Genomic DNA, 288358 nt, shown 5'->3' on the forward strand with positions numbered 1-288358 from the left:
ATTGAGAGACAGACTAGGCAGCGGGGATAGCAAATGCAAATCCTGGAGTAGGGTGAGCTTGTGATGACACAGGGACAGAAATAAGGCCAGTGTTGTTGGAGGCAGAAGGCAAGGAGCACAAGACGAGCCGACGAAGTTGACAGAGGCCTGCTATATTCCAGATGACAGAGGAGGTGATGGGATCTTTTTAAGCAGGAGATAAACATGCTCTAAATTACATTTCTAAAAATGATTATTCTGGTTGCTTTGAATAATATTGATTATAGGATGGACAGAGTAAAAACAGGAAGAGAAGTTGGGAGGCTACCTCAGGACTCAGAGGTGTGAATAGGGGGAGTGACTTTTATCAAACTTACATGGCTTTTAGTTTGCCACTGTTGGGTGGTAAATTCTTTACATCCAGCAGGGAAGGAACCAGTTTCTTTATAGCCTCAGTTGTCATATAGAGAAAGCGCTGTGTTTGCTCGACTTTGAAGGATTTCATGACTGCTAGATTTTGTATTGCCTCATTCAGGCTGGACTGTGAACCTAGATGGGATTATAAAGAGAGATGTGATAATTTCAGTTCATTCTATGGAGAAGCTGTCCAGTGGAATAGCAAGTGCTAGGAATTAGAGTCAGAAAACCTTGGTTCTGGCTTGGTGCTGCCACTATGTGATGGAGGCCACGGAATCAAGATTTGTGCAACTTCCTCATTTTACTTAAGTGAAAAAGTGCTCAGAAATTCATGCAATCATGGTTATGCCATTTGTGGCAATACCAAACTGGAACCAAGATTTCTGGGCTACATATTCATGCAGTTTTGATAATCATAGGAGATGAGTTATTTAAAAAAATAGTAGTGTACATCTATTGCACACTTACTATGTTTCTAGTGTGGTATACTGTTGCAGGAATGGCCCACAATTTGTCCACGTTTCCTCTATCCATTCCCGGGAATAGTTCCCTCCTGCATTGCATCTGACCTTCTCCGTATGACTCGTTCTTTCCAATGGGGAAGGGTAAATTTGATGTAGGGAGAGGTTTAGGAGTGCTTCCACATTGAGGCTTTGCCTCTCTTTGTGTTCTTAATTACCTTGAGACCAACACCATATAAATAGGCCTAGACTAGCCTGCTGATGACTTGTGCTCCTATCCGGTTGTCACCATAGCAACCAGCACTGACAGCCAGAACCATCATTAAGACATGTGACTGATAGTTTAGGGGTTACCAGAGGATAAAGGAGGAGGGAGGTAGTAGATAAGGGTAAAAGGGATCAAACATATGGTGATGGAAGGAGAACTGACTCTGGGTGGTGAACACACAATGTGATATATAGATGATTTATTACAAATTTGAACACCTGAAATCTATGTAACTTTATTAACAATTGTCACCACAATAAAATTTAATAATAAAAGAAAGACATGTGACTGAGGCCATGCTAGATCATCCAGCCAATTGTCCACCCGTTAATGGATTGCAACTACATGAGGAAACCCAAATGAGACCAGCAAAAGAAATGCCTTGCAAAGCCCAGTCCAAATTGTTTCACAGAATTATGAGGTTTGCTATGCAGCAAAAGTTAACAGACACATCCAGGTATTGTGGTAAGCAATTCTTATTCAATATTTTATATAATCTTTTCAACACCCCTGTGTTTTAGGTACCATTATTATCCTCAGTTTTATATATGAAAGCCACAATCTTAGCAAGGATAAATCACGTGGCTAGGATTATATAGCAAGTGACAGATGCCATCCTCAGGAGTCTGACTCTGGAGGGTATGCTTGTAACCATGCCAGTTGTCCTTCAGGACCTGGGAGGTATTTGAAGGTACCAGTTGTCATTCTTATTCTAGGAACAGAAGCCCCGAGGGGAAACTCAGCTCTGGCACTCAATCAACCTAAGGGATTCTGGATATGTTTGCAAAATATGCCATAAATTCTTGGCTATCTAAGAATTATGTTATGGTTCCATATATGAAGCCAGTCTTTGCAAGTTTGAGGGTATTTTTCCCTCTTTACAGGTAGAGTAGAAGCAGAGTCCAAAAATGACAGCAGGCTGAGGGCCTGGAGCTTGGAGAAAGGAGATACGAGCCACATGGAAAACTGTTCAGGACAGAGAAGTGAGTCAACACAAATCCCATTCTTCTTACTTACTTTGGATCTGCAAGTGCTGTTTCCAGTTGATGACCTCTGGTGAGCTGAGGAAGTCCTGAGAGTTCTCAGGGTCCTTGGAGTAGATTTGATAAGTATTGGTGTAGTGATCAAAATCATCTATCATCTCCTGTCATCATTAGAGAAAGAAGAATAGGGAAAGAAACTTCCATGTATTTCATGATTACAATATTTTTTCTAAATTCCATTTTTCTGTGAAAATTTTAAGTACTAAAATATTGGTATTTAATGGTGCATTATGATTATTTCTGAATCATTTAATCATGAGGTGAAGAGTTTCAAGTATTCAATTTAGAATGGAAAATTACAGAACAATACTATTCTCTGCTCATATATTGCATTAAAATTTCAAATCAAACAGAGACAGTATTATTTAGAAAGCATTGTTCTAGACTTCCATGATCCTCAACAGGAAGAAGCGAAAAATCAATCGACAAGGAAGAGCTTCTGTTGCAAGAATAATATTTAGTACAGTTCAAATAGTTACAGAACACAAAAACTATGAGCATGACAGTATTAAATTTGGTTACTCTAGATTAAAATTTCCATCTATACTTAACGAACTCAAAGAAGATTGAACCCACTTAGAAATGCTTTCTTAAAACAATACTATAGTTAAACAAATTGTAGTTCCTGAAAAACAAAGAAACCATTTATTTAGAAGGAGCCCCTTAAATTATTTTAAAAAAGATGAGATTATTGGGAGGAAGGAGGCACAGAAAAATATTACCGAAACCAGGGCAGAATTAGAAAGCTTTTTAAAAACAGTTGGTAAATGTTGCGCAAAATACAGTCACAAATCAGCAATGATAATACTAACACATTTTCTTCCTTAAGATCACATTTAAGATAACATATCAAATGATTTTATGTCACTTCAGTTTTTACTAATATAAATTTCTCCATTTTATATATAATCTAATTTAGTGATTTTAAATACTATTTATGTATAGGAAAGGTACAATACTTGTATTATATAAATTTATAATTTCACTAGATGTTTTTAAATGAGCTTAAAAATTTTTGGTTTTGAAATTTTGTTTCACTAATTTTTAAAGGTTTCCCTAAAATGTATATGGAAATTCTAGCACTATAAATTTGCTTTATACAATCACCCTAACTCACTGTCCTGTTTCACACCCTCCTATCTTTGCCCATGCTATGTCCTCTATTCTTTGTCAGCCTAACAAATCAGTTATCTACAAAATGCAGTTCAGGTGAAACTTCCACTGAGAAGTGCCCCTAACCTTATCCTGTAACCGCCATCTTCAGCCTCCATAGTTTAAACAGCTTTCGCCTGTACTATCACTATACTTTGTGCATCTTCTGATCTTGCATACTTAACCATGAGTTATAATTTATTTGCTTCTCTCTCTTTTCCTCAAGGTTATAAGCTCCTTCAGGACAGAGGCTTGTTTCACATCACTGCAAATCATTTCTATATCTCCTGGGTCTACCACCTTGCTGGGCAATGGGTAGGCACATAGCAAATAAGAAAGCAGAAGTGTATTCATTCCACATCAGGCCCCTTACCTGCTCCTGAGGGCGGACGACTACTGTATTACAATCAGGCCACTTGTCCACCAGGACCTTTAGCTTGAATGGGTTTCCTTGGTTCATGTGGAAGACAGTCCCATAAACCTACAGCATCCCAAGAAAGTGGGAGGGTAAGTATATTAGGAAAGGATGAAAAAGTGTCCTGTTTCATCAGGACAATAAATTCTTTCTGTGAGTTCATGAAATTTAATGCAAAGAACCAAATAGGGCACCTATGTCAAACAATCTCCTTGTACTACAGGTCAAATGAGAAGACCTTTTTCTTCCCCTCCAATATGAATCATACAGGAAAATATTTGGACAAATAAAATTCATGATTGTAAGAACTTCATTCTTTTAGCATTTCGTCTTTTCCCAGACTTTCTCCTATTCATACACATAGAGATACATAATTGAACAAAAATAAGATGATCTGATACGTGTTTTTTTCCCCACTAAATTTACTGTGGGCATATTTTTATGTTCATAAACACATAATTTTCAGTTGTTTTCTAATGGCTGCATAGTATTCCATTATATGAATGTATCACCGTTTCATTTATTCATTTGGTTATTGATGGTTATTTCAGCTGTTTCCAACTTTTCACTTTAACAAATAATTCTTTTTAGAACATGCTTGCACAGAAATCTTTGCATGGGCATTTGATATTTTTTTAGAATATACAGAAAACTAATTGTTGGTTCAAAGATTATGTTTAAAATTCTTTAACACATATGTCCATATTACCTTCTGGAAAGGTCAAATGAACTCCCACCAATAAGCTGAGGCTACAGGACAGTGCTCAAGAGAATGGGGTGTGGGGTCCCCTGCCTGGCGGCAACCTTGGATCCCTAACCCCACCACGTTGTACAGGCTATTGAGAGAGAAGGAGGAGTGGGGAGAGAATGAATTATGTCAAGCCTGTGAACATGAAGTGTCCGTGTGGTTTGGTGCTTGGGAATATGGCAGCATGGGCTTTATGACAATTGTGAACACAAATCCACAGATACCAGCAAGGAAATATGCCAATGACCAAAGGTCCAAAAGAGCAAATATCTTGTAGGGTATTAAATGAGAAAAAATATGCAACAGTGCCTGGCACAGAATTGGTACTCAACAAATGTTATTCTCTTTTCCTCTTCTTTCACAGGAAGTTTCTATCCCTTCCCTCCCTGAAAATTTTCAACTGTCACCTTTAAGGATTCAGGAAGACTCTTCCTCAAATATGTCTCCAACATCTGAAGCATCTGGGCACCTTGTAATGGGAACATCACGGCAGATACCTTAGCCTAGAGAGATAAACAAGAAACAACCAGGAATGAGAAGAGCTGAAAGAGATTCAGAAACAAAAGGAGCAGGTTCTATACTAATGCACAGGTCCCTCTTAGGGTCTCTTTAGTGGTGTCACCTTCACTAGGTCCTCACCATCTCCAAGGAAGGACAAGAATGGCAGAAAGCACAGGGGGCACCTTTTGGAATTTTGTAGTTCACCTTCTTACACATCGGTGAATTCCAGACATCAGTTTCACATTATGGTAACAAGCACATTTTAAAAATATAATGTCTTTTGAAATTAAGTTGCTATCGGTGATTTTCCTAACTCTACCAGTATTAAGCTATGTAACCTTGGGAAAGTTACTTAGTCTCTCTGTGCCTTGGTTTCCTCAGGGTAGATGGGATTAACAGCACTAATCAACTTCCAGAATTTGTGCGGATTAAATGAGTTAATACATTAAATGAGTAAGTAGGTGCTTAGAAGAGTAGGTTTCATATGGTAAGCACTGAGCATGTTATTTTATTTCTACTGCCAGTCTTCCTCCTCCCTCTCTGCTCTTCCTTGTATTTCTTTTTCTTCTCCTCCTCTATCCCCCGTCTTCCTTCTCCCCACTTGTGTACAAGTGCTGTACATTGTATGATATTTTGATGCAGCCTTTTTAATGGAGGGCATTTTGAATTTTGACATGGTCTAAAATATAAACAACTACCCTTTTTTTCTTTTTTTTAAATTGCCAAGTCATAGTCCCAGCTGGTACCCTCTTCCTGTCAGTGAGCCTGACCCTGTTTCTGAGTCTTTCTCCATCTCTAAGCCTCACTCTTGGATCTGTGAAACATATTGTACAAAGCACTAGGTAGTATAAAAATAGCTGTTATTTTTTTTAACATATTTGACCCACTGTATCAAATTGAGATTACCAAAACATTCCATAAAACCCCAACAATATGAAAAAAAGAGAAAAGAGGCTGTATCAGTTTTCGATTTTGGAACTGGGATCATTGGAAGAGTACGTTACTCGTAAGTGAGAGGATGTTGAATTAAAATCCCTGGGACTGCAATGCAACACTCCAGGCCAGAAGAGTGTCACTTTATGATTTTAGAAAAGGAGGGAGGAAACCTCCGCTTTTGGCCAAGACTGGATACCAGGATCTCGATTTACCTTTTCTAGGACAGGGGGCAGTGCAAAATAATGATACCCCAAAAAAAGGAAAGCAGAAAATGGGAGACATATGACTGCATCAGCTTATTGTATGAAGGCTGCAGCTCAAGGTAATGGAACCTGACCCTAGCACACGGGTGTCACTGACTTGAGCATACAGACATTGGAGTTTGGGGAAGCCAAGGTAGAGCTTCACACAGAGAGAAAGTAGAAAGAGAGATAGCTAGAGCTAGAGCTAGAGCTAGAGCTAGAGCGAGCTAGCTAGCCTAGCTAGCTAGCTAGCTAGCTAGATAGATAGATAGATAGCTAGATAGATAGATAATAGATAGAGATCTGGAGCTCTTCGGGGAGAGCGATCTCCTAGAATCTTTGGCACCTTACTGACCTGTGTAAGGGGAAGCTACCTTAGACTTTGTCTTAGGGGAATAAGCATTGCAAAGGGGCAGGTGGAAAACTTCATAGATGTCACACAAAGCTGTGAATACTTTGTGTTTCCCACACGCTGGAGTGGAAAGTTCTCAGAACATAGTCTGTTGAGTAAGATGCTCTGGATTAGCAGGAGGGTTAAACTTGGCCATGTCTGCTCAAGATCCATTCTAACACTGGTTAAAAGAAAACCTTGAAATGATCCATTTGATTGCAATAACTTAGATGTGCACCAGAACAAAATGCAATGCTCTCAATAAGTATAGCAACGTCTATCAACTAACAGTATATAAGTCACATTTTCTACCATCCAAAAAGCAAAACAAAACAAAAACAACAACAAAAGTGATAGGCATGAAGAGAAATGGGAAAACGTGATTCCCTAGCCAGCTGAAAAGCACAGGTCAGTAAGTATTGACTCAGAAGGGACATTTGCAGACTTTACAGTCAAAATGTTTTCCTTATTGTATTGGTGTTTCTCCCCCTATTGGAATAGTCTCTTTCCCCCACTTCCATGCAATAACACTTGCAAATAAGGTTTCTCCTTACCTTAAGAAATTTTAAAAATAGGGAGATGCAGAGATATTGGAATTAGCAAATGTGGATATTAAATAGCTATAATAACATCGCTCCTCATATTTAACAAGATGGAGGAAAACCAATGAAGAAAAAATGGAGGATATAAAAGAGATCCCGATGGAGCTTACAGAACTGAAAAAAAAAAACCTAAAATGAAATATGCATTGGGTGTTATAAGTTCATCAGACATTACAGAAGAAAAGATCAGTGAAACTAGAGATACAGCAATTGAAACTATCTATGATGTCACACAGAGGGAAATAAAAAAGATCATAGGACTGATTATGGCTAATATGTCACCATCTTCTCCAAATTGATGTGTAGTTTGTAATTAGTTATAAAACACCCAAAAATTAATTGTAAAAAATTACAAACTGATTTTAAAATTTATGTGACTTCAAAGCTTACTAGAAAGCTACAGTAATCATGATAGAGAGGGTTTGGTATAAGGATCAACAAATAAATCAATGAAATGGCATTGAGTGTCCAGAAATAGACATTTGTGGTCAATTGGATTTTTACAAAGATGTCTAGACAATTAAATAAAGATAGGATAATCTTTGCAACAAATGGTGCTGATTTTTAACAATTTTTAATTTTTAACAATGATTTCTTGATAGACTCAGGTGGTTATAAATTTCTGAAGGTAGATGTTAGAAGAAAGTCATTGCTGTCTGTACTTATTTGCCCCTCCACTACTTTCTGCCTTCTCACCCGCCCCCAGGTCCTTTATCTAAAATAGCTTCCCAGACAGATCAACCTGTCATAATAGCAGACTAGGAAGATCCTGGGCTCAATTCTTCTAGGACACACCAAAACTACCACTATGTAGAGCAACTATCTCTGCAAACAATCCGAAGACTAGTGGAACAGATGCTCTATAACTGGAGAATATTAAGGAGGATGTGAAGGAAAAGCCACATCAAGACAGATAGGCAGGGCAGAGTCGGGTATGCTCAGGACCCACACCCTGGGTGTGACATGCCACGGGTAGGAAGGATATTACAGCCACAGATTTCCCCCAATGACCCAAGTGTCTAAGACCCACATCAGGCTTCCCAGCCTGAGGGACCCGGACTGGCACTAAGAAGGGGAGCCCATAAGACATCTAGTTTTAAGGACAAGCCAGGCATCTGAGGGAGCTGAGGAGCTGTGGGAAACTGAGTGTCCACTCTTACAGGGCCCATACACAAATTCAGTCCCAGGGAGTTTCAGTGCAGAGACAGCAGTTTGAAAAGCATATGCAAAGAGTCATATGCGAAGCAGATACAGTGACTGTCTCGGGGGCATGTGCTGAAGGGGCTGGAATCTGTTGGAGCTTTCTCTGGGGACCATGGTGGTGCCACTTATCTTGGTTTGTTTCGTTTTGCTCTCCTTCCACCTAGACAGCCCCAGGTTGGTGGGTGTCAGATCTGGCACTCTCCATGAAACTGCTACTAACAGTAGTAGTACTTCCCTAGGTGTGAACTCCTCTGGGAAAGAGAGGTCATCTTATTCATTATCTTCTCCATTGTGCTTATCATTATCCCTGGCTCATAATATGCCTTTAATAAGTGGATGGTGAATCAGTGAATGCATGAAATGCTTATATTAACCTTTCTGTCTGGTTTCTCCACTGTCCAAAGCATAGATAGATTGATTAATTAACGAATTCCAGCAACATATGTGTATTGAGTGCATAATATACGCTGGGCATGAGAAAGGTTTTCAGCTACTTTATGCTAAATTATGTCTTGAAGAAAAATCCAGACCAGACCAATGTAGAGATTACTTTGTCTTATATTTGAAGGTCTTAGGACTGTGAAAATAGAATTTCTGAAAGCTAATCTTATCTTTTATTCAGAGGCAACTCACAAGGAAGTTACATGAGTATAACATGCACGGAGAGTTTGATGTCAAAGCTGTGGGGTGTGATGCTACCATATTTCCTGAAAAGTGTAGAGTTCATACCACCCTCAAAGGATGTACACACAAACTAACAACCAAGGATGGTGCCGAATGACTAGGGTAGACTGAAAATGAGACTGAGATTCTGACACATTCACTGTGAGATGGCGAATTGGGCCACAGGCAACTTCCTTGTGAGTGAACTTCAGAATTTTTAACTCAGTCATCCCAGAAGTAGAAAATTAACAGAAAGAAAACAATTCAAAAGGAAAAAAGCTCTAAACAGAATTAGATAAAGTCACACAAACATAAGCACGCTCTGAGCAAAATCCCAATGTCCAGCAATAGGGAAAAGTAATATATGATCTTTGAGGTGAAGCAACTCTACGACACTCACGTAATACCTATATGTATGGACACACTGGGAGAATGTTAAAAGAAAATGAGAGAATGTAGGACATAAAACAGTCCATAGAGCACATAGACGAGCATAAATTTAAACAGAACACAGACAAATAAAAAAATAGATTGTGGTAGTAGCAGTATAGGGGGAATCTTTAAAGTAAATTTGCTTAATATATGACTTAAAAAAATGATAAATCTGGTTTGAAATCTTGTCTTTATTCATCTACTTATATTCCTCTCTGACTTTAAGTACAACAACCTTCTCATCAGTCAGGCGGAAAAAACCTTATAACCAGAAGGATTAAATATGGTCACGTTTGCAGTGCCTCCATACATTCAGTGCTCCATTCACCCAACCGCTTCCCAAAGTGCCCAAATCTCTCCTCATTCATGTATCAGTTCAGATCAGAAACCTGCAAGAAATTTGTGTAGCACCTAACTAGTTGCCGTTTACAGAATAGGTGCTAGATGCATGTTTTTTAAGTTGAACTTATTCATTTTCCTTAGGTATATGATATTGAGCAGAGCACAGTATGAGCATTTTGATTTGTGTCACTTACGTGGAGACGATGCCACAAAGCAATGATTATCTCTTTTGAGGTAGGGAGAGAAGGGCATGAGTCCTCACCCGGGGAGCTGCCTCTACACCAATCTTCACAGTTGTCCCCAGGAACAAATGAGAAGAACAGACTTCTAGGTGAAGAAATTTCTCCCTGATGTGGTCAGTTCTGCAGTACCTTACAGAGTGCAATTTGGCGTGTCTCTTCCAGAAACTGCTGAGCTTAGCCTTCTAAGGTGGACCTTACACAAAGTGAAAAATTTCTGGTGTTAGCTCTTATGCAATCCAGCCCTTCCTTTCGGAGCCTTGTGTGGTAGGAGCTGCTTCTGCAAGGTTCACAGGTTGACAATGTGCCATTGGAGCTATTTTTTCCCAAAACGCCAGGCTGCTCTTTGCTCCCACAGGCTTTGCCTTTACTCTGCAATGTTTGTGAACCAACAAGCCAGATACTGGAAGGGGAGTCAGACTGTGTAGGCAATAAATGCCTCTTCCTCCCCTTCCCACTCTTAAATATCTGCAAGAAGAGCAAGGCAGTAGGCAAAATATGGATGAGATCTGATTTGCAGAATCTGATCTTTTTGCAGAATAGGAAATCACTTGCATCGAGTGACTAAAGCTGTGAGGACTCTCCTTTTGTAGGATAAGCTCTGCCCTCTCACGGCCCATTCTAAGGCTGCTGTTAAACAACGGGAGAACGACCCTGTGAGCACTTCTTAGACTCACTTTTACAGAGAAGGAAACTGAGGTTCAGTGTGGCTGAATTAGATAGAATTTACACCCAGAGCCTCTTCACACGAACATGCCCACAACCCCACGTTACACTTGCTGTACCATCCACAGAAAAAAGAGAATTGTTCTTAGAAATGATAGTTTGAGTCCCAAGTCCCATTGGAAACAACTAAGGAGGAAATCAAACACTACTTCTTGTACTCATCACCCTTATCCTTGTTTACCAGGTAAGTGGGTAGTTTCATTGTGGAGGGAAGAAGAATCACTCTAATCAGAGGAGCACAGGCAGGGGTGGCTAATGTCTAGGGAGAAAGTCCGAAAAGCTGGTGTGCCCCTTCAGTCCATGGACCAGCACAGCACAAGTTTGCACATCTTTTTTTCCTCCCTCTCTAGGAGTCGTGTCCTTCCTAGAGTATTAGTTCTCAGTCTTATCTCCTGGGGTTGATGGCATTATAACCATTCATTATTATTTCTCCAAGGCCAAAGCCATTGAAACTATTCTGTCACTATCAGCAGAGTGGATACCCTGGCCCCAGCAGGGTCCATAGTCACAAAGGTTAACTATGACAAAAGAGTTCTGTGCCCCAGTACTAGAAACCAGACCTCTGGTCTTCTGTTTCCTTTAGCCCTCACCCTTACTCAGTCAGATCTAGGGTCTCTGCTGCCCTCCTTTGTAACTTAACCTAGGCTATTAACCTCTCTGGGTTGTTTCCCCAGCTGTCAAGAGTATTTTCATACCAGGTGACCAAGGATTTTTTCTGCTTTTCCTTGACTCTGGTTATCATTCTTGTTTTCTTACATGAGACAGTGCATGTAAATTTTCTCATGAACATGAGATCAGATACAAAGCTTCAGGAGCACTGGTGTCAGTCTGCCTAACATAATGGCTCTGATATGGCCAAACTAACAGGGCTGATATCCTGACTGTGCCATTTATAAGGTGTGATCCAACAATATGGTGATTGTTTAAATAAAAAAAGAAATTATTACAGTAAAAGACACATTGCCATCAATCCTTCTCAAAATACTTCCCCCTCACTTTGAACACACTCATCGCATTTTTCTTGCCACTTTCTGAAACAGTTCTGGAAATCCTCTTTTGTGAGTGTCTTCAGTTGCATTGTCATGGCTGCCTCGATGTCCTGAATCATTCTGACTTTGGGGAATGCCCAGAAGTCATACTGTGCCAGATGTGGTGAATAAGGTAATGTTTTTATTTGATACCAGATTTGTATACCAGAAATGATTATGACACGGATCGTTGTCATGATGTAGGATGATTTACTACATACTTCAAAACACACCTTCTCTCAACCATAGCTCACACCCGACTGACTGCACCGAACAAGATGGAACTTGTCAGACACTGTTACTAAGGTTCAAGGTACCGCTTCCCCATATTGAAGATTCCTGCCTTTCCATTGGATGGCACTTGGCAGAAGCATTCACTGTATTTTGTGATCTCAACAGAAGGGCTCCGCGTCATACACGGCATCTAGGATGGCAATTTCTTTCAAATAAAAACATTATGGTGTGTCCTCATCTTCCTTATTCACCATGCATCTTCTGGCTCTTCCCCAAAGTCAAACTGACCATGAAAAGTAAAGGTTTTGAATCAATTCAGGACATTGAGGTAGCCACAATAGCACAACTAAAGACACTCACGAAGGAGGACTTCCAGAACTGATTTAGAAAGTGGCAAGAACGATGGGATAAGTGTGTTTGAAATGAGGGGTAGTTTTTGAGGGGGATTAATGGCAATGTGTCTTTTACTGTAATACAGTTTTAAAATTTAAACATTTACTGTTTAATTTACTGTATGATGATGATTTACCTACCTCATCATACCTACTGTGTGACCTTGGACATATTATTTCATCTATCATGTTTTGTTTCTGTATCTAGAAAGAAGATGAATAATAGTACTTAGTTTGTAGGGTTTTGAGGAAAATTAAGTTCTTCCTGTGCTTATTTTTTGTGTGTGTGACAAAAACTAAAAACTGTTGGCAAGGATATGGAGAAATTGGAACCCTTGTGCACTGTTGGTAAGAATGTGAAATGGTGCAGCCACTATGGAATCCAGTATGATAATTCCCCAAAAAATTAAAAATAGAGCTACCACATGATCCAGCAATCCCACTTCCAGGTATATTTCCAAAAGGATTGATATCAGGATCTTGAATAGCGATCTGCACGCCCTTGTTCATTGCAGCCTTATTCACAATAGTCAAGATGTGGAAGCAACCTAAATGTTTTCAACAGATGAACAGATAAAGAAAATGTGGTATATACATATAATGGAATATTATTCATCCTTTAGAAAAAGAAGGAAACTCTGCAATATGTGAAAACATGGATGAAACTTGAGGACATTATGTTGAATGAAATAAGCTAGTCACAGAAGGACAAACAGTGCATGATTCCACTTTGTGAGGTATCTAAGGTAATGATACTCATAGAAGCAGAAAGTGGAGTGGTGCTTACCAGGAGCTGGGGAGAGGGAAAGATGATGAGCTGCTGTGCAATGGTTAAAACTGTCTGTTATGCAAGATCAAAAATTTCCAGAGATCTATTGTACAACACAGTGCTTGTACATAATACTTCACTTTACACTTAAATATTTGTTAAGATATCATATTATTTTTTCAACCACAATTACATAAATAAATATTACAAATCAATCAGAGACAAAATCATATTTTGTATAGGGAACAATGATAAGAATTGCGGTTGACTTGTCATCACTACAAGTCAGAATGCTGTGGAACAATGTCATAAAAAGTGCTTCAGGGAAAAATATCATGTAATTCCATGTGCATTGAAAATATCCTTCAAAAGTTTAGGTAAAATAAAGCCATTTTCAGATAAAGATAAAACCAGCTAACATACTTTATCACTACAATCTGTGCTCTTTCATGTTTTCACCACAGTTACTAGCCAGCAGAAACAAAGCTAGCACCAACAGCCAGACTTGCGGTGTGACTAACCTAGTCCTACCAGCTTATAGACAACCCCCAGCTGATGGGAGCCACATGAGTGATTTTTCAGCTAGGAGGGATGAGCTGAAGAATCACCCAGCTGAGTCCAGTTCGAATCCCTTACCCACAAAATTGTGAGCTAATAAATTATTGCTATTTTAAGCCACTGTTCTGGGATGGTTTGCAAACCTAATGATCAAACCAGACAGAGTGAGTGCTAAGCACTTATTCAAGACCTCACTGAGTCTTTAAATGGCTTTATCTCTCGAGTGCCCTTGTAACCCTCATTTTTATCCATAAGAAACTGATCCACAGAGAGGTTGTTAGTTGCCCTAAATCACACAACTAGTAAAAGGCCCAACCAGCTCACAACCTTAGATAGGTTAACTCCAGAGAGATATTCTTAACCACTGAATGCCTCTGTTGTAGATATGACAGAATGATAAAACAGAGATGAGACAGAGGGGAAGCTGTGCTCTCATACACATGCTTGCTAATAGATCCTGCAGAATAAATCATGAGTCCTTAGCTGTTAAGAAATGAGATTACTCCTGCTTTCCTTTGTAAACCCCATACATTGCCATTTCCAAGTTCTAATTCACTGTGGAGGTGGTGGCAGCTGAGAGAAAGGATGGACAGCAGGCTGAGTGTCTGGGGCTTGGAGTAAAGATATTATTATATATGGAACAGACAGCTCTTATTCAACATGAAGAGTGACCCTACAGTATAGACATGGGAGATCTCAGCAGCTGGCACACATCCCAGTGCTCTAACTTTGCATCTGCAAATATTGTTTCCAGTTGATGACTTCTGGTGAGCTAACGAATTCCTGACAGTTTTTCGGGTCCTTGGAATCGATTTGGTAAGTATTGGAATAGTCACCAAGGTCATCTGTCGTCTCTTGTTTGGTTTAACAAAGTAGAATCAACCAAAATATTTGTATTCCATGATTTCCATACTGTTTTTCAGTGTTCCATGACACTATGATATTTTAAGATACTAAAACATTATATTTTTTCTGGGTGTTGCCTTTATTTGGAATTATTTATAATATGAGGTCAAGTCAAGGACTTCCTGATTCAATAATAATGAAAAATGTACTGAGCAAAACTATTCTTAACATAGCTGTTGCTCCAAAACTTTAAACAAAAATGATCCATTTAAAATTACATTTCTATACCTCTATAACACTCAAGTACAGAAGTAAAATGACCAGCAAAATCTTTGGCCAAAAGAATAAATCTTGCTCCAGTGCAAAGACTTTCAGAACATATGGGCTATGAACATGTCTTCCTTAAAACAGATACAGGTAACAGAATTAGAATATCCATCAATAAAAGATGAAACAGGATCACGTCATAAAAATGGCGGTGTGAGGTGAGCCTCTGTAAAACTCCCCTGGAATTGACAACAAATTGAACAACCATAATTCCACAAAGGACTCCCTGCACAGCAAAAAGGTGAGACGAAGAGGCTCACTACTGAATTCACCTAAAGGTGGGCAAATTGTGTGAGCGGGGGAGGAGGGAAGGGAGAATTGCAGAGACGGAGCCCCGCAGGGCGCAGGACACAGACCTAGCTCGGTGCTCCGGGCTCGCTGCATCCTGGAACTACCACAGCTGTGGGAGAGGGAAGAACTCGGACTGCTAGGGCTCTGTTTATGGCCCACAGGGCTGAGGGGACAGCATATAACACAGCTGAACCCAACGCTCACGGCAGAGACCCCGGAGCAAAGACTGAGGGAAGAAGGCTGAAAACGGTGGTTTAAGCCTTCACTGCCACAGAGAACGGAAGCCTTAGGCACTGAGACTAGCCGCCCCCTCCCTACCCTCCCAGAGCTCGCCCCTCCCCCACCAGCCCGGTACTAGAAGCGGAACAGTAACAGTGTCAGATCAAAAGAACAGAATATTTGCATTCTGAGAACTGTGGTCCACAGATGCAGACTGTCATGCAGGGTCTCTGGTTCCACTCCCCGCATAAGAACGCAGGATATGGCTAGGCCAAAAAGGAACACCCATGGAGCCATAGATAGGGGAGTCATACCACTATATTCTCACTGGCACTGGGTTGGAGACACAGGGAGCAAACATCCACCAGTACCTCAAAAGGGGTTTTTCTGCACCCCAGCTCTCCGCTGGCCTTGCGAGATGCAAGAAGCAGGATCCAAATGATCTGCAATCCACTGTCCGCTTCTCTGCCTGCCAACAACAAACCAACAAACCAGCTCAGCCACAGCAGTTATATCAGTGGCTAATTGGCTAACTGGTTACAGCTGATGGCTGACTACCCACAGGTAATGGCTATCTACTAACCAAGCCAGCACCCAAACCACGAGAACTTCCCAAACTTGTGGAAAGAACTGGATCCTCCAATCCAAGAAGCAAATGGAACACCTATTTACCTCAACCCCAACAGGCCTCCTCCAAGGCACATTGTATTGAAGCTGTCAAAAATCAATGACAAAGAAAGAATCCTCAAGGCAGCCAGAGAAAAGAAGAAGGTAACCTGCAAAGGAAAGCCATTAGATTATCATCAGATTTTTCAGCAGAAACTCTACAAGCCAGGAAGGAGTGGAATCAAATATTCAAACTATTGAAAGAGAGAAATTATGAGCCAAGAATAATATATTCAGCAAAGATATCCTTTAGATGTGAAGGAGGAATAAAGAGCTTTCCTGGCATACAGAAGTTGAGGGAATATACACGACCTACACTACACATGACGCCTAACACACGACCGGCACAAGAAATACTGAAGGGGGCTATTCGACCAGCATAAATAGGGATAATTTGTGACAACCAAAACATAAAAGGGTGGGGGGAGAGTAAAGGCCTGAACAAGAATATGGGAATGGAGAAAGTAAGCATGCTGAAGAAAATGGAATACTCTAAATAGGAAACTTTCTTTTACATAAACTTAATGGTAACCGCTCGTAAAAAATCCAGAACTGAAATATAAAGGTAATAAAAGAAGAAACAGAGGGAAAAATCATAGAATACCACCACACAGAAATAATACACAACAAAAAGGCAAAGAAACAATGGAGACACTGTCTTACCAAAAAACCAGAGATACAATGAAAGGAAATCCTCATATATCAATAATCACTCTAAATGTAAATGGACTGAACTCACCAATAAAAAGGCACAGAGCAGCAGATTAGATCGAAAAACTAAACCCAGGGCCATAAGGATGGTTCAACGTATGCAAATCTATCAATATGATACATCACATAAGCAAAATAAAGGACAAAAATCATATGATTATATCAATAGATGCAGAAAAAGCGTTTGACAAGTACAACATCCATTTATGATTAAAATACTTAACAAAATAGGTATAGAAGGAAAATACCTTAACATAATAAAGGCCATATATGACAAATCCTCAGCGGTGAAAAACTGAAGCCCTTTGCTGTACATTCAGGAACGTGACAGGGCTGTCCCCTATCACCTCTGCTTTTCCATAGTGTTGAAAGTCCTCGCCAGAGCAATCAGGCAAGAGAAAGAAATAAAAGGCATCCAAATTGGAAATGAAGAAGTTAAGCTGTCACTCTTTGCAGATGACATGATGCTATATATAGAAAACCCGAAAGACTCCACCAAAAAGCTATTAGAAACAATAAACAAATACAGTAAAGTTGCCGGCTACAAAATCAATGTACAAAAGTCCATTGCATTCCTACATGCTAACAATGAAATCTCAGAAAAAGAAATTAAAAAAAGAATTCCTTTTGCAATTTCAACAAAAAGAATAAAGTACCTAGGAATAAACTTAACCAAGGATGTGAAAGACCTATATGCTGAAAACACATTAAAAAAAACACATTAAAAAAAATTTGAGAAGACACAAAGAAATGGAAAGACATTCCGTGCTCATGGATTGGGAGAATCAAGATGGTTGAAATGGCCGTATTACCCAAAACAATATAGAGATTTAATGCAATCCCCATCAAAATCCCAATGGCATTTTTTAATGAAATAGAACAAAAGATCATTAGATTTGTATGGAACTACAAAAGACCCCGAATAGCCTAAGTAATCTTAAGAAAACAGAACAATGCTGTAGGTATCACACTCCTGGCTTTAGCTTGTACTATTATGGGGCAACAATAATCAAAACAACATGGTATTGACAGAAAAATAGACACATAGGCAAATGGAATAGAATTAAGAACCCAGAAATAAACCCACATAAATACGGACAGACAATTTTTGACAAATAAGCAAAAAAAAGACAGCCTCTTCAATAAATGGTGCTGGGAGAATTGGAAAGCCACGTGCAAAAGAATGAAACTGGACTGCGGTCTGTCACCATGTACCAAAATTAATTCAAAATGGATCAAAGACCTAAGCATAAGACCTGAAACAATAAACTGCACAGAAGAAAATACAGGTACTAAACTTATGGACCTTGGGTTTAAAGAGCATTTTATGAATTTTTCTCCAAAGGCAAGAAAGTAAAAGCTAAAATAAATTAATGGGACTATATCAAACTTAAAAGCTTCTGTACAGCAAAAGAAACCATCGACAAAATACAGAGGCACCAACTGAATGGGAGAAGATTTTTGCAAATAGCGCCTCCAAAAAGAGGCTAATATCCAAAATATACAAGGAACTCATACAACTCAACAACAATAAAACAAACAACCCAAGTGAACAATGGGCAGAGGGCATGAAGAGACATTTCTCCAAAGAGGACATACAAATGGCAAATAGACATAATGCAAAATGCTCAACATCACTAATCATCAAAGAAATGCAAATAAAAATCACAATGAGATACCACCTCACCCAGTTAGAATGGCTATCATCAACAAGACAAATAGTAACAAGTGTTGGAGAGGCTGTGGAGAAAAAGGAACCCTCGTACACTGTTGGTGGGAATGCAGACTGGTGCAGCCGCTATGGAAGGCAGTGTGGAGGTTCCTCAAAAAATTAAGAATAGAATTACCATATGTACTAGCAATCCCTCTCCTGGGTATCTACGCAAAAAATCTGAAAACATTTATCCATAAAGACATGTGTGCTCCGATGTTCATTGCGGCTTTATTTACGGTAGCCAAGACATGGAAACAACCAAAATGTCCTTCGATAGATGAATGCATAAAGAAATTGTGGTATATATACACAATGGAATACTAATCAGTGGTAAGAAAAAATGAAACAGTACCATTTGTGACAACATGGATGGATCTTGAGATTATAATGCTAAGCGAAATAAGTCAGACAGAAAAAGTAGAGAACCATATGATTTCACTGATATGTGGTATATAAAACCGAAAACAACAAAAGAATAAAACAAACAAATGAAAGGACAAAAACTCAGACATAGACAATAGTTTAGGAGTTACCAGAGGGTAAGAGGGCAGGGTGGCTCTAGAAGAGGTTAAACAGGGTCTAATATATGGTGATGAAAAGAGAACTGACTCTGGGTGGTGAACACACAACGTGAGATATAGATGATGTATTACAGAATTATACACCTGAAATCTATGTAACTTTACTAACAATTGTCACCCCAATAAACTTTAATTTTTTTAAAAAAGCATATATTGTTCATCATCCTTTTCTTTGGTTTCGTCATTTATTGATGGATATTCTAATTCTGTTACCTGTATCAGTTTTAAAAAAACATGTTTGTAGCCCACGTGTTCTAAAAATCTTTACACTATAGTAAGATTTATTTGGCCAAAGATTTTACTGATCATTTTACTTCTCTACTTGAGTTTTATAGAGGTATAGAAAAAGAATAGTTTTGTTCAACAGTTTTCAATATTATTGAATGAGGAAGTCTTGACCTCATATTATAAATAATTCCTAAATAAACACAACACACCCAGAAAAAGAATAATATTTTAGCATTTTAAAATATCATAGTGTCATGGAACACTGAAAAACAGTATGGAAATCATGGAATACAAATATTTTGGTTGATTCTACTTTGTTAAACCAAACAAGAGACGACAGATGACCTTGGTGACTATTCCAATACTTACCAAATCGATTCCAAGGACCCCAAAAACTGTCAGGAATTCGTTAGCTCACCAGAAGTCATCAACTGGAAACAATATTTGCAGATGCAAAGTTAGAGCACTGGGACGTGTGCCAGCTGCTGAGATCTCCCATGTCTATACTGTAGGGTCACCTTCATGTTGAATAAGAGCTGTCTGTTCCATATATAATATCTTTACTCCAAGCCCCAGACACTCAGCCTGCTGTCCATCCTTTCTCTCAGCTGCCACCACCTCCACAGTGAATTAGAACTTGGAAATGGCAATGTATGGGGTTTACAAAGGAAAGCAGGAGTAATCTCATTTCTTAACAGCTAAGGACTCATGATTTATTCTGCAGGATCTATTAGCAAGCATGTGTATGAGAGCACAGCTTCCCCTCTGTCTCATCTCTGTTTTATCATTCTGTCATATCTACAACAGAGGCATTCAGTGGTTAAGAATATCTCTCTGGAGTTAACCTATCTAAGGTTGTGAGCTGGTTGGGCCTTTTACTAGTTGTGTGATTTAGGGCAACTAACAACCTCTCTGTGGATCAGTTTCTTATGGATAAAAATGAGGGTTACAAGGGCACTCGAGAGATAAAGCCGTTTAAAGACTCAGTGAGGTCTTGAATAAGTGCTTAGCACTCACTCTGTCTGGTTTGATCATTAGGTTTTCAAACCATCCCAGAACAGTGGCTTAAAATAGCAATAATTTATTAGCTCACAATTTTGTGGGTAAGGGATTCAAACTGGACTCAGCTGGGTGATTCTTCAGCTCGTCCCTCCTAGATGAAGAATCAGCCATGTGGCTGCAGTCAGCTGGGGGTTGTCTATGAGCTGGTAGGACTAGGTTAGTCACAGTCGCAAGTCTGTCTGTTGGTGCTAGCTTTGTTTCTGCTGGCTAGTGACTGTGCCAATGTAAGTGGATTGGGCATTGTATAGACATCACCAGGTTCTCAAGAGCAGAAAGTGAAGGGAAAACGCCGGGCACCGTCACATTTCAAGCTTCTTAGTAAATCACATTTGCTACTGTGCTCTTGGCCAAAACAAATGTCATGGTCCAGCCCAGAGTCATTTCATGAGGAAAAATCTGGATAGTGAGGAAAGGACTGGAATCATTGTAGCAATGATCTACTGCACAAAGTGCGTAGAATTGTTCAATAAATTTACGTAATCACATTTATACCTCATCTCCTTTGATAGTCATAACTATACTGCGTTATCCCAGTGTTAAATTTAAAAATGTTGGAGTGATTTAGCCATTGTCCTATAAAGGCAATATCATGGTTGAACACGAGTTTTGAGGACTCTAAACCCACAAACTTTCCAGCTCCTGAGCAGCTTTTTCCTAACATTGAAATGAACAGTGATATCTCATATTATTCCTCATTTTCTTTATCTAGGTTCACAGTCCATCCTGGATGAGGTTGGAAATAGAAAATCTTGTAGCTGTTAAATTGGGCAAGGTCAAGCAAACACAATGCATTCTCTCTATGGTCTCTGAGATAGCAAAGAAATTGTTTCCTTCTGTGCTGGATGCAAAGAAGTTATCCCCCAGTGGTGGCAAGCACAATTTTGTGTAAGTCTGACAGAAGCCGCACGGCTCTGCCTCGTGTCTCTCAGTACTACAGGAGCCTATGTGTTCGTTTTGTAGGACTGCTGCAAAAAAAATCACCAAAACAAGCAAACAAACAAAAAACAAAAAACCACCACCAACTGGGGTGGCTTATAACCACAGAAATTTATTCTCTCACAGTTCCAGAGGCCAGATGTCTGAAGTCAAGGTGTCGGCAAGCCCATGCTCCCTTCGAAGCCTCTAGGAGAGAATCCTTACTTGCCTCTTCCTGCTTCCGGTGGCTCTAAGTAAGCATTCTTTGGCTTGTGGCTTCATCACTCTAGTCTCTGTTTTTGCCCTCACGTGACCTTCTTTTCTGTGAGTGTATCTTCTCTCTGTTATAAGGATTGTCCTTGGATTTAAAGCCCACCGGGTAATCCAGGATGATTTCATGTTGAGATCCTTAATTTATTTACATCTGCAAAGACCCTTTGCAAAATAAGGTCACATTTTTAGGTTCGAGGTGGACATATCTCTTGAGTTTCGCTTGGATTTCTTACCATCCATTTTCTGCAGAGCAGCCAAAGTAATCTTCCTTTGAAAAATGTAAATTATAACATGTCCCTCCCTTCTTAAAAGACTCCAGTACTTCCCATCCCACCTTGAAATAATTCTGAACTCCTTCATGGCCATATATGAGCCAGCACCCATTTATCTTTCAGACCTCACCTCCCGTCTTGTTGACTCCCCTAACTACATGGGCCTTCCTCCTGCTGTCAATCAAAGCAAACTCAGGCCCTTTGAGTCAGCTTTTCTCTTTGCCTAAAATGTCTTCCCCACCCCCACCCATTCTTTACACATATGACTTCTTTTGTTATTCAGGACTTCTCAACTGTCACCTTACCAGTGAGTACTGGTGACACCACCCACCTAAAGTCACTTCTGTTATTTGCCACTCATGACCCAGTTTTATGTTCTTCATAGCACTTGCACTTATTTGAAATTAGCTAACTTAGTTAACTTACATACTTATTGGATGTTTGCACTCTTCCCAAGAGGATGCAGACACTTTCTGTCTGCCTCACTGAAAGGTCCTCAACAGCTACAACAGTGCCTAGTATATAGTAGGTGCTTAATAAATGTATTTAGTGAATTCGCAGAAAAGATTTCCAATAAAGATAATTTCAACAAGTGATATATTTTCTCCCATTGATATTGAGTCTAACACTGAAGAGAATTAAAAACTGATGGCAGCGATTTGATCTGGAGATGCCCAATCCCACGGCCTTCTGCTAATACGCCTGGAAAATCTTTATTGAATTGCACATTACACCTGAAAAGCACCTCCTCACATATCATCTCACTTGATTCTGTTGTCCTGCCCATGAGATAGATAAGGTAGGAAATGTTATCCCCCTTTTCCTGACAGAAAACAGGCTCAGATGATGAAATACTAGAAGCTCATTCAGGTCCCGTGGATGGGTAAGGTATAATTGGGGCTTGAGTCTCCATCTTCTGGTACCACATTGTGGACTCTTTCCAGGACACCCGTCGAGGCCCTTTCGGCCATGGCAGAAGCTTCCGGCGTCAGTGCTCCACATCACTGCCCCTCTCTGGACTGCAGCTTTCCCACAGTGGCCAAGGGCCCTCTGACACCAACATTCTAAACTTCCACGATTCTCAGCTCTGGCTTTACAGCTTGCTAGCATGGCTTCGGGGCACGCATTTATTTTCTCTGAAACTTTTCCTTCTATGTAAATTGAGGATAAGAACACCTGCCATGTGTAACTTGGATGGTTATGTCCAAGGCCAAATGAAACAATGGCAGCTAACATCTGTGGGGTGCTTACTATCTGCCAGGTACTGATTCTACACACCTACATCCATTGGCTCATTTAAGCCTCACAGTGATTCTATGAGGGAGGTGTGATTATCACCCCTCTGTATTAGATGAGGAAATAAAGGAAGTGAGAGGTGAAGTAGTCAGCCCCAAATCCCACAAGTAGTCAGATGATGAAACCAAGCAGCCTGGCTGCAGAGCACATGCCCTTGAATTTGCCCCCTATTTGCCCCTGACGACAATGTGGAGGGGAAGCAAATATAATACTTCACAGTGTATGTGATATTGTAGGCTGTTCTCTCCCCTTGTGCCCAACAGCCACCGAGAGATGTTTAAACTCTCATCCCTGGATGCCACTCATGCTGCCCTGGTGAATAAATTCTGGCATTTTGGTGGCAATGAGAGGAGCCAGAGATTCATTGAGCGTTATATCTGGACCTTCCCCACCTCCCATCTGCTGGGGCCCAAGGGGACCCCCGTGTCCTGGTGCCTGATGGACCAGACAGGAGAGCTGCGGATGGGAGGCACCGTGCCTGAGTACCGAGAACATGGTCTCACCTGTCAGGTCGCCTATGCCCAGACCCAGACTCTGGACAACTTGGCTTCCCCATGTAGTCCCATGGGGATAAGGCCAACCACACTACCCAAAGAATGAACTTCAATGTCCAGAATGCCCCCAGGCCCTGTGACTGGAACCAGTGGAAATGTGTGTTTTGGTGAAGCAGCCCTGAACACAAGACAGTGTTGGATGAGCTGGGCAAGTGGGTGGAGGAGCAGGTGGGTGGATGGAGAGAAAGAATAAATTGTGGTCAGTGGCAATGGAGTGGTCTCTGAGCTCTGGGGAAGTGGTGATGGATGATGAAGAAGGCAGACTCAATCTCTGCCGTCACGTACCTTACAGACGTTCCTTTGTTTCTTCAGTATGAAGCAAACCCGGCACTGCTGCTGCCCAGCCGGTATAGCTCCCACATTTCCAGGATGGTCGTCACAATTTATAATCAGTTGCTTTTCTGTATTGCTCTTCGTGGAAATCTTGCTCATTGACCCCTGCCAGTTTGCCAGGAGGTGGTGATATTTTGTGGGTTCTATGATTTTGTCGTCTGGCTTTTGTATGGTATTTTTGCTGGTGTTCATTTGTTTGTTTTTGACAAGAGAGTGGCCTGTCTTCTGACCAGGTCTTTGCAAGATCATCCTTTCCCAAGTCACTTCTTAAGCTTTGTATTATAATCACGTGAAATATATTATGCGCGCATGCATACACAGACACACATACTATATAGCTTGAAGGTATGATGCAAATGAAATAAGTCAGACAAAGAAAGACAAATACTATATGATTTTACTTATATGTGGAATATAAAAGAACAAATGAACAAATAAAACAGAACTCATAGATGCAGACAACAGATTGGTGGTTATCAGACGGGAAAGGGGTGGGAGGGCAAAATGGGTGAATAAACAACATCAATTGTATGGTGACAGAAACTAGACCTTTTGTGGTGAACATACTGTAGTGTATACATATGTCAAATTATAATGTTGTACACCTGAAACTTATATATGAGGTCTGACAATTAAGTTCGCAAATGCATCCTACAAAAAGTGCTGCGTACCTCCTTGCTGAATATCACTACAGTCACTTTCGAAGTCCTCCCCTTGGGAAGCTATGCATCAGAGCTGTTGTCGTATTAACCTTGATGTCATGAATGTCATCAAAATGTCTTCTTTTCAATATTTCCTTTATCTTCAGCAAACGAAAGAAGTCATTGGGGGTCAGATCAGATGAATAGGGAGGGTGTTCCAATACAGTTATTTGTTTACTGGCTAAAAACTCCCTCACAGACAGTGCCGTGTGAGCTGGTGCATTGTCGTGATGCAAGAGCCGTGAATTGTTGGCTAAAGTTCAGGTCGTTTTTGTCTAACTTTTTTATGCAGTCTTTTCAGCACTTCCAAATAGTAAACTCGGTTAACTGTTTGTCCAGTTGGTACAAATTCATAATGAATAATCCCTCTAATGTCAAAAAAGGTTAGCAATAATCATTGCAACAATTTCGCAAACTTAATTGTTAGACTTCGTAATGTTATAAACCAATGTGACCTCAATGAAAAAAGAGGGAGGGAGAGGGAAAGAGAGAGAGAATACGAGTGTCCAGTGAGAGCACTGTGTGGCAGAATTCACACATACTGTAAATATTTGCTGAGCGCAATGTTGGACACTGTGCTAGATAACATACAACAGTGAACAATACAGACAATTACTAACTGTAGAGATCGGGTAAAAGAGAATACGAGTGTCCAGTGAGAGCACTGTGTGGCAGAATTCACACATACTGTAAATATTTGCTGAGCGCAATGTTGGACACTGTGCTAGATAACATACAACAGTGAACAATACAGACAATTACTAACTGTAGAGATCGGGTAAATAAATCACCTGAGGAAAGGGATGGAGATCACAAGTGCAACCGCATTAGTAAAAGTATTCTTAGAAATGGTGGTCCTATAAAGGAAAAAGTGAAAATAGCTATGAATTCGTATGAGACAGAATCTCAATTTACTTGAGGAGGTTGCAGGAAGCGCCTCTTAGAAGAAGAGGTGGAGGGATGTTCCAGGCAGTGATACTAGAAATGAGTCAGGATCTGTCCCTGACGTGGCCGTGACTCACCAGGTTAGTCACTTACACACCCGAACCACTCACTGTCTCACCTGTCTTACAGATGGGTTCACAAGCAAATGACACACTTTCTGTCCGGGTATTTTGTACCCTATGTCTTTTAAATCTTATTTTTTAAAGTAAATGCCAGTAAGTAACCCTTGACCCTTTCCTAAAACTGAATGGTATGTAAGGGATCTGGACAGGTCTGAAAATGACATTACCTGCTGTCAAATTGATAACTTCTCTTCAATTTCTCACCTTTCCCACTCACTCCCATCCCCGCTCTCTGCTCTCTTTTCCCATTCTTTGTTAACTGCCATATCTTCAAAAGAACAAATTATTCAAGGCCATTCTCCAGTGTTTCCTCTATCATAGAATCCTTCCTGGTATGCCCAGTGTGAAAATGATTTCTCTCTCCTCCGAACTCCTCCAGCACTTGACCCATACCTTTCTGGGGGACCAAATACTGTGTAGTCTCCCTTATTTCAAATAGTTTTTGCACAGCTGCTGACATAGGAAGATAAATGACTTTAAAGGAAGGGGTGTCTTGCTCCTTGATGACCAAAAGCTGACACTGTGAAGGGAAGACCCATGGTGACTTTGAATTAAGGGTTAGCAGATGAGAAGGGCTCTGATGAGGACGTTTCCTTTTTTAATGCTCAAGTGTGGCTGTCACTGGCAGGAGGTGAAGGAAGACACTGATGTCTCCCTCATACATACGATGGTGCACAATACAGACAATTCCTAACTGTACAGATCTGGTAAATAAATCACCTGAGGAATGGGATGGAGATCACAAGTGCAACCACATAAGTAAAAGTATTTGCCACTGATGTGACAAATACATGACATACCAGGAGGTGTTCAAATAAAGAACGAGGAGACTTGTGCCAAGTGTATATTGTGCAAAAGGCAACACAATCATTCAGAAAAAGAAGGCAATTATGACACACGCTACAGCACGGATGAACCTTGAAAACAATACGCTAAGTAAAATAAGCCAAACACAAAAAGACAAACACTGTATGATTCTGCTTACCTGAGGTACCTAGAGTAACACATTCATAGAGACAGAAAGTAGAATGAGGGTTGCCAACAGCTGGGGTGGTGGTGGGAGAAATGGAGAATTGTTGTTTAATGGGTATAGAGTTTCAGTTTTGCAAGATGAAAAAGGTTCTGGAGATTGAACAACGATGTGAATATACTTAACACCATTGAACTAATCAGCTAGAAACGGTTAAGATGGTAAATTTTATGTTTTAGGTTATGTGTGTTTTTTTAAACCACAATTGGATTAAAAAAAAAAAAAGTCATTCTGTCTCATAAAATGACCTGCAAGGTGATCACATCTCTGTGTGCCACTTAAAATTGTTTGAAGGGAGAGGCTCAGGCAGGCAACACCTGCGGTCTGCACTGCCCTCTGCTGGTAGGTGATGCCAACGCAGTGAGGGGTACTGGCTTCCAGAATAAAAGCAACTGCTCACCACCAGAGGAGCCTTTTACTTTATCAACACTCTCGGCTTTGAAAACAGGCAGAAAGTATGCCCCTGGGGTAAAATCTTAGCCAAAAACCCGCACCATAAACCAAGAAGGTTGAAAGCCACCCCCTTTCTTCACTTTTCCCCTTACACTGGTCCCTGTCGTTAGACCTCCATATCCCTCAGCCATATTCCAGCCTCTACCAGATAAACCATAATCTGGGTGACTTTAAAGATTAAAGGCTATGATTTCCTCCCAGGATAGTGGTTTTATCTCTATTCGCAATGCATTTTGATCTACTGGAGAGGATGTATATCACAAATTGTTCTGACCCTTGATGGAAAGTATTTTTTCCTAAATTGCTGGTCTCACCTAAAAAGGCCTGCTGTCCATAGAACAGGTTGAATTCCTAGAATACTCTTCAGGAAGCCAGAACAAAATGGAACGTTCCATTCAGGAAGTTGAATATTTTCTGTTTGACTTCAGCCGGGAACTCGGTGATTTCTACTTCCAGCTGTGGAAACGGGAAGGAAGTTGAGTGGGATAATGCAAAAAGTTTCATAAAGGAGTAGCTTTTGAGATGAGCCTTGAAGGTGAATATTTGGTAGTCTACGGCAATATAACAAACCACCACAAAACTGAGTGGCTTAAAACAACAATTCTTTATCTCTTACTATGCTGTGGTTTGACTGGGCTCAATTGGACCCCTCCAGTCCATGGGATGTTGGCTGGCAGGGAGCTCAGTTGGGCAGATTGTCCATGAGGCTCACTTACATATGTAACATAAAGATGGCAGAAAGGCTGGGCTAAGCCAGGACGCTGGCAGAGAGGGGCCCTCTATCTCTAAATAGTCTCATGGTCTCTCCTTTTCCTTGTGCTCTCTCCAGCAGAATATCTGATCAGCTCAGGACTCTCAGAAGTGCAAGACTTAGGCTCCAAACTGACACAGCTTCATTGAATTGGTTAAAGTGAGTCACAGGGCCAGGCCAGCTTCACTGTGGAAGAACCCACAGGGGGACGAGTCCTTGCAGGGATGGTTAATTGGGGGCCATCCCTGGAGACCAGTTACAGCAATGAGTAGACAAACATGCTGAGATGGAGAAGGATGAGCAAAGAGAAAAGCCTGAATAAAAGCACAAAGTTGGTAAAAATACAGAATGGGTTGGTTTAAAGTGCACGCTTTGTGAAGAAGAGCAAATGAACAACTGCTTTGAAAGTGAGGCAACAGTCAGACCGCTGGGATATTGAACGTTAAGCTTAGCAATTTGAGCTTAATTCTGTATAGTAGTTCTCCAATCTAACTGTGTCACAGAATCTCCTGGGGATTGTGGAATGCCAGCTCCCTCCAAAACTATCACTATAACCTGTTGATGAGACGGAGAGAACACCATCTCAGCAGAGATTTGGCAGTGGGGCGGGGGGCGGGGAGGGGAAGGCAAGGTCAGAATTGATAGAGAATTGGAAGTTTGGTTTAAGGCAGGTCCCTCACTGGAGGCGGGGAGAAGTCTTGACTAGGATTGGGTAAAAAATCACAACACAAGAGTCTAAGTTTGGCAGCAAAAGCAACATAAGGCAAGGGATTCACATAATCTTAGGGTACAAACTGTCGATGTTTTCGCTGAAGAGTTGATAAATATTTTAGACAATTTCAATGATGAATAATCAAGGCATTTGCCTAGGCAAGAATCTGCTGGAATTGTAAAGTCATGCTAATGAAGACAAGGGAATAATAGCGTCGTGTTAAGGAGACGGAAGCTCTGTGGAGTGTAGGTATTTTGGTTCTCAGAACTTTGTCCAAATAACAGATTCTCAGAACTCATCCTCAAAAGCTCTTATTCGATGAAACTCAAGAATCCCTATTTTTAACAGGCTTCACTGGGAATCAATGCTAGAAGCTGAAAGGTAGTGGGGTACACATACCACCCAAAATATGCTGTTTGGTTATATTGCTTATTTTGAGCTGCTTGCATTTGAAAAATAGCAAATGCAGGGAGATGTTTTCTCTGAACTTCCCTTATCTGCCTAGAGACAGATCCTCCAAAAGGAACTCGATTGTCATAAGTCCCCTCCCAGGGAGTTTCATCCACCAGGGAAGGTTGACTCTTAACACAGAAGATTCTAAAACTAGACACCACAACCACAAAAACTTTGTCACAATCATACCTCCCATCTCTTTTTCTAAGGGCCGTTCACGGTTCCTAAAAATCATTCACTCTCCCTTATGAGATCTACATATTCCCCTCTCCGTTATTAAGATGGTATGTAAGATAGCATTGAAGACGAAATTCTAAAGCCACCTCTTGACTTACTCATTCTTGCCTGGGTAAGCATCTGTTTCTCTCTTGTTAATCTCTTTTATTGCAGGAGGTGTCAGTTAAGAACTCAGAAGGACAGAGGAAAATTATTTTTCATCCCCTACAAATTAATTCAGGTTTTTTTGTTTGTTTGTTTTTTGCGTGTCTGCCTGGATCCCAGCTGTGCTTCAGGAGATGGAGACACTCGTGTGGGGACTCCAGAAATCATCTAAATGACATATAATGATAGTATCAACTGTGAGTTTTGAGGACACAGGTTAATTCAGTGAATCTAATTCAGACAGATTCTTCGGTCTATCTCCCCCAGCCCATTTTCCTCATCTTTTTGGTGATGCTGGGTCTTCTCCAAGCTAACCTGGAGAGAATATGTGTATCCATTGCCAGGTAAGGCAGACCCAGGAGAAATCCTTGAGGAAATGTATCAGGAAAGGCAGGGAGAGTGCAGGACATGGGGATTCCCAGGTGCCTTTGGAGGGAGGGGAGTGGGAACTGGAAGTTTCCTTGAGCCTACTGTTCTTTAGTCAGTACCTCTTGGGTGTGCATGACAGGGTGGGGGCGGGAGTGCACCTGGAGGGAGGAAGAGCGATTTAGAAGTTTAACCCAGAATCCCCATCAGCTTGCATTCAGGATGAGAAAGGCCTTAAGAACATTATCTGGGATTTAGGATCCCTGGGCCTCCCCTGACTTGAACTATCAGCACACTAGAATAAAAGACCCCTAGACCTCTTCGACTATCTGACCCCAAATTGGTGTAACCTTGGTTAAATTACTCTGTCCCTCTCCTTCCCCTCACATTCACAGATATTCATAGAAAAAATGTTCATGGAGATTAAGTCCCTCGTCCAAGATCACAGAACTACAAGTGCAAACCTACCTCCCAAATCTAGTTCTGCCAAACTCCAACTAACTCTGCCTCTCTGCTTCTTTCCTGTTTCATTATTGCCTCTTCCCCTTTCACATGCAGCATAATTTTTTCAAGCAGCATGATTACTTTTCCCTATTGTAAAAGTACGTAGACAGATAATGTTGCCGCTAATAACGTTGTAATTCTATTGAAAGAAGTTTCTTCTTTTGCAGTATTATTTAAGACCACTTTACATTCTCATTCATTCATTTATGTATTCCCTCTGCAACATGTAGGGTGTGAAAGGAGACCCCTCCATGCAGGAGCAATATTTAGCCAGAAACCTCAGGGAGGCCATTTGTAGCCAGTGTGTGTTCTGATTAGCTGGGCCCACAACTTGCAGGGTATTAAATATTTGGACTATTTCCTCTGCCTATTTGCCAGGGAACTGTGTGTGTGTCCCTTAGGGCTCTCAGCTGGAATGTGCACAGCCCACGGCGGTGCAGTAGTGTGGGGCGTGGACTGATTCCTGGAGGTGGAGTCGAGAGGCAGGGACCCCATCAGGTTCCTCTACAGTCTATCGGGTATTTTTTTGTTTTTTTGTTTTTAAATCAAAGTTTATTGGGGTGACAATTGTTAGTAAATTTACATAGATTTCAGGTGTACAATTCTGTATTACATCATCCATATATCACTTTGTGTGTTCACCACCCAGAGTCAGTTCTCCTTCCATCACCATATGTTTGACCCCCTTTACCCTCGTCTCCCACCCCCCATCCCCTTACCCTCTGGTAACCACTAAACTGTTGTCTGTGTCTGTGAGTTTTGTTTCTTCATTTGTTTGTCTTGTTCCTTTGTTGTTTTCAGTTTTATATCCCACGTATCAGTGAAATCATATGGTTCCACTATAGTCTATTTTTGTGTGGCCTTTTGCACATCACTTTCTCTGGAAATCAGTTCCTCTGTGGATAAAAGTGTACTGTTTTTATAAAAGAAAGCAGAATGTATCTCTGTGCCTGGGTGCACACATGGAAACATGGCAGGTATCTGCACCTACCTGTTCATAGTGTCTGTCTCTGTGGAGTAGACCTGGGGGAAGGAGGTCTTTTCCACTTTATCTAATCTCTTTACTCTTTTAATTTTCCATAACAAGCATTTGTTGTAGTTTCTTTTAGTTAATAGCTAAAAACGTCCCATTTGTTCCTGTCGTGCAGGAACTCACACTTCTTATCCGAGGTCACACGGGGCCTTGGCATCTCACTCAAGGCTGTCCTGCCTGTGTGTTCTTTACGCTGCCTCTGAACAATAGGGGGATGTGAGGCTGGGTACAATTTGACCCTCCTAATCCCCGGGCCTCAGCAAATGCTGCCTAGAACTGGTAACCAAACATCCTCACAGTTTTCCTTGCCCTCCTCCTGCTGGCCTCTGAGCCGTGTCAGCAAATGCTCAGCCACCGTTCAGTCAAAGCATGTTTATCTTCTCTGGTATCCACTGCTATAAAATGCCCACAAACCTGCCTCCGGTCCTGGGGATGACCTATCACCAAACATGATGGATTTCCAGACTCCTTTATATACGACATGAGGTGTTTGTTCCTAAGTCACAAGCCTTAGCAGGATGTGGGAAAGCAGAATGATTTCTTGTTCCTATCCTAGGAATATACACCAAGAGAGGGAAAAAAACCTTTTTCCCAGAGAACAGACTTTTCTCTACCAAATAATCCATCCCAAATTACCTGATGATAAATCAGTCACACTTTATAACAAAAGAATGTAGAACTAGAGATTGGAAGGAACCACACGGTGGTAGAAAGAGCACTAGACTTTGGATTCAGACAAATCTGGGTGCAAATCCAGACCTAAAACAAGTCACTTTACCCACTTTACTGAATGAACAACACTGGCTCGAGGCCCAGTGTTGGGGCCATTGTTGGCCCTGTGTGGGCACCACAGTGGCCGTTGCTCTGGAGGTAAGTTACGGCTTCAGGTACTACAAGAAAAGAGGCTGCAAGAGACTCCAAAGGGCATCCTCAGAGAGGAACAGAGCGCCTGTGTGGCCACTGAAATCACGGCAGAGCCCAGCTCTGTCTGAATGCACAGGCAAGATAAGAGCCTCATTACTAATGTAAGCTTTAACCCGTTCTGCTCCTTCTGCCACCTAGATAAAAAGTAAGATGCCCAACCATAGACCTGGCTCCACTTTCTGAAGGTGCCAATGTAGAACTAAACTATGCTTCCACAAACCCTTCACCAATTCGCCTAACATAAGCTCAAGCCCTGTGACAATCCCTTTCCCTAAAACCTTCTGCGGAGAAGCCCCACCATTCTCCATGGTGAGTTCCCATGTTGGGTCACCTCCCTTGTTGCCAAGAGCCAATAAAAACAACTTTGTTCAAATACAGGTGTCTTCCAGGTGGTCTTCGACAGTGGGGAATCAACAGGGAAGATAGAAAATATAGGACCTATAACACAGCTTTGAAGTTGTAATTCTTTTTGTAATTGTTATAAAATTTATTTTGTCAATCTATTTTCCCAGAATCATTGTCTTGGACCATCAAAATTCTCTTTTGGTCTTGATCTAAGTCAGAGATGTTTTTCAAATAGGGCCTGACTTACTGGTGGATCAGGAAATGAATTGGATGATCATCAGCCTTTTTTTTAAATTAAAGTTTATTGGGGTGACAATTGTTAGTAAAGTCACATAGGTTTCAGGTGTACAATTCTGTAATACATCATCTATATATCACATTGTGTGTTCACCACCAGAGTCAGTTCTCTTTCCATCACCATAGATTTGATCCTCTTTACTCTGATGTACCACCCCTGCCCCCCGTACCCTCTGGTAACCACTAAACTGTTGTCTGTATCTGCGAGTTTTTGTTTCTTTATTTGTTTGTCTTGTTCCTTTGTTGTTTTCAGTTTTATACACCACATATCAATGAAATCATATGGTTCTCTACTTCTTTTGTCTGACATTTCGCTTAGCATAATAATCTCAAGATCCATCCATATTGCAACAAATAGCATTAGTTAATCTTTTCTTATGGCAAAATAAAATTCCATTGTGTATATGTACCATATCTTCTTTATCCAATCATAGGTACTAAACTTACGGACCTTGGGTTCAAAGAGAATTTTATGAATTTGACTTCAAAGGCAAGGAAAGTAAAAGCTAAAACAAAAGAATGGGACTATATCGAATATCAAACTAAAAAGGTTCTGCATAGCAGAAGAAACCATCGACTAAAGAAGCAACCAACTGAATGGGAGAAGATTTTTGCAAACAATGCCTCCGATAAGGGGCTAATATACAAAATATATAAGGAACTCACACAACTCAACAACACCAAAAAAACAAACAGTCCAATTAAAAAATGGGCAGAGGACTTGAATAGACATTTCTCCAAAGAGGACATACAGATGGTCAATAGACATACGAAAAAATGCTCAACATCACTTATCATCAGAGAAATGCAAATGAAAACCACAGTGAGATATCACTTCACACTGGTTAGAACGGTTATCATCAACAAGACAAATAATAGCAAGTGCTGGAGAGGCTGTGGAGAAAAAGGAACCCTCATACACTGTTGGTGGGAATGCAGATTGGTGCAGCCACTAAGGAAGGCAGTGTGGAAGTTCCTCAAAAAATTACGAACAGAATTACCATATGACCCAGCAATCCCTCTCCTGGGTATCTACCCAAAAAACCTGAAAACATTTATCCATAAAGATATATGTGTTCCTATGTTTATTGCAGCCTTATTTACAGTGGCTAATACATGGAAACGGAAACAATCAGCATTCTTTTTTAATGACATAGAAAATATAGTGCATTCCATAAAATAAATACAGAATTATTTTGTGAAATTTTATTTCAGTAATATATTTGAGTTGATCATATAAAATTGCCCATATCTAATCATTTTTGACTCACACAAAAAAGGCAGTTTTCTATGGTATAAACTAAGATATATGTATCACTGGGTCACAAGGTAAAACATATTTTAAATTGTTATCAGTCAAAACATTTTAAAAGCCACTGTTTTCTTTTTTTTTTTTAATTTAAAACTTTTGTGCTTCAAAGGACAAAACCAAGATAGTGAAAAGACAACCCACAGAATGGGAGAAAACACCTGCAAATCGTATATCCGATAAGGGATCTTAATTCAGAACACATAAAGAACTCTTACAACTCAACGGTAAAAAAACATATAAATTGAAAAATGGGCAAAGGATCTGAATAGGCACTTCTCCAAAGAAGACACACAAATGGTCAATAGCACATTAAAAGAATCTCAACATCATTAATTATCAGGGAAGTGCAAATCAAAACCAAAATCAGATACCATCCCACCCCACCAGAACAGACAAAATAAAAAAGACAGACAAAAAAGCCACTGTTTTCAATGGATGTTTCCAGGAAGCTTAGCTTTGGAAAACTTATGTGAACCCCCTCCCCTCTATTTCACCCCTACTAGGAATTCTATGGAAGAGACTTCCTTTTGGATGTCCTGTTTTAGCTCAAGTTCAACAGAGTAAATTGCCATTCTCTAACCAAAGACAGCAATTTCTTGGGGACAGGGTTCAGTTTTGTAATGTTCTTGGAACACAACTTAACCCCAGAGTGTGGGTCTCTGGTTGTCACAGGAACCAACTGAGGGTGTCCCTTTAAACCCTAACCTCAGAACCACAGGGCATGCAGGACCTCGTCTAAATGGGCCCCTTGTGGTGTGAATTTTTTGAGCCAGTTCTGAAGGCACATGGAGAGACCCTAGGTGGTGGTAGTCAGGAAGTACGGCCTCCCTGGGTGGACAAGACCCCATCTCCCTGACCTGGGGGACCTAAGTGAGTCATTTAACTCCTTGGGGTTTCAATTACTCTAGCTACAAACTGGAATTTATCAGGACACTGATGAGAGTATTGGTGCAAACTCTGAGTTCTGACTAGAAGAGGCAACTGAAATCCAAATATGCTGGGACGTTGGAGATCACTGCTCCCACTGGTCTGACGTGGGTACATTAGAGCCGATTGTCAGCTAAGGACTGGCTGACTGGGGGTGTTCCTCACCCTTCTCTGGACTTGTGGTCACTACCATTTCTAGAGACTTTATGTGAAAATACTTTCATCATAGCATCTCACTCCATCTTCACAAATCCTAAGGTAGGTAAGTAGTTCTCATGCTATGGATAAGGCTCAGAGAGAGGTTAAGTGATTTGCCCAAAGTCACATGACTCAAATACTAAGAATAATAATGGGTAATACCTACTGAGTATTTAGAATTTGTCCTTCGCAAAGATTATTTTACTTAAATCTTTGAAAAACCATTTTAGTTAGGAACTGGGAATATCCCTATTTTACCAGAGAGGAAACTGATGCTGAGAGAACTTAAGTAGCTTTTACAGGAAACTGCAGCTGAGCATAGCAGTAAAGCTATGGGCTTGACTTGGGTCAAATATTGGCCTCTGTTAATTCCTTGTGCTTCAGTTTGGTCCTCTATAAAATAGAGTTAACATGTTAAATTCTTAGGTTATCTGAGAAGATAAAATGATTTAATGGATACAATGCACTTTGGAATAGCCTGGACTTTCTAAATTTGAAATCTATCACACTAACACTAGGGGTTTGATTTGCAGCTGCTTTAAGAGTAGGACTCCAGAATTAAATCAGACAGATCTGGGCTCAAGTCCCAGCACAGCTGCTTAGTAGCTCTGCAACTGTAGGAAAATTGTCTCACCTCTCTGAGAACTATTCCCATGTATGAAATGAGGATTATCACATGACTAATGTCATAAATTGTTACAAGGATTAAACGAGATAGACACATTGCCACTAATCCTCCTCAAAATACTCCCCCTCACTTTGAACACACTTATCCCATCGTTCTTGCCACTTTCTCAAGCAGTTCTGGAAGTCCTCTTTCGTGAGTGTCTTTAGTTGTCCTGTCATGGCTGCCTCGATGTCCTGAATCGATTCAACATATTTACTTTTCATGGTCATTTTGACTTTGGGGAAGAGCTAGAAGTCGCACGGTGCCAGATACAGTGAATAAGGTAGATGAGGACACACCGTAATGTTTTTATTTGACAGAAATTGCCGTACCAGAAGTGATGTGTGACACGGAGCCTTTCCGTTGTGATCACAAAATACGGTGAATGGTGCTGCTGAGTGTCATCCAATGGAAAAGCAGGGATCTTCAATACGGGAAGCTGCATGTCGAATCTTAGTAACAGTGTGGGACAAGTTTCAACTTGTTCCGTGAAGTCAGTCGGGTGTGACCTAAGGGTTGAGAGAAGGCACGTTTTAAAGTGTGCTGTAAATCATCCTCCATCATGACAATGCTCCGTGTCACACATCGTTTCTGGTATACAACAATTTCTGTCAAATAAAAACATTATGGTGTATCCTCATCCACCTTATTCACCGGATCTTGCACCACGCGACTTCTGGCTCTTCCCCAAAGTCAAAATGATTCAGAACATCGAGGCAGCCTCAACAGTGCAACTGAAAACACTCATGGAAGAGGACTTCCAGAACTGCTTCAGAAAGTGGCAAGAATGATGGGATGAGTGTGTTTGAAGTGAGGGGGTGTATTTTGAGAGGGATTAATGGCAATACGTCTTTTACTGTAATAAATTATTTTTTATTTAAACATTCACCATATTGTTTAATCATACCTCATGTGTGATCAAATATGTACCAGGGATGCCAAAAGAATATATACAAGTGGACACTTGGGTCAACATTGCTCAAGCAATAGTTCGCCGTAATCAGAAGTGTCTGGATGCTGATGGTAACCACTTTGAGCACCTCTAGTAATTGCAGAAGTCAAACGTGACTTATATTCATCTTTTGTTATTGGTACATATTGAGTATTATAATTTTAATACAGTTTTCCTTCCTTAAAATGTGTATACATTTTTTTGGCACCCTCTGTGTGTATACATATACATACATTTTTTTTTAAATGAAGAGAAATAGATACACAGCTGAGCAATTGTGGCAGGAGACTTACAAGGAAGGGCCTGGTAAACGCTGAGCCCCTCTCCCAAGTCCACTTCTTATCTCAGTCATAATCTCATACCTCTAGGCTTAGGCTTGGTCCAAACCCATCCTGTCTAATGACTGTTCTCTGTAATTCATAGAGAGGAACTGTTGTAACCTAGATAGTCTCTGCTTATCCTGAGAATCTGACAATGAAAACTGATTTTAAATATAATTGTTGGCTTATAAAAAGCAGTTTGGGATGTAAATGAAAGTGGGATGTGTATATATCATACAAAGAATGTGTTATAGGGCTCGGCACTGGGCTGCTGAAAAGCAGGTGCTACCGTGCTTTGGGTGGCAGTGGCTGGTTATGATGTGGGGAGACCAGTGATGAAGCCACCTAGTTCACTGCAAACAAGTGAGTTTGACTCCTCAGATGACGAGCCCGTTAAAGATGAACAGACTCCAATTCAGATATCATGGCTGAGATGAGTGAATTGTTCTGTTTCTTGGTTTATGTGCTCTTCCAGGTTGTAAATTTAAAGATATTAGAATAAATATCGAAAAAGATACAGAAGAACTAAGCAGCTGTGATATACAAGATATATTTGTTTTCTGCACCAGAAGGGAACTGTCAAAATACAGAGTCCCAAACCTTTTGAACCTCTATTAGCAGTACAGAATTATTACTTACCATCATCCAATCCCAGGCGGAGGGACTCCTGCCATAGCCAGCTGCTATGAAATGATAGAGGAGCTTGCAATCTGCCTTGAAAACAATTGAAAAATCTTAACACACTGTTATGGAGGAGATGGGAGATCTTGCCTTTCAGCCATTTGTCTCCTACTATATCTGTCTGACATAGTGTCACCACAGCGAGCCCCAGACAGCCTAAGAGGCCTAAGAGAGTCTGGAGCAACACACCATAAAGTTCAGGACAAACTAGCTGCCCATCTGTCATCAAGAGACTCACTCTTGATCTGTATCTAGATAAAAAAAAAAAAAAAAGAATCTCAAACAGGATATATGTATCAGAAATTTGAGAGCTCCCTGACATAATTTGTATTGAAGTGAAACTATTAGTGTTATCAACTTGAAGTAAATGTATATGTGCAGATAATCCTAAAGCTTTTATTGACAAAAAAAAAAAAAAAAAAAATGTGTTGCAGCTCAAAACACTAGGAATCACTAAATTACAGTCAAACAAATCTGCAAAGTTGGGAGCTCAGAATTCAGACTGGGGTTCACGGACTCTCTGTTGAGCTTCATGGTTTAGGGAGTCTGAGGAGGGGAGAGTTGGAGGTAAGAAAGTGAAGGCATTTAAATCATTCATTCATTCATTCTCAAGGGGCTTCTAAGAAGGATGACCCTTTATGAAGTTTTGAAGATAAAAAACACTGAAGGATGAAATAGAGAAAAAAGTCTTTGTGACCTTGAGTTAGGCAAAGATTTTTAGATATAACACCAAAAGCAAAATCTATAAAAGAACACATTAATAAATTGGGCTTTGAAGGAAACCAGAATAAGTTTATCCCAAAATATGTTGTTTGACATAAGAATTATTTTGAGCAAAAAACATTAAGCAATTGAGCAAACACACATAAAAAACTCCCCCTTTCTTGCCTAAAGGCAGGCTATAAATCCTACTTTTATTGACGACAGATTCATATCTACCCAGAGCTGGCACCAGAGGAATCTGCAAACAAACCTCACTCCATTCGTTTACCTTCCCATAATGAGCTGCTCTAGGAAGCCTAAGTGTTTCTTTGTCCAGTCATTTCTCTAAAAATGTATTCTTTGTTGAAGATGCTATGGTATACAAACTGGAATTCTAAGCCACCATTTTGAGTTACTTTTGGTTTCGGTTTCTCCCACATGTGTCCTTTCTCCTTTAATAAACTGCTTGTTTTTCTCTTGTTAATCTGTTTTTTTGTTAGAGTCCCAGCTGAAAACCAAAGTGAGTAAGGGTAAAGTTCTGCCTCGCCTACAACTTCAACAAAGTTTAAAACTGGACTAAACTTTTCAAAGTTTAAAAAAGCTCTGAAGCATAACATTCATATACACATGGGGTCCGCAAACATGACTCACAGGCTGGGTGCCTGTTTTTGTAAATAGATTTTATTGAACATAGCCACACTCATTTGCTTACATATTATCTGTGACTGCTTCCATGAATAGTTGCAACAGAGATGTTGTAGTGTACAAGCTTAAAATATTTACTATCTGGTCCATTAAGACATAGTTTGTTAACTCTTCAGATAAAGCACAGACTGTAGCCAAGATTTAATTAATCCCTTCAACACTATGGAAACCAAGTGGGGACTGAGACTGCCAGACATACCATCCCTACCATGGTCCAGTTTCCCCCAGCCTAGAGCAGCATACTCCTAGAATCCAGATCCCCTCCAGTTTACTCCAGTGCGTCATTATCTTTTCTTGGAGAGATCCAAGATGGTGGAATACATAAACACTGCGCCTGCATCCTTCTGTGAACACATTAAAATTACAACTAAATTATATAACAATCAACAGGAGAACCATCTGAAGTCTAGCCAAACAGAAATCCTATAACTAAAAATATAAAGAAGAAGCCATGTTGAGACTGGTCGGAGGGGTGCAGACACAGAATGGGCCCCAAACTTCCCTGTGGCAGTTGATAATCAGGAGGGATATCTCGGTTGCGGAGTTTCCCCCAAAGGAGTGAGGGACGCCAGCCTCCTACCCCAGGCTACCCAGCCCAGAGTACTGGTACTGAGAAGAGGAGACCCCACAACATCTAGCTATGAAAAACAGTGGGGATTCCGACAGTTCCGGTGGGGTGGAAAGCTGCAGGAAACCCAGACGTCCTTTTAAACAGCCTGCGCACAAATTTACTCACTCGCAGGCACTCACCTGGGGCTCCAGCGGAGGGAGGATGACTTGGGGAATCTAGGAGACATACAGGGGCCAGACAGAGGTGTGTGACTTTAGGGAGAAGACTGGAGGACAGTTGACATGTTCCTGGTGAGGAATTCTTCTCCCGTGCAGCCTGCAGGCAGACGCCATCTTTCCTATGTTGAGCCCGCCCCCGCAGGCCAAATCTGAATCTAATCAGCTGGTGAGATCGCCTGCTCCGCCCTGCTGACTCAGCTGGGAACCCTCCCCACCAACTCATGCACAGCTGGAGGCGCGTTCTCCACGAGTAGCCAGCCTCTCCCGAATTGCATTCTTTCTTGGAAAACTACGTGAGTCCATGGGCCCCAGGCAGGTGGTGACTGGCCTCGGTGTGCTCTGAGACTTTTGCTGAGTTGAGTCACTCCAGGCTCAGCACTGGCACCAAACCAGAATCTACATTAACCTGGTGATCACAACTCTTCCCACTCTGGTGACTCCCTGAAACCCTGCCTCACCCAACTTGCATACCACACAGGCTTAATCAGTGGCTGAACCTTAAGGGAGTTGGCAGGTGGCCACAGGATTCTGGGTGTCGTGGCTTTTTGCAGAGTTATCTCCAGTCTAGTACTGGTGGCAGCCATCCTCAGTTTGAAGTGTGGCCTGTCCCACACACCTCCAGGTTTAGCAGAGGCAGCACACAACTGTAAGTCACTTCATAGCTCCTACTAGGTGGCTCCCAGCCAGTCACAGGCAGTGGCTGACTTGGGCCTGCACTGGAGCTCCTCCCAAGAGGCCCCAGAACCAAAATACTTGGAGGTGGCTTCAGACCATAGCAGAGCACCTCCCAATTAGCCCCACAAGTGGCACACATAAAGGGTGGTCTCAACAGGCACCAGAGCCCAGTGGGGCAAATCCCATTCAGTGGGGTAAGCCTCCCGCACAGCAGCCCATAAGCTGTAGGTGTGGCCAAATGCCACAGCTAATCAGCCTGAGGGTCAATCCTATTCACTGATCTGCCAATAGCAATCAAGGCTCAACTATAACAGGAGAACATACACAACCCACACAAGGGACACTCCTGGAGCACCCAGAGCAGGTGAACAAGGAGACTGTGCCAGGGCCCCACATTGCACCTATTACATAAAGCCACCCGGCCAAGACTGGGATGCATAACAGATCTGCCTAATGCATGGAAACAATCACAGAAAGGTAGCCAAAATGAAAAAACAAAGAAATACATCCCCAGTGAAAGAACAGCAGAAATATCTAGAAAAAGAAATACATGAAATGGAGGCAAACAACCCACCAAAGACAGAGTTCAAAACAATGGTTATAAGGAAGCTCAAGGAATTTAGTGAGAACTTCAACAGAGAGACAGCAAGCATGAAAAAGGACACAGAAACCATAAAAAAGAACCAGTCAGAAGTGAAGAATACAGTAACTGAAATAAAGAATGCACTAAAGGGAATCACCAGCAGACTAGATGAAGCAGAGAATCGAATCAGTGGTTTGGAAGCAAAGTAGCAGAAAACAGCCAATTGGAACAGCAAAAAGAAAAAAAAAAATCCAAAAAAATGAGGATAGTTTAAGAGACCTCTGTGACAACAGCAAATGTAACAATATTCACATCATAGAGGGTATCAGGAGAAGAAAGAAAGCAAGGGATTGAGAACCTAATGGAAGAAATAGTGACTCAAAACTGTCCTAACCCAGTGAAGGAAATAGACATGCAAGTCCAGGAAGCACAGAGAGTCCCAAACAGGATGAACCCAAACAGGCCCACACCTAGACACATTATAATTAAATTGGCAAAGCTTAAAGATAAAAAGAGAATCCTAAAAGTAGCAAGAGAAAAGCAACTAGTAATTCATAAGGGATCTCCCATAAGACTGTCAGCTGATTTCTCAACAGAAACTTTGCAGGCCAGAAGGGACTGGCACAAAATATTCAATGTGATGAAAAGCAAAGACCTACAACCAAGATTACTCTACTCAGCAAGGCTATGATTTAAAATTGAAGGACAGGTAAAGAGCTTCCCAGATAAGAAAAAGCTAAAGGAGTTCATCACCACCAAACCAGTATTGAAAGAAATGTTAGAGGGACTTCTTTAGGATGGGATAAAAATCAAAATTATAAGTAATAAAATGGCAATAGCTACATATGTGTCAACAATTATTTGCAATGTAAAAGGATTAAATGCTCCAATCAAAAGACATAGGACAGCTGAATGGATAAGAAAACAAAATCCTTACATATGCTGCCCACAAGAAACTCACTTCAGATTTAAAGACACACACAGACAGAAAGTAAAGTGATGGAAAAAGATATTTCATGAAAATGAAAAAAGTAAAAAAAAAGCTGGGGTAGCAATACTTATACCAAACAAAATAGACTTTAAAACAAAGGCTATAAGAAGAGACAATGAAGGACGCAGTAATCCCACTTCAGGGTATTTATCCAAAGAAACCCCAAAACACTACTTCAAGTGGACATGTGCATCCATATGTTCACTGCAGCATTGTTTACAATGGCCAAGATGTGGACGCTACCTGGCTGTCCGTCGATGGAAGACTGGATAAAGAGTAGGTGGTACATACAATGGAATATTGCTTAGCCATGGAAGGGCATGGGTTCTTTACATGTGCAGCAGCATGGATGGACCTGGGGGGTGTTGTGCTGAGTGTAGTATGTCAGACAGAGAAAGACAGATGCAATGTGATTTCGCTTATATGTGGAATCTAAAGAACAAAATAAACAAACAAAACAGAAACAAATTCATACAGAAAACATTTTGATGGTTGCCAGATGAAAGGGTTTTGGGGGTGTGGGTGAAAGAAAGGGAAGGATTAAGAAGTACAAATTGGTTGTTACAAAGTAGTTATGGGGACATAGGTATAGCATAAGAAATATAATCAATAATATTGTAATATCTATGTGTGGTGTCAGATGGGTACTAAATTTGTTGGGGTGATAGATGGGAGGGGACCGGGTGAAAAAGGTGAAGGGATTAAGAAGTACAAATTGGTAGTTACAAAATTAAGGTAAAGTAAAGCATAGGGAATATAGTCAATGATATGGCAATAACTATGTATAATGCTAGATGGGTACTAGGCTAATCAGGGGATCACTTCTCAAATTATATAAATGTCCAACCACTATGCTGTACACCTGAAATTAGTATAAAATAATATTGAATGTCAATTATAATTGATCAATTTAAAAAGGGGGGAAAAGGGAAAAGAGAATAAGAGGTCCAAATTTCCAGGTACAAAACAAGTAAATCATGGGGATGTAATGTACAGTATGGGGAATATAGTCAATAATATTATGATAACATAGTACAGTGTCAGATGGTTGCTGGACTTATCATGATCACGTCTTTAGGTCTATAAATGTTGAATAACTATGGTGTACCCCTGAAATTAATACAATATTGAATGTTAGCTATATTTTTAATAAAAATCTTTTTAAGAAAAGACATTATCATTTCTGTGGAAAAGGTTGGGAAGAATTTATCTAAAGCAGTAATCATTCTTCCACAGCAAACCTTCCATTCCCTTTACCACTACCCTTTACCTGACTCCTTCTTCTCGTTCAGGTTACATTTGGGAAGCATTTACATCGCGTCAGGGAAGACACAAACCCCTGCCTTTAAGGAGCTCACATTTCAGCAGGAGAGAGGCATATACACAGACAGTTACTATGCAGTATGCTAAGTCATGTGATAGTGGCATAAAGAAAAATTATGGCTTGTACATCCATATACCTCAATTTGAATACCAGCTCTGCCAGTTGTCAGCTCTGCAACTTTGGGTGAATCATTTAACCTTTCTGAGCTTCAGTCCTCTCATCTGTCAAGTGGAAATGAGAATAACGTCAAGTGCCACAGGGTGTTGTGAGAATCAAGTTCAGTATCAGAACTCAAAATTATTGTTACTCTCAGTGGCAGTGGTAGAAATAGTCTGTAGTAGAAGCAATAGTGATAATAGATGATGTATAACCCACAAGTCACAGCAAAGAGGAGAGGGCCGTGACATAGGTGTTATTAATCAGGGATGTTCTCACAAAGAAAGTGACATGTGACTGGAATCTTGAAGCAAGAACAGGAGTTAGTCATGGGGAGAGGGAGGTGAGGGTACAGATGGAATAAAAGAAACCCTTCTTGGGAGATGCAAATGGGTCCAAGATGAGAGACGGAGAGGGGGATTTCCTTGTATGTCTTAGGTCTACTAAAACTCTGGTGACCATAAGAATGAGAGGGGGCTCTGCCCTGGGATTTGGACAAGGGGACCCTTTCAGTTCTCTAAGACAGAAGAACTGACCTGGCCCCTGGTATTTTTCTTTATCTTTCCTTCTTCTCATGGATTCTTTCATGCTGACTTTAAGAGGGTCACTGATCTAAAATCTTGAATACTTTCTCATTTCTAAAGTCCCTAGCATGGCGTGCAAGGCCCCAACCTTCCTATCCAGCTTCGTCGTTCCCTGTCACTCACCTCACCACTCCTTCCTCCATGCTTGCCATGCTCCACATTCAGCTCAACACATTTGAAACCAGACTTGCAATTTCCTATGCTACCCGCATATGTCAGTTCCCCCTGTTGTGTTCTTGCCTAAGTTTTTCACTATCCTCCCAGCTGGGAGGGGGTGCTCCTTGGTTCCTTCCTCTTTCTAAAACTTACTATCCTTGTCCCCAAGTTCCCATGCCAAATCCTCTGTCATGCTTCTCAGAGCTGTCCTCTTTTCTCCATCCCCCCAACCCCGTCACTTTTAATTCAGGTTCTCCATCATCTGGATTTTTTTGCATCTGGTCTTACCTCTGTAAACCCATCTGTGCTTGGGTGCTCATTTTAAAGATGTGAATCTTATCATGTCAGCTGACTGCTTAAAAATTTCCAATGGTTTCTCCTTGCAGTGTTGATACCCTTTATCCAAAGACCCCCAGGACAACACCTGTAGTCAAAGTTTACTGGCTTGTTGCAGTGAGGGAGACAGCACCTCAGGGGCACGTTGGCATAGCCCAATAAGGAAGTGTTAGCAGGGATTTGTTATCGGATTTGATCTTGTGGAGTTAGTTTTGGGGAGAATTCAATGAAGCACAGTTTTGCTCTGGGTTGGATGCTGTCAGGGACGGGACTGTTCTGTGACTGGGTATCTTGATCATGTTTATCTAGGAGGAGATGCTCTTTGTTGTCTGTATGGAGACACTAATCAATCACACATTCACTTCTGTCATTGTTGGTTGTAATCCTCTGCCTGTGTTCCGTCTCCACACATAATTTTAATATTAGTGAGAGAGAAGAGTGTTAACCCCCAATGTCCGGAGTTGGCCTGACGTTCACAGCTGGACTGTGATATTATAACCAGCTGGTCTGAGGCTCACAGCCAGTTAGCCTAAACAACCTAAACAATCTCATAGAAGAATCACCTCACACAAAGTTACCCCGAGACCACGATACAGGAAACAAAACAAGGCCACTTCATAATTCTGTCTAATCGCAGACAATAGTAAGGTCACTGTACCACCCACAGAAGAGTCATGGAATCCATGGCCCCCACCTTCTGACGGCATCCAGTCTAGAGCAAACCTCGGCTTCCTTAGGCGCTGCCCTAAATCACCCAACCAAAACTAAATCCTATTATAGGTTCTCTCTAACTGTCTTACTGAGATGCCCTGTAGCTTCCTACGATGTGTATTACCCCTCATTGCAACAAGCAATAACCCCACCCGTTTAACTACTGGTGTGTTTCTCCTGGTCTTTGGCTGAGGGCCTTGGCCCTGGCCTTGATCCCCCACTCAGCTGATTTCAGCCACATCTTTCAGTTAGTTCCCTGAAGACAGAAAGCTCCTTCCTGCCTTGGGGCTTGGTACTTAACAGTTCCCTCTGATTGAAACATCTCACCCTCAGGTCTACTTCTCATTCAGATTCTCTCTCATCATTTAGATCTCAGGGGAAAATAACCACTTGAGAGAGGCCTTCCTGGCCCCTCCTCTCAGTAATTCTATAATATTGCCTTTTAGATTTCCTATATAATCCGTATCACTCTAAATTACATTATTGTGTGCTACCTGTCTGCTCTCACCAGAATGCAAATTTTAAAAGATCAGCAATTATGTTGAATTTATCTCTGTATCCCAGTGCCTGTAAGGTTTCCATGAATGACTGAAAGGTCCTAACTTACTTTGAGCACAATAGCCTCTTCTTCATGGACCTCTCTACCTCCAGCTGCTTTCACCTCTAATACAGCTCTTACATAGCTGTCTGGATTATTTTTCTAAAACAGACGGTAGGAGCCAGCATCATCCATTTTCAAAATTTTTTCATAGATTCTCTCTTGAAGGTGTCACCAACTCACTTCTCTAGTGTCATCTGAGCTTCAGAGTGAACAGTCTCGAACATGCCACATACATTTGTCCAACAAACTCAAAAGAGTCTGGAGGCTTTGGCTAGAAATAAATACTAAAATTTATTCAAGGCTTTCAGAGTTTGTAAATTGGAACACAGGTAGGCAAAACACAGGAAGTGTTCCACAGAAAGAAAACTTAGGAGTTCTTATAGTAAAAAGTGCCTTCTTGAGAATGATCAGTCCGGCTTTCTTAGCCCTAGGATTGGTTCTGGACAGCTATCAGTCAGATGTCAGGCAGTCTGGATGATGGATGCCCGGTGGCCTAGAGGAGGGGCTCCAGGAGGTCTGGTCATGTCAGGTGGTCTGGATATGCGAGTGCTTCAGGGGTTATATCAGAGGGTTATCTGGAGGTCTGGTGTACGTCCAGATGCATATTTAGGCATTGACACAGGACTGAAAACTTCAAAACATACCAGGCTTGTCTGGTCAAGAACAGTCTTTCCTCTTGCCTCAGCCTTCATCACGTTAATAATTTTGGCATCTTGGTGAAAGTGACTCCATTTTATATATTCCCCCTCTTCACTCTTTCTTTATTTTCCCCTTTAGATCCCAATTTTTCTATCAGACAACACCATAGATCAAACATAACATTCTGAAGGGCCTCATTGCCAGGGTCCATCATGTCCCTCAGACGGGCATATGGGCTAGAGACATGCCTGCCTTCTTATATCTAACTCAATATTTGTGCCAATTTTTAGGCTGCAGCATTAGGAAAGGCCCAATTAAGACATTATTATTATTATGTGTCAGTTTCAGAAACCAGTCTTGGTCTGGGGAATAGTTCAGTTCAGTTGAACAGTGGTCTCTCATTTCAGGAGGTCATGATGCAGGTGGCACACATAGAGCTATGGTACAAGCAATCAGGTATTTGATTAGAGGCATCTCTATGGAAACAAAAGAAAAAAACAATGGCAATTATAGAAGCTAGCTATAATCCCAGTTTCTGAGTTGTGAAGGCAGCTAGTTAAGAAGATTTCTAGATGTCTGGCTGGAAGCATCTTCAGATGGACTTAAAGCAGGCAGTGATGATCTGATAGGTTCTCCTTGTTTGCAGTTTGAGTGTCTCTGGTAATTTTTCTACAATAGTCACAAAGATTGTCAATATATGAGCTGTTGGGGTGATTTCTCTGAAGTTTACGTCAAGTTGTCCCACTTTAGTTTGTGTGGCTTTGGGAAAAGGGAAGCTTTAGTTCTCAATGATTCCAAGTCAGAAGGGTGGGAGAAAAATTGGAAACTTCAGTTTGGAGAGTCATAGCCAGATACCTGAGGAAACTAGAATAATTCAGGATCTGGTCCAGTTTACAGGTAGGAACAAACCTCAAAAGATAGTGAACACCACTAGAATCTAATATCCACAAAGTTGTATTACTAAAACATAAATTCTCTAAAATCATCGTCATTTTTACCAAAGGTAGACAAATTAAGTCTAGTTTGTTTGCAGAATAAGTCTACTTTTAATAAACTTGGCCTGTTATTTACATAGGAACAGCAAGAATAGTAATTAACCATATAGGCTCTTTTAAAACTGCTTTCCTGGAATTTTTCATGAGGAATCTTCATATAGAACTTTAAAATCTCTATATGACAAAAGCCAAGGCAAGGTCTTGCCATCAGACTTCACTGAAATACTTATAGATTTGGGTGAGTTCCTCTCTTCTCAAGGTCCACAAAATATCTTGAGGTTCCTGCACCTGTCAAGAAGGGACCTCCATTACTCATCTGGTGAAGCTGCTGGAAATCCTGTAAGGAAGGTACCAGGATGATGTTTCCAAGAGTTTTATTGACTTCCATAAATCAATCTTAATTCCTTAAAGCTGTCTGGTCATATCTGAGTCTATGCATGTTTTTCTCAAATATGAATTCCAGTCAAAGCCTCAGTAATACAACCAGTTTTCAATTTTGTCCTGTTACAAGAACAGATTCTTATTGAACTTATGCAACTAACAATATTGCCATGAAAATAAGAACACTCACCTACAAGTTTCCAAATTCTGGAGGGATCAAGCGGGGAGAAAAATATAAATGTTTCAATTCTGCTCACAAGGATATAACTTACCAAATTGCTCTGGGTCATAGGTAGCTTAAGAGAAAAATGTTTCCTTATGTTTGGAAAACAGAAACTTAAAGAACCAGCCATATGTCAAATAAAAAGTCATAAAAATGGTAATCGTCCACATCAGATCGTGCAGTCTCATCTTACTGATTCTTGTTGGTTTTGATCCTTTTGTTAGCAGTTTTATGAATCCAATTTTTCCTCAGAGTTCTGTAAATCCTCAACCAGTTTAAAGGTATGATCTAAAAGCTTATCAGAAACCTGAATTTTATAGTAAGTGTCAGAATTCTCTCCAAGAATCTCTCTAAAGATGAAACATATTTTCAAAAAGTATCAAAGTAAAACAATGACTTGGCAAATAACAAACTTAAAATGAAATGGTTAAAGACCTGATTACAATGCTATTGACAAAGACATTTGCTTTTTTCTCTGTAACACACAACATTTAAAGATAACATTGTATCAGGACATTGTAGATTCTTAGAAATTTTATATAATTTCTAGAACATTTATTTTAATAACATATGCATACAAACACAACATAATTATTTCTTATTTGACAATGTTTTCCATGTAATTTTAGCATATCTAATAGGTTAAATTGGCTTAATTTCCCCTTTTTATAAAGAGAGAGCATTTCCTTTGAAATGTTTCAGGAATCCTTCTGAAAAATCTCAAAGTTATATTCAGGTTAAGAAAAAAGACTATTTGATTTTGAATTTTGGGAAGTTTGTCAAATATATCAAAAGTTTTAAAACATTTGGTCAAGTGGGATCATAGGTTGAAACAGTTATCTATTTAATCATGGTGACAAAAATTTCACAAGCAAATACAAAAAGTTAAATAGTTATAAGCAAATTTAACTCTTTTAATATTACGAAGACTTGGTTTACCTAAACAATAAAAAACCTGGTGATATAGAACATAGGAAATAATTTTAATAAAATACAAAAGTCTTCGCTTTCCCTTTATGATCTCTTATTAAGAGCATACCAAGAGTATAGGAAAACTTTGTTCTTTTAACAGAGAGAGAAAACCAAATTCTAATTTTGTATCGATGTACTTTTGATATTGAAATAAAGTTAACTTAAACAAATCCATTCCAATCTTAGCTTGACCATATATAAAATTCTTCTCTCAAGATTTTTGTTCCACAAACCTACAACTGTCCTTGTCCCTCTTAGTTTGCCTCTTTTAAAACATTCAGAAATAACCAACTTATTAGGACAAACCACTTGAAAAATTTTCTCTCAAAAATGCATTTCTATACTTTATACCTTCTTTTACTGAAAACTCATATTATTTCCTTCCACATTAATTTGAATTATTAACCCTCAGAAACCCTAATTTCTAATGACAACTAAAATTAACCAATTAGCATTCCTTAGATTGGCAAATGTATTAATATATTTCATAACCTCTAGAAACATGGGTTCTTTTACTGGCAAACATATTTCATAATTTTTAGAAACATGTGTTTCTTCATGTTTCTAAGAACAAAACATGTTCATCAACAGATCCAAACTTATCTTTTAGTTTCTCTGTTATAAAAAGTCAAAAGTAGATAAATTTAGACTACTTTAACAATTAATTGTTTCAGTATTTTACCTTATTTGGAAATGATCTAGATATTCAATGAATTTAACTTGACCCATCATTAACTTATCTTGGCAAAACTCTGAGGTTTCAAGTTACAAAACGATTGGGAAACTAAGTAGACATGCAATAAAACATAAATATTGCTGAAAAGCTTACCTAAAATCTTTTAATCCCATCCACATCTATTTATTTTACTTGGTCTCAATAATTATGTTTAGGTTACTTATGAAAATTTCATCACACCGAGTCATTTTTCTTGCTGACAAATTTTGCAATAGAGATAATATGAACTTATTTGACTAATAAACACAGGTAGAATAAAAGTATTATACTTAATTCTGATAACTCTAAAGACATTGATATTTAACTAAACCAAACTCGAACCAGCTTTAACATCAAATATTCTCCCAGATTATGTGATCCAGAAAAGCATTTTGGGTTAACTTCTATTATATTTTTGAGAACTTTTTACATAAGTACTTAATGCCCTTAAGCCAATTAAATAGAGCTCTTTTACAAATTAGCAATACCATCCAAAGATAGAAAATACAACACAACACACATGAACATACAGACAGACACGGAGACCTGATAGTTTCGTTTTTAAAATTTTAGCCATGAGACAGATACGATAAGGCAAAAACCCACTAATTCGTTAACAGTTGGAGTAAGTTAAGTTTATTCTAAGGCGTTTTCTTATTACTACTTGTGGAGAAGACAATTAAGATGTGTTATTTGTTCTTGACAAGGAGCCTTGGAGCCAGAACTGCTGTTCGTGCTTTAAAAATGTTTGTTTGTTTTTTCCTCCTTCAGTCTGAGGAACTGAGGATGGTAAAGACAGGTGGGCTTTTAAGTATCTGCTCAGATGATCAAAGTTTCTTTTAGGATCTTTTTAGAGCCGTGGTTTTTTTTTTTTTTTTTTTTTTTTTTTTTTTTTTTTTTTTTTTTTTTTTAAGTTATTTTGTCTTTTAGAAGCTTCTACAAATCAAAGAATGCATTCCATTGTGCCCTGAGAGGTTTGGTCTAAAAAGGGGCTATGGGGTGAACTGAAAGCAAAGTTTTTCCTAAATGGCCATCAGAGTTTTAAATTATTTTAGCTAAGTTGGTCTATTTTATTGAACAGGCAGAAAAGGTGGGACCAAAATGTTTGCACATATAACCAGCTAGAGTTCCCGAGAAAGGAAATTTGGGGGACTTTCAGAGGGTGAAAATCTCAAGTCAAAGATAAATTCTCCTGATAGCTGTTAACTACTGCTATACAAAAAAGCCAAAAGAGATGTCAATCAAAAGCCCCAGGGAGTCTGTTTAAATAGATGCCTGTCTAGTGAGATCGCAAGCCCAGTAGTTTGTGGGAGGCTGGATCTGGACAACAGGTTTATAGGACTTATGAAAATTTCTTTCTTATTTATCAGCCGAGGAAGTTTCTGAAAAAGAAGTAAGTTTAAATTTTGTGTTTGTTTAGTTCAGAATTTGCTTTAGTTAGTTTCAAATTTGTTTCTTGAAGGAGTTTATCTTTGAACCTTTTAATTTCTTAGGGGCCTCTAAATAGCAACTAAAAAAAAAAGCTTCTCATTCAGCTTGTTTAACATATCTAAGACTTTTTAATTGTGCACGTAAATATACGAAATTTGGAATCTCGAAAGATACCCAGAATGGCCACTGTAATGTCAAATTGTCCTTCTTATCAGAAGTCCATCAAAACAAATATTTAGCAGAGGATAGACCATACATCCAGGTGGCATTACAGAATGGGGTTGTCCTTCCATAACAGACTTAGAAAGAGGGCACTCCGTTACAAAAAAATGGTATGAGAGGACCCAACAATAAAAACTCTGAACCTCAAGCAAAGGAGGGAGGTTTGGAACCAAGAGAACTCACCACTGGAATCCTGGAGCCCTCAGGGAGATGACACAGCACAGAGGGCTCAAGCAGGAACCTTGCTCGAATCCAATGGCAGCAGTGGAATTAAAGTGGAGAGTTCTGCAGATTCCATGACCCTGACACCATATATGTCAAGGGACTCAAGAAGAGTTTGGAGGCTTTGGCTAGATATAAATAAAGATTTATTCCACGGTTTTAGAGTTTTCAAACTTGAACCACAGGTAGGCAAAACCCAAGAAGTGTTCCGAAGAAAGAAAACGTAGGAGTTCTTACAGTAAAAGGTGCCTTCTTGAGAACAATCAGTCCGGCTTTCGTAGCCCTAGGGTTGGTCCGGGACAGTGATCAGTCAGATGTCAGGCAGTCTGGATGATGGACGCCAGGTGGTCTAGAGGAGGGGCTCCAGGAGGTCTGGTCATGTCAGGTGGTCTGGATATGCAAGTGCTTCCGGGGGTATTCAGAGGGTTATCTGGAGTTCTGGTGTATGTCCAGATGCATATTTAGGCATTGACACAGGACTGAAAACTTCAAAACATAAGTTCCCAGGCTGGTCTGGTCAAGAATAGAGTCTTTCCTCTTGCCTCAGCCTTCATCACGTTAATAATTTTAGCCTCTTGGTGAAAGTGACTCCATTTTATGTATTTCCTATCTTTGCTCTTTCCTGGCCTTTCAGCAGCCAAGCCTTGACAAATGCTGCTTCTTCTACCCAAAATGTTCTTCCACACCCCTCCCCTTTATTTTTTCCTGAGTGCAAAAATCCTAGTCATTTTCAAAGCCTAGCTCCCTCCCAAAGTGCTTCTTATGAGAAGCTCTCTCTAATCCTTCCTTCCTCTGGGCTCCCACAGCTCTTTGTGGTACTTATGGTATTTCTAACCACATTTCTGTCACGGTTGGTTGTATACCTGTTGTCTTTCTCAGGAGACCGAGTGTTTGCTGGGCAGGCAACTATCAGCTCTCTGTGCCTCTGTTTCTTCAGTTGTAAAGTGAGGATCTGTACCGTCCTCCTAGGGTTCTTGTGAGGAACAAATGAATTAATGCCTGTAAAGCAAAGACACTGATACCTGGCAGAGTGTAAACACCATATAAACGTTTGCCATCATTAGTATGCACTTCTGTATCCTTAGTACTGGGCCGGAGTAGACGTACTATTGTATTGCTGTTGAATTTGGTTGGTGTGGGTCTGGAAATTTCCCAATGGCAAAGCCTTAGAGCTGAGAAGCAGGGTTTCTTTTCTAGTGGCTTGCTAAGTTGTTTATGTAACTCTCATCCCTCCTTCCACCCCAAGCGTTGGGGATAGGAGCCAGGGCCTGTTGAGTAAGAGAAGAAAAAGTAGTCCTAAACTTTTCCCTAGTGGTGTGGCTGAAGGGTTGGTGTGATCTGAAGAAAAGATACCTGCCTCAGAAATTTGTTTTTAAGAAATCTTCCCTCAGTCCTTTGTTTAAATGACACTTATCATTTAAAGGAAGGAGTAATATAGTTAACCATTATCTCAGAATGCGTCCCACTTTTCGCATAATATCAGGGGAGAGATGGGATATAGGACCACCAAATTATAGAAGAGACGAGGGGTGGGGTGAAGAGAGACGTCTCTTATGAGTGCCTGTTCCCAAAGCTTCCAAAGAAAGTCTCATTGGAGGTAAGGGTCCTAGGGAACACTGGATGCCAGTGTGAAAAGGACACACACCGAGATACCCTGTTTCCTGAGATGAGGTTGGTCTAATGGAGAAGCAAGCAGGTGCCGTGGGGAAGGCCCTGGACTAAGATCTAGTTCTCATTCTTCTACATTTTAGCTGGGACATTAGGGCCGATTACTGAATCTTTCTGGCTCCCTGTGTTGTGTTTAATGATGGGATGGAACTAAGTGAAGTTTGAGTTCCTTCCTGTATTAAGAGGAGGATGCTGGTGTTTGGCAGGATGGCCCTAAGTCTAAACGCATGCGTTAGCACATTGTGAGTGGAGCCTTTGTTTGCACGTCTCCTTGGCTCTCTAAAGAGCCTGCCAGGCTTCTCCAGAACTTGTCTGACACGCCTACTGTGAAAGCCATCTTCTGGGTGCAGTGAACCGCCCAAGTCTCAACCCTCCAGAAAGATGGACGGTCCTGGAGGCTGTGTGAGACTGGGTTAGCCTCTAGTGGCCCACAGCCCACAGACACAACAGGGTGAAGCCTAGGCTGTGACAGATGGAACCTGGGAAGCAACTGCTTTTCCTCTGAGGCACTTACGGAGCTCTCTTCATTCAAAAGCCTTACGTTGGTGCAAGCTACTTGGAACATTAAATCTACTTGACATTTGGATAGCGTCTACAAGCACTTTCAGATACTCAGTTTGTCTAAACCATTAACAACCCATGAAGTTAGTATGTTATTTCCATTCCCAAAACGAGGAAGCTCAGAAACAGCGACTTGTCCCAATGTTTGGAAACGTAATAGGTTTTGCCACAGAGCAAAGTTTAGTACAAGTCTATACTGGCTTTATCCAGGGAACGTGAATTAGAGAGGGAGAACGAATTTTGGTATGAGATGACCTCATTCGCTGGTGTCCCATGGCGGGGGTGGAGTGGAGTGAGTTTGGGAGCCAGAACTAAAACGCCAACCCGGTCATACACTAGTGGAGGGACCTTGGACAAGTTAATCTTCATTCTCATTTCCCTCATTTGTGAGAGACCGTATCTCAGAGGATTAAATGACATAAAATAGTGTCGAGATGCCTGACATAATTAAGAAAATGCAGTGTTCCGTTTCACACTACCTTGAACATGTGGACAAAAATACACGACCTCCTAGCAGTTTTTCATATTTTTCTCTACGTGATTTTCCACAACTTAGTTTCTACCTTCAAATTGACCACATACGGGCTAATCAGTATTCTTCTGTTTTCCAAAGGCTTGACTGGGGTTCAAATACTTGATCTGAGACGTTACAAAAGAAAACCTTCCGCCTCAGCAGGCTGGCAGGTGCACGCGGGGGCAATGTACCTTTGCGAGGCTGACTGGCTTTGGGAGTTTTTCCCAGGGGGCTGGCATCATGGAGATTTACCCAGCACTGCCTGACTGAGCCTGGCCTGCCTGGGAGGATTACATTTCATTCAAGGTTGAAATCACTTGAAATTCCCCTTGTTCATCCAAAGATACAGAAATAAAAGAAGCAACTCATGGTCTTGCTGAGGTGAAATCTGTAGTTAACCATTCTTCCATCTTTTATTTTCTATCTGCCAAAATTAGATTCCAGTAATAGAAGAATCACATGCACATGAATTTTCTTACCACACACCCCACACGCATTTCATCAAAAGATCAAATTATATTTTTTTACTCTGTCTTTCTCGGTGGAACTTAAGAGCTCTATAGAAGCTTTGGAGTGAAGAGATGAAATTTTTGCACTTTCACTTTGAATGTACTAACATTCAGAGGATTCATTCTTGGGTCTGATGCTTGCAGCTAAGGTGGGATGAGGCAGGAGGCCAAACCATTCTTTTTAAATACCCTGGCCTAAACACTCTTGGACACACACACACACACACACACACACACACCAACTGAAGTGATATCCAAATTCTTCATTTCCTGCTTTCCCTCTTCACCAATCCTTTTCTTATCTTGATGGAAGACCCCCTGCTTTCTGCATTTCTACTTTACTCCTCAATAGAGGAAGAAGGTGTTCAGCTACTTCATGAGAAGGTGAAGATTCACCAACAAAAATCAACCTAAACAACTTTTCAGATACGTCTCCCTGAAGTATTTACTCGTTCTCTCCCTGTGTGACCAGCAACACAATGAGTCATCCGTTGGGCTTTAATCCACAGCAGCCTGAAATAACAGCAATACCAGGGCTATGACTTTACATTTTCCATTTTTATTAAAACTCTCACTCCCCTCAAACCCGATTATCTTAAAGCTAATTTTATTCCATGCTTGGCCTTTGAGTTTGTGCTAATCTGAAAATCTGCAATCGCCCACTTAAATCAATGCAAGAAAAATTTATCAACTCTCACACATGCAATTCCTTGACAGATTCAGGAAAACTGACTCTCTTTACCCACAGAGAGGACATTTCTGGAGACAGTGGGATAGAAGGAATCCTCTTTACAAAATAAGAGTTAGGGACAAAGAACTAAATTTATGCTTTTTAATTATACACACACATAATATGTTTATAATGTACATATTAACATATAATTTCTATGTATGTAAAAATATGATTCCCCAGAGATCTTATCCATATACAGATCTAAGAAACAGAAGAATTAAAATCTAAAGATCAAATATCTCTCTTGGATTGTGGATGCTTAAAAAATATACGCGTATACTTTCACAACGTCACCCTTATCCCCATGTTATTATAAGGTACACAGCTACAGCACTGGCCTAATGTCAATTCCTGAGTCAATCTGTTTCATCCATTTCAGATAAGCATGATGCAATGTCTACACATTCAGAGCCATGCATCCCTATGTCTTTATTACCAAGGCTGGGTGCTCATTTCCCCCTTCCTTGATCTTTCTGTGAGGAGTTTCCCCTCACTTCTTTGAAAGCAAATTTCAAGCTTGTTGAAGAAGAAACTGACGTACAGCTCAGCACAGTGCTTACACACCTTCTTAGTTCCTCCCATTCAAGAGCTGGTACTTGTACCTTTTCCTGGACCCTCTGCCACTGCAAACACGCTTCTCATACGTAGATATTCCTTCACAGGCGACTCAGAGCCTAAGCCATGCTCCAGATGTCTGAAACTTCTGCAGGTGTCTGTACTGCAACATCTGCTGAATAGAAGAACAAAACACTTGGAGAGGGATCAATTCCTTTCAGATTTAGCAAGTTTGTAATCAGTTATTGCCCATTAAGAAATTTTAGCCACATCTTTCTCCATGAAACAGAAAGAGCCTAAAATACTACCCAGATAAATTTAAAAATACTATCTGGATAAATTTAAAAGCTTTATGTTAATACACAGGTACTTTATCAATAAAAAATATGGCTCTTAAGCAAGAGGAACCATTTAAAAAAGAAAAGCTTGAATGAAATATATCTCTATGCATTCACTGGGGCTCTACCTACGCCAAAATTACAAATGAAGTAAAACCAAATAAAACCTCTAGGGGTAGCTGGACCCAATCATTTATAATTGCCTCACTTTTCTTCTCAACAGGCAACTCTTTCCTGTTCTTCTCCTGATTTCTCTTTATTTGGTACTCAGCCAACCACTGAAACACAGCCAGCACACCACCCTCCTCTAGGAAGACCCCTGGCCCTCGCTGAGCTCCTTCCCTTCACTCGGTACACTTCCCCCTGCACCTTACAATTCCAACCTAGTACTGACTTCTCATATGCATACAACCTTGTTTCCGAATTAGAGCGCAGGGGCTGGCTTCCCCTGGATTGCCATAAATTCATACCCCCGAGTCTTCTTGTAATACGCACTTCATGGAGTTTTGGACATGAACTTATGAGGGATAGGACACAAGCTAAGTCACCCATTCCACCTCATGCAACCTGTGGAAGCTAGAGCCCTCTGAGACTCAAGGTTCATTTAAGGATACAGACGCTTCAAATAAGTAAACTACATTGGTTTGGGGCCCCAAACCAAGGTCTCGAGTTTTAGTTAATGGCTAGAGGGAAATGATACACCTGAGAACCTCTGGATTGATTCAGTTGCACCACTAGTTCATAGGCCCGACTGCAGATGACCTTTTCCGTCAATGAATGCCCTCATTTACGGTTGGCACCTGTCATACTGTCTTTCTCCAGAACAGTAAACACAGAGCCCTGCCCCTTGGTTGGGAAGCATGGAGGCTGTGCTGTCTGTTGTTTCAGAATCACTGGCAATGCCAGTGGGAACAGAGTGGGCCTCTCCCTCGCCTCATGACTGAGTCTAGAGAATGTGTGGTGAAGTTCTGTGACTGTTTAACCTGAGTGGTAGTCCAGCCATTGTCCTCGAGTGCTTGGGTTAGAGGCAGTGACACTGCACCGATTACGATACATGCTTGGTAACCTGGTATAAGCTGTGCCCAACTCTAAACTCATGAACATCAGCGGACACTTTACAGCAGATTCATTACCGCCCACCCCAGCTTCCTAAGTTTGCTGGGCCTCCTTTTCTCCCCAAGCAGAATCTTAAGATTCCCACTGCTCTCCTCTTTGCCAAGTACAGACAAATACTGCCTTTGACACTAAAATTGTGCCATTCAGTGGGGTAATCCCCCGATCCACGGGGTACATTCCCAGGCCTCCAGAGGATGCCTGAACTGCGGACAGTACAGAACCTTCTGTTTTGTCTTAACAGTAAGAGACTAACAATAAAAGAACAACTATAACAATATACTGAAACAGAAGTTATGTGAATGTGATCTCTCTCTCTCTCTGATAACTGAGATGGCTAAGTGACTAATGGGTGGGTAGAGTATAGTGTGGATACTTTAGACAAAGGAATGATTCATGCCCTGGGTGGGATGGAGGGGGACTTGGCGAGATTTCATGATGCTACTCAGAACGGCGCACGATTTAAGACTTATCAATTGCTTATTTCTGGAATTTTCCATTTAATAATTTTGGACCTCAGGTAACAAACCATGGAAAGTGAAACTGCGGATAAGCAGGACTACTGTATGGGGTTCTTTTTCCAGTGCTAGGGATAGACTACATGGATACATTATCCAACCCTACGTGGCAGAGGTGCAGTGAGAGAGGTTCATAATGAGGCCTCTAATGGGACGGGCACATAGGAACTTGGGAAGAGAAAGATCTGGGTGCAAACTTACTGTGCCCTTTGCGAGGTGGATAATCTTGAACAAGTTATACATTTCCCTGAGTCTGCTATCTCATGTGCCAAATGGGAATAACACTGCCGCCCTCAACAGGGCTGTTGTGAGAATTATACATAAAGCCGTGGCACACTGCTTCAATGTAGTAGACGATGCTCAATAAATTTATTATCCAAGAGTTTGAATTAGTTCGAGTCCATGATTTTTAGTTCACCGTTAACAGTCTTCTCAGAAGAGTCTAGGACTCGAGTTAACAATATACTTCTCCTGTGAGGCTGTTAAATGTCCGCAGAGGTTACTCAGTGGGTGGAAAGGGTAGAAGAATGCTGCCCACGCCCCCACTTCCTTCTGGCCCCAACGTCCCCCCCACCTCTGCCAACTAAACCTACATGCCCACTTGTCCACGTGTCCAACCCGACTTCATGAAAATGCCTGTGGTCTTAAAGGTTTTCAAAAACTTAAGAATGGGAAAGTGAGGCCTCAGAGGACTACGTATAGTCCATCAGAAAAGAAAGGGGGAGAGAGAGGGCGAGGGCGAGGGCGAGGGAGAGAGAGAGAGAGAGAGAGAGAGAGAGAGGTGACTGCTACATTTTCTTGTCGTTAGCATTATAGTGGCCTCCACGTGCGGCGATCCCAGTCTGATGAGAAGAAATGACTCGAAGGTCACGAATGGACCTCACTGTCCACTGTGAAAGCTCCTGCAGCACCTTTAGTCCCCAAAGCTTCTTCTCAAAGAGACCACCGTCTCCAACAATAGGGGGCATCCCATCAGCCTCACTGGGGGGGATCTTGTGTTCCAGGAGCACCATTAATTCCTCCAGCTGATAAGCAAAGGCAGCAACCTGGAGCAGAAGGGTATGTATTGCTTGATGGAAGTCCCCTTCAGCTGGAGTGAAATGCACCCGCTGGTCTTCTAAGAGCCTGGTCAACATAATGTGGAAGGTACGGTAAGCTTGGAGGTTCTCCTGGAGCCGCTCGGCCTCTGTCAGCTCACCCCACCGATCAGTGCTTGCCACTGGCACACCATCCACAGAACCCAGGTTCATGTTCTCGTTCAGGCCCTGATGCTTCACCTGGCGGAGGATAAAGAAAAACATCACATCTCCTGGAATCACCCCAACATCCTCACTTACCCACTGGTCCAGAATAACTTTTCCTTCCCATTTCAAACTCCTCCTAGACACTGGAATATTTTACTCATACTGGAGTTCTAAATATTTTAAACATACTTGAAAATACTGGCCACACCTAGGAAACCCTAGAATGTAGCCACTGTAGAATTTCTCTCACTGCCCTCTCCCAATGGTGAGAATAATCCTTTAGAGAATTCAGTGGGAATTAGTTAAAAAAAAAAATTGGGACTTCAAAGAGTCTGATGTCTTACTGGTAGAGCTGTATGAAGCTCCTTTCCACAGGGTCTGGAGTATTTCCACAGCAGGCCTCTCGTGGACTAATGAGGACCTCCCTCTATCAGAAAACCAACCTGAACTCATGGTTAACTCAAGAATATAACACTTCCCAAGTCCTCCGTGAAACTTCTAGGGAACCCTTTTGATAGTGTAGGTGAGCCTTCTATTTAGACCCGAAACACTTTTGATATATGTGATTAAAAAGTAGGTGGCCAAAACTTTTTAGGAGAAATTAGTTGGGTTTATAACCGCTCTTCTCCCAATTCTATAAACCTTTCATTTACATAGCTCAGAAATTCAGAACAATGTATACAAAGAACCCAAACTTAGAGGGCTCATGGTTAATCTATTCTGATAGAATTCAGATTGTAGGCAACCAAATAAGGAACATCTTCCAAGACGTAGAGCCAATTCTACCTAGAAGCCCATGTACAATTTCTTACTTAAGGAACTTGTCTCCTGAACAACCTAGAGAAAGAACATAAGGTCATATGAGTTTCCTTAAGGGAAGAAGGGGCCATGTCAAATGATATGTGCCCAATATATGACTGACTGCATGATTAGGGCTTTCATAATTGGTAATGGGACTGGATCAGAAGAGATGAAGTGACAACAGACAACAGAAAAATAGGCAACTTACATAAGATTCCGTAAGAGCAGTCAGGTCTGAACGAATCTTCCTTGCTAGCCAGATAGAGCGGCTACAGAGGTCCCGGCGGTGAGGGGTCAGCAGTGGATGATCTGCGAAAGCCATCCCCTAACTCAACTGTCCCAGGAAACAAGCAAGCTAGGTTTGCTTGTGTCTACACTGGTCCAAATAAGAAATGTGACTCTCAGACTGAATCCACTGGGCATTCTCTCCTAATGGACTTGTGCACCCCACCCCCACCCCTGCCTGACTCAGAGGTGGCAACAAATTCCTGGCTATGGATTTTTGTGCCTGTGGAATCAAAGGCCCCTATTTAATTTTTTTTCCTGCAGCGTCTGCCTCCATCTCTCTCCTGCACTGAGTGCGTAGTGTACTTGTTTTTATGTCATTGTTTTGCTTTTGCTCTTAGCAACAAGGTCACTATCACACTAATCCTCACGACACCCCTGGCTAATGAAATCTATTTTATATACACATAACAGCAGTTCGTTTTATTATCACTTTCCTTGGGCTCCCCATGTCCTTTCTTTTTTTCTTAGCCTCATATTCAATATTGTTACATAATTATTATTGATATAGCTGCCATTTATTAAGCACCTACCATGGGCAGACATTGTACTAAAGGCTTTAAAGCTTTTATTTGATCTTTAGAATAATTCTGAGATAAATATTATTTCTCCCATCTTACCTAAGAAATTGAGTCTAAAAGAAATTAAATAATATGCAAACTCCAATTACTAGGCTCAAAATTGAAATACAGGTCTTTGATTCCACAGCTGTTTTCTCCACAGACTTTCAAATTTCATTCTCTAGATAGTTCACATTTTGCTTTAAGAAACGAAGTTTATGTGAAACAAATCCTTTAAAAATATAGCTTCTTTTTACTCCTATCCTTTTGCTACATATTTAGTTTAATTTACACTTTGATTAAAAATCAGCTAAAAAAGCATCCCTAATCTCAACCACAGTGCTTTCTTCGTAGCTACAGGATGAGGAAGGCACTGTTTAGGCCTGTTCTTTTCCAAAGGAACAGGAAACACCCAACCCTGACTTGGTAACATTTCTAAGGCAGTCTCACTCAAGTGACAACATGCTTTTCTTTTTCTTCCTTATCGCAGTCATACCACACGCTTAACTAAATTAGAGAATGACTTGGGCTTTGGAATGAGGGCGTAAGTTTAAAAGCACTTGGAGAGTGGCTGTTCTGTGGCATTTGACTCAGTAGATTAGAGGATGATGCTAATTAAGAGTTGCAAGTTTCAACCTCCAATGAATCAATTAGCTTTCGCTATTTCAGATCATAGACATTGCCTCTAAATTGAAACACGTCTTCTCTGAGGCCAATTTCCATAGGAAAACAACAAAAGGAGGGACATAAAGAAATGAGGCCTGGGCAGCAGTCACAGTAGGCCTTTTAAGGTAGAAGGATTCTATTATTTTCTTTTTTTAAAAATTAGTACTTGATATGGACAAGTGAGTTTTATGAAGAAGCACTGATCTTAAATGCTACCCAGGTTTTGCCATTGTCAGAGTGAAAGTAACCTCACAGCAACCTTAACGTTCTCGCTACTAGATTAACATGGCCACCTTTCCTAGCAGAAGGCTGCTGAAACACGGGTTTTCCAAATTTGCCAAATGTTCACAGGATCATACGGCACCTCAGCATTAGAAATCAAGAACTAAATGGAGTGCAAAGCTTACCTGATTTTCAACAAGAGCAAACAGTATCTGCCACATAAGACCTGCTGTGTCTCATGTGGCACTTGTTTTCTTATTTAGCAGCATCACTGTTTTCGCCCTAGGACAACTATAACTCAGTACAACCAAGGAAGACCAGTTGCTTCCATGAAGACAACTTTTATTTTTCTTCTTTACATATTTATTTTGGATATGCCTTATCTAGAGTAAGAGAAAACAAGGACTTGAAAAGCAGAGTATCCCTTTTATTATAATTTCTTTGTACATAACCTTTTCAACCTAGATTCAGGTAACTAACTACCTGTCTCTCCCATCAAAGGAGAAGGGTCCTGCAAATTACAACAGGCAAAAGGCTTTTAGGAAATAAAATCTTTTAAATTGATCATTACAATTTTTCAATTTTTTCGAGTACATTGGAAAGTGGGAAAAAGACAGGAGAGAAAAATGGTATTTCAAATCACCAGACTGTAATAACCTCAGGTTTAATACACTCTTTATATTTTTTCTCCAAACAGGTACAAAAGAGGTTCAAGTGCTCTAGGTGGATGCTTTTCCATACCTTAATATATATATTTTTTACTCCCAGTAATCCCGGCCAGTGTTAATCTAAACTCTCTGAAGCATATTAAGTCAATTATGCAAAATAATCCTGGGCAACCACAAAGGGGAAGCACAGAAATAATGCTTGTATGTCAACTACATTTTCAGAATCTAGAAATGTCCAATTCAAGATGGAGAATATGCAGTGGGGAGAAAAGGTTACAGAATTTGAGTAAGAGTAGGAAATGTAGAATTTTAAGATTAAAAGAGCTCCTTGGAAGAACAATGAAGTAAACAGCATGAGGAGCAGAAAGGAAAAAGAGAAGAGGGTCCAGTACAAGTTAGTTTACTTATACCAACTCTTTCCTATGCCAGCATCCTTTTCCCAAAAAGAAAAAAGATCAAGTTCACGAAAAATATTTTAAAATGTATTGCAAACTGCTATAATTTATTGAAGCAAATTATAGGCAAATTGTAGCTATGAAGAGGACAAAAAATAGAGGAGAAAGAACAAAGTTTCTAATTATTAGCAATAACTAATTGTTTTTGGTGGGGAGAGGAGTGTGAGATAGGGAAAAACGTATTCTCCTCTATCTCATTTATACATATATTTTTAATGCAGTTTGCTTTTGTGTATGTGGCTAAAATACCTGATGACTAACCAGTAAATGTAATTTATGGACACAAAGGATAAAATAAATGTGACAAAGGTAAATGTGGGGAATAGATGCTAACTAGTGAAATGGTACTAAATGGATTTATATGTGTGGGGAACAACTTGCGTTGTAGACCCACCCAATCAATCTTACAATATTTTCAAATTTATCCAACATACCAAAGCCAACTCCAAATCCTTACTGTGGGCAGGAAACATATTCTACACCCCTCCTATCCTTAGTCGATTTTCTACCCCCACGTTGAAGAGATGGCAAATCTGCAACACTATGAAAAGAAACAATAGTGCATTTAAGGCTGTTCACTGTAGGTGTTTCACTCCCTCTTCCCTGGCATCCCAAACACTGACACTAGTGGGTGTAAAGTAAGCCTCTTTCAGAGATGACATTTCGCTACCCCTCTTTTTGGGAAAAAAATAAATCAAAGAGAAAATTGATAAACTTTGTAGTTTTAGTGTTTTTGAAAAACAAGCTGTTCCTTATATTGTTCTCAGCAAAACTTCATTCTTTCCAAAAGCCATCGCACATTTCTGACAAACAATGAATAGGGCAAGCCTTGAATTCCATCTTCTGAGGTACACAGAAGGATTAAAAATTGCCCTTTTAATTCCCTAAAACTGAGCCAAAATTGGTTTTTAGTCTGGAGTTATGAACTTGTACAAAAACAACACCTGTCTCTCTCATGGACAGTAATAAGCAATCTACGCAAGAAAATTCCTTCTCAAAGGAAGCAGTAATTCCCAGAATTTTAGGGAAAGCCAAAGCTACAGATTAACTTTGTCTATTGAAGCCTTTCCTTTTCTAAAGTGTTATTAAAAGGGAAAACAAAACAGAGCAATTTTCTTTGACTTAAAACTGTATGACTCAGACTATTCCTTCACTAATGGCAATGTCCTTCACTAATTGGGAGCTGGAATGAACCAATGATAAAGCGAAGCAAAAACAAAAACCAAGCAAGGGGCCAGAGTTGGACCAATAGGGAGGTATGTGTAAAGAAATGATGGTGACAAAACAAAAACAAATTCATAGGAGAAAATGTTTTATCTCTAAATCAGACCCTGGACAACCTTCCTCATCCCCTCAAAATTCCTAAATCTCAATGCTCTAAAACTCACAGAGCACTAATTACCACAAACCTAACAATCTTCCCTAACAAGGCTTCTGAAAAAGCACTAAGCTACTGTAGTGATTTTATTAGTGCTGAGGACCAGCTTAAAGGCCACTGGAGAGCTATGATTTTAGAGGCTGGCTGTGCTTCTTCAACCCTATATCTTGCCTTCAAAAGTACCTCTTATGGAAAAGGACCCCATGTCAGAATAATCCATTCTCTCCTAGCCCCACACAAAATAGCAACAAAGACAAAAAAAAAAAAAAAAATCACTTTCCGTTAATAAATAAGGAATCTCAGGTTCCACAACACAAAAACACACATGTTCAAAGTGCAAATTTCTGCCATTAGTCTGGGACTTTACTCACTGTCTCACTGACACGCAGCCCTGTCCTATGGTCAGAGACACCATGGGGAGGGCAGCCCCCTCCCTGTCGGGAGCCTGCTTCCAAGCAAGTGAGCACCACTAAGAACCACATGGAGGTGTCAGGAGGACTGAGGTGCTGGGGTCAAAGGGGAGGGAGGTGGTCCCCATGTACCCTTCCTTCCTGAAACCCAGTGGGGACTGGAGGAAAAGGGGGTGAGAGATGTGTGCTGTTTTAACAGCTCACCCTGCTAAGGGGCCCTAAAGTGCCAAGTCAAGCTGCCAGCCTCCAAGATTAAAATTATATGATACTTTTAGGGTAAATGTCTGCAATGGGTAGAAGCCAGAACCACAGGGCAGCAGTAAAGGAGGAGTTTGGGTTTAGAGGACAGTAATATACTAGTAAGAGTTAAAAGCTGACCCAGAGCACATCAGAGTTGCAAGGTGGAAAAGGGGATCTGCTGATGAGCGGGAAGTCTGCCTGGCTGGAACTGAGTGTGAGGATAACCCTCACGTTAAGAGCTTCTTCTTTTTTGTTTACCTTTCTGGTAAAGGCAACAATGATTTTATAAAGGGGACAGTAGAGGGAGAAGAGGGGGTGGGTGTTATGTGTGTGCTGTGATCCAAAATGGAAATAGCAGGCCCTTCAGTTATTTTACTAGATTTTAAATGCTTTAAATTTTTTTTGTCCTTTTTATCTTTTAAGTACAAAGTCTGAGCTGTCCCAGTGTCCAGTCTTCCCTTCTCCTAAGGTCCAGTAGAGTCTGAATCTTCAATCAGAACCTCTGTGGTAGCACCGAGTATGTCCGAGTTCATGACCAGCCCTTCAGCGCCCCCACTGCTGCCACTGCCCACAAAGATCTTCCCATCAGCCATCAGGCTCACCCGCTCTGTCCCACTGCAGTATGACTTTGACATCCCTTCCGCCTCTAGCAGGAGGCACTCTCCAGAGGTGGAGTTTCCCAAGGGCTCAGGAAGAAGAGGAAGACCCTGACCATCCGCAGGTTGTGTCAGGGACTCGGGGTTAGTGCCCAAGATATCAGTGCTGGTGATGAGGGCACCCGCGTTGGCGGCCAGAGCTTCAGCGATCAGCACCTCGGGGTGGCTTTTTGCTTTGTGCGCCACTACGCTGTCCTTCTTCTCAAATTTTTTGCCACAGATATTACAAGAGAACTGGTAGAAGGAGTCTGCATCATGCTTCTTCATGTGCCAATTAAGGGATGCCTTTTGCCGACAAGTGAATCCACAGATCTCGCATCTAAGGAGAGTGGAAGAGAAAATGGCTGGTCAGACAGAGAAATAAAGAGAACTCTTATTCAGTCAGGGTGAGAATTCAGAGGTCACATATACAAGCAAAAGTCAGTAACACATACTTCTTGTGAAAGATTAGGAAAAGTTACTAGATGGAACACTAATCTGCTTTTTTTCTTGCTTGAAAGATAGAACAAAAGAAAAAAGGTCACTAAGTAGCTCCCCCCCCACAAAAATGCTCACTCTAATTTGGTAAAAGTAAAGAATAGTGGCAGCTGAAATGTTTGTAAAGGGGTTAACCCCCGGGGTATACATCCTTCTCACCCAGACATTCACCAGTAACTACTCACTGTAATGGCTTCTCGCCAGTATGAATCATCCGATGCACTGCCAGGTTGTGGGAACTCTTGAAGGCCCGAGCACAGTATTCACAGATATAATCTCTTTGATCTGAGAAAACAGATAGTGTGATTAGTGTTCCATTTAGTAGAATCTCCATTTTTTTTCCTCGTTTACAATAAGTAAGCAGATGATCAGGCAGATGATCAGAGTAAAAGCAAAACTGTTTTCAATGTATAAACACTTTGGATAAACAAAATTTTAAAAAGAAATACACAGTTCCATCTTTTTTTTTTAGTCCACTTATTCAGTATCATAAGGACCTGTTAAAAACGAAACAAAACAACAACAACAACAAAAAACCTAGATAGAAATATGACAACTGAAATCCTAATCTTAATTTTACCAGTAATCCAGATTTTGGATGAATTGTTTTAACAAATAAACAACTACCTTTTCCATGGATTCGATTCTTTAGAATTTTTTCCGCATTATCATGAAAGCTAAATGCTTATGAATAAACAATCTGGCATTCAAGCAACAACTACAACAACAACAAAAGAATTTGGCATTTCCTAGAAGAAAAATGATCTATATCTAAAGTAGTAATCTTCCGTTGCAGGTTTAAAAAATGTTTCCCAAGATAAACAATTTACAGTTTTCTCAAAAGACTCAAATTGCTATCAAATATGTATAGCACAGGACTGTATTTACCCTTTTCTCCTACCTCACATCTTCTGTACCACTCAACTACTTCCCTCTGTCATTTCACAAGCTCCCTAAATTTCAGAGGATTTTTGATGAATCGGTAACAGGGTATGGAATCTCTGAGGCCAAGGAGTATCATACTTAATTATTTCTTATCACTTGGTTTACATGACAGTGGACAAACAGACGCTCAATATCATTTGTTGAATGAATGACCACTAGAATTCCTGTGCCTTTCACTTAAAATTACTACAAATAAAGTGAAAACACAAGGGTAAGTTAAAAGGCAAACAGTAACAAATTTAATGCTATACTTTATCCCAGTTTTAAAACTAAATGGGGGAGAAGCAAGTTTTTTTCAAGCTTGAATGTACTTAGGAATCACCTGGGGGTCTTACTAAATGCAGATGATGATTCAGCAGGTCTGAGGCTGGGCCTGAGACTCTGTACCTAACAAGAGCTCAAGTGGTGCCAACGCTTGTTGGTCTGTGGTCTACAGGATGAGCAGTAAGGCCTAGAAACTCACAGTCATAATCCAGGGAGAATTTTTAGTATCTCTCAGGTCTTGTGTACTTTTCCAGCCCCCCAGGAGCATGGCAAACCAGTGAGGTACCCATTTGTTTACATCAATTATATTTTCTAAGAGCATCCATATATACTAATTTAGAAAAGGAAAACTCTCAACACTGATATCATACAATTGTATTAACCAAATAAAAATATTGGGAATGAACTGAATTCTAAAGCAGTTTGTCATAGCAGGCTTGTGATATTTAGCTAAAATAGTCTAAAAACCAGTTGTCAGAAAGTACTTTTCTATGAGATAGAACAGTCTAACAGAAAGAAAGAGCAGAGAAATGACAGCACCTAGCAAAAAATACAGCGCATACAGCATTTTCTCTAAAGAAACACAGCATAATGCAAAGACTTTGGAATTAAGGTTTCCAGGCTGGAATTCCCACCCGTTCTTGGGAAGTTTTCGCTTTCCCGTTCCCGAATCCCGAGAAAAGTTGGTCGGGAAATCAGGAATATCGGCTCCTTAAACACAAGTGGTTGGTAGTATTGGCCATCACTTTGTGGAAACGATTCATCGTGAACAGAAAACAGTTTATATCTCGGGATTCTGGAACGGGAAAGCGAAAAAAATTCCCGAGCGTGGGCAGGAATTCCCGCCTGGAAACCCTATTTGGAATGATTTTAAATCCTGGTATTTAGAAAGTCTACCATGTGCCAGGCCCTGTGCAATAAATAGCACTTTATATGTTATCTCATTTCATCTTTATAGTAACTCATGGTATTGGTGTCATTAAATCCTTATTTTACAGATGAGGAAAAGTGATGAGAAGAAATTAAGTAACTTGCCTAAGTAAGACATAAATGATGCAAAGGGTACATATATCAGTATGACCTTGGGCAGGAGACATAGCATCTCTGTAACTGGAATTCCTAGCCTTACCCCCTCTGATTGTTGAGAAGGTAATATATAACAACCAAGTGTCTGGCACGTAGTTGATTACTGATTAGCGCTAATACCCAGCGCAAATTGTTCCCATTAGCTACACTGCACGGAGATTGTTGGTGATGAAAAATGAATGGAATCTGAATCCATTCCATAATGTGCATTACTAAGACATTCAGTTTTTCTTTCTGATAGCTCCTGTGTGAAGTTATATGTGAACTCAGTAGCTTTAGATTTCAATAGCAGCAGAAGTCCCAGGAGCTATTTAGTAATTTCCATAAACTATAAGCAAACCTCTTTACCATTTAGGTTTTCTCCTCATACTCCCTTTTAATCTGTTAAGAGCTACTATAAGCATCTACCTGAAGCAGAATTGGAAAATCCTGGTTTTGCTAAAATGAGCTGTGTGAACATAAGTAAGTTATTGACTGTTGCTAGGCCTCTGATTTCTAGGCTGAAAACAAGGCCAAAACAAACAAACTTGGTGATGCTGAGTGGATAAACAGCAATATGTGTCAAGCATTTGGTCCACAGCTGACACAGAATATGTGCTCAAGAAAAGATCATTATCCAAGTCATGAAAGCTCTTCACAAAGAAGTCAAAGGAAAAAAATTAAAAGCCCTAGTTTTTCATCCTTTATAAAACTTATGTGTTATTATATTTTATTTTTCCACCTTTCTCTCACACTTCACTGTAGACTCTTTTAAAATTTATGTTAGAAAAAATATCATTACCAATTTACACTTAAAAGTACAGTGCCTTAGCTACTTGATAAAATATTTTTAAAAGTACCGGTATGATGTTTGGCATGTCGCAGAAGTTGCTTCTGGAGCCTGAAGAGTCGTCCACAGGAGGGATGGGGACATACATATTTCTTCTTCAGTAAATGCTGATATTTAATATGGTGCTAAAACAGTAAAAGAAAGGGAAGAGGAGTAAAAATCAAGGCTTCCTGAATGCTTGTTCCTTTGCTAAATCAAAAGTCCTGAAGGAAAGTCAAACACTTTGTACACAGATGGGGAGGCAATATAATCAAATGGTTCAGAACATCGGCTATGGCAACAAACTTTCCAATCTGAATCTGTTATTTACTAACAGAATCATTTTAGGAGATGTGGCCTCAAATATTGTAAGCTCCAGCTCCGATCTGTAAAACAGAGATCATGATAACTGTCCCACAGTGTCGTTGTGGGGATCCAGAGCTCATATATTGTATGGTGCTTAGTGCAGCAAATGGCACACAGCAAAAGAATACTAGCTATCATTATTATAACAGAACCAGAGTCAGAAAGCAAGACCATACTCTTACTTGAAACTTGCTGCTAAACTAAAGATCAAATAGGCATTTCTTAAGCTTTAGTAATTAGTATTTCACTTTCATGTTTTCTGCCAGACTAAACATAAGCTGTATCTTTACTTATATTTTAAAAATTTACTCACTAAAAACAAACAAAACAAAAAAACCTACAAATTAAAATTTAAAAATTTAAACAGTATTCAAGAAATCACTGGTTTGAGTTACTAATTTTGTTTTTATAAAGGTACATATTAAAATCTGTTCATCTGTGTCTTGGTATGGAGTTACAATCATTTCCTGTGTCAGAAGCATTTACACCACAATGGGAAACACAGGAATTTCCCAAGATTCCAAGGAAATCCTTCATTTGGGCTCAGGTTCTTAGACACTTTTCTTTTTCTTTAACACAATGGAGTAATTTTATGTTTAAATAAAGATTTTTCTTGACATTGCATGTCAGTGATAAAGCCTACACAAGTTTACAAATTATAAAGTCTCATGAGGTATGAGAACTAGTAATGGAACATAACCTGAAAGGCTGCCTTACGTAACAACGTCACTGACCTGCAAATAGCGAGGGTGAGCAAGAACAGTTCCACATCCTTCCATCTCACAACGGACATACTGGATTGGAGGCTTTTTTCTATTATCAATATGTCAGAGAAAAGTTAGCAACAGAAAAGAGGCAGTCTCTTGCCTTTAATTCAAACTGCACTATTAGGGAATAGCAATTTTACAGTATGAAGAATTAAAATCTCTTTACCGGTCTATAGCATGCATAGAATATTAGAAATAACCAGAAATTGCGAAGTGTTTAATAACATTTATAAAAATTAGCACAAAACAAACTAGTAACCCCACAAAAGGTAAAGAAGTATTAAGATTTTCAGAAACTTTCAGATCCTGCAGTGGAAGTAAAATCATAGTAACTCTGAAGGACATTAACAAAGTTACTATTGTGAAATTTTAAAGTAGCCATTCCTGCAGGATTATTATAGCTAAATATGTGACTAAAGTGCCTGCCACCAGAAACAAAGTACAACATAGAAGTATAAATTTTCACCTCCTTTTGGGTAATCGTGGACTTTTGTCATCTTTTCGTCTTCTTCCTCTCCTGTAATTAAAAAACAGAGTAAACTGTCCACATATTCTAGATTGAAGCTTACTGAGTGAAGGATGGCTGAAGACATACAAGGTGTGATAAAAAAAATTGAGTGTTTAAACTTAAAAAAAAATTATTACAATAAAAAACACATTGCCATTAATCCCCCTCAAAATACTCCCCTCGCTTCAAACACACTTATCCCATCGTCCTTGCCACTTTCTGAAGCAGTTCTGGAAGTCAAGTCCTCTTTCGTGAGTGTCTTTAGTTGCGCTGTCATGGCTGCCTCGATGTCCTGAATCAATTCAAAATTGTTTACCTTTCATGGTCATTTTGACTTTGGGGAAAAGCCAGAAGTCGCACAGTGCCAATCTGGTGAATAAGGTGGATGAGGACACACTGTAATGTTTTTGACAGAAACTGTCGTACCAGAAGTGATATGTGATCAACAAATACAGTGAATGCTGCTGCTAAGTGCCATCCAATGGAAAGGCAGGGATCTTCAATATGGGGATGCGGTGCATAGAATCTTAGTTAACAGTGTGTGACAAGTTTCAACTGTTCAGTGCAGTTGGGTGTGAGCTACAGTTGAGAGAAGGTGTGTTTTAAAGTGTGCCGTAAATCATCCTCCATCATGACAACGCTCCGTGTCACACATTGCTTCTGGTATTCAGCAATAAAAATGTTGCAGTATGTCCTCATCCACCTTATTCACCACATCTAGCACCATGCGACTTCTGGCTCTTCCCCAAAGTCAAAATGATTCAAGACATTGAGGCAGCCATGACAACAACTAAAGATACTTCCAGAGCTGCTTCATAAAGTGGCAAGAACGAGGAGATAAGTGTGTTTGAAATGAGGGGGAATATTTTGAGAGGTATTAATGGCAATGTGTCTTTTACTGTAATAAACTTTTTTTTATTTAAACATTCACTGTATTGTTTGATCACACCTCGTATATATTCAAGACCAAAGAGCAGATGGCAAAAACAAAAGATTACCCAGAATATATAGTCACAGACATATCTTGCAAACCAAAGATTTCACTCGGAAGTAATTTCACTTTCAAATAAGTCTCCATTACAAGTTACATACACCTTCCATAAACTATACAATACTATGGAAGAATTGGATAAACCTCAAGGTCACTACCTGAAGAGTTGTTTCAGTTAAAAGTCTATATCATTTAAATTTCATCAATTTAAAAAGTAGAGTAAGAGTCTATTATCTAAAACTCCTAAAAATATAAACTGTACTCTCCTTGCAGTAGAACCAAAAAGTCTAAAACACTTTAAAAAATCTTATTTTTGCAACAGGAAATGATTGCTAGATAGAAAAATTTTCCCTGATCAAGGTTATTACATCATTGGCTTTATCTGCCCTTCTTTTGAAGACCAAAAGATCTGCCATATTTTTCCAGCTATTCTACTCCCTCTCTATACCTACTGTCTTACCCACTCATTTGTATGTCTAAGTACTGCTTTGAATTAAACTTTTCAAGCTTTTGAGAAGAGTCTGCAATAAAACTGTAGCTGCTTGAGGCCCCAATATGTGTATGTCAACATTCCTCCTCACTTTCCCACCCTTTTTTCCACTAGTGCCTTGAAAATCTGTTAGGTTTCCATGTAAGGAGTAACTGCCCACTCACTTTCTAGGAGGTTCCTCATCCTCCCTAATTTCATTCTCTTCTTCTTTCACCTCTACCTCTACTTCCACTTTAATTTCTTTCTTCTCCTTCTCTTCTTTCACCTTCCCTGATTTTCTTCGTGGCTTTGGGGTTTCCCTGAAAACACAAATACATTTCAACATTGGTATCTAGCAAAGGATTTTGCCAAGGAAAACTGACAACAAGGTAAAGCCTGGGATTATCACTGATTTACTGTAAAATTATGATTCTTAGCTCACGAAATGTGATTTCCAGACAACCATTCCTCATATGAAGAGTAATGATAACTATTTAACACCTATGGGATGAATCCCCAGAGTAATGATGCCCTAGAATGAAATCTCACTATTCTTGTAAAGAGAAACAAAATAAAAATAGAAAAGTCTAAGTAATCAGGCAATTCATGATCTCGTTATGATAATATGCAGACATAACAATATTGATAGGATCAAAATACAGCTCTATAAATAGACGAGAGGGCTGTACAAGAGAGTAGTAAGATGTTAAATTTGCAAAATAAGTATACAATTATTCCATTTAAAGTAAGTCTATACCCATTAGTTTAGCAACTAGGCAAAATAAAAGAATGCAACAGTTATTTTCTAACTTATTTTTCATCGACAAGCCTGGAGTAAAGTGAGCCATGCCTTTCTAAGTGGGGTTTGTAGGTCTCATCTCTTGGGTCATCTTTGAATGGTATTTCCTCTTCACTGATTAACATCTCTTCTTCCTCCTCCTCCTCCTCATCACTACTTAAAAGAAGCAAAAACAGATTAGAAATTCTAGTTGTAAGGATTATATCTGAGTAGATTTTCTAATTTTAGTATATGTGCTGCTGAAGTGAACATTGGATTTTATTCAGGAATTTTTTTAGAGGTAGCCAAAGATTCACAGTAAGTTATCTAGAATTTTTATCCTTATAATTTAGTTGAACTGCAATCTATCTGTTTCATCCTGAAGAACTGGAACTAAAATTCCTAGATATGCTATATATACATATGAAGTATATACATACTTCATTAAATAAAGTTAATGACTGCTCAATGGCACTAAGAGTTTAAAAAAAAAAAGCACTTTATAATGCCGCGTCTAATAATCTACTGTATCAAAAAACACCTATCAACACACACACACATCTTTATCACCAAAGATACTGATAAAATTTCAAAAGCCTGGTCTAAAACACACGTTTCATATTATTGCCTAGCATGGAATAAGACAGAAAGAACACAGAAGACACTCAAGACAATTTCTGAACTACATAACTAAAGATTATATGGCTAAAGCTCTAATCAAGAACAAAGTGGAATCTAAATTGAACATGAAACTGAAGTTAATTTCTCTTAGAGCTCAGAATTCTCTCAAGTAGAAAACAACTTTGACTCATTTAATGTGATTGTGTTCTACGCCCCCAAGGGTTATATATGAAATATGAAAAGTGTCTTACCTAATGCCACCTGGAGATTGATGCTCTTCTGTAACAACTGGAAAAATAAAGGCAAAACAAAACAAAGTTTTATGTTGAAAGAAGTATTTTCTCCCTACAGCCAAGAGACTCAAACCAAATTACTCTCTGAAGTAATCACACGAAAGGAGAATATCTGCAAATTGTCAAAAAGGAACCCTTCCTGTATACCACTATACCCACCCCTGAAAGTTACGCTGTTCTGGTAAATGTTCAGCAGTACAATGAAAATCAACAGACAACTGGTTCCTAAATAATCATGCTCTACTTGCACGGTACCATAGTCAAGCTGATCTGTATTTGGTTCCGACTTGCAGATGAGCTGCAATGAACCAGTCTTCGACCTAGAGCTTCGGGTGTTCTCAGTGTCACGATGCCGATGGATAGATGTCCTGCTGCTGCTGCGCCAGCCCCGGCTGGGCCTCGTTGCTGCAATCGAAACTTCCTGAGGGAGGGTAGAATCGTTTTCTTCCTCTTTCTCTTCCTTGGGATCTAGATGAAAACATATACCATTCTTACAAAGTTTACAGTTAACCAATAACCATCACTGTATACCTACTATTGTAAATAGTCAATGAAAAGAAGGTAACTTTTCAGAAGAAAAAACCCTCAAATTTTTAAATGAAATAGTAGGAACAACAAAATGAGAGAAAAATCAGGTAAAACTTATCCTTACTGTCATCTCTCTGAAGAAAAAACTTCATGTTGCGAAGTAGCAATTTTATACTGCTTTATCTACTAAGACATGGGTTGCTAAGAGGAGTATGTAAAATATACCAAACAAAGTAATTCAATTCATGGAATTCTAACATTTAGATGTAAAGAAAGTAAATTAAGTCAGTGGTCCCAGAAAGATGACTGGAACTACAAGAGGCATGAAAAAGAACCCTATGTCTAGATGTTTCAACAACCAAACAATGCTGCAAGAAATCCACTAAAGAGGAATCCCATAACAGGAATGCCTTTCCTTGACTATTTAAATAGTTTTACTTAGAAACTACAGCATGAATTGAAATTAATCTACAGGGCAAATCACGACCAAGTCCCGCTCCAGTGTAGTTCTGTTTCAGGTGTCCTATAAGACACTGAGCACAGGCACACACACAATCTGCTATTGTAACCCTGTATTACCCATGCTTTAAAGGGAGAATAAGGTGAGGGAGGTCATCCCCTTCTGCGCAATCGATAATAAAAACTTAGCATTAGAAATTGGCTTTCAAACCTAGAGTAGCTTATTATTACTTATGTCTATGTAAGTTAGTGTATATTAGAAGTGAGCCTATTTTGACTATGGAAGATTCTTTAATAACCTTGGAATGGAAAGGGCCTAAGACTAGCACAAAATTTCACATCTTAAGACTGATACTCCTACTACATAAACATAAACATTTTCTGCATGGCAAATTCCACTATAAGCGAAGTCTAACGGCCCAATAGAAAAATAGCAGCTCGGTAAAAAAATATGGCTTTCAAACATACAAACAAATAACAAGAAAGCTCAATCCACTCATAACAGAGAAACTCAAATGAAAATGATAGCATGATTCCACTGTTCCCCTATTATACTGGCAATAACCCGAATGCCTGACAACACACTGTATAGGTAAGCCTGTAGGAAACAGGCACTCTACTACAGATAATGGCATGCGTATCGGCAAAACCTCTATGAAGGACGATTTGGCAATATCTATCAAAATTATAAATGCACACATCTTTTCATGCTAATTTCAACTACTCGGAATTTATCGTACAAAACTACAATCACACTTATAAAATGACTTATGTATAGTCATTATAGCACTGTTTTTAGTAGTAAAAGAGTAGAAAACTATCAGAAGGGAACCAGTTATATGAATTTTGATACAGCTAGTCAATGGGCAACAGCATGGAATCGACCCCAAGACACTTTATCATGCAAAAAACCTATATCCATAACACCCAAATATTATATATATATGTTTTATATATACACATGTAATATATGTAACATATTATGTATACTACATATTATGCAAATGATGTATTATGCATATGTAATATATATAAAGATGTTTCTTATGGATGATAACAATACTTCTGGAAGAATATACAAGAAACTGATAAACACTGGTCATCTTCTGGGAAGGTCCAAATGTACATCCAGCAATTCTACCTCTAAGTATCTATCTTAGGAAAATAAATTGACACACGGAGGTTCACTATAGCATGTTTATAACAACTAAAGAATGGAAACAACCTAATCCTCCATCAACAAAAAAGTATTTAAATAAACCATGCCCTATTACCAAGATGGAATATTACATAGAGGAATCTGTAAAAAATGACACAGAATTATGGCAAAAACATTTTTACATGGAAAAAATAAGATATAGTATATAAAAAACTTTTTTTTTTTTTTTTTAAAGATCTGCAAAATAGTTTCTTCCACTGTGGAACGAGGTGGTAAGTTGGGGCTACTTCAGCTTGAACTATACTGTTTTAAAGTTTTATGAGAATATACTCAGGTAATAGAATAAAAAAGGTTTGAAATGTAGATGAATAGCAGCAGAACTTCTAAAAACTTGACATAATTATTAAATCAGATGTGCGTTTCGGTTCAGTTTTCCTTTCCAGTCATTATTGCCTTTGTCATCCTTCTCCTATCTGAGCTACTGAAATTATCAAAATAATAAAAGGCTAGAGTTGAAAGTATCTTCAAGACTTTCTAGTCTAACTACAATCAACTTGTTCAAGATCACAAAGCTAGCTAAGCAGACCTAGACTTAAAAATCTTGTCTTGAGACCATTTTACACATAGGTCATGGCCACTTTTAAGAGAATTTCTTCAAAGGGAGACATTAAACACCCTCCATAAAGTATTACAACATTAAATAATGGCGAGAAAATTCTTTTATTCAACCCAACTACACTAATATGGACTTTACACTCACTCCATAACCTTCCTGTACTCAATACAATTCTTTTCTTCTTCATGATAAAATGCCTGTATGCCTAATCCTCGTCATACTGTGGACCTTACCCCCTGGACAAATGATAGCAATCTGACGAGAATTGCTTACTGTCATAAAGCATAACAGCCTATCTTATTGAATACCACACCGATCCCCCAAAACTCGAGTGATGGTGACATCAAGCAAAAATGTTTCTCGACACACACACACACACACACACACACACACACACACACACACACCTTGCCGAATTAACTTTGTAAAAACTCTGGGAAATAGTCAAAGGTTTACAGCAAACAAGTAAATACTGAATCAAGAAAAAGAGTTAAGAAAGGTATTTAAGGAAATCTTTGTCAAATCATTTGTTGAACACAAGCTAAAGGAAATAGCCTTCAGAGACCACACAAGACAAAGAATATGGTCTTTAGAAAATATGCTCAAAGAGCTATAGGAAACCATCAATAAAGAACTAAAGGAAATCAGGAGAATAATGCTTTGACAAATAGAGAATGTCAATGAAAATAGTAATTATAAAAATGAACCAAACAAATTCTGGCGTTGAAAAGCGCAACTAAAATGAAAATTCACTGGAGGGTTTCACTCAACAGCTGATTTGAGAAAGAAGATGAATCAGCAAAGTATAAGAGGTCAACTGTGAATCTCTAGTCCAAAGAATAGAAAGGACAAAGAATGAAAAAAAAATAAACAGAGCCTAAGAGACTTGTGGGACCATTACGCACACCAACATATCTATCTACCCCAAAGGGAGAGCAGAGAGTGGAGCAAAAAAGAATATTTGCAGAAATAAAGGTCAAAAACTTCCCCAAATTAATAAAAAACACGAATCTACACAAACAAAAAGCTCAACGAACTCCAAACAGGATAAACTCAAATTCCACACTAAGACACATTATAATCAATCTGTCAAAAACCAAAAGACAAAGAGAGAATCTTGAAAACAGCAAGAAATGACTCATTAGTACAAGGGATGCTCAATAAGATTAACAGTCTGTTTCTCATCAGAAACCATGGAGACCAGAAGGCAGAGAGGGACTATTCTTTAAAAATGAAGGAGAAATTAAAACATTCCCAGATAAACAAAGGCAGAGTTTGCTGCTAGTAGGCCTGCCCTACGAGAAATGCTATAGGGGGTCCTCCAGCTGAAATGAAAGGACACTAGACAGTAACTTAAAGCCACATGAATGAATGAAAATAGTTGTAAAGGTAATTATATAGGCAAATATAAAATAGTATTATTGTATTTTTGGTGCCTCAGAATTCTCCCATCCATTAGTCATTAACGAAAACAATTTCCATATTTTTAGGTATTTTGTTACAGCAACACTCCACTTCTGGTACCAAAATCTGTATTAGTTCCCTAGGGTTGCCATAAGAAATGACCACAAAGACCTGTTTATGTATAAGTATCCTATTTCCAAATAACGTCATTCACAGGTACTCAACATCTTTTTTGGGGAAATAATTCAATCCATTGCAAGTAGCTCTAATACAAGACGATACAGACCTCAAGTCAAAAACTGGTATGAGACAAATACACTGTATATTGATAATAAAGGTCCTTCAATCAAGAAGATATAAGAATTAGAAACCTACATGTACATAATATGTAAAGCAAACAATGACAGAATTGAAAGGAGAAATAGGAAGTACTAAAATAAGTTGGATAGGTTAATACAACTTCAATGGATAGAGTAACAATCAGAAGTTCAATTAGGATATAAAGAATTTGAGCAAATCTACAAAAAAATTATGCCAGACATATAGAAACAGCAGAATACATGCACACAGAAGATTCTCCAAGGTAGACCATATGTTAGGACACAAAACTGGTTTCAAATTTTAAAAGACTGGTACCATATAAAGAATGTCCTCTGATCACAATTGAATGGAACTAGAAATTGGTATAAGAAGGAAACTAGAAAACTCACAAATGTGTGGAAATTAAACAAAACTCTTAAACCACCAATGAGTTAATGAAGAAATCACAAAGAAAATTAGAAAATACTTAAAGATGCAATAAAATAAAAACACAACATACGTAACTTACCGGATGCAGTGAAAGCAGTGCTCAGAGGAAAATTTTATATACATAAATGCCTACATTTAAAAAAAGAAAAAAAAACACAGATCTAATCAATAATCTAACTTTATACCTTAGAAGTGCGTGTGTGTGGGGGGGGGAGATGAGGGGGGCAGAAACAGCAAACCAAACCCAAAGCTGCAACAAAGGAAACAAAGACAGAGATAAATGAAATTAAGAAAATAAAAACACAATAGAGAAAAATCAATGGACCAAAAGTTGGTTCTTTGGAAAAAAAAAAATCTATGAAATTGACAAACCTTTAGCTAGACTAAGGAAAAAAAAGAGAAGATTCCAATTACTAAAATTTGAAATAAAAGTGGGGACATTATCACTGACCTTAAAGAAAGAAAAAGGATTTTAAGAGAACACAATGAAAAACTGTATGCCAACAAATTAGATAATCTGCATGAAATAAATTCCTAGACACACACGTACTAACTCAAGAAACAGAAAATCTACACACACTTATAACAAGTGAAGACATTGACTTAGTAATCAACAACCTCCCAATGAAAAAGAGTCCAGGAACAGATACTTTCACTGGTGAATTCTACTAAATATTTAGAGAGGAATTAACACTAATTCTTCTCAAACTCTTCCAAAACAATAAAAGGAGGAAACACTTCCCAACTCATTCTATAAGGACAGCATCACTCTGATACCAAAGCAGGACAAAGATACTATAAGAAAATTATAGACCAATATCCCTTGAAAACTGAATCCAGCAGCAGATTCAGACTATGCAGCATGTTAACACACTACGACCAAGTGGGGTGCATCCCAGGATTTTGAGGGTAGTACAACATACAGAAATCAACTGATGTAATATACCACATATTAACAGATTGAAGACAAAAAGTACATGGCCATCTCAACTGATGGAGAAAAAGTATGACAAAATTACAGACTTTCATGGTAAGAATATACAACAAACTAGGAACAGAATGGACTTCCCTCAACCTGATAAAGGGTATTTAACAAAACCCCAGAGCTAACATACTCAGTGGCAAAAGACTGAAAGCCCTCGCCCTAAAATCAGGAATAAGACCAGGATGCCCTCTTTCTCCACTTCTATTTAACACTGTATTAAAATTTTAGCGAGAGCAATTAGGCAAGGGGGGTGGAGGAGAGGGAAACACCCAAATTGGAAAAGAAGTAAAACTGTCTCTATAGAGAAAATGACCTTCTTTCTAAAAAAATTTAGAAGAATCAACAAAAATCTACTAAAGCTAACACAAATTTAGCAAAGCTGCATAATACAAAAATCAACACACAAAAATTAGTTGTTTTTAAACATACCGGCAATGAGCAATCCTAAAAGGGAATTAAGAAAATGATTCCCTTTACAATAAAAAAGAATAAAATATTTAAATATTACTAAGATGGCAATACTCCCCAAATTGATCTACAGATGGAATATAATCACTATCAAAATCCCAGCTTCCTTTTAGCAGAAATTGACAACCTGATCCTAAAATTCATACGAAAATGCAAGGGACCTACAGTGTGATGCTAGCGTAAGGACAGACATGTAGACCAATGGAACTGAACTGAGAGTCCAGATGTAAACCCATACATCTATGGTCAACTGATTTTGAAGAAGGTTGCCAAGACCATTAATAGAGAAAAGAATAGTCTCTTCAACAAATGGTTTTGGGACAAGTGGATACCCACATGCAAAGAGTGAAGTTGGAAGTTGGACCCTTTTTAACATATACAAAAATTAACTCGAAATGGAGCAACAAAGACCTCAATGTAAGATCTAACATTAAAAAACTCTTAGAAGTGAAGAAAACCTATAGAAGGGGAAAAATATCTACAGGTCATGTGTGTAATATCAAGAATATATAAAGAACTCTCTCAGTTCAACAACAAAAAGACAAACCACCCAATTAAAAAACGGGCAAAGGACTTAAACACACATTTCTCCAAAGATATACAAATGGCCAGAAAGTATGCTCAACGTAAGTCATTAATGAAATGCAAACCAAAACTACAATAAGATTACCACTTTACACTCAATAGGCTGGCTATTGTTTAAAAAAAAAAAAAAAGAAAGAAGTTGGAGAAGGTGTGGAGAAATTGGAATTCTTGTACATTGCTGATGGGAATGTAAAATGGCATAGTCTCTGTGGAAAACAGTTGGCAGTTCTTCAAAAACATATACATAAACATAGAATTACCATGACACAGCAATTCCATTCCTACGTATACACTCCCCAAATTGAAAACAGGTATCCAAACAAAAACTTGTACACGAATGTTCACACCAGTAAAATTCACAATAGCCAAAATGTGTCCATCAACCATTGAACGGATAAACAAAATGAAATACTACTCATAAAATGAAATGAAATACTAATACATGCTATGAATCTTGAAAATATTATACAACACAAGACAGATATGAAAATTACATATTGTATGATTCCGTTTATATGAAATATTCAGAACAGGTAAATTTAGAATAATGTCTTAAGGTAATTAAGGTAAAAGTAGATTGTTAGAAGCTGGGGAGAGGGGGAAATGGGGAATGACTGCTTTTAATCGGTAAGGGGTCTAGTTTGATCAGGGTGGAAATGTCTGGGACTAGATAGAAGTAATGGACGCACAACATTATAAATGTACTAAAGTTCACTGAATTCTAAACTTTTAAATGGTTAAATTTTTGTTACATGAATTTCACCCCCCCAAAAATCGTATCTATCTATCTATCAGGGGGGGGAAAAAAGCACTGTCAGGTTCCCAGAGTAGAAATTGACAACAGAAGGATAATTCATACATTAGGATAAACAATCATGATAGAAAAGAACCACATTTCTTCTATGTGGTACTTCAAAAAGGCAATTTCTAGTTGTTTCTCATAATAGCTGTTGGTCTGAGGAGACTCTTTGATAAAGAGGGGAGAAAAGCCAGAGTGGCCTAGTGAAGGAAGACATCAGGCAAGCCACTGCCTGAGCAAGAAGCAAGCAGTGAATTCAACCACGTCCTTGAAAGAGGAAGAAGGGATAAAGAGTGGTTGACAGTGTGCATGAGACAAAAAGATGCTAGCACTACTAGCAGGAATGTTTCTCCTAATTCTTCTAGGTAGCAAAAGATGAAATATAAGAGTGATTTATCTCAATCCTACAGCAACAGGTAATTATTTCAGAGCAAGCTAACTCATTAAATTCCAAAAGGGGGTAGTCACTTCATTATGATAAAATACTTCAAGTTAGAAGGGTCATCCTAACATGATCTGGTCCTCTTTCGGGGTGCCCCATTTTTCTAACTCAAGCTTAGAGAAATCAAATTACTCGTTCAAGATTACAAAGCTAACATTGACTGTTGAGTGAAAACGGAGTGGTTGATAGGTTGGGAAAAAGCTAAAGGTCTTTTCACTCCTATTTAAATATTTACATTTTCTCTGAGAAACTAATCCTTAAATACTGGTTAAGTGCCTGGCAGTATATTATTTTTTTCATCTTTCCAAATTTGGGCCACATAACCCTGTCAAGTGTTGTTATTACTCTTGTCTTTATAGAGGAGGAAAGCAAGTAGCAAGTGACTTCCCAGGCTCACATACAAGTTGTAGAGCTGGAATTGGAACCCAGGTATAGCTAAATCCAAAGTCTATATTCTTTCTATAGACCATACCTATTCACATAAGAGGTACGGGAAAACACCAGTCCAAGGGCTTCACTCAGATTTGGCTCATTTCCACCCAGCTCAAGTGCCAAGAGGTGGCCTCATTTATGTAATATACTGATCTAAAAGACAAGAATTACTCCCTAAAAGTGATTTTTTAAATCTAAAACTGCATGTAGTATTTTATTATGTTTCAAAACAGAGAACTGGAGGCATTTTTTATGATTAAAAACCAGCAAAAAAGCTGAGAGATCTTCAAAGTTTAATTAAGAAATTAAATGATCTGTACATTTCAATCTGGTTTACTCATTTTTAAATCAACAAGACTGAGTGTACGTATATGTGCTAATATTTAAATTTGATTTTTCTTTCTTGTTTTAGTTATTTCCTTCACTGTTTACTACATCTGTCTTTATTTTATTTCCAGCAGACACTAACCACTGGTGTATTGACAGAAAGGAAGTAAAGGATAAAAGATATTAATGAGCATTTATGAAATTTCTAGATAAAAATCAGAATCACAACCTAGTTGCATTTATTTTCAAAGTATAGGTGTTAGGTGAATAAACTGTCTCTTAAAAACATTAAGACTGCTTAGACATAGGTTTGAGAAAGTGAAAGGATGCTTTTTCGTTGAAACTGCAGCTCTGAAAATTAGTGTTCATTAACTTCATTAACTTTATAGCTAACAATTAGCTCAAAATTTAACATTTCAGTTTGAATAAATATGGCTGGACTCTGAAGGATGAGTAACTGCTGGCTAGGTGATAGAATGAAGGAAGAGTGCATGTAAATGAGATGGGAAATGAAAGTAAGAAGCCCAATATGACTGGAGCAGAGCATGACAGAAACTGTCATCACTTATAATGTTGCTGAGGAGAAAGGAAAAATTCTAATAAAGAAGGAAGCCACAGAAAGCCAGGGAAGAGTTTAAATAGAAAGGCATGATCAGATTTGCAGTTTTAACATTCACCTGGTTGCTGATGAGAGAATGGCCTAGGTGGGGTAAGAGGAGATTCAAGGAGACAAGCTAAAAGTCTACAGCTAACAGGTAAGTCTATTGCAACAGACTAGGCAACAAATAATAGCCCAATAAAGAATAACAGCATTGGATGGAAAGAATTGGAAATAGATGAAATACTTAGGAGACCGACAGACAGGACTAGTAAAATGACTTAATAGGAGGGGATACAGAGAAGTGTCATACATTTAATTAGTTTCTAGATTTATGTCCTGAACAATTAGATGGATAGTAGAAGCATTCACAGAAAAAGGATCAGGTGTGTTTTTTGTTGTTTTGAGGACACAGTAGAGAGAATATTTATTCCATTTTGGACGTATGTATTAAGTTTGAGATGTCTGCTGAATAAAACAACTGTGCACACAGACCTTCCAATCAGCATTTTAGTAGTTTACTCTAAAAGTCAAAAAAAGTGAGGGAACACCCGAAATTTGAGGAAAATCTCTGAGAAGAGAGCCTAAATAAACAAATGGGAAAAAACAACTTGAAAAAAATAGGTAATTCAGGGAACAGGAAAAAAAAGTGTGTGCATGCGTGCGTGTGTGTGTGTGAAAATGAGAAGTACATCACTAGATAAAGAACAGTATACTGTTTAACAAAATACACTCAAAAAAGGTCTTGGAAATTTGAAAAATATAGCAAAAATTAAAATCTTGAAGGTGTGAAGTCAGGCTGAGAAACTAAGTAGAACAAAAATAGAAAGGGTTAAAGAATAATGGGATAAAACATAAAACTAAAGGCTAAAAAAAGCAAAAGTAATCAAGTTAACAATGAAATAAGAACATAAAATCTGCCACAAATTAAGGATATACTGCAATGATTAACGGTATGTCACCTTAGCTAGGCTATGCTGCCCAGCTGTTTGGTCCAACACCAGTCTACATGTTGCTGTGAATGTATTTTTTAGATGTCATTAACATTTACATCAGTACACTTTGAGTAAATGACCCTCCATAATGTGGGTGGGCCTAAGAGCAAAGAAAGGGTTCATGGAAAAAGAATTCGGCCTCAAGAATGCAACATAAAACCCTGAGTTTCCAGTACTGCGGATTTTAGACTCAAGACTGCAACACCATCTCTTACCTAAATTTCCAATCTGCTGGTCTGCCCTGTGGATTCTGAACTTGACAGCATGGTGTGAGCTAATTCCTTAAAATAACTCTATGTACATATCCCATTGGTTCTGTTTCTCTGAAGTACCCTGAATAATACAAACTCTGGTACTGAAAGTGATTCCAGAGAAAGAGAATCTTAAGGATGAGTTTTCTTTTTGTTTATTTGCTTTTTAGTATTAGTTTTCTGAACTGGTTCTGTGGTTTCTGAAATTGGTTCTCTAATCTGATTAGATTTAAAGGCACTAATGACTCTATTTCCAATAAAAAGTGACCACTGAAAGTCCATGGCATGATGTGGCAACAGAAATAGGCAAAATATCACCAATGGATACTCCTAATCAAATACTTGTAAGAGGCCAGTTTCTGGTGATCATGTATTTGATACCTTAGAACATTTCAAAATAACAAGTATGAGATTGGTTGGTTGCTCCTAAATTGGTTGCACTGGATAAAGTGGGGAAAGATAAGGACATGCTCAAGGATTCCAATTCTCAACTCAAGCACCACATAAATAACCTGAAAGTTTTTATGCCTGCCCTGAAAGAAATCCTTGTCCCCTGCAGCTGCAGGGCTGAGACTGCTGAAAACTAAACCCAGAGTCTCACACCAAGGCCAACCTGGCTGTAGGCATTGCTGAATGCCTAATCTGCTAGAGCAGAGACCAACAGAGTCCCTGGTAATGGCACCATTCCCCAGGGTGATCGGTCAGCTACCTGGTGGCAGGTTCACTGCGTTGGACCACTTCCATCATGCAAGTGACAGTGTTTTGTTCTCATTGGAAGAGACACCCTAGATATGGATTTGCCTCCCCTGCACACAATGCTTCTGCCCAAACCACCATTCATGGACTTGTAGAACACCTTATTCACAATCATGGTAGCCCACACAGCATGGCTTCTGGTCAAGGAGCTCACTTCACAGCACATGAAATGCAGCATTGGGCCCATGCTCATGCAATTCACTAGTCTTCCATGTTCCCCACCATCCTGAAGCAGCTGGCTTCACAGAACAGTGGAATGGCAGTAACAAACATTGGTGAGATTTTGAAGAAACAGAATCCATCATCTACTAACAGTGGAAACGTTAAGTGTCACAGCCACCATGGAATACCGTTTTGTTAGTTTCTTAAAGATGAATGGATAAGTCAGCCGCAATCAGGCACGTTCAAGGTGGCTGTGGATAAATCAAATGGCGTATTTCCATACAAAGGAATAAAAATATCAATGTATGCTACATGGATTAACCTCAAACATATGCTAAAAGAAACAAAACAAAAAACACACACTGTATGTACAATGCCATTTATAAAATGTTCAGAAAAGGCAAATCTATATACAGAACTGTACGCTTGAAATAGGTGAATCGTATGATATAAAAATTTTGCCTCAATAAAGTTGTAATAAAATATGCATCACAGCACTAGTCATAAAGGCCAATAACTAAAAGCTACCCAAATGCCCATCAACAGTAAAATGGATAAATTGTGATGTATTCCCACAGTGGAACAATAGACAGCAATGAAAATAAACAATCTGCAACAAACAAAGAAATATCACATAAATGGTGAGCAAAAAAAACTAATTCGTGCTATTCCAAGTCAAAATGATGTTTACACTTGGGGGTGGTCGATTCGTGTTCTGTTTCTTGAGCTGGGTGGAGGTTATATGGACTGGGCTCACCTTGTGAACACTTATGGAGCGGTACATTATGATAAGTGCATTTTGTATATTTTTATATTGAGTTTCTTTTTTAAAAATCACCTGTAAAATCCCAGAAAAAATACTGAAACATCAAATGTCCTTCAATGAGGTATGGTTAAAAAAATTATGGAATACACACATATTAGTAGCCGTGCTTGGATGCCCACCAAGCCCACTACTCACCTCTTCCTCTTTCCTTAAAGAATCGATCCCTTAGAAACATGGTGGGATTCCTGATTAGTGTAAGCTAATGGTTTTCAAGGTGTAGTTTGTATACTCCAAAGGGTCTCCAAGATCTTTTAAAAGGCCAAAATGCTCCACAAAAAATCGTGCTGGGATTTTTATTTAGATTACACTGCATTTACAGATCAATATGGGGAGAAATGACTTTTTTTTTTTTTTTACTTAAAAATCTTTTTTTACTTAAGTATAGATGGTAAACAATCTTACAGTGGTTATATTAGTTTCAGGTGTACAATATAGTGATTTGACATAATTATACCTTATAACATGATCACCCCATTAATTCAAGTAATCATCTCTACCATGTAAATGTATCCTTCCATCCCCTCCCCTTTGGTAACCATCCTTTGGGTCTGTTTCTGAGTCTTTCCACATAAAAGACAATATGGTATTTGTCTTTTTCTGCCTGGCTTATTTCACTTAGCATAATACCCTCTAGATCCATCCATGTTATCGCAAATGCAAGATTTCATTCTTTTTATTGCTGTATAATATTCTACTGTATATAGATCACATCTTTATCTATTCATCTATCTATGGACACCTAGGTTGCTTTCTCATCTTGGCTATTGTAAATGCTGCAATGAACACAAGGGTGCTTATCTTTTTGAATTAGTGTTTTTGTTTGCTTTGGATAAATATCCAGAAGTGAAATTGCTCGGTCATATGGTAAATCTATTTTTATTTGGAGTAATCTCCATACTTTTTTCCGATAGGGGCTGCACCAATTTGCAGTCCCACCAGCGTTTCCCTTTCTCCACATCTTTGACAACACGTGATATTTGTGAACTTTTTGATAGACTACGTGAGGTAGTACCTCACTGTGGTTTTGATTTGCATTTCCCTGATTAGTGATGTTGAGCATCTTTTCATGTCTGTTGGCTATCTGTACATCTTTTTTGGAGAAAGGTCTTTTCATGTTTTCTACCCATTTTTCAATTGTATTGTTTTTTTTGTTACTGAGTTATATGAGTTTCTTATATATCTTGGATATCAACCCCTTATTGGATATATCATTTGCGAATATATTCTCCCATTCAGTAGGTTGTCTTTTTGTTTTGCTGAAGATTTCCTTTGCTGTGCAGAAGATTTTTAGTTTGATGAAATGCCATTTGTTTATTTTTGCTTTTGTTTCCCTTGCTCGAGGGCATGTTATCCAAAAAGATATTACTCAGACTAATGTCAATTTACTTGTTTTCTTCTAGGAGTTTTATGGATTAAAGCCTTACATTTAAGGCTTTAACTCATTTTGAATTTATTTTTGGGTATGGTGTAAGAAAGTGGTCATTTCTTTTCTTTTTTTATTTTGCATGTATCTACTCAGTTTTCCCAATACCACTTAACAATATTGAGTTTTCAAACCCATAAGCAAAACTGCATGGCTATTGATTTAGGTCTTTAAATTTCACTTAGCAATGTTTTATACTTTTCAGTGTATAAGTCTTTCACATATTTGTCAGATTCATCCCATAGTAGTTCAGATTTTTTGATACTATTTAATGGTTATTATTTAATTTTATAATTTCAATTTTTTTGTTGCTAATATACAGAAATACAACTGATTTTTACGTTGATCTTGTATCATATGGATTGGGGCTTCAAGAAGACTTGCAGCTTTTGCCTTCAGCCTTTGGAACACTGCCCTGGGACCATCATGACATGAAAATATTTGGATTAAAAGACCAATGAGGAAAGGAAACAGCCCAACTGGAAAATAACAAGTTATTGTACTCTAAACTGTTAAGTTTTTGGATGGCTTGTTACACAGCAATAGATAACTGATAAAAGAGTTTAGGGGTGTCACAGTAAAGAAAATAAAGTTTAGAAATTCTCAGAGGCAAAATCACAAATAGAAACAGTCAGTAAGAAGTTAGGATACAAGTTGGGCATTTAGGATCAAAGAAACAAGTCAGGCAGCCAGGCAGAAGACTCAACTGGTTACCTCCTAAAGGAGTTGACTGCACTGAAGCCTAAGAGGTCCTTGTGGGGATGCAGTTAGACCAACCTGGCTGGTTTAATTCAGAGGAGCTTGATCTTTCTTGGACTTAAAAGGTCCGGGAGTATTAAATCGGAGCTAAAGCTTTTTGCCAGAGGTTCTGACAAAAACAATCCTGACAACACCTTTTCAAATCACCTGGGATTACAGGTGATTTTTATTTGTAGTCCTTAAAGGTCAGGGAGTATTAAATCAGAGCTAAAGCCTTTTTGTCAGAGGTTCTGGTCCACTTAGAATCATCTCAGTGTGAGGATAAGGTTATGCCCTCATGTAGAGATGGACGTCTCTTAGGGGTTTTGGATTCTTATGGGCTGAATATTGGTTTCCCCATTCAGGACCTTAGGTTTCTTCTGCTTCAATTTTCTTCTACCATGGCATTCTGCTACAACTCTCAAGTGGTTCTGGCAGGGAAAGGGATTTCAATATAAAATAATTACTATATATAATAAGCTTACAATGGTGTCAGAGATGGTTCTTATATGGCAATTGGTAAATTATTATGAAGTTATTTCTTTGCATGTAGGAGACAGACTCCTTACCTGATTCATACAATGTCCCATAACTGAAATGAGCTGATAATCAAGGCTTTCTAACCCTATGTCACAATCAACATACATCACAAATGAGATACGTCTGTACTTCTGGATGTCTGAACTAGAAAAATCACTTAAAGGATGTGGGGCATTCCTAAGAAGGAACAAGATGTGTAAGTAGATCATTCACATACTGACAGAAATAATATGGTTCCTGCAACCTTAAGATAAAGGGTTAGAAGGAAATAGGATAAATAAAATGCCTATCTAACGTACTATCAGCTATTTGAGACATAAAGCATTATTATAATAGTCAGAAACCTGAGTTTCTGAAACCTATCAGACTACTGAGTGTATTTCCATAATTATCTCTACTTTGTTTTCCATTAATTTCCATATTGAAATACTAGCCAATCTCAGCAGTATTAAAAGAAGTCAGGGAAAGCAAGTTTTTAAAAAAACTTATCCAACTTTAGAAAACTATCATTTGATTTGTGGAGAGCTGTTTCACCAAAAACTGATAATCCTATTTAAGGGTTAAGACTGGAATTATATGTGCCTTTTTTTTAACCTAGTTATCTTCCTTGCAGAGCTCTCTTCTATTCAAAACCTATAGGATTTTAACAAGGGAAACCAAGTTATCAACAAGGAGACTCAAAATATTTCAAGAATGAAGTGTGAAGAAATGTTCTGAATAACTTCTCACATCATCCTTTGTACAAAAACTCAAATGGTAAAAATTAAAAAGGTAGACTTTTCTAATTGGAGTGTGAAAAAAAGATGGGAATACCTGTTCTATATATTTAAGAATAACACAAATACAGTTGACCCTTGAACAATGTGGGAATTAGGGGTGTGTCAAACCCCTGCATACTCAAAAATCCAGGTATAACTTTTGACTCCCCCAAAACTTAACTACTAATGGCCTACTGTTGATCGGAAGCCTTACTGATAACATAAATAATACATTAACATATATTTTATGTTATATGAATTATATACTGCATTCTTACAATAAAGAAAATGTTAAGAAAATCATAAGGAAGATAAAACACATTTACAGTATTGTACTTATTTTTATTGAAAAAAATCTGCTAATAAGTGGATCTGCACAGTTCAAACCCATGTTGTTCAAGGATGAACTGTATTGTTTAAGGATACTGGAAATGAGATGATAAGAAATAACCAAATGTATTACAACACAAGAAAAATACTCTCAAAAAATAAAAACTACAAAAATTGTTAATAAATTCTGATTTTTTAAAAAAGGAGCAGAATCATAATCTATAAATTAGATTAAATCAGTAAAAACAAAAACTGAGTGTGTGACCCGGGAGAAAGAAAAAAATCAAAACAACCTAATATTTTAGTAGTAATTCCAGATATTATGCTGATTATAAAATAGATAAGGCAAATAGACAAAGGTAAATAATCTAAGTAAATTCCCACATCCGTTATGAATTCATTTGATGACTGTCTAGGTAATTTTTTCCAAACATTACTACCCCTTAACAAGGAGACTAACTGAAAATAGTGAAATGACTCAATAAAAAGTGAGACCCAAAGTTTAATACAATCAAATTTTCAAGTAGCCAGTATTCCAAAGTATGTTTTCCATAAACTCTAATTTCTGAGTTATCTCTTAAACAAAACAAAAACAAAAAAGGGGGTGGGTGGGTTCTATTAGTCAATTAAGTTAGGTAACCGCTGTATATTTTGGTAATCACACTGCATATCCCTCAAAATCAAAGTCTCTGAGGAGTCCTGCAATAAATAACCTATCTAACATTGATGATTCAAGCACTACTTACTTACATTTATTTGACTCTAATATTTATTACTTTTTATGAAACACTTGCAACACACTTTAGTAAACGTTTGGATATTACAGTCCTCTTTATGTTTTATCTTAGGCAGTTTTATTTGAAGGTCTGAAATTAAAATTAGTGGATAAAGTACCACTGGTATTAACAAATTACATTTATGCAAACCATAACTTTACTTCATCATTGTAAGGATAATATTGGCTCAAAACAGAACAGAATAAAAACAAAGCCGTTAAATAGGAACTAGTCAGGCTCCATCCCTTAAAATTTCTGCTAACTCTCTTGAAAGTTCCACAATGATGGTAATAATCCTGTGACAGTAGGTAAACTAAGCGTTCATGTTTTAAAGTTTTTCCTCTTTGCTTCTTCTGTGTGGAATGGTCTTTATCCAGGTATCTATCTCCACTGCATATTCTGGTCTGAACTCAAATGTCGCCTTCTCAAGGAGATCATCCTTGCCATCTTATAGCAACTTAGCCTCCCCACCCAACTTCATCAAATGTTGTATTACACCGCTTTAATTTCTTCATTGCACTTATTTGATTACTAACACAACCCAGTACCTAGAATGGTGCTGGACACATAATATATGCTCAATAACTATTTGCTGAATGAATAAACACTATTTTTTGCAAAGCAACATTCCATTTGTTTTCTATATATACCCATCAGGGTTAAATAAACGTAGCAGGAACAGGGACTAATACTATTATGTTTTTTTACTATTATTGCAGTTTAAAAATGAACTTTGCAATTTGATAATTTAAAAACAGCAAGTTACTTTCTTTGTGTGTGCAATAGCATTTATTTGATCCAATATGTCAAAAGTTCTTATCTTCAACCTAAGGCAAGCATATAATTTCAAGTTGTTTGGAGTAAAGAAGACTAAAAACAATCCTGACAACATCTTTTCAATAATAGAACAGAGAGATAGTCTTACCTCTAGAAAATATTACTACCTATTCAAAGTTTTGGAAAAACCCTCAACCTTTGGAATGAATATGGTTATTTCAGTTAAAATTCAGCAGACTGAACATGAAAACTATTCTGGAATAACAGAGTATCTCTGAGACATTAACTGACAAGAAAAAGAGAGGAACTGAGGTGAATTTTAAATATTAAACAGCAAAGGAAAAAGTGACTACTACATCCTCTATTTATTCACTGATCTAGTTGTATAAATGTATGTGAGATACGGTTTTTATGTACTGTTCATAGAGCTGAAAGCTACAGTAATAGGTAAATTAATGAAGAGATGGAGATGGGACTTGGAGAATATCTATTTCTCTAAAATTTTACAAACTTGCATTGAGTGCTCACTGGATGCCAGATATTGGAATTATTTGCAATAAAAGAAGATAACTTGAATTCAAACCCTGAGCTCTAGAGCATTTAATTGGTGGATTACAGAGGGATTGATTTCAAGACTGAATTACCCACAATGCAGTTTTAACCTCTCCACGGCCATACTACTGTTTAAGAAGTAGTTGCCAACTTCTGGTTTAAGACATCTACACAAAGAGCAATTAATTTCTCCCAATAGCGGTTCAAAATATCAACCACATTCTGCACGTTCTCCTCAAGGCAACCCAAAATAATCTTTAGACATACTCTTTAGACACACAAAGTAATTTTAGCTCTGATAAAGGCAGGCTGGGATTTTTGTTTTTTTGTTTTAATAAGAACTGCTCTGGTACTTGATTGCCACCTGTCTCAACATTTCCCCCACACATCATAAAATTTCCAAAATGATGTCTGAATAAGGAACACAAACCCTTCCATTCTTGGCAGACACACCCTATTTTCCAAGTAAAAACACCAACAAAACCAAGAACTTGTTAGACAAAATAGTCACGCAAAACTTCCTACACAAAAATTTGCTTAGTACAAAGTATTTCTGCTTGGTATAGTATGAAATACTATAAGCCTCAGATTCCAAAATTTAGAGGGGAAAAAAACAAACCTGAACACTGGTATCCAATTATTTACAAAACAGCCACCACTTCAAATCACTGGTTCCTAATCATACTTCTAAACAACATAAAATACAAGTTTTAAACTTGCCTTATACATATTCTCAAAGCATTCTTTGTGTGTATGTGTGTGTGGAGAGAGAGAGAGAGGGAGAAAGGGAGATGGAGAGAGGAAGAGGGGGGGGAAGGAGAAAGGGGGAAAAAAATAGCGGAAAGGGGCAGAGAGGGAGAGAATATGAATGAATGAATAAATTAACCAGTTACCCCTCAGTTATTAAGTAGATTCCTGTCAAGACTGGGCCAAGATCAGACATAATAAGTGAAATACGCTTAAAAGCATATTTGTTCCAGTTTTAAGAAGGATGCTATATATTTAAACTCAGAATCAAGGAACACAGCCAATAACTAGAAAAAATAATGAAATGAAGGAGCAACTGGCCCAACATGACAGGGTCAATTTTAATAACCCAATCTGCAAAGCCAGAATTAAGTCTTTTTTAAAAAATGTTTAAAAAGAAAAAATGTTTAAAAAGAAGTAGCTTCCCTTCATAATTTAGATAAACAGAAGACAACATACAACACACATATATGGTTTGCTAAAACTTGAAAGAGAAATAACCCAACGACCCCATTTAATTATTCACCAGGCTGAAATCTTAGAACACATTTCTTTCCACATTCTTCAAAATGCATTCATAATTTGAGTCTCTACCAGCATTAAGATTTTGTCTACACTTTATGTATTGTGTATCATTCTTTGTTAATGAAAATAAATAGCTTTAAAAATTGCAATAAGCTGACATCAAATAATTTGCTTTCCACTAGGTTTCTAAATAATGCCAAAATGTTCCACTTGCCCAAAGCTGCTGTTATCTAAATAGGATCTATCTACTCCAATAATTCTTTACTAAATAAAAGTCATTTTTAAATGGGAACAATTTGAATTATCAAGCTGAAGTTCATTCTATTTTCTATCAGATTATAAAATAATCAGTGTAGGAGGAGGAGGGATGGTAGAAGAGGGTAAAACAGGGCAAATATATGGTGACAGAAGGAGAACTGACTCTGGGGAGGTGAACACATAATGCAATATACAGATGATGTATTATAGAATTGTACACTTGAAATCTGTCACCCCAATACATTTTAATAAATAATAATAATAATGATCAGTGAGTGTAATGTACATGAGACATAGGAATAACCAAGTCTTACCTTTGTCAGTTGTTACTTTTTCTACACATCTGAAAAAAATAAGAATCAAGTATTAAATGAACAATCTTGCACTTTCTTACAAATATTTATCTCTTTCAGGCTCATCTATAGTGACGCAGAAAGCATCTAATGCAATGTTTTCCAATAGAATCTTCTGCAATGATGGAAATATTCTGCAGCTGCACTGTCCAATATGGTAGTTGCACGTGGCTACTAAGTACTTGAAATAGCTAATATAATTGAGGAACTGAATTTTTTATTTTGATTAATGTAAACTTAAATAGCTATACATAGCTATCATATCTCACAGCATACAGCTATAGTATCATTCAAAACAGTTGTTTCTAACTGTAAAAAGATATCAAGAACAAGAAAATATTACTAATTTTGTTATACTAAGTGGTTATATAAGAAAATGTCCTTACTTTACACAAGTGCAGTTAACTAGAAGTGAAATGAAATAATGTTTGAGATTTCCTCTTAAAATACTTCTTGACAAAAGAAAAAGGGTAAAAGGGATAGAGGTGTAGCAAATATGGCAAAATCTCAGTAATTGTTAAATCTACCTGCTAAACAATAGGGTTTCATAATACTATTTTATCTATTTTATATTTGAAAATTTTCATAATAAAAATGTAATGAACCTAAAAGGAAACTCTAATATTATCATTTGTTAAACCCAAAGTCAAACTCTATTTCAAAAAAGGCAACAAGATTAGACCTCAGAAATAAACATCACTTGCACTTTACAAATGAGACAGCCACAATAAAGAGTTTAATGTGTTCTAAAGTACTGACTTAATTTGTTTTTAATTTGGGAAATTTCTATCATATGTAACTGTTGAGTACAGTATAATGAATCCCCCTTTATGCCCATTACCCAATCACATAAACACCCCTTAGATCTTTACCATAAAGATGTCATACAGGATCTCTGAGCAGTACAAAGTTTTCTGACAATAAACCTAATACAAATGAAGACTCTTACGTTACAAAAGAATATCCAAGCAAATATAGAAGCCACAGCATAACACAAATTCTGTTCTCTTTAGAAAAAATAGCTTCCATTTTTTCATTTCAAATTTAAAAAATATGGAATTATATTTTTAGTATTGTAACTTTATTTTAAATTGTATCACCAATGACCTAATTAGCAATTAATAAAAGATAACTGCTAATCATCTTAATTCTAAATAAAAAGTACAGAAATAACTGCTAAAATCTGAAACAGAATAAACTTTCTGAAAATCTTTGGAATTGTTTCAATGTTTCTACAACCCTATTGATCACCGTATAAGAAAAACTCAGGATTTCGTCTTGTACATCTGAAGCCTTCTCCAAAGAGCTCTAAGTTTTTTCAATTCAGAATATTACTGCCTCTTCATTCTCACTATCCATGATCCTCTTTTCCTTATAAAACAGCAAAGTGTCACCCAAAGGTTTACTACCATTTTACTTTTATGAAGAAAATAAACGAAAAATGAAATTTCATATACCAGAAAATAGAGCAGTATTTTTCTTCATTTGTAACCCACCTGAACCTGAAGGAGTAGCTCTAAGAATACTCAGTTTTAGTCAATATGGTTACTCAACAGCTAAATTAGAAGTTTAAAAAAGTATTTAATGGGGTTTTAAATTCTGATAAACCAGGACTTATTGGTAGAATTAAAAGCCTTTTTGCATTTTAACATAGCTTAACAATTATGAGTAACAAACAATTTGTGGAATATTTTTTTAAAAAATGTAAATGAGCATATAAATATCTGAATTTGAAATACAAGAATCTTAACTCTAGGATTTATTGGCTAAAAGACAGCAAATGATGAGCCTAGAGACTACTGATACATAACTTTTCTTCAAATTTGGTTTCTTTTTCCTTACTATTAGCCTGTAAGTTTAAATTTATAATGACTAGCATTTAACTTTATGCCTTTCTCTTAAGTACATTCACTAAAAAATTTTAATTTCCTATAACAAAGATATCCTACTGTTCTCATTAACAATCTGAACATTTCAACGCAAATGGAAGTTGTTATAAGTTTAAGAAAGTTTATAAAAACTGGAACCTAATTATCATCTAACTATAAAGCGCATTTCACAAATCATAAATTATCAGTTATAGAAGAAGCAGATTTAAAGAGGTTAAGTGACTTGCCCAAGGTTACTTACTGAGTAGTAGAAACTGAGACCTGAAACTGTCTGCTTCAAGTCCAACGCTTTTTCTACTATGTTATTTTGCTTTCTAATAGGAAAAGAGGTTTCAATTAATCCAAACCTCTATATTTATTGACCTTTCAAGCTACTGTACACTTTGCTGTTTCTTCAATCAAGAGAAACAAATGTAGGTTAAATAGTTGATTACTGGTCATTTTTAGGGGACAGTGTTGGGTCTATGAAAAAAAAAATCACCTGAATGGAACAAGTAATTAACACAGAGATTAAATCTCTTCCTTTTTTAAAAATCGTCATAATGTTATTTGGAAAACAGACATGTCAAGGTCAGAAGGCACTTGACCAGGGTTCAGTAAACTGAGATACTCAAAAACTCTTGAAATGTCTTAAAGGATTAAATTATACTTCCTACTTAGTTTTCAAATTTATTTTTATCACTCTGAAAATCTGTAAACCAGGCACACATTTGATAAACCTCCACTAATCAATGTCTCTCCCCCTTATACTGCAAGGTCCTTAAAGACGAGGTCCATGTCTCAAGTTATCTTTATAAATCCTAGCTCAGCACAATACCAGGCCCAGTAACTGCTCAATCAAGGTTTAGCAAGCGGAAATGCTTTAAGACTCCTCTGATTTCCAGGGCATACAGTAAATTGAAAATGTATAACAAAAAATTACTACCATGTTTCCCCGAAAATAAGACCTAGCTGGACCATCAGCTCTAATGCATCTTTTGGAGGAAAAATTAATATAAGACCCACTCTTAAATTTTAATATAAGACCGGGTATAATACAATGTAATACCAGGTCTTATATTAATTTTTGCTCCAAAAGATGCATTAGAGTTGAATGTCTGGCTAGGTCTTATTTTCGGGGAAACATGGTATGAAAATTATAACGATCCGGTCAAAATTACCTAATCTAAAATACATAATCAAGAGATAGTTCTGAGTCTAAAGGAAGGTAAAAGAACACTAATACAGTGCTACCTCGGTTTTCAAACGTAATCCGTTCCGGAAGACGGTTCAAGTTCTGAAACGTTTGAAAACCGTTTCTTTTATGATATTAGATGAAGAAAGGACACTAAGACTATACTCCTTTCCTCCCCACAGTAATGTTAAGGAGAAAAAACTGAAAGAATTTAATTAAGTCATCTTTATCCAAGTTTGACTGTTGTAACATTTATATTATGGAAGTAAAAAGACTCAGTTAGTACTTTTTGGGCAAGAGTTACGGGAAAAAAAAATAAACCATGACAGTGGGTAAAACTACTACTCTACGTATAATTATCTTGAGATCTTTCTATAAGCAAAGCTGGTGGACCGGTGGGAGGGAAATGTATCAAGGTATATTTAACTCTCAAATGGGTAGGTGAGAATGGAAGGGAACTTAAAAAATACATTAAGTTATTAACCTTCCTATGTATGGTAATAAGAAAAAACAGGAAAAAAAATCCAATTTGGCAAAATTTACATGAAAACACACCACTTATACCTCTATCACGTCACTATCACTCAAACCAATAGCTTTGTGTTAAGTGCTTCATATGCTGTATCTAATTCTCACAAACGAATCTTAGAGGGATTAACATTATGTCCAATAGATGAGAAAACTGCGGTACAGACTGTTTTTAAGAAATTTGTCCAAAGGATTTGTATCCAAATGAGGCTAATGATGTGTTTCAAATTTTAACAAATGTGTTTCAAATTGTAAATCTACTGGGTCTGATACTAGCCAAATCTTGCCACATTCTGTTGGTGGTGGAACTTTAAACTCAGATTCCCTCCACCTTCAATTTTCTCTGCTTTTACTAATGTTTTTCACTTGACAAATGATGTTTTCAGTAACAAATTAAATGGCTAATGTAATTAATTTCCAGAATTTACAAATACGTGTGCTTCAGCGTTTTCAATACAAGGAACACTGTTTTAATAATTTTACATATTTATGTTTCTGGTTCCTCTACTATCTCTGGGAAATAAAGGAATTCCTTTCAGATTAGTGTAATTTTAAGGATGAAGTTTCTACATAAAAATATATGCAAAAACAAACAAAAAAACATATGCTACTAGGTAAAAACTAAAAAACTAGTACCTCTCTAAACTTGTTATATGAAAAACTACACTTAACAAAACTGAGAGAGCCACGCACGTTTTCACCATACTAGTAAGCACCAGATTTCTAAAACGAGTGAAAAGTGATGTGAAAATTTAGTGAAGTGAAAAAAAGCTACATAAAGAGACTAGTGCAACGGGCTGTTGAACCACTTAAAGGGAGGAAGGGACGGACGCAGTTCTGAAGGCTAAGGCTGCGCCGTCGGTTTCTTAATGGGGATGTGATGTAATACTGGAGAACTGCCGTAAGAGGGAAAGGGCCAGGCTGACAAAGGGAGTGCAGGTGCCAGAGTGCGGGACAAGCGTGCGGCGGCTGGGAACGGATGAGTCACTAGGGAGCAGAAGAGGTGTAGCCTACAAAGAGCGAGTTCACAGAGTGGGGAAGTGGCTCGACCGAGGACACGAGGAGAGGGCCAGAGAGTGATAAGACAGCTACCGGGGAAGCAGTGTCACATCTGGCGTGCGAGCCGGCAGGGGGCAGAACAGGCACGATGTCACGTGGAGTGGGCGCTACGGGAGCCGAGAGGGTGGCGTGAGGACCGAGGGGGGTCTTTCCCACCGCCTGAAAGACTGCGTTACTCACAGGAGTCGCGGACTCTTCTTGCCCTGAGCTGGAGACGGGGGCTTCGCGGCCTGAGACTGCTGCCCTGGGGCGTCCGGAGGCCTGGCGCTGGGGCTGCTCCTCCGCCGGCGGGGATACTCGGCCTTCCTCCGGCGGGACACAGCGGCAGCAGCGGCGGCGGCAGCCGCCGCAGCGGCCCGGCCCCGGTCCCGACCTCCCCTCAGCACGCGGCTGCTAGTAGTCCCCGCGGGCGCCGCCGCCGCCGCCTCAGGGGGCTGCTGTTGGGGCTCCTCTGGAGCCGCCTTGGCCACCGCCGCCTCTCCCCCTTCCTGGTCCTGCCGCTCCGGGGGTCTCGGCTCTTCCGTCTCCCCCGGCATCGGGGCTCGTCCGTCCCCCACCCCCTCGTCCCAGGAGGCGGAGGCGGAGGCGGAGGCGGCGGCGGCCGCGGCGCTGCTCCCCCCGCCCCCCTGCCTCCCGGAGCGTCCTGCTTACTCTCCCTCTGCGCTCCTCTCCCCCCTCCCCTCCGCCTGGCTCCGAGGGCGCCCCCCCCGCCCCCTGCCACTCAAGGGCCGCTACTGCTGGCGGAGCGCGCGCGCCCCCCCGACACAGACGCTCAGCAGGCCAATCGGAGAGGAGGAATGGTTTCCTCGTCCCGCCCCCCGCAGTCTCTCACGCAACGACGTACCGGATTTTCCCTTCAACCAATCAGGAAAGGCCTCCAACGGAGCGCGCGAGGTTTCCTTCCCCGCACACCCGTTCTCACCGTTAAACGGCTGCGTCTCGCGACAATCCTAAAGTGACCTTTTTCCACCCTCCGGAGCTCCACGCGCGTTAGGGGCAGTAGGAGGGGTAGGTCTCCCGAGGAGGTTGGTGGGAAGAAAACGCACCTCTTTCCCCGCCTCGCGCGCACCCTGGAGTGGCTGCGCGCGCACCTGCCTCCCTAAGGAGCCGCTAATGACACAAGGGCTGTAGTCTTCCTTAAGCCAGGGAAGTAGCCTCGGCGTTCTTCTGCCCCACCCTGATCCCACTTTCCTGTAGGTGGCCTTTCTGACCCCAGCGCTGCCAAGTCTTGCAGGCAGAAAGGGGAAATTTTTTGAGCTGTCGCTTTTCCTTTAAGAAAAAAAGCCCCGTCCGCTGCCGGATGAAAGTCTCTTAAAAAAATGGCGGCAGTAGAACAGAGGCGGGGTCGTGAGGGCAAGGAGGACCCGCCTTTTCGGCGCATGCGCATGGTTAACTTGGCCAAAGGCATCTTGGGAGATGAAGTCCTACTTACCCTATGCTTTAGAAAAAAAGATAGGAAACCAGAGGAAAAGAGGATGCTGGGGAGTTTCTGACTGGTGCACGGTGGGGAAAGTAATTTAGTGTTTCCACTGGGTTTACTTTTCCATGGAGGGTGTGTTTCCGGGTTAGGGCGCGACGCCTGCGCAGACCCTTCCGCAAAAGTTGAGCCCGTTCCTGATCCGGTTTTCCTGGGAAGATTTTCCCTACTTTTTTATTTGTCGTTGGCGAAGCATGTATGGGGTGGTCATGTAACAGCCCTTACCTTGGTTTTGGTTACATGGCACCTCCTCTGGGGCTAGCATTCATATCAGCAATATTCGTCTCGTCATCCTGTGTCTGACCTACTAACCTGTAAGCCCCTGGAGGTCAGGGACAAAATGGTTCCGTCGAGTCCTGGGGGCCCTAGCAAAATTCCCACCACATTTGATTCTTAATAAAAGTTTGCGGAAAGAATTGTGGAGTTGCGTTTCTACCAGACATTGTCGAGACCACGGAGCTGGCGTTGGCTGCTTAAGTTGGCTGTGGTCCCTGGGCTGAAGGGAAGTTGTTAGTATGACCGGAGTCACCAACCCGGAGAAAACTGAACGCCTCCCTCCCCGCCCCTCCCTCCCCTCCCTCCCCTCCCTCACCTCCCCTCCCTCACGCTCCCAGCTCAGAAGCCACCTGGTTCTACGGTTTTTAAATGTTTCTGCTGCACAGGAAGCAAGGCCAGATTAGCAGCTTTGTCAGAATTTCTCTTACGTCCACTAGCGTGTGCAACTAAATCGTCCTAAAGCGTTAAACGGGAGTTTCCATTTGCTTATTTACAAGTTGGCATTTGGTGATGGCAGTGGGCCTCTCACATTCTTTCCTTTCTTCCTTTCATCCATTATAATCAAGGAGTGATTCGCAGAACCAGTTTCTTACCCCTGGAAAATAAAGTATCCGGAGGTAAAATGCCTTCAAGAAAGCGGATGGAAACAAGATCTGGGGATCCAATTCTGAATTTCACATTAATCATTCAGTTAAACTGCAGACACAGTCCAATATTTGCAAGCCAAGTACTGAAGTGCATTTTTCCTTCCAGTGTCTTGGCTAAGTTACCACTTCAGATTAGGCAAATGTTTTCTATTTTCTATTGAGTGTTTTTGCACTTTCATGGGGCTAATGGCATTTCAATTGTAAAAACTGGCGCAGTGTGGATAGGAATTTTTTCAAACTCATGTTTGCAGTGAGCAGACTTTTGGAACAGCACTGACATCCAATGGCTGCTCAAAGTAATGCAGAGTGGGAATCTCCATTAAAGTCTTTTTATTACATTTATTGGGGTGACAATGGTTAGTAAAATTACATAGGTTTCAAAGGTACATCTGTATAATACATCATTTATATATTACATTGTGTGTTCACCCCAAATCAGTTCTTCTTCCATCACCATATATTTGACCCCCTTCACCCTCTGGTAACCACTGAACTGTTGTCTGTGTCTATGAATTTTTGTTTGTTTGTTTATTCCTTTGTTGCTTTCAGTTTTATATACCACATATGAGTGAAGTCATATGGTTCTCGATTTTTTCTGACTTATTTCGCTTAGCATAATCTCAAGATCCATCCATGTTGTGGAAAATGGCAGTATTTCATCTTTTCTTATGGCAGAATAGTATTCCATTGTGTATATGTACCACATCTTCTTTATCCAATCATTTATTGAAGGACACTTTGTTTTTTTCCATGTCTTGGCCACAGTAAATAATATCTTAGGAGTCACTAGGGAATAGAGAATGAGTGGATTCCTTTAGATCACCTAAAAAAAGAAAGACGATTGTGTTGTAAAGTTCACAGGCTTTGAAGTTAAATGTGGATTTAGTAGTAGCAAAGCTACCTATTAATTCTATTTAGCAAGTTACTGCTCCTTGAATCTATTTCACCACTGGTAAAAATGGGGATATCTATTTCATGGGGCCATAATTATAGTTCTTTACATACTGCCTTCCCATAGTAGGCCTTCGAAAATGTTTTATTTCATTCAAGGTGAGTAAAAATAAGTGGTTTAAATAAAGGTGAAAGTTAACCCCAGCATCACTTTTCAGAAAACTGCTATAAAGCAATGTAGCTAGGCAGGAATTATGCTTAATTGGGATGTCAGCAGCTTAGCACCTGGTGTCCTAAATCTTCCAGTTTCATTCTTTATGACCCCTATAGTTATTTGCCTTTTGGACCACTGAAATAAACCAGGCCTGGAGAATTCAAATGTGAATATGTCTCTGCCACATTTAATGGATTTACAATCTATTCAAGAAATCAGGTAAACATAATTTCTGAATAAGTAAATAAAGACAGCAAAATGAATTGGGTGCTAGTTAACTCTGATGGAAATCTTATGAAGGAGACTATGCTTCCATGATCCCCCAGCGTCACAGAAAAAAAAACACAGCAGACTCCCTGATGTACAGTCACAGTGGGATACCCACAGTAGGAAAAAACACAAGTGTAAGTCTGCCATTTCCATGAATTCAAAATAAATTCTGGCACATAGTCAGTGCTCAAATTTTTCAAAATTAATTTTGAATCTTCATCACCCTGGCCAATGCACCACCAGAACTCCAATTTTAGTACCCGTCTTTCTATGTCAGTCTCATTTTTAAAACTTTGACCTACAAAAAAGAAAAAAAAAAAACCTCACCAAATCAAAAGAGAGGAAGTGCTAAGCAAATACAGGAACCAAAAATGGTTATAGAGGCTGCTTCACACTGTCTCGTTCAGTTCCTTTGCGGTCCTCTTCTTCAGCACATGCCAAAGCAGTTCCTCACAACCTGTGGGACCAGAGCATCTTTGGTGTGTGACAATGGAAGAGTTGGGTGAGTGAGGAGCTTCTTGGAGGAGAAACTCTGAGAGAATAAAGACTTGGCTACCATCTCCATGTGTGGTGGGGTGTACTAATAGCTAGATGGAGGGTAGTGCCGGAAGATTTCATTTTCACTTCTCTCCTGACCTCAGCCCAAACAAGAAAGAAGCATAAGGAACTACTATTGTTTGGGGAAAATACGGGTTCACTGTTTTCAGTGGCACAAAAGACGGAGAGTTTGGTGCTAACCACAGAGTAAACTCCGTTACAAATACTTTTGGATTGAATTGTAATTGAAGTTGTCATTTTATTATGAGCATTTGCTCTTTGGGGGCTAGTGGAGATTGTAGGGTGATCCACAGTTGACAACTGCAGAGATGATTTGAGGGAAAAAAGAAAGAAAAGGGTGTTATGAGGAGAAGACATAGTACAAGAATGAGGGATTCACAAAGGTTGGAGGAAGGCCAGGGTGGTTTCATTTGCTTCAAGATCTAGTATTAAATCAAGAAGACAGCACTCCAGTGATTTTGTTGCTAAGCTATTTATTCAGAGGAACTCTGAAAGAACAGATTACTATGGCCTGCAAATATGACACCACTTTCCATTCCAAAGCAATTAAAACTAGCAGTGAAACTATTGGCCACATTGCTCGAGAGAGATCCCTGATTTCAAAATTTGGAGTAATGAAAGGTTTGTCATTTTTAGGACTTGTTCCATATCCTTTGCCAACTTTTGTTGCTGGCTACCATGCTAACACTGAGTCACTAACCCAATTTCCAAGCTGTATTAATTCCACAGTGTCCTCGGTTTGGGTATATTTGAGGTATATCAAAAGTGTAAATAACAATGACAAAAAAGCGTATCTAGCATATTGTCTTTTTAAAAAATTGTTTTGAGTATAATTTGAGAGCTGAAGGAATATAGGAAGGAAGGCAAATTACAAGAAGAAAGAGGAAAAGGTGGTGTTTGATAAATACGTATTGAACTGTTTCGGAGGTAAAGTCTGTTTTGATACTTGGGGTAGAATATATTTTGGACTCTGGGGAGAATTCAAATTCTTATCCTGTGTGAGGGCTGGGGAATTGCACATTTCTACCTGAGATCTACTAGAGTCCAGCTCTGCTTTTTATTTTAGGGATTCCTAATGGCTTTCATGTAGGTAATTCAAAAAGGAACTAATACTTATTCAGTGACTTAAGCTAAAATTAGACATTTTTACATATGTTAATCAAGTTAGTATCTGACGCAAGCCTCTAAAATGGGTATGGTCCACTTTTTTTTTTTTTTTCCTCAAATGAGAAAACTAAGGAAAGCAAACATCACTCTCTTAGAAAACTAAGGAGAGTTAAGCATCACTGTCAGGACCACCTGACACAACAGAGTAAGCTACAAGGTATTCTCATTTTAGAAGTGTGTTGGCTCAGGTACTTCAGACGACAGAATAAGATAGATAGATAGATAGATAGATAGATAGATAGATAGATAGATAGATAGATATTTACACAGTTTCGCGTTTTCTGAGCAGGATGAATGGTAGAGAAATCTGGTCAGAAATGTAGAAAGTACCAAGCAGCCTGGAAGGTCACACATTTCCTGTAGCTGATTCAGATGACTAAACCTCAACTACTTTTTCAAATTGTCATCAGCCCACTTAGGGTGAGTCTGTCTTCCTGCTGTGGAGAAACAGTGTGGAGGACAGGCCGATATTTCTTCTCTGCTTCATTACAAGGGCATGCTAGATAAGGGGAAACCAGGAGCAGACTCTGCTCTAAATGAGATCATTACAACCCACTGAAACCTCCAAGAGACCTCACCTTACTCCTTTCACATTAATACTGATAATTATTTGATTTCTACAGATGAAGGGCTACAGAGAAGGATTGTAGAGATTTCAGGCTAGTATTCCCCCCCAACCAGTCATCCTGTTATTTGTCATACTGAAATTAGTCATTTTCAAATTACGGAATCTGGCAAAAGGCAAGATAATCTTGGGCTGTTGGGGATATGTGCACTCAAGAAACAGGAAGAGAAAGGCCTGTTAACTCATGACCCAGATGGGAGAGTTCCAGTAACTTCGACTAGCAGGTGCTTCTAAGGGCAACCATCTACTCTTCTACTCTACGTGAGAGTGGGGACTGGAATTTCTGACTTGAAGTTAATGCAGGGCCTGGGAGCCAGATAGCCAGTTTCTGCATTCAACAGCCGTGTGACCTCTCTTTCTCGATCTACAAAATAAGGATAATAATATCACCTGCCTCAAAGACTTAGGATGAGTAAATTAAATATATAAATTCCTGACCTAGTGCCTGATGTGTTAATTTTACTAGTTATTATTAATTTCACCATAACAGAAAGGTAATAATGTAATACTTGTAAAGTCCATTGGTTTTTCTCAAGAAGATACAGGAGAAGCAATCTCAACAATTTGGATTGCAACATCTTGCTTAATTTTGTAACATCTGTTTTTTCTCCATCTCCCTTTCTCCCCACACCCTAAAAGACAGACCACTCATCTTTGCTTTGATAATTTTGTTATGTGCTTGGAATATAAGAAAAAAAATCATCAGGCTTAAGAATAAATGTTACTATCCTGGAATATATTGTTACTATCCTGGAAAAACTGTAATATAATTGCCTATATTTTTCTGAAAGAAAAAATATGTAAGATTTACTTTTTTCCTCATTGGGGATTTTTATGGGTAATCCACCCCCAAATGAATGATAAAAATTAATATCTTTTGTTGTTTTCAGCTTATATACTGCATATCAGTGAAATCCTATGGTTCTCTACTTTTTCCGTCTGACTTATTTCACTTAGCATTATAATCTCAAGATCCATCCATGTTGTCACAAATGGTCCTATTTCATCTTTTCTTACCGCCGAATAGTATTCCATTGTGTATATATACCACAACTTCTTTATCCATTCATCTATCGAAGGACATTTCGGTTGTACAAAAACTCATAGACGCAGACGATAGTTTAGTGGTTACCAGAAGGTAAGAAGGAAGGGGAGTGGTAGATGAGGGTAAAGGGGATCAAACATATGGTGATGGAAGGAAAACTGACTCTGGGTGGTGAACACACAATGGGATTTATAGATGATGTACTACAGAATTGTACAGCTGAAATCTATGTAACTTGACTAATAATTGTCACCCCAATAAACTTTAATTAAAAAAATTATTATCTTGCAATAAAAGAAGTCAAATTATCAAGTGAGCATATGAAACCTTAGGAAATAAGAAACAGGTCACAGCATTTGAGTAAGGGAAGATGTTTGAAAATAGCCTTTCTGCAAGAGAAGAGGGAGATGAATGGAGGTACAATGGGGCTATTTAAGGGGAAAATTATTCCAGAAGACTTACACATTCTATATCATGATTCTTTTGTGTCTTGTGATATAGATGCTTTATTGGAGGAACTGGAAAGCTCCACCCTCCAGGACAGCAGTGAATACTCCAGCCCAGCTCCTCTCCCCGTGGGTCAGTGTTCCAGAAAGGAGAGTAACTGTGCTGAGACCCTTTCCATTCAGGATGACACAAGCCCTTTGCCGGTAACTTTTGATCTACTGGAGTGCTTTTAACATAGATGTTTGCATGCATTTATGACAATGAATTGTAGCTCACAAAAAATGATGTGAAAGGACAATCATATATCCAAGAAAGAACCACAACAAAAATCCCGCAGTGATCACTTAAAGGTGGTTATTTTGGAAAGGGGAGGAGACTTAAGAAAATCATCCTAGAAAAATAAGCCTTTGAGAACGATTTTTTTTTCCTAATGAGGGCATAGTAATAGAGTATTCCCTAATTCACATGGGATATTCTGATATTACTGTCAATAAGGCCAGAGATCACCTGGGCAAGGCCAGGTGGCAGCTCAGACAAGTCTTTTCGGGGTAACGTGTTAGGGTCACCACTTTGCAAGTCTTCTTTGCTGCTTAATATATTAAGAAATTCAATTATTAGTATACCCAGAGATGAGGAAGCTCTAGGAAACCAACACAAACAAACGAAACTCAGAAAAGAGGATGTATGAAAACACCAGAAATCCAACTTATTAATTTCTGGTTAGAGTTAAAAACCACCAAGTAGAACAGATGCTAGTTATTTGCTGATATATGTATCCCATTCCTATGGATAAGTCTACTTTATAATTAGAAGGTTGCTTGCTAAGAATGAAATTAGTTTAAGAGGAATTAAGGAGATGCTCTTCATATCTGGTGTTTTTGAACTATAATATTCTGAGTCTTCCTTATGCACTAGTACATGAAATCACCAGCAATACAGACCTGAAATTTGAACCCAGGGGAAGATTCCCCCTTTAATGTTCTTCCCTCCAACTACACAGATAGAGTTTTAAGGAGGCACATTTATCTCTCTACTTAGCAAGCCATTGTCTTGGTTCTCCCTGCTGGATTGTAGCCATAAGCCCCTAACTGGTCTGCTACCCGTGCTCCCCTTTAATTTATTCTCAAAATAGCAGACAGGGTGATCCTGTAAAACTTAGATCATATCATTTTTCTGGTCAGAAATCCACAATAAATTCCCATCTCATTTGGAGTAAAAATCACAGTCTTTACACTGACCTTAGTAGGGTGTCCATTTGTCTTGGTTCATTTGGAACTAAGAACCCTTGGTTTATGCTGGTTTTCTTGATATCCATTTACTGGCTTTACCTTTTACCCCAGATTTTCCATTTTTTTATAAAGTTTTCTTATTAGCATTTATATTAAAGTAAACCAGCATGGGTTAATAGACTTCTATGAGCTTCTTCTGGCTTCTTTTATGGTCTCATCTAGTAGTGTATAAAGCACACATACAGTGAACAGAGTTCTTACTTTATTATGATTAAACCCAAAAGATGATTAATGATAACTCATCTCTCTTTTCCTGATCTTGTTCAGACAAAAACCTAAGTGACAGCACCCTTTCAAGAATAATATGCAAGGTGCTGACTGTTAAAGCTAAGAGCTCAAGCACAGCCATCAGGGCTAGCTAATTCCTCTGGTCTTAGGTGGTGGCAGGAAAACTTTTACCCCTGCTGGCCACTTGGTATACCACCACTCACGCCCTGCTACGTTCCCCGTGGTGACTTGTGAGATGCCCAGATCCTCCTCAAGGTCAGAAAGAAAAATGGTAAATTGTGGCTTAATGTCACACAAATTCTGTTTGGGAAACCGAGGCTAAGCAATCTTGACACAGAGTGTGGTATAATCTAAATGTTTATATTGAAGCAGTTTTGTCATTAATTGTATATGTAAAGTTATAACTATTTGTTTTATTATTTGGCCATGCTTCTTAAATTTTGCAGTAGATGCTTTTAGCAGCATTTGGCTCAAAACCAAAACCAAAACCAAAACTACACATTTAATTGTCTCAAGAAAGTTGACTATGAATGTGTAATTTGCATAAAATATTTGTCGATATTTACTGTCCACTATGGACGCAAGTAGAGATGTCACTGTGCCTTTGAAAACCAGAAGACACACACGTGGTGAAGAAACATCATCATCTGCTTCAAAAGTTAATACTAAATTTAAGAAGAATGTGTCTGGAGATGATGACTGAACATGTGTTGCTTCGGGAGGTGTGTTTACAGGTCCTTGTGAAGCATACCTTTCCATTCAGGTCAAATGACTTCTAATTAATTTTGCTCATTTTCAATTCCAGCTTTTCTTGTGCTTAGAAGTAAAGTGAACTGGTGATGATTAATGAGTTGATTCCCTTTGCAAACCATCAAATAAGGTCAGATTTATATCACTGACCTTTTATGTCCTCAGAGGCCTCAGTTAGAGAATGTGTTAATTCCAAAATGGTTTCACTTTTTCAACCAGTTCAAAGGAATAAAAAGAAAGTATTTAGAAGTTCATTCTTCTGCCAAAAATGAAACATCTGACGTTATTAATGCCATTGTAAATTTAGTTGGAAAGTTCAACAATGAAGATGAAATGTTGTTTTCGGGGTGACTGATAATAGGAATACAGCTTTTGGTGGAGCACAGCATTGTGGTAAAAACAATGTTCTTACATGCTGAAAAATCTGTGCAACAGAAATGTGGTTGGAATTCGTGATGTACACAAAATTCATGACTTCATTCAAACAAGCTGCAGTATTCTACCAGTCAAAATAGAAACTGCAATTGTCCAAAATTACAAATATTATATATACAATATTTAAAATATATAAAATCAAAGTGTGTATATATATATATTTTAGTACACACACACACACACACACACACACACGTGTGTGTGTATATATACTCATCTATAAAATTTTTTATGACAGAAGCTGATGTTGAATCCCAAAACATTTCAGCATGGCTGTATGTATTTTCTCTCTGTAATGCCTGTCATCAATTGGATTTTAGAAATGCCTGAGGCTTTGAGAAACCTCTTTGTAAAGCAACCTAAATTTAGTTCACATTCTGTGCAAAATCAGTTGGAAATATTTAATCAAATTATTCAATGAATGTAGCATGAAATTTCAGCTTTTGAAGCTTTTACCAAGTTGCAATTACGTAAAACAAAGCTTGCAAAAAGGCAGAAGTTCAAGTTTGTGGCCTACAAAAGCCAGGGAGGAATTGAACAGACCAAAAGATGAGAGCTCAAATGGTTTAATTACCTAATCTGAAAATCGTGCTTCGGAAAAATCCTGACTTTGACAGAGCTTCTAATTTTAATTGGATAAATTTATATCCTCCACCAGAATGGGATGAAACTGTGAAGGCCTATGATTTTGCAGTACCTACATGTGATGAAATGTTAAAAAAGATCACACGTGGAGACAACTTAAGAGCTCTGTCTTGTAAAAGCATTCTTAAAGAAAGGTGCTTTAAATGTAGGTAGATATACAGCATCTGTGAAAGTATTAGGGCTGACATATTTACACATTTTAATATAAAAAATAGAATTGAGAATATCCTTCATTTAGCAGAATCGTCTCTGAACTAATAGGCTCATCAGCATCTAGTGAGGAGTACTTTCTCAATTAAAAATATGATGGCATACAGAGAAGCATCAATTTAAAGTCTCAGCAATTTCAAATACATTAATCATGAAATGCAGCTTTGCAGAAAATTGCCATTTTATAAAAATATGAAAATAAAAAAGATCATATTAACAAAAGACATTTTCAGAAAAATTTCTACATCACAATGTTAGAGACAACAATGGCTAAGTAACCAATTAAGGTATGTAAACCTATATCAAGAATAATTATTTACTTGTGCTACTTTAAAATGCTCAAGTAATCAATATAAAACATTTTTTTTAAAAAACTTTGTCTTAATGTTCATAGCTATGTGTCATTTAAAAATATTCTAGAAAATTTTATTTTGAAAATAAGTTTTCGATAGAATTATTTTGTAGTTCCACCAATACAATAAAACCAAATTTTTGGTTAATAAATACACATTTTTGAAAGTATATAATATTAATTATGTCTAGTAGCCTCTTTCATTCTCAAAAGTATTCCCAGTTTGAACAAAAAATTATATCATCTCCCTACTTGTATGATCTGGCCCCTTTTACTTTTTGCCCCCGTATCACAAGTTCCCTCTGCTCAGGTCACACCGGCCTCCTTTCTGTCCACAGATGCTCCAGGTTGCTCTCCCTGCTGTTCCTTCTACCTGGGCCAGGTTACCCCTGATATCTGCAAACTTTTCTCACCTCCTATCAGTCTTTGCTCAAGAGTCCCCTTCTCAGTGAGTCTTTCTCCAGGCGATATATTTATAATTGCCATCTCTCCCCCATTTCCTATCTCCTACCCCCTGATTAATTTTACATATCAATTATTTTTTTTTACACATTAATTTGTATGTTAGGTCCAGGGTGGACTATTTTTGTTCATTTGTTTTGATTTGTTTTGTTTTTTGACTGGTACATCTCCAGCCCTGGCACATGACAGGTACTCAATAAATATTTGTTTAAAATATAAATGAGTTGCTGGTCAACTACCCTTTAGAGTCACACATTATTTCTTTTAGTATGTTAGGTTTAATCATGTTACAGTCTTCCCCTAGACAACATCCTGTCTAGTTAAAGGGGCTCTGACTCATTTTACGTGTTTTATGGTTTCTATCTGAGTACTTCTCTAGTCTAATGCTTTGAGGACAGGGACAGGGCACTGTCATTGGTGCACATACCAACTACTCTGCTTGGAATTTGGCCTTTCTCTTGGGATGGCTGGTATTTCTCAGCCTTGTGAAAGGAGATCTCAGAGATGTGCTAGTTATCAGCCCCCTGATAGAGCAAGCTGAAAACATCCACTAATTCTGGCTGTAGATAAGTGCCAACATTCTCCTAACAGAAATTCATTCTTCGCTCTTCTCTGTCACTCTGTCTTAGGTGCAGCTCGTGTATACAACCAACATCCAGGAGCCAAATGTCTACAGGTACATTTTTAAATTAAATACTTTAAAAATTAAAATTATTAGATAACTGTTATCAATTTGTGTTTGGACAATAATTTGCTTACATCTCCTACTACCCTCCTCCTCTTTCCATAGTCTTTGAGCAGAGGTGGAATTCAGCCAAGCTGACTTGGCAATTTTCCAAGGTGCCTGGTTTCTAGATGGGTGTCCAGGCTGATGGGCTCTGCTATTTACTTCAACACCTGAAAAAATGTAAATAGTTCGAATCATCACAGATGTTTTGGCCTGGCTATTCCCAATCATGAAAGAGAACACCGAAAGAACTTTCAGCAAGATGTTAACAAAATCAGAGCAAGGATCAGGTTTGAACTAAGACAATGGGTCTCCATGGCAGACTAATGAATGTATACTTCTTCTTTCCATATTTGCTAAAAATTTAGTTAGAGGGTGGAAGGATTTCCTTTTAACAAAAGTTACCTATTGAAACAGATCCATTTACTAAACCATTTCTACTGGCTAAAGCATAATTGACAGTCTGAAAAAATAAAAAAGCCACTTTCCTTGTTCTCGATTCAGTTATAGCTTGCAATTTTAAAAATTAGACAACTTTCTGGGAAACAAAGGGCTTAAAATGTGGATAGTAAAAGCTCACGCTTGGTAAAGAGTGCCACACCACACCTTGTTTGGTTTCAGAATTGCAGCCAATAGTGCTCACATGACACCAAAATAATGGAAGGACCTGTGCTATTGAGAAGTCTTTTTATAACTTCCCACTTGAGGACACGTTCTACTTTGATGGGAGCGATGCCAATTTATTAATATACTTGCAAGTTAATTCCAGTCCCAGGAAGTGGCCCGGTGGGTGTGCCCCCTAGACCTCCCTGTCTATCCCCTTGTAAAAAAGCAAAACAACAACAGCAAAACTGTGCCTGGTACACAATAGGCTCACAGTAAATATTTGGTTTTTTACATCCAGGAAACCAAGACTTTAATAGAAACACTAATGAACATATGAACATATAAGATGAAAACCAACCCAACCAACAGCCATTTTCCTGTGTATCTGTCATTTGTTCAATTGATGGTACAACAATGCTAACTTATTGATATCTTCCTCCATAGTATGAGTCTTTGATCTATTTCCTATCAGACCCATTTCTCCCTCTTCTCTTGCTCTGCCCTATATTCCCGGGGGGGTGGGGGGGCCTGGCTGGCCCCTGTAGGTGGCGTTTTCCAGCCTCCAGAGGCAATTGTCTCTCACTGGCTTCAGCCCACGGGAAGCACCGCGGAGAGACTGGAGGGTGAAAGGCAGGGAAATTTAAGGCGTCTTCTCCCCCAACCCCATTCTCTCCACAGTGTCTCTGTCAGCAGTTGTATTTCCTTTATGGCTTCAGTTGGAGCAAAACAGGTCCTGCTGTGGTGGCAGCTTATGTCTGTTGACCTGGGACCCTGGACTCTGGTAACTTTGCCCCTTGGCTTTGTCCCTTTGCCCTAATGGCTTCCTGCTGTCGCTAATCTCTGGGTTCCCTCAGTGTCTTCTGTTTGCTTTTTAGCTTTTTGCTGTTTGCTCCCATTTCCTGTGTAATCAAATTTTTGGATTAAATTCCTTCTGTTTACTCCCAGTATTTGTATATTTTCCTGAGTGGACCTTGACTGATACACTTCCCATTGCTGAATGATGCTTGGGGTGTAGAGCTTTGTGGGAGAGTGATACAAAATACAGGTGATCTAGTAAATCTGTAATAGACCAGTACAAATCCCCAAGGCTGGTATAATTCAGAGCAGACAAGTCTGGCGTATACAGATAGAGCATGAGACTCTGAAACGAGACTCCTGCATTCTGTGTTCACCATTTTCTCTGGTTTGCTTATATGAAGCAAACATTGCTTTGGACCTTGAAAGTACATTCAATACTAATTGTGAATATAACAACGTAATAATATTTCTAATGTTGTCATGTATTAGTAGTAGTATGACCAATAATTTAGGAATAAAATTCCTAAATTACAAAAGCACTAAATTACAAGCACAAAAAATAATTTTAGTAAGAATAGAGAGAAGCAATTCATAAAAATATCGCAAAGGAATGAATGGGAGAAAAAAATCCAGCACAATGAAGCCCCCTCACTTGCGAAGTCTGAGTTGTTTTAAACACATCTCTTGTGATTTGTATTATTAAAATCTCTGAGTAGTGACATTGTTGCTGGTGGCATAGCAAACCACCTTTACCATGTTCAAGAAGTGACAGGACAAATCACAGGAGCTCTGACTTGAGGTTCCTCTCTTCAGGAAATTTCCTGTGGTGATGTAATCATCAACTCTGCAAGAGCTCTCATTTCTTACTTAGAATGTTATGTTGTTGACTCAAATACTATCAGGGTATCATGGAAATGATTTACTTCCCTTTATATACTGCACTAGGAGTCTAGTTAAAAAACAGTGAGAATTCTCTGAGTAAACACAAGTACGTCCCAACTGTGAGCTGGACAGGCTTTCAGAATTATACAAACCCACATAAAAAACTCATCCTACGCTGGGGCATTGGGCACAAAAATGTGCTCACAGTCCAGGTGCCTTTTGTGCTTCCAAAACACATGGCTGTGGCAGCAATCACTAAGGGGTTATTACTGAAAAGAGTTGTGAGGGGGCGCTCCTCTACACTTCCTTGGGAACCTCGCAGGACTGAGGCAATCACTTGTCTACCTGCCATTGTTGTTCCCAGATTAAAAAAAAAAAAAAAAAAATTTACATCTGGCAAGAGGCCATGTTGTACCTAAAAGACAAAGTCTTTTATCCCAAGAGGGGAAGAGTTCCACTTTCCTCCTACATTTTCCTTGTTGTTAGATAAGCAAACATAGTAAGTCGGTAGTGGGACATGTTGTATTCAAGAGAGAGTCCTTTTTTTCTTCAGAGAGGAGATAGCCATTTTCTTCTACTTTTTTCCTGGTTGGTAATTACATAAAAATAAGTAGTAAATTTATGTTTTCACTTTTGAAAATATATTTAGTGGAAGACTTAGAATATTTGGTTTTATTTATGGCAGAGAGAGAGAGAGAGAGAGAGAGAGAGAGAGAGAGAGAGAGAAAGAGAGAGAGAGAAATTGGTGGGTTGTTAGCTGAGCTCTCAAGGTTAATGTTGATCACAAACATTATTCGAGTTAGTTGCCTGTATAACCCAGTTTTTCCACTTCTCAAAATTTACTCTATGGAAATAATCAAATGTGGGTGCAAATGTTTATTTAGCAGTGTTGATGATAACAGCAAAAATCAGAAACAATGTAATTGTCTAATAGTAAATGATTGGTTTAATAAACCGTGGCACATTATATATTTGAAAACTAGCCTTTAAGCATCATTTTGGAAGACAGTTTAGCATGGTGATAGAGACCATAAACTTTGCAGTCTGCACACCTAAACTCTGTTATTTACCAGCTTTATTATGTAGAGCAAAGTTTTTAACCTTCTCTAAATTGCAGTTTTTTCTTCTGGGAGTGACAACACTTCGATTTTAAGGTTGTTATGAGGATTTTAAGAGGACGTGTAAAACCCTTCACAGAGGGCCTAGCTTAATGTAGACATGCAAAAAATGTTAGCTATTCGGGTTGCAAAGGACAGCTCAGGATGTGCATAAGGATATGGGGAAATGTTCACTTTAAAACATGAAAAAATATCATCCTAATTTTCTAAAATTATAAACAATCATAGAAGATTGTACAGCTATATGTCAACATGCCTAGAGTAATTAATTGCCTCTCAAAAGGAAGATTATGTGTGGTTCAAATGTTTTCTTGATATTCCTCGGCAGTTTTCAATTTTTCTACACCTATCAATTTTGTGTTTAAGAAGCATTTGTATTTAGGAATCACAACACGTGACCATATTAATGTAGTTTACTGAAAGTTGTTGATAGAATCATGTGACTATGATTGTGTGTATATTCATATTGACTTGTGAATGTGAATATATTCATATTGACGTGTGTGTGTAACTCAAATACACATGAGAATTGCAAGACTGATGCTCCATCTGCCACCCCCGCTACCTCATCTGTTGGCCATATATATTAGCTCTTTTCTAATATAGATGACCTTTGTTTTGAAAATATAATTTAACATACACAATTATTTTATAAACTCATGTATATAAAAAGTCAAAGAAGTACCTTCTGCTCAATATTGCTGTGAACCTAAAACTGCTCTAAAAGTAATCTTAGAAAAGTCAAAGAATTCGGAAATATGCAGGGTAAAAAGCTAGGCCATTTCCCTTAGAGTCTTTCTTCCACCACCTAATTGCCAGTTCCATAGCTAACTACTTTCAGGTATGTCTCCTTACACACCTTTGTGTATGCATATTCACACTTACGTATATGCGCTTAAAATTACAGAAGTGGAAGGATTTTTCATATTGTCCTGGGCTTCGCTTTTTTAAGTTAACAGTGTATCTTAGAAGTCTCTCTTAGTTCATTTAAATTTATGTTCGCATTCTTTTTAGCAGCTGCATGGTATTCTGTAGCATGGATGAACCACACTTTATTTGACTATATCTCCATTTAGTTTAGTTTTAATTTGCTCATAAAAACTGTACTGTTTTGTGTTTTAAGGAACGTCATTGTAATTACATGTCCAATTTTCTACAGGATAGAGCCTTGGAAGTGAAATTGGTATAAGGCTCACAAATTTCTTATAGACATATTTTATCAGTTACGGAGTTTTTCTTCTTTGATCTTCAACAACAGGAATGGTGGTTGAATTTGTTTTCAATTGCTTTTCAGCACCTATCAACATGTTTATAAAGTTTTCTCTTACTTGTTACTATAATGCATTATATTAATCTTTTTCATAATGCTAAGCCATCCTTGGCTGACTGGTATAAACTCTATCTAGCTACGGTATTTTTAACACATTTCTGCTGTTTTTATTTAAGTCTCTCTCCCAGCTGTGAGTTTTCTAACTCTGTAGGAAAATAGCTGTCCCATGGATCTTGATTTGTCAATGACTGTTCTATACTCTTATTTATTTTTTGTCTTTCACCTGACAATAACTGAGAGAAGATATGATATTTTATAATTTAAAAAGAATGCTATTAAAATAAAAAAAAAATACATGTTGGGCTATGGTCTTAAAGTTCTTTTCAGAGGCTACTTTGCACCTGGCTGTTGGGGGAGAATGGCTTGCCAGCTACATGTCCAGTGCTTTTCTTCATGCACTTGAGAACAGTTTTTGAGATGGCCAGAGGGAGAGAGAGAGAGATATTTTTAGTCTGGTACCTATATTGTAAAATATTCTCTGTCTCTAATTTTACTCATATTTAAGGGGTTAAGAGTTAAATCTGAATTTTCTGGTATTTTATGTGTGGCTTAACATTTATTTGAGTTTTGATGTTTTACCATGTGTATGTTTTGTTTTGTTTTGTTTTTCTCTCTGTAGTGAGGTTCAAGAGCCGAAGGAATCACCACCACCTCCTAAAACCTCAGTAGCCGCTCAGTTGGATGAGCTCATGGCCCACCTGTGTGAAATGCAGGCCAAGGTGAGCATGGTCCCTGTGATGAAGCCTGCAGAGTTTATCTCTTTGGGACCCAGCTCCACATTGCCCCTTTAGCAACACTTCTAAGGTGTCATTCATTTTCCTAGACTACATTTAATTCAATGGATGAACCCAACTTGGTGCAATGCATTATCTGGACACAAAAGATAATATGATCCAGGCTCTGATCTCCAGGAGCTTGGAGTACTTGGTAAAATAAGGCATAAGCCTCTGTAATGTTTATAGAGTAAAAGACAGGTGGGCTTATCAAAATATGTGGAGCAAACATTAGGAATGTAGAGAGGTCAAGGAGATTTTGTCAGAGGTGAGCCTGGGGTTGGGATGGACTCTGAAGGATGGAAATGGTTTGGACGCAAAGAGATGAGAGAGGAGGTCCTTTAGTTGGGGAGAGCCCTGAAGGTAGCGAAGGTATCAGCATCTAAGGCTGATGAAGTGTGGCAGGACTGTCAAGGAGACCTACCTGAGCAGGGTAGAACAGAGTTGGGCCCAAGCTGGGGCAGAGCAAGGGAGATCAAAGTGTGGCTTTGACAGTAGGAAGGATGAGGAGTCCTAAACCCCATATTGAAATGAAATCCATCTCCTTCTTGTAGCCTCCAGAGTGTGAGTGGCAAGATCACATAGCAGGCAGGAAACGGAAATCAGATAAATGGGCTTAAGAATTTGTCAAGGGAACTATTATCCAGAATTCTTAAAGTAGGGAATCCAACCCAATTGATTGGACAATGTGATATGCACTCATGAAGTGACTATGAAATCATTTCAAAGCAGTATATAAAAATGTGTGTGGGGAGGGCAAGGACCTTATCTTTGTGGCTCACCTTTGGGCTCCCAATGCCCAGCACAATTCCTGGCACATTGTGAATAATGTGTACTTATTAGGAGGACAAATGAATAAACATCAGAAACAAGTTTTTTTTTTTTTAATGTCTGCCATTAAGCTGAGTGCATTCCTCATTCTCTCTATATCTGGAAATGCTAGAAAAAACACTACATTAGGAGTTTTAATAGTGTGGTGCTTTCTAATTGATTTAGCATGTGTCTTGGCTTATTTACATTTGAAAAATATCTGTCTACTTTTTGAATATGCCATACATTCATACTGTACAAAACTCAAAAGAACCGTTTCCTTATCAGCGCTGTCACCAGTCATCCAGTTCTGCCCCCTGGAGGTAGTCAAGTATTTCCTCTTTCTTACATATGTATTCAGAAGTACTCTGGAATATATCAATACAAGCAAATAGATAACAGCTGTAAATGTAGTTGTAGATACAGATATATTATTGTGTTTTTATTAGTTATTTGTATTTTTTATTAGTTATTTCTCGTACTTATTATTGGTCACCACCCCCAGGCCTTTTAGACATTAACTTTTTGAACACTAATGTTTTTCAACATTAATTACAATTATATAATAGACGAGGAAGGAACTCTGTCAGATGAGCAAAGTTTCTTGAAGGGAAATGAGAATTTGGATTAATGAGATAAGGTGAGGTTATTCCTGGCTGTAAAGTAGGATAAGTAGAGGCCTGAAGTCAGACTGTAACAGATCCCATTCGGGAGACTGCATGGAGCCTGACCAGCCTTAAACAATGGAAGATTTTACTGAGTGATAAAAGATGAGATTGGGAAGGTACAGTGAGGGCAGTGGATGGGAGACTTTGAACATCTGTAAGATATGTGCAAATTTGATGCTGGAAGCAACGGACAGTCATTGTAGTTTTCAGATCAGGAAGTATTAGATAGAGGGTAGCAGTAGCCCAGTTGGAAAGGAGTTGAGAGAGATGGAATCAGGACATTAGCTGATGAAGGATAAGTTGGGCATCCTTTTTGTAATTTGAGTTTTCCCCTTTGAATGTTTTATAATAACTATTTTGGAATTTTGCTTAAATAACTCAATCCATCAGCTTGTCTTTTTTCTTGACAGACATTGTTCTATTGAATCTAAGATGACAATAGAAACCCAATTTCTCTACTGACATTTTCTATCTGTCATTCTCTTTGCTGAGCTTTTTCTTAGCCATCAGCAAGTCTTATCTGGCATCTTCTCACTACCTTCTCACTAACACTGGTCCAATTCACTATTTTTGGTTTGAGCTATTAATAATAGTCTCTCACCTAACTAGTGCCTCTAATTCCACTCTACAGTTAATTCTTCATTCAGCTACCACAGGGATCTTATAAATCAAACTCTTCTACTCTCATGCTTGAAACCCTCCAATGGTTCTATCACCCTTGGAATAAAAACCCAAGCTTTTACCATGAGATTAAAAACATGATCGTTGTGATCTTTGCCTCTCTCCATTATCTTCTCCAGCCACAGTCATTCTCACTCCCTCTGCTCTTGCCTCACTGACCTTTCCTTCCTCTGGGCCTCCCTTTCCTCTGGAATGCTTTCCCACAAATATCAATATTTCTGTGTCCCTAAGTACATCACTCAAATATCTGCTCAAATATCACATCCTTGCAGGTCTTTCTCTGATCACCCTCATCTAAATCAGTTCTTCCTCACCATCCCACCTTCTGTCTTGATATATGAATTATATTCTATTTCTACTTGGCATTACATCATATATTTATTTGTTTAATTGTTTATTGTCTATCACCCAGAGAATGTAAACTTCATGTGCCTAGAGCAGTGATTGGCACAAACTAGGTGCTCAATAAACATTACAGAATAAATGAATAAAAAGATTGTTGACCTGTGGTCATCATAAGGGGCAGAAAAGGTATCATCTTTATTCATTCAATTTCCTATGGTCAGAAAAGATTTACAAATGAAGAAAAATTAGTCTGATTTCATTCAGCCTGGGATCTTAAAATGAAAAAGAGATTAAAGCATTTTTATTGGTATTGCAATGTTGGATTCTCCATGCTTTGGAGGAAAGTTTGGGAAAGACTAAAGGGTCAGTCATCAAAGGCCTCCCTTTCCTCTGGAATGCTTTCCCACAAATTTCAATATTTCTGTCTCCCTAAGTACATCACTCAAATATCTGCTTATATGAGCTTATAGGATCATATAGAAGATGCCAATGAGGATAAATGTCCATGAGGTTGACTCTCTTCGTGGTTCCGTCCTTGGTACCAGGTCGCAGTGAAAGCAGATGCCAGCAAGAAGCATGTACCAGACAAGCAGGATGACAAAGCCTCCCTGGACTCAATGCTGGGGGGTTTGGAGCAGGAATTGCAGGACCTTGGAATTGCCACAGTGCCCAAGGGCCATTGTGCTTCTTGCCAGAAACCGATTGCTGGAAAGGTGGGACGGACCAGGATGTTGGTCCTACAACCATCTATGTCTGTGTCTGCGTCTCTCACGGTGCCACCAGGATTGCTTGTTCTCCTTATATTCTAAGATGTTTTCCTAATAGTTAATAACTACTGATCACTTACGGTGCTTCAGACACTGAGCCAAATGCTTTACAAGTATTCCTTCATTTAATGGTCACCTTACTCCTTTGAGGGAGACTCTATGATTGTCCCTGTTGTAAAGATGAAGGAACTGAGGGCTCAGGGGCCATTAGCTGACAGATCCAAGGTCTAGGAAAAGGCAGAGCTAAGATTTGAACCCAGGAGAGTCTGACTCTCAATTGTGAGATCTTAACCATTTTTCGGTACTGCCTTTACTGAGAGAAACTTTCTCACTGCTCGCTCTGTTCAAACATTTCCGGTATGAATTGATTTAATACAGTTTTCAGCTGTGCTCAGCTCCAAATCCTGGCCACAGACTCCTGCTCTGCGTCATCCTTCTCTAAAACCATAAAAAAGGCTATGAGACCTGACTGTGTGGGAGGTGAGGTGAGATGTTCAGACCAGAGGAATAAAGACTGTCATTTGGCCTTTTCCTCCTCTGGGGAGCCCTTCCATGCCAAGGCTGTAGTTATCTCTTGTCTGTTTCTACCGTGCTCTATTTTGTTTCTCCCACCCTCTAGGGCAGTAAGGTGGTAACAAACACTTACAGGCTTTTATCAACATGAGCAGTCAGAAAAGTGGCACTTTGTCCTATCCATAGAGCAGACAACAGACAGCACAGGCAGAACCTAGGTGTCAGCCTGTGTTGTGTGACTCCAAAGGGTGTCATTTACGTGGAGTGCTGTGTGGACAGTGCCCTCCAGAGCTGTGCAACCTGGAGGCCCTAGAGCCCCCTACAGGGCTCCCATGCCAGGCCTTGTTTCATCCTCCAGGTGATTCATGCACTAGGGCAGGCATGGCATCCAGAGCACTTCGTCTGCAGTCACTGCAAAAAAGAGATTGGCTCCAGTCCCTTCTTTGAGCGGAGTGGCTTGGCCTACTGCCCCAAGGACTACCACCATCTTTTTTCTCCACGCTGCGCTTACTGTGCTGCTCCCATCCTGGACGTAAGTAAATCCCCCTCCCCCTGCTTTCCTGTAGCTCATTTAGAACCAGGGTCATGTTTCACTGCTCTGCAGCATTCTAATATCTCTCTGTGTGTGTTCTTTTTCCAGAAAGTGCTTACGGCAATGAACCAAACCTGGCACCCAGAGCACTTCTTCTGCTCTCACTGTGGAGAGGTGTTTGGTGCAGAAGGTATGACTGGGGGGAACCTCCATCTGCCTTTCTGGATCTGCCATGGTAGTCCAGGTTCCTGCCACTGCTATCCAAATGCCTGTTTCAGTACTGGATGCCATCCCTCCCTATCTCTTCCCAACATTTATAAATTTTGTTTAAATTGAATTTTTTAACCAAAGAAATATGAATGCATAATTTTAAAACTGAAACATTACTTCAAGGGTAATATTGAAAAAAGTCAGTCCCCTACTTCTTCTTTCTCCACCTCAAATCTAGTTCTCCTCTCCTAATTTTTTTAGCTTTCTCTTCTGTTATTTGCTTGTGTTTTAAATAATATATTACTATAGATTTATTTTTCCCCTAATTATAATCATTATGTATTTACTTTCTGCCAGGGAAGATGAGGATTTAGAAATGTTATTACTATCTCACTTTACCCCCAATATTTTTCCCCTTCCCCATTCTGTCAATATATAATTATATTTCTAACTATTATTTACTTCATCCCCACTACAACCTTGTGAGAGTAATTTTATTCCACATTTTACCTAGTTACAGATGAAAACACTGAACCTCAGGGAGGTAAAGTGATTTTCTTAACGTCATACAACTGGAAAGTCAAAGAGTTGGAATTTAAATTCCAGTCTTGTTTCTACAAGTTCTATGTTTATTTTCCTACAACATCATAACTGCCCCTTGATGGAGTCTCAATTCCTCTTCTGTTGTTGGATCTTTTTACTTTCTTGGCACCAACATAATACACTGTATTTGAAGACAGAGCCAGATCCAGAGCACTGACATAGTCCACTAGCAAAGTGCTTTGTAGTAATTTGCTTGTTCACTGAAGCTTGTTCAATGCTTTTCACAAATCATTAGGTCTTTCGTTTCCCGATTACACTTTAGTTAAACAGCATTTTTCATTGAGATTTAATCTAAAGCGTATTGAAATGTGTCACGGTAAATTTATATTGTATTGGTAGTCATAAAGTCTGAGAGTTAGTTGTGTAGAACAACCAGCAAGTGAACACTGCCCAGAGATGATTAGGACGTGGAAGTTGCCTGAGAACAGAGCAACAGAATACAGGCATATTTCAAGACACACAAGTTAGATACAAGAGAAAAATATCCTACCCATAGGATGACCAGGAAGCACCAAGAAGGTAGCTAGTTCTCACTGTTCTTGACTTGGGCCCCTTCTAAACAAGCAAGGCTGATTGGGTGACTTATGACTTTACGTAAATATGACGCCACACCTAAGATATATTTCTTTAGACAACTGGTAAAAAGGCCTTTTGTTAATCAAAAGCTCCTCTTGGGTAGTATTTTTGTTTATCTCCTCTGCTTTGTGTAAATGGGTCTCCTACCATATGGTTAGTCCATTCATTAGGTGGTATCCTGCCTGACCCACCCACACCTCACATAGCCACACACAGTTTCTAGAATGACAGCTTAACCACTAAGCCTCCTGGGAAATTAAATTCATCTGCATTTTTGTTTCAGTTCAGGGAATTCCTCTTTAAGGTTCAAGTTTCTAAGCACACAGGCCTTAGCATCAGGTCCTCAGTGCCTACCTGTCTCTTTTTAACTGTTCATTATGGAGCCCGTGCAAGTGCTCCCTAATTTCCCCTGTGGCTAAGAGCCTCAGCAGAGTATAAACTCCCTCCCTCTCGCTGTGGCAATTTTAATTGTTAGTGTTTCTCATCCATCCTCCAGAGGTAATTGGCCCCAGAGAGAGCCTCTAGGAAAGTAAGTTCTGAAACTTTCTCAATTTGTTGGGTACTGAATGCAGGGGTATCACAGAAAGTTTGGCTGACTGCTTTCGATTCCTCTCCTGAGACTCACCTGAGTTCAAACAGAGGCTGTTATTTCTCCGCTATTTCATTCTTGGGACTGGCTACCTTGCAAATGCCTGGATGAGGGTCATTCCTAGGCCAGTTGGCATATCTTACAGTTTTCTCAGGTAACACCCACTTATAGGCAAGCTCAATTTTAGGTCATTTGCATCACTTGAGGACTTGTCAGAAATGCAAATTGTCAGGCTCCATCCCAGACCTACTGAATCAGAAACTCTGGGGGTGGGGTCCAGCCTGCAGTCTGCATATTGACAAGTTTTCCAGGTGATAGACACATACAAATATTAGAGAAATAAATACTGTGTCACACAAAAGCAAGAAAGATAGTTGTGTGTATTGGTTTTTCTTAAACAGTAGGCCTTTCTGCAGTCAGTTGCATTTGGTTAGACTCTAGACATTCTTTGATAAAGTGAAAAAAGTGAGCCCTTCTGTGTCTCAGGGGTTTGGAAGAACACAGGGAAGCTTATAAAAATTATTAGTGTAGATTCTTAAATCTATAGGCCTCAGAAGTCAGTTAAACTCTCTACTTTTCCAAGACAGCACAGTTGAACAAGGCAAGGCATATCCAATAGTGACCAGAGATCATGGAAAAACTACAGCTACCTGATTTGGGTCCCAACTCCTGGCCGCTCCTATTCCCGTTCTTTTCTGTGTTTTTTTTGTTGTTGTTTTTTTGTTGTTGTTTGTTTTTAGTCTGGCTGCCACTATCAAAGTGGATGTCTAGAAATAATGTTCTTGGGTGGGCTGCTTTTCAATGCACTGTGCATGCTTTGTTTACATGCTATTTTAGTGAGGCACAGGTAGAGCTCTCATATTTACAACGCTATTGAGTTATGATATTTGGGCTCAGCTGATAACTATCAGATCCCACAGAGAGGTCAAGTCAGGATGCATCTAAATTAGGGGTGTGACATCCAAGTTAGGTTGTGACTTTAGGCCTAGATTTGAATCTCAGCTCTTCCACTGACTGGTTGGTTATATGTAATTTTTCTGAGCTTTCCTTTTCTCACTTGTAAAATGGGAGGGTTGTTGTGAAGAATCTAATTTCAGTTTGTACATATTCTAGTTAATCTTTGAGTGAGACTCTAGACAACCTATTTCTGGAGCGGATGATCTCGATTTTGCTATTGTAATATTGTTCACATGACTACTCATCACTAAATATTTCTTGAGCAACTACTATCTATGTGTCAGGTACTATTTTAGGTACTAGGGAGACAGTGACAAAAAAACAAAGTTCCTGCCCTCATGGAGCATGTGTTCTAGTGCGAGAGACAGACAAAAATTAAACTAGCCAACTAACTAACTAACTAACTAACTAAAGAGAGAGAGACAGAGGAAGAGAAAGAGAGAGAAAGAGACAGAATTATAGGGTGCTATTTGAGATCGTTTTTTCAGTGGACAAAGCGTAGAGTCTTTTTTTGTTTTAAAGAAAAGTAAATCATAAATTCATGCTGATATTTCAAATTTAAGTGTAAGATTACATGTTTTTTCTTTACTTGTTTTATTTTGTACTTGTGTCTTTTTTTGCACTCAAAATCTTACCAAAGACATTACTATCATTAATTTTTTTATTATAAATCTACCTATAATACTTTCAAAAAAAGCAATATACACCTTGCAAATAACAAGATTATTGAAAACAGGTTAAGACTTCTTTGTAGTTCTTTTTGTGTTTAGATTATATCCAGTAAGACTGTACAGTTAAAATGCTATCTGTTAAAGGTATTGGAATGATTCATTGCCTTTCTTTGGTAAGATTACGAATTTGATATACAGTTAAGTTAATTTGTTTCAACTTAATTTAATTTTTAGGAATTAAATTTTTTCTGTTTTTTTTAATTTTATAAAACAATAATTGAAACAGTATATTTATTTAGGGGCTCTTTGTATTCACTATATTTTTTTGAGATACAATTAGCAAATGTTTTCCTCAGTTTGTCCTTTCTCTTGGCTTTGCTTGTGGTGTTTTTTGGTCATGCATAAGTCATTCACATCTATTTTTAATGTAGCTAAATTTATTAACCTTTAACTTGCTTTTGAAATTTGAGCCATTTTATGACATTTTTTTTCATTCCCAAATTAAAGAGGAATCCATCCATTTTTAATTCACGTATTTGTATAGTTTAAATTATTGTATTTATATCTTGTATCCATTTGGAAATTATTATTTAATAGTGCTTTATTTTTCAATATTAGGCACTTTTCTCCAGGTGCTGTGTTAGATACTGGAGATATAATGTGACAAGACCAACTATATCTAGTTTCTCTCAGAGCTAATGTTCCAGTGAGGAAAGACAGACCACAAAGGTGTTTTCAGATAATGGTGAATACTAAAAAACAATAAAAAAGATGAAGTGATAGATAGGGCTGAAGAGATGCCTCTGATAAGATTTTTGAGCTGATTTTTGAACTACAAGATGAGGCTAGCCATATCAAGGCTTGGGGCAGAACTGTACAGGCCAACAATACTTTGTGCTAAGGCGTGGAGGAGGAATAGACCTTGATACGGTTAAATGCTCACAATGAACCGGGCACAATACGAAAACACTTTACCTGCTTTATCCATGTGTTTCTTATAACAACCCTTTGAGGTATCTATTACTAACCCATTTTGAATATGAAGACACTGAGTTTGAGAGAGTTTAAACCATTGTCCTCTTTGCAGCCTCCACCTTGACTTAAGATCTCAAATGGCAACAGTGAACTCTTGATTTTCTCTCTCCAGGCTTTCACGAGAAGGACAAGAAGCCATATTGCCGGAAGGATTTCTTAGCCATGTTCTCACCCAAGTGTGGTGGCTGTAACCGCCCGGTGTTGGAAAACTACCTTTCAGCCATGGACACTGTCTGGCACCCAGAGTGCTTTGTCTGTGGGGTCTGTATACTCACATATCTTTCGGATTTAGGGAAAATCAGGGGTCCTCCTGTGGGAGGGGCAGAACTGCAACTGCTAAAAGGGTTCACAGCTCGGGATGAGGAACTGATGTGGGCTTCCTAAAGGAGACATAAACCACAGCATCCAGTGCGGGCATTTTCTTGTCTGTTTTGCAAGTGGGCGATATTCTAGCCTCCATTTGGCAAGGACCTGAGTGAATTCCTGCAACTGGCCGGAGTTCCAAGGCTGAACGTTTTACCTTGCTAATGTTTTACTGCTTGACATCTGCATTCCTTTTCTTTCTCTTCTCACCATCCCCCAGGACTGCTTCAGCAGCTTCTCTACTGGCTCCTTCTTTGAACTGGATGGACGTCCATTTTGTGAGCTCCATTACCATCAACGCCAAGGCAATTTATGCCATGGATGCGGGCAGCCCATCAGCGGCCGCTGCATCAGTGCCATGGGCCACAAGTTCCACCCTGAGCACTTCGTATGTGCTTTCTGCCTGACACAGTTGTCGAAGGGAATCTTCAGGGAACAGAATGACAAGACCTATTGTCAAACCTGCTTCAATAAGCTCTTCCTACAGTAATCTCAGCTGAACCTACAGCCTCTTCAGATCCCCGATAAATTTTAAACCAAGAGAGGAAAGAGTACATTTGTTGTTACTGACCTTCTGCTTAATAGGCTTATAGAGAAAGTAAAATTGAAGAACAAATAGGGGACCTTCTAGATGTTGTGTGCCTAGGCTTGTCTTAAGTTTTGGAGTTCTCATCTTATTTTTTTAAATGGGAACTTGGATTTAGATCTGGGTCCTGCTTTCTAGTGCCTCTGCAGATGTATTTTGCACATGCACGCATTTATTTCACAACTGGTTTTCTCAGATTTCTTCATTTTCACCCCTCTGATGGCCCTGCTCACATCTTCTCTCCTTTGCCCATCATAACTGGACCTTTTCAAGCTTCCCATACTTCCCTGTGACTCACTTTCCCCCAAGCACTGCTGGGGACTTTATCCTTGCTGTCGAGAATCACGGCACCACTCTTAAGCTCCTGGCATCTCCCTTTAGAGTATTTCTCTCTTTCAAGAGGAAGTAGATTTTAACTGGACAACTTTGAGTACTGACATAATTGATAAAAAAGTGACTTGTGTTTTAATGGCTCAATGTCGTACTAGTTTGGTAGATAAACTTTGTACTTTTCATGTTAATATACTGGGCACTATGTGCAATGAAATTTTTACCAATCTCGTTTACTTCCATTACAATAAGCACTGTTTTTAATAAAAAAAATTAAAAGGAGGGATTCCTATTCACTAACTTTTCTATTAATTTGAGTAGTTATTCATTTACTCATAATATTCAAATGTTATTCATAATATTCATTTTATTTTATTTTGCATTTAGATAAATGTATTATCTTGCAAGATGGCAAAGCTTCCTAAAATTGTTTTTATCACTTTGTTTACCTAAGGAGAAAAACTAGATCTCCGCTAGGCACTTGTAAATTCATATTTCCATATGTATGCTTATCTCTGAACTCACAAAATTGTATGTATTAAGTATGTCCAGTCTTCTTGTATATCAATTATATTTCAATAAAGCTGTTTTAAAAATGAAAACACATCTTCCTCAACTTCACACTTGTCTCATGAAAACAAACAAGTTGGCTATTCTTAGAGCATCTCTGAAGAAAAATGCTATAAAAGATCATTTGACCATTCTCTAGTTTGGACTAGAAAATCCAAGCTCCAAATGAAAAAATCCAGTTAATTATTTATTCCTCTGCAAAATATTAAAGTTGTAGAGAAGCTAGTCAGGTCATTAAAGAATCTGACTTTCTCATGCCTTATCTTACGTAAGCTTTAGAAGGAGTCATCCTTCCTCAAAAAAGATATTAAGGTCTGTACTGTATTGTTCTTACCATGGTCTTAAAGATACTGTATGATTATTTGTTTAAAAAAACGGATTAAATTACTGAGGAAATCTCCTTCACTGAAGGTATTTTTTTTAAAAAAATAGAACTGAATTTGGTGTCTTTAGGTTGGTATGGGCACAGAACTTGGAGAACTGATGGATTAAATAATTCTTGCCAAGCTTATTATATCTATCTCTCCTTTGTTGGAATGGATGATAAGGGGTTTTGGGTGAAAAAAGGAAGTAACAGTTAATGCTATAAAATAGAACTTCAAATGCGCCCAAGCTCTGTGGGAGGCTGCACAGTTAGGCAGCCATCTGGCCTCACGTCCTGCTTGGTCGCTGAGAGTACCAGACTAAGCAAAATTTACGTTCAACTTCTAAGCATCCTCTTTACTGCATTTGACTCTATGATGTCATATACAGGTGTTAATATGCTAGTGTTCATGGGTGTGTTGGCAATTTGACAAAGTAAACTTGGGGTTTTAGCCCTTAAGAAAGAAATGTTCCAGTGTTGAAATTTTTAAGGATTAGCTATTTTGAGATTGCAGTAGAATCTTAATATGTTTAAAATGTCAGAGAAAAGCCAGAGTTCCCTAAGGTACAATTATGAAGTAGAGGCGTTTTCTTCTCACAATGAATGTAAGTAATTTTACTTGTTCAAAAAGAGATGCTGCCTTCAGGGCCAGTGTGTTAGCCACAAGAAAGCCACTCACAAGTAAAAAGTTCTTTAAAAAAAAAAAAACCAGAAACAGTATCACTCAAACTGACCATTTACCTGTTTACTCTTTGTTCTAAGGAACTCCTAGCTTTTAAAAAATACAACATATCCTCAAAGAACAGGGCTTTCCACAGTGAAAATATATACGAGGTCGGACAATTAAATTCGTGAACTCATCCTAGGAAAAGTGCTACATACCTCATTGCTGAATATCACTACGGTCACCTTCGAAGTACTCCCCTTAGGAAGCTATGCACCAGCACCAGTGCTTAGTCCACCCTTCAAAGCAATGTTGGAACTGTTTTTCTGGAATGGCCATTAGTGCTGTCATCATATTATCCTTGATGTCCTGAATGTCGTTAAAATGTCTTCCTTTCAATATTTTCTTTATCTATGGGTAAAGGATGAAGTTCTTGGGGGCCAGACCAAGTGAGTGTGTGGGGGGGGGCGGGTTCCAGTACAGTTATTTGTTTACTGGCTAAAAACTCCCTCACAGACAGTGCTGTGTGAGCATTGTCATGATGCAAGAGCCATGAATTATTGGTGAAAAGCATTTTTGTCTTTTTCACGCAGCCTTTTCAGCTATTTCAAATAGTAAACTTGGTTAACTGTTTGTCTAGTTGTAGAAATTCATAATGAATAATCCCTCTGATATCAAAAAAGGTTAACAACATCGTTGCAACAAGTTCACAAACTTAATTTTCAGGCCTCGTGTGTATACACACACGCACAGACACATTATGAATATGCTGTAGACTGGGAACTCAAGTCTCAAAGAGGAATGTCTCAATTAGTCTGGCCAATTATTTTTTTGGAATAAGTATATAATCCTCCAAGGTGACACTTTGGTAAAAACAATTATTTTTGCATACGAGTTCTGCCATGTACTTCTCTTACGGTTACAGGATGGCTGTCAGCCACACACTTCCTTTTTCACTACCAGTAGAGGGAGAAAGAATGCTTTTTTTCTAGCTTTCCAAGAAAAGTCTGAGATTCATCCTGACTGGACTAGCGTAGGTCACACACCCACCAGTGATTTTTGCTGGGGGAATGGACTATGCCTCTTGGCTTAAACCAAACTGGGCCATCCTCAGAGTTAGGGGCAGAACTAAGTTCCTGAAATCACAAGGGTTTTGTGGAGGAGATGTGAATGCTTAAAAAATCTGGGTAGTCATGAAAAGGGAATAATGAGTCTCAAATTCCTATCAATATATCTTCAAAACCAAAAGTATTAAAAAGTTTCTGAGTTTCAAGGTAATATAGAAAGCAAGCAAGTAGACATTTCCAGGGCCCTCAGGGAACGTGTCTGAGAACATTACAGAGTTCACAAAGCAGAGGAGAGCCAGGGATAATGGAGTTATAAATCACATGAGGCAGAGGTACTGGTCTTCCTGAGGCCCCTAGGGGCACAACAGTAGGAAGCATCAAAAGCAGCTTCAGTCTGGAAATCTGGACATCTTCCAGCTGAAATAAAGGTGAGAAGGAATGACAACTTTCTTTAGGGGCAAGTGTTTTAGGAATGAGCAGGTCCTTAACAAGGAAGGGGTGGCAGCCACTTAAATGTAGGACTGAAAAAGCAACGCCTGTCCCCCTCAACCCCCAATACTGTGGAGGCTGTGTTACTATATACAACTCACCATCAGGGCAGCATGGAAGTGCTGAGAACACAGAGCTCAAAGGAGAAATGGAAAGTTACTGGGGATCCAGTGGATAAGAAAGAAAGAAATCTCAGATAAGAACTGGTGCTTGAGTTGTGCTTATCGCGAATGTACAACTTTGCCAGGTGGCAGCAACTTCTCAAATCATTTCTGTATGAAAGGAGAGACAGTTTATGTAGAAGGTTCCTCCTCCCCAGTTTTGGTGCCTAAATTAATACCTGTAGGAAGATAACCCCTGTGTCACAGACCGTGGATTTGGACAATTGTAGAGACTTCCTGGCATCCTGGTGACAACAATCCATCTTCCCTTTCTATTTTGATTATCACCAAATACTAGTGAACACTGTATTCTTGGAATAACTTATTTTGCCTAGGATAAGTAGCCCAATTCCCGTGAAAGATATCTTAGATCACAGGTGCTACTGAAACAACAATAGCTGAGAATGGGCAAACTAAGAAATCAGAGGATTTTATTTCCTGTAAACTTTAATTCAGAGGAGATGAGACCATTTGATTTTGGATTTTACTGCCTTTGGACCTTGATAAGACATGATCACTAATGACTGGACATAATCAACGATATGACATAGAAGGGGAGAACACGTCTCAGCATTATTTTTTTTCAGCCTAGTTTCTCCACAAGTTACCACATTGCTCCCATATTTGGTCCATGTGGTTAGGGGGGCTAACTTTACCTTTAGCTCCTGAAATGAACACAAGCTTCCCTCAGGCCTAACTATACTTTGTTCTTCTGAACAAAGGTGATTGGACATGTTGATCCAGGGGTTGACATGTGATCCTGGCAAAGCCCATCAGATTGCACCCCAGGACTTCTGCTGGGTATATTGGAAAAGAGGTACTCTACACTCATTTTGTTGGGATTCCAGCTGTAGAATAATAAAAACGTATTGCTGCTGAGAATTATCTTTATTATCACTTAGAAGGAACTTGCTTGACAAAGAAGCTAACACAGATGAAAATAGAGCTGAGTAATGGTGGGGTAATGTCTCCTTTTTTTGAACCACTCAATCCTACCACATCAGCATCTTAACCCCAGACTGGGAAGTTATGTGAGCAAATAACTTCTCTTTTTTGCTTAAACAACTTGAATTGGAATTCTGTCACCAATTAATTGAGTAAGCAGAACAGACATACTTTGTCTAAAACTTAAAGTATTGTGAAAGAATGAAATAATGAACAAATAAACTCAATAGTGGCACACAATGTGCATTGCATGTAACCATGAAAAACAAATAGACTAGATGATGTCATAGGAATGGCGGCAGCGAGGTGGTCTTCTTGAGTTTTCCTCCGGAACTTAACACAAATTGAACATCTATAACCCATCAAAGGACTCTCTGCTCTTCACACAGCTAAGAGACACGTGCAAAGATTACTTGAAGGTGGGCAAACTGGGCGAGCAGGGGAAGAGGGAAAGGAGCAGAGTGGAGACGCAGCCCGAATACGAAGCTGCAGAAACACAGGGGGCCCCAGGACAGAACAGAGACCACAAGAGCCAGGAGGTGGGCTCTTTCCCTCGTCCCACAGCTGATCTCTCCTTCTGAGAGAGCAGCATATCCAGCATTTGAGGCAGTAAGCTCAGCTGAGACCTCCAGTTGGGCCCTAGGTTGGACAAAGGAAGTAAACACCATTCCTGGGCCCGTCCACCCACTCTCCCACAGCAATCCTACCCCTGCCCTTCCAGAGACTCAAGCTGGCTCCTGAACTGAGGAGTAGTGTCAGATGACAGAGGAGAAGTAAAGCTCAGGATCTGGGAAGACCCAGTTTGCAGCTGTGACCCACAGAAGAGGCTGGGAGGAGTGTTACAGTGCTTGGCTGGGAGAGAGAAGACTCTTCCATCCCCAGCCCCCACCTTTTCTGGCCTGCCTAGGGCAGGACAATTACAACTGCAGAGACACACCCAGGGGTCAGCAGCAGGTGGCAGAAGCAGCTCTGGGCTTTCAGCAGCTCAGAAGTCTCACACTCTACACACACACACAAACAGACACACACACACACACACACACACACACACACACACACACACACAGAAGAAGTGCCCTAAGACTCAGGAAACATGGGCACAGGGCTAGCTAGGTTACTCTCAGTGAGCATATGTGCAGGCAAGAGCAGAAACTGCACTGACTTTGCAAAAACTACCATCCAGACCCCATAGCCCCACTCATCTAGAACTACAGTGCCAGGTTCACTCTGGGCACCGGGTGGCCGGCTCTGTCTCTGCCTGCACAAGACACAGAGGACTCTTTGGTACAGCAGAGGATAACCTGGAGATTACTTGATGGGCTTAAGCCAAGACTGCTGCTGCTTTTTTGTTTTGTTTTATTTTGTTTTTGTATTTTTGATATTTTTGCCTGTGCTGAGTGTGGGTTATTGGTTGTTTTTACATGTGAATGTATTTGGTTTTTTCTTTCGTTTTGTTGTTGTTGTGCATGGTGATTTGCTTTGTTCTGAAATTTCCCTACACCAGGGCCCAGCCCAAGAGGCACAAGATTCAACACACCCAGAGGCCAATTCCAGACCAAACCAGAGTATTACTGGGTTTGACCTACAAATGACACACCCAGAGGGAATTCTCTACAGTCACAAGAGCCAATAGGGGCCAAGCCTCATTTAAGCAGTCCACCCTCATGCAGCAGATCACCCACTGTGGGTAGAGCCAAGTCTCACAACTAGTCAGCCTAGGAGTCAATCCCACCTACTGACAAGCCAAAAGCAATTAAAGCTCAACTTTAACAGGACAATATACACAACACAAGGGTCATCTTTGGAGCACATGCACAGGAGAACAGGGAAGTGATGCAAGTCAAATATAAAGGACACATACTACATAAGATCACCCAGAAAAAAACAAGAACCCTAGGGGATCTACCTAATATATTGAAGCAAACACAGAGAGTCAGCCAGAATGGGGAAACAAAGAAACATGTCCAAAATACAAGAACAGAAGAAACTTCCAGAATTGGAACACAAAGAAATAGAGGTAACCAACCTATCAGAGACAGAGTTGAGAACACTGATGATAGGAATGTTTAAGGAGCTTAGTGACGACATAAAGGATAGAAAAATCATAATGAACAACCAGTTAGAAATAAAGAATACAATAACTGAAATAAAGAACACACTTGAAGGAATTACCAGCAGGTTAGATGAAGCAGAGGAGTGAATCAGTGACTTAGAAGAAGTTAGCAGAGATCACCCAAGAGGAACAACAAAAAGAAAAAAGAACATAAAACAACGAGAATGGTTTAAGAGACCTCTGGGATAATATCAAGCGCAAAAACATGTGCATGATAGGAATACCAGAAGGTGAAGAGAGGGAGTAAGGGATCGAAAACATATTTGAAGTAATAATGACCAAAAACTGCCCTAACCTGGTGAAGGAAACCGACATGCAAGCCCAGGAAGTGCAGAGAGTCCCAACCAGGATGAACCCAAACAGGTCCACACCAAGATGCATTATAGTTAAAATGGCAAAGGTTAAAGAAAAAGAGAGAATCCTAAAAGCAGCAAGAGAAAGACAGTGGGTTACATACAAGGGAACTCCTATAAGACTATCAAATGACTTCTCTATAGAAACTTTGCAGGCCAGGAGAGAGTGGTAGGAGGAACTCAAAGGCCTACAACCTAGATGGCTTTATACAGCAAGGCTATCATTTAAAATTGAAGGAGAGATAAAGAGCTTCCCAGAAAAGAATAAGCTAAAGGAATTTATTACCACCAAGCTAGCATTGCAGGAAATATTAAAAGGGCTTCTGTAAGCAGAAGGAAGATGAAAACAATCTAACAACAAATAAAAAACATGGCAATAACTATGTACCTATCAATAATCACTTTAAATGTAAATGGATTAAATGCTCCAATCAAAAGATATAGGGTGGCTGAGTGGATAAGAAAGCAAGACCCTTGCCTGTGTTGTATATGAGAGACTCACCTCAGCATAAAAGACACACACAGGCTGAAAGTGAAGGGTTGGAATAAGATATTTCATGCAAATGCAAATGAGAAAAACGCTGGAGTTGCAATACTTATATATGACAAAATAGACTTTAAAATGAAGAACATATTAAAAGACAAAGATGGGCACTACATAATAATAAAGGGATCGATTCAACAGGAGGACATAACCCTAGTAAACATCTATGCACCCAACATAGGAGCACCTAAATATATAAAACAGATATTCACTGACATAAAGACAGAGATCAACAGTAACACTATCATAGTAGGGGACTTCAACACTCCTCTGACAACAAGGGACAGGTCTTCGAGACAGAAAATCAATATGGAAACAATGGCCTTAAATGAATAATTGGACCGGTTGGATTTAATTGATATTTTCAGACCATTTCACCCCAAAGCTGCAGAATACGCATTCTTCTCAAGCGCACATGGAACATTTTCCAAGACAGACCACGTGGTAGGCCACAAAATAAGTCTTGATACATTTAAGAAAACTGAAATCATACCAATTGTCTTCTCTGACGACAGTGCTATGAAATTAGAAATCAACTACAGGGCAAAAACTGGAAGACATACAAATACATGGAGACTGAACAACATGTTACTAAATAATGAATGGGTCAACAATGAGATCAAGGAAGAAATCAAAAGATATCGTAAGACAAATGAAAATGAAAACATGACGACCCAAATTCTATGGGATGCAGCGAAAGCAGTCCTAAGAGAGAAATTCATAGTAATGCAGGCCTACCTAAAGAAACAAGAAAAATCACAAATCAATAGTTTATCCTTACACTTAAGGGATCTGGAAAAAGAACAGCAAAATAATCTCAAAGGGAGTACAAGGAAGGAGATAATAAAGATCAGAGCAGAAATAAATGAAATAGACACACACAAAAAAACAATACAAAAGTTCAATGAATTCAAAACTGGTTTTTAGAGACGATAAACAAAATCGACAAACCTTTAGCCAGACTCATCAAAAAAAAGAGAGGACCCAAATTAATAAAATCAGAAATGAAAGAGGAGAAGTGACAACAGACACCACAGAAATACAAAAATTTTAAGAAATTACTATGAGCAACTATATGCCAACAAATTAGACAATCTGGAAGAAATAGACAATTTTCTATAACCTTCCAAGGCTAACTCAAGAAGAAACAGAAAACCTGAATAGACTGATTATTACCAGGGGAATTGAATCAGTAATCAACAAGCTCCCAACAAACTAAAGCCCTGGACCAGATGGCTTTACAGGTGAATTTTACAAAACATTCAAAAAAGAATTATCACATATTTTCCTCAAACTATTCCAAAAAATCCAGAAGGAGGTAAGGCTCCCAAATACTTTTTATGAGGCTACTATCACCCTGATCCCCCAAAAAAGAAAACTACAGGCCAATATCCCTAATGAACATAGATGCAAAAATCCTCAACAAAATATTAGCAAACAGAATTCAGCAATACATTAAAAAGATCATACACCATGATCAAGTGGGATTCATTCCTGGTATGCAAGGGCGGTTCAACATCCGCAAATCAACTAATGTGATACACCACATTAACAAAATGAAAAATAAAAATCATAGGATCATATCAATAGATGCAGAAAAAGCATTTGACAAAAATCCAGCAGCCATTTACGATAAAAACTCTTAAGAAAGTGGGAATAGAGGGACCATATCTCAACATAATAAAGGTCATATATGATAAACCCACAGCTAACATCATACTCAATGGGGAAAAGCTAAAACCATTCCCCTTAAGATCAGGAACAAGGCAAGGTTGACCACTTTCTCCACTTTTATTCAACTTAGTTCTGGAAGTTCTAGCCACAGCAATCAGACAAGAAAAAGAAATAAAAGGCATCCAAATCAGTAAGGAGGAAGTAAAACTGTCATTATGTGCAGATGACATGATACTATATATAGAGAACCTTAAAGACTCCACCAAAAAAACTATTAGAACTGATAAATGAATTTAGTAAAGTAGCAGAATACAAAATTAATATTCAGAAATCAGTTGCATTTGTATATATCAGTAATAATATATTGAAATGGAGAAATTCAGAAAACAATCCCATTTACAATTGCTTCAAAGACTATAAAATACCTAGGAATAAATTTAACCAAAGAAGTAAAAGATCTGTGCTCAGAAAATTATAGGCACTGAAGAGAGAAATTAAAGAGGATACAAATAGATGGAAACACATACCATGCTCATGGACAGGAAGAATTAATATCGTTAAAATGTCCTTACTGCCTAAGGCAATATACAGATTCAATGAAATTCCTATCAAATTACCAAGGACATTTTTCACAGAAATAGAACATATAATCCTAAAATTTATATGGAACCATTAAAGAACCCAGATAGCCTTGGCAATCTTGAGAATTAAGAACAAAGTGGGAAATATCACGATACCTGACATCAAATTATACTACAAGTCTACAGTAATCAAAACAGCATGGTATTGGAATAAAAACAGACACATAGATCAATGGAACAGAATAGAGAGCCCAGAAATAAATCTATGCCTATATGGTCACTTAATCTACGACAATGGAAGCAAGAATTTACAGTGGGGTAAAGATAGTCTATTCAATAAATGGTGCTGGGAAACCTGGACAGACATATGCAAAAAAAAAAAAAAAAAAATGAAGCTGGACCACCTCCTTACACCATATACAAGAATAAACTCAAAATGGATTGAAAACTTAAATGTAAGATCTGAAACCATAAAACTCCTAGAAGAAAATATAGGAAGAAAGTTTACAGACATTACCTGGAGTAAGATTTTTGCTGATATATCCCCTTGAACAAGGGAAGTAAGAGAAAAAATAAACATGTGGGATTATGTCAAACTAAAAAGTTTTTCACAGCAAAGGAAACCATCAATAAAACAAAAAGGATCCTACTGAATGGTAGAAGATATTTGCCAATGATATATCTGATAAGGGGTTAATATCTAAAATTTATAAAAAATCTCACTCAACTCCAAAAAAACAAGCAACCCAATTAAAAAATGGGCAGAGGACATGAAGAGACATTTTTCTAAAGAGGACATACAGATGGCAAACACACATATGAAAAAATGCTCAACCTTACTAATCATCAGAGAAATGCAAATAAAAACTACAATGAGATACCACCTCACCACAGTCAAAATGGTTATTATCAATACATCAACAAACAACAAGTGCTGGTGAGGATGTGGAGAAAAAGGAATCCTTGTGCACTGTTGGTGGGATTGCAGATTGGTGCAGCCACTATGGAAAACAGTATGGAGGTATCTCAAAAAACTGAAAATGGAGCTACCTTATGACCCAGCAATTCCACTCCTAGGTACCTACCTGGAGAAATCCAAAACTCTAATTGAAAAAATTTATGCACCCCTGTGTTTATTGCAGCACTATACACAATAGCCAAGACATGGAAACAACCGGAATGCCCATCGGTAGATGACTGGATTAAGAAACTGTGGTACATTTATACAATGGAGTATTACGCAGCCATAAAGAAAAATGAAATCTTACCATTTGCAACAATATGGATGGACCTAGAGAACATTATGCTAAGTGAAATATGTCAGATGGAGAAAGATAGATACCATATGATCTCACTAATATGTGGAATCTAAAGAAAAGAATAAATGAACGAACTAATCAGAAACAGCCTCAGAGTTATAGAGGAAAAACTGAGGGGTGCGAGATGAAAGGGGTGGTGGGGAAGAAGGAGAAGGTGAGGAGATTAGAAAGCACAATTGATAACCACAAGATGGCCACGGGAATATGAAAGTCAGTTTGGGGAATATAATCAATAATCTTGTAAAGATTTTGTAGGGTACCCGATGGACACTTGTCTTATTAGGGAGCCACTTATTATACACCACTTCAGGCATGGTGTAGATGCCTGATCACTTCACTGTACACCTGAAGCTGAAGCTGAAGCTGAACAATAATGAATGTCAACTATATTTATATATATATATATATATATATATATATATATATATATATATATATATATATATGGCTACAAGAAGTGGAGTACAGCATTAGGAATAGAGACAGTGGAAATGTAACAGCTGTATGCAATGTCAGAGGGTAGTAGTTTGGGGGTGGGGGGCTATCACTTTGTGAGGGACATAAATGATAAATATCTAATTATTACATTGTTTTGTACACCTGAAACTAATAAAAATAATAAGAATAATATCTGATCATTTCCCGGTGTTCATAACATGAGAGTACAGTGAAACACTTTGTATTTTAAGTCTGATGCATCCTGTGGATAACTCATATATTTAGAGTACACACTTCTTGTTCTTGTCCAATTTGTTAGTAAAATTGAATATGTATCAATATCACTAACGGGAAAAAAAGGAGAGGAGGGTGCTGTCACCCTATAAGATGCAAAAATGTTGTAAATCATGTCATGTATGCTGCTTTGTCTAATGCTCATCCATAGAAAACTGTTAAATCTTACAGTGCTGTGTATTGGAGTGAAAAATTGTTTTAAAACATCTTGATGTCTTACTTGCCAATTAAAAAAAGAAGAAAAATTTTAAATCCTAAGAGAATTGGATTTACATTTCCCCTGAAAGTTGGTACTTGAAGAAAATTGAGTTTGCAAGAAGTCGAAGGAGAGAAAGAAGACACTTATGATGATTCTGAGAAGAGATCTTAAGGACATTCTTTAGGGATATGGAAGTTGAGGGTGATGGTTTTCATTATGTCCAATAACACTTGGAAATATGACTTTCTCACTCCAGTGCTTTTGCATTTTCAGACATGAGTTAAATATTGGAGGCTTAAAAATAACGTGAGTAGCTTAGAGGAAGAGAAATTTTTCTAAGATAACCTGAAAATTTTGAAAGACAGGAAAGCAGGAGGGGAGAGAGTTATAAGATGTACATTTAAAAACAACAACAACAAACTTGTGAGTTGGGCAAGGTGAGATTTCCAGAGCTTCAAGCAAAGAAACAAGAAGGATGACATATAACACTCTCTCTGTGAGGAAAAGAAGGCAGTGGTGGGGAAGAGGAGGTGTGTGTCTGTCACTCAGTTAATTCCTTCACACAAATTCCTTGGGGAAGCTATCACTTACCCTGAAGTATCTCTTAGTTTGGGTTTTCTTAGAAGTGCATCCTGAGACTAAGACCTGTGTGCAATGGTCTATTTACGACGGGAACACTGGATATACAGGTAGGAGAGTGGGAAATGAGATAGCAAAGGGAAGAAGGTTAATTCAGTATGTATTAATGAGCAGGTTACTGCTGTAGGAAGTTGGAGCTCAAAATCCTTGAGGACCTCTGGGATTTATTGTAGGACACGTGGGATGTCAACCAATGTCACCACCACCCCACTCCAGCTCTGCTTCCTTTGGCCTGCCCTGTATGCAAGCTGGACGTGTTTCTCTGACCAAAGAAAGCTCTTAGTCTAAGTCACAGGTGCCTGAAAGCATCACCTTCGCCTGGCAGTGAGTGCCAACAGAGATGGGTGGGGAACTTACAGCATCTGTTGGGGAAACTTATGAAGGGGTAAGCATATAAGAAAAAGTCCATTGGAAAGCTCTTCAAATCATGACTAATCTCAATACTTTGAATGTGTGGTAACACAGTTATTTGCAAAGCTTTAAAATATTCCCAGCTCCAGGGATCTTGACGCATTTTCCCCTGTGTAGTAATGGTGGAGAGCATTGAGAAAGGGAGTGAACAAGGATTATTATATCCATTTTTCCTATGGAAAAAATGATCAATTACATGAATAGGCCAAGATCTTTCAATTTTAGTGATAACACTAGAACCAGACAAAAGTTTGCTTAGTCCTTGCCTGCGATAGTTTGTTAAGGCTCTACATCAACAATATAAAGCACATCTCAGAAATATAACCCACGACGTGAATTTTCAAAGTACAAGTGAGTGCACTAGGGCAGGCCTCCTGGTGATCCACTGCTACAGCTTATGTTGTTTTTCGGTATAGTGACAAGAACAGTAGGCTTGGCACCAGACAAACCCAAGTACAAATGTTGATTCTACCACTTACAAACTGTAAACCTTAGTTAAGTCATTTATCTTCTCCAAACTTCAGTTCCATAATATGCGAAACATGGGTAATTACACCTCTCACTGTGGGTTTCCTGTCAGGATTAACCAAGATAACAAGTGAGAAAGGGCTATGTAAACCACCCAGAACCACACATAACAGGCGTTCACAAGATAGTCCAAGAGATAAGTGAAGCAGTCAACATAACTTCCATCTCTGGCATTTCCATGGAGACCGTGAAATTGTAGCAGGCTTGTTTTGGGATGATTTTAGAAATCTTTTTTAAGGCTCAGGATGAAAGCTGATGGAACTGAAAATGCTGAGAGATTAGGAGAAGAGCTTGAGTTTGAGCTCATAATCTTCCTTTACAGCAACATATTGACAAAGTAATGCTCAAGAGTGAATGATTTCCATGGCACAGAAAATCCATCCAGTTAGCCATTTCCCATAGGTAGAAAACAGCTAACTTCAGTTAAGAAAAAAAATTCAGGAACTTTCCAATGTCATGATTTTCACACCAGTCAATGGTCTAACAATAATTCAATGGAAATTCCCAGGAAAATTCTTATCATCGTTACTTGTATTAGTTTGCTATGGCTGCCATAACAAGAACACAAGACTGGGTGGCTTAAACAACAGAAATTTATTTTCTTACAGTTCTGGAGGCTGAAAGTCCAAGATCAAGGTTTTGTAGGTTTGGTATTTGCCTGCAGTATCTTTCTTTGGCTTACAAATGGTCGTTTTTCTTACTATGTCCTCACTTGGCCTTTTCTCTGTATGCCTCTCTAGTATCTCTTCCTCTTCTTAATAAGGTAATAAGGACTCCAGTCCTGTTGGGTTAGGGCCCCACTCTATGACCTCATTTAACCTTAATTATCTCTTTAAAGGCCCAATCTTCAAATACAGACACATTTGGGATTAGGGCTTCAACGTATGAATTTTGTGGGGACACAATTCTGTCCAAAACGTTATTTAAAAGCATACAACGCCACATCTGATCACCAGCTAGGTGGTGTCACTGTTTACCAATCCCAAACTCACCAACAGGCAAATTTGGATCTTTTCTCTCTCTCTCTCTCTCTCTCTCTCTCTCTCTCTCTCTCTCTCTCTCTCTCTCTCTCTCTTTAATAGTCACTTTATTACATCCATAGGTGATAAAAATCCCAGAGCTATTGTTAGGCACATAAATACACACACTACTAGATATTTAATACTATCAACCTTGTGCGACTTGAGCATGGTTTTGAGGCCAGCAACCTCAGTGTCTATCTTCCTGTCTGTCTAGATGAGGGAGGGCTTGATCTTGCGGGGCCTTCAGTGCCACCAATTCTGTCCTCATTTCCAGCACTTTCCTTTCATTCAGTAAATACATACAATTCTTCTACTCTACTCTTTTCTAAATTGACGTCTGATTGGACATCTGTTTAGACTTTGATCACTTCACCTGTTACTTATCATTTTCACTGATGTAATTCCAGTTTTATTTTCTCATTTTCTGCTCTGAGGGGTGAAAATTCATTCTTCCCCAAAACAACTATTACCTTTTTCCCATTAGCAATCCGAGATATTATTTGCTGAGGAGTGATCTCTGGCTGTGTCTTGGTGACCATATCTTTGTAAAAGATATTCGTGTTGGCTTCTGTGATCTTGACAAATGCAGATATGCTTGCTGAGTAGTCAACCCATTTTCTTTAAGTTAACATACTAAGTCATGGATCGTGCCTTAGTGTGGTTCATTTGGTGTATTTGAGTTGTATGTTGTAGTTGAGTTGTAGTTGTTTTTGACGTATTTGAGTTGTAGTTGAAAGGTGAGGAAGACTTGATAATATGGGTCTTGGCTTTAGAATGGAATCCATCCCAGCTTCATTGCTTACTAGTTCTATTACCTTTTGTAGCATCAATTGGTTTTTAACCATTTGTTCATTCACTCAGCAAACATGAACATAGTCTTCAAAATATTTTGTGGAAAAGAAAGGTGTGTTAGAAAGGTAGTTCTAAGGATAATCAGAGTTGGTCAGAGTTGAGAAGTATTTTCGAATGTTCGTGTACTGAGAGGAAGGAGGTCACAGTTAGAGATATTAGAGACTTAAAATGAAGATGAAGATGAATAAGAAGATTTTAGATGATAATTTGATTAAACCAGGGTCTGAAGGACACATGAGATGGAGGCAAAAGTTCAAATGACAGTGTTTCCCCTAGGAATAAGAATGGTCCTCCTATGTGTTTCTATACACAAATATGCTATGATACAGCTGATGGATGTTGGTGTCCTTTGCAAAGGTGATATGGACATATATTTCAAGGTACCAATTTAAACTGTTCCTTTTTATTTTTCACCAATAGATTAGCCCTCAAGGTTTACAAAGTTACAAATAGGTAATTTTCCACTTACGTTCCTAATGAGAAGCACATGGTGCTTTTTAAAAACTACCACATCTGCTAGTTTGTTGAGTAAAGGACAAATAAATATCTCTTAAGTAAACTCCTTAAGTGACATCTCTGTGCTTAGTCCAATTTACTAAAAAGAGAATCAGAGGTGATTTACACAATTCAGTAGGCCCATACTGTCTATAGGCGCTATTCTAGGTTCTGGGAGAAAGCCTAAGATGAGTGAGACGCAGTCTCTGTCCTCAAGGAGTTTACAGTCTAGGAAAGGTCATAAATTCAGTCCTAATATGAGCTTGTCCATACGGAATAATTTTTCTCTGGCTGTAGAGGTCAGTGTAGTGAAAGACGTAGCATGTGCAGTGGGAGAAGCAAAAGTATTAAGTTCTGGGAAAGAAAACAAAAGGAGACAGAAAATGAAAAAGTGTTATAAATAGAAGAACACATCTCTGTTTCTTATAACCTCAGAAAAACTTCACAGTGGAGATGACTTTAATGTGAATCCATAGATGAAAGAGATAAAACTGGGGCATTCCAACCTGAGGGAATAACATGAAATAAGGCAAAGAGGGAAAACATGCATGATACAATAGGTAGAGAAAGGAATTTGTTTAACGACCATCCACTATGTGCCAAACACTGTGGGAGGTGCTTTTGGGTGTGTGTGGATAGAAAGTAGGATACTAGATGTTTATAAGAGAAATAAAACTGGAAAGGTTGATTGGGGCTAGTTTGCTTTGAATGTCAGGCCAGAGAGGCTGCACATTGTCTTACAGGCATCAAGCAAATCATCATGGTTTTAAACAGTGTGGACTGAAGATAGAATTGGAGGCAGAGAAGTGTGACCACTCGTGAGCTGAGGGTCCAAGTTTCCCGTGCATGCTCCAAGCTTCCCGTGCATGCATGACTTTACTTACAAAACACAGATGCAAAGATTAAATTATTAATAATTTGAAGATGGCAACTGCAGAGTATTAAACCCCAAGTATGGGCCCCTTCTGAGCACGGGGCCCTCTGTGACAACAATAAATGCATATCTGTGAAGCTCACTCTAGAGTGACCTTTAAGAATATTGTTTTAAAAACTCACAGACATAGACAATAGTTTAGTGGTCACCAGAGGGTAAGGGGGAGGAGGTGGTGGATGAGGGTGAAAGGGATCAAATACATGATAATGGAAGGAAAATTGACTCTGGGTGGCGAACACACACTGTGATGTATGGATGACGTATTGCAGAATTGTACACTTGAAACCTATGTAACTTTACTAACTATTGTCACTCCAATAAACTTTAATTTAAAAAAAAAGAATATTGTTTCAATAGAATGGGGGTGGAAATAGTTAAGGCTGGAGTACAGTGGATTGATGACAGAATGGGAGATGATGGAGATCACTCTTGATAATTCTGAGGGTAGAAGGAGGAATACCTGTCTAGCACAAAGGTATATTAGGCTGGGTAAATAAGCCCCTTGAGAGTTTTGGGGAATGAGATGGGTAACTTAATCATGTTTGTGGATAGACAGGACAAGAGCAAGTAAGGGAGGATAGAAAGGACAGGAACTAATTGCGATAGTAAGATCTCACAAAAGAACGTAGAGATAGGATCAACAGTATAGATGGAGGGGGCAAGAAAAGAAGAGGGGAGATTTTGAGACAGGAAAGCAGAAGGAGACTAGATGGATTTAAATGTATGAGAAGCTACGGTGAAGTTAACACTGGATGGCCCTCATCTTAGTAAAGGAGAGGAAAATATCACCCACATGGAGTGCAGATACCTGAGTGGGGCTGAGGACTCAACCGAAGCTCAGAAAATTCTGGAAACATTGATAGAAATAAATCAGGAGTCTTGGAGCCACAAGTTTCGTTGTGCCGCTAATCATCTATGTGGCTTGGAGCAGATCACTTCACCTCTGTGAATTTCAGTTTATTCCTTCATCAAAATAGATATTTACACAACACATTCATACAGTGCTCAGCATTATATGTACTTTTTTTTTTACATCTATTAACTTAATTAATTCTCACAACATCCCCACAACAAGACAGGCAGGAATGGAGAGGTTAAGTAACTTGTAATGAGCCTTCCAGGCACGCGGGGTAGAACTGGGACCTGAATCCATGCATCTGGCCCTAGGGACTGTACTTGTCACCTCGGGGCTACGTTGTCTTGTGCACCTTAACACCTAGTGATCACTTAGGTCTTAAAAGGTGCTGACATCCAATGTGTCCATGAACTTAACATTTTTAGGCTAGCAGCTTCTTGATTTTTCTTCTAAGTCCAAAGCATTTTTCCTCTGTGATCTTACTGTGACCTCTTCTTCAGTGCCTCAGAAGAAGAACAGCTCTCCTGTTCCCAGCCAGCACCACTGGAAATGGCTCATCACATGAAAGGCTTAAAATGGCCACAAGGTGGAAGCATTAACTCGTAGATGGATGGACAGAAACTGACATCTGGCCTTGAACTAACCCAAAGTCAGAATTGGCCCCTTTCTTTGTTTTTCTAAAACCCCAATGTATACGTATTTGAAGGTAAAGTTACTATTTGATTTTGTAGGAAGACCAACAGTGAAGGAGCCAGAGAAATCAAAGCAGAAGTATTCTCCCAGGAATGAAGAGCCTCTGGGAGGAAAACGAAAGAAGAGAAATTCAGTGTCACGAGGAGCTGATAAGGCTTGAAAAGATTAATGATTGATGTAACTTATCCATTCAATAAGCAGCAGATTCACTCGCCAAAATCCAGGACCATTCCTCGTTACCATACTAATAGTCTTTATTTTAGGCTGCGTAACTTTTTAGAATATTAAACACAGTTAAAAGAGAGTACTAAATTATTTTATAGAGCTAGATGTTTTTGCTATATTGTCTCAGTTCTTAGGGGGTTGAAATTACAGGTAAAGGTTTATCCTTCTCTTTCTCCTCCTTTTCTTGCTCTTCTTCTCTATTCTCCTTTTTTTTTTTTCATTCTCTCTCCTTCTTCCGCTCTGTTTTTCCTTGGTTGTTGTATTGATCAAGAGCAATAATGAGGATGAAATCTAGTCTTTGGGTCAGGATATTCGATGTTACAAAATTCCTAGAGTAGTGCAAAAACATCCTTGCTGCATACAAGTACTACCTAGCTTGCCACCTATTTGGCTCCTTCTTATTTCTTCTTTTATCCAAAAAAATTAATTCATTATAACAGGAAATTCTTTCATGAATATTGTTTCATGAAAGAAAAAATTAGGTAAATAAGCTTCACTTTTGTAGCTGACTTTACTGGAACACACATTTGTGAGTCTCCATGGGAAACAGGACACTTTTCTGGATTCTGACAGTGTCCCTGCTCGTCTATATTGATTGGCTACAGTAGGAGCAGTAGAGCACAGTGTAAAGGTGCATAGACTTTGAATTAGACAGACTTGAGCATCTCCTTACTTTTTGGGGGATGCTCCAGCTTTGTCTGGTGTATTTCTAGCTCTACTCCTAGAAGCAGGCATTTTTCCAATCCAAGGAGCCCTCGTTCCTTTTATTGAAAAATATTATTAGAAACCAAGATCTGGGTCCTAGGTGGACACTAAAGTTTTCCCATCTATAAAATTGGAAAGATAATACATTTCTTGTAGAGTTGTGTGAACATTAAGCAAACTAACAGATACATAGAACTTAATAAGGTTTCCAAATATAGAAGGTATCCAATATGTGATAATTCAGTAGGGGCTGACATAGAATCTTTTGCTTTCTATAAGCTCCATATTAAAGCTCATTTGAAACCAAGTTGATGGGGATAAAATGTTCTGAAAGGATTTTGATCCACAAAGCTCCTTGGAACTTGGGGTCCTTTAGTTAGATCTTGGTTTAGGCAAAAGGGAGATTCTATGCTTATCATCTATATTTTGCATTTAACATTTTCTCCCTCTTTGGTTTTAGAGAAAGAAAATCCCAATACTCACAGGAAGTCTTTTTGGGCTGAGTGGGGATGGTTGGACCCTCCAGCTCCTTTGAAGGCATTTTTGATGGAACTTGATCATCAATAATTTTAGCTTGTGCTCGAAGAATGGGGGGCTCCCCCTGGGACTTTGAGTCTCTTCCATATCACAGTAACATTTCAGTCCCTCAGGAAAATAGTGTTTTGAAAGTAGTGCTTTTCTGATTCTCACTGAGCCTTGAGTTGCACTGGGGTTGAGACCTTAGGGATCTTCCCTCCAGAGGATGCCAGATCTACATAGAGGCCAGTTTCCAGTGGACCCTGGTCCTCTCATACAGTTTGGTACCACTCACTCAGGCTCTGAAACCAACTGCAACCACAGCCGAAGTGCCTTCACATTTTTACCACTCAGTCTCAGGAAATCTTTTACTATTTGAAATCTGACCTCCTCAGAGACTAGACACATTCTTTTCTTTTTCAGACTTCAAAAAGTTCGGTAGTGGAAGGCAGCTCTAAATTGAGATCTCATAATCCCCAAGAAACCAGATATGTTTTTCCCTGACCTTTTTTAAAGCAGTATTTTTCACACTGTGGGTAGAAATAATGGGTTTGTCTAGGAGAAAGGGACTCAGAAGTAGGTATAAAAATGATTCAGTTTCGTTTTCCCAACTGTCCTCTGCCACATTTCATAAAAAATTGAGACAGAGTAAGGCTCCCATAGGTCATAATTTTGGGTCATAATTTCTTAAACAGAAACTGACATAGTAATTGCTAGATAGAATGTTGCTACCAACTGATGTTAACAAAAATCCAAGAACCAGGTTGATATGATCAACCAACAGTTTAATAATAAAATAAATAAATTTGTTTGTATTGAACACCCACCATAGACCACACAATGACTGGATTTTTCTTGTATTTTGTATTTTGACCTCCTTACAGCCCACATCTAGTAACCATTAAAACCATTATTCTAACTCAGCTGTTGGGCTTCTAGTCCATTCATTGATTTAGCAAATATTTAAAAGTCTACTATGTGCCAGGCACATACTAGGCCACGCATAATGATTCACAAAACAGTGACAGAAGTTGTCTCTTTCTTCTTGGAATTTAGTCCAATAGTTTTATATTGAGAGTCTCCTTCGTAACTCCCCAAATGGGATGTGATGGCTGATGGTGATTCCTCAAGCCCCTCTAGAAACAATTTTGATAATACTTTTAGTTCCAGACTATCTATCTTGGTGGTTTAGACTTCTACAATCCCTTAAGTTTTAATGATTTTCAGTTTTCAACACTCTTTCTCATTTGTTGTTTATTAAATGAAGCAGTTTAACCTGTACTATCTTTAAATGTATTTTAAATGTCTGTTTCAAGGCTCCTTCTGATATTTATTTTTAACTTGTACAGAAAAGCTTGGCCTTTGCTGGACTTGGTTGGGAGGAAATACACCAGCAGCAGCAATGGGATTTGAGTTGGGCCTTGCAACGCTTCGGGGATGGTGCTAAGTAAAAGAAACCTTTCCTCTCTCTGCACGATTCCAGATTTCTCTTTGCTGCTCTGGATCCAGACACATTTATTAACAATGACTGCAATGCGTAACGGAAAGGGTTTTCCATCCAGGGAACAAAATGCCTTGAATATTAATTGCTAAGAAGATGGCAGTGTGGGGCGGTTCAATGTAGGGCGTGTGTGAAAACTGTTAGAAATCAGACCTATAGAGATTAGGTGAATACAATCGAGTGGTCAATATTAACCAAGGAAATTGATTGAATAAATGTTTAAGAATAGAATTCAGAATCCATGCCAAGTCAGCTGCCTTTCATTCTTGGAGTTTTTCCAGGTCGGTTATCCTACCTTGTGTTGGGGAAGAGGTTGGTTTATGAGAGGAGGATGAATATGTTTTTAGTTGAAGGATCACAGTACTTGGACTCCCCCACCCATGAGCAGCAATATTTGGCTGGCACTCTAGACCTTGAACTAGCCACTTTATCTCAGATAAATATAAAATATATATGTATGCTGTAAAATACATCATATAAAATATGTAACATATGGAATTGTTGTGATTAGATGACAAAATGAACACAGAGTTTTATAAACTGTAGAACAGTGGTTCTCAACCAGAGACAAACCACCACCCCAGGGGACATTTGGTAGTTTCTATAAACATTGTTGGTTGTCTGGGGAACAACTGGAGAAGGAGGTATGTTACTGGCATCTAGTGGGTAGAGGCCAGGGATACTGCTAACCATCCTACAATGCACAGGACAGCCTCTGTCAGCCCTCCAGCCTCACCTCCAACGAAAGGTTGAGAAATTCTATTCTGAGGTATTGTACAGATATGGCAATTAAGTAATCGTGTAACCTTAAGGGGCACTACATACTTCAGTTTCCTAATATGTAAGATCAGGAAACTGCTTGTCACAGATTATAGGATATTATGTCTGCTAAATTAGAGACTACACACACATGCCAACAATCAAAAGGGAAAAAAAAATCGAATGGACTGGATAAGTATAATGGAAAGTGCTGCTGGTTGGAAAGTTAACTGATACATTACTGGATGGAAATATATCAATAAGCAAAAAGCGGATGAAAAATATAAAATTCTAGGAAGTTATCCCAAGGAAAAAGAGGTGTGAGAAGACATGTACAAGCAAGGGTATTTATTCACTGAAGCATCGTTCATAAAGGTGAAAAACTGAAAAGGAAGGAGTGTAATATCATCATGGTTCCTGTTCAGTAGTGTTTCAAAAGCTGGCTGAGCCAGTTCTTACAATCCCAGCCACAACACTTGTGTGTGTAATTGTCATCCAAGCAGGACAGGCTGGGCTGCCCCATTCTTTTTGTGATATAAGAAAGTTTCCTTGCAAATCTGATCAATGCAGTTGCTTGCCAAGGTAAGTCAAGGTCAAGTGGAGCTGAAACATTTGTCTCTTTCTAGTTCTTTGTTTCTTCCATTCTTTTCTTCTCCACACATTTTCTCTCTTCCCTTGTCTCAGCCTGTTTCCATCCACCCTACTACCAGGGACAGGAAAAGCCTGTAAACCACCTCAGGCTGAGGAAAAACAGTAGAAGGGAGACTTGTGCCCTAGAATTAGGACACAATTCTAGGCCTGTCCATCCCCAATCTCACTTTACTTCTGAATATTTTTCATACCACAAGTCTAAGCTAATATTTTGGCAGAAAACATGGATCCAGCTGGACAAGAGAACAATAAACTCTTTGTTGTAGAATTAGCATGAAAACAATGTTTAAACATTTAGATGTTCGATGCAATTCACCAAATACTTATTTACATGTGCAAGAGGCCACAGTCCACTGGGTGGCCAGAGGGGATAAAGACTGTCTCTGTCCCAAGGGGCTCAGCACCAGGTGAGGAGCCGGGTGACTGCCCACTACTTCTGTGATAATCAACCAAGACTCCAGTGCTTTGAAAAATCAGAGAAGGGAGGGCTTCATTGTAACGAGCATCGATAACAAAGACTTCTGACAGGAGATAGAGATCTACCTATTTCCCTGTAAATACATGAATATAAATTTCAATTAAATCACTGTTGAAGGATAAACTCATAAAGACATTGAAAGTTGTAGTTAAGAGCCCTGGATTTAACACCAGACAGACCAAGGTTTTAATTCCACTTCCAGTGGAATTAAAGGTTTTAACACTTACCAGTTATGTGACTTTGGGAAATAGTTATTTTATTATTATCATTATTATTATTATATAATGCTAGCTCTCCAGTCCCCGTCTAAAATCTACTAGATTTTAGGATGAGATAGTAGCTAGAAAAAGGAGACTAATTGTAACATGTACTTTCAACCGAAAATAGTCTAAGTAAGAAAGCAAAATGCTCTGTTTGCATGTTGTATATTATGGAGTATTATTTATAAAGGTGACAAATCTGAAACAAGGGAGTGCTTGTGTAAAATGAAGAAAATAATAGAATCAACCCGAAAGAGTCGGTGTGAGAATTAAATGAGTTAACCACAAGTAAGGCCCTTGGAACAGTGTCTGGGATGTAGTGAGCTATTATTATGATTAATGCCATGTAATTATATGTGCATAGAAAATGTCAGGAAATTGCCACAAGGCTATATTCTTGGGAGTGAAATACACAGGCAAGAAATGAGGGATTTATACTTTTTCACTTCATACTGCTCTTTTTTATTTTTAAAAATTGAATAAATAAAATCTTGGAAACAATGCTACCAGACACATCATAATTTGTTTTATATGATATAAATAGGTAGAATAGTCCAAGCTGTGAGTGTGTGGACTTTAGATTCCAAAACACAAAGGTTTGAACTCTGATTCTGACTTCGACTAATCAGGTTATTTTGGTCCATATTCAGCTCCCCAAGCCTTAACTTTCTCATCCATCAAATGGGCAGAATAGCACTAATCTCACAGGATTAAATGCTATTATATAATGGAAGGGTCTAGCATGTGCCTTACACATAGTAGTATACTCTTAATATACAGAGGGTGCCAACAAAATATATACACATTTTAAGAAAGGAAAACTGTATTAAAATTGTAATACTCAATATATACTTAATACTCAATACTCAATATCTTTTGATAAAAAAGATAAATATAAGTCACGTTTGACTTCTGCAATTACAAGAGGTGCTCAAAGTGGTTACCATCAGCATCCAGACACTTCTGATTATGGCGAACTACTGCTTGAGCAACATTAATCAAAGTGTCCATTTGTATACATTTTTTGGCACCCCTGGTGTATTAGTTGTCTGTCTGTATGTATATTGTCAGGCCCAGCATAGGCTGCCCCAAGTTATCCCACAATAGCGAATTGACTATTTCAAATTAAAATGACTTAAGAAGTAGCAGGAGCAGGAGGAACTCTCTGACTCTCCTCTGTCTCTCTAAATTCAGGAAATAAATCTCCATGTGACAGGTGCCCTCCCTGCCCTTAAGGGCTAAGAGACAACCTGATCACAGAGTTAAAAAGTCTAGAGTCGAAAAAGCGTGTATAAACAAACCTTGTAGCCTTGACTAATTTATTGCCTCACCCAAAACCTTACTTAGATTCCTTTCTATTGAGCACTAACTTTCTTTGTCCTGTCAATTTCTCACAAATTTCATGTCTCTTTGTCTGAAAAGTATGAAAAGGTGCCTAGTTTGATCATTTCTTTGAGCCTCATTTTATGACCTGAGCATCATATTCTCCCGTGCGCACGTATTAAATGGGTTTTTCTCCTGTTAATCTAATTGTGTGTCATTTTTATTATTGTATTATTAATCCAGCTGTAAGAACTAAACAAGGATAAAGGGGGAAAATTCTCCTCTTCTCCAACACTATCATCCCGTCATTCCTCTTATACTTTCATCTGCTTTGCTTTGGCTTCTCTTCTTTAATCACCAGGCTAAATTGAAGTTGATCCCAATGGAGAATAGCACAGAAGTGACAGAGTTCATCCTCTTGGGATTAACTGATGACCCCAATATTCAGGTTCCCCTCCTCCTGCTGCTTTTGTTTATCTACCTCCTCACTCTGGCTGGAAATGGGGCAATGATGACAATCATCCACTCAGACTCCCATCTTCACGCTCTGACGTACTTCTTCCTCAGCAACCTCTCCTTTGTAGACCTGGGTGATTCATCAGCCGTAGCTCCTAAGATGGTGGCTGCATTGCAGTCAGGGAACAAAGTCATCTCCTACAATGGATGTGCTGCCCAGTTCTTTGTGGGTTTTGCACGGTCGAGTTCTACCTCCTGGCCTGCATGGTCCATGACCACCATGCAGCTGTCTGTAGACCTCTTCATTACACCACCACCATGACAGTAAGGTGTGTGCCCTGCTGGCTATTGGCTCCTATATCTGTGGCTTCCTCAATGCTTCCATCCACACAGCAGACACCTTTAGATTCTCCTTCTGTGGTTCTAATGTGATTACTCTTTTTTTCTGCAACATTCCCCCACTCCTGGCTCTCTCATGCTCCAACACACGCATCAGCAAGTTGGTCGTTTTCTTTGTCATTGGCTTCAATGTCTTTTCCACTCTGCTGGTCATCCTCATCTCTTACCTTTTCATATACATTGCCATTCAAAGGATGAGTTCTGCTAAAGGACAGAAGAAAGACTTCTCCACGTGTGCGTCCCATCTCACCACAGTCTCCATCTTCCATGGCACAGTCATCTTCCTGTACTTACAGCCCCCCTCCAGCCAGTCCATGGACATGGACAAAACAGCATCTTTGTTTTATACTGTAGTGATTCCCGTGCTGAACTCCTTGATCTACAGCCTTAGGAACCAAGAAGTGAAAAATACTCTCTGGAAAATACTCAACAAACTTTATCCCCAATCTTTAAGTGTGAGTAGAAGGCAGGCAGGTAACCAAAGGAGAAACCTTCCTTCAGGCAAGATGTCATCATGATTTCTGACATTTGGCAGATTTCAGTTCTTTATTCTCCCAAAACAGTGGTTACTTCTGCTATTAGGAGAAGTCATATAAAGCAGCTCTTTGAAATATCTCATTCAGGAAGATAATCTTATTTTAGCAGAATGACAACATGGGACGCTTATAACCTTCTTGCATTTGTTTCTTGACACGGTGTAAAGAAAAAGATGAAAACATGAACTGAATGCATTGAATTTCCCCTCTCCATTTTTAATTGGAAGACATTTCCATTCACTATTAAAATTTGGTGTCAGGATCACATCTTCCTTGTATAGTCTTTGCTGGAAGGTACAGCGTGATGCTTTTCATTTCTTTGGTCCATGGATTTAAAAGTAAAGTTTCTAATGCTGACAAAGGATGTTTCAATATTTTTAATAATGTCTCAGAGAAGGTTGTAATTAAAAGAACAGAGCACTGGATCAAGAGCCAAGTGACCCTGTATTAAATCCTCCCAACCACCCACCCTTCTGAGTCCACCCACACATCCACTGTCACTCATCGGTTGTGTGCCATTGTATTCTCCATGTCCTTCTGCTAAAGTGTTAGGACAACTTTGGTAGAAACAACAAGCCACTTTATGTATATAACAGTTCCTGTAGATACCTTGTTGGAACTTTAACCTGAATAAACGTCCCTTTCTTCAGAGAGACTGCGCTCTGTTCTATGTTTTTGGCCTTTGTCTTACATAATTACCAAAACTTGCAGAAGGTTTGGAGAAAAAAAGAATTTTCACCCCCCAAGGGCTATGAAAGAAGATATTTGTCTTTTGAATTAAATGCTTACATTTCTCACCTTAAGTTTGGTGAATCTATTGTGAATAGACATTAGCTTTCTATGCCCTGTTTGCTTCTATTTTTCAGTAATTCAGCTCACCTCTGGACCCCTGTTGCTTTCTGATGTTCTGTAATTAGATGCTGCAAAAATAAAAAAGCCTGCGGAAATTCACTTAGATAAGAACAGCACAATGACGCACGGCAGATGTCCACCTTCAGTCTTGTTTCACGTGCTTGATGGTGTAAGTGAATGTGTGTGTGTGGGGAGTGGTGATTAATTTTGTTCCTCACATATCGACTGCTTGATGGCATTTATAGTTACAATTAGTCTAAGTTATCATGTATTTCATGATTTCAAGATCACACACAAAAATGACTATTTATTTTAAATGTGAAAACCAGAAATCTTAGTGGGATAAATCAAGGAAATTAGCTTTGAGATTATCACATTCCATTCTGCACAGGTAGCCTCTGCCTGGCAAGGGCGGATCATGAGTCTTGTGGAGAGACGAGCAAAGAGGACATTTTGGAACATGAGGCTGACCTATATGAAAAGCTTTCTCTGGCATATGGCTGCCATCTCCTAAAGAGATAAGGAGCTTCTTCTGGATCTTAGACCTTGAAAAGCTAGACCTGCCTCATCCATCCTCCTGCCTCCCTCCTCCCTTCAGCAGTGGGACCTACCCAACAACACACATATAAGAACAGTCTTTACAGGGGAGGATCCACTTCACGTAAGGATCCTTCTCAGTGATTACGGAAGTTACAGAGCTCAAGGGCACCTACATTCAGAGATTTGAGAACCAGCATTGAGCTCATTCCAGTTTTATCTCAGTTTCTTTCCCTACTTGGTTGATATAATTGACTTCTTTTTCTTTCTCCTCCTCTTCTTCTTCCTCGTTTTCTTTCTCCTCCTCCTCCTCCTCCTCCTCCCCTTTCTCTTCATTTTCTCCTCAACTTCCTTCTATCTTCAGCCCAAGCATGAACTTCCCTCACCACTAAGCTATTAAGTCCCTATAAAAAATTAAAGTCTACAGTTTGTATATCATAATTGTGACAGTACATAGTAAGGTGTATTTCTGGGTGTGTTTATTTCTGCCTCTTTCAGTTTAGGCAAAAAATGGATGTTGATCTACTAAGAGATGAAGGCCTAATATCTACATATTTCTATTTTCTGTTGAAGTTATCTCAACCTTGTGTTACAATTGACTGCAAATTGGTATAAAGGAGTACTAGCTCTGGTATCAAGAGTTGAATGAAAATCCTTACTCTTCTTGTCAGCGGTGTGACCTCAAGAAAGTCATTTAATTTCTTTGAACCCAACATACAGAATAAACTGCGGAGACAACATGAAATAAAGTCTGTGAAGATGCCCATCATAATGATGCATATTTGATACAGCTGAGATTTCTGTAATATCTGTTCTTATACTTCCCACTTTTGACCCCTTAGCTCCCTCCTCTTTCCACCCCATCCAAGTCCAAGCCTTTATTCCCACCCATTGTTTGACTTCCATTCCTTCAACCTCCAAGTTCTACAGCAGACACATTTCAAGCTGACACTACACAAGTATTCACTTACAGAAGCTACTCAGAAGGAGGCGTCTTGTCGCCAGCAAGACATCAATTTACAGAATACACATTACTGTGGGGAGCTTTTTCACTTCCACATAGGAAATCTGTCAAATAGAGACTAACTGCCCATTTGGCTATCAACAACACGCTCTCCCTGCAGGAATGATCTAATGAATGAAAGACACTGTAAGGTCTGTAGATCAAAATAGTACAATAAAAGCACAGGAAGACCTCCTTCCTGAAATGTCCAAGAACAGAACGTGAAAACACATAAATCAGGACAATTATTTATATCAGGATAGATAATCCTTTTGAAAAAGGATTCATGATTGAATTATTCTAAATAGGAGGCTCCCTTTGTGCATTACGTGATTTACTTAGCTTTATATATAGAAAAAGGAAAATTAAAATGGTAATTCTTGACAATTGAAGCTAGCATTACAGTGTCAGAATTGTTAAGTCCTCAAAGAGATTTCAAAAATAATCTAAATTAACCCTTTCATTTTACAATAGAAAACACTGATTCCCACAGTTTAACTTGCTTAAACACAGAGAACCAAATCTTATTTGACTCTTACTCATGCTTTAAATTCTAGAAAGTTTTTGATGTGTCAAAAGACATTTTTACTTTCATTTGTTCACCACGAGATATACTTTTGTGCTTTAATTTTGCAGTTGAGGAAACCAAAGCTTTGAGAAGTTCACTTGCCTGCGTACTGTTAACAAGAGGAGCCAAGATCGAACGTATGTCTTGCTTTCCTTGCCCAATTCTCTGAGAAAAGAAAAGTAGCCTTATGTTTTAGTAAACTTCAATAGAGGACTTATTTGATGTATAAATCATTTACAGACACTCTTTTATGATAAGTTCTGTTACGTGGAAAGGTGCTCAGGAGAATACAAATATAAGACCGTAAGACGTAATTCTTACTTCAACAAAGCAAATCCTCTTGCATGTATGGTGACGGATGAAATGCACTTGGAGATTAACGACTCAGTGTTCAATAACTTTGTCGGCAGGAATTTTTCCTGTGCTCTGTGGAACATGAATGGACTGGGGCTCATTTGTTTTTAGTCTTGGTAGTTGGCATTGGCTCTTTGAATGGGGCACAGCCAGTGATGGGATTCTGGTCAGGCCATTCCAGACAGGCGACAGTCTCTTTGCCTCTGACTTCTGTTCTTCCGCTCTCTGATAATGCCCTTGGTTCCTGTCTTGTGCCCAGTTTCCCTTTGACTCTGTGAACCTCTTGATATCCTTTCAATTACCTCCTGTTTTTTTTCCTTTATGTTAGCCTGAGTTGGTTTTCAGAATAAAACATAACTGGTATATCTAGCATGTGAAAGTTACTCCACCAAGGACTGTATAGTAAATAAGAGACAAGTTCCTATCCTCCAGAAATGGAAAAATACAGTAGAAATGTAAATGCTAAAACAATAGGATTAAAAAACTCTCAGTAATATGAGAGATGTCTGTACGCATTTCAGCCAGCAAATCAGTAGGAAAATGAAAAACATAGAGCAAGCATAACCACAAAATTTATCTTCTACCAGAAGAAGTGAAGTGATTACAAGTCATCTATTTTGTAATCATTTTTTTTCTTGCTAACAGTACTGATAAAGATCTAGAATTATTGGTGAATAGCTATGAAAGAAATCTTAGAGCTATTTTAGTTCCGCTGTTGCTTGTTACAGACAAGGAAGCTGAGGCCTGGGGAAGGGAAGTGGCTTCTGAGAGTCTCATGTCCAGGAAGCGGCTGAGCCCCGTTTCGTGCCGTTTCCCAGCCTTGCAGACCACTGCACACACCACAGCCGCCCTGGCTGGTGGCCACAGCCCACTTCATGCTTGCTTCTCCCTGGATGTTTCTGACAGAGTCATCTTTTGTTGCTATAAACATATTACTGGTTCTCTCCTCAGATAACGGTCACTTTCTACCTCAGTGATATGTTGGCCTGGCTACAGTTGAAGAGCAAGACATATCCAAGAGCCAATGTGTTGATTTTCTAGTTAAGAGTAGCAACCTCTTCGCTGTAGTTTTCTAGTTAGCTGCTCTTTTCATTTCCCCTCTTCAATTCTAAACATCTCGTGTATCAGCAATAACGTATCCCGTAGTGCACCTGTGGGTGAGCTGCCTGGACCTCACAGACGAATGCCCTCCAGGCATTGCCTTCAGCTGAAGGGAGCCACCTCACCCCGGGTGACTGCATCTAAGATGGATCAGTGAGGGATACAGAGGCCTTGTCTCCTTGAGACAGCTCCTGGGGGCTGTCCCAGCCCCAGAGTTTCCTGTAAACTTGGCTGAAGCCTCTGTTGTGACTGCCTCACAGCCCAGCTTCTCCTTCTCTCTGATTCTGCTGCCATCTCTCCCTCAGTAGTGCTGTTCCCAAGGACATTCCCCAGTGAGCCACCTGCTCGCAAATGTGTTTCAGAGCCTATTTCCCAGCAAATAAGATCTAAGACGTCCCCTCACCCACTCTCAATTCGACGAGAACTTCTGATGGCCAAATAATATTTTTAAATTTCTTCAGGATTGTGATTTTTTTATTGCTAGCAATCTTAGAGATAAAACCCTCAATCCCCAAATGTGTTTTCTGAAGTAAGTCGAAAATAATAGCCCTGAGGTTAGTGCACCCAACAGTCACATTTCTAGAGAAGTAAAGATCCTTAGAGACCACCCCTGTGCCTCCCCAAACAGTTCCTGAGGTTTCCTCTGTGCTAGGAGCTCTGCCTGGCACGGTCACCTATGTCGTTTCTCACAGCTACTCGAACAACTTAATTTATTATCATAGTTCTTAGTTGATAAAACTAAGGCTCAGAGATGTGAAGTGACTTTACTGAAGGTCAAATAAGCTGGAGAAGTGTCACCATATTCTATGAAACGATAAGGGCTTTGAGGACATGCACTCTGTATTCCTAGTACCTAGATGAGTACCTGGCACATAGCAGGTGCTCAGTGATTCTTGCTGAGTGGCTGAATGATTGGACATTCAAAGGAAGGGAATTACAATTTTGAGTATCTTTATCATGCCAGAGATGTTTTCTATATTTTAAGGTACAATATTTCTTTAAAATTCACAACAAATCTGTGAGGGGCCAGTTAAATTTTCCATTTCACAGATGGTAAAACTGAGGCTCAGCTACACAGGTGCTAAATGGTAGAACCAGGATCCTAACCCACTGTGTTTTCTGGCTCTGCATGCCTTCTACTGTATCTTGACCTACTCCCCCATCTCTTATTCCTCACTTGAGGAAACCAAGGCACAAAATCCTTGAATAACTCTCCCCAAGCCATATCACAGTGCAGAGGCTAGAACCCAGATTTTCCATCTCCCGTTTCTCAACACCAGCTAGTTCTCCTGTTCAGCATCCATAGGACTCTGGCTGCCTTTCCCAAACATGGCCAGTGGAATGGCATCCTCACTTAGATTGCAAAACTCCTCACCAAACATGAAACTGAAAATGTAGGCCACCTGCCCATGCGATTGTATTGCATAACTCAGAGCTAAAAATAGCTCTCAGCTTACTTGGCCTGTTTATAAAATATTAAAAGCTCATATTCAAAGTCACTCGCCTCTTGGATTAATGTCAAGATTATGGCTTTCCATGTTTCTTTCTCTCTCCATCTCTATCTCACTCAGCAGGGAATGGATTATGCTTGTCCAAGTTATTTTCTACAAGAATTACTGAGCACTTATTTTCAAAGATGAGCTTTGTGACCTTATTCTCTTTGCTGTGCCTGCAGAATTCATTTTAGAACGCAGGAGAGAGAAGTCATTAGGGGCGCAGACATTAGAGACAGATGGGAGTTAAGGCAGTGTATTCTTGGGCAAGGCATGAAACCTTTGTCTTTGTTTCCTTGTCAGTGAAATGGACACCAAATAATGCCTTATCTCCCAGGATTGTTGTGAGGATTAAGCAGAAGAATTCATGGTCAGTGTTTCACTCGATTCCAAACACAGAGAGTGAGAGTGCACACATAAGACAACTAAGGACAAAAATCAACAAACAACTAATCGCCATCACCTAGCATGACCAACTTGGCCCATTTGCCTGGGACTTTCCAGATTTAGCATTAAAAGTTCCGAGTCTCAGGAAACCCCTTAGCCCTGGGCAAATTGGAATGGTTGGTTACTCTATTCTCCATTAAAGAAACAAACAAAAGGTTCAGCGTTATTCATTGATTCACATAATATTTCTTGATAACTAATACATTCCAGACATTTTGATTTTGAATGGTAAACGTGATATAAACGAGTCTTCACAGAATGCTCAAGCTAAGAGAAAAAATCATGAAAATGGGCAAATTATAAATGGCTCCCTGAAAGTTGTCATGAGTGTTCAGAGCACAATTCTGAAATGCATTGCCCCCAGGGGGACACTAGGTAGGAATTTTATGAATTACACACTTCTTTCTAATAGAGAATTTTTTTCTCAAACACTAACGCTTTGGGGGAGTTAAGAGGTTTACACAGGAAAAAGCATTTCCATGAACAATTTATAGTTAAACAGCTTTTAAAATTTTTTTTTAAATTAAACTTATAGGGTGACATTGGTTAGTAAAATTATATAGGTTTCAAGTCTACAATTCTATAATACGTCATCTACATATTGCATTGTGTGTTCACCGCTGCAATACTTCTAAGCGTCTTTATAGGCTAATGAGCACTTGACTTTCTAGGATGTTTTAAGTATTTGTTTCCAAACTTAAAAAAAACTTTTTTGATAACACAGAATTATTTTTAGGACTTATAAAATGACACCAGTGTTCCACAGAGCTTTGACAGAAAGAAAATCTAGGTGGTATCTGGCATTGAACACAGAAAGCTTAGACTAAGGATAAAGGCACCCAATCCCAGCTTCTCCTAAATAGAGCAGCCATGCTTCTGTCATAATAGCCCAAGCTGTGGTTCTTAACCATTTTTTTTAAAATTTATGAACCTCCTTTCAGAATTTGATGAGCACATAAATGCATAAAAGATAAAAGACACCGATCCAGAGGCTTGAACTTTGCAGAGCAAATAGGAGAGATGCTATGTTTTCTTTGGAATTAAAAATATCCTGTTCTCTAAGAGAATTTTGAGGCTTCACATCAGCAGGGATGGAAAAAAAAACCCTGCAAAGACTGAAATAAATTCTGACACAAGAAAGGAATACTCAAGTGTAGACTGGCACAAAGAATAGTGTGAATGCACAAAGGCAGTACTTAGACAAAATAATAGTGATCACTTTGATATATGGAGTGCTTGCTATTATGTGCATTACTTTATTCAATTGGGAGGTAATTTACCATGGTAGTTTAGGCTGTGGTATCTGAAATCAGTCTTCTCAGTTTTGAATATTGTTTTATCATTTACTAGTGATGCAACACAGAAAATTACTAAGATTTCTCTTAGTCTTAGAATTCCTATCTATAACATCGAATCATAATAGTATGTTTTTCATAAGGCTTCTAAAGGATGCATGACATAATTCTTGCAGCCAAGTGCCCAGCTTATAGTAAAGCTCAGTAAACATTAGCTATAAATATGGTTATTAGGTGGGTATTATCATTATCAATTTCATTTCACAGAAGGAACTGAGGACAAATGATCTGTAGCAGATTAATCCAATCAACCACACTCATCTCTGAGAATGAGTTAATGAAATCTCTGATGCACAGTTCAATTGTTTATGCAACGCTTCTACTTGGATGGCCAAAAGGAATGTCAGACTCGGCATGACTAACCTGCAATGGCTCTTGTTCTTTCCCAAATGGTTCTTGTTCTTTCCCAAACATCTGCTTCTTTTACACCATTCCTTGTATTGCTATATGAGAAATGGAGTCATCATTGTTCCACCTTTCTCTAATGCTCCAATGCAATATGTTGGTAAATCCAGCCAGCTTTACTTTTGAAATATATCCAGAACTGGATAATTTCTTATCACCTTTCTCACTACCACACTGGTCCATGCTATCATTATCTCTTACATAGATACATTAATTAATTAAATTAATGCAAAGGAAAATGAAATGGGTGAGATCACAGAATCCCAGATTTCATTTGCACGTGGAAGCCCTCCTTAACCTTACCTACATTTTGGATCCCTAGATAGAGCCTGTCACTATCTTCAAACAATAAGAATATCTACATTTATTGAATATTGGTTAAGTGCCGGGCAATATAGTTATCTCAATTTTACAGATGGGGAAACGGAGGCTAAGACACCTTAGTTAATGTGCAAGATGACTCAGAAAATAAATGGACTCTTATTTGGCACTGGCCACTAGGTGGACGAGGAATACTGTGTGAAAAATTGGAGAAAGATATAGAAGGAATATGAGAATGGAAAGAACTTGGGAAAGAAAGAAATGGAAATAATAGTATCATGGTAGCTAAACTACCATGATAAATTACCTCCCGACTGAATAAGGTAATGCACATAATAGTGAGGATATAGGATGTTAGATTGCACACTTTTCTGGAATTCCCTCTCTTACAGCATTCACCCCTCTAATCCATACATAGGCCAATAACTGTCCTAGCCTTAATGTGTGAAAACTTACATCAGATTGCATTATCAATCCAGTCTGATAATGAGTTCAAGGGAAAACTGATGGTAAAGTGATACTAAGGAATATCCAAAGTCAGCCATTTAATATATGGTGGAGCTAGAATTTGCACCCAGATGTCCCTAGTCTGGACTCACACTTTTAACTTTAATTCTCTAGATGTCTTTATTTCTTTTACATGATTTATATGGTATCCCACTGTGTGGTAATTGCGCATTCTATGTATTTTATTATCCTGTGAGACTATTGAAGGCTAGAACATGATTAAACTATGTTTTGCTAGCATATAATACTTCTCTTGATGCAATAGAGATGATGGCAAAGTGGTAATTAAAGTGAAATGAATTAAATTACATTAACCTATTTTATTGCATGAATATTTTGTGTCAGTGTTCGAAAATCTGAATTGGAAGGTCAAGATATCCCAGTCAGTAACAAGTTGTGTGATTTTGCATAAGTCCCTTCCCCCCCCCACTTTAGTTCAATCATTTATGAAGATAGAAGATTCTGCTATGTTTTCTCCAAAATCCTTTTGCCTAGAACACTCTATGCTTCAACCAAAATTTAAGAATTACGTTTTGTGGTTATGTTCACGTTAAATTCAGAGAATTCCAATAAAAGGCATACATTGGTCATAATGATGGCTCTAACCACACTTACTACCCAGATCCTCTTTTCTCTTTGTTATAGGGCATTCGCATAATCCACAAATGACTTCAATGGAGAACAGTACACAGGTGATTGAATTCATTCCTGTGAGAATAACTGATGACCCAGAACTACAGATGCTACTCTTTGTAATGTTCACTCTCATCCACCTTATCGCTCTGCTTGGGAACTTGGGATCACATCGATCCTGCTGGACTCTTGTCTTCACACTCCCATGTACTTCTTCCTCAGTGATCTTGCTCTGGTGGACTTTGGTTACTCCACAGCAGTCACTCCCAAAGTGATAGCCGATTCCTTATAAAAACAAGGTCATTTCCAACCATGCGTGCGTTGCTCATATGTTCAGTTTTGCAGTCTTTCTCACTGTAGAAATAATGTGACCCCTCTTGTGTTCTTGGTAGAGAGATAGATGAATGAATGAGTGAGTGAGTGAGTGAATGAATGAATGAATACAATAGTTGAGTAGTGATTAAAACTATGAAGTATAAAGGAATAAAGCAAGGAGAGAACACAGTCATTCAGGGGGTGGGGTGACTATGATATGGTAACATTTAAGCAAACACCTGAAGAAAGTGAGGGAGCTTTCTGAGCACACATAACAGCAAGTACAAAGACCCTGAGGCAGGAGCATGCTTGGAGTTGTCCAGGAAAAGCAAGGGACTCAGTGTGAATGAAGTGGAATGGTTGAGTAGGAGAGGGGTAAGACATGATGGAGCTCATCTAAACCTGAAGTATCCATGAATGAATAGCATTAGTTTTTAATAGTATTTCCAGCAAGATAAATGGATAACATTATTAATCAGTGATTTCTTTTTCAAAACATAAGACAAAGTAGCCACATACAGAAAAATTGGAAAATTCCCTATTTATTGACTTATCACCTCTTCTTGTACTCTGGCCTTCTTCTTTATGAAAATTATCCCATGACCAACTATATCTGCCAATAGACTTATTGAAGACAGAATATTAATTCCTTTATAATGTTCTATGTATTTAGCTCTGAATGAAATGAGCCAACAAAAAGCATATATCTTTATTTAAAAATCCATGCCACATTTTCTTCATTTTGGGCTCCTAAAATAGTTTTTAGCTAGAGACATAAATGATGTTGGATGTAAAATTCTATTCTGAAATGTAAATTATTTTAACTTTTAATTTAAAACTAGCCATATTCCATCCAAATCTTTTAACAAATTTCCATCTTTTCTGAGTATAGGCACATATGGGATTCTTGCATGTGCTTCTATTCACGTGTGTTGTGTGTGCCATGTTTTACATAAATGCTTGCATTGCCATATGATAGAGAAAATATGAACATGTGACTAAATCAAATATAATTAATAAAGTTTATTATAAACAGGGCCCCAAATTTCTTAAGGTCCCCCTTGGCCATCCTAATTCAGATATCACACATTTGTATATAATATTTTTTTCTAGATGATAGACTTTTGAAAATAAATGGTATTACCTCAGTAATTTAGACATACTGTGGGCCTTAAAATGTGAGTTATTGCATATTGAAGATCTGACAAGACAAAATTAGATTATTGTGGAATCTACAACTTTACAAGGTGAAACCTAAAGACAATTTTTTCTTCTCAACAACCTTCTTGAATGCATTTTTAACCTCCTTGCTCCACAAGCTATAGATCAGGGTGTTCAGCATGAAGATGAGCATAGTATAAAACACAGATGCAATTTTGTCTGTGTCTATGGAATGGCTGGAGCTGGGCTGAGAGTATATAAAGATAACTGACCCATAGAAGATGGAGACTGCAGTGAGGTGGGAGGCACAGGTGGATAGAGCCTTCTGATATCCTTCAGGATGGTGACAAATACGAACAGGTAGGAAATCAAGATAATCAGGAGAGCAAAAAAGATGTTGAAGCTTGTCACAACAACAAGAACCAACTCACTAACATGTCTGTCAGAGCAAGAAAGAGACATGACTGTTGGAACATCACAGAAAAAGTGATGGACCAGATTGGACTCAGAGAGAGTGAACATGTCCGTAATGTGGATGGAGGCATTCAGGAAACCATAAACATAGGAGCCTATGGCTAGTCGCGCACACACACCTGTCGTCATGGTGGTGGTGTAATGCAGGGGTTTGCACACTGCTGCAAAGCGGTCATAAGCCTTTGAGGCCAAGAGGTAACTTTCCACAGTAGCAAAGGCCACAAAAAAGAACATCTGAGCAGCACACACATTGCAGCAGATGACCTTTTCTCCTACAAGGAACCTAGCCATGACTTTGGGAGTGACAGCCATAGAGTAGCCAAAGTCCACCAAAGACAGGTTACTGAGAAAAAAGCACATGGGAGTGTGGAGACGAGAGTCCATGAGAATCAAAATGATTATCCCCAGGTTTCCAACCACACTGATGAGGTAAATGAGAGTGAACATGATAAAGGGGGGGACCTGCAGTCCTGGAGCACTGGTTAGTCTGAGGAGGATGAACTGTGTCACTTCTGCCCTGTTCCCCATCAGTGTTATTTGGGAATCATGTGACGTCCTGTGGCAGTGAGAAATAAAAGAACAGAGTGATAAACAAAAGTGAATTGAAGAAAAATTGAAACAGATAGATAGAAAGTTGATAGATATACACCTTTATTATGGCAATAATTCTTACTTCACTGTTATTCAAATCTAAAGTATGGGTTTGACAACAAAATTTCATGTATACATTATCTATAGAGTTACACACTATAGAAACTGAAGGATTTTTTATGGATCATTTCCCAGTTTCTAAATTTTATAAACTGGCAAACTGATATGTGGAAAAAGTAACATCTTGAACAAGATGACATATCTGGAAGGAATATATGTGTCATTTCAGTTCCCTGAGCCTAGTAAATGCTTATTCTTCTCTGTTTCTCACGTGCCAGGAACTGTTCTAGACACTTTGTCTATATCCACTTATTTTTCTCAGTAACTCCATAAGATTGAATAGTTGTTACCCTATTTAACTTATGAGGCACAGAGGTTGAGTAATGTACTTAAGTTTACAAAATTATTACTGCCAAAGCCTAATTACATACGCAGGCAGAATGGTTCTTCAGTCTACTGGTGTTAATATAAAGGAAATTGAATTTAACTCAACTTACAATTACTCTTTGTCTCCATTAATCCAAACTCACTGTGGGGACAGAGCCAGGAGTGCAGTTTCCAGGCCCTTGGGTCTCACCTGGAAAGATGCTGGCTTGGGTAGTAAATGGCCATCAACTGTGATTGGATGGCCATCAACTGTGATTGGATGGCCATCAGCTGTAACCAGTGAGCCATTGGCCACTAATATAACTGCTGTGGCTATGCTAGTAGGAGAATGGGGGCTAGCAAGAAGATGGTGGCTGAGCAAGCAAGAGCGGATTGCAGAGAGGCGGATGCCGCCAGCGAGAATATAATGGTATGACTCCCCTATTTATGGCTCCATGAGTTGAGAAATATGGTTACTGTTTGGCCTCACCATGTCCTGCGTTCTTATGTGGGGAGCGGGAGCTGAGACCCCACGTGACACCCTGCATAACAAATGGCGCAGCGAGCAGGGTCTCCCGCTTAACTCCCCGCACGACACTCAGTGTTTGAGATTTCACAGTTAACTGAGACACAGATGCATAGTAGATATACTGAGATAACTGGAGAGGTAGGAGTGTATACAACAAGCAGAGACCATTCTGAGGAGAAGACATACCACATTGGTAATAGACCATGGGCTTTGGGAAGAGGTGCATATCAGCCCTACCATTTACTACTCAGGAGTTTTTGGTTCTAACCTAGGCATCCAAACCTGATTTTTCTCCATGTACAAAATCAAGATTGTAATGAGGTAAACCTGAAGCTATTATTGTGAGAACTAAATGAAATAATGAATTAAAAACAATGAGCAAAAGTCTGGGGATTTAGCATAGCCTGGTAAGTGTTAGCTATAATATTATTATCAGGATTGAATGACAGCCGTTATGTTTGTTTGAGAAACATGGGTGATGAAATTCAGGGATTCAGGTGTAAATGTGTTTTGAAGTCTTATAGCCTCTCTCTTTGATTTTCTTTTTCTCATACATTTGGTCCACTGAAATATTTTGTGTCCTCCAGTGTTTCTCTGTCTCTCCTCTGCCAACATGAGGGCTTTTTCTAGCCATTCATTGTGAGCCATTCTTTAATGTAATTTTTTTCTTTTTAATTTTTTTTGTATTTTTAAATAGAGTTGACATACAGTATTTTGACATACAGCATTACGTTGATTACAAATCAAATTACGTTAGTTTCAGGTGCACAAAATCATGATTAGACATTTGTATAATTACGTAATGATCATCCCAATTAACCTAGTCCCCATATGACACCAAACACAGTTATTATAATATTATTGATTATAATTCTTATGCTGTACTTTACATCCCCATGACTATTTTATAACTACTAATTTGTACTTCTTAATCCCTTCATCTTTGTCACCCATCCCCCAACCCCCTGTAATTTCTTTCTTATAATCTATATTTTAGCATGAGTAGAAAAAGTCTCCTTTCTTAAACTCATTCTTTCTCTCATTGCTGTCATCTCATAGTTGAATCACAGAGATCAAGACCTGAAAGTTCCTAATTTGTTGGCTGCCTTTAGTCTCCAGGTCTGTTTTGGGGGTGAGCTTCATGTTTAAAAACTTTTATATAAATATGTTCTTGAGTATGGACAGAGTTTTAAATCCTTTTTATTTGAATTCGAGGCCTTCAGAAAGATGGTAGCCAAGACATGGAAACAACCAGCCCAGAACACATGGGATAGATAATTGGATAAAGAAGATGTGGTATATACACAATCCAATACTATTCTGCCATAAGAAAAAGTGAAATAGTGTCATTTGACACTACATGCCTAGATACTGAGATTATTATGCTAAGCAAAATAAGTCAGACAGAAAAAGTCGAGAACCATATGATTTCACTGATATGTGGTATAAAAAACTGAAAACAACAAAGGAACAAGACAAACAAATGAAGAAACAAAAACAACAGATACAGACAATAGTTTAGTGGCTACCAGAGGGTAAGGGCGGAGGGAGATGGTAGATGAGGGTGAAAAGGATCAACCATATGGAAATGGAAGGAGAACTGACTCTGGGTGGTGAACATACAATGTGATATATAGATGATGTATTACAGAATTGAACACCTGAAACCTATGTAACTTTATTAACAATTGTCTTCCCAACTAACTTTAAACAAAAACATAATGACTGAATTAAAAAAATTCAGTAAAGAGCTTATAATCAGACTTGATCAAGCAGAAGAAAGAATCAATGAACTTGGAAACAGGTCATTTGAAATCATCCAGGTAGAGGAACCAAAAAAAGGAAAGCCTAAATACTTATGAGGAACCATAATGCAATATATGAATTATAGGTGTTCTGGAAGAAGAGAAGCTATTCCTGCTAGACAAATAAGCCTAATGATTATCATGGCAGGAGAAAAGACAACTGAAGGGCAGTGTGTGTGCTTCAACTAATATATCAGTTCTTCTCACAGTGCATTGCCTAGAACTATTACATGTCTCTCCCCAGCTGAAAAACGGGCAAGCACATATGGGTAAGCAGATTGATTGTTTGAACTGCACTATTTTTATGATCTCTGCAATATCAATTTCTATAAATAATAAATATTAACATTTAACCTTATGAAACACCTGATACATGATGAAACTAATGATACAGTTGGTATACATGTCATGTGATAATTTTGAAAAGCCTGTGAGGATGACAAGATAATTATTTTCTTCCTCCTATAGAAGTTGAAGTGTGAAGAGGCTATATCACTTACCCAAATTTAAAGTAAAGCAAATTTGATTTGTGCAAAATGTGCCCAGAACACATGAGTAACCATGACTCTTGCCTGCTTTAATAAAAGTGCAATGTGATGAGTCAGCTTAGAAATGTGGGCTTGAGGTAACTGTCAAAAGAAGAACTAAATCTATATCATTTGTTGGAGAAAAACATTCCTAATGCAGAACTTGATGGTAAATTATGTAGGTGTTTATAAAAAGATTTGCTAAGGAGACTTCTTGAGATGTCTTTGAGAAAAAGCAAAAGGAAAAGGAAATAAAAGTTAATTACATTTAAAAACTTTAAAATACCAAATAATGGTAAAGATGTAAAACAATTAGAATGCACTGCTGGTGGGAAATCAAAATGGTAGAGACGCTTCAGAAAAGAGTTTGACAGTTTCTCATTCAAATAAACATATATTTACCATATGACCAAGCAATCCAACTCCTAGATATTTGCCCAAATGACATGAAAACCTATGTTTACACAAAAATATTTAGGCAAATGTTTATATGAGCTTTGTTTGTAATTACCAAACACTGGACCCAACACAAAAGTTCCTCAACTACGGACAGGATAGACAATCTGTAACGTAATAGAATACTACTCTGCAGCAGATAAGTGGGGAGAGGGGTGGTAGATGAGGGTAAAAAGGATCAAATATATGGTGACGGAAGGAGAACTGACTCTGGGTGGTAAACACACAATGGGATTTATATATGATGTAATACAGAATTGTACAACTGAAATCTATGTAACTTTACTAACAATTGTCACCCCAATAAACTTAAAAAAAATAATAATAAAAGAATACTACTCTGCAGTAAAAACTGACATGGGTAACAATGTGGATGGACCTCAAGTGCCAAGTAAAAGATTACACACTCAACTTGTATATATTCCAGGATTAAAGTTAAGGACATTCTTACAAGGCAAACTTATTTGGACAAAATAATTTATTGGTTGTCAGGGGAAGTGGGTGGGAGAAGGGGTTTACCAAAAGAAGATCATAGGAATTTGCTTAGGTGATAGTGATTGCTTGACCATATATTTGAAAAAGTTCTTAGACCTACACACTAAAATTGTGGATATTAGTACATGAAAATTATACATTAATTATAAATGGACAAAAATAAGAAAAAACAAGTAATACAAAAACATGTGTACAATGAAAATAATCAGCATGTCCCCAAGGCAGTGTAATTGCTTCTTTCTTGGGAAAGTGGGATGAGGAGGGGTGGATCCCCTCACAGGGGAGATTCCCAGAGAGCTCCATCTTTCTATAATTCACATCCCCAAGCTTTAGCCTCTGAAATGCTGATAAGACTCAACGTGACATAATTATAGAAGGACCAGTCTGCACAATGAACCCATTTGCTTGTCATCTATTCATCTGAATATTAACACTTGTTGGTACACAGAGGCCTTACCCCAGGGTTTGCTATGAGCCTGCAACCATAGTCAGGAAAAACACCCCAACATAAAAAGTATGTGCATTGATGTTAAAATGAGAATCTCTTATTGAGATGTTTTACAGATTTTCCCTAGCTTGTTATTTATAGACACAGTTCTGTGAATTGTGTGACAGGGATAATATGATTATGTTTATCTTACAAATAAGGAGGAGGTAAGTGACGACTCTAAGAGCACAGAAAGAATGCCTGGTAGGTTCAGAAACTGAACCATGTTAATATTCTTTCCTCCAACTCTTCCTGCCTTAGCGACTTTGGAACCTTAATACCACTACTGGAGAGAGAGCTCCTCTAATAGTGTTTGTGCATATTCTACAGCTGATCTTCTGATTTCGGATACACTATTCACAACTGACTATTCCTTCTCTCCCAGCAGACAGGTAAGCATGTATATTCCATAAAAATTTTTAGTGATAAGTGTAATTCACACAAAATCAGTGGGGCAGCTATACCTACTTCAAGTTATTTGACAATAGAAATAGATATTTTCAATGTTTTTCTAAAACACTGAAGTAAGATTGGGGTATAAATGTCAAAATTTCCATCAGTAGGGAGTTTACCGATACTTATGAAGCATCATTCTGCTTTTCTAAAGCTATGAACAAAAAATATAGCTATGTTGTTCTGTAAACCTGAAACTAAAAACTTGTTTAAATTACTTTAAAAAATAGCATAGATGATTCTCTGATGATCAAGTGATAATTTCATCTTGTTCACCAAATGTTGGCACTCTCATTGGAGGTAAAAAATGAACAAAAAAACAAACAAACAGAAAAAAAGCAAAAGACAGAAATGATCCTTACACTACTAAAATATCTAATATGAATTAACAAGATCCAGATTGCATTTTAAACTTTTCCCTACAATATCATGCTTCTTATACTAATTCATCTACGCATGTAGACAGTGAATGGCTACAAACATACAATTTTGATGAGGTGAAAAGTGGATTTCACTCTGGAATCTCGACTCTCCCATGTACTAGCTGTGTAATTTTAGAGCCTCACGTAACTTCTCAAATCTTCAAATTCATTAATGGTAAAGTAGGAATAATAATACTACCTACCTTGCGCACAAACACACACACGCACACACACACACACACACACACACACACACACACTTACACAAAGCCCTTATTGTTTCTAGAATGTACTGCATGGTAAAAGTGGTTGAGTGTGTTAAGGTTGCCAAACATAATGTAATTGTGGGATAGGCTTGTGAAGTGAAATTGCAAAAGTTTTAGGAGGAAAATGTTAGTAGTTAGCAGAGGATGCATCCCTTTCAATTTGAAATAAAATATTTAAAATACTGTTCCTACACAAGAACAGTTCAAAGAAAATATTTTAGAACACAGTGCTTGCCTCCAAAATAGATCCACAGGCTAAAGACAGCTCATAAACGAGGAACTTTCAACCCTGATCTCCGTGACTCTGCTATGATATGACATAATGTGAGAAATAATGAGTTTAAGAAAAGAGGGCTATTTTTTTTAAATTGTATCTGTTTATTGAAAACAATTCTTACCACATAACTTTTAATTTTATCAAAGACGTGCACATGATTAAAAAATCAAATCCTATGGAAGGGCTTAGCAGTCCTCCTCTACCCTCACTTCTTCATCCCCATTCTTTGTCCCAGGGACAACTACATTTAATATTTTAAAGTTCCCCTGAGAGCCAACTACATATGTGTCACTAAATAATACACTTAAACTGATAGGTCCTGATTTAGCATGCGTGGTTAGACATTACCGACTGATTCTTGCACGATAGACGATGATTTGTCTCCCTGACCCCACCCTGATCACTTCTATCCCCACCTTCACGTTTTGATCGTTCTATTAATAATTTTGGTTCCTTTATTAATTACTCTTATAAGTATAAATAACATGCTGAAACTCCTATCTATATTTTTGACCATCATCTTTCATTGGCATTACTTGACTGCCTTGTTTATAAGTGCACATAACCTTATATTAGGGCGCCCAACATTTACTGCTACCTCTCTTTCCCCTTCCATCTCACAATTTCTAATAGCATATGCTTACTTTTTTTTAAATTAGTTTCAAGTGTACAAAACAATGTAATAGTTACACCCCTCACAAAGTGATAACCCACCTGCCCCAGTCTGCCATCCATCTGACACCCTATATAGCTGTTACAATTCCATTGACTCTATTACCTGTCCTAAGGGGGCTATTTTAAGTGAAATGTGGATTGGCTTTCAGGAAGAAATAAAGCAGAAGAATGGCTCACCTGGAATTGTGGGAGCAGCCAATGGTATGGAGAAGCAAAGACAGACTGAGAAACACTGGAGACACAAAACTCTCAGTGACCCTAGTGTGTGAGAAAAGGCAATTAAATGGAAGGCGTCAAGACTTCAAAACTCTTGCACACCTGAAACCTGCAGGTCACCACCCATTTTCCCAGACCAACATAAACACAGTTACCCCATCCTAATGATAATATTATAGCTAGCATTCATCCAACTGTGCCAAACACCCAGCATTTATTGTTTTTTTTAATGTTACCTTAATTAATTCTCACAATAATACTATAAATAAAGTAGATCTCATTACTGTCTTAATTTTGCCAATGGGTACATGAGGTTCAGGTGAGTTAGGTTAGGATTAATGATTCCTAGATAGTAAACTTTAGGGCTGATATGCACCTCACCCCAGAGCCCAGGCTCTATACCCAATGCATTGACTTCTCTTCAGAATTGCCTCTGAAATTCAGCACCATTTATGATTTAAAAAAAAAAATAAAATAAAATAACTCTCAGCAAAGTGGGAATAGAGGGAACATATTTCAACATAATAAAGGCCATATATGATAACCTTACAGCTAACCTCATACTCATTGGGGAAAAGCTAAAAGCATTCCCCTTAAGATCGGGAACAGTCCAGTCTTGCCTCTATTGGTTGTATGTGTTCCTATTGCTCCAATTACCCTGCCACATCTACTATGCATATATCTATCTCTCAGTTACTTCACTGTGAAACCCCAAGCACTGAGTTTGGGCCAATGGAGACAAAGATAAGTGTAAACTGAGTTAAATTCAATTTATTTTAAATACAATTAAGACCATTGGACTTAGGATCCACTCAGTGTGGGTTCAACGGTTGGCTGGGATCCAAAGCATGGCCTGTCCATTCACATGTGATTGAATATAAAAGATTACTCAACCTCTTTGCATAATAATTGAAATGAATGTAATAACAAAAAAAACTCATAATATTGTTAAGAGGCTATAAAGAATGTACATTTAATGTGTCTAGAGCAGTTTCTGGTAGGTGAGCAACATGCAAGGATATGCTTTTACTAGGCTTGGGAAAAGTGAATTGGCAAATATAGTCACTAAGGACAAGCCATTTATCAAGTTATTTAATTTTCTATATCTCAATTTACAAACAGATAAATTTTAAAACTGGGCAGATGATTCATGAAGATCCTTCAGAATCAGCGATATGTAAATCTATATATAATTAATGCATTCAGTTTTATTGTCAGCCCCTCTTTATCTGGAGAATTTTAAAATACAAGTTATTGTATAATAAAATAATACATACTGTATGTACACTTTTCAAGTTTCTTTGTTTATCACTGTGTTTCTCCTCATAGCCACAGAGCATTTTGTGATTCTCAACATTGATGAAGAATAGTACTGAAGTGACACAGTTTATATTCCTAGGATTAACCAATGACCCAGAACTGCAGGTCCCTCTCTTTGTAATATTTACCCTCATCTACCTCATCACTCTGATTGGGAATTTGGGGATGATCATGTTGATTCTCTTGGACTCTCGTCTCCACACTCCCATGTACTTTTTCCTCAGTAACCTGTCTCTGGTGGACTTCGGTTACTCCTCAGCTGTCACTCCCAAAGTCATGGCTGGGTTCCTTATAAAAGACAAGGTCATCTCCTACAATGCATGTGCTGCTCAGATGTTCTTTTTTGTAGCCTTCGCCACTGTGGAAAGTTACCTCTTGGCCTCAATGGCCTATGACCGCTTTGCAGCAGTGTGCAAACCCCTACATTATACCACCACTATGACGACAAGTATGTGCGCACGTCTGGTCATAGGCTCCTATGTCTGTGGTTTCCTGAATGCCTCCATCCACACCGGGGACACTTTCACTCTCTCTTTCTGTGACTCCAATCTGGTACATCACTATTTCTGTGATATTCCAGCAGTCATGGTTCTGTCTTGCTCTGATAGACACGTTAGTGAGCTGGTTCTTATTTATGTAGTGAGCTTCAATGTCTTTTTTGCTCTTCTGGTTATCTTGATATCCTACACATTTATATTTATCACCGTCCTAAAGATGCACTCATCTGCAGGATATCAGAAGGCTCTATCCACCTGTGCCTCCCACCTCACTGCAGTCTCCATCTTCTATGGGACAATCATCTTCGTGTACTTACAGCCCAGCTCCAGCCATTCCATGGTCACAGACAAAACGGCCTCCGTGTTCTACACCATGATCATCCCCATGTTGAACCCTGTGGTCTACAGTCTGAGGAACAAAGAGGTCAAGAAGGCTCTCATGAAGGTTGTTTTGGAGGCAAAATTATCTCTAGGATTGTGATTTTAACATTGTACAATGTGTAGTAAACTAGTTTCATTAAGGCTACAATGAAATTAAGTTCCTGAAGTGATATCATTGCCTATTCAAAAGTCTCTCATCCTGAAAAAGTATGCATATGTCCCAAAATGTAATATCTGAAACAAGAATGCTAAGATGTCTTGGGGCCTGCTTTTCAATAATCTTATTAAGGATATTGGTTTATTCATTTATTACACATGCAATTTTTCTACCACCTCAATGCAAATGCACACAAAATAGGGCCACAAGTGAGACCATGAACATGGTTCATATGTGCCCCATGAGGAAACTTACCTATGGAGCAGTAACCAATAATGTATACTCTATTTCTGGAAATGTTTTGAAATTGTTAATGCTGATCTTACATGTTTACTTTTGTTGATTTAAATGATCTTTTGTTGCTCCCCAGTTCCTTTACCTTACTTCATTCACACCAATTTTCTTCCTTTTTTTTTTTTTTTAAATCTGACAACTACAAACATGTTCCTGCCTCAGGACTTTTGTACTTGCTCCACCTTGTGTGTGGAATGTTGTCTTACCATTAAGGTTGGTGCTTAAAAGTTACCCTATTACAGATTTCTTTCCTGATTATCTTTATAAAAGAGTCACTGTATATTCACATGCACACTGTATTATTCTTCATATTCCTTATGAACCATCACCTATTATATATTTATTTGTTTACTTGTTCATTCTCTTTCTTCCACAACTAGCACTTAGATTCCACGAAAGCAGTGGCTTTATCAGTTTTGCTTAGAACATGATTCACAGTACCTAAATGTGTGTCTATTTCATATTAGATTCTTAATAAATATTTCTTAAATGAATAAATAAAATAATTAATTAATTAATAAAATAAGGAATAAATAAAATAATGATACAATTTAAGTCCAATTGTATCACTATGTGAACCTTTAAATAACTAATGATTATAGTGTATGATTCATAATATAAACCTTCTAGATAGCTGTCTAGTGCATTTCAAGAAGCACAGTTAATTTTCTGCTTTGCTGAAATATTGTTTTATTAAAATTATCGGGGTGACAATGGTTAGTAAAATTACATAGGTTTCAAGTGTACAATTCTGTAATACATCTCTACATATCACATTGTGTGTTCACCACCCAGAGTCAGTTCTCCTTCCATCACCATATATTTGATCCTGTTTATCCTCATCTACCACCTCCCTCCCCCATTACCCTCTGGTAACCACTAAACGACTATCTGTTTCTATGAGTTTTTGTTTCTTTTTTTGTCTTGTTCCTTTGTTGTTTTCAGTTTTATATCCCTCATATCTGTGAAATCATATGGTTCTCAATTTTTTCTGTGACTTATTTTCTTTAGTGTAACAATCTCAAAATCCATCCATATTGTTGTAAATGGCACTATTTCATCTTTTCTTATGGCAGAGTTGTATTCCATTGTGTATATATACCACATCTTCTCTATCCAATCATCTATCAAAAAACACTTTTTTTCTTTCCATGTTTTGGCCACTGTAAATAAAGCTGCAATGAACATAGGAGCACATATATCTTTACGGATAAATGGTTTCAGATTTTCAGGGTAGATACCCAGGAGAGGGATTGCTGGGTCATATGGTAATCCTATTCTTAATTTTTTGAGGAACCTCCACACTGCCTTCCATAGCGGCTGCACCGATTTGCATTCCCACTAACAGTGTATGAGGGTTCTCTTCTCCACAGCCTCTCCAACACTTGTTATTATTTGTCTTATTGATGATAGTCATTCTAACTGGTGTGAAGTGATTTCTCATTGTGGTTTTTATTTGCATTTCTCTGATGATTAGTCACGATGAGCATTTTTTCATATGTCTATTGGTCATCAGTATGTCCTCTTTGGATAAATGTCTATTCAGGTCCTTTGCTCATTTTTTAATTCGGTTGCTTGCTTTTTGTTGTTGAGTTTTATGAGTTCCTTATATATTTTGGGTATTAGCCCCTTATTGAAAGCGTTGTTTGCAAAAATCTTCTCCCATTCGATTGGTCACCTATTTATTTTGTCGATGGTTTCTTTTGCTGTGCAGAAGCTTTTTAGTTTGATATAGTCCCATTCATTTGTTTTAGCTTTAGGAAGTATCCCTTGCTTTTGAGGTCAAATTTATAAAATCCTCTTTGAACTCAAGGTCCATAAGTTTAATACCTATGTTTTCTTCAATACAGTTTATTGTTTCAGGTCTTATGTTTATGTCTTTGATCCATTTTGAGTTAATTTTGTTACACAGTGACAGATAGAAGTCTAGTTTCGTTCTTTTGCACATGGCTTTCCAATTATCCCAGCAACATTTATTGAAGAGGCTTTCTTTTCTCCATTGAAATATTTTCTATCTACAGTCTTTCTCAGTGCTTGCATTCCAACACAAATGATTTCCAGGATCCCATAAGCAAATGAATTATCTGAAATAAGCTCATAATTTTTACTTAGAAGTTATGTCTGTTTAAGTGGCAAGTAACATACCAAATAAATACTATTTGGTAAATCACAAAATTGCATTAAATATGAGATTTTTAAAGGTCTAGTTTCTGAATGTAATTGAAAAGTACTTCATACATATGAAATATAATTAAATAATTCTAAATATCAATATAGAACATAAACATGACAATATCTGTCAATAATAAAGATAATGTACATTCAATATGCCAGTATAGTACATAATCTTTATGCTTTTAATTTTGATCCTAAGGGAGCTATATGCTATACAAAAGCTACCCACATAAATGTGTAGTCTTGTCTATTTTGTTATCTCTATACAACAAGAGGCTTCAATATCTCAGTATTTTAAGATTGTACTTGAATATGCTAATATTCTCATGCTGGTACTCGTGGGGCACTGTAGCATAACATAAATATTCTCTTCTATTTTTATGGTGATTATTTTCCTCTTGGAACCATTTCTAATTATTGTTTTAAATAATTATTTAATTTTAGAGTTTTAGAATTACAGAAAATTTTTTAAAATGGTAAAGAATGTTCAATGTAATCCTGTGGCAATCTAAACGATGGACTGCAGAAAGATCATCCTAACTCCTGCAACCTTCCAATATTACCTAAGAGGGTCTAAAAGGACTATGAAGATGTGAATAAGTTAAGGACATTGGGATTATTTGTGTGTACTGTAAAAGGCAGTCCCATGCATACTTATAAGAGGGAGTCAGAGAGATCTGACCACATATAAAAGAGGTATGGGCAATGTGACCTTGGAAGTAGAGATTGAAGTGATGTGACCACAAACCATGGAATGCCAAGTCACCAGGAAATGGGAGTCAAAAAATGTATTTTCCTTAAGAGCCTATAGAGGGAGCATGGCTCTTCCAACACATTGTGTCCAGGGGAACTGATTTGGATTTCTGGATTACAGACTGTGAAAGAATAAATATACGTTTTTTAAGCTTCCAAGTTTGTGGTAATTTGTTATACCAGCTATAGAAAACTAATAAAATTCTTCCTTGGTTTCCCCTACAGAGTAATCTTACATTACCATGGTACATTTATGCAACTAAGAAACCAAGATTGGTACTATATTATTTCCTAAACTTCAGATTTCATTAGTTTTCCACTAATATCCTTACTTCTTGCATTTAGTGATCATGTCTCCTTAATCTCTTCTGGTCTGTGACAAGCTCCCAGACTCTCCCTGTTTTTGATGATTTTGAAAGTTTTGAGAGTACTGGTCAGGTATTTCCTAAAATGTCCTTCAGTTGTGATGTTCTGATGTTTTCTCAAGATTAGACTGAGGTTATAGTTTTCAGAGAGTAATACCACTAAGGTGAAATGTTTTCCTCATCACATTATATCAGCGGTACATGCTGTCAACATGAATCATCACTGATGATGTTAGCCTTGATCACAAATCCTAGGTAAATTTTGCAAGTTTTCTCCCTTGTAAAGTTACCCCCCTTTTCTATATTTTATGCTTTAGAAATAATTCCCTAAGTCCAGATCACAGTCCAGTGTTTGATAACTACTCCCACCTCCTAGAGAGGACAGTATTTCAATAACTTATTTGGAGTTCTCTTAGCAAGACTCGTCTCTTTTTCCTCAATTATTTATTTACTCTGTCATTTATTTATTTTATTTTGTGGGTAATAACCAATACTGGGTTATTTATTTTTTGCTCAGATTTTTCCACCTTCACCATTCACAGCTCTTTCAGTTTGCTGCTATGTCCCTTTGACATAGCTTCATCTTTTTGTTGTTGTTTTTAGCACTTCCTTACTTTATGTTACTACACAATTCTCCAGGCTTATCTGGTATTTCCCCTATCCCTATCACAGAATCAACTATTCCTACAAAGAACCACCTTTCTTTTATTAAAGAGTGGTATTTAAAAGCCAAGATTTGAACCCTGATTGTGCTTACTGATACTGGAGTTTTACTTCTAGGCCCTCTTGCCCACAGAGGTAGAAAGTATATATCTATGTAGTCTGTATACATTCATAATTACACTTATTCTCTACCTGTCCATCATATTTATATTAAGCTAAACATGAGCGTATACTGACATCTCTGACTCTAATTTATTTCATCCCAAATGTTTCCCTTTCATAACTTCTACCTCTGACAGTGAGAAACCTGGCTCTCAACAAGTGCTGTTCATTAATTTATTTGTGTGACTTTCTTTTATAAGTAAAGCAGTTCCATAATTGTTAATGTATACCTCCATGATAAACAACTTCAGTAATTAAAGAATAGAACTTTTATAGTTTCTTTTACTTTTAGCCTTGTAGTTTCTGATCAACACATTATTTTCCAACATTATTTAAGTCAGCTTAATTTTTTTTCCTATCTCCGTTCAGTGAGTTTAAGTCATACATTTGTAGTACAATTAGATTTTTTTTAACACTCTGTGTTCACTCCTGGAATTCTCCTGTACTCCTGGATGATTCTTTCTAATTTGTGTATATTAATATTTGCTCTATGCTCTGTATAGTTCTATGGGTTTTAACAAATGCAGGGTCATGTGTTCATGAGCTCAGTAACATGGAGAATACTTGTATCATCCTAAAATTTCCCTTTCCATCCCTTTCCTAGACAACCATTCCCCAACCCTTGGAAATCACTCAGCTTTTTTCCATCCCCATGTTATATGAATGGAATCACAAAGTATGGAGCCTTTAGTTCTTCCTTCTTTCATTTTAAAATCCACTTTAGATTCATCCATATTGTTGCATAAATCAATATTATTCTAATTTTTCACTGAATAGTCTTCCAATTTAATGATGTACTACAGTTTGTTTAGCCTTTCACTTTCAGAAGTGCATTTGGTTGCTTCCAGTTTGGCAATTCTTAATCTCAATAAAACTTTTAAAAACATTTGCACAGAGGTTTATTGGGGGGAACATCTGATTCCAATTTACATTTAACATTTGGGTTTTTTGCATGTGGACTGACAACTGTTTCAGCAAAATTTGCTAAAAAGAATATATTTTCTCCTTTGCATCTTTCACAAAAATTAGTTGATGATATATCTGTGGGTTATTTCTGGATACTACAATCTGATCCATTGATTTATGGGTCTATTTTTTTCCCTAATACCACATTGTCTCGGTTACTATGTGTATAGAAAGTCGTGAAGTGAGATAATTTTCAGGCCCATACTTTGTTCTTTTTCATAATTATTTTGCCTACTCACTAGTTTTGCCATTATATATAAATTTATAATCAGTATGTCAATATTTACCCCCTCAAAAAGCCTTACTTGGGTTTCCATTGTGATCACATAGAGTCTGCAAAGCAGTCAATTTTAAGTCTCCCAATCCATGAATATGGTATATCTTTACACACTTTTGAATTCATTCTTTAGTATTTTATATTTTTCATCACTTTTAAGGCAAAGTCCTAATTATGTTAAAAGAGCTAAATGTAATCTTAGACAAAGAACTGAAGGAAATCAGAAGAATGAGGTCTCAAAAAATAGAGAATATTAATAGGGAGACAAAAAATATAAGTAAATAGATAGAAATTCTGGAGCAATAACCAAGAAGAGATGAGGTAGGCATCAGAAAGTAATGGTTCAGATTGCCTAATTTTAAAATATTAGTATCATTTGTGCTTTCCAAAGAACCTTCATATTCATTGTCACCTTACATAGCAATCTATGAGGTAAATGGAGAGGGATTTTCATCTTATGACTTAAGAAAATGAGGTCATGGCAGGTCTGTTCACAGCTGGTAATCAATGGAACTAGGATTGAAATTGGTCTTGTTTTGTAGTACAATACAAATCACACTCCTACACCTCTGAATTTCTTGATCAAAAAGACACATTTGTGTTTCTTAATACCTAGGATTATAAATAAGAGATTTCTCATAATGCATTAACCACTTGTCACATATCAGAGAAATACAGAGATTAACTATTTTCAAAAATAAGTGTAATCAGATATACATGCTTATTTGGGCCAAACATGGAAACTCATAGAAGAAGAAACTTCATGATCAATAGGATTTTCTGGTACTTTCTGAAATCTTTCAAGGTGATTTAATAACATTTTGTCAATATTTGATTATAGCACTTATCACTATTTGAATGATGATTTGTAAATCTTGTTTTCTCTACCCACATAATAATTGACTCATGTTATTAACTTTCTAATAATATTAACAAACATACTACTTGGTACACAGTGGGATTCAATACACTTTGTTTATGTGAGTGAATTAGATTAAATGACGTGATTCAAGCTATGCTTTGAGAGTTACTCACAGAGGTAGGCAAACATTATTTTTCAGTTGTGAAAAATAGCTTTCATACCCCGTTCTTAAGAAAGAAGCAATTAAATTGTCTGCAGGGACCTAGCTGGGTATGATGAGGGTTTGTATTGTTTTTGTATTATTTGTTTGCACATATGTTTTTGTATTATTTGCTATTTGTTATTTTTCTACTCTCTAATTAAAGTGTAGTTTACAAAAAAAAACCCCAAAAAACAATAATATCCATAGCTTTTAGTGTATAAATATTCAAGTTTGAAGTGATCCTGAAGTTTTAATAAAATTTGATACCATTTATAGTAACAACATAAATGGTCAATGGTTGTAAGAAGTTTATAAATTATCATCTATCCACACAATAAGTGTAGGGAATCGTTAATAACATTTTTTGAAAGCTATGTGATATCTAAAAACTGCTTAAGATATTTTCATTGGAAAAATCAGTGAATGAAATTGTACATAATATTACAATAATATAAGAGAACAAACATAGAATAATAAAACTGGAAACAAAAAAACCAAAATGTTAAAAGTGGTATAATGTGCAAGCATTATGGGTGTTTTTCCTTCTTTTCAATGTCCTGACTCTAACATTTCAAAATGAAAAATATAATCTAATGCAAATAAAAGAGTTTTCATCATAACTATAGAAAAAAATAATAGAATAATGGACAGGAGACATGAATAGCAAGATCACAGAAAAAGAAATAAATGCATGTGGCTCTTAAAAATATGAAAAGATGCTCAATACCACACATAAATTAAAACCCATCGAGATATAGTTTCTCAGCTAAGAGATTGGCAAAATTCAAAAGTTTGCTGTTATCTGCTAGTGATGCATAATATGGGCTTTAGAGGACAAATAACACACTTTCATAAACATACAAATTTACGGGAGAAAAACAGAAAGTCATAGATAGAAAGGAAAGCTTTGGAGTAAAAGAAATTTGAGATATACATCAATCAATTGCAAAATTTGGACCTTATATGGATCTCAATTTGAAAAACATTTCAAAACACTTATAAGTCAATCAGGAAAATTTGAACATTGACTAGATAATTATAAAAAGAAAATATTAGTAAAATTTATGTGTAATAATAGTATTGTGGCTTTCTTATTAAGTCCTTATATTTTAAAGAAAGACACTGAAATATTTATGTATAAAATGATATGATTTTGGCAACAGAAATTTCTTTTCTCACAGTTCTGAAAGTTGGAAATTCCAAGATCATGGTGCTGGACAATTCAGTTCCTGGAGAAGATTCTTGGTCTGGCTTGGAGATGACCACTTTTTCACTGTATTCTCACATGGTAGAAAGAGGCAGCCCTGGTGTCTTTTCCTCTTCTTATAAGGCACCAGCCCTATTGGGTTAGGGCCCCATTCTAATGACCTCATATAACCTAACTACCTCTGTTTAGTCCCTATCTTTAAAACAGTCACATTGGGGTGGGCATGGGGGTGTTTATGGTTTCAACATATGAATTTGGGGGCAGGAGACACAATTCAGTCCATAGCTGTAATCACTTAAAGGATATTAGGAACTGATAACTTTGGGGCCACTTTTCAGCCTTTCACAGATTTGTTTTTCACTATGCCACTCCATGTCCATCACATAGCTTGTCTTGGGAAGGAGAGGACCCTTTCTACGTGGTCACTGAAAGATACCAGATAAGGAAAGCTTCACCAGCCATAGCTGCACCTGCTGGCACATGAAGCCTTCTCGATCTCCATGGAAGGAGAAGAGACAATGGAATGTTGCACCTGTGCTTTAAGACACCCAAAAATGACACACATCAGTTCTTCCCAAAGCTTATTCTATAGAACTGGTAAATGTCTCTGGTGAGCTGCAATGTGGCAGTCACATGTGGGGGAAGCAGATGATATGTTTGAGCACCAATACGTTTGTGAAAAAGGCTATATCAACTTATTTTTATTTTTTATTAAATTTGTTGAGGTGACAATGGTTAGTAAAAGTACAAGAACTCATCCTAGAAAAAGTGTTACATAGCTCACTGCTGAATATCACTATGGTCATCTTTGAAGTACTCATCTTGGGGAGCTATGCACTGACACCAGCACATAGTCCACACTTCAAAGCAATTTTGGAACTCTTTTTCTGGAATGGCCATCAGAGTTATCATTGTATTACCCTTGATGTCCTGAATGTCATCAAAATGTCTTTCTTTCAATATTTCCTCTATCTTTGGGTAAAGAAAGAAGTAATTGGGGGCCAGATCAGGTGAGTAGGGAGGGTGTTCCAATACAATTATTTGTTTGCTGGCTAAAAACTCCCTCACAGACAGTGCAGTGTAAGCTGGTGCATTGTCATGAGGCAAGAGCCATGAATTATTGGTGAAAATTTCAGGGCATTTTTATCTAACTTTTTCCTGTAGCCATTTCAGTACTTCCAAATAGTAAACTTGGTTAACTATTTGTCCATTTGGTACAAATTCATAATGAATAACCCCTCTGATATAAAAAAAAAGTTTAGCAACTTTGTTTACCTCTTGATTTGGACAGATGGAACTTTTTTGATCATGGAGAATTGGCTGGCTTCCATTGTATACTTTGATGCTTTGTTTCAGGGACGTATTGGTACACCCATGTTTCATCACCAGTGATAACATGGCCCAAAATATTGTCTTACCTCTCCAAAAGGTCTTGGCAAACTTCCACTCTCCTTTGCTTGTGTTCATCAGTGAACTCCTTCGGGACCATTTTTGCACACACCTTTCTCATGAAAAGATTTTCAGTTAAGATTTTCCTAACTGTTTTGCTATTGATGTTTATTTGGTCTGCTATGCTTCTCATAGTCAGCCAACTATTTTGATGCACAATTCCATGAATTTTTGCAATGTTTTAATCAGTTCTGCTCGTTACTAGCCACCCTGACTGCTCTTTATCAGTGACGCATTCTCTCCCCACAGAAAAACATTTAATCCATTTGTACATTGCCATTTTCTTTATGGCATTATCCCCATAAACTTGGCCTAACATGTCCCTGATTTCATTTCCACTCTTGTCAAGTTTAACAAGAAATTTGATGTTTGTTCATTGTTCTAATACAAGCTCAGGCATTCTCGCAACACCACACAAAAACATGCAACAGATGAGCATCAAAATGGTGGCGTGAGGTGAGCCTCTGTAAAGCTACCCTGGAATTTACAACTAATCGAACAACAATAACTCCACAAAGGACTCCCTGCACAGCAGACAGGCAAGACGAAGAGGCCCATTACTGAATTCACCTAAAGGTGGGCGAATCACATGAGCGGGGGAGGAGGGAAGGGAGAAGTGCAGAGACGGAGCCGCGAGGGCGCAGGACGCAGACCTAGCTCAGTGCTCCAGGCTCGCTGCATCCCAGAACTACCGCAGCTGTGGGAGAGGGAAGAACTCAGACTGCTAGGGCTCCGCTTATGGCCCACAGGGCTGAGGGGGCAGCATATAACATGGCTGAACCCAACACTCACGGCAGAGACCTCAGAGAAAAGACTGAGGAAAGAAGGCTGAAAACAGTGGTTTAAGCCCTCAATGCCGAGCAGCGAATGGAAGCCTTAGGCACTGAGACTAGCCTCCCTCCTTACCCTCCCAGAGCTCACCTTGCCCCCACCTTCCCGGTGCTAGAAGTGGAACAGTAGCAGTGTCAGATCAAAAGAACAGAATATTTGCTGTTCTGAGAACTGTGGACCGCAGACACAGATTCGCAGCCCAACTAGTTCCGGCAATGGGGAGGGAGTTGTGGAAGCAGGACCAGCTGTGGTGGTGGTCGCCACCATTGCTCGGAGCCACCTCTCACAACTCACCCCACCCCTGGCCCCACCTATCTGGGCGGATCCCTGCAGGAGTAAACAGAACTGCTGAAACATACGGGCTCTGAATCTGGTGCAGGAAGAGCTTTGGAACTTCAAAAGCTCTCCGCGTACCCACACGGACACTGCGACCTATTAACAGGCGAACTATTAACAGAGGAGAAGCCCGTCTCCAAAGGAATCCCCCCATTGTGTGCGAAGCTGGAATAGTGCAGAGAAAACATAGCACTACCGTGTGAGAGAGAGAAAAAAGCCTGCAGTCGGAGAGAAAATAAAATATTCTACCAACAAGTACTGGAAAACAAAAGAAAGACCACTTCCTATCAACCTGTTGCAGAAGCCACTCCTGTAGATGTCTAGGAAGAGAAATAATAAATCAGTAATTGCTATGAATAACCAAGGCAACAAGACAGCTCAGAAAGAAAATGAAAAGTCTCCAGAAAAGGAACTTAAAGATATGGAAATATGTGACTTAAATGACAGAGAATTCAAGATTACAGTTCTGAAAAAAACTCAACGAGATGCAAGAAAACACAGAAAGGTAGTTTAATGAACTCAGAAATGCAATCAAAGAACAACATGAGCATTTTATGAACGAGATTGAAATTTTTAAAAAGAACCAAATAGAGTTTCTGGAGATTAAGAACTCAATAGAAGAAATTAAGAATGAAATAACCAGCTTAGGTAGTAGAGTTGACCAGATGGAGGAAAGAATCAGTGACATCGAAGATAGAAACCTGGAAATTACACAGATGGAAGAAGAAAGAGACTTGAGACTTAAAAGAAATGAAAGACCTCTACAAGAACTTTCTGACTCCATCAGAAAGAGCAATATAAGAATAATGGGCAAATCAGAAAGAGAAGAATGAGAGAAGGGAAAAGAGAATATATTCAAACAAATTGTCGATGAGAACTTCCCAAACTTGTGGACAGAACTGGATCCTCAAATCCAAGAAGCAAATAGAACACCTAATTACCTCAATCTCAACAGGCCTTCTCCAAGGCACATTGTATTGAAGCTGTCTAAAATCAACGACAAAGAAAGAATCCTCAAGGCAGCCAGGGAAAAGAAGATGGTAACCTACAAAGGAAAGCCCATTAGATTATCATCAGATTTTTCAGCAGAAACTCTACAAGCCAGGAGGGAGTGGAACCAAATATTCAAACTATTGAAAGAGAGAAATTATGAGGCAAGAATAATATATCCAGCAAAGATATCCTTTAGACATGATGGAGGAATAAAGACCTTTCCAGACATACAGAAGCTGAGGGAATTTTCTAATACATGACCTGCACTACTAGAAATACTAAAGGAGGCTATTCGACCACTATCAACAGGGACAATTTGTGGCAACCAAAACATAAAAAGGGGGAGAGTAAAGGCCTGAACCGGAATATGGGAATAGAGAAAGTAAACATGCTGAAGAAAATGGAATACTCTAAATATCAAACTTTCTTCTACATAAACTTAAGGGTAATCACTCAAAAAAAATCCAGAACTGAAATATATACTGTAATAAAGGAAGAAACAGAGGGAAACAGCATCATAGAATACCACCACACAGAAATAATAGACAACAACAAAAAGGCAAAGAAACAATGGAGACACAGCCTTACCAGAAAACTAAAGATAGAATGACAGGAAATCCACACATATCAATAATCACGCTAAGTGTAAATGGACTGAACTCACCAATAAAAAGGAACAGAGTAGCAGACTGGATCAAAAAACTAAACCCAACCATATGCTGTCTCCAAGAGACATCTCAGCTACAAGGACAAGCATAGACTCAAAGTGAAAGGGTGGAAATTGACACTCCAAGCAAATGGTACCCAGAGAAAATCAGGTGTAACCATAATGATATCAGATGAAACAGACTTCAGGGTGAAAAAGATAACAAGAGACAAAGATGGACATTTCATAATGGTAAAGGGGACTATACAACAAGAAGACATAACAGTCATCAATATTTATGCCCCAATCAGGGAGCACCGAAATATACCAAGCAACTACTAACAGAACTAAAGGGAGAAATTAACCAAAACACAATTATAGTAGGGGACTTAAATACATCATTGACAGCTATGGATAGATCATCCAAACAGAAAATAAATAATGAAATAGCAGCCCTAAATGACACATTAGATGAAATGGACATAATTGACATATATAGAACACTTCATCCTAAAACATCAGACTATACATTCTTTTCTAGTGTACATGGAACATTCTCAAGGATAGACCGTATATTGGGACATAAAATCAGCCTCAGCAAATTTAAGAAGATGGAAATTATACCAAGCATATTCTCTGATCACAAGGCTTTGAAATTGGATATCAACTGCAAAAAGAAAGCAGGAAAAAAAACACAAATACATGGAGATTAAACAACATACTTTTAAAGAACGACTGGGTCAAAGAAGAAATTAGAGGAGAGATCAAAAGATACATAGAAACAAATGAGAATGAAAATACATCCTACCAAAATTTTTGGGATGCAGCAAAAGCAGTTTTAAGAGGGAAATTTATATCATTACAGACCTATCTCAAGAAACAAGAAAAATCCCAAATAAATAACCTCATGTTACACCTTAAAGAACTAGGAAAAGAAGAACAAGTGAAACCCAAGGTCAGCAGAAGAAAGGAAATAACAAATGCCAGAGCAGAACTAAATGAAATAGAGAACAAAAAGACAATAGAAAAAATTAATGTGACAAAGAGCTGGTTCTTTGAAAAGATTAACAAAATTGACAAACCCTTGGCTAGACTCACTAAGATAAAAAGAGAGAAGACACTAATTAACAAAATCAGAAATAAAAGAGGGGAAGTTGTCACTGACACTACAGAAATACAAAGGATCATCCAAGAATACTATGAAGGACTATATGCCACCAAATTCAATAACCTAGAAGAAATAGACAAGTTCTTAGAAACATGTAGCCTTCCAAGGCTGAACCATGAAGAACTGGAAAATCTAAACAGACCGATCACCAGTAACGAAATTGAATCAGTCATCCAAAACCTTCCCAAAAGCAAAAGTCTGGGACCAGACGGCTTCACTAGTGAATTCTACCTAACCTTCAAAGAGCATCTAATACCAATCCTGCTCAAACTCTTCCAAAAAATTGAAGAGACAGTACCCCCTAACTCATTTTATGAGGCCAACATTACCCTGATACCAAAACCTAGTAAGGACAACACAGAAAAAGAAAACTACAGACCAATATCTCTGATGAATACAGATGCAAAAATCCTAAACAAAATTCTAGCAAATCAAATACAACAATGCATTAAAAAGATCATTCATCACGACCAAGTGGGGTTCATCCCTGGAGCACAAGGATGGTTCAACACCCGCAAATCCATCAATGTGATATATCACATAAACAAAATAAAGGACAAAAATCATATGATTATATCAATTGGTGCAGAAAAAGCATTTGACAAGACACAACATCCATTTATGATTAAAACACTTAACAAAATAGGTATAGAAGGAAAATACCTTAACATAATAAAGGCCATCTATGACAAGCCCTCAGCTAATCTCATAATTAATGGTGAAAAACTGAAGCCCTTTGCTCTACATTCAGGAACACGACAGGGCTGTCCCCTATCACCTCTGCTTTTCAACATAGTGTTGGAAGTCCTTGCCAGAGCAATCAAGCAAGAGAAAGAAATAAAAGGCATCCACTTTGGGAATGTAGAAGTTAAATTATCACTCTTTGCAGATGACATGATGCTATATATAGAAAACCCTAAAGACTCCACCAAAAAGCTATTAGAAACAATCAATGAATACAGTAAAGTTGCTGGCTACAAAATCAACGTACAAAAGTCCATTGCATTCCATATACTAACAATGAAATCTCAGAAAAAGAAATACAAAAAACAATTGCTTTTGCAATTGCAGCAAAAAGAATAAAATACCTAGGAATAAACTTAACCAAGGATGTGAAGGACCTATATGCTGAAAACTGTAAGACGTTTTTGAAAGAAATTGAAGAAGACACAAAGAAATGGAAAGACGTTACATGCTCATGGATTGGAAGAATCAACATAGTTAAAATGGCCATATTACCCAAAGCAATATACAGATTTAATGCAATCCCCATCAAAATCCCAATGGCATTTTTTAAAGCAATAGAACAAAAAATCATCAGATTTGTTTGGAACCACAAAAGACCCCGAATAGCCAAAGCAATTTTAAGAAAAAAGAACAATACTGGAGGTATCACACTCCCTGACTTTAGCTTGTACTACAGGGCTACAATAATCAAAACAGCATGGTATTGGCAGAAAAACAGACACATAGACCAATGGAATAGAATTGAGAACCCAGGAACAAAACCACATAAATATGGACAGATAATTTTTGACAAAGAAGCTAAAAACATACAATGGAGGAAAGACAGCCTCTTCAATAAATGGTGCTGGAAGAATTGGATAGCCACGTGCAAAAGAATGAAACTGGATTGCTATCTGTCACCATGTACCAAAATTAATTAAAAATGGATCAAAAACTTAAGCATAAGACCTGACACAATAAACTGCATAGAAGAAAACATAGGTACTAAACTTATGAACCTTGGGTTCAAACAGCATTTTATGAATTTGACTCCAAAGGCAATGGAAGTAAAAGCTAAAATAAACGAATGGGACTATATGAAACTTAAAAGCTTCTGCACAGCAAAAGAAACCATCGACAAAATAAAGAGGCAACCAACTGAATGGGAGAAGATTTTTGCAAACAGTGCCTCTAAGGGGCTAATATCCAAAATATACAAGGAACTCATGAAACTCAACAACAAAAAAACAAACAACCCAATTGAAAAATGGGCAGAGGATCTGAAGAGACATTTCTCCAAAGAGGACATACAAATGGCAAATAGACATATGAAAAAATGCTCAACATCACGAATCATCAGAGAAATGCAAATAAAAACCACAATGAAATATCACCTCACCCCAGTCAGAATGGCTTTCATCAACAAGACAAATAATAACAAGTGTTGGAGAGGCTGTGGAGAAAAAGGAACCCTCATACACTGTTGGTGGGAATGCAGACTGGTGCAGCCGTTATGGAAGGAAGTGTGGAGGTTCCTCAAAAAATTACGAATGGAATTACTATATGACCCAACAATCCCTCTCCTGGGTATCTATCCCAAAAATTTGAAAACATCTACACATAAAGACACGTGTGCTCCAATGTTCGTTGCAGCTTTGTTTACGGTGGCCAAGACATGGAAACAACCAAAATGTCCTTCTATAGATGAATGGATAAAGAAGTTGTGGTATAATACACAATGGAATACTATTTGGTGGTAAGAAAAGATGATATAGGAACATTTGTGACAACATGGATGGAACTTGAGAGTATGATGCTAAGCGAAATAAGTCAGACAGAAAAAGCAGAGAACCATATGATTTCACTGATATGTGGTGTATAAACCAAAAACAACAAAAGAACAAGACAAACAAATGAGAAACAAAAATTCATAGACACAGACAATAGTTTAGTGGTTACCAGAGGGTAAGGGGGGTGGGGGGTGGGAGATGAGGGTAAAGGGGATCAAATATATGGTGATGGAAGGAGAACTGATTCTGGGTGGTGAACACACAACGGGATTTATAGATGATGTAATACAGAATTGTACACCTGAAATGTATGGAATTTTACTAACAATTGTCACCCAATTAAATTAAAAAAAATAAAATAAATAAAGTAAACAAGCATAACCAAAAAAAAAAAAAAACATGCAACAACAATAATGAATGCCACTCAGGAAGACAGGCCACATGTTGACTCAAACACCTCTGTGAGACGCTGATATACCAAGGTTATGAAACCTTACTGAGCTGTTTGTACAGTGCTGCCAATGTAAGTGAATGGTGGTAAGTTCGTGAAGTTAATTGTCAGACCTCGTAGTTACCTCTAACTAAGTAATCCTTCTCACAGTTATTTTCCCAAATGAAATCAAAATTTATGTTCACAGAAAACCTTTAGGTAGATGTTTAGATAGGTTTCATTTATAATCACCAAATACTAGAATCAACGTAATGTCCCTTAGCTGGGGAATGGATAAACAATATTCAATGTCAATAAAATGGAAAAAAAAAACAGAATCCACTATTGGTAAAGATAGCAACATTGAAGGATCTTAAATGAATCATACTAAGTGAAAGAAGCAAGACTCATATATTACATATGCTAGAATTCCAGTTGAGGGCATTCTTGCAAAGAAAGTTATATACACAAAACAGTTATGTGGTTTCCAAGGACAGTAGGTGGGTGAAGGAGTTGACACAAAAAACCTTGGGGTTTTGCTTATGTGATGGATGTGTTCTATATCTTGATTGTGGTCATAGTTATATAACCATACACATTTAATCAAATTCTTAGAACTATACACAAAAATGGGTGGATTTTATTGTTTGTAAATTATGCATTTAGAAAGTAAAAAAAGAGAAGTAATACCAAAATATGCATGCATACTTAATATATGCAGCTGGGTCCCATAGGTAATTTAATCTCTTCCTTCCTAAGAAAGTGGGATGAGGAGCTGTAGATGCTCTCTTGGGGCATGTCCCCTGAGAGCTCCATCTCTATAGTTCACTCCTCTTTCCCTTGCATTGGCTTCTGAAATACCAAAAGCACTCCATGTGACACCATTTTAGAAGGACCAGACTGCATGTTGGTCCCTTAGATCGTCATATATTCATCTGAATGTTAATAGTTGTCATTATACACAGGCTTTCTGTCTACTGAAGAATTGCTATGAGCCTGCAACCATGGCCAAGAAAATCACCACGAGATAAAAATTATATTGAGTAACTTTAAAACGGTAACCCCTTACCAAGTTGTTTTATAGACCTTCCCCTATTTGCTATTTACAGACACAATTCTGTAAATTTTTGTGAGAGAAGTAATTTTATTTTATTTATTTTACAGATGAGAAGGGAAGGATCCCTCCAAGGGCACAGTAAGAATTCATGGTGGATTCAGGACTGGAGTCCTGGTTTCTGGGTCCTTGTTAGTGTTTTTTTCCTCTATCTTTCCCTGTCTTAGAGAACGCAGGACCTTTTGATCACTACTTAAAATATAGCTCGTCTATCATTATTTATGTATTATTTCATGGCTGATTTTCTGATTTCACACTCACTATTCAAGATTGATTTTCCCTTTTCTTCAAGGAGCGAGGTAAGCTACTATATTCCATATACACTATTAGTGAAAAGGATAATTCATGGCAAAGCAATAGGAAGCTACACATACTGTAAGTCATTTGAGCAGAAAAATAGATGTTTTGAACTCTTTTTTTTCTAAAATAGTGAGTTGAGGCTGCATTATAAATATCAAAACTTTCAGTAGTAGAAAATTTAGTGATACTTATGAAATATCCTGCTGTTTCCCTAAAGAAGTTGAGTAAAAAAATAAGACAGGTGATGCTCTGATTGAGTAGGTGGTAATTTTATCTTGTTCACTATCAGTTGGTCTCCTACTGGAGGCAGGGAAAAGGAAAAAAGGGTAAGTGTGCAGTGACCATTCTTTAAACTACAAAGGAAACTAAATGAATTAGCAAGATCAACTGCAGTTTAACCTTTTCTCTATACTTTCATCCTTGTTATCCTGGCACCTTTAAATATGCTGACAGTGAGGTGGTTAAAAACACAGAGAATTTGATTAGGTTGAAACTGGGTTTCAAACTTGAATCTTATTCATAGTAGTGATATAATTGTAGAATATCATGTAACTTCTTAAATCCTTTATTTTTTAATAGTACAATATAATCTTATCCATTGTACACACACACACACACACACACACACACACACACACTTACATGTAAAGCTTGTAACATTAGACCAAGATAATTTTGAAGTACAAATTATTAATGAAATAATGCACATGGTATTTAGACATTTCGATTTCACTACAATTTCATTTCTGCTTGTCACTTTTTCCCTTTATTTCTCACTACTACAGGACATTTGATGATTCCCAAATAACACTGATGGGGAACAGGACAGAAGTGACACAGTTCATCCTCCTCGGGCTAACCAGTGCCCCAGGACTGCAGGTCCCCCTCTTTATCATGTTCACGCTCATTTACCTCATCATCATTGTTGGGAACCTGGGGATGATCATGTTGATTCTTTTGGACTCTCGTCTTCACACGCCCATGTATTTTTTCCTCAGTAACCTGTCTCTGGTGGACTTTGGTTACTCCTCAGCTGTCACTCCCAAGGTCATGGCTGGGCTCCTTATAGGAGACAAGGTAATCTCCTACAATGCGTGTGCTGCTCAGATGTTCTTTTTTGTAGCCTTTGCCACTGTGGAAAATTTCCTTTTGGCCTCAATGGCTTATGACCGCTTTGCAGCAGTGTGCAAACCCCTACATTATACCACCACTATGACGACAAGTATGTGCGCACGTCTGGTCATAGGCTCCTATGTCTGTGGTTTCCTGAATGCCGCCTTCCATGTTGGGGACATATTCAGCCTTTTCTTTTGTAAGTCCAATACAGTCCATCATTTTTTCTGTGATGTTCCAGCTGTCATGGCTCTCTCTTGCTCAGATAAACACATTAGTGAGGTGTTTCTTGTTTTTATGTCGAGCTTTAATGTCTTTTTTGCTCTTCTAGTTATATTGATTTCCTACCTATTCATATTTATAACCATCTTGAAGATGCACTCAGCTCAGGGGCACCAGAAGGCTTTGTCTACCTGTGCTTCTCACCTCACTACAGTTTCCATCTTCTATGGAACAGTTATCTTTATGTATTTACAGCCCAGCTCCAGCCATTCCATGGACACAGACAAAATGGCCTCTGTGTTCTATTCTATGATCATCCCCATGCTGAACCCTGTGGTCTACAGCCTGAGGAACAAGGAGGTCAAGAGTGCATTTAAGAAGATATTTGAGAAGGCAAATTTTTCTATGGGGTTGGGATTTTAATCATTTAGTACGCACAATAATCTTATTTGATTCCTCTCAAACTTTTCCTGTTCAATAAATTACTTTTTAAGCCCCACACTACATTTAAATTCCTGAGATAAATCCTTATCTTTTCAAAAGTCTTTGTCTAGTAAAGAGAAAACGTATTCAGGAATATAATCCTTGAATAAGGATGGCTAAGGGGAAACATTAAAACTTTTGGGACCTGCTTGTCAAATGTTACTAATAATATTAACATGTTAAATAGGGGGCACAAACAAGCCCATGAACAAGGGAAACACATATGTGCCCCATGGGGGCACACACACATTGGAGTGGGAAATTTGTTAGAGGCAAATGGACTGTTGTTAGTTTTTAATAGAAATGGTTTGAGCAGTTAATTGACATATTAAATATAAAATTATATCTAATCATAATTATTTTTTTAATAACTGTTCTAAGATTCTGAATAGGAGAAAAAAATCATGTACTTTTAAATGAAAGTATGCACTCTTTTGGCACATTTTCTTTCTTGACTGAATCCTTTTATAGAATCAATATGTTCACAGTACACTTTTCAAAAGTATGAAATAATTACCCAAATCTCAGAGCTTACTTTTGGATTCTATCCTGGTGTTGTATATACTATGGGTTTGGATAAATGTATGATGAATTGAATCCACCACTATAATATAGAGTATTTCCACTGCCCTGAAAGTCCTCTATGCTCTGCCTAGTCATCTTTCTCTCCCCAAGCCCCTGGCAACTACTGATCTTTTTACTGTCTCCATAGTTTTTCCTTTACCAGAATGTCATATAGTTGGAATCATATAGTATGAACCCTTTTCAGATTGGTTTCTTTCATGTAGTAATATGCATTTAAAGTTCCTCCGTGTCTTTACCTGGCTTCCTAGCTCATTTCTTTTCAGTACTGAATAATTTAGTACTCAATAGGTCATTTCTTTTCAGTGTATTTATCCATTAATCTAATGAAGAACAGTATGGTTGCCTCCAGTTCTGGCAATTATGAATAAAGGTACTGTAAATATTCATGTGCAGGTTTTTGTGTGGACATAATAGGTTTTCGAGTCATTTGGGTAAACCCAAGGAGGAGGATTGCTGGATCATATGGTTAGTATTTTGTTGTTTTTGTTTTCTTGGTTTGTTTTTTGTTTTGTTTTTGTTTTTTAAGGGGAACAGGACTTTATTGGGGAACAGTGTGTACTTCCAGGACTTTTTTTTCCAAGGCAAGTTGTTGGCCTTTCAGTCTTAGTTGTGGAGGGCACAGCCTACTCCAGGTCCAGTTGCCATTGCTAGTTGCAGGGGGCACAGCCCAGCATCCCTTGCGGGAGTCGAGGAATCGAACTGGCAACCTTGTGGTTGAGAGCCTGCGCTCCAACCAACTGAGCCATCTGGGAGGCAGCTCAGCTCAAGGTGCCATGTTCAATCTTAGTTGCAGGGGGCGGAGCCCACCATCCCTTGCGGGACTCAAGGAATTGAACCGGCAATCTTGTGGTTGAGAGCCCACTGGCCCATGTAGCAATCAAACCTGCAGCCTTCAGAGTTAGGAGCATGGAGCTCCAACCGCCTGAGCCACTGGGACGGCCTTCTTTTTTTCTTTTTTAATTAACCTGAACGCACCCGATCTTGTCTGATCTCGGAAGCTAAGCAGGGTCGGATCTGGTTAGTACTTGGATGGGAGTATGGTTGGCTTTAAAAGAACCTCCAAAGTATCTTCCAAAATAGCTGTTCCATTTTGCATTCTGACCAACAATGAATGAGAGTTCCTCTTGCTCCTCATCCTCACCAGCATTTGTTGTCAGTGCTCTGGTTTTTGGACATTTTATAGGTGTGTAGTGGCATCTTGTTATTGTTTTAATTTGCATTTCCCTAATGACATCTGATGTGAATTATCTCTTACAATGCTTATTTCCCATCTGTATATCTTCCTTGATGAGGTGTCTGTTAAAGTCTTTGACCCATTTTACAACTAAGTGGCTTTTTAAAAAAAATTATGTTTTAAGAGTTCTTTGTGTATTTGGGGTTACAGTCCTTTATCAGATGTGTCATTTGGAAGTATTTTCTCCAAGTTTGTGGCTTGTTTTCCTATTCTCTTCACGCTGTTTTTCACAGAAAAGTTTTTAATATTATTGAACTCCAGCTCATTAAATATTTCCTTCATGAATAATACCTTTAATGGTGTATCTACAAAGTCATCGCTATACCCAAGGTCATCTAGGTTTTTTCCTGTTATCTTCTATGAGTTTAATAGTTTACACTTTACATTTAGGACTATGATCCATTTAGAGTCAATTTTTGTGAAGGGTGTAAGGTTTGCAACTTGATACATTTTTTTTGCATGTGGATGTCCAGTTGTTCCACTACCTTTTGTTGAAAAGATATCTTTGCTCTATTTTATTGAACTTGCTCCTTTGTCAAAGATCATTTGGCCATACTTAAGTAGGTATTTCTGGGCTCTCTATTCTGTTCCATTGATCCATTTGTGTATTCTTTCAATAATACCACATTGTCTTGATTATGTAGTTTTATTGTAAGTTTTGAAATCAGGAGTGGCAGTCTAACTTTTTTTTTTTTTTTGAGTCTTAGGATTTCCATCTCTTTACTTACATTTCCCATCTGTTTTTTCATTCTGTCTACTTTATCTATTAGAGCCCTTAGGGTATTAATCATGGTTATTTTAAATTCCTGGTTTTAGAATTCCAATATCCTTATCATGATTAATTCTGATATTTTTTGTGTCTCTTCAAATTGTGTTTCTTGCTTTTTGGTATACCCTGTAATTTTTCTTGATAGACAGACATGATGTACCAGGTAAAAGAAAAGGAAATGCTGTAATAGTCCTTAAGTTATGTTCTATGAGATGTGGGGGAGGAAAAACAGTGTATGGACCTATCATTAGGGCTCAGTCTTTTAGTGAGCCCATGGCTCTGTACTATGAAATTCACATGTGTTTCACCATTTTTTCCTCCACCTTTAAGTATGAGAGGATGGTTAGAATAGGCTAGAGTTGGGTATTTACCTTCTCCCACCTGGTAGTTTAGAGCTGACTTGAGTTAGATGCTCTTTTTTTCTACCAGGTCGGTAAGGCTCTGACAATACATCAGCAGGTTATGCTCTGGTTAACTAGTTTCTCCTGAGGGCAGACTTTGTTAAGAAGATTTAAATATTATGGCATATTTCAAAATGATTCCTTCCCCCACCACACATGCTCCAGAAGAAGCCTGAGAGAATTTTTCTGTAGTGTTTACTGTGAGAACCTGATTGAGCTCCTGGAAGTAAAACTCACAAAACTGTGAAGAACCTCCTATCATTAGCTCCCCCAGAGTCTTTAATTCTCAGTTTTCCACACTGAGCCTCCAGCAATATGATTTATGTTCTCCTACCATGTTGCTGGATCATGAATATCATTTTCTGCTCATGAATATCACCTCTGGTAAGCTGTGATTCCCTGTATTCACCTGTCTGTTTCTCCAATCTTGGGGACAGTGTTTTGCCCTGTAGCCTCACCTCTCTTATGAATCCCAGAAGACTTGTCAATTTTTATTAGTCTGTTCAGCTTTTTACTTGTTGATAGGATGGAGCAGTGACTTAAAAACTCTTTATATGTAGAACCAAAAACTGGAAGAGCATTAACATTTTTCAATGCTTTTTATGAATTAATGAGATGAACATGTGTGTCTTTTTAAATTAAATTTATTGGGGTGACATTGGTTAGTAAAATTATATAGGTTTCAAGTGCACATTTCTATAATATATCATCTATATATTGCATTGTGTGTTCACCACCCACAGAACATTAGTATCTCTTCATTCTATTCAAGTGATTTGTTAGAGTGACATCAGCAATACTGAGAATAGGAAGTCCCAGCTCTCATCTCCCCAAAGATACACCAACTTAGCAACAATATATGGACCAAAATTATCTTATGAGAGGTCTAAAATCCAGTTAGGAAGATGCAGTACCTAAGATGAGCACAAAAGTGAAAAGAGACACATTGAAAAAGATGAAAACAACAATTTCATTTTACTCATGTCAGAGCTGTCATTGAGAAGGTATAGCTCAGATCTGAGAGAAAGCCTTGGCTTGTGACTTCTCTCTCAGGGAAAAGAGAGAATTGAGTGTTAGACAAAAAATTGTAACATCCACAGCTTGTGTTTATTAGATCATTAATAGCAAAAAAAAAAGAAGACCTGTCTTAGGGCATGAAGTCAAAACGACCAGCATGGTAGAGAAGACAACATGTCCATCGTCCAGGAGTTCTGCAAGCATTTTTATACATTAAATAGGGAAGAGAAAGATGCAAGCCATCTAAAAGGATTTACATTAGCTATAGACAAAGGGAATGGGAGAAGGTGAAGAAGGGCTGCTTCTGGGATAGGTGCACAGTCCATAAAGCTCATGTGTAAATAACAAGTGGAGGTTCCCCGGGTTCTATGGCACCTGGCTATTCTCTCTATTGGATAATCACAGAAACAGCCACCTGGAAATGAATCCTAAATTATATACAGGAATGTGAGCACGTTTTCTCAGAGCAGGATCATGGCTATAAAACAACTTACTGTTCTGTCACTTTCTCTCACTCAATGGACACAGTAATTTTAATTTAGAACATCTCAGAATGGTTTTCCTTGTCAGGAGCATTCATTTAATGTCCTTGCACTGTCAGTACACTGCCCTAGGGAAACAGGACAGGAAGTTTGCAGCAGCCAGGGTGGTTCTGTAAGATTAGGAAAAGTCACACAAACCTGAAGCTTCACCCACAGGAAGAAGGAAGAGGAGAGGTGTGTGTATCCAACATCCCCAGCCTTACAGTGCATTGCCCAAATAAAAGAGGCAGGTTGTTTAATACAAGTATCATGGCTCTGTGATATTGGGAGAAGATGCACACCCTGAATCTTTAACCAGGAGGAATGGAGAAGAGTGGAGTATGCATCCAATGGCCCTGCCTACTAATGCACTGCACTAGAGATAAAAAATGACTGTTTTTCTGCAGCCAGCATAGTTCAGTGAGATAGGAATAAAGTGTTCAAACATAAGACCTCTCCTCCAGGAGAAACAGAGATGGGTGGAGTGTACAGATCCATCAAAAAAGTTTAGAAGCTCCCAGAGTCTCTAGCTAGGCCAGTTGGTGAAAGCCTTTTCCTATTAATCCAGTGCATAACATATGATAGAAGTTACTGTTTCTTAAAAAGCAGTGGTGACAAAAGGTACAAGGAAAATAAAGATTAGAGAAATATGATAAAATAAAATTAATTAGTAATTGAACCTAAAGAAATGGAGTTCTGAGATGACGTAATAAAAATGGCGGCGTGAGGTGAGCCTCTTAAAATCTCTCCTGTAATTTACAATAAATTGAACAACTATAACTCCACAAAGGACTCCCTGTGCAGCAGACAGGCAAGACTAAGAGGTGCACTACTGAAATCATCTAAAGGTGGGTAAATTGCCTGAGCAGGGGAGGAGGGAAGGGAGAAGTGTGGAGAAGGAGATGCGGGGGCTTAGGACACAGACCTAGCTCGATGCTCCGAGCTCACTGTATTCTGGAACTACCACAGCTGAGGGAGAGGGAGAACTCAGACTGCTAGGGCTCCGCTTATGGCCCACAGGGCTCAGGGGACAGCATATAAAATGGCTGAATCCAACTCTCATGGCAGAGACCTCGGAGCAAAGACTGAGGGAAGAAGGTTGAAATCGGAGGTTTAAGCCCTCACTGCTGAGCAGAGAATGGAAGCCTTAGGCACTGAGACTAGCCACCACCTCCCTACCCTCCCAGAGCTCGCACCGCCCCCACCTGCCCAATGGTAGTGCGGAACAGTAGCAGTGTCAGATCAGAAGAACAGAATATTTGCAGTTCTGAGAACTGTGATCCACAGACCTGGACTCACAGCCCAACTAGTTCCAGCAAAGGAGAGGGAGCCATGGAAGCAGGACTAGCTGTGGTGTTGGTCGCAGCCATTGCTCTAGGCCATCTCTCACAATACACACTGCCCCTGTCCCCAAATATCTGGGCAGATGCATGCAGGAGTAAACAGAGCTGCTAAAACACACAAGGCTCTGAATCTGGCATAGGAAGAGCTTTGGAACTTCAGAAGCTCTCCCCATCCCCCCATAGAGGTGGTGCCCTGTGACCCAGGTAAACTGTTCCTAGAGGAGAAGACTGCCTTCCAGGGAATCCCCCCATTGTGTGAGAATCTGGAATAGTGCAGAGAAAATATAACACTACAGTGTGAGAGAGAATAAAAGGCTGTGGTCAGAGAGAAAATAAAACATCCTACCAACACCTACTGGAAAACAAAAGAAAGACCTCTTTCTATGAACCTCTAGCAGAAACCACTCCTGGAGATGTCTAGGAAGAGAAATAATAAATCATTAACTGCCATGAATAACTAAGATAACAAGAAAGCTCACAAAGAAAATGAAAAGTCTCCAGAAAATGAACTTAAAGATATGGAAATGTGTGAGTTAAATGACAGAGAATTCAAGATTGCAATTCTTGAAAAACTCAATGAGATGCAAGAAAACACAAGGTAGGCTGTTTAAAAAATTCAGAAACACAATCAAAGAACAAAATGAACATTTTACCAAAGAGATTGAAATTTTAAAAAAGAACCAAATAGAATTTCTGGAGATTAAGAACTCAGTAAAGAAATGAAGAATGAAATAGCCAGCTTAGGTAGTAGAGTTGAGCAGATAAAGGAAAGAATCAATGACATCGAAGATAAAAATCTGAAAATGACATGGATGGAAGAGAGAAGAGACTTGAGACTTACAAGAAATGAAAGAACTCTACAAGAACTTTCTGACTCCTTCAGAAAGAGCAATATAAGAATAATAGGCATACCAGAAAGAGAAGAAAGAGAAGGGAACAGAGAGAATATTCAAACAAATAGTCAATGAGAACTTCACAAACTTGTGGAAAGAACTGGATCCTCGAATCCAAGAAGCAAATAGAACTCCTAATTACTTCAACCCCAACAGGCCTTCTCCAAGGTACATTGTACTGAAGCTGTCAAAAATTAACAACAAAGAAAAAATCCTCAAGGCATCCAGGGAAAAGAAGACGGTAACCTACAAAGAAAGCCCATTAGATTATCAGCAGATTTTTCAGCAGACACTCTACAAGCAAGGAGGGAGTAGAATAAAATATTCAAACTATTGAAAGAGAAATTATGAGCCAAGAATAATATATGTAGCAAAGATATCCTTTAGATATGAAGGAGAAATAAAGACCTTTTCAGACATACAGAAGCTGGGAGGATTTTCTAACACATGAGCTGCACTACAAGAAATACTGAAGGAGGCTATTCGACCAGCATAAATAGGGGTAATTTGTGACTACCAAAACATAAAAGGAGGGAGAGTAAAGGCCTGAACTGGAATATAAGAATGGAAAAAGTAAGCATGCTGAAGAAAATGGAATATTCTAAATATGAAACTTTCTTTTACATAAACTTAATATTAACCACTCAAAAAAAAATCCAGAACTGAAATATATAATGTAATAAAAGAAGAAACAGAGGGAAAAATCATAGAATACCATCACACGGAAATAATAGACAACAAAAAGGCAAAGACACAATGGAAGCACAGTCTTACCAGAAAACAAAAGACAGAATGATAGGAAATCCTCACATATAAATAATCACCCTAAATGTAAATGGACTGAACTCACCAATAAAAAAGCACAAAGTAGCAGATTAGATCAAAAAAACTAAACCCAACCACATGCTGCCTCTAAGAGACACTTCTCAGCTAAAGGACAAACACCCAATCAAAGAGAAAAGGTTGAAATTGACACTCCAAGAAAATGGTATCCAAAGAAAATCAGCTCTAGCCATACTGATGTCAGATGAAACAGACTTCAGGATAAAAAAGATAACAAGAGACAAATATGGACATTTCATAATGATAAAGGGGATTATACAACAAAAAGACATAACAGTCATCGATATTTATGCCCCAATCAGGGATTACCAAAATTTACCAAGCAACTACTAATAGAACTAAAGGGAGAAATTGACCAAAACACAATTATACTAAGGGATCTAAATACATCATTGACAGCTATGGATAGATCACCCAAACAGAAAATAAATAAAGAAATAGGAGCCCTAAATGACACATTAGAAGAAATGGACATAATAGACAGTTATAGAGCACTTCATCCTAGAACATCAGACTAAATTTTTTTTCAGTTTACGTGGAACATTCTCAAGGATAGACCATATATTGGGACATAAAACTAGCCTCAGCATATTTAAGAAGATTGAAATCATACTAAGCATATTCTCTGATCACAAGGCTTTGAAAATAGATATCAACTGCAAAAAGAATGCAGGAAAAAAAACAAATATGTGAAGATTAAACAACATATTTTTAAAGAATGACCAGGTCAAAGAAGTAATAAGAGGACAGATCTAAATATACATAGAAACAAATGAGAGTGAAAATACATCCTATCAAAATTTTTGGGATGCAGCAAAAGCTGTTTCAAGAGGGAAATGTATATCATTATAGGCCTATCTCAAGAAACAAGAAAAATCCTGGATAAATAACCTCACATTACGTCTTCAAGAACGGGAGAAAGAAGAACAAATGAAACCCAAGGTCCGCAGAAGGAAGGAAATAATAAAAATCAGAGCAGAACTAAATGAAATAGAGAACAAAAGGACAATAGAAAAAATTAATGTGACACAGAGTTGGTTCTTTGAAAAGTTTAACAAAATTGACAAACCCTGGGCTAGGCTCACTAAGATAAAAAGAGAAAAGACACTAATAAACAAGATCAGAACTGAAAGAGGGGAATTTATTACAGATGCCACAGAAATACAAAGGATCATCCAAGAATACTATGAAGGACTACATACCACCAAATTCAATAACCTAGAAGAAATGGACAAGTTCTTAGAAACATATAGCCTTCCTAGGCTGAATCATGAAGAACTGGAAAATCTAAATAGACTGATCATCAGTAAGGAAAAGGAATCAGTCATCTAAAACCTTCCCAAAAGCAAAAGTCTGGGACCAGATGGCTTCACTAGTGAATTCTACCAAACCTTCAAACAGGATCTAATACCTGTGCTACTCAAACTGTTCCAAAAAATTGAAGAAGAAACAATACTCCCTAACGCATTTTATGAGGCCAACATTACCCTGATACCAAAAACCTGGTAAGGATAACACAAAAAAAGAAAACTGCAGACCAATATCTCTGATGAATACAGATTCAAAAATCCTAAACAAAATTCTAGCAAATCGAATGAAACAATGCATTAAAAAGATTATTCATCATGACCCAGTGGGGTTCATCCCCGGGCACAAGGATGGTTCAACATCCTCAAATCCATCATGTGATACATCACATAAACAAAGTAAAGGACAAAAATCATATGATTATATGAATTGATGCAGAAAAAGTGTTTGACAAGATCCAACACCCATTTATGATTGAAACACTTAATAAAATAGGTATAGAAGAAAAATACCTTACCATAATAAAGGCCATATATGACAAACCCTCAGCTAATATCATAATTAACAGTGAAAAACTGAAGCCCTTTGCTCTATGTTCAGGATGTCCCGTATCAGCTCTGCTTTTCAACATAGTGTGGAAGTCCTTGCCAGAGCAATCAGGCAAGAGAAAGAAATAAAAGGCATCTTAATTGGGAATGAAGAAGTTAAATTGTCACTCTTTGCAGATGACATGATGCTATATATAGAAAACCCTAAAGACTCCACCAAAAAGCTATTAGAAATAAGAAATGAATACAGTAAAGTTGCCGGCTACAAAATCAACGTACAAAAGTCCACTACATTTCTATATACTAACAATGAAATCTCAGAAAAAGAAATTTAAAAAAAATTCCTTTGCAATTGTAACTAAAAGAATAAAATACTTAGCAATAAACTTAACCAAGTTTAAGACCTATATGCTGAAAACTATAACACATTTTTAAAAGAAAGTGAAGAAGACACAAATGGAAAGACATTCTGTTTTCATGGATTGGAAGAATCAATATAGTTGAGTCGACAAAATAAAGAGGCACCAACTGAATGGGAGAAGATTTTTGCAAATAGCGCCTCCAAAAAGAGGCTAATATCCAAAATATACAAGGAACTCATACAACTTAACAACAAAAAAACAAACAACCCAATTGAAAAATGGGGAGAAGACCTGAAGAGACATTTCTCCAAAGAGGACATACAAATGGCACATAGACATATGAAAAAATGCTCAACATCACTAATCATTAGAGAAATGCAAATAAAAACCACAATGAGATATCACCTCACCCCAGTTAGAATGGCTATCATCAACAAGACAAATAGTAACAATTGTTGGAGAGGCTGTGGAGAAAAAGGAACCCTCATACACTGTTGGTGGGAATGTAGATTGGTGCAGGTGCTATGGAAGGCAGTCTGGAGGTTCCTCAAAAATTTAAGAATAGAATTACCATATTCCCTCTCCGGAGCATCTACCTAAAAAAATCTGAAAACATTTATCCATAAGGGCATGTGTGCTCCAATGTTCATTGCAGTTGTATTTACGGTGGCTAAGACATGGAAACAACCAAAAAGTCCTTTAATAGATAAATGGATAAAGAAGTCGTTGTGTATACACACAATGGAATACTATTCGGAAGTAAGAAAAGAAGAAATAGTACCGTTTGTCACAACATGGATGGATCTTGAGATCATAATGTTAAGCAATTAAGTCAGACAGAAAAAGTAGAGAACCATATGATTTCATTGATATGTGGTATATAAAACTGAAAACAATTAAAGAACAAGACAAACAAATGAAGAAATAAAAACTCATAGACATAGACAATAGTTTAGTTGTTACCAGAGGGTAAAGGGGGAAAGAGGCTCTAGAAGATGGTAATCGGGTCTAATATATAGAGATGGATAGAGAACTGACTCTGGGTAGTGAACACACACTGTTAGATATAGATAATGTATTACTGAATTTCACACCTGAAATCTATGTAACTTAAAAATTGTCACCCCAATAAACTTTAATTTAAAAAAAAATGTAGATCTGAGAATTGCTAGAAAAGGAATTCAAAATAATTATTTTAAGGAAGCTCAGTGAATTACAAGAGAACTTGGATAGACAACTAAACAAAATCAGGACATGATATATAAACAAAATGAGAAGTACAACAGAAATAGAAACCATGAAAAAGAACCAAACAGAAATTCTGGATTTGAAGAATACAATGACTGAACTAAAAAATTCAATAAACAGTTTTATGATAAGACTAGATCAAGCAGAAGAAAGAATCAATGAACTTGAAAACAGGTCATTTTAAATCATACAGGAAGAGGAGCAAAAAAAAAAAAAATAAGAAAGCCTAAATACTTATGAGAAACCATAATGCAATATATGAATTATAGATGTTTTGAAAAAAGAGGAGCTATTCCTGCTGGAACAGTAAGCCTAATGATTACCATGGCAGGAGAAAAGACAACTGAAGGGCAGTGTGTATGCTTCAACCAATATATCTATACTTCCCACAATGCATTGCCTAGAACTACTAGATGTTTCTCCCTCGCTGAAAAAGGGGCAAGCACATATGGGTTAGCAGATTGTTTGTTTGAGTTCCATTATTTTTATGATCTCTGCAATATCAATTTCTATAAATAATAAATAACCTTATGAAACATCTGATACACGATGAAACACTTGGTATACATGTCATGTGATAATTTTGAACATCTTATGAGGATGAAAAGATAATTATTTTCTTCCTCCTATAGGAGAGAAGTTGAAGTGTGAAGAGGCTATATTGCTTACCCAAATTTAAAGTAAAGCAAATTTGATTTGTGCAAAATGTGCCCAGAACACATGGGTAACCATGACTCTTGCCTGCTTTAATAAAAGTGTAATGTGATGATTCAGCTTGGAAATGCCGGCTTGAGGTCACTGTCAAAAGGAAGGACTAAATCTATATCTTTTGGTGGAGAAAAACATTCCTAATGCAGAACTTGATGGTCAATTATGTAGGTGTTTTATAAAAAGATTTGCTAAAGAGACTTCTTGAGATGTGTTTGAGAAAAAGCAAAAAGGAAAAGGAAATAAAAGTTAATTACATTTTAAAAACTTTAAAATACCAAATAATGGTAAAGATCTAAAACAATTTGAATGCATTACTGGTGGGAAACCAAAATGGTAGAGACACTTCAGAAAAGAGTTGGACAGTTTCTCATTCAAATAAACATATATTTACCATATGACCAAGCAATCCAACTCCTAGATATTTGCCCAAATGACATGAAAACCTATGTTTACACAAAAATGTTTAGGCAAATGTTTATATGTAATGTACAAATGTTTATATGTAATTACCAAACACTGGACCCCACGCAAATGTTCCTCAACTGCAGACAAGGATAGACAATCTGTAATGTAATAGAATACTACTCTGCAGTAAAAACTGACACGGGTAACAATGTGGATGGACCTCAAGTGCCAAGTAAAAGATTACACACTCAACTTGTATATATTCCAGGATTAAAGTTAAGGACATTCTTACAAGGCAAACTTATTTGGACAAAATAATTTATTGGTTGTCAGGGGAAGTGGGTGGGAGAAGGGGTTTACCAAAAGATCATAGGAATTTGCTTAGGTGATAGTGATTACTTGACCATATATTTGAAAAAGTTCTTAGAACTATACACTAAAATTGTGGATATCAGTGCATGAAAATTATACATTAATTATAAATGGACAAAAATAAGAAAAAATAAGTAATACAAAAACATGCGTACAATGAAAATAATCAGCATGTCCCCACAGGCAGTGTAATTGCTTCTTTTTTGGGAAAGTGGGATGAGGAGCGCTGGATGCCCTCACAGGGGAGATTCCCAGAGAGCTCCATCTTTCTATAATTCTCTCCACATCCCCATGCTTTAGCCTCTGAAATGCTAATATGACTCAACATGACATCATTTTAGAGGGACCAGTCTGCACAATGAACCCATTGGCTTGTCATCTATTCATCTGAATATTAACACTTGTTGGTACACAGAGGCCTTATCCCAGGGTTTGCTATGAGCCTGCAACCATAGTCAGGAAAAACACCCCAACATAAAAAGTATGTGCATTGATTTTAAAATGAGAATCTCTTATTGAGATGTTTTACAGATTTTCTCTAGCTTGTTCTGTGAATTGTGTGACAGGGGTAATATGATTATGTTTATCTTACAAATAAGGAGGAGGTAAGTGACGACTCTAAGAGCACAGAAAGAATGCCTGGTAGGTTCAGAAACTGAACCATGTTAATATTCTTTCCTCCAACTCTTCCTGCCTTAGCGACTTTGGAACCTTAATAACACTACCTGAGAGAGAACTCCACTAATAGTGTTTGTGATATTCTACAGCTGATATTCTGATTTTGGACACACTATTCATAATTGACTATTCCTTCTCTCCCAGCAGACAGGTAAGCATGTATATTCCATAAAAATTTTTAGTGATAAGTGTAATTCACACAAAATCAGTGGGGCAGCTATACCTACTTCGAGTTATTTGAGAATAGAAATAGATATTTTCAATGTTTTTCTAAAACACTGAAGTAAGATTGGGGTATAAATGTCAAAATTTTCATCAGTAGGGAGTTTACTGATCTCTTATGAAACATCATTATGCTTTTCCAAAGCTATGAACAAAAAAATATAGCTATGTTGTTCTGCACACCTGAAACTAATTAAAAACTTGTTTAAATTAATTTAAAATATAGCATAGATGATTGTCTCATGATCAAGAGATAAGTTCATCTTGTTCACCAAGTGTTGCCATTATCATTGGAGATAAAACAAACAAACAAACTAAACAAAAAAAGAGCAAAAGACAGAAATGACCCTTACACTACAAAAATGTCTAATATGAATTAACAAGATCTAAACTGCATTTTAAACTTGTCTTTATAATATCATGCTTCTTATTACTAGTTCATCTACGCATGTTGACAGCGAATGGTTACAAACATAGAATTTTGATTAGATGAAAAGTGGATTTAACTCTTGAATAATGACTCTCTCACGTACTAGCTGTGTAATTATAGAGCATCACATAACTTCTCAAATACTCAATTTCCTTAATGGTAAAATAGGAATGATAAGACTACCTATCTTGCACACACAGACACACAACACACAAAGTCCTTATTGGTTCTAGAATGTACTGCATGATAAAAGTGGTCAAGTGTGTTAAACGTTGCAAACCTAATGTTATCATGGGATAGTCTTGTGAAGTGAATTTGCAAAAGTTTTAGGAGGAAAATATTAGCAGTTAGCAGAAGATGTATGTCTTTCAAATTGAAATAAAACATTTAAAATACTGTTCTTACACAAGAACAGATTCAAAGAAAACATTTTAGAACATAGTGCTTGCCTCCAAAGTAGATTCACAGGCTAAAGACAGCTCATAAACAAGGAAATTTCAAACCTGGGATCTCCGTGACTCTGCTATGATATGACATTATGTGAGAAAGAATGAGTTTAAGAAAAGGGGGCCATTTTAAGTGAAAATATGGATTGGCTTTCAAGGAAGAAATAAAGCAGAAGAATGGCTCACCTGGAATTGTGGGAGTAGCCAATGGTATGGGAGAAGTAAAGACAGACTGAGAAAACACTGGAGACACAAAAACTCTCAGTGACCCTAGTGTGTGAGAAAAGGCAAATTAAATGGAAGGCATCAAGACTTCAAAACTCTTGCACACCTGAAACCTGCAGGTCACCACCGATTTTCCAAGACCAACACAGTTATCCCATCCTAATGGTAATATTAGAGCTAGCATTCATCCAACTGTGCCAAACACCCAGCATTTATTGGCTTTTTAATGTTACCTTATTTAATTCTCACAATAATACTATAAATAAAGTATATCTTATTACTGTCTTAATTTTGCCAATGGGTACATGAGGTTCAGGTGAGTTAGGTTAGGATTAATGAATCCTAGATAGTAAACTTTAGGGCTGATATGCACCTCACCCCAGAGCCCAGGCTCTATACCTAATGCATTGACTTCTCTTCAGAATTGCCAGCACCCATTTATGATAAAAAAATAAAAATAACTCTCAGCAAAGTGGGAATAGAGGGAACATATTTCAACATAATAAAGGCCATATATGATAACCTTACAGCTAACCTCATACTCACAGGAGGAAAGTTAAAAGCATTCCCCTTAAGATCGGGAACAGTCCAGTCTTGCCTCTGTTGGTTGTATGTGTTCCTATTGCTCCAATTACCCTACCACATCTACTATGCATATATCTGATTCTCAGTTACTTCACTGTGAAACCCCAAGCACTGAGTTTGGGCCAATGGAGACAAAGAATAAGTGTAAATTGAGTTAAATTCAATTTATTTTAGATACAATTAAGACCATTGGATTTAGGATCCACTCAGTGTGGGTTCAAAGGTTGGCTGGGATCCAAAGCATGGCCTGTCCATTCACATGTGTTTGAATATAAAAGATTACTCAACCTCTTTGCATAATAATTGAAATGAACGTGATATAAAAACAAACTCATAATATTGTTAAGAGGATATAAAGAATGTACATTTAATGTGCCTAGAGCAGTTTCTGGTAGGTGAGCAACATGCATGTATATGCTTTTACTAGGTTTGGGAAAAGTGAATTGGCAAATATAGTCACTATGGACAAGCCATTTATCAAGTTATTTAATTTTCTATATCTCAATTTACAAACCGATAAATTTTAAACTTGCGCAGATGCTCCATGAAGATTCTTCAGAATCAGCAATATGTAAATCTATATATAATCAATGCACTCAGTTTTGTTGTCAGCCCCTCTTTATCTGGAGAATTTTGAAACACAAGTTATTACTATAATAAAATAATACATACTGTAGGTACACTTTTCAAATTTGTTTGTTTATCACTGTGTTTCTCCTCATAGCCACAGAGCATTTTGTGATTCTCAACATTGATGAAGAATAGTACTGAAGTGACACAGTTTATATTCCTGGGACTAACCAATGACCCAGAACTGCAGGTCCCTCTCTTTGTAATATTTACCCTCATCTACCTCATCACACTGATTGGGAATTTGGGGATGATCATGTTGATTCTCTTGGACTCTCGTCTCCACACTCCCATGTACTTTTTCCTCAGTAACCTGTCTCTGGTGGACTTTGGTTACTCCTCAGCTGTCACTCCCAAAGTCATGGCTGGGTTCCTTATAAAAGACAAGGTCATCTCCTACAATGCGTGTGCTGCTCAGATGTTCTTTTTTGTAGCCTTCGCCACTGTGGAAAGTTACCTCTTGGCCTCAATGGCCTATGACCGCTTTGCAGCAGTGTGCAAACCCCTACATTATACCACCACTATGACGACAAGTATGTGCGCACGTCTGGTCATAGGCTCCTATGTCTGTGGTCTCCTGAATGCCTCCATCCACACCGGGGACACTTTCACTCTCTCTTTCTGTGACTCTAATCTGGTACATCACTTTTTCTGTGATATTCCAGCAGTCATGGTTCTGTCTTGCTCTGATAGACACGTTAGTGAGCTGGTTCTTATTTGTGTAGTGAGCTTCAATGTCTTTTTTGCTCTTCTGGTTATTTTGATATCCTACACATTTATATTTATCACCGTCCTAAAGATGCACTCATCTGCAGGATATCAGAAGGCTCTATCCACCTGTGCCTCCCACCTCACTGCAGTCTCCATCTTCTATGGGACAGTCATCTTCATGTACTTACAGCCCAGCTCCAGCCATTCCATGGACACAAACAAAATGGCCTCCGTGTTCTATGCTATGATCATCCCCATGTTGAACCCTGTGGTCTACAGTCTGAGGAACAAGGAGGTCAAGAGGGCTCTCGTGAAGGTTGTTTTGGAGGCAAAATTATCTCTAGGATTGTGATTTTAGCGTTGTACATGTGCAGTAAACTAGTTTCATTAAGGCTACAATGAAATTAAGTTCCTGAAGGCATATCATTGCCTATTCAAAAGTCTCTCATCCTGAAAAAGTACACATTATATCCCAAAATGTAATACCTGAACAAGAATGCTAAGATGTCTTGGGGCCTGCTTTTCAAAATTCTTATTAAGGATATTGGTTTATTCACTTATTACACATGCAATTTTTCTACCACCTCAATGCAAATGCACACAAAATAGGGTTGCCAGTTAACTCAGTTGGTTAGAATGTAGTGCTCTAAACAACAAGTTTGCTGGTTATATTCCCCACAATGGCCATTGTGAGCTGTACCCTCCACAACTAGAATGAAACTCTTACTTGACTTGGAGCTGATGGGTCCTGGAAAAACACACTTAAATAAATACAATTTAAAAAGAAATACACACAAAATAGGGCTACAAATGAGACCATGAACATGGTGCATGCGTGCCCCATGGGGAAACTTACCTATTGGAGTAGAAACCAGCAATGTTGTACATTTTGCTTCTAGAAATGCTTTGAAATTGTTAATGCTGATCTTACATGTTTACTTCTGTTAAGTGATGTTTTGTTGCCCCCCCCCCAGTTCCTTTACCCTACTTCGTTCATATCGATTTTCTTCCTATCTTTCTTTTTTTACAATCTGAGAACTCCAAACATGTTCCTGCTTCAGAATATTTGTACTTGCTCCTCCTTGTGTGGAATGTTCTCTTATCATTAAAGTTGGTGCTTAAATGTTATTCTATTATAGATTTCTTTCCTGATTCCTTTTATAAAATAGTCACTGTAGATTCCCATGCACACTGTTATTCACTCTGTGTTATTCTTCATAGTCCTTATGAACCTATTGTGTATTTATTTGTTCATTTGTTTATTCTATGTCTTCCCCAACTAGCATTTAGATTCCATGAAAGCAGTGGCTTTATCCGCTTTGTTTACAACATGATCCACAATACAGAAATAAGCATCTATTTCATATTAGATTCTCAATAAATGCTTCTTAAATGAATAAATAAAATAATTAAGCTTTGAGTCCAATTGTATTAAAATGTTGAATCTTTAAACAACTGATAATTATAGTATATAATTCATAATATAAACCTTTTAGATAGCTGTCTAGTGCATTTCAAGAAGCACAGCTAATTTTCTGCTTTGCTAAAATACAATTTTTATTAAAATTTATTGGGGTGACAATGGTTAATAAAATTACATAGATTTCAAGTGTACAATTCTGTAATATATCATCTGTATATCATAGTGTGTGTTCACCACCCAGAGTCAGTTCTTCCATCACCAAATATTTGACCCCATTTACCCTCATCTACCACTCCCCTCCTGTCTTACCCTCTGGTAACCGCTAAACTATTGTCTGTGTCTATGACTTTTTGTTTCTTTGTTTGTTTGTCTTGTTCCTTTGTTGCTCTCAGTTTTACATCCCACATATCAGTGAAGTCATATGGTTCTTGATTTTTTTGTGTGACTTATTTCGCTTAGCATTATAATCTCAAGATTCATCCATGTTGTTGTAAATGGCACTATTTCATCTTTTCTTATGGCAGAGTAGTATTCCATTGTGTATATATACCACACCTTCTTTATCTAATCATCTATTGAAGGACACTTTTGTTGTTTCCATGTCTTGGCCACTGTAAATAAAGCTGCAACGAACATTGGAGCACATATATCTTTACAGTCAGTGTTTTCAGATTTTTTTTGGTGGATATCCAGGAGAGCGATTGCTTAGTCATATTATCATTCTATTCTTAATTTTTGGAGGAACCTCCACACTGCCTTCCATAGTGGCTGCACCAATCTGCATTCCCACCAATCTGTATGAGGGTTCTCTTCTCCACAACCTCTCCAACATTTTTTATTATATAGATCGCTGTCTGTCACCATGTACCAATTAACTCAACATGGATCAAAGACTTAAACATAAGATCTGAAACAATAAACTGCATAGAAGAAAACATAGGCACTAATCTTATGGACCTTGGGTTCAAAGAGGATTTTATGAATTTGACCTCAAAGGGAAGGGAAATAAAAGCTAAAATATATGAATGAAACTATATCAAACTAAAAAACTTCTACACAGCAAAATAAACCATTGACAAAATAAATAGGCAGCCAACCAAATGGAAGAAGATTTTTGCAAACATCACCTCTGATAAGGGGCTGATATCCAAAAAATATAAAGAACTCATATAACTCAACAACAACAACAACAAAAAACAACAACCCAATTAAGAAATGGGCAGAGAACATGAAGAGACATTTCTCCAAAGAGGACATACAGATGGCAAATAGACATATGAAAACATGCTCAACATCACTAATCATCAGAAAAATACAAATAAAAAACACAATGAGATATCACCTCACACCAGTTAGAATGGCTACCATCAACAATCCTGAATTATGAGTCTGAAATCAGCTGTATGTGCCTCTGATGCTGCATTTAGACCATGGCATCTACTATACATTTATTTGCAAATTACCCAACTATGCTACTCTATGAGTTAAGTTCCGTTCACTAGAGACAACTGAATATAATTGAATGAAATTAAAATTAATTCAAATTCATTAACAGCATTTAGGCTGGCAACCTCTCTGATTCGGTCTAAACCTTGGCTTTGTCCATTTATACTTGTGTAACATTGAATAAATTACTCATTCTCTGTATTGCCAAGTTACCATATATGAATACATGGTAACTTGCATATACACATATGGTAACTTGGCAATAGAGATATTAGAGATAATAGAGATTTTATATATATATATATATATATATATATATATATATATATATATATATATTTACGCACACACACACACACACACACACACATATATATTCATATAAGGTAACTTAGATATATATATATATATATACGGAAAATAGCAAATCAATCTAATGGATTGATGAGAGGATTAAATGAATATATACATGTAAAGCCCCTGGCATGTGAACACTATAGTATAAGTGTAACCTGTTAGAAGAATCAAAAGATCTAATTTAGGAGATGGATTCATTCCAGGCTTGTGACCTGGGACAATTCATTAGCACTTCCTGCAAATCAGTTTATTCGTGTACAAAATCAAGAAGTGGGGAAGATGATCTGAAAATATCCTTTCTCTTCAAGTCTATCACTGTTATCACTAAATTGTGTTCTCATGGCTATGCTTTAGAAATGGAGAATATTAAAAATCAAGTTATTGTTCTAATAAAAAAATGCTTGTATTTTCAATTTCTATGCAGCTGGTTTTTGTTAATCAATGTGTTCCTTTACTTTTCTGTACTACAGAGTACCTCGTGATTCTCACATCACATCCATGGAGAATACACAGGTGAAAGAATTCATCCTGCTAGGACTAACCAGTGTCCTAGGACTGCAGGTTCCTCTCGTTATAATGTTCCCCCTCGTTTACCTCATCACTCTGATTGGGAAACTGGGTATGATCAGGTTGATCCTGTTGGACTCTCGTCTCCACACTCCCAAGTATATACTTTTTCCTCAATACCCTGTCTCTGGTGGATTTTTGTTACTCCTCAGCAATCACTCCCAGGGTCATGGGTGGGTCCTTATGGGAGACAAGGTCATTTCCTACACTGTGTGTGCCACTCAGATGTTCGTCTTTGTAGTCTTTGCCACTGGGTAAAGTTATTAATACCTCTTGGCCTCAATGGCCTATGATTGTTACACAGCAGTGTGCAAACCCATGCATTACAGCACCACCATGACAGCAGGTGTGTGTGCACATCTGATCATAGGCGCCTATGTCTTTTCTTTTTTGACTGCTGCTATTGACCTTGGAGACGCGTTCTGTCTCTCTTTTTGTATGTCCAATGTGATCCATCACTTTTTCTGTGATGTTCCAGCAGTCATGACTCTGGCTTGCTCAAATACAGACATTAGTGAACTAATTCTTGTTCTCCTCTCAACCTTTAATGTATGTTTTGCACTTCTTGTTATATTGATTTCCTACTTGTTCACATTTATTACTGTTTTGAAGATACACATGGGTGAGGGATACCAGAAGGCTTTATCTACCTGTGCTTCTCATCTTGTTGCAGTTTCCATATTTTATGGGATTGTCGTCATCATGTACTTACAGCCCAGCTCCAGTCATTCCCTGGACACAGACAAAATCGCATCTGTGTTTTATACTATGCTCATCCCCATGCTGAACCCTGTGCTCTACAGCCTGAGGAACAGAGGTCAAGAGTGCATTCAAGAAGGTTGTTGAGAAGAAAAAATTTTCTCTAGGTTTCATCTTAATGACAGAGAATCTACAAAAAGTTATTTCATCCCTCTTAGATGTGCTTCATGTACTAACTCAATGTGCATGGCCATGTCGGGTAGTAGAACATAAAATTTTGTCAATATTATTTATTCCTTTAGTTTTGAAACAGGTCCAAGCATCCAAAATGCAGAAAAATATGATAATTATTTTTAATAAAATTTATTTAACAAAGTATATGTGATTTTTAGCACATTTGATTCATAATTAATAACAGCATCTTAATAAATTAATGTTTCAGTCATTACTGAGTGTTTTATTAAGAGGAAATATGTTCACATAATTTCAAAAGATAAATAGCCGTATTAGACTCAAAGTGGGGAGAATATTAAGTCATGTTTTACCTTAACCTATGACTGCCATTATGTTAAAAAACAATACACTGATATTAATAGTACCATATTCTTTTTTTTGGCAGAAATGTTTTGAAATGTTTAGTTCCACTATTGATACTTTAGTTGAGCTATATCATGTCTTATCATTCTCCTACCCATTCACCCCATTAACACTGATTTCTTGGTATTCCTGGACAACTCCATGCACCAGCAGGTTTGTATTTGTTGTTTCATCTGCCTGGAATGCTCCCCAATTATTTCAGATTGCTGGTTAATGTTACCTGCTCAGGGAAATCATACAGGCCTTCCCTGAACTACTTTATAAAATAGTCACTTCACGCTGCTTAGACCTTCTTTTCTCAGCCTGCTTCATTCTTCATAGTTGATACAACATTCAGCTCCTGTATTTATTTGTTTGACTGTTTATCTATATTTCTCAACTTGAATGGAAGCTCCCTGTGAACAGTGGCCTAATCTGGTTATTTTACTGGGAAAAAAAAGAGCTCTGAATCTTGATCTTAATATTATTTTACTGAGCATTAAGTAACTCAAGAAATTTGAAGTTATTTGGGTAGAACTAAACTATAAAAACTCTATAAACTTCAAGAGAGAATCTTCCATCGTGCTCTCTTTATATATTAAGGGTAATGAGATAGGATCTTCCTGTCAAAGGAGAGATATACATTAGATTAGGTTTTCCATAAGCAGACCCAGAGTGAAGGATTTTTTTTTAATTAAAGTTTATTGGGGTGACAACGGAAGTAAAGTTACATAGATTTCAGGTGTACAATTCTGTAATACATCATCTATATATCATATTGTGTGTTCACCACTCAGAGTCAGTTCTCCTTCCATCACCATATATTTGACCCCGTTTACCCTCTTCTAAATCCCCCCTTCCCCCTTACCCTCTGGTAACCACTAAACTATCGTCTGTGTCTATGAGTATTTGCTTGTCTTGCTCTTTTGTTGTTTTCAGTTTTATATACCACATATCAGTGAAATTACATGGTTCCTGACTTTTTCTGTCTGACTTATTTCGCTTACCATAATAATCTCAAGATCCATCCATGTTGTCACAAATGATACTATTTCATCTTTTCTTATGGCTGAATAGTATTCCATTGCAGCTTTATTTATGGTGGCCAAGACATGGAAACAACCAAAGTGTCCTTTGATAGATGATTGGATAAAGAAGATGTGGTATATACACACAAGGATTTTATTTCAAATAGTTTGAGAGTTAATAGCAGAAAACACTGATAGAGTAGTAAGAAAGTGAATCAGGGATGAGAAAGAAGCCAATACACGGTTCATTTGAGTATGTTATGTATGTGGACAACTGGGGCTTAATTATACCAAGAACCACTTGAAGGTTGTATAAACATGCCTCAGAGTTATATTACCTGAAAGATGAAGAATCTGGTGTATTTGTCACTCTACTTCTATCTGCCATGGCGGCCACCAGAGAAAGTACATGGTTCACATATAGACCAAACATGTTCTTGCAGCAAGATAAGCCTTCATTCCAAGCGCAGCTACTCTTGTTTTCATAATAAGTAATGCCTGCCCAGAGACAACGACTGCTGTGGGTTGTAGACAAGGCACAACACAGCCTATGCAATAGGAGGGTAATTCATGGTAGAAAGAGCCCAACTGCCTAAAGACCTGAACCAAATTGTTGAATTAACTTATCAGTATTAAGGTTGATTTAACCTCCGTCTTTCTCTCATTTGTCACATTTGTGTGTTTACTGCAACTGCAGGAAAGAAAATAAAGATATTATTTATCAATCTCCTAACACTTCTACTTACCTAATATTTGGTTAGAACACCCAAAAGAATAGGAAGGGGAAAAAGGAAATATTTTGTGTACAAAAAAAAAAAATTAGTAAGATATTTCAAATATCAATAATTACCGTAAATTAAATGAATTAAATACACTGCTCATGTATGTACATTACACCTTAATAAAAATGAGGTGAAGGGAGAGGAATGATATGAATTGCTGAAAATGCATCTATGTGCTACTCAACATACCAAACTACATCCCTGTGTGCAGTTTAATTGCTTCTTCCCCAGGTAAATAAGATAAGGGGAACTGATTGCTCTCAAAAGGGTCCTGTTCCCCCCGGAGCAATGTGCCTGTACAATTTGCGCCTGGTTCTCATTTATTAGTCTCTGAAATCTCATTATGACTCCACATGACGTTGTTTAATAGAGACTAGACTCTGAGCAGAGCTGATTTAGTCACCATTTATTCAAATGAATGCTGATACTTTTTAGTCCACACTTGACCTTCTTTAAACTATTTGCAGTGAACATTTAAAGACTGTAAAGGAAAATACGATAAAAATTGTATTTATTCATGTTGAAAAGATAATTCTTTACTAAGGTCTTTTATAGACCCACCCTCATTTGCTGTTCACAGACACAATATTGTGAAGTATACGATTTTGTTTTTATATCACAAATAAGGAGACTGAACTCAGCAGAAGGTAAATAACTTTATCAAGTACCCAGAAAAAAAATCTATGGTAGATAAAAGACTTGAACCCAGGCTTCTTAGCTCCATGTTAACGATTTTTTCTCCATCTCTTCATACCTCAGGGATATTAGAAACTTCTGACCAGTACATGAGAGACAGTTTCTCCAAAATTATTTGTACATTTTTCCTGAGATGAACTTCTGATTTCAGACTCACATTTCAAGATTGCCTTTTTCTTCTCTCAAGGAACATGGTAAGCTTTTATAATCAATATACACTTTTAGTGATAAATGCAGTTCATGCAGAAGCAATGGGGTAGCCACACATTTTGTAATTTTTTGAGCTCAGATCTCTAGCTGTTTGAAAACTTTTTCTCAAATTATGATACAGACCTAGCATTCAAACGTAAAAGCATTGCATTCAGCAGATAATACAGTAATAATTATGAAGTGTCATGCTGCTTTCCTTCAGAGGATGAGCTCCTAGGATAGATGATGTTCTCATTGAGTAGATGGTAAATGCATCCTGTTTGCTATGTATAGGCCTGTCCACGAAGGGGTAACTAACACAAACGATGAAACACCATGTTTAAACTGCAGAAGGGTCATCAGGAAACTACCAAAGTTCTTGCTCGATTTTCAATACCATTTCCCCATAGTGTCCCTTTTAATTACTTGCACATTTAGAAAATATAATAGTGCAACGATAAAAGACACAGGTAATCGTATCAGCTGGAGAAGGGTTTGAATCTTTTTTTTCTTTTTTTATGTTTCCTTTTTCTTTTTCTTTTTTTTAATTAAAGTTTATTGGGGTGACAATTGAAGAGTCAAACAAGGTAGAATTTTAGAAAGATACATAATCTCTCAAATCCTCCATTTCCTTAACTGTAAATGAGCTTATATGTATATGTGTATAGATATGTATACACACATTCTTTCTCCATCTCCCCTTCCATCTATCTATTCATGCATCATCCATTCATTCATCCATCCATTCACCCATCCTCTTTCTTTCTGTCTGCCTGCCTATCTGACTGTCTGCCTTGTCTGATTTCTGTCTATCTATGAGATAAACTAGCACATAAGCATGGTGTTAAAACCGTTACTGACTTCTAGATATCTAATTTGGGAATACATTCATTCCAGATATGTGACCTTGGATAAGTTAATACCTCTTTCTGCCCTTTTGCTAATTAATATACACAATTACGAGGTTGGCCCGTGATCTGTGAAGATACCTCAGCTTCAACAATCTCTTACTTTATAGATAATTTACCTATTATATATTCTTTTTATTCTCATTATGACAGTCTAAATAATGACTCCCAAATATGCACAAATTCTAATCACTGGAACTTGTGATCATATTCTCTTACGTGGTAAAACATATTGTACACATGTGATTAAGTTAAAGATTTTGAGATGGTAATAGTATACTGGATTGTCTATGTGGGTCCAATAAGAACACACCAGCCATCATAAAATCTAGCAAATGCTAAATACAAAACTATAACTTATACTATTATTTTAATGATGTGTTTATAAACACAAACACTGGAAATTCCACATATGTAATGTGTGGAGGGGCCAAGAGGAAGATGGTGGCAAATAGTAGCTTCCCAGAAAATGGATGTCCTTCCAAAGACTTCAAATATATATAAAGATTTAAACTATTGTGCTTGCTCATGAACAATCTGCAGGGCTAGAGTCAACTCCGCAGACATAAATTTTCAAATCTCAGTATTTGTGATCCAACTAAGTGTTGACAGTAATGACAGTAAGAATGAGTGTAAGATAAAGTATAAGTCTTTCAACACAAACTAAAATGTTGATGAAAAGGACAAAAATAAGCAAGAGAACTTGAAGATCCCTGGGTTCTCACACAAACTGGTTGACAAAGCGACTAATGTAGGAGAGGTGGGACAGAATAAGAAATACTGGAAGAAACAAAAGATCTAAGTGAACATAGCATGTAAAAAATGCAAATCAAAAATGAAGCTACCAGACTTCAAAATCCACCCACACCTTGAATCTCTGCATATTTCCACAAACCTTTCCTAAACAGACACTATCATCACATTCTAATTATAATATTATAGATAGCACTCATCAGATAACACTCACACTGTGTGAACTGCTTGTCATGATTATTTCACTTAATTCTCACAATAATTCTGAGGTAGGCTCCAATATCACCTTCATTTTACTGATGGATAAAATGAGGCTCCGGAAGCTTAGTTTAGGACCAGTGACTCCCAGATAGTAAAAGGTAGGGCTTATATGTGAATGCATACATACATCACCCTACAGCCCAATATTTTACACCCAATTCTACAGCGTCTCTTTAGAGTTGCCTTACTAGGCTGTATTTCATCTCTAATGCTGCATTTATCTCACTGCATCTATATGCATTTGTGAATTACTGAATTGTGCAACCCCAAGGATTATACTTGGTAAAAGGATTCAATTATTAAATGTAAATTGAACAAAATTAAAATCAATTCAAATTTATTAGTAACATTTAGTTTGGGAACCATTCTGTTTGGGTCTAAAGCATGGCTTTTGTGTCTTAATAATCATGTAAATTTGAATGAATTATTCAATCTCTTTGTTGTCTAGTTACCTTATGTATAAATGGGCATAATAACTAATCAATCTAATGGGGATAATGAGAGTATTGAATGAATACACATGAGCACCATAGAAGTATAAGTTATTAGAAGACTCAAAAAATCTGGTTTTGGAGATCAATCCATTCCAGGCATGTGACATTGGATGGTTCATTACTCCTTTGATTTGGTTGACTCGCATACAAAGTTAAGAAGTTGGGAAGATGATACGTTAAAATCCTTCCTCTACAAAACTCTATTATTGTATAGATAAGTTATCACTAAATTGTAATGTCATTAAAAGAATATTGAAAATCTAATTATTGCTATAATAAAATAATGCTTATGCATTTCGATTTCTGTGCAACCCTTCTTTGTTCACCACTGTATTCCTTTACTTCATGTTGTTACAGTTATCTTGTGGTTCTCAAGTGACATCCATGAAGAATAATACAGAGGTGACTGATTTCATACTACTAGGACTAACCAATGTCCCAGAACTTCAGGTTCCCCTTTTTATAATGTTCACCCTCGTTTACCTCATCACTCTGATTGGGAATTTGGGCATGATCATGTTGATCCTGCTGGATTCTCGTCTCCACACTCCCATGTACTTTTTCCTCAGTAACTTCTCTCTGGTAGATTTTTGTTACTCCTCAGCAATCACTCCAAAGGTCATGGCTGGATTCCTTATAGGAGACAAGGTCATTTCCTACAATGCGTGTGCTGCTCAGATGTTCTTCTTTGTAGTCTTTGCCACTGTGGAAAGTTACCTCTTGGCTTTAATGGCCTATGATCGCTACGCAGCAGTGTGCAAACCCCTGTATTACACCACCACCATGACAACAGGTGTGTGTGCACGTCTGGCCATAGGCTCTTATGTCCTTGGCTTTCTGAATGCTTCTATTAACATTAGAGACACATTCTGTCTTTCTTTTTGTATGTCCAATGTGATCCATCACTTTTTCTGTGATGTTCCAGCAGTCATGACTCTGGCTTGCTCAAATACAGACATTAGTGAACTAATTCTTGTTCTCCTCTCAACCTTTAATGTATGTTTTGCACTTCTTGTTATATTGATTTCCTACTTGTTCATATTTATTACTGTTTTGAAGATGCACACGGGTGAGGGATACCAGAAGGCTTTATCTACCTGTGCTTCTCATCTTGTTGCAGTTTCCATATTTTATGGGACTGTCATCGTCATGTACTTACAGCCCAGCTCCAGTCATTCCCTGGACACAGACAAAATCGCATCTGTGTTTTATACTATGCTCATCCCCATGTTGAATCCTGTGGTCTACAGCCTGAGGAACAGAGAGGTCAAGAGTGCATTCAGAAAGGTTGTTGAGAAGACAAAATTTTCTCTAGGTTTTGTCTTAGTGACATAGAATCTACAAAAAGTTGTTTCATTCCTCTTAGATCTACTCCCTACAATACCTCAAATGTTAATGGCCATTTGGGATATTAGAACAAAAGTTTGTCTGATTTATATTTTTAGTTGAATATAGTTCCAGTCAAATAAAATGCAGAAAAGAATAATGATAGTTTCATATGAAGTATATTTAATGAAGTTCATGCTTTTCTTGGCACATTTTATCTGAAGGTAAATAATTATAACAGCTTAATAAACTAATGTTTAAGTCATTACTGGATTTGGAAAGAAAAAGCATATGTATGCTTGTGAAAGTTTTCAAAGGTAAATAGCCATATTAGAATAAAAGAAGGGATATGATTGTCATTTTTACCTTAATCATTTGAGTACCAACTCTTCACATTTTGTTTTAGAAATTGCACTGAAGTTAATAATGTTACTCATTTTTTGGCAGTAAATGTTTGGAAATAGTTAATGCCACTCACTCATTTATACTTTAGTTTAAGCTATATCATGTTTTATCACATTCCTACCATTCATCCCATTTCATTCACACTGTTTTGTAGCAATATTGGACAGCTCCAACCATGCCCTTGTCTTAGCTTCTTTGTGTTAGCTGGTTCCTCTGCATGAGATATTCCCACACTCATTTCAGATTGCTGATTAAATGTTACCCACCCAGGTTGGTTGTAGAGGCCTGCCATGAACTATTTTTTAAAATAGTCACTCCCCTCCCATGAACTTTTTCCCTAAACTTGCTCTTCACAGTCATTATCAACATTCAGCTCTTTTTTTTTTTTTGTATTTAATTCACCTGTTCATCCATTTCCCTCAATTTGAATGGAAAGTCCCTTTGAGCATTAGCTTAATCTGCTTCTTTCACTGGAAGTAAAGCTTTGAGCCTTGATTTCAAAATCATTTTACTGAGCATTAAAACAACTCCAGAAATTCCAAATTATATGGGTAGAAGTCAGATGAAAAAGCTTTGTACACATCAAGGGGAGAATACCACCAATATCTACTTAATAACAACCCCAACTTCTTACAGGAAAATAGCAGTCTCAAAACACTCTCTACCCCTAACATTGAATAATCCTGCCTTTTTTTTTTTTAATTCTCCAAACTGCTTACCTGCTTAAAACCAACCAATGATTGACAAATATATCTGAAGACAATTTAGGAGGTCTCTCCTACTTCTGAAAACCATATCTCAACAAAACACTTGCCAATCACATGACTCAGTATTTATTCATTTTCCTCAATAAACCTACTCTTCTAACACCCTTGAACTCTGCTGAAATGAAAGTGATTGAAGATGGTTTCCTTTGTGGTAACTTTATGAACAAACCACCTTTGTTAGTTTTATGTGGGACATAGTTTTGTGTTTGATATACTTCAGAATTGGTAATAAAGACATGACATCATAAAAATGAGCCTCTTGAAATCTTCCCTAGAATTTACAACGAATTGAACAACTATAACTCCACAAAGGATTCCCTGTGCAGCAGACAGGCAAGACTCAGAGGCACACTACTGAAATCATCTAACGGTGGGCTGTAAATATAATGTGAGTTAGGTTCCTCGTTGTGCCTTCTGTCAGGGGAACGCTCTGTCCAGGTGGCAGGAGTAAACTCGGGAAGACCTCGCCAGCCTTCCTGGTTGAACAATAGCTGACCCGCCCGGTGGAATGCATGAAGAGAATCACGTAGGTTGCCTTGTGGCCATAGAAACCTCATGTACCTGCCGAAAATATGTCCCCTGCCTTCTACCCTAGATAATTACCCTGAAACTTGTGATTCATTGTCCCCATGCTTGCTGATTGTAATCATTATGGCCTAACATTCTTTTCACTGGTAATCTATTGGAAAAAACACTATAAAATTAGTTTCCCAAGGGAGCCCTAGTAGGAACTCTCCAACGAGGATGCTCTCCAGACACACCTGAAGCCAAGACACTGTCTTGGTTCCCCAGCGCCCTGGAAATACTCTTCAGGTGGTGAGAACTCGCTGTTACTCTTTGTCTTACTTTGCTTTATTCTGTCTATCTTACTTACTGCCTCACTTAATAAATAGTGTTTTGTTCCTTCAACTCCATCTCAGTGTTCATGGTGAATGCATTTTCAACACCCAAATTCTGTGGCCACATAAAATGTAGCCCCTTGCTGCTACATGGGCAAATTCCATGAACGGGGAGGAGGGAAGGGAGAAGTGCAGTGATGGGGCTGCGTGGGTGCAGACCTAGTTCAGTGCTCCAAGCTCGCTGTATTCTGGAACTACCACAGCTGAGGGAGAGGGAGAACTCAGACTGCTAGGGCTCCACTTATGGCCCACAGGGCTCAGGGGACAGCATAAAACATGGCTGAACCCAGCGCTCACGGCAGAGCCCTCCGGGCAAACACTGAGGGGAGAAGGCTGAAAATGGAGATTTAAGCCCTCACTGTTGAGGAGAAAATGGAAACCTTAGGCACTGAGCCTAGCCAATCTCTCCCTACCCTCCCAGAGTTCACCCCGGCACCACCAGCCCAGTGCAAGAAGCAGAACAGTAGTAGTGTCAGATCAAAAGAACAGAATATTTGCAGTTCTGAGAACTGTGATCTGCAGACACCGATTCACAGCCCAACTAGTTCTGGCAACAGGGAGGGAGCCATGGAAGCAGGACTCGCTATGGTAGTGGTCGCAGCCATTGCTCTGGGCTACCTCTCACAACCCACCCTGCCCCTGTCCCCACCTATCTGGGTGGATCCCTGCAGGAGTAAACAGAGCTTCTGAAACACGTGGGCTCTGAATCTGGTGCAGGATTCAGAGCTTTGGAATCCTTTGGAACTTAAGAAGCTCTCCACATCACCCCACAGAGGTGGAGCCCTATGACCCAGGTAAACTGTTTATAGAGGAGAAGCACGACTTCCAGGGAATCCCCCCATTGTGTGAGAAGCTGGAATAGTGCAAAGAAAATATAACACTACAGTGTGAGAGAGAATAAAAGGCTGTGGTCAGAGAGAAAATAAAACATTCTACCAACACCTACTGGAAAACAAAAGAAAGACCTCTTTCTATCAACCTCTAGCAGAACCCACTCCTGGAGATGTCTAGGAAGAGAAATAATAAATCACTAATTGCCATGAATAACCAAGATAACAAGACTGCTCAGAAATAAAATGAAAAGTCTCCAGAAAATGAACTTAAAGATATGGAAATGTGTGAGATAAATGACAGAGAATTCAAGATTGCAGTTCTTAAAAAACTCAATGAGATGCAAGAAAACACAAAGTAGGCTGTTTAAAAAAATCAGAAACACAATCAAAGAACAAAATGAACATTTTACCAAAGAGATTGAAATTTTTAAAAAGAACCAAATAGAATTTTTGCAGGTTAGGAACTCAGTGAAAGAAATGAAGAATGAAATAGCCAGCTTAGGTAGTATGGAGGAAAGATAGATGTCTGGAAATGACAGGGATGGAAGAAGAGAGACTTGAGACTTAAAAGAAATGAAAGAACTCTCAAGAACTTTCTGACTCCATCAGAAAGAGCACTATGAGAATAATGGGCATACCAGAAGAAGAATAAAGAGAGAAGGGAACAGAGAGTATATTCAAACAAACACTCGACGAGAACTTCACAAACTTGTGGAAAGCACTGGATCCTCGAATCCAAGAAGCAAATAGAAAACTTAATTGCCTCAACCCCAACAGACTTTCTCCAAGGCACATTGTATTGAAGCTGTCAAAAATTAATGACAAAGGAAGAATCCTATGGCAGCCAGGGAAAAGAAGACAATAACCTACAAAGAAAACCCAACTGGATTATCATCAGATTTTTCAGCAGAAACTCTACAGGCCAGGAGGGAGTGGACTCATATATTCAAACTATTGAAAGACAGAAATAATGAGCCAAAAATAATATATCCAGCAAAGATATCCTTCAGATAGGAAGGAGGAATAAAGACCTTTCCAGACTTAGAGAAGCTGAGGCAATTTTCTAACACACAACCTACACTACATGAAATACTGAATGAGGCTATTCAAATCAGCATAAATAGGGATAAAATAAAAATTAAAGGGGGGAGAGTAAAGGCCTGAACTGGAATATGGGAATGGAAAAAGTAAGCATTCTGAAGAAAATGGAATACTGTAAATATGAAACTTTCTTTTACATAAACTTATTGGTAACCACTTGTAGAAAAAAAAAAAAACCAGAACTGAAATATACAATGTAATAAAAGAAGAAACAGAGGGAAAAAATCATAGAATACCACCACACAGAAATAATAGACAACAACAAAAAGGCAAAGAAACAATGGAGACACAGTCTTACCAGAAAACCAACGATAGAATGATAGGATATCCTCATATATCAATAATCACCCTAAATGTAAATGAACTGAACTCACCAATAAAAAGGCACAGAGTAGCACATTGTATCAAAAAACTAAACCCAACCATATGCTGCCTCCAAGAGACTCATCTCAGCTACAAGGACAAACATAGACTCAAAGTGAAAGGGTGGAAATTGACACTCCAAGCAAATGGTATCCAGAGAAAATCAGGTATTGCCATACTGATATAGGTGAAACATACTTCAGGATAAGAAAGGTAACAAGAGACAAATATGGACATTTCATAATGATAAACAGAACTATACAAAAAGAAGACATAACAGTCATCAATATTTACGCCCCCAATCAGGGAGCACTGAAATATACCAAGCAACTACTAACAGAACTAAAGGGAGAAATTGACCAAAACACAATTACAGTAGGGGACCGAAACACATCGTTGACAGTTATGGATAGATCATCCAAACAGAAAATAAATAATGAAATAACAGACCTAAATGACACATTAGATGAAATGGACTTAATTGACATTTATAGAGCACTTCATCCTAGAACATCAGACTATACATTTTTTTCTAGTGTACATAGAACATTTTCAAGGATAGACATATATTGGAATATACAGCTAGCCTCAGCAAATTTAAGATTGAAATCATACCAAGTATATTCTCTGATCACAAGGCTTTTGAAATTGGATATCAACTGCAAAAAGAAAGCAGGAAAAAAAAAAACAAATACATGGAGATTAAACAACATACTTTTAAAGAACGACTGGGTCAAAGCAGAAATAAGAGGAGATATCAAAACATACATAGAAAAAAATGACAATGAAACTACATCCTACCAAAATTTTGGGGATGCAGCAAAGGTAGTTTCAAGAGGGCAATTCTAAGAAAAAACAACCATGCTGGAGGTATCACACTCCCTGACTTGCTTGTACTACAGGGCAACAATAAAACAGCATGGTATTGGCAGAAAAACAGACACACAGACCAATGGAATAGAATTGAGAACTAGAAACAAACCCACATAAATATGGACAGATAATTTTCGACAAAGAAGCAAAAAGCATACAATGGAGAAAAGACAGCCTCTTCAATAAATGGTGCTGGGAGAACTGGAAAGCCATGTGCAAAAGAATGAAACTGGACAGCTATCTTTCACCATGTCCCAAAATTAATTAAAAATGGATCAAAGACCTAAGCGTAAGACCTGAAACAATAAACTGCGTAGAAGAAAACATAGGTACTAAACTTATGGACCTTGAGTTCAAAGAGCATTTTATGAATTTGACTCCAAAGGCAAAGGAAGTGAAAGCTAAAAATCAATGAATGGGACTATATCAAACTTAAAAGCTTCTGCACAGCAAAAGAAACCATCGACAAATTAAAGACGCAACCAACTGAATGGGAGAGGATTTTTGCAAACAACACCTCCGATAAGGGGCTAATATCGAAAATATACAAGGAACTCATACAACTCAACAACAGAAAAACAAACAACCCAATTGAAAAATGGGCAGAGGACCTGTATAGACATTTTTCCAAAGAGGACATACAAATGATAAATAGACATATGAAAAAGTGATCAACATCACTAATCATCAGAGAAATGCAAATAAAAACCACAATGAAATATCACCTACCCCAGTTAGAATGGCTATCATCAACAGGACAAATGGTGACAAGTGTTGGAGAGGCTGTGGAGAAAAAGGAACCCTCATACACTGTTGGTGGGAATGCAGACTGGTGCAGCCACTATGGAAGGCAGTGTGGAGGTTCCTCAAAAAATTATGAATAGAATTACCATATGACCCAGCAATCCCACTCCTAGGTATCTACCAAAAAAATCTGAAAACATTTATCCATAAAGACACGTGTGCTCCAATGTTCATTGCAGTTTTATTTACGGTGGCCAAGACATGGAAACAACAAAAATGTCCTGATAGATAAATGGATAAAGAAGTTGTGGTATATATACACAATGGAATACTATTCAGCAGTAAGAAAAGATGAAATAGGACCATTTGTGACAACATGGATGGATCCTGAGAATATAATGCTAAGCGAAATAAGTCAAACAGAAAAAGCAGAGAACCATATGATTTCACTGATATGTGGTATATGAACCAAAAACAACAAAGAGCAAGACAAACAAATGAGAGACAAAAACTCATAGACACAGACAATAGTTTAATGGTTACCAGAGGGTAAGGGGGTCGGGGGGTGGTAGATGAGGGTAAAAGGGATCAAATATATGGTGATGGAAGGAGAACTGACTCTGGGTGGTGAACACACAATGGGATTTATAGATGATGTAATACAGAAGTGAACACCTGAAATCTATGTAACTTTACTAACAATTGTCACCCCAATAAACTTTAATTAAAAAAAAAGAATTACCGTATGATGCAGCAATACTTCTCCTGTGTACCTAACCAAAAAACCTGAAAACATTTATCCATAAAGACATGTGTGCTCCAATGTTCATTACAGCTTTATTTACGGTGGCCAAGACATGGAAACAACCAAAATGTCCTTTGATAGATGAATGGATAAAGAAGTTGTGGTATATATGCACAATGGAATACTATTTGGTGGTAAGAAAAGATGAAATAGGACATTTGTGACAATATGGATGGATCTTGAGATTATAATGCTACGCAAAATAAGTCAGACAGAAAAAGTAGAGAACCATATGATTTCACTGATATGTGGTATATAAAACTGAAAACAAAATAACAAGACAAACAAATGAAGGAACAAAAACTCATAGACATAGAAAATAGTTCAGGTGTTACCAAATGGTAAGGGGGAAGGAGGGCTCCAGAAGAGGGTAAATGGGGTCCAATATATGGTGACGGAAAGAAAACTGACTCTGGGTGGTGAACACACAATGTGATATATAGATGAAGTAATACAGAATTGTACACCTGAAATCTATGTAATTTTACTAACAATTGTCACCCCAATAAATAAGAAAAAATAAAAAATATATATTTAAAAAAAGATATGGAGAGGAAAAGAAAAGAAAAAAAAGAAATGGTAATGAAGAACAATGAATGATAAAAAGCCATTCAAACGGTTGGAACAAGGGGTCAAGGAAAACAGTGGAAAATTGAATTATGCCCAGAGGAAAAAAAATCAGGTCTCATAAAGAAATATCTCCTATTACCAGGTTTAAGGGGCTTTTGTAATGTAAATTCATCAAGATTTCTAAACTGGCCAGTATGTCTTTCATTACTTTCCATTAAGGTGGGAGGTTTATCTTTTCTAATTACCTTTATCATGGTCCAACAATATTTATTTACTTGGTGTGCATGTAGAATGAACTAATTTTATTTTTGGTTTATAAGTTGCTGGACCATAAGGAGCCATATCTGGACTAGATGGAGAGGATCATTTAATTTATTCAATAGCCTAGATATGAATGTTCTATAATAATTAATTGAATTTTAGATTGTCTCCTTGGTTAGAGGTGAATAATATGTCCTCTGTATGGAGGAAATACAAAACAGATATTTGCTGATCAAAGCATTACACTAAAACAAAACAGGTTAATTGTTTTCCAAGCTATTTCCTTTTCAGTCCCGAGCAAGGCTCAATTTCTCAGCCTTCAGTAAGTTAAGTGAGACAATGTGATTGTGTTCCTGTCAATGAAATATGAGTGTGTCGTATGTGCCACTTTCAGGTCTCTCATGAAAGCTTCCATGTGATCCTCTGCTCGCTCTCACTCTTTGTCATCAGCTGGATAGAGAGGATACAGACCACAAGAGATAGTAAAACCACTAAATAGAAAAAAACAAGGTCACTGAATCACCGTATGATTTCCCATAGCACAACTAATTGAACAGCCTCTATGACCATGGCACTGGAATGCTGGAGTTTGGCTTGTATAGCAGCTAGTATTATTTACACTAACTAATAAGAAAGTTTCCCATAAGCCAATCTATATGCATTGAGAGTGAGTCAGGAGTGAGGGGCTATACAAATGAGAAAAACTGTCAAAATGTTCTAACACAATTTAATTCCACAATTGTTTATTTGTGAATCTTCCCCCAACTTCCAAATCATAACGGAAATGGCTGACACAAATAAAATTAGCAGTTTTTGGAGGTGGAAAAGAGCTCAACTTGAATTCCATTTCAACAAGCGTTTTGATATAAAGCAAGTCAATTAAATGTTCTGAACTTCAACCAGGGAAAACAATGCCTACCTCACAAAATGATGTACTGATTAAGCCAGAACATATACTGAATAAGCCAGAATATAGCACTGTGCTTTAAACAAAATGGATGCTCAAAACTTTCCTCTCTTCTCCTTTCTTCTCACCTCTCATTTTTTTACCTTTCCCATTTCATTCGCTACCTTTCTTTCATTTCTCCTTTATATTGTCACTTTTCTCCATAAAACTATTGAAAAACAGTTATTATATTGGTTTGTATTTATAATTACTGTAGCACTAAACTGTGAGTCCTCTGATATCAGTGATGTCCTCTCATTTAGGTCTGTATTCTCAGAATCTAGTCAAATGTTGATTACATAGAAAAACTCAAGTGTCTAATGAAAATGTGATTCAGTTAATGAACAAACTTACATTGGCTGACTTCCTCAATATTGACTCTTTCATCTGTTCCTTCATATTTTGATCAAAATGTATAATTGTATATTTATTTCTGCATGTGTTTACTTCTTTAGTTTTTGTTCCCTGGAAAAATTAAAATTCTGCAAACACTGAAAAAATTTCTGATTTCTATTCTGATAAAAATTCATGTCTAGAAAAGAGTTGGGGCTCAGTGAAAGATTTTAACGAGTGAATAAATTAATGATAAGGGGAAGTGAAGCAAAAGACTCATCATTTGTAAAAACAGAACACAGAGAACAAAACATGTTAGGTCATTCTGCAGTGAGATATTAAACAAAAAAATTCAATTGTTTAAAACTACAAAGATTTTGTATTAGTTCCTTATGTCTGCTGTAATAAATTACCATACACTCAAAGGTTTAAAATAGCATGGATTTATTTCTCACAGTTCTGGGGGCCAGATGTCAGAAGTCAGTTTCACTGGAATGAAACCATGGTATGTCTCCAGGAATTCTAGGGGAGAATCTGTCCCTGTATGTTGCATCCTCAGGTGACTTTCAGCATTCCTTGGCATGTATCGACATCAGTTCAATCTCTGCTTTTGTGTTCACATTAATTTCTTATTATCTAACTTCTCTCTGTCTCTCTTTAATTAATATGAAATTTACATAACATAAAATGAACTACTTTAAAGTGTACAATTCAGTAGCATTTAGTACATCCCCAGTGTTGTGCAACCATCACCACTATCTAATTCCAAAAGATTTTCACTCACAAAGAAAACCTTGTACCCATTTAGCAGTAACTCCTCCTTCTCCTGGGCCCCCCACGCTTGGAACTAACAATCTGCTTTCAGACTATGGATTTACTTTTCATGGAAAATCTTATAAATAAAGTTATACAATATGAGACTGTTACGGATTGAATGACTGTGTTCTCCCAAAACCCCTATGTTGAAATCCTACCCACTAATGGTATTAGAAGGTGGGGACTTTGACACGTAATTAAGATTAGATGAGGTCATGGGAGTGGAGCTCTCATAAACGGGATCTGTGTCCTTATAACAGCCCCCAGAGAGCTTATTTATGTGCTCTGCCATGTGAGGATACAATAAGTCAGCCATTGGCAACCAGAATAGGACCTTCACCAGAACCTGATCATACTGGTACCCTGATTTCAGACTTCCGGCTTCCTTACTGTGAGAAATAAATATCTTCCTTATTACCACCAAAATGTATGGTGTTTTGTGATAGCTGCCTTAGCTGACTAAGACAGTGAGTGACATTTTATGTCTAACTTCTTTTACTTAGTATATGTATAGGCATCGCCCGCCATATGGCACCTTCCCCTTTTATTCAGAGCAGTGCACTGATTGGCTGGGATGTTGGATGTGCACTCCCCTCCTGTCCTTCCTTCCTGGGAAGATGTCTCATTGTTGTGCACTTAATCTCACAGAGCCATGCAGGCTGCTGCAAACCTCCTGCCCCTTCTCTCTAGGACAGTGCACTGAAATGTTGGGATGTTGGGTGCCAGCTCCACTTCTCTCATTTTATGTTGAAATGGAAGTTTCAGGATTGTGTACGTTCTTTGAATCCTGACGCACTATGCAGGCTGCTAAGAGCCACGAAACCCTTTTCCTGGGGGAACGCATCAGAGATGCTGGGAGAATGGGTGCAAGCTCCACCTCTCTCCCTTCTTCCTGGAGGAGAAATATATGTATTGTGCAGTTTCTCTCAATCTGGCAGAGCTGGGCAGGCTGCCAGGAACATCACTCCTTTTCTTTCTTCTTTATTGCCCCCAAGAGATTCTAACGATATGGGTTGCTTCTGTCTCTGAGTGATGTGAGACAGAAGTAGGTCTCTTGAGTGGTATCCCACAAGGCTGGTGATATCAGATGCATGCCACATTGCCTCTTTCTCTTGAGGAGATATCAAGAGCCAAGTAGATCATTTTTGGTGCTGAGCTGTGCTAGCCTGGAGGGTGGGAGGGAGCACTGTCACAGGTAAAATGAAACTGCTCTTCTTACCCATTTCATAGCGGCTTTACTCGTTTTTGTGCTCTTCTGAGATGTGCAACTTCTTAATTGAATTCTGAAGCTCCCATAAAGTTATTTGAGCCCAAATATCTTTGTTTTATTGATGTTTCTGGTGGGGGAAGAAGACTGGGACTACCTATTGTGCTATTTTGAGCTACAAATTCTTTATGTGTTCTGTATATCAAACCTTATCAGATTATGATTTGGAAATATTTCCTCCCATTTTATAGGTTGTGTTTTCACTTTCACTTTTGTCCTTTGATGCACAAAAGTTTTTAATTTTGATGAAGTCCAAGTTGTCTATTTTTTCATTTGTTCCTTCTGTTTTCTGTGTCATACCTAAAAAAACATTCTGAAATCAAAGGTCATGAAAATTTAACCATATATTTTTGGGGTGTTTTTTGTGTTTTTGTGTTTTGTGTTTTTGTTTTTTTCTGTATTTACCTTTCATATTTTAGTTCCTCTTCTATTTTGAATTGATTTTTATATATTGTATGAATAACAGATCCAAACTCATTCTCTTTGTGGTGAAAAAGACATAACGTGAGATTTACCCACCTTACAAGTTTTAAGTGTGTGGTACAGCATTGTTAATTGTAGGCACAATGTTGTAAGCAGATCGCTAGGACTTGTGTATCTTGAATAACAGAAACATTACAGTCACTGAACAGCAGCTCCCCATTTCCCCTCCTCAAGCCCCTGCCAACCACTATTCCACATTCTGCTTCTATGGCTTCGATTACTTCAGATACTTCATTATAAGTGGATTCGTTCAGTACTGTCCTTCTGTGACTTACTTCACCAAGATAAATATCCTCCAGGTTCATCCATTTTGTTGCAAACAGCAGTATTTTCTTATTTTAAAGCTGAATAATATTCCGTTTTATGTATATACCACATTTTCTTTATCCATTTATCCACCAATAGACATTTAGTTGTTTCCACTTTTTGGCTATTGTGAATAATGCTGCTGAGAACATGGGAGTGCAAATATCTCTTCAAAGTCCTGATTTCAACTCTTGTGTAAACACCAGAAGTGAGATTTCTGGATTATATGGGAATTCTTTAAGTTTGTTTAGGGATCTACATACTGTCTTCTATAGTGGCTGCATCATTTTATATTCCCAACAATGTACAAGGGTTCTAATTTCTTCACATCCTCACCAAACGTTATTATTATTTTTTTTATAATGGTCATCCTAAAAAGTGTAAGTAGTATCTCATGGTGGTTTTGATTTGCATTTCCCTGATGATTAGTGATGTTGAGCATTTTTTTACATACCTGCATGTCTTCTTTGGAGAAATGTCTATCCAATACTTTGCTAATTTTTTTAAAGTTTTTTTTTTAATTGAAGTTTATTGGGGTGACAATGCTTAGTAAAGTTACATAGGTTTCAGGTGTGCAATTCTGTAATACATCATCTATATATCACATTGTGTGTTCATCCCCCAGAGTCAGTTCTCCTTCCATCACCAAATATGTGATCCCATTTACCCTCACCTACCACCCTCCTCCCCCATTACCCTCTGGTAACCACTAAACTATTGTCTGTGTCTATGAGTTTTGTTTCTTCATTTGTTTGTCTTGTTCCTTTGTTGCTTTCATTTTTATATGCCACATATGAGTGAAATCATATAGTTCTCAACTTTTTCTGTCTGACTTACTTCGCTTAGCATGATAATCTCAAGATCTATCCATGTAGTTGCAAATGGCAGTATTTCATCTTTTCTTATGGCTGAGTGATATTCCATTGTATATATGTACCACATGTTCTTTATCTAATCATCTATGAAAAGACACTTTGACTGTTTCCATATCTTGGCCATTGTGAATAATGCTGCAGTGAATATACGGGTACATATATTTTTACAGGTAAATGTTTTTGGATTTTGGGGATAGATACCCAAAAGAAAGATAGATGGTTTAATACCTGTTTTCCTCAAACTCTTCCAAAAAATGAAAGAAGAGGCAATACTTTCTAACTCGTTTTGTGAAGCCAATATTACTCTCATACCAAAACCCAGTAAAGATAACACACAAAAAAGAAAACTACAGACCAATATCTGTGATGAATACAGATGTAAAAATCCTAAACAAAATACTAGCAAATAAAATACAAAAATACATTAAAAAGATTATATATCACAATCAAGTGGAGTTCATTCCAGCGGCATAAGGATGGTTTAACATATACAAATTGACCAATGTGATACACCACATAAGCAAAATAAAGGATAAAAATAATGATTATATCAATAGATGCAGAAAAAACATTTGACAAGTTACAACATCCATTTATGATTAAAACACTTAATAAAATGGGTATAGAAGTAAAGTACCTCAACATAATAAAGGCCATATACAAAAACCCCTTAGTTAACATCATACTTAAGGATGAAAAACTGAAAACTTTCTAAAATAGGAAGAAGACAGGGAAGCCCCCTATTACCTATTATTCAACATAGTACTGGAAGTCCTAGCCAGAGCAATCAGGCAAGAGAAAGCACTAAAAGGAATCCAAATTGGGAATGAAGAAGTTAAATTGTCATTTTTTGCAGATGACATGATTCTTTATATAAAAAACCCTAGAGACTCCACCAGAATCCTAACTTTATACCTGACACTATGCCTTTCCCTCAGAACCGCGTCTCTTACTTGTACATGCTCCTACTACTCAGTTATCCTATCACATGCACTACACGTATATCTTTCGTTTACTTCATGTGAAACCCCAAACACTGTGTTTGGAACATTGGAGACAATGAATAATTATGAACTGAATTTCAATTTCATTTAAATTCAGTTAGACCAGTGGAATTAAGAATCACTTTGTGAGTGACATCATAGGAATGGCGGCAGTGAGGTGGTCTTCTTGAGTTCTCCTCCGGAACTTACCACAAATTGAACATCTATAACTGATCAAAGGACTCTCTGCTCATCACACAGAATAGCTAAGGGACTCGTATGAGGATTACTTGAAGGTGAGCAAACTGGGCCAGCAGGGGAAGAGGGAAGGGAGTGGAGTGGAAACGCAGCCCGCATCCGCAGCTGTGGAGACACAGAGGGTCCCAGGACAGAACAGAGACCACAAGAGCCAGGAGGTAGGTTCTTTACCTCCGTCCCATAGCTGATTTCTACTGCCAAGAGAGCAGCATATGCAGTGTTTGAGGCAGTAACCTCAGCTTAGACTTCCACCTGGGCCCTAGGTTGGACAAAGGAAGTAAACACCATACCTGGGCCCCTCCACCCACTCTCCCAGTCCTACCCCCACCCTTCCAGAGACTCAAGCTGGCCCCTCAACTGAGGAATAGTGTCAGATTATAGAGGAGAAATAGAGCTCAGGATCTGGGAGGACTGGGTATGCAGCTGCTGTGACCCAGGGAAGAGGCTGGGCAGAGTGTGACACTGCCTGGCTAGGAGAGAGGATTCCTACATCCCCAGCCCCCACCTTTTCTGGCCTGCCTAGGCAGGGCAATTACAATTGTGGAGACACACCCAGGGGTCAGCAGCAGGTGGCAGAGGCAGCTCTATGCTTTCAGCAGCTCAAAAATCTCCCGCCCTCCACACACACACACACACACACACACACACACACACATACACAGAAGAAGTGCCCTAAGACTCAGGAGACATGGGCACAGGGGTGGCTGTGTTACTCTCAGTGTGCATATGTGCAGGCAAGAGCAGAAACTGCACTGACTTTGTAGAAACTACCATCAGACCCCATAGCCCCACTCATCTAGAACTGCAGTGCCAGTTTCACTCTGGGCACCAGGTGGCCAGCTCTGGCTCTGCCAGCACAAGACGCAGAGGACTCTTTGGTACAGCAGAGGACAACCTGGAGATTACTTGGTGGGCTTAAGCCAAGACTGGCGCTGCTTTTTTTGTTTTGTTTTGTTTTTGTATTTTGGATATTTTTGCCTGTGTTGAGTGTGGGTTAGTGGTTGTTCTTACATGTGAGTATATTTGGTTTTTTTCTTTGTTGTTGTTGTTGTTGCTGCTGTGCTTGGTGATTTGCTTTGTTCTGAAATTGACCTACACCAGGGCCCAGCCCAAGAAGCACAAGACTCAACACACCCAGAGGCCAACTCCAGACCAAACCAGAGTATTATCAGGTTTGACCTACCAGTGGCACACCCAGAGGGAATTCTCTACAGGAACAAGAGCCCATAGGGGCCAAGCCTCATTTAAGCAGTCCACCCTCATGCAGCAGATCACCCACTGTGGGTAGAGCCAAGTCTCACAAATAGTCAGCCTAAGAGTCAGTCCCACCCACTGACAAGCCAAAAGCAATTAAAGCTCAACTTTAACAGGACAATATACACAACACAAGGGTCACCTTTGGAGCACACCCACAGGAGAATATGCAAGTCAAATATAAAGATACATACTACGTAAGACAACCCAGCAAAAACCAAGAACCGTAGGAGATCTACCTAATCCATCAAAGCAAACAAAGAGAGTCAGCCAGAATGGGGAAACAAAAAAACATGTCTCAAATAAAAGAACAGAAGAAACCTCCAGAATTAGAACAAAATGAAATAGAGGAAACCAACCTATCAGAGACGGAGTTCAGAACACTGATGATAAGAATATTTAAGGAGCTTAGTGATGACATAAAGAAAGACAGAAAAATCATAATGAACAACCAGTTAGAACTAAAGAATACAATAACTGAAATAAAGAACACACTTGAAGGAATTACCAGCAGGTTAGATGAGGCAGATGATTGAATCAGTGACTTAGAAGACAAGTTAGCAGAGATCACCCAAATGGAACAACAAAAAGAAAAAAGAATAAAAAACAATGAAAATGGTTTAAGAGACCTCTGGGATAACATCAAATGCAACAGCATGCGCATCACAGGAATAGCAGAAGGGGAAGAGAGGGAACAAGGGATCAAGAACATATTTGAAGTAATAATGACCGAAAACTTCCCTAACCTGGTGAAGAAACTGACATACACTTCCAGGAAGTGCAGAGAGTTCCATACAGGATAAACCCAAACAGGTCCACACCAAGACACATTATAGTTAAAATGGCAAAGGTTAAAGAAAAAGAGAGAATCCTAAAAGCAGCAAGAGAAAGACAGTGGGTTACGTACAAGGGAACTCCTACAAGACTATCAAATGACTTCTCTACAGAAACTTTGCAGGCCAGGAGGGAGTGGCAGGAGGAACTCAAAGGCTTACAACCTAGATGGCTTTATCCAGCAAGGCTATCATTTAAAATTGAAGGAGAGATAAAGAGCTTCCCAGAAAAGAATAAGCTAAAGAAATTTATTACCACCAAGCTAGCATTGCAGGAAATATTAAAAGGGCTTCTGTAAGCAGAAGAAAGATGAAAACAATCTAACAACAAATAAAAAACATGGCAATAACTATGTACCTATCAATAATCACTTTAAATGTAAATGGATTAAATGCTCCAATCAAAAGATATAGCGTGGCTGAGTGGATAAGAAAGCAAGACCCTTGCATATGTTGTATATAAGAGACTCACCTCAGCATAAAAGACACATACAGGCTGAAAGTGAAGGGTCGGAATAAGATATTTCATGCAAATGCAAATGAGAAAAACGCTGGAGTTGCAATACTTATATATGACAAAATAGACTTTAAAATGAAGAACATATTAAAAGACAAAGATGGGCACTACATAATAATAAAGGGATCGATTCAACAGGAGGACATAACCCTGTAAACATCTATGCACCCAACATAGGAGCACCTAAATATATAAAACAGATATTCACTGACATAAAGACAGAGATCAACAGTAACACTATCATAGTAGGGGACTTCAACACACCTCTGACAACAAGGGACAGGTCTTCCAGACAGAAAATCAATATGGAAACAACGGCCTTAAATGAATAATTGGACCAGTTGGATTTAATTGATATTTTCAGACCATTTCACCCCAAAGCCACAGAATATATGTCTTCTCAAGCACACATGGAACATTTTCCAAGATAGACCACATATTACGCCACAAAACAAGTCTTGATACATTTAAGAAAATTGAAATCATACCAATTGTCTTCTCTGACCACAATGCTATGAAATTAGAAATCAACTACAGGAAAAAAACTGGAAGACACACAAATACATGGAGGCTGAATAACATGTTACTAAATAATGAAAGGGTCAACAATGAGATCAAGGAAGAAGTCAAAAGATATCGTGAAACAAATGAAAATGAAAACATGACGACCCAAAATCTATGGGATGCAGTGAAAGCAGTCCTAAGAGGGAAATTCATAGTAATGCAGGCCTACCTAAAGAAACAAGAAAAATCACAAATCAACAGTTTATTCTTACATTTAAGGGATCTGGAAAAAGAACAGCAAAATAAGTTCAAAGGGAGTACAAGGAAGGAGAAAATAAAGATCAGAGAGGAAATAAATGAAATAGAGAACAAAAAGCAATACAAAAGATCAATGAATCCAAAAGCTGGTTTTTAGAGAAGATAAACAAAATCGATAAACATTTAGCCAGACTCATCGAAAAAAAGAAAGGACCCAAATTAATAAAATCAGAAATGAAAGAGAAGTGACAACAGACACCACAGAAATACAAAATTTTAAGAAATTACTATGAGCAACTATATGCCAACAAATTAGACAATCTAGAAGAAATGACAATTTTCTAGAAGCATACTACCTTCCAAGGCTAACTCAAGAAGAAACGGAAAATCTGAATAGACTGATCACCACCAGGGAAATTGAATCAGTAATCAACAAGCACCCAACAAACAAAAGCCCTGGACCAGATGGCTTTACAGGTGAATTTTACAAAACATTCAAGAAATAATTATCACCTATTCTCCTCAAACTCTTCCAAAATATCCAGAAGGAGGGAAGGCTCCCAAACACTTTTTATGAGGCCACTATTACCCTGACCCCAAAATCAGACAAAGACATTACAAAAAAATAAAACTACAGGCCGATATCCCTAATGAACATAGATGCAAAAATCCTCAACAAAATATTAGCAAACAGAATTCAGCAATACATTAAAAAGATCATACACCATGATCAAGTGGGATTCATTCCTGGTATGCAAGGTTGGTTCAACATCCGCAAATCAATTAATGTGATACACCACATTAACAAAATGAAAAATAAAAATCATATGATCGTATCAACACAGAGAAAAAGCACTTGACAAAATCCAGCAGCCATTTATGATAAAAACTCTTAAGAAAGTGGGAATAGAGGGATCATATCTCAATATAATAAAGGCCATATGTGATAAACCCACAGCTAACATCACACTCAATGGGCAAAAGCTAAAACCATTCCCCCTAAGATCAGGAACAAGGCAAGGTTGCCCACTTTCTCCACTTTTATTCAACATAGTGATGGAAGTTCTAGCCACAGAAATCGACAAGAAAAAGACATAAAAGGCATCCAAATCAGTAAGGAGGAAGTAAAATTGTCATTATATGCAGATGACATGATACTATATATAGAGAACCCTAAAGACTCCACCAAAAGAACTATTAGAACTGATAAATGAATTTAGTAAAGTAGCAGGATACAAAATTAATATTCAGAAATCAGTTGCATTTGTATATATCAATAATAATATATTGAAAGGAGAAATTCAAAAAACAATCCCATTTACAATTGCTTCAAAGACTATAAAATACGTAGGAATAAATTTAACCAAAGAAGTAAAATATCTGTACTCAGAGAATTATAAGACACTGAAAAGATAAATCAAAGAAGATACAAATAGATAGAAACACATACCATGCTCATGGATAGGTAGAATTAATATAGTTAAAATGTCCATACTGCCTAAGGCAATATACAGATTCAACGATTTCCTATCAAACTACCTGGACATTTTTCACAAAAATAGAACATATAATCCTAAAATTTATATGGAACCATAAAAGACCCTGGACAGCCTCTGCAATCTCGAGAAATAAGAACAAAGTTGGAGGTATAACGATACCTGATATCAAATTACACTACAAGACTATAGTAATCAGTACAGCATCGTACTGGAATAAAAACAGGCACATAGATCAATGGAACAGAATAGAGAGCCCAGAAATAAATCCATGCCTATATGGTCATTTAATCTATGACAATGGAAGAAAGAATTTACAGTGGAGTAAAGATAGTCTATTCAATAAATGGTGCTAGGAAACCTGGACAGACACATGCAAAAAAAATGAAGCTGGACCACCTCCTTACACCACATACAAGAATATTTTCAAAATGGATTAAAGACTTAAATGTAAGATCTGAAACCATAAAACTCGTAGAAGAAAATATAGGAAGAAAGTTTACTGACATTACCTGGAGTAAGATTTTTACTGATATATCCCCTTGGGCAAGGGAAGTAAGAGAAAAAATAAACATTTGGGATTACATCAAACTAAAAAGTTTTTTCACAGCAAAGGAAACCATCAATAAAACAAAAAGGGATCCTACTGAATGGGAGAAGATATTTGCCAAAGATATATCTGATAAGGGGTTAATATCCAAAATTTATAATAAACTCATTCCACTCAACTCCAAAAAAACAAACGACCCAATTAAAAAATGGGCAGAGGACATGAAGAGACATTTTTCTAAAGAAGACATACAGATGGCAAACAGACATATGAAAAAAATGCTCAACCTCACTAATCATTAGAGAAATGCAAATAAAAACCACAATGAGATACCACCTCACCCCAGTCAAAATGGCTATCATCAATAAATCAACAAACAACAAGTGCTGACGAGGATGTGGAGAAAAGGGAACACTTGTGCACTGTTGGTGGGATCACGGATTGGTGCAGCCACTATGGAAAACAGTATGGAGGTATCTCAAAAACCTGAAAATGGAACTACATTATGACCCAGCAATTCCACTCCTAGCTACCTACCTGGAGAAATCCAAAACTCTAATTCAAAAAAATTTATGCACTCCTGTGTTTATTGCAGCACTATACACAATAGCCAAGACAAGGAAACAACCAAAATGCCCATCGGTAGACGACTGGATTAAGAAACTGGTACATTTATACAATGGAGTATTATGCAGCCATACAGAAGAATGAAATCTTATTATTCGCAACAATATGGATGGACCTAGAGAACATTATGCTAAGTGAAATAAGTCAGACAGAGAAAGACAAATACCGCATGATCTCACTTATTATGTGGAATCTAAAGAAAACAATAAATGAATGAACAAATCAGAAACAGTCTCAGAGACACAGAGGAAAAACTGAGAATTGCTAGATGGAAGGAGGGTTGGGGATAAGGGAGAAAGTGAGGGGATTAGAAAGCACAATCGGTAACTAAGATTGCCACTGGGATATGAAAGTCAATTTGGGGAATGTAATAAATAATGTTGTAAAGATTTTGTAGGGTATCCGATGGATCTTTGTCTCATTAGGGAGACCACCTCAGGAATGATGTATGCCTGATCGCTGCACTGTACACTTGAAGCTGAAGCTGAACAATAATGAATGTCAACTATAATTATATATATATATATATATGTATATAGTTTATTGATAATTTTATACATATATTATATATATATTTACGAGAAGTAGAGTACAGCATTAGGAATAGCGACAGTGGAAATGTAATGGTTGTATGCGATGTCAGATGGGTAGTAGATGGGGGAAGATGGGTTATCACTGTGTGAGGGATATAAATGATAAATGTCTAACTATTACATTGTTTTGTACACCTGAAACAAAAAATAAATTAATTAATTTAAAAAAAAGAATCACTTTGCCTGGGTACAATGCTTAGAGTTGGCAGTAATAATTTTGTAAATTTAAATACATGACCCAACCTCTGTACTTCATAAGTTAAATGGGGATAATAATTAATCAACCCCATAGGGTTGTTGAGAGTAATAAATAAATATATATGCAGTGTCTAGAGCAGCTCTTGACAGATAAGCAACATAGATCTAAGCATTGATAAGGGTCAGAAAAACTAAATTGACACATGTATTTATTCAAATCTTTACATATTCATCAAGGCATTACATTTTTCACATCTCTGTTTTCAAATACACAAAAATTAAAGGTTGAAAGTAATCCCTGAAAAATTTTCAGCTTCAACAGTGTGTAACTCTATACGTAATTTGTGTCTTAAATATTATTGTCTAGTTCATACTTTAGATCTGGGAATCTTGAAGTATAAAATTACTATAATAAAAAACACATATAATAATAAATGAATTTCACTTCAATCTCTTATTCATTTATCACTCTGTTCCTTTATTGCTACAGGGCCTCTTGTGATTCCCAAGCATTCATGGAGAACAATACAGAAGTGATTGAGTTCACCTTGCTAGAACTATCCAACACTCCAGGACTGCAGGTCCCCCTCTTTATCCTATTTACTCTCATTTTTCTCACCAGTGTGGTTGGAAACCTGAAAGTGATCCTGTTGATTCTCTTGGACTCTTGTCTCCACACTTTCATGTGCTTTTTCCTTAGTTACCTGTTTCTGGTGGACTATGGTTACTCTGCAGCTCTCACTCCCAAGGTCATGGCTGGATCTCTTATAACAGACAAGGTCATCTCCTACAATGCATGTGCTGCTCAGATAGATATTCTTTTTTATGGCCTTTGACACTATGGAAAATTTACCCTTGGCATCAGTGGCCTATGATCGCTACACAGCAGTGTGTAAACCCCTACATTACACCACCAACATGACGACAAGTATGTGTGCACATCTGACCAAAGGCTTCTACATCTGTGGTTTCCTAAATGCCTCTATCAACATTAGGGACACGTTCAGTCTCTCTCTCTGTGAGTCCCATCTGGTCCATCACGTTCTGTGGTTTTCTAGCAGTCATGTCTCATTCTTGCTCTGACAGACATATTACCGGGTTATCTTGACTCCTACCTGTTCATATTTGTCACCATCTTGAAGATGTACTCAGCTGAGGGATATCAGAAGGCTCTACCCACCTGTGCTTCTCACCTCACTATAATCTCCATCTTCTATGGGACAGTCATCTTTATGTACTCCCATCCCAGCTCCAGTCATTCCATGGACACAGACAAAATGCATCTGTATTCTATACTATGCTCACCCCCATGCTAAATCCAGTGGTTTATAGCCTGAGGAACAAAGAGGTCGAGAGGGCATCAAAGAAGGTTTTTGAGAATCTAGGCTTCACCTTTAAAGCTGTAGTATCCACAATGACCTAATTTCATTCCTGTCAGATCTTCTCCATGCAATAACTCACACTTGACAGCCTAGCCTACACCTCATTTAAATTACTGAGGTGATACCCTTTCCTCTTTAAAAGTCTGTCACCTAGGAAAAAGAAAATATTATGTTCAGATATATAATATCTGAATGAGGATGACCAAGTGGATCTTAAGAATTTTTAGATGCTTGTCATAAACCTTAATTATATTTTATTTGTTTATGTGTTCAGTTTCTCTACAACACACCAATGCAAGCATAGATGTAAGACAGGGCTCACACAAACCCATGAATAGAAGCTCATGTAAAGATCCCATGTGTGCACATACACAAGAGTGGAAATTTGTTAAAGGAGTTGGATGAAGTATGGCTAGTTTTTAATTAAAAAGTTAAATAACTCTGGTATTAAAATATAAATTTATGTCTAAATTTTTAATTTCTCTTGTTTATAAAAAGTATTCCAGGAGTCCAAAACGAAGAAAACCATGACCTGGATAGTTTAACTAAGGTATACTTTTCGTTGGCATGTTTTTTAGAGATATGTGAGTATAGCATCTTAAAGGAGTTAATATTTCTGTCTTTAGTAAGTCATTTGGTAGAGAAAGTATGGTCATGTGATGATTTTCAAAACTAAGAAAACCAGAGTACAAAAAAGAGGATAGATTGATAATAAAGGTATTTCTCATTTTTTGTGTATGTAGACTACCAACCTTTAAACTGTGTTTTAAAAAAAGCATCAAATAGCAATAATGTTATTCTTTTTTTCCTCTGGAAACACTCTGAAAGCTGTCTAATTTCACTCACTCATAGATACATCAATTTTAGATAAGCTCTACTATGTCTTACCTCTCTCCTACTCATTCACTCCACTTTATTCATACTGAGTTCTTTGCTCTTCCTAAACAACTCCAAGCATGCTCCTGCCTCAGGTTCTTTGTACTTGTTACTGATGCTCAGAAAGCTCCCTCACTTCCATCGGGTGTTTGCTTAAATGTTACCGTATGATGGACAGTGTTCTCTCCTTGCTCTCCTTGCTTTATTCTTCATAGCCCTGATCAGTACTCCATTATTATTATTAATATTATTATCAATTTATTTGTATATTCACTTGTTCATTTATCTCTCTACCTATAACATACGCTAAACTAGAGGAATTACTTTGCTTCTTTACTAACATCTTCCTCCCTATACATAAATTATGGCCTAGTTCAAACTATTTTCTCAGTAAACGTTTGTTAAATTAATAAATCAATTAATTGATTAAGTTTTGAGACCAGCAGTCAAAATACTTGAACCACTGATAATTTAGTTCACTACCTATTGTAGAATACTTTAGAAAGGAATTTTGGAGCATTTCATGAGACACAATTAGAGAAAGGATGAAAAATATTACACCATGCAAATAGTAACCAAAAGAGAGCTTGCATAACTATACTAAGATCAACCAAACTAGACTTTAAATTAGAAAAAAAAAAAAACCTTTACAGAGACATAAAAGGATTTTATACGTTGATAAAAGGATGGCAAAACCAATCAATAAGGAAAGAACAATCTTTTCAAGAATGGTATTGGAACAATTAGATATCCATATCCAAAGACATTGTCTCACACTGTATACAAAATTTAACTCAAAATGTATAAAAGACCTCAATGTAAGGGGTGAAACTATAAAACATATAGAAGAAAACATAGGTATAAATCTTTGTGACCTTGGATTATTCAGGAATTTCTTACAAATGGCACTAAAAGCACAAGCAACTAAAGAAAGAATAAATAAATTTTATTTTATCAAAATTTAAGTTTTTGCCTCAAAGACGTTATCAAGAATGTGAAAAGACCCCTACTAAATGAAAAGAAATCATCATTATTCATATATCTCATAAGGAACTGGTATTCAGAATATATAAGGAACATTTACAACTCAATATTAAAAAGATGAATAACCCAACTTAAAAATGGAAAAGGTATTTGAAGAGACATTTCTCAAAATAAGCACTAACTTCCAATAAGCACAGAACAATATACACAGCATCTTTAGTCACTAGAGAAATGCAAATAAAAACCATAATAAGGTACCACTTTATAACTAATAGAATGGCTGTAAAAAAGAAATCAGAAACAACAAATTTTGGAAAGGTTGTGGACAAATAACCTTAATACCTTGCTGGTGGAAATTAAATATGGTGCAACTGCTTTGGAAAACTGGTACTTCTCAAAAAGTTAAACATAGAGTTACCATATGACCCAGCAATTTCACTTCTAGGCATATACTGAAGAGAATTGAAAACATATGTTCAGAGAGATCCAAGATGGCAGAGTAGATAAACATCATACCTGTGTCCTTCCGTGAACACATTAAAATTACAACTAAATTATATAACAATCAACCCAGAGAACCATCTAAACTCTAGCCAAACAGAAGTCCTATAACTAAAAAGGAGCCACGTCAAAACTGGTAGGAGGGCCGGAGACACATAACAGGCCCGAAACCTCCTTGTGGAAGTTGAGAATCAGGAGAGATATCTCGGCCACGGAGGAACAAGGGACCCTAGGCCCCCACATCAGGCTCCCCAGCGCAGAGTACTAATACTAGGAAAAGGAGCCCCCACAACATCTGGCTGTGACAAACTGCGGATTTTGACCATGCAGATGGGACAGAAGGCAGCAGGAAACCCAAGCGTCTTCTTAAAGGGCCCACACACAGACTCACTCGCTCACAGGCACTTACCTTGAGCTCCAGCGGAGGAAAGATGAGTCAGGGGGGCCTTGGAGACATATGGGGGACAGACTGAGGTGTGTGGATGCAGGGGGAGGACTGGAGGACAGTTGGCATTTTCCTGGTGAGAGGTCCTCCAACTAGAGCAGCCAGCAGGCAGTTGCCATTTTTTCCTATTTTGAGCCCGCCCCCACAGGCCAGATCTGAATCTGATTGGCCTGGTGAGCTCTGCTGCACCACCCTGCTGACTCAGCTGGGACCCCACTCCACCCAACTTATGCACCACCAGAGGCACTTTCTGTGTAAGCAGCCAGTCCCTCCCACATTGCACTTTCTTGGAAAACTATAGGAGTACATGGGCCCCAGGCGATAAATGGCCTCAGTGTGCTCTGAGACTTGCTGAGTGGCTCCAGTCTCAGCCCTGGCACCAAACCAGAATCTACATTAACCTGGTGACCACAACTCTTTCCATTCTAGTGACTCCCTGAGACCCTGCCTCACCCAACTCATGTATCACACAAGGCTTTATCAGTGGTTGAACCTTAAGGGAACTGGCAGATGGCAGCAGGCCTCCAGGTGTCTGGCTTTTTGCAGAGTTACCCCAGGCCTGGTACTAGTGGCAGCTATCCTTGACTTGCTGTTTTGCCTCTTCCGGGAGCCTCCGGGTTTAGCACAGGTAATGAACAACCACAGACCACTTTGTAGCTCCTACTAGGTAGCCCCTGGCCAGTCATAGGCAGTGGCTGACATGCCTGTACCGGAGCCCCTTCCAAGAGGACCCAGAACCAACATACTTGGAGGTTGGCTTCAGAACACAGCAGAGAACCACCCAATTAGTCCTGGCACACATGAAGGGTAGTCTCAACAGACACCAGAGCCCACTGGGCCAAATCCCACTCAATGGGGTAAGCTTCAACCACAGCAACCCATAAGCTGTAGATGTGGCCAAAACCCACAGTCAGTCTGACAGTCAGTCCCACCCACTGATGTGCCAATAGCAATCAAGGCTCAACTATAACAGGAGAGTACACACAACCCACACAAGGGACACCCCTGGACAAACATTTCAATTGTCCACCCAAAAATTCATACACAAATGACATAATAGTCAAAATAGTAAAAAATGAAAACAATCTAAACCAATCCAAAACAAATCCAAATGTCTATCTATTGATGAATGGATAAATGATATGTGGTATATCCTTATAATGCAATTTTTCAGCAATAAAAAGAAATGAAGTATTGATACATGCTAAAAATTGGATGAACCTTGAAAACATTATTCTAAGTGAAATAAGCCAGTCAAAAGTGACCACACATTGTGTGATTCTATTTGTATGAAATTCCATACTGGGCAAATTTATAGAGACAGAAAGTATTATAGATTAGTCATTTCCTAGGGCTAGGGTGGGGGTGAAAGGAAATGGGAGTGACCAGTAATCAGTACAGAGTTTCTTTTTCAGGAGATGAAAAAGTTTTTAAGTTGATTGTGGTGACAGTCACACGACTCTGAATATACAAAAATCATTGACTTATAAACTTCAAATGAGTGAATTTTGTAGTTTTTTGTTTGTTTTGTTTTTGCTGGTGGATTTTTTTTTAATTAAAGTTTATTGGGGTGACAATTGTTAGTAAAGTTACTCAACAAGATGCAAGAAAATACAGAAAGGCAGTTTAATGAACTCAGAAACACATTAAAAGAACAACATGAACATTTTACCAAAGAGAATGAAATTTTAAAAAAGAACCAAATAGAATTTCTGGAGATTAAGAATGCAATAGAAGAAATTAAGAACGAAATTGCCAGCTTAGGTAGTAGAGTTGACCAGATGGAGGAAAGAACCAGTGACATTGAAGATAGAAACCTGGAAATGACACGGATGGAAGAAGAAAGAGACTTGAGACTTAAAAGAAATGAATTTTATAGTTTGTTAATTCAAACAATAAAGCAATAAACTTTAATGAAAAAAAGAATAACTGATAAGAGGACAAGTACTCAATTATCTGTTTTTAAAAAAGACATACTGACAACAAAACACACATAGCTTATTGTATTTGTTTCTGTATTAAACAGGACAGACTACATCATGCTGCTGTGGCAAATGAAACCCAAAGCCCAATGATTTAACATAACAAAGGTTTATCTTATTTCTTCTACTACACAGGCATCACAGGTTGTCCCAAAAAGCAGAGGTCTCTCTGCATGTCTGCATTCAAGCACCCAGGCCAATAGTGGCTTTGCCATCTGCAGCTACACCCTCTGGAACATGCAGCCTCTTCAGTTACCATGGCAGAAGGAAAAGCATTAGACAGTTGCTCACTGGCTTTTCTGTACTTCAACCCAGAAATGACACACATCACTTCTTCTCCAGTCCATTATACACAATTAGTTCATGGCTCTACCTAGCTGCAAGAGGGCAAGGAAATGTGTAGAGCAGATGTACTGTCTGAGAACTTCTATTTTTGTTCCACAGGACATATCATTTATTACTGATGATAAAATAGTAATACTTAAATTTATTGATCTCTTGATATGTGCTAGACATCATGCTCAGCTTTGTGTGAATGTCATCCGATTTAATCTTTAGGACTCTCTTATGAGGGATATGCAATGTTATTATGCCCCTTTTTATAAGTGACATGCTGAAGTTTGGAGAGATTAAATAATTTGGCCAAGGTCACCTTGTAACAGATGACAGAATTAAAATTTGAAGGCAGGACAGTTGACTTCACAGCTCAAACTTGTAATAGCTAAGCTTGACTGCATTGATAAAAGAGAGATAATTCTTCCTGGATGTTTGGGGTCAGAGATGACTATGCAGAGGAAAGAATGGATCCATCTCCTTAGTTCTAAAAATAAGGGGAAAAATCTCCCCAGAGATCCCCAGACCAGCTCTGTAGCAGTAAGACAAATGGGTATTCTGTTAGAAGAGAATTCCTGGAGAGATTTCTAGGCTTTTAAAAAAGAACTAGATATGAGAAAGCCTACATGAGGACCTAACATAACCTAAACCAGAGATTTGGATGAGTTTTAATTTTTGTTGCCTAACTTGGCTGTGGCTCTGCAGATTTGATCATTGGAGGTTCTTCCCTCTAAGCTTTCATTCCCCCATGTCTTCATCAGCACTCTCAGCTAAAATACAAACATTATCCTCTGATATCTCCCATTAGGTTCAGGGTCAATCTGGGATCAGGAGCCTCCTGAGATACCCACTCACATGACACTAAATGTCTCCCCCGAGATTTGCTGTGTGAAAAGGTCATTGTCTCTGCCTTGATATTTGCAAGAGCACAAACCTGTCTCCACTCCACAGGTGGGGAAGGGGTTTCTCCAGCATGATGCTGTTCTGAATGCAGAAGCCTGGTCTACAAATTAGGCATGACGGTTTTCCATACTCCCTTCTTTGTACCCTCATTTGCCTGTTCTTAGGACAAAAGTAAGTATCAAGTAAACATACCAACATACCATCATAGCCACTTAGAATGGGAAAGGGGCTCTAGTAGTTTTGACAGTTTTTATTTTGTAAATGAGGAAATTAAGGCCAAAGAGGTTAAACGGCTACATCATAGACACCCTGTCAGATAGTTGTCTCCTCACTCCCAGCCCACTGCTCTTTGCACTCTACTACCGTGTTTCCCTGAAAATAAGACCGGGTCTTATATTAATTTTGCTCCAAAAGATGCATTAGGGCTTATGTTCAGGGGATGTCATCCTGAAAAATCATGCTAGGGCTTATTTTCCAGTTAGGTCTTATTTACAAGGAAAGACGGTATGCTGCTTTACAGGATCCAGATTTCCAAGCTCATTACAATCAGATGTGTTATATACATGGCTGGGGTGATGGTTAGACTCCAGAGGAAGATTGCGCTTCCTGATTTTTATTTAGAACATGCTATATAGTTGGAGCAGTGCAACTATCATAGCTCCCTTTCTGAATTTCAGAGGTTATAGAACTTGCAACATCTATTTGGGGATCTCAGTTGAAAAGCATTTCATTCAGGAATGTCAGAGTTTGGACATTTAATATTGCTGGCTGAATATCTCACAGTAACCAAGAAGAGATGAGATAGACTATGAAAGGTAAGGGCTTGGATTGCCCGATTTTAAAATGTTAGTATCTTTTATGCTTTTCAAAGAACTTTCATATTCATTGTCACTCTCACATCAGAGTAGAATAGCAGCCTCTGACGGAGATAGAGGATGTTTTTCATCTTGTGAATTAAGAACATCTGACCAAGTGGCCGACCTACACCCAGCTGATTATCAATAGAAGAACTAGGATTAGAATTGGCCTTGTGTTTGTAATATAATCCTACCCACAGTCCTACACCTCTGAATCTCTGGATCAAAAGGAGCTGTTTTGTGTCCTTTGTACCTACAAATAGTACTCGTATAGATAAGAATTTAGTCAATACATTAGTTGTTCTTGGTTTATCATTGGGATACAAAAATTATCTTTTTGTTTTTTCAAAAGTAAATATAATCAGATTCACATGTTTATGCATTTGGCTCAAATCTGGCAACTCCAGCAAGCACAAAGATGTAAGAATGGATAAACCAGTCTCAGGAGGAAGTAACTTCATGGTCAGTAGGGTGTCCTGGAATATTTTGGGTACTTTTACGATCAATTTGTAACACTTTGTATGTACTTTTATTATAGCACTTATCACTTTTGGGGAGTTAGTTTGTAGATCTGGCTCTCTGTACCCCTTTAAAAAGTCAGGAATTATGTTTTTCATTTTGTACCACCAGTTCCTTGTACAGTTGGTGTATGTACAAAACCAGCTAGGAGGAGAACACGAAGAAGAGGAAACTAACACTGAATCCACTCTTCATGCCAGGCATTCTGTTAGTAGGGTTCCATACGTCCTTTAATTTCATCTCTGTAAAACAGATACATGGGGTCTTACATGGACTGGGTATTTCATAGACAATGAAACTGAGATTCGCAGGTTATAAGTAATGTTCACATCCCATCTAAACTGACAATAAGTGAATGACACATCTGTACAATTGGGATAAAAAGTAAATTATTGTATTATACTTGGTGTAAATAGTCACCTTAGGCTCTTCTTCTAAGCAGTTGTATTATAGCTAGAATCTGACACACTTTTTCCTGTTTCTTTTAGGATTCAATCCTATCTGCCTTATTTCTACCAATTACTTTTTCACATCACACCCTAATTGAAATTTTGATTGTGCCATGTATTTTACTAATTAGTAATACCTGTCTGCTTATAATTGCCTGTTTACAAAGTTGTGTTTATCACTTCATACTTTTATCCATGATGTGTTCTCCTGCCTGATATAATAGTAGCAGCAGTAGTAGTAGCCCTCATGAATTAAAAAGAGTAGTGTGGGTGTCTCTAAAGCAGGGCTCCAAATCACTGTATATCTTCAGCTATTATTAACAAGCTGGTGAGGCATCCTTTAGAGATGAGAGATCGATGTGACAGGGCTTGTTAGCATCACATGCCAATGACTGACCAAATGTTTCCTGTATTTTACTTTCTGTTGTTAAGCTTTCTATGTATATCTTAAACAAGGGTGCTTGCAAGATATGACAAAGTGTCCTCTGTGGTTTAATGTAATAGAGTATACCATACAGCAAGCAGTGTCCTACCATACTACTGCAAGATGGATGGCCTCATTCAACCCACTCAAAACCACCATTTAGTCCAACTTCTTGCACACGGGCTCCTGACCTTTACAGAAAGCTGATAAATGTAAGAGATTCTCTTGACGCTTCAGTTCCCATGATAATCAATAAATAGCATTATCTTATATTTGCTCATTTTGTCACAGGTGTCTCTCATGATGATTCCCAAATGACTTTAATGGAGAACATATCAGAGGTAACTGAATTCATTCTTGTGGGGTTAACAGACGCCCTAGAGATGCAGATCCCACTCTTCATAATCTTCTCTCTCATCTACCTTATCACTCTGCTTGGGAACCTTGGGATAATCATGTTGATTCTGTTGGACTCTCAACTCCACACTCCCATGTACTTTTTTCTCAGTAACCTCTCCCTGGTGGACTGTGTTTATGCCTCAGCTGTCACTCCGAAGGTAATCATGGGCTTTCTCACAGGAGATAAGATCATCTCCTACAATGCATGTGCTGCCCAGATGTTCTTCTTTGCAGCTTTTGCCACTATTGAAAGTTTCCTCCTGGCTTCAATGGCCTTTGACCGCCATGTAGCAGTGTGTAAACCCCTGCATTATACCTCCACTATGACAAGTACTGTATGTGCTTTACTGGTCACTGGCCCCTACATCTGTGGACTCTTGGAATCTTCCATCCATGTTGCCTTCACTTTCCACCTCTTCTTCTGTCATTCCAATGTTATTAATCACTTTTTCTGTGACATTCCCCCACTGCTGGTTCTCTCTTGCTCTGATATCAACACAAATGAGATTGTGCTCTTCACGTTGGCAGCATTGAATGTCCTTTTCACTCTCTTGGTTATCTTGACCTCTTACCTGTTCATTTTTATTGCTATCCTGAAGATGCACTCAGTTGAGGGACAGAAGAAGGCTTTCTCCACCTGTGCATCCCACCTAACCACTGTTTCCATTTTCTATGGGACAATCATCTTCATGTACTTACAGCCCAGCTCCAGCCATTCCATGGACACAGACAAAATGGCCTCCGTGTTCTACACCATGATCATCCCCATGCTGAACCCTGTGGTCTACAGCCTGAGGAACAAGGAGGTCAAGAGGGCCTTCGAGAAGGTCATTGGAAAAGCAAAGTCTTCATTGGGTTTTGCCTACTAATTACAAACAGCTTGAAAACCCCATGAAACTTCTATTGGGCTTCTAGTGCCTATAAATAATGTTTGAATTTTAATTATTATTATTTTTATTAAAGTTTATTTGGGTGACAACAGTTAGTAAAGTTACATAGGTTTCAAGTGTACAATTTTGTAACACATCATCTATATATAACATTGTGTATTCACCACCTAGAGTCAGTTCTCCTTCCACCGCCAATATTTGATCCTGTTTACCCTCACCTACCACTTCCACCCCTACACTCTGGTAACCACTAAACTATTGTTGTGTCTATCAGTTTTTGTTTCTTTTTGTTTGTCTTGTTCCTTTGTTGCTTTCAGTTTTACATCTCACATATTAGTGAAATCATATGATTCTTGACTTTTTCTGTCTGATTTATTTCTCTTAGCATAATAATCTCAAGATCCATCCATGTTGCTGCAAATGGCACTATTTCATCTTTTCTTATAGCAAAATAGTTCCATGTTTATATATACCTCATCTTTATCCAATCATCTACTGAAGGACACTTTGGTTGTTTCCATGTCTTGGCCACTGTGAATAATGCTGCAGTGAACATAGGGGTACATATATCTTTACAGATAAATGTTTTTGGATTTTTGGGGTAACCAAGGAGAGTGTTTTAATCATAAATGGATGTTGTATCTTGTCAAGTGCTTTTTCTGAATCTATCGATACAATCATATGATTTTTGTCCTTTATTTTGTTTATGTGGTATATCACATTAATCGATTTCTGTATGTTGACCATCCTTGTGCCCCTGGGATGAATCCCACTTCATCATGATGTATAATCCTTTTAATGCATTGTTGCATTTGATTTGCTAGAATTTTGTTTAGGATTTTTGCATCAGTATTCATCAGAGATATTGGTCTGTAATTTTCTTTTTTTGTGTTATCCTTACCAGGATTTTGGTATCAGAGTAATGTTGGCCTCATAAAATGAGTTAGGGAGTATTGTCTCTCCTTCAATTTTTGGGGAGATTTTAAGTAGGACAGGTATTAGATCCTGTTTGAAGGTTCAGTAGAATTCACTAATGAAGTCATCTGGTCCCAAATTCTTGCTTTTGAGAAGGTTTTGGAAGACTGATTCAATTTCCTTACTGTTGATCTCTCTACTTAGATTTTCCAGTTCTTCATGGTTCAGCCTAGGGAGGCTATATGATTCTAAGAACTTGTCCATTTCTTCTAGGTTATTGAATTTGGTGGCATATAGTCCTTCATAGTATTCTTGGATGATACTTTGTATTTCTGTGTCATCCGTGATAACTTCCTCTCTTTCATTTCTGATTTTGTTTATTAGTGTCTTTTCTTTTTTTATCTTAGTGTATCTAGCCAAGAGTTTGTCTATTTTATTAATTTTTTCAAAGAACCAGTTCTTTCTCACATTAATTTTTTCTATTGACTTTATGTTCTCTATTTCATTTAGTTCTGCTTTGTTTTTTACTATTTCCTTCTTTCTGCTGACTTTGGGTTTCATTTGTTCTTCTTTATCTAGTTCCTTAAGTTGTAATGTGTGGTTGTTTATCTGGGAATTTTTTTCTTTCTTGAGATAGGCCTATAGTGATATAAATTTCTCTCTTATTACTGTTTTTGCCACGTCCCAATAATTTTGGTATGATGCATTTTCATTCCCATTTGTTTCTATGTATCTTTTGATCTCTCTTCTTATTTCTTCTTTGACCAGTCATTCTTTAAAAGTGTGTTGTTTAATCTCCACATATTTGTGGGTTTTTCTACTTTCTTTTTGTGGTTGATATCCAATTTCAAAGACTTATGATCTGAGGATATGCTTGATATGATTTCAATCTTCTTAAATTTGCTGAGTTTTAGTTTTATATCCCTGTATATGATTTATCTTGAGAATGTTCCATGTACACTAGAAAAAAAAATGTACAGTCTGATGTTCTAGGATGAAGTGCTCTATAAATGTCAATAATGTCCCTTTCATCTAATGTGTCATTTAGGGTTGCTATTTCTTTATCCATAGCTGTCAATGATGTATTTAGGTCCCCTACTATTAATGTGTTTTGGTCAATTTCTCCCTTTAGTTCTATTAGTAGTTGCTTGGTATATTTCAGTGCTCCCTGACTGGGGGCATAAATATTGATGACTGTTATGTCTTCTTGTTGTATAGTCCCCTTTATCATTATGAAATGTCCATCTTTGTCTCTTGTTATCTTTTTTATCCTGAAGTCTGTTTCATCTGATATGAGTATGACTATACCTGATTTTCTCTGTATACCATTTGCTTGGAGTGTCAATTTCCACCCTTTCACTTTGAGTCTATGTTTGTCCTTGTAGCTGAGATGTGTCTCTTGGAGGCAGCATTTGGTTGGGTTTAAGTTTTTGATCCAATCTGCCACTCTGTGCTTTTTTATTGGTGAGTTCAGTCCATTTACATTTAGGGTGATTACTGATATATGAGGATTTCCTATCATTCTATCTTTGGTTTTCTGATAAGACTGTGTCTCCATTGTATCTTTGCCTTTTTGTTGTTGTCTATTATTTCTGTGTGGTGGTATTCTACGATGTTTTCCCCCCTGTTTCTTCTTTTAATACATTATATATTTCAATTCTGGATTTTTTTAATGGTTTCCATTAAGTTTATGTGAAAGAAAGTTTCATATTTAGAGTATTCCATTTTCTTCAGCATGCTTACTTTCTCCATTCCATATTCTGGTTCAGGCCTTTACTCTCCTCCCTTTTATGTTTTGGTTGTCACCAATTATACCTATTTATGCTGGTTGAATACCTTCCTTCAGTATTTCTTGTAGTGCAGGTCGTGTGTTAGAAAATTCCCTCAGCTTCTGTATGTCTGGAAAGGTCTTTATTCCTCATTCATATCTAAAGGATATATTTGCTGGATATATTATTCTTGGCTCATAATTTCTCTCTTTCAATAGTTTGAATATTTGATTCCACTCCCTCCTGGATTGTAAAGATTCTGCTGAAAAATCAGATGATAATCTAATGGGCTTTACTTTGTAGGTTACCATCTTCTTTTCCCTGACTGCCTTGAGGATTCTTTCTTTGTTGTTAATTTTTGACAACTTCAATACAATGTGCCTTGGAGAAGGCCTGTTGGGGTTGAGGTAATTAGGTGTTCTATTTGCTTCTTGGATTTGAGTATCCAGTGCTTTCCACAAGATTGGGAAGGTTTTGTCAACTATTTGTTTGAATATATTCTCTGTTCCCTTCTTCCTTTCTTCTCCTTCTGTTATGCCCATTATTCTTATATTGCTCTTTTTTTTTTTTTTTTTTTGAGCAAAGTAGGTTTTTTGTTTATTAAAATACTTTAATAAGTAAGGATCCAGAACAAGCCTGGTGACTTTCACTTTAGCAGTTTTTTGCATTGCTGTCCCAATCACCTTCCCCACGAGCCACTTGGCATGGACAGATGAATGATATATTGCTCTTTCTGATGGAGTCAGAAAGTTCTTGTAGAGTTCTTTCATTACTTTCAACTCTGAAGTCTCTCTCTTGTTCATCTGTGTCATTTCCAGATTTCTATCTTCGATGTCACTGATTCTTTCCTCCAATTGGTCAACTCTACTACCTACGCTGGCTATTTCAGTCTTCATTTCTTTTACTGAGTTCTTAATCTTCAGAAATTCTATTTGGTTCTGTTTCAAAATTTCAATCTCTTTGGTAAAATGTTCATTTTATTCTTTAATTGTGTTTCTGAGTTCATTAAACTGCCTGTCTGTGTTTTCTTGCATCTCACTGAGTTTTTCAGAAACGCAATCTTGAATTCTGTGTCATTTGTCACATATTTCTGTGTCTTTAAGTTCATTTTCTGGAGACTTTTCATTGTCTTTCTGATCTGCCTTGTTTCCTTGGTTAGTCATGGAATTTAATGAATTATTGTTTCTCTTCCTTGATATCTACAGGAGTGAGTTCTGCAACAGGTTGATAGAAAGAGGTCTTTCTTTTGTTTTTCTGTAGGTGTTGGTAGAATGTTTTATTTTCTCTCCAACTGCAGACTTTTATTCTCTTTCACAGTGTAGTGTTATATTTTCTCTGTACTGTTCTGGCTTCTCACACAATGGGGGATTCCCTGGAAGGTGGGCTTCTCTTCTATGAACAGTTCTTCTGGGTCACAGGGTACCGCCTCGGTGGGGGGATGTGGAGAGCTTCTGAAGTTCCAAAGCTTTTCCTGCACCAGATTCAGAGCCTGTGTGTTTCAGCAGCTCTGATTACTTTTGCAGGGATTTGACTAGATAGGAGGTGGTGGAGGCAGAGTGGGTTGTGAGAGGTCACTGTGAGCAATGGTGGTGATTACCAGCCCATCTGTCTTCCTTCTTTCACAAGAATTGCTGTGAGTCTGTGGCTGTAGGGCTGCAATCCTCAGAGTTGTAAATATTCTGTTCTGTCAATCTGATATTGCTATCGTTCTGTTTCTAGCACTGGGAGGGTGAGGGTGGGGTGAGCTCTGGTAGGGTGGGGAGGGGTCAGCTAGGCTTCGTGCCTACACCTTCCGTCCTCTGCTTGGCAATGAGAGCTTAAACTGGTGTTCTCACTTGTCATTCCTCAGTCTTTTCTCCAAGGTCTCTGCCGTGAGCATTCGGTTCAATCATGTTATATGCTGATTCCTCAGGGGGGATTGTGGGCCATAAGGGGAGTGCTAGGAGTCTGAATATTTCCCTCTCCCATGACTGCAGTAGCTCTGGAATGCAGCGAGCTCTGAGCTGTGAGCTCTGAGCTTCGAGCTCCAGTCTGTAGCCCACATGTTCAATGTCTCCACACTTCCCCCTTCCCTTCATCCCCACTCACCCAATTTGCCCACTTTTAGATTATGCTAATGGCACGTCTCTTAGTCTTGCCTGTATGCCATGCTGGGAGTCCTTTCTGGAATTATAGCTGTTCAATTTGTTCCAGATTTCATGCTGCCATTTCTGTGATGTAATCATCTACTTTTCAAGTCCTCATGGACATCACTCCGAATCTCATAATGGAGGATAAATGCTGACAAAAATCTTGTGTAAAATATGGGTTCATCATCAACTTTCTTGAGTACCATGCTCATCTGGTTTTTGTTTATTGCTACTGAAAACTGCTTATTGCAAAATATGAAAGGGATACCAAATAATAAAATGTATTTCTGTGGTTTTATATCATACAAAAATTAACCAAACTATGGTAGCAAAAGCTTTCGAACTATCATTATATGCTCTATTGCAATGCCTCTTAGTCCCTATCTTCTGCGTATTTTTCATTTATTCTTACAAGCCTACCAATGCAATACCTGCTGGCTTCATGTGCTGTGCCATGGGCCACAATACAACTGGTTGGTACACCAGTGGCTGCTAGAATATTTCTATCATCACTACCTTAGACTGGAGAAATGAGGCTTCCTTAATACCTCATGTCTAAGCCACCTAATTCTTCCCTATGTTTTCATTCCAGGGGGTGGTTAGTCTTTTTCTAGTATGTGTCTCATTTTTTCTCAGTTGTTGCCACAACTTTAAGCCTAGGTGGATAAGAGCCTCAGCTATGGACAAAGGGAAGTTATTTGCCTGGCAGTACAATTTGGCATCCACAGTTCAAATGTTGGGTTTGTTTTTCATGATCTCAGCCCTAATGGTGACAGAGTTAAGATATTTTTAAAAGTATAACAATCTATAGTCCCCAGTTTTTATTCTGTGTTTTGATAAAAGTTTTAGGAAGTCCCATGCCATTAAATTTCTTGAAACTATTTAGTCCCTTTAGAAGCAATCATCCACCACACCATCTTGAATTCCTCAAGCCTTACTTACCATTCACTGCGTGACAAAAGTAAAAGCTTTGCCTTTACTAGACATCACATTTCAAGAGACCACTGTTCATGAATTATTGGTTATTTAAGTACTCATTATGAATTATGGGATGAAAAAGAATTAGTCTGTGTCCTATATCATACTACTAGATATATTCTCACTGTTTCAGAAGGAAGAAAAACAAAGGAATTGGAGGTCCAGACTGTAGAGAATTGCCACTTGAAATGTAGATGTTAGAGTCTTGGAGACATAAGGAACCATCTGAGAAGACATAAGTGGAATAGTAGCCAAAAGCAAGCACCCCTCCCCCTGCTACTCTAATCTGTACCAACAGGAAATTCCACTGGGTTCCCCATTCTTTTCATTATCTTCCTCATAATGAGTTGGCAGGTATCCTTACCATAAAAGAAAAAAAAAAACCACCCTTATCATCCCATTAGCATGATTCCCAACTATAACCTTTCACAAAAAGTGAAAATCAGTATCAGTGAGCACAGAGACCGAAGAATAACGGACTGGGGGACTCAAGCGTAGTTGAGGTGGGGAATGGGAGGTCAGACGCACTGATTAGTTTATTTACAAGTAAGCTACATTTTAGCTCTGTGGTATCAGAGAGTAGCCCCAGAACCCTGAAAATTTGATGGGTGGACTAAAGAGGGAGAGGGACCGAAAAGAGAGGTAGAGGGAGCCATCCAAACAAACGTCACCAAACCTGAAGTTTCCCTACAGAGCTGGTGGTTCTTGCCCACTTCCCAGGTGCCACTGAAAGCCACCTACTGTCCATTCTTAATGGCAAGAAGATGGATCAGGGTGAAACACCATCACCTAAAGCTACACCCCTTGGGAACTGGATTTTACCAATGACTTTTCTTAATGCAGCTGTTATTTCTTTGTTTCTCAGACTATAGATCAAGGGGTTAGGCATAGGGATGACCACAGTGTAAAAGACAGACATGACCTTGTTTTCCTCTGGGGGTTTTCCTGAGTTACTTCTCTGGTACAAAGAAGAGGACAACAGTGGTGAGTGGTAGCTTCAGGTGGAGAAGGTCTTGGCTTGCCTACCAGCAGACTTCACCCTCAGGATGGCTCTGATGAGGAGCATGTAGTAGACCAAAGTGATCATGACACTGACCAGGAACATCAATTTGATAAAAATGAGAGAGAGAGAGAGAGAGAGAGAGAGAGAGTGTAACAATCTCATTTTGTGTCACACAACTGCAGGTAAACTTCAGCAAGAGTGGGAGATCCCAGAAATTGATCTGACTGTTGTCACAGAAGGAGAGGGTGAAGGTGCATGTGGTACACAGGATGGCCCCTGACACCCCACAGACATAGGCCACTGCCAACAAGTCCCTGCAGGTGCCTGGAGTCATCGCCACATTGGGTTGCTAACGCCAACAAAGAGGCCATAGGCCATCACTGCCAGCAGGTAACACTCCATGCTGGCACAGATGGTGAAGAAAACAACTGGGCAGCACAGCCGCCATAGGAGATGACCATCTTCTCTGTGGTCAGTGTGGCCAGGATCTCAGGGCTGATGACAGGGTATAGCAGGCATCCAGCAGGACAACATGGCTCAGGAAAAAGCACTTTGGGGTGTGGAATTGGGTATCCATTTGGATTAGAATAATCACCCCCACGTCCCCCAGAAGAGTGACTAGACAGAAACGCAGAAACATCAGGAGGAGCGGAACTGCCTGTTCAGGGTGATCCGTGAAAGCCCCAGGATGGACTCCATCACAGTGAAGATTTGTTTTGGCCATAGACTCAATATAGCTAAGCGGCCTGAGGAAGAGACTGGAATTGGAGATTCTAGAAATGAAGGCCTTTGCTATCTTCAGTGACAGATGTTAGGTGAACATCTCAGATAGACTCTGCTCAGAGAGAGAAGAAAATGTTTACCATCTTACGAATCCACAATTAGCAGTTACTATGGAGAGCTTTCACCTATCTCTGTAACCCTCCTGAAACTGGACCTTGGATTAGTATTTCTTCCAGTTTGCTTGCTTAATGTCTGGGGCTCTCTTTAAGAGAAACTTAAAGAGAGAGAACTTCAGAGAACCTTAGACTATCAAGACTGGAAGGGATCCACCTGAAGTCTTTCTATTCCAGAATGTCACCAATAAATTGTCATATAATCCAGGTATACACCAGGGCTGCCTCATATGGCTTCTTACATTGTGCCAGCATAACTCCAGGCAAGGCCACTTGCATGGACTGTGGTGTGTGTGGTTCCTCCAGAACTGTCATATGTAGGGCCCTGTGTTAATTCTTTATGTGATGGTGACTTTCTGGACACTCTATCTTTGGAAAATTCTTCCTGTTGGGAAAGCCACATTGCTCTTTCTGTATCTTCTACACATTGATATTATGTTGAGTATATCCCCAAGGCAGGACAGTGGTAAGACCCACTTTTACCTATTCTCTTCTCCAAGGTAAACATTTACAGTTATTTCAACAATTCCTTGGGAGTGCTTACATAATCTACTTTTGCTCTCCTATGAACAAGGTCATCATGTGTCTTGGATCTCTTTCTTGAGCATCCATGAGAAAAAAATGATTCTGTGGAAACCATTTGATTTATGGAGCCTTTATTCTGTGTTGGACATTTCCACATTAACTTAGTGATCCCTTTCAATAATCCTGGAACAGCCATTATGAGTTTCATTCTTGAAATGTGTTAGCTGAAGATCAGAAAATTAAAGAGGCTTGTCAAAGAATAAATTGCAAGTGGAGTAGTCAGGATTTAGACCATGGTATCATCATTCCATGATTGTTTCACCATCTTACACTAGTCCTTCTTACCATCTACTTTAATGTTTAGCTTCTGTAGCCAGAAGTGGTTCACAGAAAGAGGGTTTATAGTATTTGGTAAACCAGTTTTCTGTGGAAATCAAATTGATTCTTTTCCTGAACGTGGAATGAGTTCTCTCGTCAGTTACTGACTGGTCTGGGCTCTGCCCTCTGGGATGATGCCTCTGGGGGGAGAAGGTATGGAGGCTACCCCCTCAGGGATGCTACCCCCTCAGGGATGCTACTCCATCAGCCATGCTAAGACTCACTGGGAGGCGGCTTGGAGTCAGGGTTAAAGACTCAGTTTGTGAACTATGCGTTTCTCACTAGCCATAGAACTTCCACAGAACATCAGGGCTGTCTGTCAGTTTTGATCCTGGCGGTTCCATGGCTCATAAGGCAAAACCAAAGTCCTGGTATTTCAGACATAGAAAACAGGTTAACCCAGTTTCTAATAATTAACACCTCCAACAAGGTGTGGGCATAGATGCCTATACAATCTATCAACTGGCAGTGGCATGGTCATGGACCCCCCCGCCCCCGGTTTTTCCCATTGCTTTTCTCTCCTTTAACCTGCTCTCTCTGAACTAGATCTAATGGAAACTGAAGATGGAAGGAAGTCCTAGATCACTGAACTTAAAGGGATTCTTGTGACTTAAGAACAGGAGTTTAAACATCTTTCTTCTAGAATATTGCTATTACTGTGATTTTTCTGTGCTCCAATTATATGCTTCTTTCTGTCCCTCTGTCAAATGAATTTACCATCATTTTTATCTTCTCTGCTTCCTGATAACTCTGATTTGTACACAGTTGTGGCTTATCACCCCATGGAGGTCCATCAACTTTAGTTTCATTGGAAAAATGAAAAATTGTTTCATTGTCCCTTAATTCTAATACATTAAAAAGATAATTTGATTTTTCAAGCTATTTTTTGGGGGGGGCCAGTCCGAAAGTTAAAAAGATGAAAGTACGTAGCCAGCATACATATTAACTGTCTGCTGTTTCCAAAGCTAGCAGCTATGTGATACTAAACATAGCTTTCACGCCTTCAGCTGGACTGTGAATGGGGCTGGCATAATGACATCTCTTTGAGACCTGTCCTAACTGTTTTCAGATCTCAGTATGGAACTTTGTAGTATAGACATCCTGAATTTGCATTCATATCTATTATTCCGTTCTTTAACTCAGTAACTTTTCTTTTTTTAGGGATGATTCTCTGTACTTAGTTAACCAGAGTCTTATCTTCCTTCTTTCCACAGGGATGGAAATTTAGAGACACAGAATCCATGCTTTATGGCATGCTTAAGTAGATCTTTTCCAAGGCTTCTTTTATTGCTATACCTGTCTCTGAATCATAAGACTGTGAATGTACATTTATTTGCAGCTCTTAAAAGATGACTTAGAATGTTTCAATATTTGAATTAAACAACCAGAAAATTCAGACTTCTAAACAATCATATGCTTTATAGACTTATAGCAATATCCCACTGCTTAGTAGGATTTGTGCTGTCATGATTGGCCAATCACAACACCTTTTTTGCTAGAATGGTCATAACCTTTCAGTTTAGCCTTGGACATGTCCCACAACACTTGCATAATTTAGTTCACACAGGCGGAGAGAGACACCATCATGCCCTAATTGACTTTTTATATTTAGAGAGATACATTCTTCAGGTAGCTCTCTCTTGGATGGCAGTAGCTACAACTTGCATCTATTCAAAACACGGATTGTTTCAATGGGACCTCACAATAAGAACATTCCTTGAAACTCTATGTTCCTTGAAACAGCTATGAGCTGTTGTCTGTTTCTGTGGCCACAAAGGTTGTTCCGATGCTCAACATTTGAATGTGGCCTTATGTCAGTTGAGCGTCTGGGTGACTGGTTTCTCTTTCTCTCAAGATTTGAGGGTCATTGTGTACATGGCCTTCAGGATGGGCTCAGTGAGGACAGAGACACTGAAAATGGAGGCTCACATGCTCCTCTCCTCTCCACACTTGTTGAAAGTACCCATGAACCTCACCACAGACCCCAGACTTTATAGACACACAGAACCCTGGAATTGGAAAGGACCCTGGCAATGTAGTTCTGGGATTTTTCCATCTCTTCCTCTCAGAGGCTTCAGCCTTCTTCAAGATACCTCAAAGGGACACAGCAGCAGAAAAAAAGGTGGTGGGGGGGAGCTGAGCAGGGGGGGAGCTGCCAACTCAGCTCCAGCTTCACACAAAGCAACAATTCTTTTAACTCCTGTAAACAGCTAGGTGCTTCATTTCATTTTGTTTGGAAAGGGGGTTCCAATGTTAAAAAGAGATTTGAATGCACCTGGTCTACTTGTTCTCTTCATTTGGCAGACGAGAGAATTGAAGTCCAGAGAAGTAACCTTTACTGGGCGTGTTAAAATACTCTCGGTTGGTGGGATTGAGGATCAGTGTGGCTCTCATTCTCTCAAGTGTCAACAGGGCTGTCTTGTCTGAGACAGGCCTTATGGCTGATGCTGACCTCAATGCCCTGCTCGCATCTTAGCAGTCACAGAGAATAGGGTCTTGTCAGCCCAGCTCCATGTAGGTTCTGAATAAATCTTTATTGAATGACAACTGCATGGAATCTTTTTCAGCTTCCATTTGGCTTCTTAGCCAAGAAAGTGCAAGTACATAAGCATTTGGGATAAGTAAGTTCCTTTCTTTGCTAAACAGGTTTTTGGTTTTTTTTGTTTTTTGTTTTTTTTTTTAATCTTGTCACCTCCTACCACTTCACTGACCTTTGAATGTCTCTTTACATAACTTCCAAGTTCCTAAATCGGAAAATCATCTGTTGTGGTTCCTGGAGAAAGAGCCTAATGAATAAGGCTACTTTCCCTTAAGTGATTCTGTACCAGAGAAAGGACGATTGTGTATAAAATGGTGTTCAAAGGTGATATAAGATGGAGGTAAGAGCAGAGTTCTGAAGCCAGATTCCCTGAGCTCAAATCATGGCCTGGCTCCTGTGACATTGGGCAACTTATTTTAACTTCTCTATGTCTTAGTTTCCCCATTTCTAAGTGGGGACAATAATTGTGCCTACATCATAGGGTTGCTAAGGCATCATATGGTTGTTAAATACATAATCGAGTACTTAGAATAGTGTTTGATATAAAATAGGTGCTCTGTAAGTCTTAGCTATTATATTATTATTGTTGTTGTTATTATTATTATTATTATTATTTTGTTATTAAGAGCTAGGGCTACAGTTATTAAGTGCTACAGTTTTTAGGTCTTTTAGATTGTAGCAGTCTCAGTCAGATTACCTAGTAGAATGTAGGTCTACGGTTAAGATGGTTATGTTTCAACATGGAGACAGGGATTTCTTGGGGATCTACAGAGAGCCCTAGAATTCAGCCTGGAGCATAACTCAAGACTTGGAAAGATCTGACGTAGCATAGGGACTGGGTTGTATTGCTGCCTCTGCAGCATCTTATATTTGCTCATTTTTCTCCTGGTCTTTCCCATTAAAATGACTCAGCCATTTTCTCCATATCTGATTATCATTTGAGAGTCTCATTTCTCAGCTGGCTTCATCCTTTCCCATATTTTCCAGTTTAAATCCTCAAGAGAGAGATAACTTTACTCATCCTGATTAATAGTCGTTGAATAACTGTAGGGCATGCCATGGCTCTCTATTCTGCTCATGCATTGATGGACCCTGGGTCAGGGGCTTATTCTAGTCTGATGACCTGAAGGGCAAGTTCAAATACTAGAACAATGGTTACCTAAGCAAAGGGCCATGGGTGGGTAAGTTTCTTTCATAATGAGAGTATGATAGAAGTATAGAGGAGATCGAGAGCCAGTCTTTTCTTTATTCAAGTGTGTAGATATATCAGTGTCTACATGGGCAAATCTACTGCAATATGCTGAACTCCTATCCATTAGAGTTTTATAAACATGGAATCTGCTGAACTTGATGACTAAACTTGAACTAGTCCAAAAAGAGGAACTTATTGCAGGATCCCAATGTAACTTAAGGAATTAGGACAATTACTGTAGCTGTCCCTCAGTACAATGGGAAGTAGGTATGGTACTCTGTAGGGCTCTTTCTTAGTCTTTTGCTATAGATTCTCTTTGAATAACTGCTTCATTCTTGTCTCCCTATTGACTTCTCTACCTTGGTCAACCGGGTCTCTTATTCTGAGTCTCTTCTAAGTATCCAACTTCATAATGCCCAAGGAAAAATTTTTATTAAACATAACATGAGTCAGGTTCTTATTTCTGAACCAATCAACTGCAGGCAGGTTAGTGAGCCATTTTGATGGTTGTTCCCATATGGAGGGGCATGGAGGATCAACATCTTATAACATCAAAGATGGATAAAGGGGTTCATTGGGTACACCAAAATACATTCCATAAAAAAATATCCCTTGGTTATCCTTGACTATGTGGGATATAGATAAACGCACTCCTCCCCCAGTTAAATACCCAAGTTCATTTTATTTCTTAGGTGAAAAGGATTGAGTGATTCATCTTTCTCAGTTCATTGTCTTCCGCTGTCATTTGTTTGTGATCTATTTCATTTTTTGTCAATGGCCATGGCATTGTGGCAAGGCCCAGAGTTGATATCAGAAAGTTAGCAAAAGGAAAGGGAAAAGAACAATACAAGTCGAGCAACTGATTTGCGCTAGAAGATTTCTTATTCTTCACCTTGTTTAATTTTTACAGTATGCTCTTCAATTAGGTGTTGTTATCTTTGTTTTAGACCTGAGGAAATTTGGGATGTGAGAAATCAACCAATTTGCCCTAGGTTTCACAGTAAATTAGTGGGAGAATCAGGAGTCAGATGCAAGACTTCAGATGTGGGGATGAGTTCAGCAATGAAGAAAACATATCCTCCCCTGAAGGGTTTTACAGTCTGGCCCAGGAGTTATAATTACTTTCCCCCCTCACCAAGCACATTGCCAGAGAAGATAACATGTGGTTCAACTTTCTCCTTATATCTGCCTTTGCTATTCCAGGAAATGGGATGCTTGGTAAGAGAGAACTGTTCATGATGCAGGCAATGGGGGTGAGGAAGAGAAACAATGTACCATAACCTTCAGAAACTCGGGAGTTGGCCTTGAGGACAAATCCCCAAAGGCTTAGTTAATCTTGAAGATATCAGAGTGGCATTAAAGCAGGAAAAACAAAACCAGTGAGTGATCAAGTAGAAAGGCAATTTGCAAATTCCATTGTTCTGGCATGAGCAAAAAGGAAGACTCCAAGGGGCTGACCTGAGTCCCTAGAATAGTGAAGAAGAAAGCCTGTTTCTCAAACACCCCTTTCCCCTTGACTGTTTAGAAACTCAGTTTTGTCTTATACAATACTCCATGTTTACTGAGATAATCAGTCACTCACCTGTTAAAAGGGGAAAAAAAGACTACTTAGCATTATTTACAGGGATCCCTAGATATATAGATATACAGGGATCTTAGACACAAAGAAAAAGGTAGTAGTCATGGGAGCAAAAATAAGAGACAAAATGGCAAGCCCAAGTATGGATGCAAAGAGTAATAGGGTAGGATGAGATAAACTGAAGATACGAAGATACCTTGGGCCTCTGAGATTCTATGTTATAATATCAGTGTAGTATGAGACTTCTGGGGGCTAGGGATTGACCAGAGGTGGGAGATGGGGAGAAATTTTGTTTCTAGAAACAAAATTCACTGCCTTCACAGTTTTTCTTGTGTGCCTGGTGGCACCTGTCTACCTTCCCTCTGGTCATGGGCACAGGTTGCATATGGTGCTGGTGTCTGCTAGAATATATTGATCTGGGAAGAAAATGGACCAAAAGGAGAGGCCTGCTCACTCAGGTCTACATTTTCTGGGACACCTGCAGTCTACCAGTGACCTTCTTGAAGGCTGCTTTCACATCCTTGTTCCTCAGGCTGTAGATGAAAGGGTTCGACATGGGGATGATCACAGTGTAGAAGACAGACACAGCCTTGTACTCCTCTGGGGATTTGCTGGAGCCAGTCTGCAGATACATGAAGATGAGGGACCCAAAGAAAAGGGCCACAGCGGTGAGGTGGGAGACACACGTGGAGAAAGTCTTGGCCCTGCCACCTGAAGACTTCACTCTCAAAATGGCCCTGATGATGAGCAGGTAGGAAATCAAGATGACCAAGGCATTGGCCAAAATCACAAAGTTGCCGAAGAAGATAATGATAATTTCAGTGCTTGTTGTGTCACTGCAGGCAAGCTTCAGCAGGGGTGGGAGGTCACAGAAGAAGAAGTTGATCTGATTGTTGTCACAGAAGGAGAGGGTGAAGGTGCATGTGGTACGCAGGATGGCCCCTGACACCCCACAGACATAGGCTCCCACCACTAACCTCCAGCAGATTCTGGGATTCATGGCCACAGTGTAGAGCAGTGGGTTGCTAATAGCAATGTAGCGGTCGTAGGCCATCACTGTCAGCAGGAAACACTCTGTACCTGCACAAATGGTAAAGAAGAAGAACTGGGCAGCACATTGGCCAAAGGAGATGACCGTCTGGCCTGTGGTCAGTGTGGCCAGGATCTGAGGGGTGATGACTGAGGTGTAGCAGGCATCAAGCAGGGAGAGGTGGCTCAGGAAGAAATACATTGGCGTGTGGAGTTGGACATCCAGTTGGATCAGAATGATCATCCCCACATTCCCCAGAAGGGTGACTAGATAGAAACTCAGAAACACCAGAAAGAAGAGCATCTGCAGCCTGGGGTAGTCAGTGAAGCCCATGAGAATGAACTCACTCACTGTGGTGAGATTAACCCTGGCCATGGATTCAGTGTGAAATTTTAATGAGAATGAAACAAAACTAAGTCCCAGAATTGAAGGACAGTTTCTTTCTCTCTCTGGTAGAAGTCAGGCTTATATTTCTGGGCAAAGTCATAGAGTTTGTTTTTGAGGAGTCCTATACCTGGTTGATTCTCCTTGGGCACCTGTATTCTTCTCTTGTAGTTTTTAGAGCTGAGCCATGAGTTGGTTTTTCTGATTCTGATGAATTCTGCTTTATATTTGGAAATTTCTGTGAAGAGAAGAGATACATAGACTCTCAGATTTGGGAAGAATCTATTCAGCATGTGTTCTAATCCCCACTGGATGCTGGAGTCTCCTCTACTGCTTACTCTCCACGAGGTCATCTGGTTGCTGTGTGAGCTTCCGACAGTGGACAGCTCTACCTGCTAATTCTCTTTTTCAACCCGAACTCTCTCTCTATTTTCCACACATTGGTTTAGTTTTTCCCCTTCTCGTGAAAACTTTTCACAAGTTGGAAGATGATGAATATGCTCTTTATGTAGACAATTCCTTCATTTTATCTGTTGATATATTTTCCTAGTTATATAATTATTCCTGAAGTCAAAATTTGATTAGTCACATTATATTAAAATATGTTGTTCGAGGGTGCAAACTTACAAATAGTAGATATAAGTTCTGTAATCTAATGCACAGTATAGTGATTGTAATCAACAATACTGTATTATAAACTTTAAAGTTACTAAGAGAAGATTAGTTCTTAATTATTCTCACCACAAAGAAGACATCATAATTATGGGACATGATAAAGGCGTTAGCTTATGCTGTGGTGATAATCATATTGTAATACATGAATGTGTCAAAGCAACATATTTTACATCTTAAACTCGCACAATATTATTGCCAATTGTATATCATAATATTGATAAAAAGGTACCTAAAACTCTTTCTTTCATTTTAATCTTTACCACTTTAATCTTAGGTCCAGGGCTTCCTCCAGCTCTAATCAGGGGTTACTAGTGGGAGTGAGTCAATGACATGTCATATAAAACATGGCCTCCTTGGGCTGTTCCCTCCACCCAACTCCAGCAGGGTGGTCTGGATGACCTTCAGGCAGTTGCTATTTCCTCCTCCCCCTTCTTTTCCTTTTTATCCTTCTCCTGCTGTTTTTGCCTCCCCTCCCCCTCCCCTTGCTTTTCCCCCTCCTCCTCCTCCTCTTCCTCCTCCTTCTTCTTCTTCTTTTTCTTCTTCTTCTTCATCTTCTTCTCCTCCTCCTCCTCCTCCTCCTCCTCCTCCTCCTCCTCCTCCTCCTTCTCCTTCTTCTTCTTCCCAATGAGGAATTTGAATCTCTGTGACGTGAATTTGTCCTAGGTCATCCTGTTCAATAAGTGGAAGATCTGAGTTCTAAATACTAATGACTTGATGGAAAATTCTGTGCTGTTTACTATGAATTTGTTTTGCTGCTTTTCTACATTTTATTGCATCTTTGTGATTTATGGAATCAAAGAAATATCCCTGCAGTTCTTTAGACTACTAGATCTTTTCTACTTTTAAATCATGAGAAATTGTCATAGTCTATTTCTGTCCATCTCATGACAAGATTCCAGGGTTTCCTCTGATTTAGGAACAAGATTGTTCAATACACATGGCCGGAGATTAGGAGGCAGATTATCAGGCTACAGACACAGCCACACTGGGTTGGTGCCACATGCGTGCCAGGCCTACCTCATGTGTTAGCTCTAACCCTTCTAGCAGGCCCCTAAGTAGGGTACAGGCTTGACTGTTTTAAGGATGACCAAAGTGAGGCTCAGAGAGGTTAAGGCAGTTGCCCAGCTTGCCACACACCTAGGAAGAAATGGAATCAACACTTGAATCTGGGGTTTTCTGACTCCAAATTCTGTGTTCTTTATGCTGTTCTCTTAGAGGAAGAGAATTATCCATTCTACAGACCCAAGTCTCCCCTTTGAAAAATCATAGCACCTCTAAGATGATCAGGCAAATACTCAACTTCAATGGGAGAAGAGGATTAAGTTTGATTTTGGAGTTATTTTTGTTGGTTCATGTTGTTTCTCTTTTCCTGTTTTTGGACTAAGATAGACTTAGTTGGGCCATATCCCTCCTTTGGTATGTTCTTGAGAAAATTTCTTAACCAAATTAGAGTCTCAATTTTCTCAATAATAAAATGGAACATAATGATGATTTTTGGAAACTTAAAATGGATTTTTACCTAATGTTGTAGAGTGTGCTTCTTTTACAGAAAGACAATTTCCAGATTATTTCCCAGAAGGAAAAATTTCAAGATGTAGCTGGTGACACCCAGTTTTGTATGATCTTATTTAAGACAGGTTTTGGGTTTGCCAGCAGCTTGGATGGGCCCAGAGGACAGGGCACCAATAGACTCCCTAAACTGAGAGCAGTTTACAAGAGGGAACACAAAGGTCTTTGGCCAGTAGACATTTTAAGAAGGCCTAAGGACACATGGGTTGACATCCTCACTTGTAAAATGTTTTTATTACAATAAGTAATGTAGAAAAATATGAGATCTCTGGAGGGAGTGAAGAAAGAGAACCTGTCTTACTGGAGGAACCCTTCAGAGTAGAGATAGCCCCTAAACGTTGTGCTCACTTTAACGGGAACCTGCTCCTGAACTCTTCTTGCTCTTGCTTCCAAAAGTTGAGTTTACTGGGGAGAATGAAGGAGCTCAACAAAATTAACTCTCCTCATCTCACTGGGATCGATGTCTCAAAACGTTATGGTCAACATTGACCCAGCTCTTGTCCTGAGTCAGGGAGCACACTGAGCTCTGTAAATTCCTTATTTCTTTCTAACCTGACAATAACATTACAAGAGTGGAATATTCATCTTTATTTTACACTTGAAGAAACCAAGCCTTAGAAACATTAAGCATTTTGACAGAGATTTCATAACTAGAAAGAGAAGATGTTTAGGTATTCATCCTGGCTCCTTGACCCCAGGATTGGGATGCTGAACCACTGTGTCGTGCTGCTTGTTCTAATATTGGTAGTCATTTATTAAGCACCTGCTATGTGCCAATCAGGACATTAAACATTCTATATACATTATCTCATAATTCTCACAATTACCCTATGATAGAGGTATTTTGTCCGGGAGGAAACTAAGACTCTGAATAGTTAAGTGACTTGGCCAGGGTGACATGGTTAGTTAGTGAAAAAGCCAAGATTCTAACCCAGGTCTGTCTTATTTCAAAGCCAAAGCTATAGTACATATGATCAATCCCACCTCCAGCATAACTGCAAGAAGTACCATAATTTACAGTCAAGTCTTTTGTCTAAGCAATGCAGTCTAATACTCCATCCTTGCTGCCATGAAACTGTTTATATTTTCAAAAATTTACCTAGTGATGCATAAGCCCAAAGAGATTACATCTGTCTGTTTCAAAAAAAAAAATCCAGTCTTGTATATTTCATACAAGAGCTGAAATTCCAATCTGGACACAGTCCCATTAGATGACAAGTTTTTATGACAATGGCCAGATTCTCTGCCCAGTTTCACCTTCCCTGGTTTGTGTGGACCGTGCTTCAGAGACAGTATCCTCTCAACATTACCAAGGATACAATGACGTCTTAATTACCTGGCAAAAGAATCCAGCTGGATTTCTTAGATTTGGAATCAAGTTAAGACCATTTAAGCATTTTGGAGAAAGCGGCAAAGATGATTCAAATAGTTGAATGTAGCTGACATATTTTAGGTTCTTTGTTACCAAGAAAACCAGCGGGATATTTAAAGTACTTTTGGAGATGGTCTTGTGGGAGGGATGCAGTGAGCACAAATGTTCCTGAAGCATCAATCAGCACCTGGGACAGCCCCCCAGGGCTCCCAGGAAAAGCCAGTCTTGTCCTGGAGAACACACTTCAGCAGGGGCTCATTATCTCATCCTCTCCACACAACCGAGAGGACTGAAAACAAATCTTGTGGGATTTCATGGCAACTCCGAAGTCTCCTTAGTCTCAAAGCTCATTAGCAGTTTCTGTAGGGAATGGACTCGGTTCCTCTTGCCAGTGGCCGTTAATGTACTGCTGTCCCAGTTAGTCAGTGGTCGTGCCAGGACTGGAACTCAGACTGAAGACTTGTGTGAAGTTTTCTTTATACTGCATCCATCCTTGAACCTAATGTCAAGTCTCATCTCAGGGGCTGAAACGTAGTTGCATTGTCTACTCAAAATTTCATAAGGAAGGATGATTACTGGTTCAGAAGTGAATGAGGCTAGGGTGGTCTAAACATGATTCATTTGAATCTGTATCCTGAGTAGCATATTAGTAAACCTTCCTTAAAGCTCTATTTCCAGAGCTTCTCTAAGCAGCTTTCTCTGGCTCTTTCAGCTCTCACCTCTTCCCTAGTACCTGAAACCCATATTTCCTTTGTTATAACCACACAATTTGGCACTTAATTCCACTTGCCTTACGTTGGTCATGGCTGTTCCTGGGTGGTTAGTCTCATCTCCGCAGCTAGATTGTGGGTTTCTGGAGAACCTGTCATACTTCCTCCTAAGAACTTGTGTTCTGCTTCAGAGGAATCACGCCTCTGGCCTGTATGTGTTCGTCCACTCATCAGCGTAGAATCAGAACTCTTTCAGCAAGAGGGGTCTCTGAGAGGCCATGTGCCATATTTACACCAGAGTAATGTAGCTGGGATAAGACCCTTTGATAATTAGCAAGCACTTAACCTAGCCAGCGTGGTTTTTGCAATTGCAGATGCCAGGGGATGCAAGAATATTTTACAAAGCAGGGAAGCAGCCACAGATCAAGACTTCTGGCAGCACAGAGAATTCTATCTTCCAATGCATTTTTGACAATATTTATTATCATTTCCTGTAATTAAATACCTATTGAAATAACTGTGGTGAGGGTATGTGTATTGTATTGCAAATGTTCCCTGGAGGGGTTTAAAGAAGAGAGTGGCCACTGGGAAAAGTAGAGAATAAGGAGAGAGAATATGCCAGTCATTCCCTGAGGAACTTGTGAAAGTGAATGATTCTAGAGTATTTATTACTTTCCTCCCTTTGTAACAGATTGGGGGATCTGGAGTGCTTTGATGTAATACACAATTATTATTGTTGCTGTTTTAATATTAAGCATTTTTGCCTAGAACTCTTGTTTGGACTTTTGGGAAAAGACGTGTCTTAGGTTGGGTTTCTTTAAAAGACCAGAGACAGAGATTTTGGGGCAATTGTTTCACTGAGAGAGTGCTCACAGAAGAAACCTGTAAGGGAGTGAAGGAAATAGGAAATAGACAAGCAAAGATGTAGTTTCAGTTGGAGTCTAGCTTGATCTGATCTTTAGGGGAACTCTGGAGCATGAATTATACCACACACTCAGTTCTGCCTCAAGGCAAGGGCTTTGGTCTTTTGTAGTTCATATCAGTTATCCATCAAGTGTGGATTGCCCCCAAGAGGTGAGGTGTAACCCCCTAGGCATTCCTGGGAGAAGTGAATCCCTTCGCTGAGGGCAATGCTCCAGAGAAGGCTGTAGCTGTGAGCAGTTAGCAGCCAACATCACAGCAGCCGCAGGTGGCTGTACTGACCTGGTAACTGGGATACGTAAGGAAGCTCTTTTTTCCTGATAGACATCTGAGTATTTACATCTGAGGCATCTGACGGTACTATGTGCAGTATAGACAGCCCGAAGGAGAGTTAAGAAGTGGATCAAGGAAATCTCTATCAAAATTACAATGGCCTTTTCACAGAGACAGAATAGACAGCCCTACAACTTGTATGGAACCACTAAGAACCCTGAATAACCAAAGTAATCCTGAGAAAGAAGAACTATTTTAAGCTCTAACAATCCCATATCTGAGTACGTATATATACATATATATATATATATATATATATGTATGTATATATATATAAATCCAAAGGAAGTGAAGTCACTATCTCAAAGAGATATCCCCATACAAACCCCACCCCCATATGTTCATTGCAGCGTTATTCACAATATCCAAGGCATCGAAAAAAAGCTAAGTGTCCATCAATGGATGAATGGAGAAAGAAAATGTTACACACAGACGCGCACACACACACGCACCTGAATATTAATCAGCTATAAGAAAGAAGAGTATCCTGCTATTTGGATGATGGATGGAACATGAGCGCATTATACTAAGTGATATAAGTCAGAGGAAGACAAATACTGTATGATCTCATTTACACATAAAATCTAAAAAAGTCTTACTCAGAGAAACAGAGAGGAGAATAATGGTTACCAGGAGCTGGAAGGTGGTGGAATTGGGGAGATGTTGGCCAACAGGCACAAACTTGCAGGAAGAAGATGATTAAGTTCTGGAGATCTGATAAACAGCATTGGGATTATAGTTAACAAGTTTTATATACTTCAAAGTTGATAAAAGACTAGATCTTAAATGTTCTCATCACACAAAGGAAATGATAACTATGTGAGCTGATGGAGATACTAGCTAAGATTATTGTGGTAATCCTATTGCAATATATAAAGGTATCAAATTAACGCATTGTATACCTTAAACTTATACAATGTTACTTAAATCTCAATGTCAATTATATATCAAGTTTTTTAAAAAAAAGACTGTGGCCTGATGACATCATTTGTATTCCTGGAGCAAATCAGGCCTGAGGGTGTCCAGGTCAAGTCACGGGTTTTCAGTTACATGGGTTGATATGTTTCATTTTTTTTAATAGGTTTATTTCTGTTTTATTTGTTAATTTTGTTCTTAGATTCCACATATGAGTGAAATCACATTGCGTCTGTCTTTCTCTGTCTGACACTCCATTCATTACAATACCCTCCAGGTCCAAATCTGTTTATTTATAAATGTATGTATCTATCTATACTTCTGTCTGGGGGAAGAACGTTGTATAGCTTTAGTATTCTAAAGATTATATAGGAAACCCTCACTTAGAAGACTTTTTCCCAAATTCGTTAAATGTCAGGTCTCCCTTATATGACTGAGGACAAAGACTATATTTTTTTATTAGTTTCAGGTGTACAAAGCAATGTAATAGACATTTACACCCCTCACAAAGTGATAACCCACTCCCTCAACATATTACCCTCTGACATTGTGTATAGCTGTTTCAATTCCATTGACTCTATTCCCTATGCCATACTCCACATACTGTGGAGTGTATATTTATTAAATTATATATATATATGTATTATATATAATTATATATATTAAATTATATTTAATATATATTAAATTATGGTTGACATTCAATATTACTCAGCTTCAGCTTCAGGTGTACAGTGCAGTGGTCAGGCATCTACTCCATCCATGAAGTGGTCTCCCTAATAAGACATGTGCCCATCTGACACTCTACAAAATCTTTACAACATTATTGATTATATTCCCCAAACTGTCCTTCATATCCCCGTGGCAATATTGTGGCTACCAATTTGTGTTTTCTAATCTCACCTTCTCCTTCACCCCCACCCCCCCTCCCATCAGCAACCATCAGTTTTTTTCTCTATATCTCTGGTACTATTTCTGTTTAGTTTGCTCATTTATTGTATTCTTTAGATTCCACATATAAGTGAGATCATATAGTATTTGTCTTTCTCTGTCTGACTTATTTCACTTAGCATAATGTTCTTTAGGTTCATCCATATCGTTGCAAATGGTAAGATTTCATTCTTCTTTCTGGCCGAGTAATACTCCATTGTATAAATGTACCACAGTTTCTTAATCCAATCATCTACCAGTGGGCATTTTCAGTTGTTTCCACGTCTTGGCTACTGTGAATAACGCTGCAATAAACATAAGGGTGCATATATTTTTTTCAAATTAGCATTTTGGATTTCTCTGGATAGATACCTAGGAGTGGAATTGCTGGGTCACAAGATAGTTCCATTTCCAATTTGTTGACATACCTCCATACTGTTTTCCATAGTGGCTGCAACAATCTGCAATCCCACCAACAGTGGATGAGGGTTCCCTTTTCTCCACATCTTCGCCAGCACTTGTTGTTTGTTGATTTATTGATGATAGCCATTCTGACCAGAGTGAGGTGGTAGCTCTTCTTGGTTTTTATTTGCATTTCTCTAATGATTAGCAAGATTGAACGTTTTTTATCTGTCTGTTTGCCATCTGTATGTCCTCTTTAGAAAAATGTCTCATGTCTTCTGCATATTTTCTATTGGAGTTGTTTGTTTTTTTGGTGTTGAGTTGAATGAATTTTTTAAATAAATTTTGGATATTAACCCCTTATTATATGTATCATTGACAAATATCTTCTCCCATTCAGTAGGATGCCTTTTTGTTTTATTGGTGGTTTTCTTTGCTGTGAAAAAAATCTTTTTAATTTGATGCAATCCCATATATTTATTTTTTCTTTTACTTCCCTTGCCCGAGGGGATATATCAGTAAAAATATTACTAAGGGTAATGTCTGCAAATTTACTTCCTATATTTTCTTCTAGGAGTTTTATGGTTTTGGATCTTACATTTAAGTTTTTAATCTATTTTTAATTTATTCTCATTATGGCATAAGGAGGTGGTCCAGCTTTGTTTTTTTGTTTTGTTTTGGTTTGGTTTTTTTGCATGTGGCTGTCTAGGTTTCCCAGCACAATTTATTGAATAGACCTGTCTTTACTCTAGTGTGAATTCTTGGTTCCATTGTCATAGATTAAATTATCACATAGGAAGTAATTTATTTCTGGACTCTCTATTCTGGTCCATTGATCTATGTGTCTGTTTTTATGCCACTACCATGCTGTTATGATTACTATAGCCTTGTAGTATGTATTGATGTCAGGTAGCATGGTACCTCCCACTTTGTTCTTATTTCTCAAGATTGCTGTGGCTATTCAGGGTGGACAAAAACCATATTTTAATAATTTTTTATATTCTCCCCCAGCGCTGAACTAAGATTTTAGCATATAGCATGTGCTCAATAAACACTAGCTAGCTTCTTGGCTCACTTGACAGTGTTAGCCTGACGCACACATACCAGCCTTGTAATTGAGATATGTTCACAATCCCATACTAGTTCATAGGCGGAACACCTTACCTAATGATGCAAAGAGGATAAGAATCAGGAATGCTTCCTGGATAATTAATTCCGGAAATGATTCCTGGGCTTAAACCTATAGAAATTAGCTAAGAAGAAAAGAAGGAAAAGTCGTCTAAGCTCAAGGACTTTCCATGATTTCGGGAGTGACAAGAGAATGGTCAAGGGATTAGAGAGGGTGCGGCACTGGGAAAAGATGAGCCCCTATTAAAAGCTGGGCATGCTAAGTGAAATAAGCCAGTCACAAAAAGACAAGTACTCAATAACAAGTGTTGGAGACGCTGTGGAGAAAAAGGAACTCTCATACATTGCAGGTAGGAATGCAGATTGGTGCAGCCGCTATGAAAGGCAGTGTGGAGGTTCCTCAAAAAATTAAGAATAGAATGACCATATGACTCAGGAATCCCTCTCCTGGGTATCTACCCAAAAAATCTGAAAACATTTATCTGTAAAGATATATGTGCTCTGATGTTCATTGCAGCTTTATTTACAGTGGCCAAGACATGGAAACAACCAAAGTGTTCTTCAATAGATGATTGGATAAAGAAGATGTGGTACATATATACAACAGAATACTATTCTGCCATAAGAAAAGACGCAGTAGTGCCATTTGTGACAACATGCATGGAACTTGAGATTATTATGCTAAGCAAAATAAATTAGAAAAAGTCGAAAACTGTATGATTTCACTGATATATGGGATATAAAACTGAACACAACAAAGGGACAAGACAAACAACGAAACAAAAACTCATAAACACAGATAGTAGTTTAGTCGTTACCAGAGGGTAATGGGGGAGGGAGGTGGTAGATGAGGGTTAAACGGGATTAAATATATGGTGATGGAAGGAGAACTGACTCTGGGTGGTGAACACACAATGTGATATATAGATGATGTAATACAGAATTGTACACCTGAAATCTATGTAACTGTACTAACCATTGTCACCCCAACAAACTTTAATAAAAAAAAGAAAAGGAAAAAAAAAGAAATACCCATAACAATCATAGCCATCATTTCTGCAACTGGTCATATGGTCAAAACGGGCATTTATAATCCCTTTTCCCAATACCTATTTGGAAGTGTCTGGAGATATTTTGGTTATCACAACCAGTGGATAGGGGTTGGAGCTACTGTCATCTAGTGGGCAGAATCCAGGATGCTGCAAAATAGTCTACAGTGTGTAGGACAGACCCCAAAACAAGATTGTCCGGCCCAAAATTGTCAGCAGTGCTCAGAGTAGAAAACCCTTTTGTTACACACACACACTATATATGTATGTATGTGTGTGTGCATGTATGTACATACAATGTATGTATGTATAATACAAAGAGACTCAGTCTTTTCCATCACTGAGCTCATATATTACTAGGGGAAATAGAAGGACATCAAACGGCGCACACACACACACACACACGTGAAATGCAGCAGCGATAGTTGCAGTGATGAAGGGAGGGGTACATGAGATTCCAAAAGGAACATTCCAAACTGTGCTTTTGACCCTGACATGCCCAAGGTCAGGGAAATTTTCCTTAAGGAAATTGTGATGGAACTGGGATGAAGGCTAAGTAGGAGTGACTTCAGTAAAAAGAAATGAGAAAGGGCACCGTAAGCAGAGCGAATGGCATGTGCAAAGTCCTGGTGATAGGAGGAAGAATGGTGAGGAAAAAAAACTGCAGGAACGACACGTTCACGGCGACAAATAGTCAGGCGGAGGCTGGAAGTTAGTAGGAATCTGACCTTATATGGCCTTGTAAGTGATATTGTGGGTCATTTTTGTCATAAGAACCACATTGTTCACTAAAAAGCAATTGAGAACAATGTGGCTGGATGAAACTTGCTGTAAAGGAAACAGAATATGCTTTAGGGTCAAACTTCACCTCAGCTACTTTCTGCATCTATTCTTGGACAATTTACTCAAATTCTATCTATCTTTTACCTTCTATGTTTACCTGTAAAATAGGGCTAACACTCACTTAGCAAAGTTCTTACGAAGATTAAATAGTAATGTGTAAACAGGGTACCAATAGTTCCTCTTTCTTAGAGTTGTTAAAAAGAGGATAAAATTAGTTCATATGTGCAAAGTGTGTGCAATATAGTAAGTGCGACATAGGACTTAGCTATTGTAATTATTATAATACTGGGCACATAGTAAACAATACCTTGTGCTTTCTATCCTTTCCCTCCCTTTCTCCTCCATTTATTGGTACTGAAATACTTCAGAAGTCTCTGAATATCTCAGGTAGCTCAGCCCTGCCTGGCTGATGGGATCTGATTACCCTGCCGCCCTGTACACACACACACACACACACACACACACACACAAACACACACACACACATCAAAGAGCTACATTAATCACTCTAGACATTCGCAGAGGACTTGCCTTTGAATAAATGGGGCACATTGGAGCATACATTCACACACAGACTTATTAAAATTATATACACATGACCAGCTAACATTTTTTTCCAGGAATAAGCTAATTCGTTAAGACCTATAGGAGTATCTCTGCTCAGGAAGACTTAAGCAAAGAAAGAAGCCATGGAAAAGATGAAACAGTTGATAAATAGTCTCTGAGGCTCTGTTTAGTATAGAGGACTATAGCAGATCTCATGGAAGCCAGATAAAATATAAAATATGGTCTTAGTTCTCCAGGGTGATAATAATTTGGGACTTGGGCAGAATCCAGCTCTGATAATCTAGTGGGAATAAACCTCTTGCAACAGAAAGCTCAAGTGACCTCGATTAGGAAAATTTATATTTCTCAGGAAGTAATTTCAAATACTGAGAAGGTTCATAAAGGGTTTAATATTGGTCTTTACTTTGAAAAGCATACCCTAGACCCTCTATTGACAGGGGATCCCAAATGTAGAGACAGTTTTGGTTTGGACTAATTATCTGGTAAAAGGGGAAGAGGTCAGCAATCACTACACTACCTTCTTCTGGGAGATGGAACTAATGAGGATGAGACAAGACCCTAGAAAGCAAAATAATTTACTCCTTTCATGATTTTTCATTTGGGAAGTTTACATAAAGCTTCAGCCCTACTCAGTAGTCTCTCCAGACTCATGCTCCTCCTTTCTCTATCCACCAGAGCAATCAGGTATCACCTGCTAGGTCCTGTCTTTTATGACTATAACTGAAAAGGTTGGCTCAGTATACCCCTCTTTCTTCTCATGCTGAAGGTAAGAGAAAGTCATTTTCTACCTCTTTCTAGACTTACTACATGCCAGGCACTTGCTGATGCTGGAATAGCAAAGCAGGTAATGGCTTTACAAGTAGAGACTTGTAGATTTCAGAACTACTGGTAGTTCAGCCTGTGACGTAAGAGTGTTCCTCTGAATTCACTTGGAAGGCCTATTCTTCTGATTAAAATGGTAATAACTAATCCCAATCTATGAAATATTGAGGAATAACTAAAATGAATTTGGATAAGGTTTAAGGATTAATGGAAAACACTTTCCTCATAAGGTACCTCAGTTAATCCTCTGCTATGAAACAGATATTATTAATATCACCCCGTTAATAGATTCCAAAAGAGGAGGGAAGAGCTAACATTTTAATGTAATTTAATAGGTTTCCTACATCAAACCAAATGTTCTAAATACTTTATCTCATTTAATCTCATCACAACTCCATTAGGTAAGTATTATTATTTACATCTGTTAAACATAAGGAAATAGAAATTAATGTGTGAGATGATCTGCCCTGGTGACAACACTATTAATGGTAGATTGAGATTCTACCTCGGTTCTGTTATTGCCAAGTATACTAACCCCCTTTTTTATACAATGCTAGTTAGAGAACTGGAGAGCCATTCCAGCCCAGACTCTCTGGATTTCCAAAATGCACACGGATAGAGTTTGTCATGAATCCTTGCCAACTGGGGTTGGTCTGGCTGGAGAGAGAAGGAGGAAGATGAGTACATGATGTGGGAGGTGACTTAGAAGCCCTCAGATGGGTTTGGAATCACGAACAGATGCCAGCCTGGGGCAGATTTCTGGGGATGATGCTGGAGTGCTCTTATCCTGCACCATATCAAGTAACAACTTGGAATTGCAAGTTGATGATCGGTTGATATAAGTGTCACTATCTTGGAACCATAAAAGATACTACTTCATTTATCCAGAATATGGACCCTGTTACTCCACCTACTTCTCTTCTAGTTAATTTCCATTTTTCAAATCGAAGCTTAAATATTACTTCCTCTAGGAAGCCTTTTCAGAATTCCTTAATCACAAACTGCCAGAGCCCCTTGTTGAAAAATCTTACAACACACTATTTGTCTTTACAGCACAGCACCTAATCACAGTTTTAATTATATATATATATATATATATAATTATTTTAAATATCTGATATATATGCATATATATCTGATATGTACATATCAGATATATATGCATATATATACATATATATGTCATATATATGTATTATATATGATATATATATGCCAGATTTTTTTAATTCAAAGTGTCTGTCTCTCTCATTAGGATATATAACCACTTGGGCACAACTGTGCCATTTTGATCACCATTGTATGTGGGGCTTGGTACCTAATAACAAATAAGTATGAACGACTTAAGGAAGAATAGTTATGATGTACAGTCACAGACTGAAGACTTTTTAAAATGTCTATCACAACAGACTAGAGCAATGAACAATGTTAAAGAAATGATGAAGGATGTTCTGCCTCTCTGAAAATGAAAAATAAATTATTCGAGTTTTAGCATCTGGGGAGCTACCTATCAGTCCAAGTATGAGACCCTGAAAACAATTCAACACAAGCTCATGAATTCATTTATTTTAATTAGACGGAAGAAATGGACTGCCAATGAAGAGATTGGGGACACCCAGATGTTTTACAGCTGGCCATTCCTGTGATCTGGCCCACGTAGATACTTTTAAGTCAGTTATTTAAAATGAGAGCATTTCCACAGCTAAAATTGTGATATGTATCAAAACCATGTCACATGAGAAACAGAAAAAGTAAATTGGAAAAGAACTTAGTGCTGCATGACAAGAGCTCTTTAGTTCCCAAAGTGATTCACGTAGAAATGGCCCCATGGTATAAAACAGAATAAATATGAGAAGTTGCACAGAGGCAGATTCCAGACATTATGAAAAAGAACTTTGAGAATCATGCCATCCAACAATGAAGCAAGCAAGTCAGGAAGTAATGAGGTTCTCTAAGCGTCGAAGGTAACCTGTATTAGAGATTCGAGAATCTAAAGGGGACTGAACTAGGCAATTTCTGAAGTCCTTTTCAGCACTAAGATTCATGAGCTATTGATAACTATAATAAATATTTTATTGTAGGTCCTGGAGAGCACCATTAAGTTGATATGAATGGACTGACTATAATAAAATTCTCAGAAGTCATCATTAGCACACAGATTTCAAAGCCCTCCACCATAATACAGGTGGTAGACTAACCTCAAATGTCTGTTTATTGGAGCCTTATATATACTATGTCCATGAGTAATGGGATTTTTTTCCACAGCCCAAATGTTGAATGCCAAGTTGTTTATTTTCTGTAAGGACTCTTAAACAGGTGACTTTATTATGAAATAAAGGTGAATCACACATTTTTCACAATCTACTTATCCATACGACATCTACTTATTGCTGTCTATACCTTATACGTTAGGCTTGGTGATATAGGGAGATAAAAATATAAATAAGGGAAGATGGCTGCCTTTGAACTTACAAATAATGACAGTTATCTGTTATTAGGCTGCTATCACTATGGAATAGGCATTGTGGTAGACACTTTACATTACGATCTTATTTAATCCTCACACAACCTTAGTTATACATAATAATAAATAATATAATTATTATCCCTGTTTTTCAAATAAAGAAACTGGGGCTCAGAGAAAGTATATGTTGCCCAGCATCATGGAACCAGGGAATGGGATTATTCAGGCCACATCATTTAATTTCAAAACTGATTTCACACTGATACACTGTCCCTCCTCTGCCTGTTGTAATACAATGTTAAATATGCTAAGTGACATTAGAAATACTTTAAAGCATTATTGAAGTTCAGAAGAGGAAAAGAGAATGAATGAAATGGATACTGCTTGTTAGCTATTGAAAAAACAACACAGAGCCGTTCATGCCTTAAGTGCTCTTAATATTTAGGCACATTTCTCACTATGCTTGTGACACCAAGGTGGATTTATGTGAACGATTTTTACTGGAAGTTATCACTCTGGATTAAGATTTTTCTTCAAAGCTCATAATAAATAATAAACATTAAAATTGGGCAAGTTGAAACAAGATCACACGTTGCCTCTTTTCCACCTTCTTGAATATGAGTTGGTCTTGGAAAAGAAGTGGAGCGGATGCCCTTTGACAGTTATATCTGTTCATTAGAGGGAAGTTGGATGGCTTTTCCTGGATTTCCCTTCAGCTCCTAAAAGAGGAAAAATGAATGAAGACTGGCTTGGTCTTTCCTATTCATCCCCAAACTCATAGGAAGGATTCTTAGATCTCCAACAGTTTATGATCACATATTTTCTTATACTACCACAAGCTAGGATGAGCCCTGTGATAAAACTGTTTCCTTCAAGTCCTACACTTCTCCTGATTGGCTGTGGATAGAGAAACCAGGAGCTGGGAGGGCTTTGTTTTCTGAGGCTTCTCCCTGACACTGTCAATCTCAGGCCTATCAGCTCTTTGCTCATGGGCATGTAGTGCAGGGGATCCTGCCGACTTCACCATGTGTCATGCGGGGTGGCCTGCGGGGTCTCTGGTCCCGCTCCCCACACAAGAACGCAGGATATGGTGAGGCCAAAAAGGAACACCCACGGAGCCATAGATAGGGGAGTCATACTACTATACTCTCGCTGGCGGCTGGGTTGGAGACACAGGAAACAGGAGCCACACAATTCTAAACCCTCACTGCGCCGCTTGCAGGCTCAGCCACCATACTCTCGCTAACTCCCCTTTTTTGCTAGCCCAGCCAAGGCAGTTATATTCATGGCTAATGGCTCACTGGTTACAGCTGACGGCGAACTAGCCACAGCTGATGACCATTTGATCACAGTCGATGGCCATTTACTACCTGAGCCAGCACCTTTCTATGTGAGGCCGAGAGCCTGGAAACTGCTTTTGGGGGCTCTGTCCCCACAGCATCATTTTCTTTCTTCATTTTCCATCATATCACTAGCTTTTCAGCGTTGCATCCGTATATCCCTGAGTTAATACCTCAGGAGGTATTGTGTATAAATAGATGAATGAAAAAATGAATGAATGAATGAATGAATAGCTTCCCACCCTCACCTTAATGATCCCTTGTCTCAAGAGTTTCTTAACACTTTCTTCTGACTTTACTGAAAGTATTTAGTTTTCATTGCATTTCAATTGAAAATAGCTTTGAATTCTACAAACTTCCCCTGAATCCTTTCCTCAAAAAAATTCTCATGTGATTTAGTCCAACTTTTGGCAGATAGAAACCAAGCTGCAGATATTTATGCGAACAGATTTAGTAGAAGGGGAAGAAACAAGAAAATTAGTCCTAATTCTTCTAGTCTCTAACACCAGCTCTGATTAGATTAGATCATGGCTCACAGTGTGAACTAGTAGGTTGTCAGCCTGATTGTTCCTTCTGTCTTTGTAACTCTCAACAGAGAAAACCTGTTAGTTCAATGACCTGGGGAAATCGCTCAGTGTTGATGGAATTTGTGTTCCTGGCCTATCCCTCCCTCCCTGAGCTGTGTGTCTCATCCTTCTTTGGAGTCAGCCTGGCTTACACATTCATCATCAGCGGGAATGTCCTCATTGTGGTGGCCATCCAGACAGAAGCCCGCCTACACACACCCATGTACTATTTCCTGGGCAGCCTCTCAGGGGTAGAAATATGCTACACTGCTGTGGTGGTACCCCACATTCTGGCCAACATCCTACAATCAGAGAAGACCATCACCCTCCTGGGGTGTGCCACTCAGATGATTTTCTTCATCGGATTTGGCAGTGCCGATTGCTTCCTTTTGGCTGTGATGGCCTATGACCGGTATGTTGCTATTTGCCACCCCCTGCAGTACCCTCTCATCATGACTATAACTCTTTGTGTCCGCTTGGTTATTGTCTCGGTGGTCATCGGTTTGTTCCTGTCCTTACAGCTGGTCGCCTTCATCTTCTCTCTGCCATTCTGTCGGGCTCGGAATATCGAGCACTTCTTTTGTGATGTGCCACCAGTGATGCGTCTTGTTTGTGCCAACAGCCACATCCATGAGCAGTCAGTGCTGGTGGCAGCCACGCTAGCCATTGCTGTGCCTTTCCTTCTCATCGCCACCTCCTATGCCTTCATTGTGGCTGCTGTGCTCAAGATCCCCTCAGCAGCTGGTCGCTACCGGGCCGTCTCCACCTGCTCTTCCCACCTCACTGTGGTCCTGCTGCAGTACGGCTGCTGTGCCTTCATGTACCTGCGCCCCAACTCTAGCTACTACCCCAAGCAGGATCAGTTCATCTCACTGGTGTACACATTGGGAACCCCACTTCTCAATCCACTTATCTATACCCTGAGGAATAGTGAGATGAAGGGGGCCATCGGGAGAGTCCTTACCAGGAATTGTCTCTCCCAGAACTACTAGGGAAGTGTTTGACCTATCAGACGGGGATTTGGTTCCAGCCCATGCAAATCCCCAATGCAACTGCGCTTCCTCTCAGTTGATGTTAAAACTGATCTTTAAAAATGGTATGAATTATCTGGATACTGTTTAGCTATATGTACCAGAGACCTTTAAAATGTTTCTACCCATTTTAGTAGACTCAGTAGTTTTTCTTCTAAATAAGCATAACATAATATAAAGTGATAAGTAAAAGACTGCATTTCAGGTATCAGCCGGAAACAGATGTGTCATTCAATAGATTTTAAGTTAAAAATGCAACAAAGGGACTATATGCAGAAGTCTGAGGCGACCAATGAGGGATGGCAACACTCTTATATACTAGCTATAGCAGGAAGCCATTATGACCCCTAGACCTCACAGGCAAAGAAAAAGATACAGTATTGTCTGAGACCAGTGAGAGCCCAATCTATCAAGAGAAACAACCTGGTAGGAACTGTGGCTTCAGGAAAAAAATTTTAAAAAGCAACTATTGACAGAACTATGACAATACAAGGAGAGAGCAGGAAAATAAATACTCCAACCTCTCTCCTCTTGTAACCTCCCATCTCTTGTCCTGTCTTTCATTGTCCAAACCCAATAGGAAGCAAGAGGGC

General features: G+C 38.4%; 12 protein-coding genes and 7 pseudogenes across 15 annotated transcripts in view; 12 read left to right on the plus strand and 7 right to left on the minus strand.

The window, feature by feature from the left end:
- Positions 1-10338, minus strand: part of LOC117030569 (glycine N-acyltransferase-like) — a 10919-nt gene extending 581 nt beyond the window's left edge. Inside the window, exons 1-5 of one of the 2 annotated variants that reach the window (XM_033120705.1) lie at positions 10058-10338; positions 4891-4986; positions 3694-3801; positions 2143-2269; positions 357-528 (exon numbers count right to left, since the gene is read on the minus strand). In XM_033120705.1, coding sequence (XP_032976596.1) covers positions 357-528; positions 2143-2269; positions 3694-3801; positions 4891-4968 — 485 coding nt within the window. In that variant the 5' untranslated portion in view covers positions 4969-4986; positions 10058-10338. Of the gene's footprint in view, positions 1-356; positions 529-2142; positions 2270-3693; positions 3802-4890; positions 4987-9989 lie in introns of both variants that reach the window. The other variant, XM_033120704.1, reaches the window with a different exon arrangement.
- Positions 10339-19651: 9313 nt separating this feature from the next.
- Positions 19652-23807, plus strand: LOC117031026 (glycine N-acyltransferase-like; annotated as a pseudogene).
- Positions 23808-37757: 13950 nt separating this feature from the next.
- Positions 37758-38358, plus strand: LOC117031030 (cyclin-dependent kinase inhibitor 3-like; annotated as a pseudogene).
- Positions 38359-59274: 20916 nt separating this feature from the next.
- CNTF (ciliary neurotrophic factor) lies at positions 59275-61541 on the minus strand. The gene is made up of 2 exons (XM_033119106.1): positions 60979-61541; positions 59275-60002 (listed from the first exon to the last, which is right to left on the minus strand). The coding sequence occupies exons 1-2, from the start codon at positions 61090-61092 to the stop codon at positions 59514-59516; spliced, it is 603 nt and encodes a 200-aa protein (XP_032974997.1). The 5' UTR covers positions 61093-61541; the 3' UTR covers positions 59275-59513.
- Positions 61542-62909: 1368 nt separating this feature from the next.
- On the minus strand, positions 62910-100366 carry ZFP91 (ZFP91 zinc finger protein, atypical E3 ubiquitin ligase). Of its 2 annotated transcripts, none has more exons than XM_033119930.1 (11): positions 99833-100366; positions 94964-94992; positions 74939-75151; positions 74642-74678; positions 73842-73943; positions 73177-73311; positions 71490-71540; positions 70991-71069; positions 69922-70036; positions 66973-67072; positions 62910-66629 (listed from the first exon to the last, which is right to left on the minus strand). In XM_033119930.1, exons 1-11 carry the CDS (start codon positions 100186-100188, stop codon positions 66119-66121), a joined length of 1728 nt encoding a protein of 575 aa, XP_032975821.1. In that variant the 5' UTR covers positions 100189-100366; the 3' UTR covers positions 62910-66118. The 2 variants fall into 2 exon arrangements, with proteins under 2 accessions (XP_032975821.1, XP_032975820.1); XM_033119929.1 differs by having other exon boundaries at positions 73842-73946; positions 99833-100312.
- Positions 100367-103790: 3424 nt separating this feature from the next.
- LPXN (leupaxin) lies at positions 103791-128689 on the plus strand. Of its 2 annotated transcripts, XM_033119932.1 has the most exons (9): positions 103791-103929; positions 107324-107472; positions 112270-112316; positions 117721-117820; positions 120924-121091; positions 122017-122190; positions 122299-122380; positions 126944-127092; positions 127415-128689. In XM_033119932.1, exons 1-9 carry the CDS (start codon positions 103917-103919, stop codon positions 127682-127684), a joined length of 1152 nt encoding a protein of 383 aa, XP_032975823.1. In that variant the 5' UTR covers positions 103791-103916; the 3' UTR covers positions 127685-128689. The 2 variants fall into 2 exon arrangements, with proteins under 2 accessions (XP_032975823.1, XP_032975824.1); XM_033119933.1 differs by lacking the exons at positions 103791-103929; positions 112270-112316.
- Positions 128690-142553: 13864 nt separating this feature from the next.
- On the minus strand, positions 142554-147786 carry LOC117031034 (mitochondrial calcium uniporter regulator 1-like; annotated as a pseudogene).
- Positions 147787-153115: 5329 nt separating this feature from the next.
- LOC117031036 (olfactory receptor 1444-like) lies at positions 153116-158393 on the plus strand. The gene is given in 5 exon segments (XM_033121320.1): positions 153116-153425; positions 153428-153511; positions 153514-154062; positions 157153-157221; positions 158167-158393. Coding segments are annotated over 5 exon segments (1239 nt in total).
- A 6862-nt stretch (positions 158394-165255) lies between these two features.
- On the minus strand, positions 165256-166181 carry LOC117030761 (olfactory receptor 5B2-like; annotated as a pseudogene).
- An 8453-nt stretch (positions 166182-174634) lies between these two features.
- Positions 174635-175573, plus strand: LOC117030762 (olfactory receptor 5B3). The gene has a single exon (XM_033120985.1). It carries the CDS (start codon positions 174635-174637, stop codon positions 175571-175573), a length of 939 nt encoding a protein of 312 aa, XP_032976876.1.
- An 18536-nt stretch (positions 175574-194109) lies between these two features.
- LOC117030720 (olfactory receptor 5B2-like) lies at positions 194110-195136 on the plus strand. Its single transcript, XM_033120935.1, has one exon. It carries the CDS (start codon positions 194153-194155, stop codon positions 195095-195097), a length of 945 nt encoding a protein of 314 aa, XP_032976826.1. The 5' UTR covers positions 194110-194152; the 3' UTR covers positions 195098-195136.
- A 15921-nt stretch (positions 195137-211057) lies between these two features.
- On the plus strand, positions 211058-211996 carry LOC117030759 (olfactory receptor 5B3-like). The gene has a single exon (XM_033120984.1). It carries the CDS (start codon positions 211058-211060, stop codon positions 211994-211996), a length of 939 nt encoding a protein of 312 aa, XP_032976875.1.
- A 3372-nt stretch (positions 211997-215368) lies between these two features.
- On the plus strand, positions 215369-218849 carry LOC117031038 (olfactory receptor 5B17-like; annotated as a pseudogene).
- Positions 218850-222204: 3355 nt separating this feature from the next.
- LOC117031041 (olfactory receptor 5B17-like) lies at positions 222205-223158 on the plus strand. Its single transcript, XM_033121324.1, has one exon. It carries the CDS (start codon positions 222208-222210, stop codon positions 223156-223158), a length of 951 nt encoding a protein of 316 aa, XP_032977215.1. The 5' UTR covers positions 222205-222207.
- A 21224-nt stretch (positions 223159-244382) lies between these two features.
- LOC117031045 (olfactory receptor 5B2-like) lies at positions 244383-245290 on the plus strand (annotated as a pseudogene).
- Positions 245291-253836: 8546 nt separating this feature from the next.
- Positions 253837-254790, plus strand: LOC117030740 (olfactory receptor 5B12). The gene has a single exon (XM_033120961.1). It carries the CDS (start codon positions 253837-253839, stop codon positions 254788-254790), a length of 954 nt encoding a protein of 317 aa, XP_032976852.1.
- Positions 254791-261371: 6581 nt separating this feature from the next.
- LOC117031046 (olfactory receptor 9I1-like) lies at positions 261372-262182 on the minus strand (annotated as a pseudogene).
- A 6992-nt stretch (positions 262183-269174) lies between these two features.
- LOC117031106 (olfactory receptor 9I1) lies at positions 269175-270119 on the minus strand. Its single transcript, XM_033121445.1, has one exon. It carries the CDS (start codon positions 270117-270119, stop codon positions 269175-269177), a length of 945 nt encoding a protein of 314 aa, XP_032977336.1.
- Positions 270120-286781: 16662 nt separating this feature from the next.
- On the plus strand, positions 286782-287726 carry LOC117031048 (olfactory receptor 10W1-like). Its single transcript, XM_033121347.1, has one exon. It carries the CDS (start codon positions 286782-286784, stop codon positions 287724-287726), a length of 945 nt encoding a protein of 314 aa, XP_032977238.1.
- The last annotated feature ends 632 nt before the right edge of the window (positions 287727-288358 follow it).

Source organism: Rhinolophus ferrumequinum, chromosome 11, assembly GCF_004115265.2.
Source record: "Rhinolophus ferrumequinum isolate MPI-CBG mRhiFer1 chromosome 11, mRhiFer1_v1.p, whole genome shotgun sequence".
NCBI lineage: Eukaryota > Metazoa > Chordata > Mammalia > Chiroptera > Rhinolophidae > Rhinolophus > Rhinolophus ferrumequinum.

Coding starts and splice junctions, on each gene's coding strand:
- LOC117030740 (XM_033120961.1), top strand. CDS start 253,837: ATGACTTTAATGGAGAACATATCAGAGGTAACTGAATTCATTCTTGTG.
- LOC117030762 (XM_033120985.1), top strand. CDS start 174,635: ATGAAGAATAGTACTGAAGTGACACAGTTTATATTCCTAGGATTAACC.
- LOC117031048 (XM_033121347.1), top strand. CDS start 286,782: ATGACCTGGGGAAATCGCTCAGTGTTGATGGAATTTGTGTTCCTGGCC.
- LOC117031041 (XM_033121324.1), top strand. CDS start 222,208: ATGAAGAATAATACAGAGGTGACTGATTTCATACTACTAGGACTAACC.
- LOC117030720 (XM_033120935.1), top strand. CDS start 194,153: ATGGGGAACAGGACAGAAGTGACACAGTTCATCCTCCTCGGGCTAACC.
- LOC117031106 (XM_033121445.1), bottom strand. CDS start 270,119: ATGGCCAGGGTTAATCTCACCACAGTGAGTGAGTTCATTCTCATGGGC.
- LOC117030759 (XM_033120984.1), top strand. CDS start 211,058: ATGAAGAATAGTACTGAAGTGACACAGTTTATATTCCTGGGACTAACC.
- LPXN (XM_033119932.1), top strand. Junction 107,473..112,269: donor ATGACACAAGCCCTTTGCCG/GTAACTTTTGAT, acceptor ACTCTGTCTTAG/GTGCAGCTCGTGTATACAAC. Junction 122,381..126,943: donor AGAGGTGTTTGGTGCAGAAG/GTATGACTGGGG, acceptor TTCTCTCTCCAG/GCTTTCACGAGAAGGACAAG.
- ZFP91 (XM_033119929.1), bottom strand. CDS start 100,188: ATGCCGGGGGAGACGGAAGAGCCGAGACCCCCGGAGCGGCAGGACCAG. Junction 73,947..74,641: donor CAATCTCCAGGTGGCATTAG/GTAAGACACTTT, acceptor GCTTCTTTTAAG/TAGTGATGAGGAGGAGGAGG. Junction 67,073..69,921: donor ACATGCCAAACATCATACCG/GTACTTTTAAAA, acceptor CTGTTTTCTCAG/ATCAAAGAGATTATATCTGT.
- CNTF (XM_033119106.1), bottom strand. CDS start 61,092: ATGGCTTTCGCAGATCATCCACTGCTGACCCCTCACCGCCGGGACCTC. Junction 60,003..60,978: donor CTGCTCTTACGGAATCTTAT/GTAAGTTGCCTA, acceptor ATCCTCCGCCAG/GTGAAGCATCAGGGCCTGAA.